The sequence below is a fragment of the Pogona vitticeps genome, chromosome 5, assembly GCF_051106095.1.
Source record: "Pogona vitticeps strain Pit_001003342236 chromosome 5, PviZW2.1, whole genome shotgun sequence".
NCBI classification, from domain to species: domain Eukaryota; kingdom Metazoa; phylum Chordata; class Lepidosauria; order Squamata; family Agamidae; genus Pogona; species Pogona vitticeps.
In genome coordinates this window covers 33973060-34261417 of record NC_135787.1, presented here as the reverse complement: position 1 = coordinate 34261417, position 288358 = coordinate 33973060, and the positions used below count along the sequence as shown (strand labels likewise).

The 288358-nt window shown below is 40.4% G+C and overlaps 3 protein-coding genes and 1 pseudogene across 10 annotated transcripts; 1 reads left to right on the top strand and 3 right to left on the bottom strand.

Moving 5' to 3' along the window:
• Positions 1-129822: 129822 nt before the first annotated feature.
• Positions 129823-138802, bottom strand: C5H4orf33 (chromosome 5 C4orf33 homolog). 2 transcript variants are annotated; one of them, XM_020781538.3, is made up of 7 exons: positions 138550-138802; positions 134949-135129; positions 133648-133708; positions 132420-132471; positions 132136-132335; positions 130194-130315; positions 129823-129951 (listed from the first exon to the last, which is right to left on the bottom strand). In XM_020781538.3, exons 2-6 carry the CDS (start codon positions 135127-135129, stop codon positions 130219-130221), a joined length of 591 nt encoding a protein of 196 aa, XP_020637197.3. In that variant the 5' UTR covers positions 138550-138802; the 3' UTR covers positions 129823-129951; positions 130194-130218. The 2 variants fall into 2 exon arrangements, with proteins under 2 accessions (XP_020637197.3, XP_020637196.3); XM_020781537.3 differs by lacking the exon at positions 129823-129951 and having other exon boundaries at positions 130146-130315.
• An 80-nt stretch (positions 138803-138882) lies between these two features.
• SCLT1 (sodium channel and clathrin linker 1) lies at positions 138883-185460 on the top strand. 4 transcript variants are annotated; one of them, XM_078376715.1, is made up of 21 exons: positions 138885-138995; positions 141459-141519; positions 146030-146082; positions 148009-148081; positions 148405-148460; positions 151960-152095; positions 152715-152837; positions 154127-154192; positions 155352-155422; positions 157656-157746; positions 157864-157955; positions 160911-161088; positions 162443-162541; positions 164477-164548; positions 166467-166541; positions 170446-170591; positions 173323-173515; positions 174931-175127; positions 180554-180632; positions 183640-183735; positions 185146-185460. In XM_078376715.1, the coding sequence occupies exons 3-21, from the start codon at positions 146036-146038 to the stop codon at positions 185206-185208; spliced, it is 1953 nt and encodes a 650-aa protein (XP_078232841.1). In that variant the 5' UTR covers positions 138885-138995; positions 141459-141519; positions 146030-146035; the 3' UTR covers positions 185209-185460. The 4 variants fall into 4 exon arrangements, with proteins under 4 accessions (XP_078232840.1, XP_078232841.1, XP_078232842.1 ...); XM_078376713.1 differs by lacking the exons at positions 138885-138995; positions 141459-141519 and adding exons at positions 143806-144307; positions 182399-182461; XM_078376714.1 differs by lacking the exon at positions 141459-141519 and having other exon boundaries at positions 138883-138995.
• Positions 185461-187177: 1717 nt separating this feature from the next.
• JADE1 (jade family PHD finger 1) lies at positions 187178-262123 on the bottom strand. 4 transcript variants are annotated; one of them, XM_020781529.3, is made up of 13 exons: positions 261710-262021; positions 245495-245569; positions 223494-223576; positions 223324-223398; positions 212246-212403; positions 208690-208877; positions 206075-206286; positions 202694-202861; positions 202090-202206; positions 194811-195341; positions 193966-194083; positions 193800-193862; positions 190721-191901 (listed from the first exon to the last, which is right to left on the bottom strand). In XM_020781529.3, exons 2-12 carry the CDS (start codon positions 245541-245543, stop codon positions 193837-193839), a joined length of 1725 nt encoding a protein of 574 aa, XP_020637188.1. In that variant the 5' UTR covers positions 245544-245569; positions 261710-262021; the 3' UTR covers positions 190721-191901; positions 193800-193836. The 4 variants fall into 4 exon arrangements, with proteins under 4 accessions (XP_020637186.1, XP_020637187.1, XP_078232837.1 ...); XM_020781527.3 differs by lacking the exon at positions 193800-193862 and having other exon boundaries at positions 187178-191901; XM_078376711.1 differs by lacking the exon at positions 223324-223398 and having other exon boundaries at positions 190394-191901; positions 261710-262123.
• LOC140707847 (U1 spliceosomal RNA) lies at positions 238861-239015 on the bottom strand (annotated as a pseudogene).
• Positions 262124-288358: the final 26235 nt, after the last annotated feature.

The following is a 288358-nucleotide window of genomic DNA, read 5'->3' as shown; positions in this document are numbered from 1 at the left end:
AAAAATCAGTCCATGCTAAAGCTGTCATGAGCCTTCCATGGATGTAGTTTCATGAACAGGATTTCAGCCAATGAATTAATGTTAATGGTTGTTGTGGGTTTTTTGGGCTGTTTGGCCATGTTCTTAAGATTTGTCTTCCTTACATTTCACCAGTCTCTGTGGATGGCAAAACTCTGTCTGTGCTCTGTTGCTGTTTGTGGGATAGTTGAGTGTTTATAGCTGTGGGAACAGCTTTTGTCCTTTTCAGGATATTGGGTGATTATGGTGATCAACGTGTTTTTGTTGTGGGTGTATTGTTGTGATATGGGGGAGAAATGATCTGTCACTGTGATTGGGGGTTTCATTAGCTGGTCTTTTGTGTGCAGTGATCACTGGTCCTTGTGGCTGGGTAGAGTTCCTTGCCCTTTTGCAGGCTGTATTTTTCAGTGCTGGTTGCCAGGCTTTGTTGAGTTTAAACTTGCTTCTTTTTTGTTGTGATTTTAACTGCAATATCTTTTGGAAATGTAACTTATGCTTTGTTTATGCAACAAACTGAATAACTTTAAATACTTTATTTTTTTAATAAAAGAGTATTCTTAAAATCTTTAAGAATGGTCTTTTGAACAGCAAGTCTGCTGAGCCTGCTTCCAGAATAGTTGTTAGGCCACAGAATGCTACAGAGTCCTTTTTGCATGAGCTTTGATCATTCTTGCAGTCTCCAAAGCTCTTTTGTTTTCTCTTGCTTAACTTAATTAAGTACAAGCAAATGCCTTTTTAGAAAAGACTTGTGATAAGGGGTTTGTGTTATGTCCTGGCTGAGTCACCCAGACTCTGATCAGCTGTTTTGGAGTGCACAGACACCCGGACACTCTCCGTTTGGGAACCAAGCAGTCCTTCATTGGATGCTAGGTTCTGGCATGAGAGACACTGCCGACTAAAACAACCGGAAAAATCGGCAGTAGCTTAACATGCCCTAAAACAAGCTGGAAATGAAATTCTATTTCAAAAAACCGATGTACTGGACAACACCAGCAATCATTAGGTTAGACTGCACAGGGAAGGCATTGAAATCCACAAACACCAACAGAGCTTCAACAAAAAAGAAGAAAGCTTAAAACTCAACAAAGACTCACTCCCAGCACTGAAAAATACAGCCTGCAAAAGGTCAACAAACTCTACCCAGCCACAAAGAGCAGTGATCACTCCACACAAAAGACCAGTTAACAACACCCATCAATCACAGTGACAGATCATCTCTCCCCCGTATCACAACAATACACCCACAAAAACACACTGATCACCATAATCACCCAATCTCCTGAAAAGGACAAAAGCTGTTCCCACAGCTATAAATACTCAACTATCCCACAAACTGCAACAGAGCACAGACAGAGTGAGAATACAAAAGCTAAATATATTGTATATATGTTGTATATTGTGTGTGTGTACCCCTCTGCCCTCAGTCTGTCCACAGGTAGTGAACAGTTGTTCCCTGACCCACCCCAGAGCGTACGCTAACTGTGAAAGCCAAGACCATGCTTGCTGTCACCACAAGCACCCAACATAACAGCAGACTGCTGCTTGCAACCCTGACATGCAAGAAGATTGTCCATCTGTGATTAAAGGAATACCACTGGTGGTACAGCAACTCTATCAAAGTTCCTAGTGAGCATCATGAGAGCTTCTGTGGAACAGAGATGCCTTTGGCAGAGTTCTTATCCATTACTGGAGGTGCATCTCTCCATAAATCTTTCCCCTTGTAGCAAGCTAGATCTTTCTGTGCATTAGGATTGCTCTACCCATATTATTTAATCCCTCTTTGATCTCTAGAGGACACCTTAAAGGGAAGGCAGAACTGGAGAATCCTCCCCTAAAACTCTGACAATTCTGAAATACTACAGTATTACATAAAATCAAAGCAATTAGAGAGTCATTGATAACAGTCATAATACACTCATCTTTGTGAGATGACTTGCCATTTAAAACTTGGCAGGGAAGAAGAAAAAGTTAAACACATGGCATTTCTGAGATCATAAAAAGAAACCACAAGCTACAGAACAAACTGCTTTGTCCCTTGATAAACACAGGACATTAATTAATATAACTCTGAATGGTTAGTCCAAAAAAAAAAACTTGCTGAATAAACAAACACGTTTGCCAATACTTTGACCACAGTTTTGTCATGAAGCTATGGCACACTTAAGGAAATATATAACAGAAAATCAATCCAGAGTCATTGGGCAATTATCGTGGGACAAGTTTCACCTCTGTGATTTGTTGTAGATAGATCACTGAAGAGAGAGGAAGAGAATTTGAGCATCATGGACAACTTAATATTAACTGTCCACTTTGGTTCCAGACTTTTATGCTTCTGATACTGCTGGTCTCCTCATATTTTTTTGAAACTGCTGCATTATTTGTCTTTGCTGAGCCATGTAGAGTGAAGCAACTTCTGGGGGAAAGAGAAAATTGCTAATGAACTTATGTTTTATAGATACCCAAAGACATCCAATAGTAAATTACAAGAATATGCCCATTGAATCAGTGGAACTTTAAAAGAGCTGACTCACCAAATCCGCACTGATTCAATGGGCCTTGTCCAGCTGTGATGGACTACCGGAGTTCAGCCAGCAATTCTTAAAGAAACCCAAAAATTGTATACTTTCTGACTAGTGCAGATTGGCATTTGACTTTGCCCTAAAACAACAAGAGGGAAACCAAAACCTGGTGCAGACTGAGACACTAGTAAAGAGAAAACTGAGACATCTGAAACAGCTTATATGAACAAGGCTAAGATTTGTGTTTTCAGCATTCTGTAAAATAAACATTTTGCGCTTTTACTGTAGCACCACAAAGATTAATGTACACCAAGTTTATTTGAGTCTGAATATACCTGTGCCATTGATCAGCGAAGGGATGGTGTTACTTGTAATCCTTCCACTTTTAAGAATTTGTATTAACTCAGGTTCTAGTCCTGTGAATTACAATATACTTTCAATTTCCATAGGGCAGTTAAAATTTTCAACATTCTTCTAAACACCATACATCAGGATGAGATACTATAGCAACCCAGAATCATGGTTTGTTTCAGAATGCACAAAGAACCACACCTACATGGTAGATATTCTACAACATTGCCACCTGAGGAATTGTAGCCATTTGAAATGTAATGTTTTGTGGGAGAGGAGTTTACAAACAAGCAAAACTGAGACCCAGAGATCTTCTTAACAAATCTGTTGGGCTTCTTCTTTCTTTCTTTCTTTCTTTTACAATTGAGGTGCTCTTTTGTCTCAATCATGAACATGAATTAAGACCAAAAATTATGCCCGATGATTTCTCTGCAAACCATGATGCTGAGAAGGGAAAAAAACATAAACTGGTTATCAGTAATTCAAGGAAATGGGTTTAGAATTGTCAGTGGGTTCATGAAATACAAGATGGATAAATTTAACTCTAACTGGGACCCTAGTGCTAATGCATTGGAATTCTTATGGGGTGAGAAAATATCCCACTACTCACTCTGTGCAAGTTGCTGCATTTTTTTTAATGCTGCAGGACATGGGTTAATGCAGCTGTGTGTCTGGAGGAGTTTCTAATCTATATTAATAATCATGAGTATGGAAGCAGGAGAGAATAGTTATTATGGGTTAATTAATCCAGCACTAGGGATATATCTTGTCTTTTTGCCTTTCGATGGTAATTTTTGTTCCATATACAATCATTTAAAAAACAAACACAAGTACTAAGCAGAAAAAATTTAAGCCACAGTAAAAGCTTTATTAGAATAGTATTGATCTTTTAGGAATAATAATTAAAAAACCACCTCTACTGGTCTGTGCCACAAAATGCATTGCTTTTTTTGCCTTTCAACTGATAATAAGCTTTAAAAATGCATGCAATTTACAAAAGAGCTCATAATGATGCTTGATTAAGAGAAACAATTTTCTCATATGAGCTGATTGTAGTTTATTCAATGGCAGAAGGTGGAATCTGAACTCTTTGCTGATAATTTGGTTGAACTCTTCACTGTAGTAAAAAGTTGCTTGGAAAAATCTTTTACAGTTATTGTGTACTACAAGAGAGGTAATGAATTGCATCAGTCACAGGAACTTGCTGAATGTTTTATCTTGGAATATGAAACAAATGCTCTTATTCTAGAATTAATTGCCATCTGACAACCTGCCATAATACATGACATTGTTTCAGTTCCACACCCACCACCGTGCTATTTAAATGCTGCAGTTTAAATACTATGCTTTCTTAAAACGAATGAATCAAAAATATAACAGAGCCTTTGTGTTGACTTGCTTGCACTTGGACAGATCATTTTTTTCTTCCAGAGTCACATTTTGTTACAGAATTCTGCAAGACTGTCCTCTGAATAGTTGTAAACAATATCATCATATTTTACGCCCTTACCCTGTATGACTGGGAGAAGGGAAGAGTTTAAAAACAACAAAAGAGGAAGGAGTAAAATTTTAAAAAGTCATAGATCTATTGCTTTTTTGCCACTGGGATACATTTTTGTCCCAGCCAAAGTACTGACCAAGTTCCAAAAGTGTCACCTGGTATCCAACATCACTGAAATGTGTTTTTTTTCTTCACCTTTTCCTCCTCCTGCACTCTGCTACCGTGGCAAAAATATGGCTCTATAGGGTTTTCCAACCCTTTGAGATTCCATTTTAGGGTGCACCTTGGGGTTGCAGAAAGAAAGGAGGCTTGCAGATTCTGGCAAAACCAACAGAACTAAGAAGAAGTACAACTGTGGATTCTCTCATTCCAGTTTTCAGTAAACTGTGGCTGAAAAGCAGAAGTAATACATTGTGATTGACAATAGACTGGCCACATTTCTAGATGAGGGAACAATGGAATTCTTCCTGGGCGCACAAAAGACAAGAAGTGTGTGTGAAACATATCTCTAACCATAACACTATCCCTCACCCTATTGCACTCAGAAAATTCCCCACCACGCACTCAAAAAAATCCTCCTGCATGAGAGTTTTTGAAAAAATAACAATAGTCCTAGTTTGATGTAGAATAAATGCTACCAACACCCCTTTTATGACTCTTTCTTAATCGGTTCTTAGAACATTATTACCAGCAGATCAGTTTGTGTGAAATGTATTCTTAACTGCATAACTGAATAGAAAAAATAATTCATCTGCTGTCCTTCATTTACTTTTTTTTTTGTAAAAGTCTGTTTTATGCTAGTTCATTGAGGGACTCAATGCAAAATCTTAATCTTTCAAGCAAAATACCTTGAGGTCAGATTACCCAATGAAGCATCAATAAAACAGGTGGTGCAGAATGCGTCAGCCACACTACTTAGTGGAGTGAAAAAATACCAACATATCTCACCCACTCTGGCCGCATTGCATTGGCTGCCCATCCGGTTCCGCATCGACTTCAAAGTGTTGATGCTTACGTACAAAGCCCTAAACAGTTTAGGGCCTCGATACTTGGCGGAACACCTACTCCAACCAAGATCTACCCGTGTCACTCGTGCGAGCCAGGAGGTGAGGCTGAGGAGCCTAATGCTGAGGGAGGCCCGGAAGGAAAAGACAAGAAATTGGGCCTTCTCGGCGGTGGCTCCTCGCCTCTGGAACAATCTACCTCCTGAGATTCGCATGGCTCCCTCACTGGATATCTTTAAAAATCAATTAAAAACATGGATGTTTCGGCAGGCGTTCCCATCAGATAATTCCTGATGCCCTTTTCTTTCCCTCTCCTATTGTTTTCCCCATCTTGTTTAATGCTTCTGTTATGTAAAAATTGTTTTATATATATTTATTGTACTATTTTATGTTGTTAGCCGCCTAGAGTGGTCCTAATCCGACCAGATAGCGGGATATAAATAAATTAGAATAAATTAGAATCTTCTCTCATGTTTAGCATATTCATGTACTAACGAAGTTATAAAGTGTGTTTGTCATTGTTTGCCATAGTTGTTACCAGCTGAAGCCTTGTATCATATTGACAGAAGGAAATATGCTGTCATCATAAGTGTAAAAAATGTGCAAAGTCCATCTGGAGGAGCCTCGTGATGTCTGTGCAATGAATTTGAACAAAAATGCACAGTAGAAGTTTTTGCAGTATCTGCTTTAAAACTGTAGCATTCCCTTGCCTTGTTGCTTCCACATTCTATTTTATAGGCTGATTATAATTCAAAATATTCAGTTTCATCAGTCTTCCATACGTCTTTGAAAGCTTGCTAAATTTATTTACTTTAAAACATTTTTCTCCCACCTTTTTCCTTAAAAAGAACCCAAGGCAGGATAAATATATATTAAACAAAATGCACGTATTTGTCTTCAGTGCAAAATGTTCTGATATCAGAATATATCAGAAGCATTCTAGATATAATTCCTTGTTAAGCTTGATTGTCTATACAGTGGGGTCTTGACTTGAGAACTTAATCCGTATTGGAAGGCAGTTCTCAAGTCAAAAAGTCTGTAAGTCAAGTCTCCATTGACCTACAGTGCATTGAAAACCGATTAATCCCGTAACAGGCCGTTTTTGTTCCATTTTGGTTTTTTTCTGGTCTGTAAGTCAAATCTCAGTCTGCAAGTCAAACCTAAATTTTGCGGCCAGAGAAGTCTGTAACTCAAAAAGTCTGTAAGTCAAGCCGTCTGTAAGTCAAGGGTCCACTGTAGTATTTTTGAACATGCATGTCATAGGTACATTAGCATTCAAGCATGTTCAAACGCAAACTACATTTCTTATATTTTTTTTTCATTATCCCCTAATAAAGACCACAAGGATGGGCATCTTTTAAAAATTATATTTGGCTCCCCTCTTTCCACACACTCATTTCTGAAATCCTTAAGTTGCTTTAAAACTAGAAAAGAACATGCACTCACCTCTTCACACAATCTTCTGCATGGTGATTACTCTTGTGACTCTCAACTAAAGGTACCCACAAAACCTCATGTTATAAGGAAGAGAAAGAGAGAGTTTGATCCAAGTATCATGAGAGAGAAAGGAACAGCAATCAACAAAACTGTTAGTGTTAAAAATAATGACACCCTTTTGCAAAATAAAATAAAATAAAATAATTAGATTTTGTCATTAATCCCCATAGATTAAGAACAACAACTTCGTTCCCAACAAGACATTCATTCAGTACTCTCAGAATCTACCTCTAATTATATATTAAGTATTCTCCATTTAGCAATTGATAACTATCATCAATCATGGCGATAATGTATAATTGCGTCTAATTTGCAACATCTGTCAGTTTTGGATGCATTGCCCCACTTAAATCATTAAGATAGGAAACTAAACCCCACCTTCCTGAGACTTATCTTCATCTTCAAGTGAGACTCTCCACTGCATCCAAAATGCCTGTTATGAATATCTGGAATTGGGGAATGTGAGATAAATGAATTTGTGAGACACAAGATAAACCATAGACTATGTCTTGTTTCTTTTAATGCTGTATGTGATGGTAGCAGCAGATGGAAGAGGCTCCAGGTGCTTGCAGACAGAGTCTATCCAGAATCACAGTGTGGATTTCGAGCTAATAGATCCACCACTGACATGGTATTCTCCCTCAGACAGTTGCAGGAGAAATGCAGGGAACAACAGCAGCCACTCTTAGTGGCCTTCATAGACCTTACAAAAGCATTTGACTTGGTTCACAGGGATGGCCTTTTTAAAATAATTCCTAAGATTGGATGTCCTCCTCGACTCCTTAGCATCATCAGGTCCTTTCATGAGGGAATGAAGGGCACTGTAATTTTTGATGGCTGAACATCAGATCCCTTTGACATCCGAAGCAGAGAGAAACAGGGATGTGTCCACACACCGACCCTGTCTGGGATATCTTTTGCTGTCATGCTGAAGCATGCCTTTGGAACTGCAAGAGAAGGTGTCTATCTAGATTGGGAGCAAAGACCAAAGTCCAGCTGAAATGCATGTGGGACTTCCTCTTCGTCGATGATGCAGCCATTGTTGCCCACTCTGCTGAAGACCTCCAACAACTCATGAATTGTTTTAGAAAGCCCTGCCAAGACTTTGGATTAACAATCAGCCTGAAGAAAAGACAAGTCATGGGCCAGGGCGTGGGCTCACCTCCCTCTATTACCATCTCCACACAAGAATTTGAGGTTGTTCATAACTTTGTGTACCTTGGCTCAACAATCTCTGACACTCTCTCCCTAGATGTCAAGCTGGATAAATGCATTGGCAAAGCAGCTACCATGTTCTGAAGACTCACAAAGAGAGTATGGCTCAATAAGAAGCTGACGGCATACACCAAAATCCAGGTCTGAGCACACTCCTGTACTGCAGTGAGTCCTGGACCCTTCATGCATGGCAGGAGAGAAAACTGAACATGTTTCATATGTGTTGCCTCCAACACATTTTTGGTATCACCTGGCAGGACAAAGTTCCAAATAGAGAAGTCCTAGATCGAGCTGGAATGTTTAGCATGTATACATTACTGAAACAATGATGTCTATGTTGGCTTGGGCATGTTGCAAGAATGGCTGATGGTTGGATTCCAAAGGATCTCCTGTATGGAGAATTAATGCAGGGAAATCACCCCAGAGGGAGACCACAGCTGCGATACAAGGATATCTGCAAGCGGGATCTGAAGGCCTTGGAAATGAATCTCAACAGATGGAAAACTCTGACATTGAAGCATTCAGCCTGGAGGCAGGCGGTACATCACGGCCTCTCCCAGTTTGAAGAGACCCTTGTCCAGCAGGCCAAGGCAAAGAGGCAGTCACGAAAGTAGCAAAATCAGGGAACTAGACGGGGTACAGATTGTATTTGCCCTCAGTGTGGAAGGAATTGTCACTCTCAAATTGGCCTTCTCAGCCACACTAGATGCTGTTCCAAGTCCCCCTTGCAGAGCACGATACCATAGTTTCTCGAGACTGAATGATGCCTATTCTGTTCTATTCCGATGGTAAAGGTAAAGGTAAAGGTAAAGGTTCCCCTTGACAATTTTTGCCCAGTCGTGTTCAACTCTAGGGGGCAGTGCTCATCCCCGTTTCCAAGCCATAGAGCCAGCGTTTGTCCGAAGACAATCTTCCGTGGTCACATGGCCAGTGCGACTTAGACACGGAACGCTGTTACCTTCCCACTGAAGTGGTCCCTATTTATCTACTTGCATTTGCATGCTTTCGAACTGCTAGGCTGGCGGGAGCTGGGACAAGCGACGGGAGCTCACTCCGTCGCGTGGATTCAATCTTATGACTGCTTGGTCTTCTGACCCTGCAGCACAGGCTTCTGCGGTTTAGCCCACAGCGCCACCACGTCCCTATTCCGATGGTAGCAATGTGCATTTACCCTGACTACACTTTTCCTTTCTCATGTGATTAACAGCAACTCCAGAAGTCTGTTATACTGGGGGGAAATGGTTGGAGGAGGGAAACATTAACTCCTCTTCTACCAATACCCCTGTGTCCATTCAATACAGACCACCATAGCTGCTGTCAGAACAGACAATCACAGCTTCCTCATTCTCCAGCGGTTTGGTCTTTGGGAACTCCTGCATACTTCCTCCCTCATAGCTAACCAATTTTTCATTCTCATTTTCCACTGGGGGAGACCGTATTACAGTATTCAGGTCAGATGTTGGGAGGAATTTCCAAGCTTTCCCCTTTTCACAAGATTCAGAATTTTATGCTCCTCCTTTCAACAAGAAACATTCCTTGAATGAAAAATTTTATCTCACCTTTCACCCTTTCATTCTCTGAGATCAAGATGACTACAACTATTTTAAGTGTCAAATAGCAGGATGGCAACCCTGAAGAGGCCTTTTCCAGATCATCAGAACACTCAATTACTCTAAAAGCTATTTATTGGACATATTCGTAAAGTACCCATTACTTTGGGATATGAGAACCAATTAACCTTTGATTAGAGCCCTTCATGTACTGAGGACAGTACTTTATATGTCAATCTCCTTTTTTCCAGGAGGAAAACCACCTATCTTGTACTCACTTGCCCTTTGATGCAGCATTCCAGATTGTCAGTAACCTGGTCCATTTTTTCCTCTGAGCCTGCAGCAATTCTCTCTGAGAGTTCATTATTTAATTCAAATAATGTCATCGCTGTCTGGAGGAAATATTTTATACAGGCAAAGAGTGCCCAGATATAAGGGAAGGAAGGGTTTTATATCTTCAGTTGCTTTGTAAATATTTGGTAGGTGCAATTTGTCTTGCAAGGTTCAGGTAAGGAAGGGCAGTACTCTCCTGGAACCTGGATATTTGAAGACATACTTTTTAATATATAACCCAGTCCAGTCACTAAGACTTACTTGAAAGGCCCTCCTCCATGTCCCACCATTGAAAATTGTTCATTATTTGGAGACACAGAAGACAACTTTCTCGGCTATAGCACCCCAACTGTGAAATTCTCTCATCTTTCATTTCAGCATCAAGTCAAAACATGCTTCTTTACCCTTTGGGGATTGAAGATCTTGGCCTGCACACATTTTCATTCCATGGATTTAATGTTTTACTATTTTGATTTAATATGTTTTTAAACTGTTCAATTTTAAATTGTTTTAAAGGTTTTATGCTTTTACAATTTTTTTTATACAGCTCTGTAACCCGCCAATTATGTGCTATGCAAGTTTTAAATTAAAAAATAAAATTACTTTCCAAAAAGTCTGCACAGAGCTTGTCTTTCTTTGCATGTGGTCATCCCAGCCAGAAAAGGGGGGCACCTAAAATGAATCCATAGCTTCTGATGGTCATCAATTAGAGTCGGTCTCTTGCATATCTCAGCACAGCAACATTCTGTTTAATCTAATTTGCATAGGGAAGGAGACTTTTCCCCCTGCAGGTCACCCACTCTTGTAATCAATATAATGTATCTAATATTGTATAGAATAAATAAGCAATTGATTTTTAGCAGAAAATAGGCTTTCTGATCACCTCTGTGGAGGAGATAAAAAACAAAGTACTCCATAGTGGGTCCAGCTAGTGACCTATAGTAAAGGTAAAGGTTCCCCTTGACAATTTTTGTCCAGTCGTGTTCGACTCTAGGGGGCAGTGCTCATCCCCGTTTCCAAGCCATAGAGCCAGCGTTTGTCCGAAGCCAATCTTCCGTGGTCACATGGCCAGTGCGACTTAGACACGGAACGCTGTTACCTTCCCACCGAGGTGGTCCCTATTTATCTACTTGCATTTGCATGCTTTCGAACTGCTAGGCTGGCGGGAGCTGGGACAAGCGACGGGAGCTCACTCGGTCGCGTGGATTCGATCTTACAACTGCTGGTCTTCTGACCCTGCAACACAGGCTTCTGCGGTTTAGCCCACAGCGCCACCACATCCTTTGCTGACACTAATTCTTAACAAGTTCCAGGTCCAAGAGTTTCCAGATGCTGCTAAAGCAATGCTTTTTCAGAAGATTATTTGAAAATCACAGTATTGTTTCAATAACATGTAATTCTTGGTGCATATTGGGAATAGTTTTCAGAGCGTGGGGAATATAACTGTACATAATTTATAGCAACAGGCTAAGGAGGCAACGTATGTAGTACTCTTACTGTTGATTTGGGCTGCAAAATTAATCAGTCAACAATAAGAGTGGTGCCTCTGTGTCCCGAGGTCATAAAACTCAGACATAATGTGGCATGGGTAAATTGAACGGAGAAAATGAATCATATCATAAGTGGAAAGAAGTATATAGAAATTTCATTCTAATTATTTGTAGTACTTGAAAGGAGGAAAACAGAACCAAAATGAAACAATGTTTGAAATAGTCCCTGAATTAGTTTTTTTTTTAAACAGACAAAGAGGCTACTGTGTGGCTGAATCTGTCTCATAGATTATCTATTAGATCAGGGGTGGGCAATTAATTTCTATAGGGGGCCACATGAAAAATCTGAACTAGGTTCGGGGGCTGAACCAACTTTACTTAAAAATAAAATGAAACAATGATGTTATGATTGTTTTTATTTTAAACTTGTTAATCTTCACAAATACTAAAGAGGTTTTTTGTGGTATGTTAAAGATAAGCAACTGATCAACATTAGACAAAAAGCTATAAATGGTTTTGATGTTCAAAACTGTCCGCAGGCTGGACATGAGCAGCTTGTGGGCCATATGTGGCCTTCAGGCCGCACTTTGCCCAGGTCTGTATTAGATGTTACTCCTTACTGCCATACAATCCTTTTGCAGATCCATTTTTTACATAAGGCCTTTCAAACAGCCGACCAGTTACTAACGCCTATTGTTACAAGGCCTGTATGTTCTAGACCAGGCTCTGTGTAATGCATGATGGCCCCGATGATGTCAGACTGAAGTTTCTATAGTCTGTCATTATCGGTGGTGCCAGCTAGGGATGGTTAGGAAGTCCATTCTTAACAGTATTTGGAGGACCACATATTCTCCAATTCTTCTCTGTCAGATTGTTACTTAAGCACTTTTGGAGTGATTTTTCTTTGAGATGACATTCTATATTTAACATCTCTCTGCCTTTCTCAGTTCCAGAAATGGAACAGGGGAAAGGATTGGGTATTTCTTTTCTTATTTTGCAAACCTACTTAAAAGTTGGGGCTGCCAATATCCTTCTGATATTCTGTTCTCAAGTACTTTTTGGCTCTAGTTTGATCCCAGGAGTATTTAGTGTCATAAATATTTGCTCTGACATTTTGTCGGTTAAAAATGGCAGGAGAAAATATCAAAAACACTGGTTAACTGTTTACAATTTAACTCACATAAGATTCACTCAGAAAAAATTTCCAGGTTGTCATTGACCTAAAGGTTCTTTTTCACAGTTTTTGTAACAGAAGCATCTGCAGAGGGGCGCTCCAGCTACTTGAAACTCATTAAAATATACTTGAGATTGACAATGACTCGAGAACATCTGTCAGACTTGGCCAAGATTTCAATCAAGTGTGATGTGGCTATGTTACTCTGCTGCACTGACTTAATAAATGAGTTGGCTGCTGTCGACGGAAGGTAAGGTTGGTTCTAATTATTATGTTGCCCTTTTTTTTGGTGGCTGAAATGTACTGTTGCTGAAATGTTCTCTGTGTATATGGATTGCGGTGTCATGTAATGAACTTGCTGGCATCAGAAACCCAAGTAGAAACAGTATTACAGCTTCCATTTCAAGCAAGGATTGAATTTTTTTAACATTTAAAATGAATATGCTTTTTTAAAGCTCTTTGTGATGGATCTGGAAAGAAATCTAAATTAAGCTGATATCCTTCAAAGCCAAAAATAGTATAGACATGTATTTAATCGGTACCAACAGAAGAAAAAAAAAATCCTTTCCTGCTGTAGCAGAACCCAAACACAAACAAAAGGATTTTAAAATTTGTTTATATCTCTTATACAAATGTGTTGTAGACTAGACCGTTTATTTGTACTCCATGGCTCCAAGACTATTGTTGGCAATTTCCTTGCCTAGACAAGGAGCTTTGCTGGCATGTTTGAGGATTATTTAGAATCTGAGTTGGAGGATTTTTTAATCCAACTGTCTCCCCTAGCCAGTCCCCTCAGCTCCAAACCTCGTTTGGAAAGATGTATGCCATCTGACTTAAAAAAACTCTGGCCTATCCAGACGGATCCTCTGGTGACCAATCACCGATCCAAGGCCGCTACAAACAGCTCTGCAGACTTCCCTGTTAACACTCCTCTGGACAGTGTTTACAGGCAAAAAAATTCTCGCATACCTCCATGCCAGCCAAGGGACAATGGTTGACCAGACAACATGCATAGTAGGGTATGTGGCTCTCAACCAAGTGAGGTCACGAATCACATCGATGATCAAAGCCTTTCTGCAGTGCTGGGTCAGATCATTACCACCCAAGTGCACTGGGTCACATCTGGGAGATGGTGACCAAAGGCAGCTGCACAACAAAGCTGGTGCCACAGCATACCACGGCGCCCCCTCCATTTGATCTTGGCCTGCTCGTCAAGTCCAAGATTACTCCCCATGGGGACATGGCAGCGTACTTCACTGCCCAAAAAACATAGCTATGGCCCATGATCATGACATGTCTTCTCTGCACCATAACCATGGCACCTGCAAGACGAAACAAACCAGGCCCTGCCTAGACATTAGGGAGTGTCCTGATGTACCTACGATAGGCAGAAGAAGCCCACTGTCCTATTTGTTTGATATACTCTGGATGGTAGCCTAGAGCTGCCGCCGTAGACACCGCACCAATTTTAAAGGAGTGTGTACTGATTCTTAATCCTTGGACTTCCACCCTGCGCAGTGCTAAGTCAGTCAGCTTTCAAAACTGGTACTTTGTTAAAGGAGAACTATTGCCGTGTATGAAGAAGTACTCTCTTCCAGGTCCCCCAAATTTTTAATATGTCTCTATGGCCTTTACTGGGCAAAGTGCTTCTATGTGACAGCATGTAATACATACTCCTTTGCCCCACTGATCAGCCTTGGATTACCTAATGTAAATCTGCACTGTCTCATCCACTACCCTAACATCCTGCCACTTTAGAGCTACCCTGGACTTGTCCCCTTTTCCTGAGGCAACCACTTCGCTAATCCTGAGGGCGCCAAAGAATGTTAATAAAGATGCTGTTTGGAAGAAAACGACTTCATAATCATCCCTACATATAGTTTGCCATTGTTTACAAATGCTTTCTAAAAGCTCCGGTGATATGGGTGCTCTTGTGTCTTTAACTCTGCCCATTTCTTTAGATCAAACTTCAATCATTTTCCTAATGTAGTAATCTGATTAATAGTCCTGATACCCATTACTTTTTGCATAGAAAGCCAACGCCAATAACCTACTCTGTATAGATCCTGGTGCCAAACCTTTCCTATTTAAATACACTATGAATTGCTGAAGGTGTTCCACTGGGGCAGGCCACTGTGTTTCCAAGCTGACTAAGTTCCCAAACTCCTCAAACTCTATACTCACTGCCGAGTACCCTTTCCACATCCTCGGTGCCAGGGCCAGGCCTGTTGCCCTTTCTGCATCATCACTCCAATTTGCCAGACCTATGGGGGAAGAGTCTCTGGGAACTTGTTGGCTCCTGGATCTAACTCTCTGAACCACTCCATCAATTGGTGTGATAATGCATCAGCTAAGCTATTATCTATACCTGGAATGGGCCTAGTCTGCACCAAAATATTAAATTTTAGGGCACGCAATGTGAACACCCGAACCAGTGTCATGACCTGTTCTGAATGTGATGTGATGTTGTTTACGATATACAGTGGTGCCTTGTTTGACAATATTAATTCATTCCAGTGAAATTGCTGTAGAGAGAAAATGTCGTAAAGCGAAATAAAACAGCCCACTGAAATGCATTGAAAACCGTTCAATGCATTCCAATGGGCTGAAAACTCACCATCCAGCGTAGATTCTCCATAGGGGTGGCCATTTTCCATGCCTGTGCAGCGAGGAATCTGTCCCTAAGCACAGCGGGGGGCCATTTTCTTCAGCCGGTGGCCATTTTGAAACCTGATGATCAGCTGTTTTTGATCGTCGTAAAGCAAAAATCTGTTCCCGAAGCAGGGAACTGATCATCGCAAAGCGGAAAAAACCCATTCAAACCATCGTTTTGCAATTGCAAAAGCGATCGTAAAAACCTCACCATCAAGCGGATTCGTCGTTAAACGGGGTAATTGTAAAGCGGGGCATGACTGTAAACCACCACCTGATTATCACACCAGAAATGTACCACAGAGTTAGCCCATTCACCCACCTAAAGCCATAGAGCTCCAACTATTGGAAAAAATTCCAAGGACGTCAGATCTCTGGTGATACCGGCATGATGCCATTCCTCTGGCCACTTGTCTGCACACCATCTACCTCTAAAATAAATTCTGAACCCTAAACAGCCTGCAGCATCTGATTGAACCTGAAACTCTGCTTTAAGCATTCTAATTCCTCTCCAAAATGAAGTACAATTGAAATAATCTAAAAACTGACTCCAAACTTTCAAATCCTCTCTCATACCATGGGTAACACTAGTCCTAGGGAAAGGCCAACTTAACCCTTTCATTGCAGCGCAAAGCTGACACAGATGGGCATGACCAGGTGCCACAACTCTGCAAGCAACATTTAAATGTCCTACCATCTCCTGAAGCTCCCTCAGGGACACTTTTCTCTTTAGTATCATTGAAGCTACCCTGACCTTAAGGTCAGCTAATTTAACAGCTGGCAGCCTGGATGTTTGCCGTAAGGTGTCTAATTCAATGGCTAAAAATGTAGCCATATGGGCCAAGATTCTTCATCTGATGAAGATTGAGGCGGTGACACCTGAGGTACTGGCCGTTTTCTGGCCGGCTGTTCCCCTTTTTACTGTGTTGACCCTTCCTCGAGGCCATTTTTAGCCTAAACTGCACTGCTGATTAAACAAGTGCTGACATCAAAAACGCTGTCCGCCATTCCAGAAGCAACTACCATTGTACCCTTACCACGCTTGATTGTGCAAGCTAAAAACCAGGAATTTATAGCAATGTACTAATTTATTCAAATATATTATAATTAATAATAAAATGAATTAATTTATGCAAATACTTTAATTAATCAATTAACTACCCAATTATGCAATCCTCCAAGTAAGACCACTAAAACACAATAACTTAATATGACATTATGATAAGTAATACTAAATTAATTTATGCAATATCGACAAACTAATTAATAATTAAATTATTATTTAATCAAATGAAATTCTAATTATGCGCAATCAAATCTGAAGGAGTAATTATTTAATAGAAGCCTAAAATCTAAAAAGTTAAAACCAGTATATTAACTATGTCATGGGAATGGCTGATGATATACAAAATGGACGCCTTCCTATCTATGCGGACTGGCCCTAACGGCCGATCACGTGGTGAAATTCAAAATTCTGATTGCCGTCTGGGGCTGGAAGCTCCAACTCTCAGAAGCAGAAATGGGGGGGAGCGAAGCACCAAGCCACTAAAAAGCTGAGCAGCTAAGTTGTAAGCTGCCTCTTAATGAAACAGCCCCGATCAACAGGTTATTATTGAACTGGCTCAATTTATTACCCGATATCTGATTATCTAATTTTTTTAAAAAAAAACACCCTTGTTTGTATTTAACAATTATAATGGTCACTCTATCCAATAACCCCAATCCACAGATGCTAAAATCAAAGGTTAAAAAATCCGATCACATGGGAGTGCGGCCCGTGCAGCGCCCCTCCCCAGGCTGATGCCCAGTCGAATCGATTAAAGTTAAAACAAGTCCCATTAAATTGATTCAGGAACTAAAGCAGCTTAAAATAATAAAGAACTAGGTCAATCAGAGGCTGATGCTACCCTCCCAATCCCAAACTCACAATGCAAAGCCTGCCAATCCGAAAGGCAGCTCGAGCAATGTCAAGAAGCTGTACCCTATCCTGCACTGTGCCAGTGAAGGAAGAGGAAGATGAGAGGGGGGAATGGCCTTTAAATAACATTCCCCCCTCTCCCACTGGATTGCTCATGTGAGACTTCAAAGTCTCGCTGCCTCTGGGGAAGAAGGCAAAGACGAGCCACGCTGCTGAAGCATAACTCAGCCGCGGCTCAACCATTGTGCTCCTTCAGTACTTCCAGAAGTCCAGTCAATATGTACTCCTTCACTAGCTCTGGGAGAGGTATTGAAGGATTTGTCTGGTCGATAAATGTTGTTGGGATAAAAAGCTTAGAGGGACTACATTAGCCAGCCCAGTATCATTCTACCATTGTTCAGTTACAGATGGCTTCAGCACAAATATCTTAGGACTGAGATCTACTTTGTATAGAAGATTCTTTCTCCCCTCTCCCAACAGCTTCATTGTGGTTTGGTGAAAAGCAGCTGCAAAAATTATGTCAGAGAGCTTGAGGGATGGTTATGTGGAGGAGAAGCATCTGCTTCACCCTCTCCCTTCGTGCCATTTATCTCCTGGAAAATCCCAAAACCCCACCTCCATTTTCTCAGTTATGGGTCTTTGTAGTGCCTAAAGTTATAAGCCGGTGTCCAATTCAAATTACAGTGAATGCAATGGAAATGGCAGAAGCTATATGGTGAGGACCATGACTGGTCACCCCATAACCACAACTGCTTCTGCTAGTACCTTAGTAAGCATAGTAATTTGAATACAGACTGGCTGCTGCAGGATAAATCCAATTGTAAGGCTCGATTAGAGTAGGCCATTGAATAAATCAGACTTATTAAGCAAACAGTTATGTGAGTGCCATAGGTTCAATAGCTGTACTCTAGATGAGACTTGCAATTGGATTTAGTCTAGCCTGCTAAGTAACGGTAATGATAGAAGTCAATCTTTTGGTTTAAAAAAAACAAACAAACACTTAGACCTTGATGTTTTATACTATGATATATACACCCAGATCCACCCTAATTTCGTAGAGCCCTGGGGGAAAGTGCTGTTTGTCAGGCCCAATTTTCTCTTAATCAGCAACAATAGTCTTCATGGTGCCATTTTAATTTACCACAGTTTGTGAGAGATGTCCTGCACTTGGCTGAAGAGAAATTTGAAGGGAAGTTAACTGCCTCATGTTGAGAATGCTTAGACAGAGGAATTGAAAGGGAGTCCAATGAAGGCAACAGGAAGCCCTGCCAAGATACTGGGGTATTATTACTTGCTGTCTAAACATACTACACAGCTGCCAAAATTTTTGCTTTCTGAAAAACTGAAAGAAGGGAGACTGATGTTGCGTTCTACCAAAGGATGAGTTACCACAGATTATCTAAGTACTATGAATGTAAGAAGTGAAAAAACTAAAACCACTAATATACTTATGTTGCAGAGTTTTGAATTTCTGGTTAAATTCCTCCAGCCTCACAGAACAGCAGAATTAGCTTCAAGTTCCTCAGAGTAGTCCATCCCTTTTTAGTTCATCAACTGGCACTTACAGTCTCAGTAACCCAATCTGAGATATTAGTTGGAGAAAGAATAAAAGGCTTGAGTTACTTACATATGAACATATCTGCCACAAACTAAACAAACTGACTTTCAGCAAGAGGCCCAAACAGACCAACTGATTTTCGACAGACTGACTGCAAGAGACACTAGAGAGGGAAGGAGAGCATGTCTCTCTTTGAATTCAGAGGCAAGAGGGAACTGTTGGTTACTACTGGATAGAGTGACAGCCACCCCAGCCCAGAAAGATCCCTCCCAGCCACATCTACTAGAAGCAGCATGTGAGGTTGCAATCCTTCCAGCAATTTATTCACTATATTTATATTCAACATTTCCTCCAATGAGCTCAAGACATACATGGTTGTCCTCTTTCCTAATTTGTCCTCACAATAACCTTGTCAGAAAAGTCACGAAGAGAGAGAATGGATGGTTTGAAATCACCTTGTGGGATTCTTGGATTTAAGAGAACTTGAAGCTGGACCTCCCATATCCTAATACAGAACTTTACCACAACATCATACTGGTACTACTTTTTAATATTTCTTTTAAAATGGGTCTTCATTATTCATCATCACCTGCAAAGAGGTATTTTTAATAGATTTATTTACATTATCTCTTCTCACCTAAAGCATTGGTCCCTAATCACACGGATGCTGGAGGCAAATTCGGGGGGGGGGGGGGCAGAAAGTTTTTTCAACCATCTGATTGTGTTTTACAATGAATGTTCTTGTCACATATCCTAGAATAACACACATGATTAGAGTAATAAAAGAGAGAAAAGGCTCAATAATCTGCTTCTCTTCTGCATTATTATTTAATGAGAAATTAAGAACATTTATTCGGTTGGCAGGAGCACATTGAAACAATTTCTCAGTTCACTGGGAGAACCATTTCACCTCACACTGATCTGATAAAATATTAAGTTATTTGAATATGCTGACAAAAATGTATACACTTTTTATATACTGTATTACAAAAAATAGATTTCCAGAAAGGTCACATTGTTACTATTTTAACTCTTTTGCCCAAGTATATACTGTTTATTGCAATTACACATCAAAGCAAAATTAACTACTGCAATTGTGATATTGGGAACATATCCTGATACCATTCTGAGAATATCCAGTGAGGATCCCTCTACACATTATGTTGTCCCACCTCGAAAGTAAATAGATATTGCACAGACTTCACCCATACGAATCATATCAGTTGCTGAATTCATGGAATTTTACCACCATCACCATCCAAGCTGAAGCTGTGACCATACGTTAGAGACACTTTTTTATTCTGGTATGACCAAATTTGGAATTCCTGATGCCAGCATTAACAGTATATGATGCTAGAAGAAGACTTGTTTATTCTCCCTTTTACACTTTTAGGCCTGAATGGTAATGTGCTCTGAATTGAGGGGATGTGGTGGCGCTGTGGGTTAAACCTCAGAAGCCTCTGTGCTACAAGGTCAGAAGACTAGCCTTCGTAAGATCAAATCCACATGACGGAGTGAGCTCCCGTCGCTCGTCCCAGCTCCTGCCAACCTAAGAGTTCGAAAATATGTAAAAATGCGAGTAAATAAATAGGTACCACCTCAGTGGAAAGGTAACAGCATTCCATGTCTAGTCACGCTGGCCATGTGACCATGGAAACTGTCCATGGAAAAACGCTGTGGCTTGGAGACGGGGATGAGCACTGTCCCCTAGAGTCAGACATGACTAGACTAAATGTCAAGGGGAACCTTTACTTTTATGACCAAATTTGGAATCCCTGATGCCAACATTAACAATATATGATGCTAGAGGAAGACTTGTTTATTCTCTCTGGCCTTTTACACTTTTAGGCCACTTTTACATCTGCTTTGTTTTATTATTATTGTGTAAGTGTGTGTGTGTGTTTATATTCTAGCTTCTGCACAAACATTCCTAGCAAAGGACAGCTCACCACCTTGCAAGATAGTCTCTTTCACTACTGAACAGACCTTATTATTAGGAAGTTTCTCATAACATGTAGCAGAAATCTTCTTCCTTGCAGTTTTTGCTCTCTCTCTCTCTCTCTCTTGGTATTTTTAATTAGGCTTGAGCACTGTCTTCAGACAAATGTGCAAAAATGGGTGAAATCCAGCTTTTTATGCAATTCAGGAGCAACTGTGAGGTGGCTCAAGGAGCTACTCAGTCCCAGGACACGGCAAAACCACAACAAATCCTACAAATCCATCACCTTTGGAGCTATTTACTATATATTACAGTCTGAGAAAAATGTTCCAGCCATTTAATAATGTTGGGTGTTTAACAGCATTTTTCATGTACGTCTCAGTACCATGAGAAGCAATGAAACAAACATTTTATTTAGCTTTGGCTACATTCAGGAAACCAGTTGATGTCATAGACTGTGATCCCATAACTGAAATACTATGAATGAGGCCTATGTACCTTCTTCATAGCTCAGTGGTTTAGGTATCTATGTCTCTTTGACAGGGGCTAGACTCAATGATCTATAGGGTCCATTCCAGCTCTGCAGTTTTAAGATGATGATGATGATGATGATGATGATGATGATGATGATGATGATGATGATGATGATGATGATGATGAAACCCTGAACTGAAATAAGGCCAGTTCAGACTGGTCCAGGTTGAAACAGCTTGGTCCAACTTGTTTCCTACCTGGATTGAAGTGCTGCAAAACATTTCAGGATACTTTGGGATTAGGACTCTCAGACATCTGAAGAAATGGGATGAAATCAGTCACAATTTATGCCATATAAAATTTGTTAACCTTAAAGATGCCACAAAACTTGTTGGCTTTGCTACCACCCCTAAAAATTAGCTCCTCACCCCTAAAAATTAAATGTTCTAGAACCAGTTAGTTTTATTTTAGTTGTCAAAAAATTTCTATATCATCATCCAATCAAAGACTCTTGAAGTGATGTACAAAACAATCTCTAAAGCCCTCTGTACTAAGCAGCTTAAAAGCTTGAAAGCAAGTTGGTACAGACAGAGAGAAAGAATATTTAGTTCTTCCCTTTAAGTGTTTCAGTCTGGATTTGGTCTGGACCAGTCTGAATCATAGAAGGCTAAGCCAGATAAAAACACTTGCTTATTGAAAAGCAAGCAAAAAAGGGAGCCAATTTTATGCAGTTGTGAAGTATCTTTGGGAGATGGGATGCCAACAGTGAAAAGACCTTTCCAACAGTTACACCAACCTAGTGTTAGTTAGTTCTGAGACATAGAGTAGAACTTCATATGTTAGGGACATATGGACAAATCTAGCAAAGAACGTTTTCTTGGTTTACAACTCCCAAAATAAACTAAGGAACATGATACAGTAGCTGGGATAATCTTGAATTTGTCAGTCCAAAGGTCACTTTCCCAAACTCTGCATATGGAGAAGCTATCCAGAAGAGGCAGCTTTTCTAAAATACTGGATCCAAGCTATTTTTTGTCTTTAAAAAATATTATCAGTTCACATTTAACACAGTGAAGAGTTAAAACCATACTCAGCTGTGATTGATTTCATTAGGATTTTAGTTCTGAACAGCAAGTCACTGATTGGAAGATACATGAAACAGTACTGTACGTGCTGCAGTAGTTGAAGGAACACTTCTGCCAGCTTGTATCTGATCAGATTCTGTGTGATGCACACAGAATAATAGAGCTTGTGTTTGACTGCTGCTATCTCACTAAGCACTCATTCTTTTGTGCATATCAGATCTTCATTTCTATTGATAGTCTGGCAAAATACAACAACCCATGTGGGAATAAAAACCAATATGAGTTACTAACTCAGTAGCCATGCATCTTCATACATATATAGGCAACACTTCCAGTTTTAAAATCATCTAGCTTGTACTTTTATTCTCAACAAAATTGAAATGACAAATAGCCTATGATTCTGTATTCAGCCTCCAACTTTCACTCTATTCTTACATACACAAGAAGCACCCCTTGCTTTACTACTCTTTAACCCACCATCACTGTGGATAGAAAGACACTTAGAGTGTATTAAAGGGCAGAATGCATCATACAGAAAGCCAGACTAGATTCAGATGAAGGAGGAGTGAACACTGGTGGAAGAAGCATCAAGAAGATATGCCGATGACGCCATCTTACTGACAGAAAACAGCAAGGAAATAACTTTTAGCAAATGTGAAAGAAGAAAGTGCCAAAACAGGACTGCTGTTGAATGTTAAGAAGACAAAAATCATGACTATAGAAGATCTACACAACTTTAGCATTGGCAATGAAAAAAGAATGAATAGTTAGAAATGTTGTATACATTTCATTCATCAGTCCAAATGGAGACTGCAGTCAAGAAATCAGGAGACTGGGATTTGGAAGGGTAGAAATGAAGGAATTAGAAAAGATCATCAAATACAAGGATGTGGGGAAATGGCAGCAAGTAAAAAACTTGTTTTTTGTTTTGGTTTTGGTTTGGTTTGGCAGAAGAAGGTTAACAATATTAGCAGCAGGAATGCTACTGTCTCAGATTGCTGACATTTAAAATATTTTAAATGACGTAACCCACCTTTGTCCTTAAAAAGGACCCAAGGTGGGTTACATCATTAAAACTATAATATTTAAAAGCAAAAAATTGTAAGTATATAAATATTTTAAAAAGAATTAAACAAGCATTATATAAAAAAAGAGAGCACAATAAGCCATTTAAAAAACCCTCTCAGACCACCATTAAGGAAAAGCCTTCCTGAAGAGAAAGGTTTTTGCCTGCCTGTGGAAAGACAACGAAGATGGGGCCAGCCTAGTTTCCTGTGGGAGAGAGTTTCGGAGTCTGGGAGCATTGTATTAGTTTGTGAAAGTAATCTGAATTTATCCAGGATACACTAGAACGTGCAAAATAGGCTTCCTGACCTTTGCAGCCCAAAGCTCAGTCAGACCTTTTAAACCAACCCTAAGTTCTATGTATAGCACCAGATTTCTTTCCAGTGTAGTATTGCTAAACTCTAATGTAACCTCACGTACTGTACTTCTTCTCACAGATTGGAGTTGTAGGTTTTCTCCCTGTTGGGTTCAGGTTTTTTGTGCATTTTCCACATTTCAATGTATATTTGTCAAAAATATGAAGAAATTATGTTTCCAAAAGAAACAAAATGTTTTCCACAAAATATCTTGCATTTTGTGATATATTTTGCACAAAAGTAAAATATCGTACACAAAGTATCTTGTATGTTGCAAAAACTGTTTTATTTTGCACAAAAGACAAGGATTTTGGGTACAAGAATCAATAGATTTTGCTAAAGCATCCAACAATGAAAAACATGGGTCACTCAATCCAAAGAACATCTGGGGCCCAGTTTGCAGCCCTGTGCTGTATTCTTGCTCCAGCACTTTTCAACTTATTTTTAAACGATCTAGCCCCAGCCTTATACACAATCAATGGGCACCCCCTAAACTTGCTCACCACCATATTCCCATCCTCCTATATGCAGATGATGCCGTTGTATTGTCATGCTCCCAAGTTGGACTGAAGCATTTATTACGTCAAACTATGACTTACCTCCATCTTAACGATCTAACATTGAATACCAGGAAAACAAAGATCTTAGTTTTTTCTAAGTCATGGAAACCACTCTCATGGTCAATACAGGGAAATGTTATTGAGCAGGTCAAATCAATCAAATACTTGGGGATCAATTTTTTCTACAATGGGAGCTGGCTAACCCACCGCAAGTGCGCTCTATCACTGGCAAGAACTAGTGCTTCGGCTATTGCCCGTTTTTTCTATCTGAAAGGGAACCGATATGTCCCTATGCCTCTAAGAGCTTTCAATGCGAAATCTTGCTCCCAACTCCTATATGGTGCCCCCATATGGATTGAAGCCTTTGATCGCACCATTGAAGGCTTACAATCTGCCTTCCTGAGGAAAATACTCGGATTGCCTAATTGTGTCCCCTATGCCGCTATGTGCATAGAAATGGGATTGCTATTGTTGGAAACCCGTGCTTGGCTTTCGACCTTCAAGTTCTGGCTCCGTCTTTTATTCAACTCCAAACAGAACTCTTTTACCTTTCTGATGTTGACGGATCATCATGCTTCCCAATGGTTGACCACGATTCAGAAAAAAATCATGTCCTTGGGAATTTCCCTGGATACATTCCACCTGTCCTCTAGTCAGGCAATACTTCGATCAATCAAACGCAGACTGTTAGACATCCAATTCCAACATCTGACCGAGGCAGCTCGGAAAACTTGTTCCCCTAGCCATTTGGGCCTACCCCTGAAGCCAGGGCTCTTAGCTCCCTATTTCTCCTTTCTAACTGACGCCCACTACAGAAGAGCATTTATGCTGGCAAGATTCAACGTACTACCGTCAGCTATTCTACTTGGTAGATACCAGAGAGTCCCACTTAATCTCAGACGATGCCCCTGTGGTCAAGATGCCATCGAAACAGTTTCTCACGTTCTCTTGGACTGTCCTTTCTACAACAGCTTGCGTGCAAGATTTCTAGAACCATTGCTCTCCAGTTTTCAAGGACGCTCCGATAAGGCCAAGGTTTGCTTTTTAGTCCAGGGGAATATTAACCATGTCACTACCTATGTCGCTCGCTTTTTACACACCGCGATTCAAATCAGAGAGACCATCCCCCAGGCATAGTTGAATCACTCTCCCAATGTAATCTGGCCATGGCTCTATTACTCTCCACAGCCTTTTTATTGATTTAAGCTTTGCATTAAGCACTCCTAATCTACATGATGCAGTGGTCTACATCTACTGTATACCTTGAAACTATGTAATGCTTTATTCTGCCCGCATTGAAGCTTTTTGATCTGCTTCATGCAGGGTATATACCCTCCATCTATCTGAGGACCCCTGCTTGCTGTATGTTTTATGCCAATAAAGGTTATGATGACTATTCGACTGCAGCCCTGTGAGCGCTCTATATGGAGGAAAACGGTTGCCAAGTTTCGGAGCCATGTGGCACCTTCTTCCCAAGTTGTCCCATGCCTGGGAGGGCCCCTGGGAAGGCTTACTAAAGTCAGCCAATGAGGAAGAGGAGGAGCTACAGTATGTCTGCCTTGGTGTACTGGAAACCAGAAGTTTCTGTTACGATCAGCCAAAGAGCTACAAATAGAGGCTTTCAGCCTAAAACCCCACAGACAGTTTCATCACCCACTCAACCTCCCTTGAATGTAACATGGTATTTAACAATTATGTAGGATGAGGGGAGAAGGGAAGGAATTGTTTGTATACTTATGTTTATGCATATCATGGCATAATTATCATGGCTAGAAGATGGCAGTTTTGCACATACGAACAAATCCTGGTTGAAGGAGACTGCTGGTTGGCCCTATCCCAGGCAAGGTGATCGCCTCTATTTGGGGGTTCAGGAGTTAGGGACTGGCATGGGTGCATCTTGCAATGGATGGCAGTTGGTCTCCTACTAGTGGTCCTGTACCCAGGAGGTGATCATATCTATATTGGGCCACCCATTATTGGTTACCCAGATCAAAACAGAAGCTGAGAGGTTGACCTCAGCTGACAATCAGGTCACTTGATGCCAGGATACACTCCTCATGCTGCACCAAGGCTTCCTTGATGCAGCCTGTACAAGCTACAGCCTAATTTTACCCACTTACATTTATTCAACTGTATTTCTCTCTAGAAATAATGTTTCAGATTTGTCATTGGTGGGACACGTAGGGGGGGTTATCCCACCTGGGTTCACAAAAGCACTAGACTTTCTACTCAAGTAGAAGCAAACAATCTTGCAGAGCTTAATGTGAAAAAAAAATTAAACTGAATGTCTTGAAGTGTCAAGATACCTTCTGCTCATAAAGGATGAGAAAATTTAAAATGTTCATTGCATTCTTAGCATCAGCGCAGGGTAAATTCATCACATTATTGCATACATTGGGACTAAACAAACTATCTTCATAGGACCCAGGAAATCACTCTTGCCAAAGAACCTTTTGTGTATTGTTGAATCATTTTTAGCTTAGGGTAACCTTTGAAATATATGGCATCTAAAGACTGTGGCTTCCTTTACTGACTCCAGACATCTTATGTTAACTCTTCCTCTTTTCCTAATACCTTCAACTTTTCCTAGCATAGCTGTATTTTCAATGAGTCTTGTGTTCTCATATGTCCAAAGTATCATAGCCTCAGTCATTTAATCATTTTATCTTCAACTGAGAATTCAGACTTATTTTGCTCTACAACCCACTTAATTGTCTTTCTGACAGACTATGGTGCTTATAAAAGTACCCTTTAATACCATGTTTCAAATAAATCAAGATGCTTCCTCTCAGATTCCTTCACTGTCCAGGTTTCACATCTGTACATAGTACCGTAATTAGGAATACTATAGTACTGGTGGCTAGTACATCTTATTTTACTTCTTTGTTTTCTGTCAGAGATTATCATGGTCAAGTTAGCCATCTCTAAAAACTATGCAGCTGCAGTTAGATATATTAAAAATCCATCTGTACACAATTTAAATCCTGCAAATGAAACTTCTCCAATGAAAACCAATTACATCCTGGTTCAGAGTATTTCATTCAGCATAATTTCAAGACAGCACTATTACTAAATGCACAGTTAATATTCCACATAGAAAAATATCAATTTGATGGAACAATGATTTGATTCCTAGTCACAGTATCCTGTCAGGTTGATGGGGAACAATGTATGCCCTGTGATCAAATATTGGCACTCTGGTAAATATAAGATGCACTGTGGACTCTCTTTCCCAAGCTGCATAACGAATCAATTTTAAGAAACCTCTTCATATATTGAAAACCCACTGTGAATTGCCCAGAGAGCTTTGGCTATTGGATGATGCAGAAATGAAGTGAAATGAAATAGTTAGATAGTTTCTGCTTTATTTTGCCTGGGACTTTATTTCAAATCTTCGTATACCAGAAGTGGGAAGCTTGCAGCTGCATCTGTCATTTGTTTTCACTGGATGAAGCCCACAGTAATCCTCCAAGTATCAACTGTACTTTCTGAATCAACATTTGTGCACTCCCTGCTCCCCCCCCCCATCACCACTGCTACCAAATGCGGTGACATAATGTCAAAACATTACAGTGCAGTGGCAAAGTGGAGTGCATTTCCAGATCAAGATGTCAAGAAGTATGGGGAGCACATGACTTGTTTTAAAGGAGAATCTACACTTCCATTAAGTTCTTGAAGTACAATTCTCTTCATTTTAAAGCAGAAACATAGCAGCCATTGAGTCACCCAATACCAGCAATGTGCCATAGTTGGAAGACTGAGTCATCCCCTTGTGTGTTTGGCTAGGGAACTGAGCATCAGACTTGCCAAAATTCCCCATACTTTCTCTGTCCTTTTCGATCAATGAATCTCTCTCTCTCTCTCTCTCTCTCTCTCTCTCTCTCACACACACACACACACACACACACAGAGAGAGAGAGAGAGAGAGAGAGAGAGAGAGAGAGAGAGAGCAGATTTTCTTCATTAGTAAAGAAATGGGCACCTATCCCATCCTAATTAGATTGATTACTTTCTTTGAGTAGTGATCTATGAAATCACCCTTATGTGTTCTACAGCTATGTACTTGGGGAACAATTGAAGCCTTTAGGAAAGAATTTGGTATTCTTATCTATTTACTTTCAAGAGCAGTCCAAGATGCTTAGCAAGGTCATAGCTAAAGGGGAATAACCTCTCACTCCAGGCTTTATAAGTGGATAAAAAAATACAGCTAAACAGTTAAACAATGGTTTGGGAGAAACATAAATATATCCCTTGAGACTAGCACAGTAGACTGACACAAGGTGCTTGCCACTGCTCTTGAAAAAACGCTATCTTTTTGAGATGAAAGAAGAGAGCCCTATGGATATCTAAAACACACAAGTCTCATTCTTTGTCATCCTGAATATCAGGGAAAATATGACATACATCATTCTGAAAGCTGCAAAAATCAGAAACTGTCAAACAAGGTCAACCCATAGTACCACTGTCTCCATTTGGAAACTGAGCAAACAAGCCCAAAAAATCCACAACAATCAACTCATTATTCATCTTATGGATTAACTCTCTTAGACACACACACACACACACACACACACATATATATATAAACACAAAGAGAGATAGACCATGCCCCAACACAAGATGAGTGATGGAGACCATAGGCTCAAATGGATATGAGCAGGGAGTCACCAAAGTCTGATTCCAGACTAGAACTGGAAGTTTTACAAATGGATCAAAACTAGAAAGGCCTCTGACAAATTAGATATCACTCAGTAAGAAGCTGACGAACGGAAAAAGGGGGGGGGAGCAAAGAAATGGCAAATTTAGAATGTTGAAAAAGTTGACAATAGTCTTGTAAACTGAACTGATCTTGTAAATGGATCTAAGTTGTGCAGTCCAACAAAAGGAACAGCACACTTGTACTTTTATGGGGGTTTAAGTAACCGTCAGAGTTCTCTGTGTAGTTTTACAAGTATTCTGCATTATTTAACACATCATTAGTTTCTAAAATGTAAAAAGAACCAGCTATGATAGTGAAAGAGAAGAAAACACTCCCAGAAACAAAACAAGAAAAGAAACTCACGTGGTATACTCATGTGGTATACTCATGTGTTATAAAATTACACCAGTACAGCTTGCTTATATGCCACTGACAGTTATATGCATACAACCCTTGAGGACTAGTACCATTACTACAGAAAACCCAAAGTCAGTTTAATTCAACTTTGTTCAAATTGATGCAGGAATTTGCTTTAGCAAACATAATGGCCCTAATATGAACTTATCATTCCTGATTTTTTAAAAAGGTATATGGATGAAAGCAAACAAACATCTCTAACCACTATCCCATTACTACTCAATTCCATAGTCATCAAAATATCAAAAACTCCATAAAAGGGGGGGAAACGTTGCCAATAAAGTCTGGGCTCTCTTAATTTCATGCACTATGACTTCAACAATTTCTTCATTTCTCATTTATTTCTCCAAAAGTAGCTTCATTTAAAAACAGGGAAACCACATTTCATGCTCCTCAGTTTCATTAACATTATACAAATGCTTCTACCAAAAGGAGACTCCTCTAATTAAACCATTGTAGCAGATAAAAACATTTAAAATGATGAATCTGAACAGAATCTGACATTCCATATATTCGCCAGCATTTCTTTTCATTATGGGATGTTAAAAATCTAAAACGATATGCCGAAACATCTAAGGCTTGTCTTATAAATAACAGAAATGGAATACCTCATCCATTTTTAAAAGTGTTATCAGGAAAGCTGAAGAATGTTGATCAATATTGCGAAAACCAAATGCTGTGACCAATGAAAAACTTATATCTTGTTGAAAGATACAGTGCTGGTACCGAATGCATTTTGCAGGAAATTTAGTATCCATATTAAATGAGTTGCGTAAGTTGGACTCATCATAATTCAAGATGAGCTATGGTGTGTGCTGCTTAATGGGCACTTGAAAATAAAAGGCTTCCAAAAATGAGAGTCGAAGCTAATGTTACTCCATCCCTCAGGACTCAGAAATAAGCTTGTTTGACTGACACCTTTCACGAAGTCAAAGCAATAATAATGACTGTTCAAAGGCTTATAGTATGACTAGTCGAAAGGGTTGTTCTCATCTTGTGTTTTTTCCCCTTGATATAAAAGCATATAGTACCAAACTGTCCAAGAAAGTTGGCCTCTTCTTGCTTTCCAGATACAGCCAAAATCTTTTTACTCATAGCATTCTTTGCTTCTCCATGAGGCCCTGCCTGACACTGCTGGCACTGATATAAATATTCCTGGGATCATGGAGGTCCTGGAGACATTTGGGCCACCCCACAGCTAGGGCCAGACACAGGAGGTATCAAAGCTGTTGCAGTACTGTAAGCCTCAAGTCCAGTCAGGTCCAGATCGGAGTGATACAGAATTAAAGCGTACATTCAGCAGCATCAAAAATTCAGGATTGTTATCACAGAGTGCAGTAACTATAGGACAATTGCAGTGAATTCCTACTGTATGCAAGCAATATGGTGCTCAAGAAATGCCTGATATTCAAGCTAGAGACTGAAAAAGAAAAGGCATCAGAGATGATATTATAAATATACTTTGGCCACTGGAACATACCAAAGAATTTTTAAAGATCACTCTGTGCTTTATACATTAGAACAAAAGCCCTTGTGCTTTAGACATTAGAACAAAAGCTTTATCCCAGTGACAATAAAAGCCACTGTTGTGCTAGGTTCTCTTTTTTAAAAAAAAATTAATTTTAGTGTCCATACATGGTATGTGCACAAGCAGAGCCCTGTGCCAGGGCAGTGACTTTTTCTGCTCCTCTGCCAGAGGTCCATTTATTGGGGGGAGGGGAGATGTAAAATCAATTCATTGGAATCGATTACACATATGTGAATGCCCCACTCACTTTTTTAAAAAATTCCTGTTATCTGCTACAGCACTGCACCAGGAATTAAAAATGAATAAATAAAAGCCGGTGTCCACCCACTCGCCCCCTCACTTGCTAGCCTGATCATCCCTTTGCCCACGCAGTTACCACCCTCATTTCCTTGCCCCCCACCTTCCCCCCACTGCCAAATCACCCCTTCGCCCACCCAGTCACCCCCCCTCACTCACTTGTCCCTTTGTCTGCCTGGTCACTCCCCTGATTTGCTCTCCCTCTCACCCTCCTAGACACCCCTTCACCTGCCTGGTTGTCTGCACAGTTGGCATACACCCCCTCGCTTGCTTGCCCCCCTTGCCCACCCAGTCACCCCCCCCATTCATTCACTTCTCTGCCTACCCAAATTGCTTGCCCTCTCAATTACTCTCCCTGCCACCTCACTCACCTGCCTGCCCACCCCTCAGGCACCTGTCCCCGTGCCCTCCGCTCTAGCCCCTTATTTCCCTTTCCGCCCATTCATTCTCCTCCCCCTCTCTTTCCATTCTTCCCACCACTGCCCCCATCCCACTGTCCGGAGACTAAGACAGCAATGGTGGTAGTGGTGGCAGCAGAGATCCTGTGGAGGAGGACGGGGCAGTAGTGATGGTGTGGACTTTAGCCCAAATCCCAAAAAAATGGTCCCTGTTCCAGTTTATTCTGGCAGTTGAAACAGGCCCTGTGTTGATAATGAGAAGCAATGGATCATTCTAAAAGAAATGGGTGTGCCACAATATTTCATTGTCTGGATGCATAATTTATCCTATGAAAAAGAAGCTATGGTTAAAACAGAAATACAGAGAAGCAAAATGGTTTCCTATAGACAAAAATGTTGGAAAGAGATGTATTTTATCCTCATACCTGTTCAGTCTGCATGAAAAATATATCTCACAAAAACCTGGATAAACTTCAGGTGGAAGAGAATTGGAATTGTTGGGAGAAACCTTAATAATTTCAGAGATGCAGATGATACCATCTTACTAGTAGAAAGTAGCAATGACTTGAAACTAGTTCTCATAAGGATGAAAGAAGAAAGAGCAAAAGCAGGGTTGAAGTCGAATGGTAAGAAGATAAAAATAATGACTACATAAGAATTATATAACTTTAATGCTGACAATGAAGACACTGAAATTGTCAGATGTGTTGTATACCTCAGTTCAATTATCAATGCAAATGGAGGCTGCAGCCGAGTAATCAGAAGACTGAGATAGGGAAAGGCAACTATAAGTGGACTAGAAAAGATACTCAAGTGCAAGGATGGGTCACTGGACACAATCCAGTACAATGTATGAACTATATATATCTACTATGATATTCCCTATAACTAGGTACAGTGGGCCTTAGAAAGCTTGTCTAACAACAAGGCCAGTGGAGGTGATGGCATTCCAGTTGAACTATTTAAAATCTTAGAAGATGACGCTGTTAAGGTGCTACATTCAATATGCCAGCAAGTTTGGAAAACTCAACAGTGGCCAGAGGACTGGAAAAGATCAGTCTACATCCCAATCCCAAAGAAGGGCAGTGCCAAAGAATGCTCCAACAACCGTACAATTGCACTCATTTCCCATGCTAGCAAGGTTATGCTCAAAATCCTCCAAGGTAGGCTTCAACAGTATGTGGACCGAGAACTCCCAGAAGTGCAAGCTGGATTACGAAGGGGCAGAGGAACTCGAGACCAAATTGCTAACATGCACTGGATTATGGAGAAAGCCAGAGAGTTCCAGAAAAACATATACTTCTGCTTCATTGACTATGCAAAAGCCTTTGACTGTGTGGACCACAGCAAACTATGGCAAGTTCTTAAAGAAATGGGAGTGCCTGACCACCTTATCTATCTCCTGAGAAATCTATACGGGGGACAGGAAGGAATAGTTAGAACTGGATACGGAAACACTGAATGGTTCAAAATTGGGAAAGGAGTACGACAAGCTGTATATTGTCTCCCTGCTTATTTAACTTATATGCAGAATACATCATATGAAAGGCCAGACTGGAGGAATCCCAAACTGGAATTAAGATTGCCGGAAGAAATATCAACAACCTCAGATATGCAGATGATACCACTCTGATGGCAGAAAGTGAGGAGGAATTAAGGAACCTTGTAATGAGGGTGAAAGAGGAGAGCGCAAAAAATGGTCTGAAGCGCAACAACAAAAAACTAAGATCATGGCCACTGGTCCCATCACCTCCTGGGAAATAGAAGGGGAAGATATGGAGGTAGTGACAGATTTTACTTTCTTGGGCTCCATGATCACTGCAGATGGTGACAGCAGCCCCGAAATTAAAAGACACCTTCTTCTTGGGAGGAAAGCGATAACAAACCTTGACAGCATCTTAAAAAGCAGAGATATCACCTTGCCAACAAAAGTCCGAATAGTCAAGGCTGTGGTTTTCCCAGTAGTGATGTACAGAAGTGAGAGCTGGACCATAAAAAAAGCTGACCGCCAAAGAATTGATGCTTTTGAATTGTGGTGCTGGAGGAGACTCTTGAGAGTTCCCTGGACTGCAAGAAGAACAAACCGATCCATTCTGAAGGAAATCAACCCTGAGTGCTCACTGGAAGGACAGATGCAGAAGCTGAGGCTCCAATACTTTGGCCATCTCATGAGAAGAGAAGACTCCCTGGAAAAGACCCTGATGTTAGGAAAGTGTGAGGGCAAGAGGAGAAGGGGACGACAGAGGACGAGATGGCTGGACAGTGCCATCAAAGCTACCAATATGAATTTGACCCAACTCCAGGAGGCAGTGGAAGATAGGATGGCCTGGCGTGCTCTGGTCCATGGGGTCACGAAGAGTTGGACACGACTAGACGACTAAACAACAACAACAAGGTACAGATATGAAAGATGGATACATGTGAAAGTTGACAACAACAAAAATCATTTATAATGTGGTTTGGTGGAGAGCTTTAGAGGTATCACGGGTACTCCAGAAAGAGAAATAAATGGGTGAGCAAGTGTAAAAACATTCTAAACCCCCATCCTGTTTCTGACAGATGTAAAAAGGCAAGTCAGAAAGGTATAAATAGTGCCTCCGTAAGGAAATTCAGAGGTCACTCATTCATAGGGTCTCTTTAAGTTGGAGGTGACTTGATGCCATATAACAATGACAAAGGGGATTCATGGTTCAGAGTCCCGCCAGCTGTAACTCTTTGTTCCATGTGATAGCTCAAGCATAATTGCCCCATACAGTATTACATTTGTGATGCAGTCTATGCACACTGACTCAGAAGTACATCCCATTATGTTCAGGGAGATTTACTACCAGGTAAACATGGATAAGGGAGCAATCTAGCAAGACAGTCTATGCACACTTACTTGGGAGCACTGAGTGCTCAGAATGTGTCTCCTATTGCAGAGGGTGGGTTCAATGAGTGCATATCCATTGCACAGAGTGGGATTTACTTTTGAGTAAATATGCATAGGGTTGTGCTGTTAATGAACCAACTTACAAGAAAGAAAAGACAGGGATGGGAGACATTGTGGGGAGGGGGAGAACTTTACCTACCAAAATCCCACAGCTAGAATTTGGGGAGTTGTAATTTTTTTTAAAAAAAGCATTTCTCATCTCTGAGAGAAAAGTGGACCCAAATAGTGCCTGCAAAAGGTTGGATAAGGAAGAACACAGTTGTAAATTGTCAGAGATCAAACTGTGGATTGAAAGGGAGGGAAGCGGGAGAGAGAGAGAGAAGACACAGAATACTGTGAGTCTTCCTTTGCCTTTACTAACTCAAACTATAACAACAATTTAAATGAAATGTTCCCTTCTGGCTTTTGCCCGGCATGCCAATTTTCACACCAATCTCCTGCTGCCCCTGTATCTGCAGGACACCTTGAAATGGCAAAAGCATAGACCAGCTGGGACAGCAACTGCTCGCAGAATGGTTTCCAAACAACACAAACAAATCAGCTCTGAAATCATCTTTTTTGGAAGTCACTGAGCTTTTTTTTTTAACACTGGGTTAATTATGATTTTTCTTTCTGCAGTGATCTCTAATCAGTGAATGAAAGCTGCGCAAACCAGCAAGGTGTCTGTGGCTGATGGCTCTTCCCCTTTCATTTGCCCTAAGTGTTAACTGACTTTGAAAAAGCAGTACATTATCCTTTTAGAGTTGTTGTATGGTGGAGTAGAGTGAAAAAGAGAGAAAGAGAGGGAGGGAGGGAGGAACTGATTTGTGCATGCCAACATCATACAGCATCAAAGCCCTGTTAAGTCATCGGGTAGCAGAGCTGAAAGTGAGAAGCAGGCAAAAGGGGGTGGGGAAGAAAGGAGAAAAGGCTTTGATATGAAAGAACTCCGGTGACATCTACAGGCAGCCAACACAGACACTGCCTGAGAGAGCTAATCAAAACATCAATCCTCCCTACATTTATATGCACATTTGCTGATTTACAGAGCCTAAATCACTAAGGCGGCTGTCACGGCAATTGAAAAGGATGCAAAATATCTTGAAATGTAATCTAATGCAAAGCCCTTGGGAATCTTGTGACACTGTCTCCCTTGAATTTAGGCTTTTCCTTTCTTTTTCCAGAAAATGTATGCCTCTACCTCTGGTTTCATTTGGAACCTATCCAGTCTACATCAGGTGATTGGTTTTACCCCATGCAGCAACGTATTTTGACTACAACACACCTAGTCAGACATATATTTTAGGCATACAGACATACAGGAGATGTGCAATGTACTCATTATTTAAGGTCTGGAACCTGGAAAAGCTTTTTAAATTATTTTTTATTATTATTTTAGAGTCTATAACTGCCAGAATTTCCCAGCCAGCTTGGGGGATTCTAGATCTCGAGAAGTAACTTTCCCAGGCTATGCTAGGGACAGTATATGGTATATCTTACATCAATGCATTTTACTTGCACAACCACCATTGTGACAGCGATATTATGATCTAGTTCACAAAGGCAATTATTCAAAACAGACCACTGACTGAAAGAACAGCTCACTGACGCATGCTTGTTCTTCCTGTAATAGCTGCCATATGAAGGAGAACTCTGAATAATACGCGAAAGCTAAAGCAGTCAAATGACAGATCTAGAGTTTTCCTCTGATGCAGTATAAAACTTCTGTTCATAGAAAAGGGAGGAAAGGTTTTTGGGATGAGAAGGAACAATGATGATGTATGCCGCCCTCCTCTTCAAGCTGCTCTTTCCTGTAACTTCGTGGGGCTTCCTGGCAACAAGTTATTGTTATGAGCCATCCCTCTTGCAATGTACTGTATTTCGAAATGGCTTGGTCTTGAATGGAAAATTGAGAACTGCTTAAGTTATACTGGATGGCCCCGTGTGGTATGGTGGATGGAGTGATAGACAAGAACACAGATGGCCTGGTTAAAATCCCCGCTTATCCATGGAAACTCGCTGGGAGTATGGAACGGGCAAAACCATTCCTTAAATATTTCACTTACCTTGAAAGCCCTATCAGGGTCACTGTACAGTAAGTTGATTCCAATATGAGGGCACTTAGAGTTACACAAGTACTGCATGGAGATGACGCTTTAGAACTGGTTTGATGATATAGATCAGTGGTTCTCAAACTGGGATCCCCAGATGTACTTGGACTGCAGTTCCCAGAAGCCTTCAACACTTGCTGTGCTGGCCAGGATTGCTAGGAGTTGAACATCTGGAGACCCATTTTTGGGAGCCACTGAAGATCAACAGCATCCTGCAATTCTCCACTCTCTCTTGGGAGGCTATAACAACAACATTTATCATGACACAACTGGCTGCAAGTCACTATGTAGTGAGAAACCCACCTCTGAGTTGTTGTTGTTGTTGTGTGCTGTCAAGTCACTTCTGACTTCTGGTAACCCTATGAATGACCTTCAGAATGTCCTATCACCTCCTGCAAACAAAAGGCAATGGCTTCCTTTATTAAGTCAATCAGTTCTGAGGTATCAATTGTTCTATAATGTTGTGGCTAGATTATTAAATTAGGACCAGATGATAGTTCTATTCAGCTGTTACATTCCAGTTTCATGGCAACACACTTAAAAAGGAGCACCTAATTCTTCCCCTTTTCCTTGGAAATGTACACATGGAGAGTGACATGTCTGAAGAGAACGGCCCTGTGCTACATGTGAGCAAAAACCTTGGGAAAATGGAGGGTTTTGTGCACACAAGCCTACACACAAGTAGGACCTTTCTCTGTTCCAGACATATAGCTTTCCATATATGAAAAATAGCAAGGGGAAAGGGAGGAACCAGGCACTCCACTCTAAGCCTGTTGCCAAGCAGTTGGGAAGTAATCACCAAATAGACCTGAGGAGTGCCAGAAAACCCATGATCTTGCCCACACTATTCAGTGGGTGACCATAAGTCACTCGGTCATTATCCTGCCATCTAATCTACCTTGCTCAATTGTTGTAAAGACAAAAAGACATTCACGTCACACTGAGCAAAGTTACAATAGAAATCTAAGAAATAAATGTACGGTACATATACGAACAATATCCTATGAATATTGCTTATGCCTATTTCTGTAATTTCCTTCTTGAACCAGGAAAAAAATGTAACAAAGAAAACACTCATTCTGTGCACCCTTGATGCTACACAGAAGAATTATGGCAGATGCTGTGTTTTCGTTGCAGATGATGGCCAAAATCCAGTATAATGCTAGCAAAATGAAAACCCCTGCCTGTAATTGAGTAAGCTGTTGTTCAATTAGTTGCACAACACCCTGTGCAGCCATACTGTTAGCCATTACCCTTGTACTTACCCTAAAAATTTCCAACTCCTTGCACAACAGGTCTTGTGCTAGCACAATTGCATAATTGCACAGAAGCCTGAATTTTTAGATTGTTCAAAAATGAAATATATGTGTATAATCCATGTCATATCCACTCTTCCTAGAATGAAATCAATGATTATAAAATTAGATTATTCAGTTATGGGATCTTGTTCACTTGGTGCAGTGCTTTTCCAGGGCTCCTCAATGCCTTATCAGATGCAGAATACTTGATCATGTTGTCCTCTGGTTTCTGATTTACACATACCCTTGTCCACATATATTCACTTCATTTTAGTCATGTAAACCATCCCCTCTCCTGTCCTCATGTGCAAGGACAAGGAATTATTAACATTCTTCTTCTAGTCAGTCAGGTGGGCAAGGAATTTCACTACAGAACTCTCATGCTGACAAGAATAGAATTGTGTGCAGAAATGCTAACTTTTAAGTAAAGCTGGCAACTTTTGCACAAAATGGTCCGAAGTTTCCCAAGTTAGACTGGCTTGATTTAAGAATCTGAAGCACTGTGTGTGTCACTTTCATCTTTTTTTTAACACTCAGCAAATCCTTCTGTGCTGGCTGTGTGTGTTCCTGTGTATGTGTCTGTACTTTGCTTTTTGTTGGGTAAGGAGAACTCTTTGCTTTGCTCTCAACGGCTCACAGGATTTTCAGATTCCTTGTCCTTCTCATCATGTGGAGACAACCTGAACTGAAAAGAATGAGGAATTTAACGAGTATTCTTTCCAACTCTAGCTCAGATTGCATCTAACAGATTGCCAGTGAACTATCCATGCACATCCTGTTTCCAGATTCCCAGCAAGCTGGAGCACTAAGAATGAGGTGACTGAAACTGCCGATGACAAGTGAGTAAGTCCTACTAGGTACCATGGGCCAAATGTCCAAGTAAAGTAACTAAAACAGCCCATTCAAGTGCAAGCATAATCATCCTTAACTCAGAAGTAAGTTCCACTAATTTCAGGGGAATGTAATTCTCTAACAAGTGTGTTTAGGATGGTAGGCTAAATCTAATTTAAATCTAGATACAAGAAATGACAAAAAAATGGAGACACAGAAAACCATATATGCAAATGCTTAACACATAGTGCGTTAATTTATAATGCAGCGTAACTGTACAATAGTCTTGAAATAGTTGCTCCCTTTCGCAAGGAGAGAGAATGTACTCCTCTTCAGTACTCTCGGGAGAATGTGTGCTGTGAACTGTAGGCAGTTCTTTAGCCTTTACCATCTCATTATTTAGTTGTTAATTAAAATCTAATCTGTGACTCCTAACAACTAGCAAGGCAGTCCCCTGCTATCGCCTGCACTTCTCTTTTTATAGAACAAAGTCCACGGAATGACAGATGAATCTCTGTAGCTTTGAGAGCTGTGCAGAAGATCATCTAATCTTCCCCTTTGGGGGTGAAAACTTTCTTATAGAGAATGCTTATGTGTGCAGGATACCCAGCCTCCTTTACATCTAATGTTGACACTGTGTCTCGACTTGTGTCCTGCACCAGCTAAACCAGAAGTTCTCAGACTTTAATATGTTATGTCCTGCCAAGCATTTTATCAAAACAAAACATGGCAGAAACAAAAAGCTCACCTTTTATATGTTTGTAGGTCTTATGTTATGTTTGTAATATATGCACATTCTAGGGACACAAGAAATGCAACAATATTCTTGGCACAAAATCCAAGAAATAAAAATAATTCCATTATCAATTAACAACTGTGAAAATATTGTTCAATACAGATTTTATTGTTGTGGCAATTATATCATGCAATGACTAAAATCCTACGATACACCTCCCAGCATAATGCAGTTGGTGTAAATCTAACTGGTGAATTGCCAGATGTTAAACTGTTTGCATAGGCATTTCCTGTTCACATCACGTCACATGTGCACCAAGTCACATGACCTGATGTACAGCAGAAAATGCCTACGCTAACTTCTTAACTTCCAGAAATTCACCTGTTAGTTTTACACCAGCTACTGTGTTTCCCTGAAAATAAGACAGGGTCTTATATTAATTTTTGCTCCAAAAAAATGCATTAGGGCTTATTTTCAGTGGATGTTTTTTTTTTAAATCTGCATTTATTCAAATACAGTCATGTCATCTTCTGTTTGCTGCCCAATGGTGGAGGGTGGGGTTTCACTTAACTGAGGCTTATTTGGGGGGATAGGGCTTATATTACGAGCATCCTGGAAAAATCATACTAGGGCTTATTTTCAGGTTAGGCCTTATTTTCAGGGGGAACAGCATATGCTCCACCAGAAGGTGCAACAGTGATTTGGGCCACAGCTGATAAAATAAATTTATGGTAGGATTACCAAGAATAAATGTTAATTTATTAACTAATTTGTTCACTACAACAAAAGAAAAATAATCCAAAAGTCATAATTGTGTAATTTTATGTTATGAATCTTAGGGATAGGAATTTCATAATTCCAGGATTCCCATCCCTATATGTCACCTAGAATCCCTCAGGCAGGCCCTTAGGACTAGGCAAGGAGAAAGAAGGAAGCAAAAAGAGTCTTCCTACCACCTTTATCTGTCTCACTATCTGTGTTTTGGCTGGAAAGCAGAATGGGACACCCCCTTCTCTTGTACTGCTTGCCGGGAGCTGCCTCACTGTTCCACAGGAGGGTAATCTATTGAAAAGCTCCTCCTATAGAATCTAATGGGTAGTGAGACAAGTCCTTATTCCTTCCCATGGAATACTGAGTCAACTCCCAGCCACGGAAAGGGTGTTCCCTTCTATTCCCCAGAGTCCACCCCTTTCTCATTAACTGGCACTTAAAGTCTCAATAACTCACACTGAGACATTCATAGGAGAAAGAACAAAACATGTTGCTTGAAATTACAGGCTTGTATCTACTGTGTATACTACAAATCTCACACAACAAAAATTTGAGAGTATAACCTTAACATTTAAAGCATGTCCTTTTCAACTTTGGTAAATGACTCTCCATAAAACAATTTCTTCTCTTGTTCATTGTTTGAAGGAGTATGAATACATGCAGTCTGTGTTCTCTCACCATGCAGCAGGCGTCTTTGGAGAGTGCATTTTTGTGGCTCCAGTGAAGTGCACTTAGTGAGAGGCAAGTGTCATGATTTAGGCATAGGCTGAAGATGCTGAGTTAGTCTAGGTCAATAAAATCCTCACCAGGATTGTGTAGACAGAAAATACTTAAAAGCATGAGTTGCTCCAAATGGAAGTAGTTGACTTGTAGTGTGCCATAATATTAGTATTGATCCTGTTTGCCTAAAGACCTGAAAGAAGGAAAATGTAGCACGCAAGAAAAATGTGCTGATGGTACAAAACGGAGGGAGCCTTGCAAGTGCAGAGCAGAAAAGCAATAAAACTTGCAATTACTCAGAGGGACTAGCATCACAGACAGATAAGTGGCTAATGTAATTCAATTTGGCAAAACAGTAAGATAATGAATCTCAGGACAAAACAAGGAAAAGAGGTATGTCTGGAATGGCAGAGGGACAGCTACTAAAATGGCTGGTATTTTAATACTTGGTTCCAGACAGTTGTTCATTGTTAAAGCAGATTTTTAGAAGTGGCATAGCAGCACCAAAAATCAGCACAACAGGGAGCTGCAGAGAATGTAGATCTTAGGTAGGAGCAGAAAAAAATAAAAAGAATTCAGACAATGGTCAGCCAGCTGTTACACTGGAATTGTCATTCTTGCATACATGGCATCCCAGATTGTAACTGATTATGCTTCCAATGCACAACAGAATGTAGATATGTTTCGAAGATAAAGATTGCCTGTAGCATAACCCTGCTTCTTTCTGTGTTTCCCCATCAAGAACATCCAAACCAGAGGATTGGCATGTGCTAGAAATGACAGTCGTCTGTTTAAACGATTGTTCACTTAAAGCAACGACCAACATGCAAACAAAACCAGATTCTCCTCTCCAAAAGGGCAACCAAATAGCCAGCACACAATTGACAGAAATACACTTAAAGCCATAGGCAGATTCTGCAGAATAAAATAATGTATCAACTATACAGTATAATGCAAAGTGGAGAACCTGTGTCCCTCCACTGGTGGGCGTCAAAGTCACATCAGCTTCAGGTAGCACAACCAACAGTCAGAAGTAATAGGAATTATAATCTAGCAATATCTGGAAGACATCAGAATTCTCAACCAATTTGTCATGAAGCCCAGATATCTGCCTTGCACATCATTTCCAAAGACACTTTAAACCAGCTTTCCCAATCTGGGACTCTCCAGGTGATTTGAACTACCTCTACCATTATTCACAGCCTGCTAGGAGTTGTACTCCAACAAATCTGGAGGGTAACATGTTCAAAGACCCTGCTGAATATTGTGGCGCCTAGGAAGATATACACTACTGGTGGAAAGCAACACCATCTTTAATACAGAACATCAAATGCCATCATATAGCTAAAGTACAAGGCCAATAAGAGAGACGTTCTAGTCTCTGCTGAGTTTTACTAATCAGCACAAGCCACAGAATCATTTTCTGGAGGAACCTCTCCTAGAAATAAATACTCTGAACACCCTGTGATGAATGTCACATTTTCTCCTGAGAAAGAATTAAGGCAGTAGGAAGGTAGCACCAGATCTTAAGACCTGTAAAAGAACAGATCTTAGAAAAGTTAACTTTTCCAAGCTCTGTACATTGGAGATAACTGAATAGGCTGGGTAAGGAACAAAACCTGGAATTTCATAATCAATTTATTGTGACTGTTATGACCTTCTCAGAGGGACGTGGTGGCGCTGTGGGTGGAAGCCTCTGTACTGCAAGGTCAGAAGACCAGCAGTCATACAATCGAACGTGACAGAGTGAGCTCCCGTCTCTTGTCCCAGCTCCTGCCAACCTAGCAGTTCGAAAGCATCCAAATGCAAGTAGATAAATAGGTACCACCATGGTAGGAAGGTAACAGCATTCCATGTCTAAGTCGCACTGATCATGTGACCATGGACAAACACTGGTTCTATGGCTTGGAAAATGGGATGAGTACTGCCCTCTAGAGTCAGACACAACTGGACTAAATGTCAAGGGATACCTTTAAAAATGACCTTCTCACTTTCGAAGGGAAGATATTTTAGGGGTAAGAAAAAAGAAGTTGCAGTGAGGAAAATACCAGACAAATAAAAATGGAACGTGATGATGCCTGGGACCATTTTAAAATTTCATGAATGAGGCAAGTCAATTATACAATGAAGTCTCACTTGGAAGCACCCAAAAATGGATCTTAAGCCTAATGGAGCAGGCGTCTTAAGTTGTTGTGTCCTTTATGCTGGATCTCACTCAACCAGAGCATCTGTTCCAAATCAGCATCAAGCAGAAAAGTGGGCTCCTGTTTTGAAGGATGCTGATTAAGGAACTGAAGTGGTGCTGGTCAGAAGACAGGGATAGGATCTGTGGATAGAACATGAGCTGAGGAAATAAACAGATCAAGAACTCCTCATCTATCAGAAGTTCATCTTATGAAGTTCACCTTCTTCTGCTCAGAAAGATTAGTCTCTCTACTCTTCCTGCACTTGAGGCATGACTTCTAAGCTACTGGAACCTGAATGATACAGAAGGGGGGGAGGGGAAAGACTAATCTTTCTAATTATCTCAGAAGATACAAGCCCTATTCGGGCATTATTTAGTGTACTAGTGTGAGTATTCTTAGTAGGAACTCCATTTCCCTCCATTATTACATTCTTCATGATTGTAACAATGAGTCCAAAGTGGAAAGGTCCCAGTCACATGTAGGATTGACCTGCATACAAGAACCTTGAAAAATTAGAGTCCTTGCTCATGAGTAATAATCTGAGAACTGCAGGGCTGGAAGGGACACCATGGATCATTGAGTCCAGCCCTGGTCAAGGAGGCAAAGTAGGGAATCAAACTCTCAACCTCAGGCTTCTCAACCAGATACCTAAACCACTGAACTATCCAGCAGCTCATACCATAAGCAAATCCTACACATAAGCAGGACAATTCTTCTTTTTAGCCCCTAGAGCTATAACCATGTGAAGAATGTGACAACAGAGAGAGTTGAAGCTAGGTACTCTCCACTAAGTGTGATCACAATGCTGATATGAATAATATCTGAATAGGATTTCTCCACATAGCAAATGCTAACTTCCAGGGAGATGATGCGCAACAGGAAGGAAAACCAGGCTGAAAACCATGGGACTTTTTTCCTCACCACTTTGTGGTGCCAGGGCAAGTCAGGGCCCCACAACACATCTGTTTTTAACAGAAACAAAAAGACAAAAGCTCTTAAATGTTTCTAGAGAACTGGTGTTTGTTACATGTAACTGGAGCCTATATCCTGTTTATTAGATAATTGGCAGGATTTCAAAGCACAGCAACCACTAGAATGGCCAGAGCCAAAGGACTACAAACCTCGTGTACATTGAATAATTGTACAGAATAATTAAAATTTTCCGCCCCCACAGAGAATCAATTGCATTTGTTAAAATTCTCTCTTTTACCTAGTTATTAAGGGTACATGAGCTGATGAGCTGTATTCTTCTCCTTTGTGATCACTCAGTTAAATTGACAACTGTCCGAGACTTAGGAACAATTCATCCCATTGCTTTCTGACTTCACTCTATATCATAGAATATATAGACCACCCTAATCTTCTCATCTGATTCAGTTTGACACACGATATATTTCTACCACCACAGAGACAAAAGCCACAACTACCCCCAGGCATAACCTTAAGGTAACATATGTACGTATCAGAGATTCTGTGAAATATCCATGTGCATTAGGCTTGCAAGCACATAGGGTTGTTGTTTTTAAGAAATCCTTTTGTTTTAAGGTGCAAAATAAGGAGAAACTGTACATGTTAAGGAACATCCATTATCTAGCTTATGGTTTCCTTCCTATAGAGGCAAGTTTAACCCCTTTGACTATTATATCATTGGTAAAATCCATAGTCTTAAAAATTCCAGAGGTTGAAAATGTTGCATTTTTGACTATATCTCCCAGAATCCCTTCATCAAAAAAGCTGTTTCCAAGCTCTGAAAAATATACTCCAGTGGGGATCCAACTAATCACCCACAGAGGTTAATTTTGACCGCCTGCCTTTCCTGCTATCTAAGAAGGTTTTCAGAACTGCAAATATTATGAACTTCTGAAAGAACTGGGCATGTTTAGCCTTGAGAAAAGAAGTCTTAAAGGATATATGATAGCACTTTTCAAGTACTTGAAAGGTATTCAATCTTCCCTGAGTGCACCACACACAACAATGGGCTCAACTTACAGGAAGCCAGATTTCATTTGAATATCAGGCAAAAATTCTTAACTGTTAGAGCAGTGCAACAATGGAACCAATTACCTCAAGAGGCATTCAAGAGAAATTTGGACAACCACCTGATAGATATCCTTTGATTTCTTCTCCTGCATTGAGCAGGGGGATCGACTGGATGGCTTTATGACTCTTCCATCTTCATTATTCTATCTATCCATTATTTTTATTCAAGTCAATAAATTCTAGATAACATAAATTCTAGCAAATAAATAATATCAAAAGGTTGTGTATCTAAATATTTCTATTGTTTAGTCGTTGAGTCATGTCCAACTCTTCATGACCCCATGGACCAGAGCACACCAGGCCCTCCTGTCTTCCACTGCCTCCTGGAATTTGGTTAAATTCTTGTTGGTAGCTATGGTGACACTGTCCTACCATCTTGTCCTCTGTCGTCCCCTTCTCCTCTTGCCTTCACATTTTCCCAACATCAGGGTCTTTTCCAGGGAGTCTTTACTTTTTATGAGATGGCCAAAGTATTGGAGCCTCAGCTTCAGGATCTGTCCTTCCAGTGAGCACTCAGGGTTGATTTCCTTCAAAATGGATAAATTTGTTCTCCTTGCAGTCCAGGGATCAAAAGCATCAATTCTTCTGCGGTCAGCCTTCTTTATGGTCCAGCTCTTGCTTCCATACATCACCACAGGAAAAACCATAGCTTTAACTATGTGGACCTTTGTCAGCAAGGTGATGTCTCTGCTTTTAAAGATGCTGTCGAGGTTTGTCATTGCTTTCCTCCCAAGAAGCAGGCGTCTTTTAATTTCATGACTGCTGTCACCATCTGCAGTGATCATGGAGCCCAAGAAAGTAAAAACTGTCACTGCCTCCATATCTTCCCCTTCTATTTGCCAGGAGGTGATGGGACCAGTGGCCATGATCTTAGTTTTTTTGATGTTGAGCTTCAAACCATTTTTGTGCTCTCCTCTTTCACCCTCATTAAGAGGATCTTTAATTCCTCCTCACTTTGTGCCATCAGAGTGGTATCATCTGCATATTGGAGGTTCTTGATATTTCTTCCGGCAATCTTAATTCTGGCTTCGGATTTCTCCAGTCCAGCCTTTTGCATGATGTATTCTGCATATAAGTTAAATAAGCAGGGAGACAATATACAGCCTTGGCGTACTCCTTTCCCAATTTTGAACCAATCAGTTGTTCCATATCCAGTTCTAACTGTTGCTTCCTGTCCCACATATAGATTTCTCAGGAGGTAGATAAGGTGGTCAGGCACTCCCATTCCTTTAAGAACTTGCCTAATTTGTGTAAATATTAGGCAAACACAAAACATGTTGCTGCCTGGAGTGAAGCAACAAATGACACTCCACACAAGTTACCCAGATCAAGGGGAATAATACTCAGATCGAAGCCAGCCATGTTACTTTGTCACCTGATGCAGAAAATCTCACAAGCACCTCCCCTTATCCCTGTCAATAAAAGCATAATGGCAGTAAGAGATTTAAGTAGCAATGTACTGCCTTTTTATAATACCCAAAATGTGCTGCCTGAAACTTCTGTATCACTCTGCCTAATGGTAGGATCAATCCTTGGAAGACAGGTGGGTAAAGCCTTCTCAGCATTACTGGTGTGCACTCTTTTGAAGCATGGGTGGAAATTCCTTAGTCAGAGAAGGGGATGATGGAATGATGGCACAATCCACTAAGTCACTTCACCCGATTGGTGAAGCCATTCTCATACTGTTACAAGGGGTCTGTGGGATTTTTAAGTTTTAACTTATAAACCACCAGAGCAGCAGTGTGTGCAATATTGGAACAGTCTATCTATCTATCTATCTATCTATCTATCTATCTATCTATCTATCTATCTATCTATCTATCTATCTATCTATCTATCTATCTATCTATCTATCTATCTGTCTGTCTGTCTGTCTGTCTGTCTGTCTGTCTGTTTGTCTGCCTGTCAGTCAGTCAATCAATCAATCAATTAAATTCTCTCCCACCTCTCTCTCTTGTTGGAAGGTGTGGGTCCACCCCTGAGGACTTCACAGGGTTGGAGAGCAGGTCTGGGTGAGCCAAATTCAGTCATTCAACCAGAGATTCCTCATTTATGCCACTACTAAAAAGCACAAGTGAAATGTGAGGCAATAACAAAGATTGCACCAAGGTAGCCAGTGGTGCTATTGACTGGAGGAGGAGTAGAGCCTGACAAATATTTCTTCTTTGGATTACACCTCCCAGAATTCCCCAACAGCATGCCTAGTGGTGATTGGCCATGCTTCCTGTGAATGCTGGGAGCTGTAGTCCAAAACAAGCTCTGCCCTATGCTCTGAAATTTTCAGAGAGATTCTGGGAGTTTTTTGTCTGAAATGGGTAACATATTTTGTGTTAGGAAGGAAATATCCCATACAGGAGCCCAGTGGCTCTGCTCAGAGTATCCTCTTGCAAGGGCCTTACTCATCCCAAACAGTAAAACAGCATAACTAGAGTCAGCTTTTCTCATTCGGTAGCAGAAAGCATTACTTGCTCTGAAGATGCAATATTTATTCATTGGTATAAAACTTTTTTTAAAAAAATGACTGATGCTGGATGAACAAATAAACAAGAAAACACCCAAACAAATGACCCTAGTAAAATATATAGAGTGAAGCCTGAGAGCAGGATTTGTCTTCCTTGCGTAAGATCACTATATGTTGGTGGCAGGTATGAGTAAACATGACTAGTACCAGGGATATTTGCAAAGCTGGAAGTAATAATGACTGACATTTCTATATCTTCTTTCATTGAAGGCCCTCTCTAACAAGTTTCACAAAATATTGATTTACAAATGCTGAACCTAGACCTGCAAACACTTGAGCACAGGAGCAGCCTAGCACGCTCAGCTAATGCCATCACAGTCACTAAGACTGGTTGTACCGGTAATTACACACAGGCTGCTGTTGATGGGGATATTAAAACCAACAACCCATATGTCTGAAATTGCATTGCAGCCCCCTTAGAGGGACAGGAGCAAACCACTGTGCGGAAGATCTTGGAAGGAAGCTGACCAAACGTACACTCCAGGGATTGTACGGAAAGTGACTTTATAATTACCCAAATTGAATGAGCCTGAAAATATGGCACCATTTAATTATGGTAGCCCTATCAGTAACTCCAGCGTATGACCTTACGCACAACCACAGAGTCAGCCAGTGCAAAGCAATTTAAGTCTCTAGCTGATCGCATTTGTGGGTAACATTTGAGCCACTCTCAAGAAGAGAGGAAAGATGGACCATATATAATTCCACTGCCTTGTATGGAATGAGATAAGACAGTTTGGACAAATGAACCTATTACCACTTCTCCTATTAATAACATTAATTTTATTAAAATGGTAATCATCATTTAAAATTAGACCATTGGGAGATTAGAAGCAAAGAGCTGCACTGCCATCTGCTGACTGTATGGCATAAATACATTGTGCCATCAGAAACACATAATACGTCCATTCTCATTCTCAGAAAACAGCTCAGACTAGTGGATTTTCCACCAAAAGAAGCACCACAAAGAGATGCAAAATGTTTGCACTGATTGAGGTTTTTGCATCCTATCCTGATGGACTGTGGCCTTTTATTAGGAAGAAGAGATTTCGTCTAACGACGCCTCTTATGGGATGTGAGAAATGCTGACATGCAGTCCTAATAAAAAGGTAGTATATGTAATCACAAAGGGGAAAGATTTGAGTTTTCTTTTTCTCTGTTATCTCATTTTGGTATGAATTATTTGATGAATACCAAACATATTGATATGTTTAAAATTGCAGTGGAAGAAAAGTATTAAGAGTAAAATAATTCCCATCCTTTAAACCAGTGGAACCCAAACATTTTTTTACTTGCAGCTCTCTTGAATTACTAACCACTGACTGTGGCTCTCCCAGTATGATACTTTGGGTGGGGGAGAAGCCTGATCTGAGTAGTACCGAGGATGCTGCAGAGACCCTGGCTGGGTTTGGCAGTACCCTGGGGCACTTTGGCAAACACCTTTGGACCACTACTTTAAACCGAAGGCATTATTGATGGTTGTTGTAGGTTTTTCAGGCTGTTTGGCCATGTTCTGATGGTTTTTTCTTCCTAACATTTCACCAGTCTTTGTGGCTGGCATCTTCAGAGGACAGGAGTTACTGTAGAACGCTATCCTCTGAAGAGAACAGACCGAGTTCTAACTCCTGTCCTCTGAAGATGCCGGCCACAGAGACTGGTGAAATGTTAGGAAGAAAAACCTTCAGAACACGGCCAAACAGCCCAAAACATCTACAGCAGCCATCGGATCCCATCTGTGAAATCCTTCAAGAATATATCTATTGTTTAGTGAAAGGCTGTTTCAGTTTTCAAGTGTCCCAGGACCTCTGCTCAACACACCAACAGTTAAAATTTCTACTGATAAGTAAAGTCTGAGGTAAAAATTTCTCTCACAAAATAGCTACCCTTTTTGTGACACCCAAGGAGGCCAAAAGAACTATTGCCAGAAACCAAACTTTCTCAGTAGTGGCCCCTTCCCTCTCAGTTCACCAAGTGCCATCCCTCTCAGTTTCTACAGAACTAATCAAGATGGAATTAAAATAGTTCTATTGGTGCTGAACTATTGACCCTGAAATATTTAGATATATTTAATTTCTGTAACTCTATTTTAAAGAAGTTTTACTGGCATAGCTAGTGATAGAGTTTTATTATATTTCATTATATTTATTGTACATTGTCATTTGTAATTCTCATGCTTTGGCAGCGAGATGAACTCTGTGTCCCTTGAGGTTTCTTCTGCATCAACTGTTCCACAATTGTCTCGGTTGTTAATTGTACACCATTTTTGAAATCACAACTGTTCATAAGAGGCCCCTTCTTCCTTCTTTTTGCAGAAGAAGGCAACAAATTGTAAAGGATGTTCTACTTCCTCCACACACACTTTATTGCCATTCCCCATCATTTGCCAGCAATGTGCCAGTTTTAAGCAAGTGGCAGTTACAGAAAATGCAAAGAAATCAACCCACAAAATACAGCCCTAGAACCAATTTTGCTAATTTGAAATTTTTGTTGTTTAGTTGTTTAGTCGTGTCCGACTCTTCGTGACCCCATGGACCAGAGCATGCCAAGCACTCCTGTCATCCACTGCCTCCTGGAATTTGGTTAAATTCATGTTGGTAGCTTAAATGACACTGTCCAACCATCTCATCCTCTGTCACCCCCTTCTCTTCTTACCCTCATACTTTCCCAACATCAGGGTCTTTTCCAGGGAGTCTTCTCTTCTCATAAGATGGCCAAAGTATTGAAGCCTCAGCTTCAGGATCTGTCCTTCCAGTGAGCACTCGGGGTTGATTTCCGTTAGAATGGATAGGTTTGTTCTCCTTGCAGTCCAGGGGACTCTGAGGAGCCTCCTCCAGCACCACAATTCAAAAGCATCAATTCTTTGGCGGTCAGCTTTCTTTATGGTCCAGCTCTTGCTTCCATTCATCACCACAGGAAAAACCATAGCTTTGACTACGTGGACCTTTGTCAGCAAGGTGATGTCTCTGCTTTTTAAGATGCTATCGAAGTTTGTCATCGGTTTCCTCCAAGAAGCAGGTGTCTTTTAATTTTGTGGCCGCTGTCACCATCTGCAATGATCATGGAGCCCAAGAAAGTAAAATCTGTCACTGCCTCCATATCTTCCCCTTCTATATGCCAGGAGATGATGGGACCAGAGGCCATGATCAAATTTTTTTTTAATGTTGAGCTTCAGATCATTTTTGGCGCTCTCCTCTTTCATTCTCATTAAGAGGTTCTTTAATTCCTCCTCACTTTCTGCCATCAGAGTGGTATCATCTGCATATCAGAGGTTGTTGATATTTCTTCTGGCAGTCTTAATTCCAGCTTGGGATTCCTCCAGTCCGGCCTTTCGCATGATGTATTCTGCATATAGGTTAAATGAGCCGCGAGACAATATATAGCCTTGTCATACTCCTTTCCCAATGTCGAATCAATCAGTTTTTCCATATCCAGTTCTAACTGTTGCTTCCTGTCCCACATATAGATTTCTCAGAAGATATATAAGGTGGTCAGGCACACCCATTTCTTTAAGAACTTGCCATAGTTTAATGTAGACTGATCTTTTCCAATCCTCTGACCGCTGCTGGGTTTTCCAAAATTGCTGGCATATTGAGTGTAGCACCGTAACAGCATCATCATTTGAGATTTTAAATAGTTCCACTCACCTCCACTGGCCTTGTTGTTAGCCATGCTTTCTAAGGCTCACTTGACTTCACTCTCCAGGATATCTGGCTCAAGGTGAGCAACCACACTATCTGGGTTGTCCAGAACATCCAAATCTTTCTAGTATAATTCCTTTGTGTATTCTTGCCACCTCTTCTTGATGTCTTCTGCTTCTGTTAGGTCCCTACCATTTTTGTCCTTTATCATGCTCATCTTTGCACAAAAAGTTCCTTTAATATCTCCAATTTTCTTGAACAGATCTCTGGTTTTTGCCTTTTTATTCTTTTCCTCTTTTTCTTAGCACTGTTCATTTAAGAAGGCCCTCTTGTCTCTCATTGCTATTCTTTGGAAGTCAGCATTCCATTTTCTGTAACTTTCCCTATCTCCCTTGCATTTTGTTTCCCTTCTGTCCTCTGCTATTTGTAAGGCCTCGTTGGACAGCCACTTTGCTTTCTTGCATTTCCTTTTCTTTGGGGTGTTTTTTATTGCTGCCTCCTGTACAATGTTACGAGCCTAGTTCTTCAGACACTCTGTCCACCAAATCAAGTTCCTTAAATTTGTTCTTCACTTCCACTGTGTATTCATAAGGGATTTGGTTTAGATTATACCTGACTAGCACAGTGGATTTGTAATGGAGAATTTTAGGGGATTTTTGTATGGGCAAATCCACTCAAAAAGGGGAAAGGGCTTGAGATGGCTTTGTCTGGTTACTAAAGGTATTTTTGTAATTCAATATGCTGATCTTAGGAAATTTTGAGAACGATGACCATGACCGCAAGAAACGAGGAAATGAAAATGCTGCATTAGGAAAAAGACATGTCATGCAAGGAGGAGGTCTGGTGCTCTGGTGGTCTAAATAAATCCTGCTTGAGCAATGTCTTTTAATCTAGTACAAGAAATTGCTAAATATGCAAAAATGTGTTGCTGTCTGGAAGAAAGGGCGAGATGCCTAAAGTAGAATTTGTCAACGGTAAGGAAAACAACAGGAAAAGAGGGTGGGCAATGTTGTAGTCAGAGTGTGAGCTCATTGATTAATTGACTGGTGAGACAGTGAGGGTCCCAAATTATATAGCCTTATGCTGCTAATAAATTCCTTGGAGTCTTCAGGGCAGTGACACGTTGCCTACCTGGAGGTCTCCCCGCTACTGCAGTTGCGTAATAAAAACTTCTTGCATTTTACCTCAGAATTTGTGAGAGTTATTTTACTCTATGTGGATATTTCCATAATGCTTTTTTATTCTTTCTTCAGTTTAAGCTTGAATTTTGTTATAAGAAGCTGATGATCAGAGCCACAGTCAGCTCCAGGTCTTGTTTTTGTGACTGTATAGAGCTTCTCCATCTTTGGCTACAGAGAATATAATCAATCTGATTTCGGTATTGCCCATCTGGTGATGTCCATGTGTAGAGTTGCCTCTTGTGATGACCAGCTTGTTCTCTTCACAAAACTCTATTAGCCTTTGCCCTGCTTCATTTTGAACTCTAAGGCCAAATTTACCTATTGTTCCTTTTATCTCTCGACTCCCTACTTTAGCATTCCAGTACCCTATAATGACAACATCTTTCTTTGGTGTCAGTTCTAAAAGGTGTTGTAGGTCTTCATAGAACTGGTCAATTTCAGCCTCTTCAGCATTGGGAGTTGGTGCATAAACCTGGATTACTGTGATGTTGAAAGGTCTGCCTTGGATTCGTATTGAAATCATTCTATCATTTTTGAGATTGTACTGCAGTACAGCTTTTCTCCCTCTTTTGTTGACTATAAGGGCTACTCCATTTGTTCTATGGGATTCTTGCCCACAATAGTAGATATGATAATCGCCTAAATTGAATTTGCCCATTCCTGTCCATTTTAGTTCACTGACGTCCAGGATGTCAATGTTTATTCTTGCCATCCTCTCTTTGACCACGTCCAGCTTACCAAGGTTCATAGTTCTTACATTCCAGGTTCCTATGCAGTATTTTTCTTTGCAGCATCTGACTTTCCTTTCACTTCCAGGCATGTCCGCAGCTGAGCGTCCTTTTGGCTTTGGCCCCACCACTTCATTAGCTCTGGAGCTACTTGTACTTGTCCTCTGCTCTTCCTCAATAGCATGTTGGACACCTTCTGACCTGAGGGGCTCATCTTCCAGTGTCATATCTTTTAGCCTTTTGTTTCTGTTCATGGGATTTTCATGGAAAAAATACTGGAGTGGCTTACAAATTCCTGCTCCAGGTGGATCGCATTTAGTCAGAACTCTCCACTATGACCTGTCTATCTTAGGTGTCCCTGCACAGCATAGCCCATAGCTTCTCTGAATTACTCAAGTCCCTTCACCATGGCAAGGCAGCAATCCATGAAGGGGCAGCAATCCTTGAAGGGTTTGAAATATGTGAATGATGTTTGGTGAATCACACATCTATTGGCTTCCCTGTCACCTCATGGAGCAAAGGATGCTGTACATGTGATTATGCAGAGGAAAGAAATTTGTCAGGTAAAGTTTGTCAGAATATAAAGCAGCAGGGGTGGAAAATGCTCTCCCAGTCAAAAACTGTTGTGTAGTCCATGACATCTGCCCGATATATATTGCTATCTAAAGTGTAGTAATATTTTATTGTTGCTTCTATTGTTATTATTTTATGTTATTTTGACCTTTTTTTTTTTAGCCACCAGGAATAGTGACTATGCCACTAGTTGGGTGGGATAAAAATGGAAAGGAAGGGAGGGAGGGAGGGAGGGAGGAATGGGAACCCACATTCACTCTCCTAGGAGCAACACTTTAAAATTAATCCTGTTGTACCATACAGATGTGCAATTCTTGTATCCATCTAGTCACCCCTCATTGCATTGTTTGAAACATGTCACTGCACTCTGCTCAGCTCAGGGTTTGCCCAAGACTTTCTGCTGCTTGTGGCAGAACAGCAATTGGTGCACACCCCCATACACATAATCCAGTTAAGGTGCACAGCACCCAAAGCTGGACACATTATTTTGGAACAAGGCCCAGAAAAACCCTTCAGGAATGCTGTACATCCCTGCTAGTAAAAACAGAACAATAACTATCATTCATTACACCCCAGATTTGCAGTTTGTTGTGGCTGCTTCATTCTGTCTAATGGTTGGGCTGCCTGCGTCATGACACCACTAGTCTTCCAACTCTCAAAAGCTGCAAAAGTCCAGTATGTTATCTTATTGGTTGTCTCACTGGCTCCAAGCAGTGATCTGTCAGATGAATAATTTCCCTTCAAATGCCATTTTTAAAAGAAATTAGGCACAGGAAGATTGTTGAAACAAAACATATTTCCTCCTAGCACATTCCAAAGTTTTCCCATGTCCATAATAGCATTCTTTCTTCTCCTAAATCTCTAGTAATTTTATTACTGTCTTTCCATTATCTCTTGAGCTATCTGTTCAGGATCTCCCCACAACCCTTACTCTTAGTGAAAGAGTGATTCATCTGCTCAAAGAGATTTATAGCTTGTTTTTCCCCCTGTATTGTTGTGCATTTTGCAGTAGGTCTTTATTACCTAATAATGATAGCTTGCGAATTAAATTAGTTTTTAATGGCATAATTAAATTCTAATTTATGTTTTGGAGCTTTGTTTAATTCATTTAGTTGTAATGCAATTGTTTTCTTGCTATTACCTTACATTACACAGAATTTGGTGCCTCAAAGAAGCAAATCAAAAGACTAACTCTTTGGGATGTGGTAGACATCCAGACTCTTGCCTGCCTGATTCAAATGCTCTCTTTTTAAATAAGCATGCAAGGAGGGGCATGCATTAGCCCTGCCATTACATTGCTGCTATCCCTTTATGAAGAAGGGAGCATCCTACATTCATGAAAGCTCTTTGTGGAAATTTGGAGCCCTACTTTTCCAGAGTTCTGAGCTGTGTCGCTGGCCTCTATGCCCCTCACGTGAGGAGAACAGAGGGGAGCCAGCTAATGTAGCTCCTTCCTTGAGTGATTACCAAGCTGAATAACTTCTGTAGGATCCTATTTCAGCTTTTCTTAGGCCGCCTTCTCATATATCAGCCTCATTGGTTTCCGAATCAGAAATATACACTATAAAATTATAGTATTTAAAGCTAGTGGACCGTTTCACCCTCTGAGAGATACAGTGGCTGAAATCTTGTTGTGCTGTTACACAAACAGCATAATAGTTGGAAGGAAATTGCCATAAGTTAAGGAATGTCTGTATTTGTTGCATACTGACTCACTCAATTCGGCATGTTACAGATAAGATCTATAGATATTTCTTAACTTTCTGCAATTTGCCTATAAAAGTTTTATTGTTTCCATTCCACTGCACGACAGGATTTCAGCCAATGATATGTTACAATAAAATAAGCCACACACAGACACAGGCACAGGCACAGACACGTACATGCGCACACGCGCGCGCACACACACAAGTTCTTAGGGTTTTTACTGCTTAATTTTGGACAATTTTTCCTGGATTCAGTGGGTAAGTTCTCTGAAAGATGTCAAGGAAATACAACAAAAAGCCACACATCCTTCAGTTAGAAGCCAATGTGGTTGGTGGGCAAGAACAAGGGGAGTTGTTGTCTGCAACATGGGTGTGACGGTCAGGGAAACCTCTTGGGAAATTGTTGAGAGGTGCAAATGCTGCCCGATTGTTTTATCAAACTCCCTTCTAAAAGGCAGGAAGGGACAACCAGTCCAACAGCATTATGCCGACAATACTTAACAGCTCTTTCTTGATTCAGAGATAGAGGGAGGCGTCGTTAAAAATGCACATTTATTTCTGACAACATTTTTGACTCTGTAAGCTTTATTTTTTTTTTGAAGCTACTTGAGAATCTTCAGACTAAAAACTATACTGCAGTCAATCATGTTGAATCATAAAAGTTTTTTATTTATCTAAAAGTTCTGTCTTTTCATTCCTAGAGTGCATGTGTTCCACATACCAGCACTATCACATATTGTACTCCAAAGACTGTTAACAGCTTGAGTGGGAAATTGCTATCTATCATAGCAATAGACAGCCACCTTTCAAAGAAAATGTATAACATTTGAAGAAGTAGGGTACAAAAAGGAATGAATATAGAATTGCAGTGAAGTACTGAGCTAAAATAAAAAATGAAGATAAGTCAAAGATCGAAGAAATATTCTGCCTATCATATCCATCTTTGAATGGTTTGGCGCACATGTTTTTCCTTTGAAGTGTCATCGAAATCAGCAGTGCTTACTTCTAAGTAAACGTGTCTAGGACAAAGGCAGCAGGTCATGACTTCCTTCTGAAATATAACTCTGGAACAGATGCAAAATAAATATGAATAGTTATTTCAGTGGAACTTTTCTGTAGAGAGAACAGCTTGAATTATTAGTTTGTTTTCCACTCTCACCTTCTTTAGCCACATTTCCTGTGTCCATGTTGCTGTATGCTGTCAAGTCAGTTTTGTCTTATGGCAACCCCTTGAAGGATTTTCAGAAGTGGTTTGCCATTCCTTCTTTTGGGATTATCCTGAGACTGTGCAGCTTGTCAAAGGCTGCACAGGCTAAATCTTCAGGGATATACAGTGGGGAGTTGAACGCCTAACCTTAGGCTCTGCAGCCAGAAACCTAAAGCAGTGAGCTATTCGGCAAACCTCCCTATGTGCACAACAATGTGATTGTTTTTAAGGCATTTCAAACAGCTAATTAACAGTATGAAGATGGAAATAGGTCAAACGCCAACCAGCCAAAAGCCAGCCAGTAACATGGCCACCTCCTTCTTTCCTCATTCAACCTGGGACACACAAGATGTTTTGGACTACAGTTCCCATCATCTCTCACAAATGGTCCTGCTGACTGGAGCTGATGACGATTGTAATTCAAAATATCTGAATCACAGGACTTGCTGTCAAACGAGACTTAAGTCGCACTGGCAACCAAACTCAGACTCAACTCAGGATGTATTTTCAATGATTTGATGTATTTTCAATGACTTGAGTCATGACTTGGAACCCACCCATCCCCTCCCTTTTTTGGGGGGGGAGGTGAAGCTTGTTCTTAAAAGGGACTCAAACTTAGGGCTTGGAACTCAAGACTTGGTACCAAAAACTCAGACTTGGACTAGGGACTCAGACCCAACATTCCTCCTTTAGACATCCCAAAAGTACATGTGTATGTTGTAATCAGAAAATAGATGCACTGGGAAAAAAGAATGCATGTTTGTGGTCTATTTTCCATCATATACAGGCATCCAATTTGCAGGTGGTTAATTCCAGACATACTCTACTGTAAGAGAGAGTCAATTGTCATTCTTTTGTGAAACTCTGCAATTGCCAAGGGCTTTACAATTTATGTATTTAATTTCCTTTCCCCCACATACACACACTTGAAATGTTTTCTATTTATAAACAGTGCTATATAGATAACTGTGGAATCCATAATGAGATTTGATACACCCTCGCCATTGTGCTTCTTAAAACAGCAACAAAAGACACTACTATACAAACTTCTTCTGACATTGACCTGATTATAATGTAATAATGCCACATCCTCTCTGCGGGCAGCTGTACACCTTCTAGACCAAAGAAATATGTTAGCCTAGAAGACATGTAGACAATACAGCACTGTTTTTTAAAAAAAAAAACACCTCAAATTTTATTAGAGAAGATGTTCCTTTATTAGACTTCCTTCTTTTTGGAACTTGGGCTGCACCTGAGGATGCTGGAAACTCTCTGAAACTTTCCCTGGAGAATAAACAGTTTTTCCTTAAGATCTAATGCCACAAATAATGCTTGTCAGTGAAGGCGAAACGACACTTTAAGTGTCTGTGATTTTTCCTTTCCCCAACCTCTCCAAGGGCTTCCTGCTATTAGGTAAAACTGCTAGAGGTTTTTTGTTTTTAAAGCAACTACAAAGTCTGGGATAATTTCATGATCACAGACATCTAGAAAGGAAAGTGTTAAACAGCACCAGGTCCTTAACTCAATCTGAAACCATCTGCAGCTGTTTTTCCTGATGAAAGAGAACTCTCCAAAGAAATCAGGGAGGAACAAATAGTGTATGGGGAAAGACCTCTTTCTTGACTCATCATCCATCCATTCAGAACAGTTTCAAGGTTAGGTATTTGCTTATCCTGTACTTTTTAGCTATGCCAGAGTGTTGATCACAATTTACTCTGGCAGACACAACTAGATTCTTACCTGGATACTCTTCTTTAATGACATTTGAAGCTTCCTCAAGGATAGGATGACACCAATCAGCATAAAAATTCACTAAATCAACATCTGCATTGTTTAAAATATCATCTATGTTTCTACTGTCAAGACTTCTTATTTCACTTCTTGTTGGATTAAAGAGCAAAGACACCAGAAAGAGGAGGACAAGAAGGCAGAAGCAGGACTCAAAGAAGATGGTGGCAGCTGTCAAGGTCACTGCAATGAGAGGGGATGAGCAGTCAATTGCCATTCTCCTTTCTGCTCTGGTTTCCCGAAGAAATGGCATGATGGTGGCCAAGTTCCACCTAGAGGAGGAGGAGACTGACCTCACTTGCACCAGCACCACCCGTCCCCTTCCCTCTGGAGGCATTCCTGGAACCTCCAGTCTTTCAATATAACTTGAGAAATCTGTAGATCCAAGCCCTCCTATTAAGATTGGGACTCTTGGTGCTCACCTCCAGGAGGAATAACATCAAATCACAGTTATTACTGAACATCTGTTAGGGAGCATATCTTTATAGGGGCTTGTTCTCCCATATGTCCTGCTAAAAGAAAGCAACATTTGAGCATTTTTCATCTAGGAAATCTGTTTTACATCAGCTCTCTTTTTCTCTCCACAATATCAAAGCAGCTGGTGGAAATGATTTATATGGCTATTGTGAAGAATTTTCACAGGGAGTAACTGTATCCTTGCCTTTCTAGATACATAAAATGAGAAACACAAAAGCACATGAAAACTGTGGAACAGTTACTCTATCACTGAATACTATAAGCAGTGAAGGCGGAAAAAGCAATTAACAGCCTAGTCCTAAATGACAAACCACATGCATTGCAATTGAATGTAATCCATCCTAAACATACTTAGCACTGCAGTGTTAGAATTTCTACTTGCATGTAGCTGGCACTAGCCAAAATGCATGTGAGTTATAAAACAACACTTTAAAAAGGTGGCAGTGATGTTGTGGCTTAGCCTCCATTTATCATATAATAATAACATGTGGCAGTATTAATCCACTCTGAGGGTGTTGAAGAAATCCTGGCCATCAGTCTATCGACTGAGATCTCCAACAAGCCCTATTGAACATTTTTTTTCCCCTGATGTATTACACATCTCAGCTGGTGGCCGCTTGGTTCACAATTACCAAGCACTGGACAAGTTCAAATCTCCCAGGAATTGGCAAATAAGAAGTTTGGAAAAGACAACTTTTGGAGGGTTGGGGCTTGGTGAAATGGTTGATAATGGAGAAATTGGTAATAGAAAAACTGAGCAATCAAGTTCTTGGACTTGGTGGTTCTAATTCATCAACCATGTGGATGCAGAGCTTCTTGGCAGGCAGGTCTAATTCTAGTACAATCACAGAAGCACAATTTCCACCTCCCAGATATTCACAAGCTGAAACATCAACCTTTCATGGCACCATGGCCAGCTCCCCTAACTTGCCCTATGAATCACCATCTGCCTCTCTATTGTAAAGTCAAAAGAGAAGCCAGTCAGCATAGAAGCAAATCCTGAAGTGCCCCTACTGAAGGTAAATGTATCTAGGATAGTTTTTACATGCACCTGGGCACACTTCATGCTGATCATCTTGATCACTTCTCTCTAGTGATTTCTATGGACAATCACCTCCTCAAAGGAAATAACTCTGTTAACAAAATATCCCTTGACTTGTCAAAACACAGACTTTGAGCCCAGGTTGTGTCCCTCTATTACTTTTGGCAGGGCATGCCATTCCCCACACAAACCTCTGCAAAGTTCATACCATAGGGCTACATGATTCATTCACACTAATAAAGAATGTATTAGGCTAAACAAACAACTAGAAGTAGTAAGAAACAATCCTATAATTTCCCTCAGAGGTCTTACCAACTAAATCTATTCGGCCAACAAAAATGCCCATGATATTCAATGGGGTTGAAACTGGGAAGAGACATTTTGCCAGATATCCTCCTCATAGGTCCTGACTAGAGATGGACATGAATGTAAAAATGAATTGCAAAATTAATAGAAAATTGCTAATTCATTTATTCGTATTTGTCCAAGTCGATGCCCCTGACAAGTATGAATCAATGAATGTTAGGGATTTTAATTCATTGATTTGTTGGGCTATACAGTAAAATGGCCCCCTGGCACCTAGAGACATCAAAATTGCAGATAAGCCTTGCCTTACTCTCCTCTATAATTCCTCCAAGTTTGGTGAAGACTGAGTTTCCCAAACCATCTGCTAAAAGGCATTTTCCTGTGAGGACCCACTTTGTAGTGTATAACTTGGATGTCTGAAACTCAGTCTTCACCAAACTTGGAAGGATTGTAGAGGAGAGTCATGGGAAGTTTTTCTGCTATTTTGGTATCTCTAGGTGCCTGGAGGGAACTTTCCTGTGTTGGAGCACCTTTGTGAGTGTATAATTCAGATGTCCCAAATTTCACCAAACTTGCATGGCTTGTAAAGGAGAGTCAGGGGAAGCTTCTCTGCAATTTTGGGGTTTTGAAAGAAAAAAAATGAATAGATGGATTGATTCATCGATTCATCAGCCAATAAGAATAAAGATTTTCTATTCAAAACCCACAATTATTTCAACAATCTTTTGTTGTTGTTATTTTGACATAGTTTGGGGGGAAAATAATGAAAGTCAAAATCTTACCTGTTATTCATTTCTGCCAGGATCTTGTTCAATCTGAATTATAATGTCACCCCTGTAGTAAATTCCATGAAAGTCAGTGACTAAAGGATTACTATCTTTTTAAAAATTAAAATAAAAATTTTTTAACTGCCTAATGTTGCCTATATTGGGGGCAGTGGTTGCTTTTTGAAAAGTATAATTCTATATATCCTCTTTCCATTAGAAAAAGCCACAGGGCTGAAATATTCACTCCAAAATATTTTTAGGCCAAATTGTTACCTGTACAGCATCACATTCAAAGATTGCTTATTACAAGATACAGCTGTATAATTAACAGGGTAACCATCTACATGCTCAAGTACTGTGCAATCATCAGTGCATAGAACAAAGAGGCAATTTTTTCCCAAGAAAATCCGCAGGGGATATGCTGGACTGACAACGGACTGGAATTCAATTTACTGAAGTGATATTGAAATATCGGAGAGAGGTGGCAGCAGACTGATTATGGTTCAAAAATGGTATTGCTAATACTGTCTCATGAACCTGTATGTTCTGTTGTCACCATAGCAACATGGTCATCAGAGCCATCCAGGAAACTGGCAACGCTCCCCGACTGTTCATTTACATTTTCCTGCTAGATGCTGAAAAGACTTATGATATAATAAGAGAGAAAAACAGAAAATGAAGGCTGGTGTAAAATAACTATTCTTCATCATCACCAACTTAGGGTGTAGGAAACAAAGGAAGACAGATAGACATTTTCCCAACTGTATTGTTAAAGAGCATGTCTATTTTAATGTATTTGGAGAAGTAACTAGTATTTTCTGTGCCTTGATGACAGCATTTGATGCCTTTTTATTTTAGAGCAGTGGTCCCCAACCTTGGGCCTCCAGATGTTCTTGGACTACAACTCCCAGAAGCCTTCACCACCACCTCTGCTGGCCAGGATTTCTGGGAGTTGAAGTCCAAGTACATGTGTAGGCCCAAGGTTGGGGACCACTGTTTAGAGGATAAAGCCAACCAACATGTCACCAATTTAAAGCCAGATACAGTCCAATCCCACTATGCTCAGTAGAAGGTTCGACCAGGTTACTGTGTATAAGACTGTAGTCATAGTTTCACAGTGCAATAGGATCACACTTTAAGTAGCCTGAGTCACAGTGGAGAATCAAACTCTCAACCTCTGGCTCCACAGCCAGATACCTAAACCACTGAGCTGAGACGCTGAGTAGAGCCAGCCTATGTGGCCTTGAGCAAGCTGCAGAGTCCCAGGGCACCCCCCAGAAGAAGGCAATAGTAAACCACTTCTGAAAAGGGTCACTATAAGTCAGAATTGGTTTGATGGCATGTGATTATTAATTAGCTTGAATATCCAGGAACCGGGAGAGGAGTTTAGGTACGTTGTTCAAGATCACTGTATGCTTCTACTTTCTGACTTCATGTGTGCTGCCTGCATTGAAGCTCTTATAACCTCCACAGTTCTCATGTGTAATGCAAAACAAAATTAAAAATGTTAGCTCATTTACTAACCTGAAACATTCTTACCTCCCTTACAAAAAGTGTAGTAAAAGATCAACTGTAGCTACTCTACCTCACCAAGCATCCCACACCGAGACAGCAGCTTCTTGCTTTACTGTTTTGATGTGGCATGGAATTGTTTTCCAAAGAAATAATTTCCTCTCAGCTTGTATCATAACATTTGATACCCTATCAAATTATTGTTAGAGCTGAGCCCTGGACACAAGAAAGAAGAGCTCCAAAGGGATATAACACATGTTACATACAGCACTGATGTTACCTGTCTGTCATGGGTTTGGAGGGAAAGTTCCAACCTATGGGGAGTGGAAGGCGGGACATCAGGAGGAGGGGCTGTACTGTATAAATATGTGATGCCTGTGTGGTGAAGAGGGAGACACTGTGAGACACTGGGTTGTGACGAAGCAGCAGCTGGGAAGAAGAAGCTGTTGTGGGAGTCTGTGTGTCAGACAGGGTACTACTGTGTGTCAGAGTACCAACCTGATAGGTTCAGGTGTCTGTTGGTTAGCCAGAACTGATAGGTTCAGGGTCTGTGCTTCAAGTTAAGGGTTCTGTGTGAACCAAACTGTATGCTTGTATGAGTGAGAATAAGCCACGTTACTTTATCCTATTCACCTGATTGTTTATTTTTCCCTGTGTGTATTTAAATAAACCTTATTCTTTTTATTGTTTAAAAATCCATCCCTGGTCTGTGTGACTTCTTACAGGGAATGGTTGGTGGCAGCTTAGTGTAACTGTGTGACATATCCCAGTAGGTCTGGGTTTGTCACATTGATTGGTGTCCAGCGTGTGGGATACGACTGGTCCAGTTGTCCAGCGGTCCAGCAAAGCCTTGGCAAGTGTGCCCAGAGCAAGGGGGGTCTAGTCAGGGACAGTCTGAGGCGCGTAGGTAATCTTCTAGGTGTACCTCACGGGGAGGTGCGCTAGTAGAAGAACGTGCCAACTGGGGAGACTTAGATTAAGGTGCTCTGAGGCAGCCTAGTTTTGGCGGGAAAAAGCTGAGGCAAAACTGCGTAGTAACAGTGATCTAGCTTGCCAGCTGAGAGGCCCAGCAGAGGGGGGTAGGCTCTGACTCGATACTGTTGCAAGTTTAGTGCTGAAGAACAGCAGCAATCTCTAGGGAGAGCTGGTTCTGAGGCAAGAAGGAAAAAAGTGGTCGTTTTATTTTGAGGCTTGACTTTTTAAAGCAGCCTGTTCTGAGGGGGGGTATGCCCTTGACTCGAAGCCAAGTAGCAGACATGAGTGAAGTGAAAGACCCCCAGATTGACCAAGGTTCTGAGGATGAATTTGGCTCAGTGCAAGGTGACAGCACAGGAGAGCAGAACCCAGAACTCAGAAAATTGATCCTAGCCCAACAGCATGAACTGAGGGTGAGGGAAATGGAGGAAAGATTAGAGAGAGAGAAAATGGCATTTGAATTAGAGAGAGAGAGAGAGAGAATGGAGAGAGAGGAAAGAATGGAGAGAGAGAAAATGGCGTTTGAATTAAGAAAACTGGAACTGATGAACCAGAACAATAATAATAATAGGGATTCTGAGGGAGGCCAACTGTCTAAAGCTGACCTGAAGAAATTCCCTGTGTACCACAAGGGAGATTGTCCTGAGGTGTTCTTTTCCTTAGTGGAAAGAGCGTTTGTGGACTTCTCAGTGAGGGAAACTGAGAAGATGACCATCATGCGATCTTTAATCAGTGGTAGCCTGGCTGAGGTTTATGCCGAGATGCCTGAGGAACTGATGAAAGATTTCGCAGAGTTTAAAAAACTGGTGTTTGCCAGACATGGGATAAATGCAGAGCAGCTGAGACAAAGATTCAGGTCCCTCACCAAAAAACCAGAACAGACTTTTACCCAAGTGGGGGCCCAATTGGTGAGGCTGCTTGAGAAATGGCTATCGCAGGAGGGAACAGAGACCTATGAACAGCTTAAAGACTTGATAGCGCTGGAACAGTTCTATTCAGTCCTGCAGGGGGAATTGAAATTCCAGGTGAGGGAAAGGAAGCCGAAATCTGTGGCAGCAGCCGCAGAGATCGCAGATTTTATCTCCCAAATAAGAAAGCCCTTGGGTGAGGGGAAATCTGTAGGTAAACCCAAAGAAACCTACAGCAAGTACTCTCAGGGACCAGGGAAAAGCCAGCAAGGGGGAGGGGCCCATGGTGAAGGGAAGCCCTCAGACATGAAACAAAGACCTCAGATTTTGGAGGGAAAACCAAAACAAGATGAGAGAGAATCAAAATACACCAGAAAATGCTATTTCTGTCAGGGAAAGGGTCATCTAATCTCAGAGTGTGAGAAATTAAAGCAGCTAAAAGGAATGGTGCCTCAGAATTCTAGTGGGACCAAGCCAAAAGCTGTGTTCTGTGTCCAGAAAGAGCAAGGCTCAGTGTCACTGAGGGAGCCGGTTGCCATGGCTACTCAGTCTGGAACAGCTACCTCTACTGATCAGGCTGAGGAAAATGGTCCTCTTGTGGAGGTAAAGCGCTGCTTGCTGATAAAAACAGATTCTCAGTTGTTTGAGACAGCCGGGGTGGACGTAGGAATACTTGACCGTCAGTATAGGGGGCTGCGGGACACTTGTTCCCAGGTAACCCTGTGCCATCCAGATATTATTCCCAGGGAGTTTATAATCCCAAATGAGAGCATGAAGGTAGCAGGGATTGAGGGGCAGGTAATCTCTCTGCCAGTAGCAGAGGTACCTGTCAACTTTCAAGGCTGGAGGGGAGCTTGGCGGCTAGCGATTTTATCGACTCTGCCAGCAGCCGTGCTCGTGGGAAATGACCTGGCTGAACATGTGAAACGGGTGCTAGTGATTACACGCTCACAAGCCACCACAGGGACAGTTCAGGGGGGTAATGATGAGCCAGAGACGGAAGCAGAGGGAAGTTCAGAAGCTGTGGTGGAAACCCTAACCACAGACAGCAGATTTGGACAGGAGCAAAAGGCAGACGCCACTCTCCAAAAGTGTTTTGAACAGGTGACTGACGCCCAGCTAACACCTGAAACCCCAGTGAGATTTCTGGAGAAAAAGGGGATTTTATATAGAGAAACCCTGAGGAATATCTCAAAAGGGGGAGATGGGATCAGAAGTCAGCTGGTGGTACCTGAAAAGTATCGCCCCATGATCTTACAAAGGGGTCACTCTGACATGTTTGCTGCACACTTAGGGGTGAAAGGGCCCCTTGATTGGATCAAACAAATTTGGGAGCAGATCACCCAGGATGACCCACAAGACGTTGTGACTTACATAGACACCTTGATGAATGACCTAAGGAGAAATCTAGAGCTGGCAGCAGAAAACCTGCAAGCTCAGAAGGTCAGACAGAAAACATGGTATGACCACAAAGCTAGAGAGAGGCACTTTGACCCAGGGGAGGAAGTGCTTTGGCTTAAGCCCTGCAGAGAGAACAAACTGCAGCTCAAATGGGCAGGACCATATAGGGTCATTTCCAAGATGTCAGACCTGAACTACCTAATAGAGCAGGAGGAGAACCAAGCAAGGAGGGTGGTTCATGTGAATGCCCTAAAACCCTACTACAGAGGGGAACAGAGGGTTTTATTCGCGATAAAAGCAGCTGAGAGTGAGGAAGCTGAATTACCCTTCTGGGAGGGTAGAGGGGAAGTAAAATACAACCCAGAGGAGGTAAAGATCAGTCCTGCACTCACCCAAGACCAGCAGCAAGAACTAAAAATGCTGCTTAGTAAATATCAACAGGTGTTTTCCAACAAGCCGGGGATAGTGAAGGGAGTGATGCATCGGATCCACACAGGGGATGCACCCCCGCAGGCAGTATCCCCATACCGAGTAACGGGACCCTATAGGGACAAGGTGCGGAAGGAGCTGGACGAGATGCTTAGGGAGAACATAATCGTCCCCTCTTCTAGTCCTTGGTCCTCTCCGATAGTCCTTGTGGACAAGCCTGATGGGAGCATTAGGTTTTGTGTTGATTACAGGAAATTAAACCGTGTAACCACTCCTGATGCCTACCCAATGCCCAGGCTAGACAACCTGATTGAAACCATAGGGGGTTGTCGGTTCATCTCATCATTGGACCTGGTAAAGGGATATTGGCAATTAAGAATTGATCCCAGGGATCAAGAAAAGACTGCCTTTTGCAGCCCTTTTGGTCTCTATGAGTTTCGAGTCCTGAGCTTTGGTCTCAGAAATGCACCAGCCACATTCCAAAGGCTGATGGACCAGACCTTGGCAGGGCTCAGTGACTTTACAGTGGCCTACATTGACGACATAGGGATCTTCAGTAATACCTGGGAAGATCACCTGATACACCTGGAGTTAGTGCTGCAGAGGTTAAGTGCAGCAGGGCTAACAGTAAAGGCCAGCAAGTGTCAGCTGGGTAGCCCCGAAATAAAATACTTGGGTCACATGGTAGGGGGAGGAATGATAAAACCCCTGGAGGCCAAAATAGAAGCTGTTCGTGATTGGCCTAGACCCAACACCAAGAAAAAAGTCAAATCATTTCTTGGGTTGGTGGGCTACTACAGAAAGTTCATCCCGAGGTTTAGCGAGATTGCGGCTCCGCTGACCGATCTGACGAGGAAGAAGGCTGATGACCGCATCCCGTGGACCAGCGACTGTGAGGCGGCGTTCCAGAGGTTGAAGGAGGCGTTAATCAACTATCCTGTGCTGCGCGCTCCAGACTTCGACCGGGAGTTCATCATCTACACCGATGCGTCTAACAGCGGGGTAGGAGCAGTTCTGTGCCAGGAGGATGAGAATGGTGACCAGCATCCAGTGTCCTACCTGAGTAGGAAACTTCAAAAAGGTGAGAGACATTTGGCAACCGTGGAGAAGGAGTGTTTGGCCATAGTCTACGCGATCCAGAAGGCCAAGCCTTACATCTGGGGAAGACATTTTATTCTGTGTACTGACCATTCACCATTGCAATGGTTAAAGACAATGAAAACCCACAATAGTAAACTTATGAGGTGGGCTTTAAACCTACAGGATTATGACTTTGAAGTGAAGGTGGTCAGAGGGTCAGTGAACTGTGTTGCTGACGCCTTATCAAGAAGACCTGAAGATTGAAGACGGCGAAAGAAACATGGACTATGTGTATATAATGATGACAAAAAGTAAAATGTACCTGGTTTTGAATTGGTTTGTATGAATAAAGGTAAATTGATGTAATGTATATGGAAAATGTTTAAATGCCTAATTGCTATGGTTAACTTAGAGTAAGTATAAGTAAGTATTATATGGTATGTATAACTGTTGTTGTGTATTTTATTCAGGTTGTTTTTTGGTGAAAAGCACGTTAGCTTTCCCCCTACAAAACAACTTATAAAGAGGGGAGGTGTTACATACAGCACTGATGTTACCTGTCTGTCATGGGTTTGGAGGGAAAGTTCCAACCTATGGGGAGTGGAAGGCGGGACATCAGGAGGAGGGGCTGTACTGTATAAATATGTGATGCCTGTGTGGTGAAGAGGGAGACACTGTGAGACACTGGGTTGTGACGAAGCAGCAGCTGGGAAGAAGAAGCTGTTGTGGGAGTCTGTGTGTCAGACAGGGTACTACTGTGTGTCAGAGTACCAACCTGATAGGTTCAGGTGTCTGTTGGTTAGCCAGAACTGATAGGTTCAGGGTCTGTGCTTCAAGTTAAGGGTTCTGTGTGAACCAAACTGTATGCTTGTATGAGTGAGAATAAGCCACGTTACTTTATCCTATTCACCTGATTGTTTATTTTTCCCTGTGTGTATTTAAATAAACCTTATTCTTTTTATTGTTTAAAAATCCATCCCTGGTCTGTGTGACTTCTTACAGGGAATGGTTGGTGGCAGCTTAGTGTAACTGTGTGACATATCCCAGTAGGTCTGGGTTTGTCACAACACACACTTACTTTGTTTAAGTAAAGGTAAAGGTTCCCCTTGACAATTTTTGTCCAGTCGTGTCCGACTCTAGGGGGCGGCGCTCATCCCGCTCTTCAAGCCATAGAGCCAGCGTTTTGTCCGAAGACAATCTTTCCGTGGTCACATGGCCAGTGTGATTTAGACACGGAACACTGTTTACCTTCCCACCGAGGTGGTCCCTATTTATCTACTCGCATTTGCATGCTTTCGAACCGCTAGGTTGGCGGGAGCTGGGACAAGCGACGGGTGCTCATTCCGTTGCGTGGATTCGATCTTACAACTGCCGGATCTTCTGACCCTGCAGCACAGGCTTCTGCGGTTTAGCCCACAGCGCCACCACGTCCCTGCTTACTTTGTTTAGAGGTACATACTGTATATGCAGATTTGTCTTTCTGAACTGCAATTTCCAAAGTTCCTTAGGCAGCTATTCTGCGTAAGAAATCCCAGGACTTGTAGTCCAAAACCATGAACCTACACATTTTAACATCTCAGTTACTAGCATGGTTTGCTCATTAAGCAACACTGCCATGTCTAAGTGCTATTCTTAAGGAACTGAACTCATTTCAACCAAGCTTGCACCAAACGGTGGGTAAATAAATAAATAACGGAGGCTGCCATTCTGTTCTATTCAGAAGTTATATGTTCCCTAAATAAATATAGAAAGGATGGAGATTTTAGCTCACTTTCATTCTTTCCCACCTGTTTCTCCCCCCTTCCCAGCCATTCTGTGTGACATATTATATTGTTAAAATCAGCCCTTGAAAACTAGAACATTGAGACTGAAGCATGACTACATTTTAAAGTAGCTTTTCAAGTTTTCTGAAGCCTCTGTCTGTTCCTTTGTAGAGTACAGTCTGGACGTGGTAGTTTTACAGACTGAGGGTATGATAAATAGTATCAATAAACTTTTCAATGCCTCTCTAAAAATTCATAAAGCAGCTTCTCCTGTAACATATGAAGAATACACAGCACAGTGACATATATAATGATATTTTTTTCCTGGAGACACTTGTTTGAGAGGACATGCTTATCTCACTCAGGGCCTCTGTGTTTATGAGTAATGTTGCCTTCACAAACCCATGCTGATAAAACATGCCTCTCTCATTTTTGCCTCAGAGCAATGGTTCATTCTTTCTCTTCCCCCCCCCCATGTTGCCAAAAATGTGTGCTTTTCCTTTGAAGCAGCAGCAATGTTGAGGGGGCAAAGCAAATGGTATCTCTGACCAAAAAGGGAGAATCATTTCTATATGTGTCATGTTGATATTTTTTTTTTAAAAAAAGCAAAGTGTGCTGCTTATATACTGTCCCATAGTGTTTAAAGTTTTCTCTAGGTGGTTTACAATTTAATTATGCAGGCTACACATTCTCCCCACCCAGAGAGGTGGATACTCAGTTTACCAACCTTGAAAGGATGGAAGGTTTCATCAACCTCAAAAGCCCAGGATCAAACTCAAATCATGAGCAGAGTCTTCACTGCAATATTGCAGTTTAGCCATTGCACCCCAAGACATCTTAGCCTCCCTTATTCACTGGGTGCAGGAGATTACCATGAAGCTAGAATATCAGGCTTCACTTCAGAGGGATACAAAATAAAGCAAGTTCAAATAATTTACACATAAACATTTATTTGCATAAGATGCGACTGATGGTTACAGCATCCTAATTGATAGTGGGTGGGTGTTTAAGGAATAACAAATCTCTATTACCATCACATAGAGTAAGAACTGTTACTAGTTCTTCTCCATTTGCGTGTCATCACCAAGTAACATCACCAAGTAATTCATAGTGTGGCAGCTGCTGAATTGGAACACAAGCAGGGTTAGATAACTTTTGTGGGATTCACTGAAAAGATAACCCCTGTCTTTATCCTCTCAAACCCTTGGGACACTGGTAAATTGGATTATATTAGGATGTTCTATTTCAGTGTCACCTGCCATTAACAAATCAATTCTAATGTACACCATGAATTGGAAACTATGCCAGTGCCTACTAAATAATGGAACAGTATGAATCTGCAATAACTATTGGAGTTATTTACTATGATGTACAGTGCAATCCTATGTATATTTAACCAGAAATAAGTTTACTAGGGTTTCATCGGAAGATGGTCTGCCTAGGATTACATTCTAAAATAGTAATGTGCTGCTGAAGTTTATCTATGAGTTTTTAGTCTGTAACACGAAGAACCCATGGGGCATAGCACTCTTTCCAAGTAATTGATCTGAAGGAGGGGGGAGGCAACAAATAGCCCATGGGTCACGTACAGATTCTACTTGTGCATCCTCCAGATCACCCAGATCCCCATTGAAAAGTGCCAGTTCTTCCTTTGGACAAGGGCTCTCTGTGGCTCATTTCACCCATTCCAAAACAGCTTTTTCAAACCCAGAAACTGATTTTAGGTTTGGAAAGTGCAGCCCAAGGTGGGCCCCAGAAGACACAACATGTCTCCCCAAACTCCAGAACTTCTGTACCCCAGTGCTAAAAGGAAGGGGTGTTAATAGGTGTACAGAAAATGGCGTGTCCATTGGCAAAGCATTTTTCCCCTTGCTTTCAAATTCAGAAAAGGGACATATTTTGTTGTGTTGTGTGTTGATACTAATGCAGGAGGGTTAATGATCACCACAGATAATTTTTTTTTAAAGCTGGAAGATCTATGACTTGTCTACTGTATGAAAGACTCAACACTACTCAAAATCAGAGCCATTACCTTTTTTCTTGGGGAAAAAATTAATTAATGGTAATCGCCAATGAAGAATTTATGCCTGCTGTCCCTATGTTTTGCATATTTTTATTGCCCTGGGCCACAACTCTCATTATCCCAGCCCACAGAGGTATGTGCATCTTATATAATGGGTATTGTGGTCAAATATCTCTAGAGGATGCCTGGCTAGGGAAGACTCATGACAACCTTATCCTGAAGATTCTATGCAATGTCTGTGGCGGTATTTTTCCAGATCGCCTCCTTAAGAAACACTGCTAGAACACAAAGATACTGAAGGAGGCCTAGATCAGGAGGGTAGAGATTGAAAGCTTGCAGAAATTATAGGGAAAGCAACTCATGTTGAAGCTCAGTGAGGTAGCAATTTGCTCACCTTTGATCAACCAGAATAGAAGACAAGGGAAAGAAGGGGTGTGCTTGTCCTAGAAGAGCTTTCATCAAACTGGTGTCCTCTAGATATTTTGTACTTCATCTCACAACAGCCCAACCCAGCATGGACAGCGGCAAGCAGGGATGTTGGCAAGTCTTTGGGTTCAAGTCTCAAGTCTGAGTCTTTAGTACCAAGTCCAAGTCCCTATGAAAAATAAGCTTTTTCCCCCATAAAAAAGGAACAGTGAGTGGGTTCCAAGTCGCAAGTTGAGTCACTGGGGGAAAAATCCAAGTCGAGCCCAAGTCAAGTCACCAGTACGACATCAGTCTGACTTCATAGCGAGTCCATGACTTGAATCTCCATCCCTGGTGGCAAGTGCTACTCTATAATAACTGCATAAGATCACCCTAGCACTCGTTTTCATACACAAAAAGGTTTGCCTCAAATAGAAATCATAGCACCACTTCTTACTGTGGAAGTCAATGATAAATATATGCTCTCATATGAAGATGTGAGTCTTCTGGGGGGCGGTTTTCTCTTGGCAAGACTGCTGCTTCTAAAAAAGCTCCACTTTCTGCTAGAAATACAAGCCTGGATTGCAGCAGTTAGATCACTGCTAGAGCATTTCCTGGAATCTATCAATTCAAGAACTCCCAAGGGCGATACTTTTATTCTAAAAATGTTAAATTATGTATGTTCTCCCAGCACTATTGAAGTTGCATGACTATGTTAAGATCATGATCTATAATTTTACTAGGAACTAGACACAAAGGAGGTATACATTGGTATAAGTATCTTTATTTTTGCTAAGGGAAATGAAAGAAGGCAGTTCGGGAAAAAGGCACTGGAAAGGAAGAGGCCAATTTACAATAAAACTGAGATTAATTGTGCATTTCTAGCCAAGCACACTCTTGCATTTCTGAAATATATAGTGGCAAATTTTCCTTTCCTCAGTCTGCACTATGCCACATAAGATCCCATTGTATCTATATAACATTACTACTGTATGTTTCAGCTGTTCTGTCATTCCCTCTAATGTAACACACATACACAAGGCAAAATAAGGTGGCCATTTCAGGCAGTAAATTCTGGGTGTCACAAAAGGGCAGAAAATTGTTGATTATTTAATTTATAATTATTCCATTTTTACTGTCAGGCAGAGGCAATTGGGGGATTTTCTGCTTCCTCTGCCAAAATAAATTTGCTAGCTTTGGGAAGAACTTGGAAGATAAGATCTAAAAAATAATTTTATGATGGTGACATTAGAAAATGTGAAATTAATCCTTTTGTAATGTACACATTACAAAAACAAAAACATTTAACTTGTTGATTTAGTAACGCTGACTGCCAGTTTCTGTTAAAATAATAGGGACTACAAATGTGACTCAGAAAAATGGGTCTGAGTCACAAGACAATTCCAGTTCTTTAAAAAAAAGAGGAGAAGGTAGCAAAAGGGACCTCAACTGGTAGCCCTTTTCCAAGATGGCTACCTTGGCTTCCCTTCCCAAGATCAAGCTCCTCCCCTCCTCTCACATGATTGAGCATACTTTCAGCAGGTCTGTTGTGGTGCTGTGCTGCAGCTTTGTGGATGAAGAACCTGCCTTCCTTGTCCAACTCCTCATTGGGCCTCTTGGGGTAAGGCAGGTCTTTTGGGCTCCCCTGGAGGGATAAAGGAGGGATTAAACCACAGAAGCCTCTGTGCTGCAAGGTCAGAAGACAAGCAGTCGTAAGATCGAACGTGACAGAGTGAGCTCCCATCACTTGTCCCAGCTCCGGCTGACCTAGCAGTTTGAAAGCATGTAAATGCAAGTAGATAAATAGGTACCACCTCGATGGGAAGGTAACGACATTCCGTGTCTAGTCGCACTGGCCACGTGACCGTCGAAACTGTCTATGGACAAATGCTGGCTCTATGGCTTAGAAGCGGGGATGAGCACCACGCCGTAGAGTCGGACACGACTGGACTAAATGTCAAGGGGAACCTTTACCTTTACAAGGGAGGGATAAAATGGGGGGAGGGGCTGGTTGGGAGGAGATGGAATTTAAACACTTTTTAATTTAAAAACCTTTTCAAAATCAAAAAGTTTATTAAAGCTTTGTAATAGGGACTTGGGACTCAGACTCAAGATTTGGGACTCAGGACATGGACCTAAGGACGAGCTCAGACTTGGGACTCAGACCCAAAGACTTGTCGATATCCCTGATTTTCACCTTGTTGATGTATTTCTTATATTGGTGCCCAAAAATGCATACAGCATTCCAGGTAAGATATGAGTAAAAGAGAAAAAAGACTGGTGCCTTGATCTGGGTATTTTCCATCTGTTGATTGCTAATATTGCATCAGCTTTTCTTACTACTGCATCCCATTGCTGATTACTGTTTAGCTTGTGGTCTGCTGTCCCCTAGAACCCTTTCACATATATGTCTGCCAAGTGAACTGCTACCTGTCCTATATTTGTACATTTGATTTGATTTTTCCCTGTTTGTGTTTATATGATATGATATGATATGATAAATTGGATACATTTTAAAACTGTACAAAGCAACATTCTGAAAAGCATATGTCAGTCACACTAATAAAGTCAATCAATGGTTCAGATTTAAATCTACATAGTGAACTTTCAGGTGTGTCAATGGAGAATATTCTGTAAAAGGCTGGTGTTCAGTCTGGCAGAGAATGGAATAATTTTGTGCTTATTAGCAACACTTGTCAGTATAGTAATGATGTGAAGTAACAAGGCCACATTTCAAGGCATAAAACACTCACGGAAAACTCAAACAAATCATTGGAACAGTCAAGTGGTACCAATTTTACTGAGCTGGAACATTTCACTCCACGGGGGATTTCACTTTTGAAATACTTCCTTCACTTAAAAAAAAAAAGATGATACGAGGAACAAGGATTCTAGGCTAGCATTAGATGTGGAGGAGATATCTATCCATCTACCTGACAGAATATGGAAAATGTATTTTTTTCAGACTGCAGTCCCAGAATCTCCCACTCAGTCTGGCCATGCAGAAGCATAGATGTAGAATATAGATAGTTCAATGGTTTAGGTATCTAGCTGAGGAGCCAGAGATTAGAAATTCAATTCCTACTCTAGTCCTAAATCCCAAAAAAATTCACAAAGCATTATTTGCAAAAACAACAGAAGAAAACAAAACCAAAATGGAAGTTTTGCAGCAGCTTTAAGACTAATACATTTCTTTCAGTCTGAGCATTTCTGGATGCACTTCTTTGGGCACATTGTGCCTAGGCAACCGGCTTATGTTAAGTGTACATGGTGTGGGGATGGGACCAAAGGTGGATTAATAATATCTGTTAATGTGCTTCTGAATAGCTCAGTGAGTCAGCTCTCTGGCTGTGGTTCAAGAGGTTGAGTTCAATTCCCCACTGGGCTTCCTGGGAGAAGAGCCAGTCTGTGTGGCCTTTGGAAAACTGCCCAGTCCCGGGGTAACTCCAGAATAAAGGAATGGTAAATCACTTCTGAGTACTCAGTACCTAGAAAACCCTGAAAAGGGTAGCCATAAGTCAGAATTGACATGACCATATGCAGTTATTAACATATTTAACATGCAAAAAAATTCATCCAGCTAGTCAATTGAAGGAAACCCTTGGTCCTCCAGGTATTTTGGATAACAGCTCCCATAATTCTTTTGCCTTGGCCATGCTGGCTGGGGCTAATGTGAACTGAAAGCCAAAACATCTGGAAGTCCAAAGGCTTTCCACACCTGATATGATGGCATTTTTAATTCTGACGGGAAGTACTCTATTTAATCATAAAGGAAAGGATTTGTTATCTTCCATTTGTAATGTTTCCATGTTATCCTAGCACTTCCTTTATCTCTTCTCTTATCACAGAACATCTGTTAAGAGAAAACAAATATTTACTCTTTATTCATTTGAAGAAATTTACATCTTGCTTTTTCTGCCAGGAGTTTAAGGCTACTAACCAGATCAAACAACAGTAATTTTTTTTAAAAAATGAAACAAATGAAAACATCCTTCTAATACTGTATACATAAAACATTAAAATGTGAAAAGAGCAAGAAGACATAAAGATGCAACAGCAGTCAAAATGTGTAAGTTGGGTTTTTAGAGACATTAAAAACAGCAAGTAAAAGTCACATATCAAACATCCTCCTTAAAAGGATGGCCTTTAACAGCTTCTGGAAAGTCAACAATGAGAAAATGAGAAAACAATCACTGCATGAGGTCTGTTGATTAGTAGCGCTCTCCATCTGGAACCACTCTAAGATGTAAATAACACATTACCTACCTTTTCATTGTTTCAACCATTGTTAATGGTCCACAGTGCAAAAATAATTTAAATAAATAAATAAAAGCATAACTATCACCAGTTTTGCTATCTTGTATTTGTCTTCAACATCAAGAAGAAGAAAAAAAAACAGGCAGGCAAGTAGACAGAGGTAATGTTTGTTACTTTAAGTCCTACTCCAAACTAATCTTTTTGAACCCAAACAGACTCTTGAAGGAAAGTGACCATCTGGGTGCTAAGGGAAAATTGCCATCATATCACAGAAGCGAAGAGTAACTACCTTCCTGCATTTTGTAAGAGTTAGAGTCCCCTTAGACAGTTTCTTCGAGTCTCTGTGTGTGTCTCCATATGGGCAGGGACTTGAGAAAACAATGGTACGAAAAGACAGGAAGTGGTAGATACAGATTACTTGAGGAAAAGGATTAAAACAGCAGTATGATGAAAGGACTTGAAAGATGTGAATATCAAAGAGGAAGATTAATTTTCTCAGGTACCAAAAAAAGTAGTTTATCTAGAGGTAATGAGATTAAGCTTGTCAAAAGGAAAATTTTTGATGAGCATCAGGAATATGACTTAAAATAGAGCCAATAGGCAAGAATAATAGTTTCCTCCAGAACTGAAATCCTTATTACTTTATTCATTGAAAATTGGGTGGTTAATACATTTAGGATCATTTGGCATGAAGTAGTAGGAGTAAAATTGTAATAAAATTCTTGTTTTATACATTTATAATGGGAAAAGTCTGTGAATCCAGTTACATATCAAGACAATTTCATAAACCGTTAACAACTTTGGGTGATTTTCCATTAGCTTACCTATGTCATGTTTTGTGAGTTATTTTTACTAGATGACTACAACATCAGGTGATGAACCTGAAATTCAGACACAATGGCAGAAATTCAATAGTGAGTCACAACTCAATTATGCTCTTTGACATGGGTGATCACGGAACAAAGGAAGGCCAATTGCCGTAGAGAAAGAACAAAGGAGTCGACAATGGATGTCTGAGCCAGCGGAGCCTACAGGCAACGCCCTGAGAGCTCTTTTATTTACCTAGCCTGATTTACATAGTATGTTGTGAGAGAGACAGATTGGATACTAGTTACCTAATCATAACTAGGATTGGCTAAAATAACCCTTTGCTCTTATGGTCTACCTCTAAGCAAAAGGGCAGAATAAGGCTTTACCCCGCCTGCTGTTAGCTGCCTTTTCCTGCCAGGAGTGTATGCACGTCACTGGAACAGAATGCAGCTACAACCTTTAAGCAGAAGCTTCCCACACTTTTAATCAATAGAATTTGTGTAGGAATTGACTCATGATTGAATAGGCCTATTCTAGTTGCAAATTACTGCTGGATTTCATCCAATATGTTTTTAAGAGGGGAGAAACACTGGACAATTTAGAGAATTAGGTTGCAGAGCCAGAGGATGGGATTCAGTTCCCCACTGTGTTTCCCAGAAGAGCCAGCCTGCATGCTCTTGGGCAAGCTGCAAAGTCCCAGGATGTCCCCAGAAAAAAAGGGAATGGGAAACCATTTCTGTGTATTCTCTACCTAGAAAATCCTGAAAAGGATCACCATAAGTCAGAATTGTCTTGACAGCACATTATTATTAGAATACTAAGGCATTGTTTTGCATTAAAATGCCTTCCAAGTTTTTTTTTTCCCAAAATGCCAGTTGGGAAGGGTAGATTATCCTCTACTCTCCATTCCTCTACACCAGTGGTTCTTAACCTTTGTTACTTGGATGCTTTTGAACTGCAACTCCCAGAAACCCCAGTCAGGACAGCTGGTGGTGAAGGCTTCTGGGAGCTGCAGTCCAAAACTCCTGAGTAACCCAAGGTTAAGAACCAGTGCTCTATACCAAAATGCTCTCCCCCCACAGCCCAGGCTGTCCAAATTTCCAGATGTGTCTCTGCAAATATAAACTCATAAAGCCTGCTAGGGAAGTAGCAAGAAAGAGACAGGTGATTTGGGGGGAAGAAACTGCAAACAAGCTTCTCTCTTTTTTTTTTCTTTTTTGGTCTAAGAAAAAAGGTACATGGCAAGTAGCTGAAATGTGAGGAACATTGTCTACATCTGTTGACGCACAGAACACCAGCATTGAGTCATCACATCTGGTGCTTATTGTAGCTGGTAAGAAAGAAAGTCACGAGGGGTGGCAATACTGAATATTTCACAAGCTTTGAAAACTCTTTTAGGCTCTTCACAAATCAGAAGTGACTTGAGACATCGTAGCACAGAGACACAGATACATGCAAAATCGTTTTCTTACACATACATTTTTAAAAAAAAACACACAGGCAGATGGACATTCAAATGTACACACAGAGAAGCTCTATGCCTTTGGTATGGAAACAGGCAGGAGTCAGCTGACTTAGTTTAACCTTAATTTGAGGCAGGACAATGATCCATTGCCCTAATGCAACAATAGCCATAGCATTATAGCTGCCATTCTTATGGATTCTGTAATAGGACATGACTGTGGACAATTAAATGTATGTGCCATCCAAGTGCATGAGGTTTAACAGTAAATCTCACTGTATTCAATGGGGCTTACTCCTTAAAAAGGACCTAACATATATATTTAGGACAGAAGGTATTTGCTGCGTGCTGCTCAGCTGTCTGCTCTAATTTTATTCTTCTTTGTATATCTTACCCCACTTTCCTATTTACCTGGCTTAGTTCAGTTGTGCTTTGAAACAGATTTTTGTTATTTTTAGCATCTTATGCCTCAGGCATTGACCAAATGAGTGTCCTATTGATTATAATAAAACTGTTGCTATGAATGTTCTATTGACTATATATTCCGCTCCTGACTTCAACTTTTAATATTGTATATTTTTCTTTGGTGAGCCATATTTGCTCTTTGCTGTTGATATGGCCCCTTATTCCAACATGGTTTCCATTTCTGTCACATTGTTTGCTATCATCAAATTTTTAGCTCCAAAGTTTGAAAAATTAGGAACGTGTACTGGAAAACTGAGCAATACAAATCTAAAGTCAGCCTTACATGAGCAACTGCAGATGGAATACAGCAAATGTCCATGTAGGGATTTTAGTCTATCAGAGCTTTAGTCTGTGTTTTATGCAGTTAAGTAGCATCATAGATTTTGTTGCTTTTTAAAATATGAGATCAGATTCTCTGCTTGTTTTCTCCTGTTTGCAGAGTGATGGTTTTCTTAATCCTCTCTTTTCCTGGTTATTTTCAAGAGAAATTTAGACAACCGCCTGGCAGATATCCTTTGACTTGTATTCCTGCATTGAGTAGGAGGATTGGACCTGATGGCCTAATAGGCCCCTTCCAACTTCTTTATTCTGTGATTTTATGATTCTATGATATTCATAACTCTGAGAGCTGCCACCACCACCACCACTGTAACTATAAAGACAAGCTGTTATTTCAGAAGCACGGACTTTTTAGCAAAGGAAACAATGATGAATATCCTTTAGATTGCCCTTTTATATCAAGTGCCTGTGAGGTATAATTAAATGAAATATTGCCCTACAGTGACCCTTTGAAGCTATAGTATCTCATATCTGTTGGTCATCACACATACCCTGAATCCAGATAGCCATGGGATGTAATATTTAAAGAACTAGTTCACTCCTGGCCACCTGAAGCCCTTATGTCTGGATAGAAATCCAAGTTGTATTCCCATTTTCATTTTGCTATTCTTGTACTACTAAGAAATGATAGAAAAGTTCAATAAAATGTAGCAGTGTGGGATGCTCCTGATTATGGCTGATACTTTGTATTATTGGCACACTACGCTCTTCCCAGATCCCCACTTCTCTTCTGCTTCTATGCTGATTGCCAACTTATTAATTTTATTTCCACCCAACAGTCGGCCCCTGAATATGAGAACTAGTACGAGAACTAGTATTCAGAGCATTGTTAGAACCCTCATATCTGTGTGTGTGGGGGGGGTCCGTCCAAGCCCCTCTGCGGATGCTTAAAACCATGGATAACAGCAAACCCTATGCATAGAATTGTCTCCCTCTAGTGGCCAGTTCTGGTAACTACATCCAGTTTTGTTTTCCTTCTAATATTTTCAGGCCACAGATAAGTGAAACCATAGATACCAATCCCTTTGATATGGCATTCCTAATGTAAATGATGAGTGAAGTGACTAGTTTTATTGTGAAGTAACAATATGCCATTCATCAGATGAATGCTTACATTGAACAGTCTCCTGAACTCTGTTGCTTTCCTTGGATATCTTTGTACTTAAAGGCATTGCAATAGCACACAAACATCTTTAGCAATCCAAACCAAGTCTCTATGAAATAAGTGCCCAGCAAGAAAGGACAAATATTAAAATACCCTCAAACAAACAAACAAACAAACAAAAACCTTACTCTTCTGTATGTATGTATGTGCTGAAAATGCTGGCACTTTATCCCTATGCTCAGAAACGATGGGGGAGATTAAAAGAGGCTTTCAATCCATCTGGCATGCACTAAAAACATCAGCATTTACCATCAGTACATTTGACAGGAAAATCTTGGAATAGCTATTGCCTTGCAAACTTTTCCCCATATCTGCGCCATCCTAACAGGAGAACAGCAATTTCTCACTTACATTTGGTTTGACAAGCTGGGACTAACATCTAGAAGCTGTATCCACATAAATGATCATCAGCTCTCGCGGTGCATCTGTCTCTTACAATATGCACTTCCTAACACATTTTAAGAAACATTGGAAACTTTGGGGAAAAGTGAGGCTGCCTACTGACATCCCTCTGCTTGGGTAAGAAAGAACATATCCTCAATCTTTATTTATAACTCAGCAGCAACAGCAGGACAGGGTGCTCCAGGTAGAGACTACTCAGAAGAGCTTTACCATTCCCTTCTTCTGGAGGTGCCACGGGAACGTGCAGCTTGCCCAAGGCCACACAGGCTGGCTCTTGTCCCTGGAGGCACAGTCAGGAATTGGATTCCCAACCTCTGGCTCCACAGCCAGACACCTAAACCAGTGGTCCTCAACCTTGGGCCTCCAGATGTTCTTGGACTTCAACTCCCAGAAATCCTAGCCAGCAGAGGTGGTGGTGAAGGTTTCTGGGAGTTGCAGTCCAAGAACATCTGGAGGCCCAAGGTTGGGGACCACTGACCTAAACCACTGGTTCTTAACCTTGGGTTACTCAGGAGTTTTGGACTGCAACTCCCAGAAGCCTTCACCACCAGCTGTCCTGACTGGGGTTTCTGGGAGTTGGAGTTCAAAAGCATCCGAGTAACAAAGGTTAAGAACCACTGACCTAAACCACTAAGATATATCGTCAGCTTCTGACCAACAAAAGAGAGTGGGGAAAGAATGCAAAGAAAGAAATCAAAGGCCGGAAAGAACAATTTGCTTCATGCTGTATAGACAATCACCCCAGCTCAGAAAAGTTCCTCTCAGTGAACTTTTTAAAAGGCACTTCTGCCTCCACCCCATTTGACTTTGGCCCTTCCCACTCTATCTTTAGCCCTATCTCATCCTCTTAATCCAACACACAAGTAAAAATTTGCATCCTGGACTAAAGAGGTTCTACCTGTTATGCACTAAAATATTTCTGTATGGAAATTCACTTGTTGCAGACAACAAACTATCTGTATACAGTATGTTTTGTTATTCAGGGGAATGTATGTGTTTCTTAGCCCTTTATTCAGGTTTTGCTTCATATGCTGAACATTTGACCTGAACAACATTAGAAAGGATATTGGATTATATTGTATTGGATTCTTTTAGTCAGCCCGTGCTTTGTAACAGAGAGTACATGAGGTGGCCTGACTGAGGTGATGCCAGAAACTGTTCTTTATTTCATGTTAAGTAGCCACAGGAAACATCTTAACCTCTAACACCCATTGTGTTGGATTGGAGTTCTCTTATGGTCTTTTGTGACATTATTATTTGGTTTACAATGCAACTGTTTGCACCAATGCTGTTGGTAGCTTAATAAGAATTTGTTTCAAATATTTTTATATAGTAGTTTTCATAAAAAAAATAAATCCATTAGAGCAACAATCATCAATAAAAAGACTATGGGAAGCTTGACAAAATCATCAGTCTCTAGATGGAAACAGGTTTAAAAGCCAGAATGAATGAAGAGCCCTTCTTACTCAGGAGCCAAAGGTTAGTGCTTCTCCAGACACTGAGGGAAAGACACTTGTACTCATTGCATATCACTCACTGCTCACCACTTCTGCGCTTACTGCCTAACCTTTCAGCCTGCATGTTCTTAAAGACAGAGTGAAGCTTTTCAGAGTCAACGTGCTCAGGGGCATAACTGAGACAGCAGCACACTAAGTTCCTCAGTAACTCCACTCAGGCCTCGAAAGACAGGACTGAAATTAACAGTGCCCAAGACTGCAAACTTGGTCCTCAAGAAAGAATACAGCTGCTTCCAGAGCAAGCAACCCGTCATTCCCAGACTCCAGTAAACTAGGAGAACACAATCTCTTGGATCTTGTTCAAGACCTGTCTCAGTTCTTCAGTTCACACAAGGAGCCCATATGCAATTGGGGGAGTGAGTCAGCTCTGCCTCCCTTCACCATCCTTTTAATCATGAAAACAAAACAGTCTGAAAAGGAGGAGGCTGCTGTACGGGTGTTAGCAGACAAAAATGAGATGTTGGGGTTAGTATGTTTCTTTCAACATGTGTGTGCTTCATGTGTGATCAGAACAAGGAAAGATCACTTTAGTTCTGCGTCAATCTTGTGCCAGAACTTCACTGACTACTATAAAAACAAGGAAGTGTTTTTAGGGTCACTATAAGTCATCTCCAAAGTGGCGGGCATGGAACTAACTATACAGAGAATAGGCTGAGAAATGGACCTGCCAGTGAGGTCATGCTTGCCTTGATAATAGAACGGTCTACAGATATGTAGGCTAACAATTCTGACAGATAAAATTCTTGAGCTGTCCCAGATGAGGACAGCACCACAGAAGTGGAATGTGTGGCAGGACTGTACCCATTAAAAACCATATAGGCCCAATGATGATGCTGTGACTTGGCAAGGAAGTATGGCTATCAACTCAGTACTGCTCCTGCTGCCTTGCAGTTAGCGGAAAGGTCTCCAAAAGCGAAGAGAAGAAAACATACAACAGAAAACCCCAGCAACATCTGGCCTGGAGCAGGTAGTTATTGAAGGTGTCTGTCCCTAGTTTAAGGGCAAGCTATTATGGTACCTAGCCATAGGTCATAAACAGCAAACAGCTCATGCAGTGGACTTCAGTATGAGTTTTGAGTTTCAAATGATTTTTTGTACTCGCTTTACTGCCACCTGGATTAACAAGTGCCTTGTTCATGGCTTAGGATGTGGGCCACAGAAAACACCTACAGTACATTCTTCCTGTGAAATATCTATTGCCACTGAGAATTAGCACAGTAGTGCAGTCACTGTGTATACTGCATGATGTGCATTGTTATGCAGGCATAACCAAATTGCAATAATCATTTTTCGGCAGTTGACTAAATCTTATGGGCTACTGTACTCACATCTTTTCCTCAATATTATAAATTCTAGCCACCTCCAGTTTTGGAAAATGAAACCACAATCCTATACTGGGACAAGCAAGTTATCACAGACAAAACAGGTAATTTTAATCAACCAGATATTGTGTTTCTGGCAACAAAGAAAACTATACCTTATAGAAGCTGAAGTTCAGCAACAAGCAATCTCAAAAATTACAAAATTACAATTGCAGAAAGTATAAACTTTGCAAAATACCAAATATTAAGGCAATATGTTAAGAAACTATAGAAACAATATCAGAACCTCCTCCCTCCTATTTCAGCAACTGGAGTAACTCCAAGTTCTTTGTTGGCAATTTGATCAAGCAACTTTGCCAATAGTTGCCCTTTTGCTTCCTGAAATAAAAATATATGATTTTGCAAGCCAGGGTCACCCTGTCAAATTGGCAGGGGCCTAGTTTGCAACCCAGGGAGGAGAGGTGCCCCCAGCTGCCACCATGCTGGGCATCTTCTTCCAAAGTGTCTTGCACAGATGCAAGGTTCCAGCAGAAGCACTGCTGGTTATCCTATCTTGGACAGCCAGTGGCATTTGGAAGGAGGAATCCCCAGACATGGCATGTGGTGGGTTTAAAAGCCCCTCCTGAGATCCTCTCAGGAAATCACCCAAAACCATTAGTTTGTATCAATGTGTGTATGTACATTTTTCAGAGGGGGCCAGGATGTTCTCTGGATATCACACCCAGGGGCTCAACTGTTATATCACTTACAAATTCTTACAACGTATCTAATTTTTAGGCTTGGTCTTTTGAACCTCCCCTGTGCACCAGGAATGATAATTAAAAAGATGAATACTAAGGCCTCAGCCTCTGCCACTGGATGCTCCTTGTCACCACACCTGTGCCTATGGCACATTTTGTGACTTTTCAGTAATAGTCCATGGGAAGAATGAAGACTTAGATTTCCAAACAAAGAGTGTGATATTGATCCAAGTGAATTAGGTAGCCTCTCAATCTCTCTCAACTGAGTTGGGCTGTTTTCCAAACCACCAAATCAGGATCCCAGCTGAATCTTGTGTTTAATGCACACCCCCAATCAGCACACATTATGAACTCCCTCTCCTCTGTGCTTTTACCTCTGTGGCATTTTAATGTATTAAATATAATAATAAAGAATGCTTGTACTAGAAATGAAACTCCAGTACGACAATATAATTAAATTACTTTGTATCCCGCTTATCTACTGGTTTTCAGATTTGTGAGTTAAATACAGCGCCAATTCAATTTCCTTAAACACTTGACAGGACCTATTTTCTCTGAGATTCTTTGCTAACAGGTTTTCAGTCACATTAAGTGCTCAGAAAGTGCACCAAACTTGTATTTTATCACATAGACCTAATTGAGCTGTCTGGACTAAAGTAGGTGAATGTTACAGAAATGTTTATTATACAAACCCACTTCATTGGAGGCTAGAAAAAGAAAATCTCTGTACTTTATTCCCAGAAAAGGCTAGAAAAAACCTTTTATCATCCTTCTCATGTTGGTGAATTATACTTTTAGAATCCTTCCACGTTTGTGATTCTGATTTTGTGGCAGCTAATAGACAAGATGTGCCTCAGGTGGAGTCATTTCACAGTATTATCATTATGCTGGTTGGCCCTTATTTCAGACCAAGAAATATATCCTAATTCCCCATTATATGCAATAAGGACAAGCATATCTTTTTATTTATTTATTTACATGTTCCTCTCCTACAACTATCTTCACAGCCAAATTATGAGCCTGGTGTTAATGAAAACAGTTGGACTTAAGACCATCCAATTCCATCTCCATTTATTCTCACATTTTTTCAGTGATTTACAAATGCCCTCTTAAAGCCCCAGTTCACATTCTCTTGGCACCATAGTTTCAATTATCTTTTTTTTTTTTAGACAATCTGACCAGCTGGGACAACATTGAGTGGCTTTGCAGCAGACTGGAAGGAGTGGACAAACTAAATAGTCCCAAAGCCACTCCCAGCCCTGCTAGGGATGCTGCCAATGTGGGATACTGTATGCGGTAAAACTGGTGGAAACCCTGAACACTCTAAATACAATGGTGCCTTGCTTAACGAGGGCACCATTTAACGATAAATCCGCATAGCGATGCGTTTTTTGCTATTGCTAATGCGATCGCATTGCGATGTTTAGATAGGCTAAACATCACATTGCGATGATCGGTAAGCGTTTCGCGGTTCCAAATGATTGGTGGTTCCAAAATGGCCACCGAATCAGCAAAATGGCCACCTACAGCGTTTTCGCGCCCTGCCCTCGCTTACCAAGCAGCAAAAATGGCAGCCGGATGGGGCAATCTTCGCTTACCAGTGAGTTTTTTCCCCATAGGAATGCATTAAATGGAATTTAATGTGTTCCTATGGGGTTTTCCCCCCGCATAGCGACAAATCTGGATAGCTATATTAATCCTGGAACGGATTAACGTCACTATGCGGGGCACCACTGTAATGAGGGAACGTGCAAGACCTTTGTGGGAGAAAGTGCTTAACCTTCCTGAAGCTAGTGACCCACCAGCCAGGCATCTTGATAAATGTTATAGAATAGTGACTACATATACAAGATGATGGTCTGCATCACATTGGAATCGGAGGCTCTTAGAACAAGAAAAGGAGGAGAAAAGAGAGAGAGAGCACCTCTGGTGTTAAGAGCACCCCAATACAGTGTCATTTCTCAAGTTCTTAATATATAACCAGGAAAGCTACTAGGGTAAACAGGTACTTTCTAAAATGGCCTTTTTCAAAGTTTCCACCATGAGGTATTACTTCCACATTTACATTCACATCTGTTAATTCTAACAGATTCTAGAGTTCTAGAAGATGCTGGAATCTATTCTGAAGTGCTTATGCAAAGTCACATTATGCAAAGTCATGGCCAGAGCTTCTGGGTCTTATCATTGACTTGGACTGAGACTAGATCCTTATGCATATGACCTTTAGGTGTATTGGACCACAATTACCACCAAACACAACATTATGTCCACTGAAGGAATGGGTAAATATCTTCCACTGACATTAGCCCAACATTTCTGACCTTGTTGATGGACACTTTGTAACCTTCCAAGTAACTCCATAGATTCTCAGGACAGTTTGAAAAGCAGTGGTTTGGGACAAATTCACATCTGAATTTGATGACCTGAATTCAAATGCTAGTCCTAGCTAGAGCAGATCCATTGTATCAATGAGATTAGACAAGTGTTTACTTACCATTCAGCATTTGATTCAATGGGTCTACTCTGATCAGGACTAGCAGTTGGATTTAGTCTGATCTTTATATAAACACTCTTGTAAACCTGGATTGTAACTTTGATCACTTTATATAATGACTAGTACAGGGCTCGGAACTTTTGTTCCTTGACACTGTTGCAGCTGTAACCCTAGACTCACAATGTGTGTTTTCTCTTTGTTTTCTTCTCTTTGTTTTTTTAATAATTTTGTTTCTCTGCACACATATGAGATACAGGATTATGTCCCCTTGGGTTCTTCTTTAGGGGAAAAACAGGGAATAAATAATAAATAACATGGAAATGAAAATGCAGTAATACTCATCACACGACAGGCATATGTGGAAACAGCAAAGTAGCACAATGCTTATTAGTAATAAATATGTAAACAAGCAAGACTCAAAAAGATTAACAGCATCATGAACTGCTGGTTGCTACAGCCCCTGTTTCTCTGGGCTGATGATGAAGGCACACAGAGGAAAGAATGAAGTATGGATCCACAGAATAGAATTGAGAAGACCTATGAAGTAGGGCAGTTTGGAAATGGAAGCTCAGCAGCTATAAAGGCCACCACCAAGGTAGTGGAAGAACCAGGTAGATATTCCAGTGAGATGCCTTGATTGCGCCCAACAAATTTGTAATTCCATAAAGTTGGAGTGTGCTCAATAGAATTACGTTTCTGTTTTTCAGCTACTGCAGCACCTTAAGAATGCAGAAGCAGGTGGGAAATGGTGATCAATGTGATCTTTAAGAGACAATATTGTTCCATTAGCAAGACCTATTCTTGTTTCGCTTAGCCTTCCTTTCTTCAGTGAACTACTTCTACTCTAGTAGCTAACTCATCCTGCTTTATTTTATTGCCTTCTCCCAAGTGCCTTCTCATTAAAATTCAACATCCACACTCGGCTTGCACTTTGATTGATTGACTGATTTTCCTCTCTTCTCTGTCCACACTTGGCAGGCATTTAATAGTAATTAAAGATTTCTCAAATCTGTTCAAAGGGTGCTCAGATAATCAACAGGCAAAGACTTTGATTGATAGTCACTGTCAGGCACACTGGAGGATGAGAGCTTTGAACATACTTCCATGAAGAAGGCTTTTCGTGTGTAGAAAATACTCTTTGGGCTGTAAAAGAGAGACAAATGTTCTGCATATGCCAACAATGCCAGCAAAGAGGACAGACTAGGAAAGATTTGCTGCAGCCTTCAGAATTTCTTTATGATCCCATTTTGCCCTGGGGTGTCTCTCTTTTTCTGTGTTAGCCTACACTCCTTAGTGGTATGACATTTCAAGTAGATCTCCACAGCAATAAAGCGAACACTGAGGCAACCTTGGCTGCTTAAGAATTAAGACAGAATGTGAGTCCTCTGGGTTTTAAAATAATGAGAAGAGATGACAAAACCAACAGCAGTGGTAAAAGGGCAAGAACAGTTAAAGAGTCTCCATGGGTCATCTTTGGAAAACATATTATTTCTGTATACATTCTTTTGATTTAGTGCTTGCTACATAGGGGCTCTACTACCCCAAAACCTAATAAATCATTGCTCCAGATGACAGTTTTAGCACCTGTGCTTTATCATACAGCAGGGAACCTTGTAAATTACCCAGAGAAGTAACTGGTGGCCATCCAGCATGTGTAGAGAAATCATTCAACATCCTTCTTTGTACACTGACTAAGTTCATTTCAGTTTCAGTAAAATATATAGGAAAAGGGATGTGAAGATTTACTTTGATTCATACATCAGGCTGACTTCCAATTCATGTACTCATTGGCCATCAAGCCTCTTTGTGTGGAGGCATAAATGGGGTGTGTCTGTATGCCATCTTCACATTCAGTTATTGAGAAGTGATACTAATTAATTCAGGCTTATCGTGATCTTTTCCATAGTTTTCTAGGCATAGAGAATTCAGAATATTCTGAACTTTCAGCAAACTATGGTCAGGACCACAACCACAGTTTGCATGAAGATGAGACAAGAGAGACTCAAAGGTGACCTTAAGTGGGTCTAGGTTACTGTAACAACAATAGAGTAACTTAGGTTTCTATAACAATCTTAAAACCCTAAGTCTAGCCCCTCTCAAGGAGGCCCAGTGGGGAATTGAACTCCCAACCTCAAAGACCTAAACCACTGAGTTATCAAGTAGTAAAGCATACAGTGGGGAAAATGGAAGGTCTGGACCAGATACAGCACATGGTTCTTATCTGACCCATGACAAAGGAAAGGTGCTGGTACACAGGCAAAGGACAACTTCCTAAACCACAATGAGAATAATTGATTGACCCAAGATATTTTGACTCTTGTATCTTTTCTGTGGTGCCTATTAATCTGGTCTACTCACATGACACCTAAAATATCTTTGTCTGCCACCTTACTGTAAACAATAGCTGCATGGCTGCCAACACAAGGGAAATAGTTTCCTTCTATGTATTTATGGCATACTTTCCTCTCTTTTTTCTATTAGTGCCTGCCTGCCAGTGTCCATCATAGGAGAGGGGCCATAGACAGATCAGTAGAACAGCAAATAGTTTTCATGCAGAACGGCATCTCCAAGATCAGGCAGCAAATGACAGGGAAGACATCAGTTTCAGAATTGCTACCAATTTCAGTAGGGAATACTGCACTAGATAGATCTGTGCTCATTCTCATTTCTTGCGGATCAGTCTTAAATGTTCATAGGCCAGGTGAGGATCAAAGGTATTATAATTTTTATATTTCATCCAGGCTGTTCAAGGACAAAGCCGGAATGAAAGTGGTTAAGTTGCCAAGCTTGTTTTAGAGCACAGCTTAGCCATATCATGTTACAAAAAACAATTCTACCTGTGTCACGTTACTTTTTGGAATAATCAGAGCATAGTAATTTTTCTTTTACAAAATAATGTAACCAGAATGAAGTATTAACTTTGTGGGCCAGGGAAGGGGGGTAAGCTGTGTGATGAGCCATCTATGACAATAAGTCATAATCATTTGTTACTTTGGGGACAACACTACTTTCACATGCATTTTGAGTGGACCTTCCTCCAATGTTTAAGCCAATACCTTTCTTTTTGATGGATTGTGTTTTCCAGAAACGGACCTAAAAAGTAATTAAGAGTAACAAGTAGTGTAGCAAGGACTGGTAACAAGTAGTATAGCAAGGACTGGAAAAATCAGAGTAACAGGAACAAATAAAGGAAGGTAAATGAACAATGAGTAACAATAAACATCATTGTTAGAAAGTTAATTTTCCTAACAGGGTCAAACTGATTTAGGACATAATAAGTTTGCCAAATGTGATCTGTTCCCAAGTCTGAACACATAGGAAATTGGGTGCTTCTGGTCAGTAATGGAGGGGCAGCATTTTGTGGCAATAATTCTGAAATGTAATTTAAATACTATAATGCATTGCAAACCAGAAGCTCACATTTAGATTACTGTACAGCACAGACAAGCTCCAACTTGCTGCTTATTTGCAGGGAACAGCAAGTTAATGGTGGTGTGGAAATTGCAATGCAAAAAGCGTATGTGTACAAATGAGTTTCAATAGACAGAAAGCAATAGGAGGAGGTTATTATACAAAGAGAATGAAGATTGTGTTACTGGTTTGAATGTAACAAGAACAGCTTGTAAAAAGGTTGTCTGTCCTCATTTCAGTCCCCATCTTTCCTCCTTGTTGTTTTTTAAAGTTTCACTTTTTCATCTTGTTAAAGTCATTGTGGCAAGAATGAGGTTCAGAAGATTAGTGCTTCAACTTTCTGAAAATTGCAAGTAATTTCCAGAGAAGCCAGACGGCTTTCATTTTAGTGCCCTACAGTTTAATTGGCAGGCCGTTCTATGTACTTTCATGCTTTCTGCTCACTCTGAAGACTCACAAAATGGTTGGTCATAGGTGAACTAGAGACCCGAAAGGAAGCTGCTGAGAGAACGGGAGCTCATAGCATTATCTAACAATCTTGCCACATCACCCTTACAAGAAGACATACATAGCATAATCATGGTGCAGATAGTGAAGAAGCAGTGAGAACTCTAAGGTCAACCATGCTGAGCCTTCCTGCTAAGTGCAGATGTAAAGGGGAACTAAGAGAAGAACTTAAAATGTTAGGCTATTTTTCCTGCACATACATGCATCCAAAGACCTTTCTGAGGAACCAAAATACTTCTCTAATGTTGATTCCCTCCCCAATCTCTATGCAATATTTTGTCCCCTCCTTCTATGCTTAGGCTAAAGCCGTATTTCCTCAGTCTTCCTCTTTCTTTCCCCTTCTCAAATTCCTCCAGAAGATCTTTTACCCTTTGTTTTTATTCTTTGGTCACGTTGATTGGTATAATGTTTGTAGGGCACAAATGCCAGGGCCAGATCGCCTAAACCAGTCCTTTTCCAAGTGCAAGGCAATCTCCACATTATGTGGCTCAAATGTACAGTCTGGGCCAGTAAATCAGTCATCTTGACAAAAGGGAGCAAATACAGGCTTAGTCATTGGCTGATCCAAGTTGTCAGACGTTCTGAGGAATTTTGGCAGGCAGAAAAAAGAAGCATGTAAGCATCAATTTTACACATTGTCTTCCAAAAATTTTAGCTTCCAGAGCACACAACCACAGAGCTCTCAGAATGCCTTTCCTCAGCATCCAGTATTTCCAATCAGTAAACAAGAAACTCTAACCTATTCATATTATGTTGAGCTTTTGGACAAATGGGCCTCATGCTCCCTTCATCATCTGATACTTTGTTGTCAGCCACCCTGCTCCATGAAGCTTTTGGGAGGGTTCTGACAGTTGGGTCACTGAGTTCCTTTTGTTTAGGGGCTTCCTCCTGCTGCAAAAGACCATTTTCACCCTCAGAAGATGACTCAGCAAGGTGAGGCATAGCAGTTGGCTCTTCTGACCCGTCTATACACCCCTTTGACTTTTGGCCACTATCTCCTCTGCCTTTATTCTTTTTCCCCACATTATTAACTTCAGCCCCCTTGTATTCTCCCCCTAATAGTCAAATGAACTAATGTTTTCCTTCTTCTTGGAAAAAATCTAACCCATACTTTATTTTTGTCCCATCTTCTTCAACTTCCCTTTTACCTCCTGAAGTGTGTGGCTTACTTGTTTTGACTCAAAGTCAAGTTATGTCTTTGACCTATTCAGTCTAGCTTTCCCATTGCATACCAATCAACATGACCAAAGAATAAAAACAAAGGGTAAAAGAGGAAGACTGAGGAAATTTAAAGAAATAAATTCCTCATAGCAAAGTTCAAAGGCCTCATGTCAGTACCTCTGTTCCTTTACCTTTCTGCTATGTTTGGTACAACTGATCACTCTCTCTCTCCCACTTTATTCTTGTTATGCCCTAAGGCAAGGGTAGTCAACTCCAGCAGATCCAGGTGCCAATTTAAGTTCCATCTGATCACACTGTTCTCCTCCCATCTCCCAGTGGCACAAGAGCAATTAGATGTAGAGAAGAAGCTCATTTTGGTTCCTCAAAATCTCATTTTCACAGTAAAACAAAACATGCAGGAAATATGCACATTGGTTAAAAAAAAAATCAAGCCTGTGTATAATAACGACAACAATCATCATCATCACCATCATCTTAGAGCTGCAGAACTGTATCACACTCCCGGGGATTACAATAGCCGAAGTCCGATAAACCAGTCCAGGATCAGAGATATCAAGAATGCAAAGCCAAAGTCCAGAAACCAATTTACAGAATGAAGTCCAATGTCCAAGTCCAGGGCCAAAGTCCAGAGTCCAATACCAACACAGTCCAGGGTCAAAGTCCAGAGTTCAGAGACAGGAACAAGATGCAGGAAACGTGGATGCAAGCCAAGGTTTTGACTCCTTGCTTCCACGAAGTTTCTGGCTTCACTCGAAGCTTGTTTTATAATGAAACAGCTCCTTGAGCTGCTGGAAAGCTTTCTATTCTGCTAGTACTCAGGACTAGATGACCGTAGGTCTCTGTGAAAAGCCTTTGAGCGATCCTCTGATCTTCTTGTCCTGAGTCTTTCCCGAAGCCTGCCCCGAAGCCTGTCTGCTGTGGAGGGAGAATCTGGAGGCGGTTCAGGTGTTTCTGATCTCTCCACATTCTCTTCAGCCACAGTTAACCCTTCTGGGTCCAGGTCTTCGGAAGCACTCATGACAAACTGGAAGGGACACTATTGTCCATCAAGTCCAGCCCCTGCCAAGGTGAACTCCCAGACTCTGCAGCAGACTCTACCTAAACCACTGAGTTATTCAGCAGCTTCTGAGATTTCAATTGTCCTTTAGAAAAAAGCTTTGTATGTCTTGTTTTAGGGCAGAAAATCATTTAAAATATGTTTTGCAGACAAACCTGGTGGCACAGCTTCCAGGACTTCATAATCAGCCGGTGGGCATACATAGCCCATGTGCTGTCCACTCCTGTCCACAGGTTTCCGTGATACTATCTTCAGTTTGTCTTCTTTCAACCTGTCCAAATAATCTTTTCATGTATCCATGAGAGAACTCTATTACTCTGCTTTTTCACTGTCTGTTGTGGCCCTTCAGGATTCTGTCCTAAACTTCCACTATATGCTCTGTGTAGCTTCATCACATCCCAATTTTCAGTGCCATGTGTATGTTGATGACACCCATCAAATGTGTTGATGCTACCTTTCTAATGCAGATTTCTGCCCTGATTCCAATCTCATACTTCCACCTGTCTCTCTGATACTTCTCCTGGGGTCGACATCATTGTTATCATCAGAGTATTTCCATGCCTGAATTGGTCATGTTTCTCCCATGCCCTTGTTCTTTGTCTATCAGTTATCTATTGACAATATAACTTTATTGATCTGGAAGGAAGTCTTGTTTTTCTCTTTCATAGCAAGAGTTCAAAAGAAAGCAAGGCTTGTTTGCTCTCATTTGTTATCACCTTGTTATTAAATCCTATCAAATGTGTCTTTCCATCATCCAAATATACAGTGCTTGTCCATGGCCACTGCAGCAGAAACTCTTGCTGATCATCTCTTGCTTTGCTACTGCCATCCTATTTCTGATCTTCTTCCCCTTGTAAGTTGGCTTCTCTGGCTGTAAAGAAAAGGGAAAAAAGTCACTGCCTCCTCTTACTTTTCTTTAGATACAGTACATCAGCACTGTGTTAATTGGATTTAAAAAATTTGCTTCCTGCCTCTACTCCATGGAACAGAGAAAGAAAGTTTTTTAATTTTCCAATTGGCTTTTTTAAAAAAGCTTTTCTTTTCTTATCAGCTTTAGAAGGCAGACCAAACAGGGTCACTATGCCATGTGAATGCAAAGACTGCATGGTATACAGAATCTCCAACCAGCCTCAAGTGACCCTATTTAGCCTGTACCAACCTCCTCCAAATGACCTATGAAGCCAAGCTATTAGACTGTAAGTCCCATGGGGAAGGGAAGGCTCAAACCTGTGCTTTGTAAAGCACCACATAGATAAACAGTGTAATAATTGTTTTAATCCTCTGAACACCTGCCAAGTGTCTTTCCCAGACCAATGATTATTTACAGCCACCTCCACCTACACATAATATTGTATGGTGGAGCATTCTGGTATTCAATAGGCCAGGCCCTGTTTCTTCAAAGAAAGCCTGGAATGTGCATCAGATGTATATACCTGTCTAATTATAACTGTTCTTCTTGCATGGATTTTGATTAAACCAGTTTGATCTGATCTTGTATGGAAAGCAGGGTATAAATGTAATAATTATATATTTCTGATATCAATCTTTGTACAAAGCTTAAGCACATACCTCTAAGAAAGATCACCCAAGATACAAGCAGAACAACACTATCAAGATGAAGATAGCTATTTTGTAAACCATCACAGGCAGGAGTTGTGTTTTTTTACTGCCAAAAAGCTGATTGACAAACCAGCATAACATTGAAAGCTGCAGATGCAATATGGCAATTCGGAAGATCGTTCTCTCTCTCTCTCTCTCTCTCTCTCTCGTTCTCTCTCTCTCTCTCTCTTCTTTCTTTTTTTCATTTTAATAATGTTGCCATTGGCATTCACAAGTGATGCAGTGGCTGCTGTTTAAAGAGCAGCACCCATAACTCATGTCTGCCAGCCTGTTATTGTATGTACACTTTGGAAGAAAGGAGCCTTGTTGGCTGTCTAATATGATGTCCTTTGCAATCTGTTATTAGAACATGTATCGCCCATCTCATTAATCACACCTTTATGGGTAGTGAAGAAAACGATAACCACAAAAAAGCAAGAGAAAGATTGAAGGATAGAGAAATTTCAAGATTAGGGAAAAAGCACTTCAAAATAAAACACAGGGAATGCAGATAAGCAGGATAAACCCAGGAGTATTAAGCACATATATTTTGTCACATACTTGTGCTAAGGAAATGGGGGAGGAGGTAGGGGAAGGGCAAGAGGAAGCAAGATTAAGCAAGAGAAAGATTTTGTGTCCTGTACTGCCAGAAGGTAGAGCCAATGATCCCAAGAATTTGGCAGTGGACACTAGTATAACTTTTCTTTTAAAAAAGAAAATCACAAGGTTTTCAATGCTACCCCCTGCCCTTTATCCACACTATCTTTTTAAACCATAAAGAGCTGATGCAGTTAGTCAGAGTCATCATTACTTCTGCAAGGCATCATTAATCTCTTTCCTTGTTTATCTGCTCTGGGTTTTGCCTGCTTTTGTGTACTTTGGTGCCACCACCAGGTTACTCAGGGTTTTTTTTTTCTCGGGCTCGGGTGTGTGTGCATAACATGGTTGCATTGGCTGCATGAGAGGGAAAATTCTTCCCCTGACATATGCTGGCATGCTGAAAAGAGTGACTATGGAGATGAAGATAGCTATAGCTTACAGATGCAAAAGCTGTGTGCTGCGGGCTGCTTGTTAAACTAGAAAAATAGCACTTTCACAATAATAGGGTATAATTTTTGTCAATTCATTATAGTGGGAACGCTATAAAAATATTTACAACATATATTCATACCACATGATTAGCACTGATGCAGTAAACACCAAGGGAATGAAAAGAGACCGAATTGTCATTTATTAAGAGCTTTGCTGCAGTGCCTTTTGTTTTTAACAAGGAATGGCTTAAAGCATTCAAGAAGCTTTGTTAAAATGATTAGAATCTCAACAATAGTGGTAAGTGCAAGTAAAGAATCTTAATCCTCAGCAGTATTTCACTAACAAACAAATCCCCTCCAATTCTTGTGGGACGTCAAAAAAAGAGCAAAATGACAAATATTACCACAATTTTGCAGCAAAACAATAGCATGCCCCAGAAACCTTTATTAAAGAGCACTTCATGAAACATACTAACAACATATCAAAGCACGTGCTGGCTTGAAAGAGATTTACACCTTAATTCTAACACACTAACAGGTAGATTACATTCTGAGGGAAGGATGTCATTTATCATAAAAATTTTGTGAGCCAGGATAGGTTCTTAAATTCACATAGTTCTGTAATGTCCCAGGCTGTTTATAATAGCAGACCATTTCTGTCTTTAATAACAGTGAAGGCATGAACTCAGACAGAAATCTAACTGCTGCCTGGATATTTTCCAAGTAATAAATTGCATTATATATTTTTTAAAACCTTATTGAGATGACATACCAAGCTGGACAGTAAGTGTCTCTGAGAAACGTTATGCATTTTTGAGGTTAGATTTTGACCATTTTTAAAATGTGCAACACTTGAAAATGTGCCAATTGTTGTTTTTGTGTGCTGTCAAGTCTCTTCTGAGATATGGCAACCCTGTGAATGAACAATCTCCAGCAGGTCCTGTCTTCCATAGCTCTGCCTGACTCGTGCAAACTCAAGTTGCTCTGCAATTGCAAATACCCGTATTAGTTTTAGCAACCATTCTTGGACAACGTTCGCCCATGTGCTAGAACACTGAAGCCCAACCTTTAAATTTTATATACAGTACATTCTTTTCACACAAAGACTTAAGCAATCTCTGTGTATGTATACTCTCAGCAAAAATCATATTTTAATACAAATTCATTAGTATTCACAAGAAATTAAAAATTTGGTGTTACCACTTTATTTCTGCCATGGCTCAAATATTGTCAGTCCTGCCGTACTGCCCTAGACCATTCATGAACATATTAAAAAAACCACACCCACTTTTTACATCCTTTCATTGTGGAAATTATCTACTCTTTCCTACATATTGCTTCCTGATACATAAGTAGGCTTTGGCGAGAACCTTTTCAAAATCCAACTACACAAGGTCTACCAGACCACCTCTACCCATTTCTTTACAATCTTTTTAAAGAAGCCACTACAATGTGTTTGCGAGACAGAACATGGCTTGGCAGAAGGCATGTTGATTCTTCTTCAGCTAATTTTGTACTTCCATATGCTTGGCAATTTAATTTTTAAGAATGCTTTCCACCACTTTACCCAGTGCTGTCATTAAGCTAAGAAGCCTATAATTTCCATCATCGGCCCACATGCCCTGAGACTTGTTTCTAAAAATTGTTATAGTAAATAGTTTCTAGTAATCTGACAAAAACGATTTACACATTTTTATTTTTAAAAAATCAATTTCAGACTAGAGCTCACTCCTTAAGCACTCTCAGGTAGATACCAGATGGGTCCTGGTGAGTTGTTTTTAACTTGCAACAAGGCTTACAACTTCTTGTCAGCTGCATTTCCCTCAATAACTCCTGAAAATGTCAGTTTAGACGTGGGCATCTAAAATAGACAGATGCAAAGACTTATTCAGGTATTCCAGTCACTTTCCTCTGATATTCCTTTAACTCTCTTTCTGTGAAATGGTCCAGCCACCTCCCAAATTTTCCCGTCATCTAATGTAAAGAGTTTTTTTTATCATTGGTTTTAATATTATTAGCAATATGTTGCTTGATTTATTTTATTGTAGCTTCCTTTTTGCTTGCTTGCATTTCTGCAACCTTGTGCTCCTTTTTGTTCTCTTCTTTTGTACAAGACTTTCATTTTCTGAAAGAACTTCTCTTTCCTCTGTTTGAATTGGTAGTACATTCTGACGTATGCCATACATTCTCTCTGAGCTTCTATTATTGTGGAATTTGGTACAGACATTGGCTCGCTTCTTTCATCCAAACAGAGAAGGGATGGACAACTCTGGTACAGCTGTTCTGCAAATGTTCATCCCCAGAATCTTACTCCATGGCCAAAAATGGACAAAACTAACCTTACCTCCCTTTCTTGAAAATAAAAACATTGTGTTACCAGATCTCTGTTTCTCCTTTTTTTTTTTTCCTCTGGGGAGGCTTAGGGGACTGCGGCAATTTCAGAACTGTCTTGGAAATCCCACCCCCAAAAAAGTCCACAGGCAGCATTTTGCTCATCTTTGAAGATGCAACATTTCAGGGACAGCTACTTGCAAAATGGGTGTGTGCCTGACTCTGTAGATGTATGGCAGTAGCAACGATAAAGCCACACACATACCTATCATGGCTGTTAACCATTTTATTTTCCTCTGCAAACATATGTATATACCGTATATTCCTGGCAACTGAAGAGATGTGCAATGGATGCTGGTCCACAAAAGCTTATAAAGCAACAGTCAGTAAGTCATTCATTAAAATGCAATGGAACTCATGTTTTCCTGAAGCTCAAGGGACACATGCACGTACCATAGATTTCCTGGATCTTGAATCTTATTTTGATATGTGTTCACCACTTTTGATTTCAGATTAACAGTGGCCTGACACTGCCTGCTGTCAGTATTATCAAACCTTTCTGAAACCTTCAATATACTTCATGACCATGTGACATCACAATCTTCAGCATGGGACAGAACACATTTGTATATGAGAAGGCTATTGGGGTGCAAGAATAGAAACACATGTGGAGATTGTTACTTTGGTGATTGAACTCAAACACACGTGGCTGTAGATACATACATGTTCATGATCAATAATAATAATTGAGAGAGGCTAAACTCTGGAATCTCCCAGAGAATAAGGGACTAGTAGTCTTCCTGGCCATTATGCTCTTTCAAGGTGCCTCTAAAAAAAACCTGCCAGTCCCCTAATCCCTTGCAAGTCCCATGAAGTTTAAGTCCCCTCCCCAGCCATTTCCATTTTTCTCCTCAAAGCCAGACAGTGGATGACAGAGTTCTCATTTCCCACCTACATTTAATTAACAATTTATGTAAGGACTTTAATTGGCTGACTAAAGCCACCAGAATTCTGGCTGGTAGGATTCCTGGTAAATTCTAGGGGCTGACAATCAAGAAATATGAAATGTCCATGTGTATAGTCCAAGGCCACACAGGGAGGGTCTTCTCCCATGTGGCACAGAGGGGAATAGAACTTTCAGCCATATAGACCAGCTTAATGAACTACCAGCCAGGTCACACTAATGACTATCCCACATCATATTCTACATTTTGCCTTCATATAACTCCTTTATAAATAGGAAAAAATACTAATTAACGGGAGCTTTAAGAAGATTATCGGTACAGCAGATTGGGGGTCCGTTCATAGAGACAAATATTGCCACATTTATGTAGCAACCTATCCTACAAAATGTTCTGTTAGAAATAATTAAACTCACAACATTTCTAAATGCAATGGGGTAAGAATTTGGCCCTGCTGCCAGGACCAATTTTTATTTAATCTGTCACATGCTGTAACATTTGCTTCATATTGCTATGGGAAAATAATTCCAATATATTTATAGGGTTTTGTCTACATAGACACTGAAACTCTTCTTTCAAGTTACTACCCTTTGAAATGTAAATGTTGGCGATTTATCATGAGTCAATAAAGCCGCCCACTTGAAAAAGAACTCTTTTCAAGTCCACAGTGGTCCTCAATAATATGCAGTCAACAATTTTAAGATTTTGGGAAAATTAATGTTTTTTAAAAAAACTCTTAGGTCTCTTTTTCAAAACCCTCAACAAAGACTTTATAATCACATATAAAGGCACTCTATAGCACTTGTCTTTTTAAAATAAAATGTTTGCTTGTGGAACTCTCTCCTCAAGGACGCAACTTCATAAATGTCCTTTAATGTGTTTGGGAGGAAATTAAGAGCCCCTACATCCCCTCACCCAATCTTTTAAAATCTTGCACATTTTAAAAATTCTTATGCAATTGTTTTTACTGCTAACTTTAATGGCTGGCAAACTGTTTCACTAAGTACCATTCTTTTTAATATGTTGCTGTAAACCACTCTGAATATGCTTAGCAGAGGAACTGTGTAGAAATATTCATACATACAAAAAGGAGTTTTATTCTTATTTATTTATAATATTTATCTGCTGCCTTTCTCCTCATAGGGACCCAGAGTTTCTTACTGTAAACTGTGGAAAGCACATTTTCTTAGAGGAATAAAAATAAGAGATTGTTTCATCTCCTTTCGTTACTTTATGATACCGTATAGATTGGACAGGAGAACATTACAAAAACAGAACCAGGCAAACATAATTCTGAGATTAGTGCATTCTCCATAAGAAGAAAAGTCACTAGAATAATATAGTGGGAGCCTTTGTAGGATTTGGTAGAGCAACACTATAAACTTAAAATAGGTTGTAAAGTGCTTTTGTCTTTGCTCCTCTCATGGGATTTTGCAGGTATTAGTTCTGTGAGGTTGTCCGGAATCTTATATTAGAAAGCATCATTTCCTTCGCGAAGCTCTCTTGAGAAAAGATCTTGGCAAATAAACAACTGAAAATTATTCTGTACATACAACCTTGCCCATACAACACCTGGCCATACCATAGGTTTTAAGTATAATGAAAAGTGTATGTGACTATGATGGTCAAATTGCAATCTTTAGCTCTGTATAACCTGATTTTACATAATAGGAAGTGACTCAGTATACTATTATCTAAAGACACAGATGATTTATAGGAATTATCCCTCTCCTTACATACGATTTAAAACTATCACACCATCCTCCTTTCAACTTCAACTTGCTGTTACTGTATGTGCATTCCTGAGGTTTCCATTTCTTTCCAGAGTAGCAATTCTCAAAATGTTTCAGATTTAGGAATAAATAATTGTGTCATCTGCCCAGTTCATGAATATTAATGTGATATCTGCATAGACCATTGGGAGTGATGGAGGGGCGGAGTCATGAGATATAAGAGACTCAGCAGGAAGTGCGGGAGTTTTAGTTGGGGAGTTGAGGAATTGAGAGTTTAAAGAGTTTGGGGGGTTTGGGGCAAGAGAGTGGTGGTGGAGAGTGGATGAAGGAGATTTGTTAAGAGTTAACAACATTGTTTGAACTATCATCATCTGTAATAATAAACAACTATTTGGTTCTTTTAAAAATGACACAGTGCCTAGACCTCTATTATTAATAAACAATGTTGATGTAATCAACTGGTGACAGCTGAAAGACACATAGCTTGTGTCCTGTGTTTGGTGAAACATCAAGGGACAGGCGGGAACATGACAAATAATCAACTGCTTTACTCTTTGGGAATGACAGTTCAACTGACCAGAATTAGGTGGTTCTAACTTGGAGCATCATCTATGGGATATCTGTGAGTAATGTTGTTCAAAAAAGAAATGGCCAGAGCTTTCCAGGACACCTCAGGACATCACAAACCCCAATTCCTTATTCAGATTTACAGAACCCTTGTTCCAAAATGTTATTTAAAGTGTGTGGGGGAAAGTGTATAGAGAGGTACAGAATTGCTGAAAATGGCTGATCATGCCCACAGAGGTTATGATTGGCTATTTCAGGAAGTTACAAAATAGCATGAGGGCACAGGTAGACCATAGGAAACACTGCTTACCCCTGAGCTGAGGTACACTCAATTATCCCAAATAACGGCAGCTTATTCAGCTATGACTGTTGCATGAATGAATTTCTTTATTTTTCTACAACAGCCAGCATGTACACCCAGCTCAATATTCTTTAAGAGAAATGCCATGTATTGACAAGATTGCATTATACACCCATTCAACACAAAGAATTTGACTATACTGGCAGAGGACAACAGAACAGCATCCTACAGCACACTGGTAGCAGCAGAAGAGATTTGGTGGTGCGGACTAGGCCATGTGGCGAACACAGCTGTCTTGCAAGGAAGAAGAATGGATAGGGAGCTCTGGAATATCACTCCGAGGACTGCTGTTCTCACCATCCCACTGCTGACTGAAGGTAGCTGCCTCCCTAACAGAAGGACCAGGCTTGCTCATGGTTATTAAATTATGCTCATTAGTTTCAATTAAGAACTAGAATTGATCAAATTACCCCCCTTTTTTCATTCAACAAATCTAAACACTCAAGAGAGTGAAAATTTCTGCACTCTAAAATAGTATACCACTTTTGGAACAAATATTAGCAGTAAATATTAAATTAACTACATGTCATTTGCATCTGAGACTTGTATGAGTATGAAAAAATGTAACTTCCATAAGTTTGGAACTGAACTATACACAGGAAGAATTTACTCCAAGGTATATACCATTCTGGATAGTTAACGGGGTGCTTGTGTTCTCTGCCTTACTTTGGATTGATGGAACATGTAACCTTTGTTTATAGAGCTCAATTCTGTGTGGGAGCTCTAATCAGAATTATCAGAAACAGTGATTCACCTAAACATTAATTAAATTAATTAAGTAATCAGAGCAGTACATAGGATGAAACAGTTGATCTGAGATATTTCCAGACCCATGAGAAGTTTTGCACACATATCTTTGCAATTTTCCCTAAAACATTCTTAATTTTAAAACATTCATGTAAAAAAGCCTCCTGGAGGAGGGGAGGAGCCAGCGGAGGAGGAGAGGAGCCAGCAACAGTGAACGGTCAGCTCTGGAAAGGGCTCCCATTCCCTCTGCGTTTTTTTTTTTTTTAATCCTTGATTTCTTCCTAATGGGCCCAATGAGTATCTCCTTGAGGGCAAGGGGAACCTTGTCCTCCTGGAGAGACCCATTAATTATTGCAGTGGCCGATACAGTTGTTATAGGCCTGAGTGCTTTGATTAGCCAGGCTGGGCAAGGGTCAAGGGAGGAGGTGGTGACACGACAGCGATCAAGCGCTTTGTCCACCATATCTGGCTTCACAGGCTGAAAGAGCTCGAGTCTCATTGGGCAAGGAGGAATGCTGGATGTCTCTGCTCGATCAGTGTTCAAAAAAGGAGAGAGCTCCTGGTGAATGGCCTCCACTTTAAATTTAGAAAATGGTCAGGAGAAATACTAGTAGGAGGCCTATCACTTAGACCAATTCTGGATAGATCGCAGACTATATGGAAAATTTCCGCCTGCTGATTTGAAATTTCGTGAAGTAAGCTCAACTAGCAGCCCTCACCCTGGTAAGGGAAAGGTTAGTCGCGATCCTGACAAGTTTTCGATTATAATCTGTTGGGTTTTGTCTCCACTTGCACTCTAGCTTTCTCCTACCTTGCTTCATAGCTCGCAGCTGCTGGTTAAACCAGGGTGCTGAACAAGCTCTGCAACATTTAGGAGTGATCACGTCAACAGCCCCAGTAGTGGCAGCAAGCCAGCCTTGACAGAAGCGCCAGTCAGATCAGCTGGAATACATCTCATGGAGTCCTGAATCCTATAGGATCCCGTAACCTTCTAGGGCGGACCATAAAATAGGTCCTTGCTCACTGTGGGGAGGGAGAGCCACTGAGAGGTTGCATTTAATTAGGCGGTGATCCAACCATGACAAGGGACACACACAAAGTCAGTCATAATCAGACCACACTCACTTCACTCAGGAGAAAACACCAAGTGTGACCGCCCAAATGGGTGGGGCTGTTGACATGTTGGGACATGTCCAAAGAAGCCATGGTTTCCAAGAACTCAAGAGCCAGACCGGAAACCTTTGCCTCCGCATGGATGTTGGGAAACTACTATTCAAGTGCACAACAAAGGAAAAGAGGGGTAGCTTATATGGGAAAGAAACATATCTATTCCGATGAAGAAGGGAGAATCTCAGTGGTAGAAATAACAATAAACTAAAAAGATTTTGATGATAGCAATATATGTACTAATATATGTAAACAAGAAAAATTCTAGAAGCACATTGTATAGATTAAGAGCTTAATATGTATTGTACGTATATTAACAAATGATTATAAGCTGAACCCAGGTGAAACGATGGTAAATAAGCATGTATTACTATTGTTGTTGTTGTTGTTGTTGTTGTTGTTGTTGTTGTTGTTGTCGTCGTCATCATCATCATCATCATCTTCATCATCATCATCATCATCATAAGAAAAATAAAAAGAAAATTAAAAAGAAGAAATTACCCAAAACCAAAAGTCTCAGAGATTTCAACAGTGCTGCGGAGGCAAAGTCCGCCAGCTCCAGGAAGGAAATGGCTGGGCCATAGGGAACTCAGTAACCCAGCAAGATCCCAATACCATCCCTGGCCCCATTGGAATGCATTGAAAACCGGTCAATACGTTCCAATGGGGGAAATACCTGATCATCCAGCGAAGATCCTCCATAGGGTGGCCATTTTAGGATCCCTGTCTAGCGAACAATCAGTCTGGAAAACAGCAGGAAGCCATTTTGCAAACTGCCATCAGCTGTTTCTAATCATTGTTTAGTGAAAAAATGTTTCCTGAAGCAGGGAACTATTCATCGTAAAGCGAAAAAACCCATAGAAACATAGTTTTGCAATCACAATGGGGTTTTTCCCCCGCTTGATGACGATTTCACTTAACAGCGATTTTAACGGAACACATTATCGTCGTCAAGCGGGGCACCACTGTATTTTGACATACATCTGTCTTTGAAGTTTAGTCCAAGACCTTAATAAAGATTTTCTCAAAATATGGTTATTGAATTGTTTAAAATCATCCACTCTACTGTACCAAACAAAGGCATGCCACCCCCATTTCAAATCATGACCTTCTAATTTTAAGAGTCTTTGATTTTCCAATAAAATCCAATCTTTAATCCACATTAATAAGGCAGCTCTATAGTACAACAGCCAATTCGGAAGACCCATTCCTCCTCTGTTTCCTGTCCTGAAGTGACTTTAATTTTATCTTTGGTTTCTTTCCTTGCCAAACAAACTTAGATATAATCTAATCAAGTTCTTTAAATACTGATTGTTTCAAAATCACTGGAATGGTTTGAAATAAGAAAATCAACTTTGGTAAAATATTCATTTTGACTGTTGCAATTCTGCCCATCATTGTTAATTGTAAATTTCCCTATCTGGTCAAATCTTTCTTTATTTCTTCCATCGTTTCAGATAATTAGCTTTCATAAAGATACTTGGGGGTTTTTTGTAAAATTTATTCAAAGATATTTTACTTTCTTTCCCTCCTGATTCAGGAGGTCTTCTATTTCTTTACGTTGCATGTTTTTAGATAATTTTTTGTCTTTCTGTGGTTTATTTTCAGACCTGTCATTTCTTTAAACTCTTTTAATTGTTTCATAAGTGCTTTAGTTGATTCTTGTGGATCTTCTTCCACTACAAGTAAATCATCTGCAAAGGCCTGTGCTTTAAATGGCTCACCTCTAATTTTGAGCCCTTTAATTTTATCAGAGATTCTTATCTGGTGCATTAGCTTCAATGGCAGCCCCAGTCAAGAACAATGGAAATTGCCACTTCAGGGACAGCAGCTGTTATGGATCTCCCCCAAATAAACAACAACCTTGTAACAGGGCTGTTGTTAATTATGCTGGCATCATCCATTTTTAGTAATTAAAGATTTTCGCCTCCTGTCTTGTGGCTTCCAGACAGTGAAAGGTTTCACACAGGAGCCTTGAGACAGAATAGGAAATGTCTTAGTTCTGAAAAAATGCAATTGTTGATTATGACAATACCAGCCTTACACAGCATAAGTTACAGCAACAGGATTCCAGCCAATGAAACTATGTAGATTTATTTATTTACAATATTTTTTAGCCGCACCATTACCAGTGGCTTCTGGGCGGCGATGATTCAGTATACTGTATTTCAGAACTCTTTTTGTATGCATTAGTTCAATTTATAGTGATTCAGTTTATATATAAAGCTTAAACTGATTTTAAAAAAAACTATGAAGGGACAAATTTAACTTTGCTAAAACTAGTTCACTGTCTATTACTACAATACCTTAACAACTTATAGCTTAAATGATTAGAGAAAGGAGTAGCTTTTAAGAGCATACTTATTAAGAGAAATACAGTACTCACATTAGACCAAGCTAAATATACTGTACAAAAAAACCTGCATTGAGCCTGTGCTTAGGAAAGAGAATTGTGTGACTTAATGTAAGTAATGAACCTTTCATGTGAAATGATGTAGTGTCACAACTTATTTGCATCCCACTTAAAATATAATTAGGTTTCCCTGACAGGATGGCTTATGGCTGAAGGAGCAGACCTGGCTGCTAAATTAATCCAGAATCCTTCTAGTTAATAACATTCTGCAAACTTTACACACTTTGAAGTTCTCAGACTAACACTTTATGTGACACTTTTTTTAAAAAGTATGCTAGCAAATGCTTAAAGGATGATTGCCCAAATTAATCTGCAATGTGCATTAGAATTTTAACCATCACAGTTTTATAACCATTTTCTTAAGGGTAATGTTTAATGTAAGTCAATGAACTGTATTTGACATCATTTTCCTCTTTCATCAGATTGTTAGATGACCACTACATTAATTCTAATATTCATAGACACCAGGATTTCTAACTTTGTGGCACAGTGGCTAAACTGCAGCCAAAACTGTGCTCATGACCCAGGGTTCAATCCCAGATAGCCAGCTCAACGTTGACACAACCTTCTATCCTTCCGAGGTCAATAAATTGGTGAGGGCGGCAGTGTGTAGCCTGCATAATTAATTTGTAAACTGCCCAGAATGTGCTTTAAGCACTATGGGGTGGTGTATAAGAAGCACACTTTGCTTTTGCTTTGCTTCCAATATCTGTAAGTAATAGAGAGTGAAATAATTATCCTCATTTTCATTAATTGTGGCATACAGTAAACAACTGGGAATTGGGCAAACAGTACAGAGTGACATAACAACAAGGAAAATGTGCATTTAGAAAAGAATCCGAAAGAATAGTGTCTGTTTTGTCTGAGCTGTTAATATTTAAAGGAAGAAAAACACACAGTGTCCCTCTTCTGTTTCCACAAGGCATTTTTCCCTTGTAATAGTGGTCGGATCCCTATTTGATGCTCACTCATAGGAGATGAATCCCTTGTGAAAATCCCAGACATCTTGTGAATGTTACAACTCAAACAACAGGGCCAAGACAGCTCCACGGCACATTTCCAGAGGAGATTTATAAATAAGGAATAAAACATCAGTTGGGGATTACAGAAGAGCCTGTGTGTAAATTCACCTACAGTAGGGACCCTAGATTTGGGTCAGGATGCCTCTTGGAATTGTTCTTCCCCTGTAAGTTCAGTTTGGCCTTAATTTGAATTGGTTTGAGATAACTAGAGACTAGGTTTTTCTAGTGTCCTGATGATGGAACACTTGCCCAAGGAGGCTTACATAGTTCATACAGCCATGTAATTGTGGTGTCATATCTTTTCATCCTCTCAGGCACTTTAATTTTCATTCTGTCAGGCACATCAAGCTTTTTTTATTTTCTGAGCCATTGTAATGATATCCCTCTGGTATCTTGTTTCTGAGTTTGCTCTTCTACCTGTTTTTGAATGTATTGTTGTTTTTATTACACTTTGATTATCTTTGTATCATTTGGCACAAATCATATCACTAGTTGCAACTAGAGTAGACCTACTGTATCAACAGGATTACAAGAGTAATTTACTCACCATTCAGCAGTTGTTGCAATGAGTTCACTCTCAGTGGAACAAGGAACTGAATTTACGTATTTGAATTTTTCTGTTAATACTGTAATTTGCAAGCTACCCTGGGGAGGTTTTATGAAGGGTGAAGTATACATTTCTGGAATAAATAAATATCATCATTATTAGTGGTGATATTCTTGATCTAGGGTTGCAGATAATGTACAAAAGCAACATGCATTATTGTTTGTGAAAGCATTCAAGCTAAAAAGAAATCAAAAGAGATGAGAACAATGAAGTATAAAGAGAGGTTTTAGAGTGAAGGTTTTAAATTCAAGTAGCTGCTCAGTTACATGGGTACCTGCTGTCAGTCTAGTGCAAGACAGCAAGATGAGCAACATTAAAAAGGAGTAAACACTTTATTTCTTTTACATGGCTTACTCATTAAAACCACAACAAGGAACAACTGATTAAATATATGACAGCTTATGCTCACAAATTTGTTGAGTGTTTTAAAGTTATATTTTCATGATCACTGACTTGATTTCAGAGGCAGCTGAAGCTATGGTCACAGGTCTGTGTAGTAGAGGTTATTTTCAGTCATTTTCCATTATGCCCTTTAGCTTGATGGCTAAAGGGCATAATCGTGACTATCAACAAAACATAACAGCAAGCGTTGTTATATTATGGAGCTCTACAGAGCTTGATTTTAAAAAGGACAAGTGGACACAGGATTACCACCTTTACTATGCAAAAGCAAGCAGAAGTGCTTATTTTTTCAAAAGATTCTACCATGTTGCTTAAGACATAATTTTAATTATGTTTTTGAGTGTTTAGCTCATGAACATGGACACAGTAGGGGTGAAATTTAGTAGTCCATGGGTTGTAAGGGCTTTCCCCCCTGTTTCTTCTCTTTGATGTTATGTTTCTTCTGTTCTTAAACAGCAAAAGATTTTTGGGAAGTTTTTTGCAATGTCGCTCAAAGCTTAGTTAAGATTATGCTCTTCTTTCACTTGTGATGGGGAATCATTGCCTAAAGTGCATCACTGATAAGAGGCTGTAGCATTTATAGGTAAATATGGTTGCAATAGAGCATGGACAAAGCCTGCTGGAATCTGTTGGGGAAGAGAGGATCAAGATTTATTATCCTACTTTGCCACAAAATTATCTCCAGATGGGTCTGACAATCCCAGGATTATGACTACGTAGAACTCCACGACAAATCTGTATTATGGGGGGAAAGCAAAACACTAACCTTATTACTTAAATCACCTGCTCCCAAACAAGACTTTCATTGTCAGCTTATATGCCAATATGTTAGCTTTTATTACACATGTTCAGAACAGTCCACAATTTACCTGTAATATGGAAGCAAATGCAGCTTACAGTGCTATCCATATTCATCTATTTTGACTAATACCAAGGAGTTTGATGTGAATTCCAAGAAAATATGTATAGGACTGCAGCCTTAACAGTTTCCTGGAAATGCTTTCTCACATTATAAAAAGAAAGATATAACTTAATGTACCCTGTGCATGTGGAAGATCTTTTAGGTTATATACAAAAGCAGGCAGACTTCCAATTCACCACACTGGGAACCATACTGTTTTTCAGCTCTTCAGTGTGTCCTTCTTATGGTTATCTGACAAAATGGATGAAAAAGGAAGCATGGTCCCTAGAGCCAACCTAAATTCAAATAAATAGGAATTCCAGCATTTAAATTGTGAAGTGGCAGCAACCAGCTGCTGCTTGCACTCTTATTGTAAGGATCCACTAATTGGAACAATTTGTATTCAAGATGTAATATTAATATCAAAAGAGACTGGTAATTAATTCGAATATAGGCATTGCCACAGCCAACGTGTGTATTAAATTTGTGCCTCTCTAAAAACCATTTTTGAATATGGAATAGCATACTACACAGATAAGTTTTCAACTAGCTTGGATGAGTAGTGACACATTTCACCTGAACAAAATGAAGTCCAGTTGCCATGACTCAACTTCTAGATAGCTTATTCCTTCTGGAACACAGAGCAGTATTTCTTTTTTCAAAAGTGAACTTAACCAGTTTTCTTTTATTACTGTGAGGCGATATAGAACCAAGATTGTTTGGGGCTCTGAAGACATGATACAGGCCCAAACTCCTCTCCTGGACAGCTCAACATTGAAAGCATTTTCCAAACTGAAAGCCATCATGACCAGTTACCTCCTTTTAGGTTTGCCACTTAAAGAGGCTGTCCACAACAGCCAATCAAACTTTTTACATACACACTCTGTGCTCCATTAACAGGCCACATTCTTCCGGGTATATGACCTGTCATATACCTGGGAACATAACTGCTTCTCCACTGTTCTACAGCAACAATCAATAACAGAATTCACATGGTGTGGGAACAGATTGTACTGCTCAGATTTGAGAGATCCAAAGAATGTACATATTATCGTGAGGTGATCTGTGGAATTATTAGTATTCCCTTCCACAGTGTTAAGTTTCAGTGGTGGATTTTGTGAGGCTGGCTGGATAGCTCAGTGGTTTATGTAACTGCCCTTGGTATTTCAGTGTCTTTAAGTAGAAGAGCCAGCCTGTGCAGTCCCAGACAATTGTCTAGATTCCCCACTGGCCAGGGAAAAAAAACAGCTTGTTCTGCCTTGTGCTTTCAAAAAATATATAATATGCAGAAACAATCAAGAAGTGAAGCTTTTAAGTGCAGCAAGGCAAATTTTATCACTTTGAGTATTTGCAGCTTGAACAAGATGAGGCCTCAGTGGGGGGGAAATTGAAGCCCGGAACTAAGTTAAAGAAAACTAAGTTAACAAAATTATGGCAAGGGTCACTAATAATGGGGGCAGAGAGAGACTAGATGGATACAAGATACCTGTGTTCAAGTTCTGCCTCTGCCATGATCCCCCACCACCCTCAGTTTGCCCAATCTTTTTTAAAAAATTAAAAAATTACTTAACTCTCAATATCGCGAAGGGGCACACTAAAGATGTTAGAACATATTGCAAATTGAAACACTATAGAAAAGTGCTTTGTTAGTCTGCTTAACACAGACACAGCACTTGCAGCAAATTCCTGGCCTCCATTCTGCTGCTATTTTCTCTGTTTCTCTTTCCTCTTCTTTCTTATCTCTATGTTTTCTCCATTTTTTTCATCTTTACTCTTTTTCCCTAAAGCCTGGGATAACTTCAGCAACAATGTAGTTAGTGATTGGTTTCATCATAGCAAAGAATAAGGGACACAACATGACTCCCCATTCCAACCCCAACATTCTGTCTGCTATAGTGTACCTACTAGCATGTCTGTATGGTGATATTTGCTGTAGGAATAAAATAACAGAATCGTTGAATTGGAAGGTGGCTATAAGGCCACTGAGTTGAAACCCCTGCTCAGTGCAGGAATCCAAATCAAAGCAGACCTGGCAGATGTTTGTCCAATTTCCTCTTGAATACCTTGAATAGCATTGGAGCACTCATCATCTCCTGAGGTAATTGGTTCCACTGCCATACTATATTATTCCCAATGTTGTTGTTTTACAGTATGCAATGTTTTTGGATAAGATATTCCTAATTAGAACTGACCCAATCACTTCTGTGAATGGAGAAATACCAAATACCACTGGAAAAAAATAAGCACTATCATTTTTATGCATGCCATATAATTTCTATTATGTTCCTATTGCATGGATATAACTGCATTTTGCTACAGTGAAACAGTCAAGATATTGATGCAATATAGAACTCAAAAATGACCCTATACAAATAATGTAGTATGCATTTCCATACTATGACCCATGAGTATTAATTTTTGAAATATAAAGCCCTTTCTGAGCCTTGTGGCAGAGTGGTTAAACTGCTGTACTACAGCCAAAACTGTTCTCACAACCCTGGGGTTCAATAGCCAGCACAAGGTTGACTCAGCCAAGGTCGGTAAAAGGAGTATCCAGCTTGCTGGGGGGGGGGGGGCGGCAATGTGTAGCCTGCATAATTAATTTGTAAACTGCCCAGAGAGTGCTTTAAGTGCTATGGGGCGGGATATAAGCAGCACACTTTGCTTTTCTTTGCTTTCTTTAATTGTATGGAATCTATCTATTTATCAATATGTTACTCATTATACTTGTAAGGAATAAATAGTCTCAGGTAAATTTATAACACAATAAAAACTTTGATGTAAATGCAGAATGTGTCAACAAGTTAGAATTTATTAATTTGATATAATAAGCTCAATGGAACCAATTTACAAGTGATTTGTGGATGTACTGGCATTACTTATCAGTGTTACTGTGATTTACATTACAAACACTAATGCAGATGATGGAACAGATTTACTGTCTGTCATTAGCACAACAGGAAAAACATCATGAAGAAAAGGAGATTTTGAAAAAGAATGATAAGTAAACTCTAATCACAAAGCAAAAGGTGGAAATCCATTAGTTTAATTTAACTAAAGACACTGATTACAATTTGTAATCCCTTGTAAAATTCTATAATGGAATGACTGTATCTGATCTTGAGACAGTAGTATATGTAGGTCCCATTATTTCATACCTTTACTTAGAAGTAATTTCCATTGCAAATTCATTGGAAATTATTCATGAGTCTATTTTGGATTATGCCACAACCAGAGGTTTCTTTCAGTTAAATGACAAATAGTAATCAAGTATGATAAGAAGAGTTATGTTTTACATCTTTCTGTCTTCAAACCCGCTGTGAACTAAAGATGTTCTGTTAATTTACAGTACTACATACACTGACTTGGAAATAAATCTTCTTGAGCTATTTCATAAGATTGCACCATTTATATTTACTTTGCCACTAAGACAACTTCCTTTCCCATGGATACCTGTGTTGCAAAGAAATGCACATGGAATTATTTTACATCATCTTCCACACTAAGAATAGATAAGGATAGAGAATTATGTTCATTGTGTAAGTTAATATCAATCAAAATAATGTTCAGCTACTACATAGAGACAGTTATATGGGCATTTACACTTTCTTGCTGTCATTCCTAATTAGAGGCATTTTGGTTGAGATGTATACAGTATATAGTTACCACCTACTAAGGTGAAGAGGTATCAAGTAAATAATTTATTACACATTGTACAATTTTGCAATATAATAATAATCTTGTTGTCAAGTCCGTTCTGACTTATGACAACCCTTTTCAGGATGCAAGAATGTGCAAATAATTGTGTGTGTGTAAACTATGAGTGCCACTACATAGAGATAATAATAATCAAACCTCATTTGGTTAGGTGTTTGCTTTGTTTACTTAACTATGAAAGGCAATTCTAAGGGAATTCTACTTTCTTCAAGACAGTCTCCTCCAGCAAAACATAATACAAGTTATTGGTCATGCTCCCTCCCCCTCTCTAAAAATATACTGAATTTCGCAGTAAAGTATAGAAAAATGCAAAATAATAAACTAATCTCCTAGCTTCTGCAAAAGATAGCAACTAATTTTTTTTCTTACATTTTCGTACGAAGAAGGCAGATGCAAACTGGAGACAACTATGTGAAAACCCAAGTATCATTACAACTCCATAATTACCATCAAATTAATATCTGGGAATTCTTCCCAAGGAACTACAGTGGGGTCTTGACTTGAGAACTTAATCCGTATTGGAAGGCGGTTCTCAAGTCAAAAAGTTCTCAGGTCAAATCTGCATTTCCCATAGGAATGCATTGAAAACCATTTGATCCGTATCTGCTCTTTTCCATCCATAGAAACTAATGGGAAGCTGCTATTCTGCCTTCGACCACTAGGGGGGATATTTTGTTTCTTTTTTTCTTAGGTCAAGAAAGGTTCAGGGAAGGCAGGGAAAATACAGTCCAGGCAGTACCAGGCAGTCTGAAGACTCCCAATCCACTCTCTAAACGCTGGGAGGAGTGAGGAAGCAGACAGGCAACCTTTTCACTGGCCAACAGTTAACTGAAAGTTCAAATTTTGCACTTTCCCTGCCTCCGACGTGGTTTTTTTCAGTTCTTAACTCAAATCTAAGTATGTAAGTCAAGTCAATATTTTCCTATGAGAGTGGTTCTTAAGTCAAAATGTTCTTAACTCGAGCCGTTCTTAAATCAAGACCCCACTGTATGGAGACTATACATGGGATTATCTCCGGTCAGTTTACAACCACACTCAATAGTATGTTAAGCTGTGTGATGAATGACTTCGGCTGGAATATCTGAATGTAAGTGTCTTCTCCTATGAGACTGCTCATGTCCTGATACCTTCAGCAGAAACTCTGTTACCTATCCCATCAACCAGGGAAGTTAAATTGCTAAGTGCATGATGTACAGCTTTCTTTCTAGCACCACTTCAGCTTCGGAACTCTATCCCAAGGGAAGTCAAACTGACTCTTCTGTTACTGATGAAGACAGGACACTAGGGCCCCTTGTTATTTCATCGGGCTTTTTTTAATCTATGTTAAAACAACGTTGTGTTTTTGTTTTGTTTTCATATTGTTTTAGGGGCTAGAGCAGACAGAAAGCCAATCTATAAATGCTCCAAATAAATAAATGAATCCTATATTCTGAAGTGAGGAACAGTACCTACCAGACTACTGTATCTGCAGTTCATGTGCAGCTGCTCCTCAAGAACATATAAACTTTATTTTTAATTAAACATCTATGGGAACATCAGTTGTTTACCACAGCCACTTATGTTTTGTTTTTCTTTTACATATAAGTGTATAACTGATAAAGTAAAAGCAATTTCTAAATATATTTGACTGACCAGCTTAAAGCTTTAACACTAGATATGGGAATTACTCCACCACTGGACAAAACAATAGTCTGTCTTCATTAATGGGCTAGAAGCAGCTGTTCTCAGATTCATATAAACAGCTAAAATCTCTAATCATTATTTTATCCTTCTGAAATAACTCTAAGCAGAAGTCCCCAAAGGTATTACTCTCCCTATGTGGATGTATCCCCCTTCTCTACAATGAATTTTGTATATCAGCCACGATCCTTTTTCAACTGGTCTGGGACCCCATTTTGTCTGACCAGGAACTGCTACAAGGTGCATCAACCTCACGAAGACCCACTGGAAGTGGTAAGTTTTCTGCTTGCTTCAATAGCACTTTCTGCTTTGCTACTAAAATTGACATGCTTATATATTGTTTTTAAAGGCCAACTTCTCATGCAAATCTTTCATGTTTGCCAGATTGCATGATTGTTAGGTTGCCTCTTGTGGTCTTATGACAGGTCACAATGTTTTATTAAAACATAATCCTTCTAAGTTTGGACAAATAAAATAAATCCAAACTGCCTTCTTTTAAATATTTTCCTAGAATTGCGTGGAACATAAGGTAATTGGCAGAAGGGCTTAGAAATTCCACAAGAGGCTGAGAAGACTGGGTATGTCAGGAAGATTAAGTATCTCCCTCCACCCCAGGAAAAATCCTTGGCAAAGTGGATTTGCTTGAGGGCATGTTTTTCTCACCCCTTTCCCCAAAGAGCTACAGTCAGATATTGTATGTAGTGATGGGTCCCATGAGACCACCCAGAGACCTTTGAGTAGTGTGGGTGGCATATAAATTAAATAAATAAATAAAAGTTCTATATTTTAGAATAATTTGATATGAAAGCCGTGGTTCTAAATTCTGTCTTTTGCAACACACTAATTCTCCTCTTTGAGAGCTTTAGTTGGTTTGGGACCTGGATACCTCGCAGATTGCCTTCTCCCACCCAGGTCTACTCGAATCACCCAACAAAGCCAGCAGGGACGGCTGAGGGGCCTTACGCCGAGAAAGGCCCAGAAGGAAAGAACAAGGAACCGGGCCTTCTCGGCAGTGGCCCCTCGGTTGTGGAATACTTTACCAATGGAAATCCATCCGGCTCCCTCGCTGGGCCTTTTTAAAAGCCATTTTAAAACTTGTCTCTTTAGGCAGGCCTTCCCGCCAGTCAATTAATTGATCTGTGTTTTTCAATTATCCCATCTTGCTAATGTATATATGTATCATATATACATATGTATTTTTATAATGTTTTATTATGTATATTATTTTATTATATTTTATCACCTAAGTAAGCCACCCCGAGTAGACTTTGTCTAGAGGGGCGGGGTATAAGTCTAAATAAATTAAAGTAAAGTTAGTTCTGTACGCGTATTGTTTTTAGGGAGAAGCATTCATGCACAGAGATGTACATTAAGAGGCCTCAACATGACGTCTGGTCTTGTTCTGAAACATAGGGAAACTGCAACAGATGGCTGAATGTATAGACTTTTCCCCAATAGACATCTATGTCATAAACACCAATATGCTGGTGTAAGTCACTTATTAGACTGTTTGACATGCCCTCCAGGTCAGTTGTATGAACTGGGGTAATCCTATATTTTCTACAGAGGTCATTGGGAAAAATGCCCAGGTATTACTTTGATGGTAACTATGGAGTCATAGTGACTCTTAGGTTTCCATGTGGTTGTTGTAAGTCTGGATTTCCATATCACTGTCTACAATTTGCCCATGTATTAATTTGATGGAGAATTATGATTGGGCCTAGGCAGCATGCATGTGTGGGTCTTAGTAACATGTATCATATTTCCAGTTTATTCATAATGCCTCAGAATGCCATTGTCCATATAGGAGTGAGTCATTAATTCCCACCACATGATTGGCACCAATCATCTACTGAACACATTTATCAAAAGCAGCTCCCATAACCCCTCTATAGCCCCCATGTTCATTCATTCCTCTTCACCTAAATGAGACATCAGCGCTTGATAAACTGCAGATATTTAACAGGGGAGATGCTATACATTTCCTTCACCGCTCCTCCAGTAGAAGAGGTCTTCTGAACTCCTCAGACAAAAAGTAATATGACAATCACTCTATGCTACATCAGTTCAGCATAAGAAATTATATGAGTGTTGGTTCTTGATTCTTTGTCAGGATTTTTAACTCAAAGACCTCTGTTTCTTTTAGTCTTGCCCTATGCCCTATTTTAAAACTTATCACGGGAAATAGTAAGTACCACAGTTTCCATAGTCTTAGAAGGCTCAAACAATTCCTTGGCCTAGGGAGGATTACCTTTACAAGATTCTCAAGTACAGACCAGAGCACCATTATGGGGAAAAAGGCAAAAATTAAAGGCAAAATTCCATTTCCAGGTAAATCTTGTTGCACTATTCAGAAAGAAGGATTTGGCCATTAAGAAAAAAGCATATGAACATACTAATATGTGCAGATAAAAATTAGAAAAATCAGTCATGGGATTTTTTTTATTATTTCTGTGAAATAGACATTCTTTACTTACCTTTAGCTTCTTCATCCTCACAACCATTTCCCAATTACAGGTTGATTTGCTCATAACCAGACAATGAATGCTTGACTAAGATTTGTTTGCCTCAAACATATGAGGCACTTAGAGTGACCACCTGAGAGCAGTATTTTGGTGAAGCAGGACACAGATTTTTTTGAATAGTTGTAGTGCCATACAACATGCAGAAGTGACTGGTTAAAGGCCACAATATGGGCAGCCCTCAAAACGGGGAAATAGGATAAGCATATGTCTCTTTTTAAAGGTAGCAGAACAAGAAAACTATATACAAATATTTCCAATTGCTGATCAGTCCAAAGGAAGTTCAGCAAAATGAAGAAAGAGCAGAGGTCTGTGACATCCAAAGCTGATGGCGGACTAAGAGAAAACAAGTGGAGCATGACAGAGGGGGCAGATCGTATTCTGAGAAGGAGTGAGAGCCCTGGCAAACACTTCAGCTCTAGAAGGTTCCAAGATCATTTGAGCATTAACAGAACATCCCATTGAGGTGCATTCACAGAGACATACATGTCTTGAACAATGCCTCTGATAGTACAGTATGTGATTTTATCTAAATAATGTATTTTTATCTTCCTGATCATTGACCTTAATAAATTACTGCATCATTATTATTCACAGAGACAGTGAAGAACTAGAGATAGGCATTACTGTCTGAAATCTTGTTGCTCAGTGTGGTAAGCCACAATTAGAGCAGGCCCATTGAATCAGTGGGGATTTGGTAAGTCAACTCACTCAACTTTTCATTGATTTAATGGGCCTACTTCAGATTCAACTTACTACGCCAAGCAAAAGGATTTCAACCAATATGTTTAAAGATAATATCTAATGAAGATGGACTTCCTGTGCCTCACCTTCATAGTACAAAGCACGTCAAAAAGCTTTCTATGTTCAGCAGGTAGACATAGAGGCTCATCACAGAATAAAGGTTTCATGTCCATTACTAAGCCTTGATCACCAGGCTTAAACATAATGTGTCACTGGTGCAGGCATAAAGGGCATGCGGTCCCAGATAGTCTTCATTTTATATTCTACATGCACAAGTGTATCACAAGAAAGAACTGCATTAGCTGGCTTCGACACATGTTGTTTTAATTCCTTTCTTGCTAAATATTCATGGACTCCTTGCTATATTGTTTTTGTGCTATTTAATAATACACCGACAGCACAAATGTAGTACACAATTTCTCAAAATTATTGTACACTTTTAGGAACTAGACATTTTTCCACAGTATTTTTATTTCCCTTTGCCTTGCCAACATTGTAGCAACTGAAAAACAGGCTGTGAAGGATTTCTCAGTTGTCCAGAACAGGTATTTGAGTGCACAACAAATGACTCATATGGAAAGTGGAGATCAACATTCTCACCCTTGCTCCAGCAGTGGAAGGCCAGAATTCAATCCTGCCCAAAGTGTGCTTTGTTTTAAAGGAGACCACAGCCCCAGTTACTAATACTGCAGAGCATCTTCACTTGTCTGCTCTCTTCCTCTCTCAAGAATGTCTTAAAGACAGCCAAAGAAACCATTGCTATAGTCTCTTCAGCTTGTGAAGAGAGCTGAGTCAGAAAGTGCCATCTGTATTTTATTTTTGCAATGTATACATAGAATGGGTGGATAGCTCAGTGAGTTAGCTATCTGGCTGTGGAGCCAGAAGTTGGGATTTCAGTTTCCCACTGTGCATCCCAGAAGAGCCAGACTATGTGGCCTTGGGCAAGCTGCACACTTCCAGGATGCCCCAGAAGAAAGGAATGGTAAACCAATTCTGAATATTCTCCACCTGAAAAGCCATAAAAAGGGTCACCATAAGTCAGAATTGACTTGATGGAACACAATTAAACATTTAATGCACAGAATTACGTACACTTTTCTTTCCCCAGTAACAAAAACTCTCTCTCCTTAACAAGTGACTTGGCTTTATTTTTTGCCCTATCATGAGTGTCACTTCCAACTTTCTGCTAGCTTTCATCAGCAAGAATATTCAAAAAGTGATTTTTTTAAACAATTGTTTCAAGTGGTATATAATTAAAGACCATATGATATGGCACTATATAATTAAATAAACACATACTTGTTTTACTTTAGGGCACACTGAGATGGTTCAACAGTTATGAAAAATTGGTAGACAAAAATTTTTAAACTGTCACTAAAAACAGATTTGTGAAAATGGCACAATTCAATTTTAACTGCTAAAATGAGCAAAAGCAAAGCATGCTGCTTATAAGGTAAAGAGCACTCAGAAATAAGAAAACACAAACACATCAGTCAGCTATCTTGCAACTTAACAAGTTAGTGTAAGATAACAGATTTCACTTTCTTGGGCTACATGATAACTGCAGATGGTGACAGCAGCCCTGAAATTAAAAGACACCTGCATCTTGGGAGGAAAGCGATGACAAACCTTGACAGCATCTTAAAAAGCAGAGACATCACCTTGCCAACAAAAGTCCGAATAGTCAAAGCTATGGTTTTCCCTGTAGTGATGTATGGAAGTGAGAGTTGGACCATAAAGAAAGCTGACCGCTGAAGAATTGATGCTTTTGAATTGTGGTGTTGGAAGAGGCTCTTGAGAGTCCCCTGGACTGCAAGGAGAACAAACCTATCCATTCTAAAGGAAATCAACTCTGAGTGCTCACTGGAAGGACAGATCCTGAAGCTGAGGCTCCAATACTTTGGCCATCTCATAAAAAGTAAAGACTCCCTGGAAAAGACCCTGATGTTGGGAAAATGTGAAGGCAAGAGGAGAAGGGGACAACAGAGGACAAGATGGTAGGACAGTGTCACCAAAGCTACCAACATGAATTTAACCAAATTCCAGGAGGCAGTGGAAGACAGGAGGGCCTGGTGTGCTCTGGTCCATGGGGTCACGAAGAGTCAGACATGACTAGACTATTAAACAACAACAACAACAAACCGTCCCTTTAGTACAGTGGTGCCTCGCTTAACGAGCGCACCGTATAACGATGAATCTGCATAGCAATCCCTATGGCAAAAACTCGCATAGCGATGATCGGTAAGCGTTTCGCTTTGCGATGCCCATGGATCAGCTGTTTGGCGGTTACAAAATGGCCGCCGGAAGCCCCGAAATGGCCACGCGCAGCATTTTCGCGCCCTCCCCTCGCTTACCGAGGGCACGAAAATGGCTGCCGCTATGGAGGAAACTTCGCTAAACGGTAAGTTTAGGGCCCATTAAACAATGTTTAATGCGTTCCAATGGGTTTTTACATTCCGTTTAGTGATGTTTTCACATAGCGAGGGTTAATCCGGAACAGATTAACCTCACTATGCGAGGCACCACTGTATATATAGGATAGGAAATTCAGCATTGTTTCATTGAAGTCAGCTCTTGTTATACAATAGGTCATACGGTAGTAAATGAAAGATAGTCTAAGAACCCAGCAGACTTTACCATTTTATTTTTAATCTCATTATTTCCTAAGAAGACTTCTCAAAACATGCTTGTGTTTTATAATTTTCATGCCCATAAAACGGTCAGATTTCAAGTGAGGTATTTTAAACACAAAAGCTTGCCTTCCTTGTTTTTTCTTGCGAATTTTGTCTCATCAGTGAAGCACACATTTTCACTAGAGAGGAAAATATGAACACAGTTAATAATTGTAATCTGCCAGTATTAATCTCTGGTATTACTGTTTGCAAACAGGTATCAGCTATCAAACTATAAAATCAAGGTTATAGCCAACACATCAAAGGATCTGTTTTTTAAAAGTAATTCTAGATGGCAGTCTAATAATAAACTTAATGGGGATCTCCTCATATATTGATAACTTTATTCTCCCATCTAGTGGCAAAAAGCAGTAAGAATCAAGGTTCCTAAGACAAATGAATCAATGCATTAATAAGAGAGGAACAACACATTAAAATTTACATGTTTCTATGAGGTATAGTGAACAATCACAAATCCAAATGTATACTCCTATAAATACATCAATTAAGAATTGAGATTAGTTTTTGATACATAAATTTTAAAAAAATCTTTAGCCCTGTTCATTTGAGCAACTGGCAAGAGGAAAGAACTTGTTTACAACATTTCCTATGTATGCATCCCACACATCGTACTTAACAATGCAGATCACCAGAACCTGAAAAAAAGAGAAAAACGACAGATAATATCCTTATTTCTATGCACTGTGTAATCTTTCATGGCCTGTCTAAATTCACGGCTTAAATACTCACCAGATACAGCACATTGCTAACACAAAGATGAATCTCTGCAGAGAGTGTGTGTATATACTGGACAAGCTGCATATTCTGGGGCATTCTGTGACTGCGCAGCTTGTCCAAGGCCACACACTCCCAACCTCTGGCTCTGCGACAGATACCTAACTCACTGAGCTATGCAGCCAGCTAAAATATAACATGTGGTCAAGTCAGTTCTGGCTTATGGCAACTCTTTCTAGGATTTCCTAGGTACAGAGTACTCAGAGGTGGTTTACCATCCCCTCCTTCGGGGCCATCTCTGGGACTGTGCAGTTTGTCCAACGCTACACAGGCTGACACATTCCCTTGGACTGGAGACACAGTGAAGAACTGAACTGCTGACCTCTGACTCCACAGCCTAACTCCCTGAGCTATTCAGCCATCAGAAGTTAACAGCTGGCAAAAAACCTCTTCTGCAAGCAGAATATTTTCTGGTAACCGAGGTCATAGTAAATAATTTGTAGGACTGTTTGGTAGTTAAAGTCCGATAGCAGAAGAACTAAGGCTAGATCTGCCAGTAAACGCAAGAAAGGGGGGGGGGGGAGAAAAAGCAATGGAGGAGCTGTGTTACACCAGATCCAAACCTTCTCCAGCCAAGATGCAGGTAGTCTGAAGTAATTTCCATCTTTCGTCTAGGAGGTGTTTGGAAAGCTTCAGTGTGCCGAGAGTCAGTTCACTCAGTCCTTACCTATCTTGGTCTGTTAGAATTGTATTCTAATGCCGCAATCCTATGTATGCTTATTAAGACTAGCTATCACTGAAGTCATTGGGTGAAATATGACTTACGTTGGGCTCTTAATATGTTGGAGGTGAAAGAAGCACTAGCCTCCCCAACACAAATAACTCAAATTCTCCTTCAACATTCCTTAAAATAATATCATAGAAGCAGAGATGAATATGTGAAGAATTGACCATTCATGGATTAAGTATACCCATAACAGGTAGCTGTATTGTGCTATATAAAACATGCATGTGATGGAACAGGCAGAAGCAAATGGATATAATGTTCCGTTTGTTCTTAACATTGTCAAAGCAAGCAATATGGTGACTCTCTAGCTTGTAATAGTTTTGTGCTGAAACAGAAGCACGCAGAACCAGAAAACTACTAAAAGACTCAGGCCTTTTTCTGAATGAATTCAGGGTTCTCATTCAGGATCAAACTGGACTAGCTTAGTTTGGCTTTCAGATAATCATGACAAATCACATTTAAGGAGACTTAGTAACTTAGCAAAGTGCAATATCTGGACATAATAGGTTATGGCTTATGAACAACTGGCAGATCAGAATTTAAAAAATCAAATTGAATTAAGTTTGTCACCCATGATTTGGTTCCCTTTCTGAATGGATGAAGCAAAGCTCCTACCAACTTTCCTCAGATTGAAGAAGCTACTTGGATGAGTAGCGAAACATTTCAGCCTAATAAGAAAGAAGTTCAGTTGCCATGACTTAACTTCCAGATAACTTCACCTGGATGTCCAAGAATCTTCACAGATACAAAACTGCAGACATTCCATAGACCACTACACTATAGATATGGGAATAAAATTACCAACTGAATACCAAAGAGATAGAAAATAAAATGTAACTCTTAATTATGGTTTGCCTTCCATTATGTTTAAGACACAAACCATGATTCAAATTTCCAAATCAAAGATAGCACAAACGTAATTTGATTCTGTTGATTAACCAGATACCTCCTGTGTTTTAAGGAATGTTGTAAGCAGACAGGAGACTGAGTGCTCCTTCCAGCAAAATACTGACAGTCAATCCATAGTGCTATTGATAGAAGAAAAATCCACCCCACTGTTCTTTCCATGAGTTAATCTTGCTTTTTGTAGTTTCAATGCTTTGTGCAGTGATGGATGGAAACCTGGGAAGTAAGACATGGAACTACTACAGCGGGGGGGGGGGGGGCGGACTGTCTTTATTACATGGTTTTCATTTTCTCGGCAAAAATAAGGTGGGAGAATGAGATAGAGGTCTATCATAAAAAGCAAAAAAGGGATGGGGAAAAAAGTCAAGGAAATATACTTTAAAAACCTTTAAAATATTTCAGGAAGCATGGGAGTGTATTTAAAATCTTTTTTTAAAAATTCATCTGGTGCACCAGATCATGGCTAAACCTCCAAGGACACAATTTAAGGTGTAATTCGACTCGCATATATTTAGGACTAAGTCCGCTGAACTCAGAGGTGATTAATCCTGGGCAGATGTGCATAAGATTATACAGTCAATTATTCCTTCAGAATTTATGTGGATAAAATCATAAAATATTTGTACTGGATTGTACTACATCTTGCAGCAATTTTTTTTTAAATGGCATTAGAAATAACTATGAAGCAAAAGATCTGGTAGGTACATGCATGCACCCACCTGCAGATATGATATATAAAGGACAGACAGGAAGAGAGAAGAAATAACATGTCACTTGTAGAACTGAGGGTCATTCCAGAGGAGAAGCTCACAGCATTGTTTACAGAAGGGAACTGTTCAGCCATTCTATCTTTCTCTCCTTCACAGACGTTTGCAAGTAAGAAAAAAGCTAGAACCAGTACTATGAAGACATTAGAGGGTATCACAGAATAGCCATGTTAGCCTGCTTCAGCATGGAAAACTAACCAATGGGGAGAAAACAACAGAACTATTGTGGCACCTATATTTCAGTGCGAACTTTCATGGATAACAATCTATTTCCTCAGAAACACTTTGTGTCTGGCAGTTGGCAGACCTGTGGGTGGTGGAGAGCCAGCTTTATGTCTGAAGAGGGGGAGGAACCGCCTGTTGATAGTTTTGTAACCTTTATGGCGCATGTTTGAAGGGGTGAGGGAGCACATACCACTGCCAGCAGCCTGGGAGTCTGAGCATGGCTGGGGTGCCCCCTCCAGCCACTCGCCTCTCGGGCTCCAACGAGGCCGGGGCTCCTCGCTGCCCTTTGTGGCGGGAAATTCAGCTACTAATCACGACAGCTGTATATTTCCACCATCCAGCCTCAGGTTGGGAACCATACCCCGTTTGCAAAGTTCTAGCCATGCCTCCGACACGCACGCACATGTGCACTCCCCCACAGCTTCACGTGTGTGCAGGAGTGCCTGGCCACCCATGCGCCCACCACACACCTCTGCACGCGGGCACATGCTTGAAGGAATGAGGGAGCGCCTGCCAGCACCAGCAGCCTGGAAGTCTGAGCATGAGAATGCCCGGGGGACTCCCTCCAGCCGCTCGCCTCCCAGGCTCCAACGAGGCCGGGGCCAGGGCTCCTCGCCGCCCTCCGCAGTGGGAAATTCAAATGGTGGCGGGCAGGGAGGAGCATCAAGGACTGAAACAGCCCCAGCAAGCAGCGGCTGGTGCGGGTTCTGGAGCTGGAGGCACCAGCGGCTGCATCGGCCTGCTGAGGGCAACAAGGAGTGCCAGCCCTGGTCTTGTTGGAGTCTGCCGGGAGGTGAGTAGTCGGAGCACCCAGCCATGCTCAGCCTCCCGGCTCTGCGCCACTTCCGCTACCGCCGCCAGGCCACGAAGACAGACGTTCCCCTCTCCTCCCGCATGCACTCCCCTCCCCACAGCTGCTTTGCACGCATGGGTGCATGCGTGAAGGGGTGAGGGAGCGCTCACTCCGGCACTGGCACACGCGGGTGTGCGCAAAGCAGCTGTGAGGAGGGGAGTGCATGCAGGTGGGCTGGAGGTCTGTCTTCGTGGCGTGGTCTGGGTCATGCCAGGGACAGGGACCGGGCCGCGGACCGGGGGTTGATGAACTATGTTCTAGAGAACTGGAAGCCTTGGGCTTTGTTGCTATGAATAGATAACATAGGCACTTTTTTCATATTTGAAATAAATCTGCTAATCTTTAAGGTGCCACAATACTTTTGGTTTTAGTTTTATAGGATTTTTTTTAAAAAAAAATACATATGGAAGAGAATACCAATTACCCCAATTTATGAATACAGGACAGTACCACAGCAGGGGCAAAAACAGATGTTACACAGCGCAGGATTACAGCTGAAAGCACTTTGGTGTTGGAGACACCTGGCTTCCTTTGAGAAATCCCATGCTTAAGTCTAGAGACCAATCAGGAAATGAAGCAAGCCAATTTGCAAATTCCAAGAGGTGAGAAAAGCTCTCACTGTGGACTTCCACATTTCAGCAGTTAAGCCATTGCCTTTTCTAATCACAGACTACCTGCAGTGTGTGTTTCTTCCCCTGGAACATTCCCATACAGATCCTTCTCCAACATCCAGGTGCGGCCTTAACTTGGCCAACAGTAGCCAAAGTTTGCCTGTGCTGACATCAATAAAATAATTTCAACTCATCATATATAAAAGCAGGCTTTTCAGCTGGGAATCTATTTCAGTGTATCTACTGTACACTGCAACCACCTCTGTGTTGAAAAGACAGAGTAAGATTTTGTTTTGCATCTCTACTCTGTTCAGGGAGCTGGTTATTCTGAAATGGCTCCTAACTATTTCTTATCTTGCAGTAGAGAATACAACCTGATAACCACCATTCAATCAAACTTTTCAAAACTTACTTTTTATGGCAGAATAGAAAATTGAATATATCCATTAGACAAATGAAATTGTTGCACTCAATTTGGTAAATACAAGAGGTAATAGAAATAAAGCAAAGTTAAACAATACTTGCTTAGTATGAAGTGATGTGCAAGGTCAATAAGGCATACAGCTAGAAAAGCTGCAGAAAACAAAGGCTTCATTTTTAAAACTTACCAGGTGATACAAAATTTATCAAATTTTACATATTAGACACATGATCACAGCTAAACAGTCTTTGGGCTTTTGAGAGGCTAATTGTTTTTTAAAAAAATAATATTTGTTAGCTATGTTAAGTTTTAATAATTGACTAAGATTCGTAGTTGGTTATAATAGGTAGAGGAAATAATGCTTTCAAAATGGGAAGGATCAGACAATAGTATGACCAAACCCTATTGATTTCAATAAGTCTGTAAGCATAACTAATAGAGATGGGAGTATTCGTATATAAATATCCACACACAGGTGGAAATAACAAGGGTAAGACCCCATGGGGCCAGACCGTCCACTCACGATTTTGCCGCCGCCACCAGCTCCACAGAGGTTTCCTTATCACGTTGTTGTCCGCAACTGATCACCCACTCCTGGCAGGAGGCGGGATGATAAGCCGCTCTGCCAGGTCGCAGAGCGGCTAATCCATTGCAGAGAACAGCACGATAGGAAGCCTCTGTGGAGCAGCAAAATCGTGAGTGGACAGTCCGGCCCCATTTGGCCGGAACCTTATTTCCATCCATGCAGGGATATTCGTATTTGTATACAAATATCCCTATCTCTAATTACTAATGATACTTTGACTTGAGAGCTTCTAGCACCCCAGAAGACATTGTGTTGCTATGCCTTCTTTTCCTCAGTGGCTTTGTTCCTGCTGTTTTTCTGGTAGAAAGATAACAGATGAAAGTGGTAGAAAAATGGGAGAAGGTGTTAACAGTTGAATATGACATTGTCTGGACCTCCTGTAAAATCTTGTGAGCTAGACAGGATATGGACACAATAAATGTTCTGTCTTGAAATACCCAAGATTCAACACATCATCTATAACTCAAAGGATGTTTGGAAGCTGAAAATTTTCTTTAGAATCCTTTCTAACAGAATCTACTCTAGTCCTAGTCCATCACTCTGTCCGCTACACCACACTGTTAGTTGTTTTCAAATAATTAAAAATAACTAGTACATGTCTGTGAACAAGCAGATGCACAGTCTGGACATCTACAGACTGAAGAACTAAGCCATTTCTGCCTCTGTTCCATGGCAGTCTTGGATCCATCATCGCAGTAAAAGTTCTCTTAATACTTAAAATGCTTAGCTTGTGTCATCTTTGTCTTTCTACAGAATGGGGTAAAAGATTTTTCCCCTCCTAAATCAAGAGCCAGCACATGCGGGCAACAATTCTTTTTAAAAATGGAACAAATTATTCCAGAAGTGGATGTGCACAGGGTTAGTTGGCCTTCCCCATTACTGATTTTGCAGCCCTTTGTAATGTAAAGGGGATATGCTCAGGAATAGATAGTAGTCTATCTAGATCCGAGGTCCTCAACTTTTTAAATTCCATGGAATGGTTGTGTGGGGGGTGAGAGATCTGTCCGTGGCCAGGATTGGGGGACCCTGGTCTAGATGATAGTAATACAGTTGTATTTTCAGCTGAATTTTGGGAAACCACTTGAATCATTCATTGTGCTGAGCTATTTCAATTGGTTTTGTTTGATTTGTTCATTACAAACAGCTGAAAGTCTGTAAATTTTGACAATACACTTGATTTCCAATGAGTATTCAATAATTTTGATTACAATTATAGAAGCAGCAATAGTTTGCTAAGATGCAGATGCTAAAGGTAGATATTTTTGGGCTAGGAAGGAAGGGATGGTGCAGCAAGTATCAGAGGAACTGTGATAGTGCAACATCAGTTCCAAAAAGCGAAGATTGCTGGAAAGCTGTATATTATATTTCTCTAAGAAGAATGACAATGCACCATGTTCAAATCATTTATTTATGCAGCTGATAAATCCAACTTTTAAAATGGGCTTCTCAGAATGGAGTACAAAGAATGTTTTCAAAACTGCAATAAAAATACAACAGAAAGGGAAGCTTGCCCACATTTAGCCCACAAGATATTAGCTCAATAATTAGCATATTGAATATATTTTGACAATGCTTATTTAATATAAACAATTTTATAGAAGTCACATTCACTTGCTTATACCAAATGGACAATGCCACTGATTATCCATGAAGACAAGTTTGTAAACATTCCAAATCTCCACTGAAGGAAAATATTCATTTGCTGCAGATGCACAAAGAAACACATGTGATAACTTAAGACAGTAAATATATTAGGCACTCGGTTCAAAAACTGTCATTGTAAATGTAAATGATCCGTGTTCATGCTGAGAAAAGGCCACATACAGTGGTGCCTCGCTTAGCGATGTTAATCCGTGCAGCAAAAATTGCTGCTAAGCGATAACATCGCTAAACGATTTTAAAAAGCCCATAGAAACACAATAAAATGCATTTAATACATTCCTATGGACTTAAAAAATAACCTTATGCGAAAATCCTCCATTGCGGCAGCCATTTTCGGTGCCTCTAAAGCGAGGCAAAACAGCGGGCAGCCATTTTTTTCCCGGCAGCCATTTTGGAACCACCGATCAGCTGGCCGAAAATGGGGGCTTTGTGATGATCGCTTCCCCACGATCATCATAAAGTGAATTTTCCCCACAGGAAACACCGCAAAGCGATCACTTTTACGATCGCAAAAACAGCGTCGCTAAGTGATTTCGTTGCTCAACGGAGCGATCGCTAAGCAAGGCACCACTGTATTTAAAATTTAAGGACAGCCTAGACAATACAACAAACCAAGATAGATATAGTATTTCAAATACATCCTTGCAAGTAGCATATGTCACTGATTTGTTTAAATGCACATATAGTTAACCCTCGACTTACACACTTAATCCATTCCGGAAGGAAGTTTGCAAGTCGAATCAGCATTTCCCATAGGAATGCACTGAAAACCAATTAATCTGTTTCTGCTGTTTTTGCTTCTTAGGTCGAGGGGTGGTTTGTAACTTGAATCATTAGTTCCCATAGGAACTAATGCAAAGCCAGTTAATTTGTTCCTACCACTAGGGGCAGAATTTTTTCCCTTTTAACATAAGATGACTCAGGTTTTTAAAAAAGGAAAGAAAAGAGGGAGGGAAGGAGGAAACAGAGACCTTTTCAACAGAACACCTTGAAAAGCACCTTTTCAACCAAGACAAGCACCTTTTGGGGAAAACTAAGCACATTTCAGACAACGGAATACCTTGAAAAGCACCTTTTCAATCAAGACAAGCCAAGATGAGGGGTTTTTTGGGTTCGTAACTCGAATCTAAGTTTGTAATTTGAATCAATATTTTCCAATGAGAGTGGGTCGTAAGTCAAAATGTTCGTAACTAGGGCCGTTCGTAAGTCGAGGGTTGACTGTAGTTTGACTCCACGTCCATTGCTGCGTGACTCCAGGAGAAAAAAAACTCTTTTCCTTCTTTGCCATGGAAGTAAAGTTAGCTTACTTTAATTGAGATGGAAATTCAAAACAATGAAGATAATACATTGAAGGATGCAGGATGAACAGCATCCTTCCACCTTTTCTTCCTTCTTTTGCATTCCAGAAAAGAAAGTTCTGAAGCACTCAAGTACTTATAATCCTCAGAAATCTGAAATGCTTTGCTGTAACAAATCATGGCTTAACATATAGTAATAATTCCAGACAGGAGCAGCACACTGGTGAGAGATTCACAGTTAAGAAACCATGAAAGCAAAGCAATAAAGGACGATGTTGAAGTGTAATGTAAAGAAAAATAGGACAGTGTAGAAGTTTGAATAAGATGGTGTGCTTGACAGCTGAAGACCAAAACTGTGATGTTATTTAAATGTAGAATGCACATACAAATATTCCTTGGAGAGAAAATACATATGGCATAAGGATGCTGGGGAATAAGAGTCATTATTATAAGTAAAGCTCAGCATCTCCAGTATCTGGAAGAACAGACAATTTCCCCACTACAATAGTTACTGGATATTACTTTCTGTGGAACTCAACAGTGAACTAACATCAAGCAAACAGTTGAGTGGTACATTAAATCTACAATTTTAGTTATCCTGATTGTTTCCAATTTATGCAGCTCTATCATAATCTCTGCTGCTCTAATAAGATCACTATATATTTTTAATTCTTCTGTGTCCAAATCCCTGTTGAACAGTTGTGTAAATGTGATTTCGTTAACCCAGCTGGCATTATGATGTACGTACTACTGTCATGGCTCAAAGATCCCTTTTAGGTGTGTATACTCCCAACATGTATAAGTTCACACACGTGTTGTGACGACATAAAGCATAACATTATCTCTGAAGGCCAGGACATGAGGAGTAGAAATTTTGCTATGGATCCTTAAGACTTCAAGTGGAAGCACAGGTTTTTTCATATACTCTGGCCCAAACTATATGGCTTTATGATTCAAATTCCTTTGGATCTAGTCAATATATACCAACCAGCTAAGACCAAGCAACAAGAAAATAGTGTTTTTTACTGACTGTTTTCCTTAGTGCCTGCAAGAAAGGCCGCAATACATGTATACTTACTTGGAAGTCGCAAAGGACTCTGTATGCATGTACTTACGCCCTTCCTTTGACTTCCTTCTGAATAACACTGATTATGATCAGCCTATAAATCAGCAAAAATGAAAGACACAGCTGAGGAAGTAAAAAGATACCAATGATGACAGACATTTTCATATACATAAATAATTATAGATGTGTGACTCATATTGCATAAGCATAACTGTGACAGCTACTTGAATTCTGCTCATATGCCAAGAGTCTGCTTACTCTGTTATATGCTTACAAGTCTTTCAATTCTTTGAAAATCATCTATGTTTAAAAATCTCCTTTAAGCTATTAGTCTACCTCTTGTTCTTGTTATTTAATTGGTCTATTTGCATAATGGCCACAAGTCTGATCCAGGCTGCTTCCAATCTTCACCCATTAGCAGTTTCAGATTGAAGCTTTTAAAATATTCCAGGCGGTGGCTGCAAGAGAAAAGATGCAAAGAACAAAATAGGTCATAAACTTCTATACCTTCAATTTCTTTACATTTTTTCTGAATTATAATAACAGAAATTGAAAGCTAAAAAATTACTGTATTAGATAATCAAAGGGACGTGGTGGTGCTGCGGGCTAAACCGCAGAAGCCTGTGCTACAGGGTCAGAAGACCAAGCAGTCGTAAGATCGAATCCATGTGACGGAGCGAGCGCCCGTTGCTTGTCCCAGCTCCCGCCAACCTAGCGGTTCTAAAGCATGCAAATGCGAGTAGATAAATAGGGACCACCTCGGTGGGAAGGCAACAGTGTTCCGTGTCTAAGTCACACTGGCCATGTGACCACGGAAGATTGTCTTCAGACAAAAACGCTGGCTCTATGGGTTGGAAACGGGGATGAGCACCGCCCCCTAGAGTCGAACACGACTGGACAAAAATTGTCAAGGGGAACCTTTACCTTTACTTAGATAATCAATGAAACTTACATGAATACCGATTCAACAAGTCATCTCTGATTCAATGCGCCTAGTCTAGTTGCAACTTCCTACCAGGTTTCAGCCTATGTAGTATAAGAAGCAGTATAATATCTCAAAACAAGCACTATGTTCAGATAGTGTTGACCAAACTGTTATTCTAGATCAATGGATCCCAACCTGGGGAAACACAAGTGTCCAGCACAACTAGTAATGAAGGCTTCTGGGAACTGCAATCCAGGAATACCTTGATTAGCCAAAGTTGGGAATCACGGTTCTAGGCTGAGAATAAAGACTAGTCACTGAGACCCATAGTGTAAGTGAAATCTGTAAAACTGCAGGATGTGTGCCTCAGTTGCATATATGGCACGTTGCACTACATTAAGATTAAATTTCAGTCATCTTTCTAAGTTTCTGTTGAGTTCTTTTTTGTCAGCAAATTAGGTTCCAATGCTCCAGTGGTTTCAAAACTGCATAAATCCATTTTTCAAAAAATCAGAAAGGGAAAGTAGACAGGGTAGCATCTTCATCCAGAATTGCAAATACTTCCATGCAAATTAAATAACGTGTCTTGAGCTGCACAAATGTCTGGTGTGCATTGACAAGTGTGTAGACTATGAGAATTTGGCAATGCATACATGCTAGCAGGTACTCCCATCTAACAGGAACTATGGAGCACCACAATTGACTCTGGTCCCCAGAAAATACTCAAAATAACAGAGGACAGAAAAGTAAAACTGATTTTCCCCATACCCTTCTGGCACACTCAAGCTTTGTGGCATAGAATACCATAGTTTTCTTGGACTGTCAAGATGTGGTAGTAGCACAACAACGAGTGCAATAAATTGAAGATGCTAAAAAGGACATATACAGGCCTTGAACATTTTGGACAACATCCTTCTTCAGGGCACTTTTACAGCAATGATACATACGTATAAAGGACATTTCAATTGCTTCTCTTCAAAATAAACTACTAATGCAAGAGGTTTACACACTTTTTGTTGGACCCAGTTAAATTCCAAAGGATATATTTTGAAATCCTTAGCAAAGTAGAGTATGTGACATAAAAATATCTGTAAAAGCGTTGTTGTTTTCGCTTTTAAATTATCTGAATGAGCTGATATATTTCATAACAAACTGGTTTAAGCAGATTAAAAAGTATTTTGGTAAAGCTTTAATGTAATAAGCAGCATTACATTAATTTAGATTATGGTCCAGATTCTCCTGAGTCACATTTGCTTCCTAATTTTACAAACAGCAAAGCATAATAACATATTCTATTTCATGCCAACTTTTTAGTTGATATAACAAAAAATGACTACCAGGAAAAATACTTACAAATCAGGTTTCTGTTCTTCACCAATCTTGTTGTGATCTACAGGATAAAGGGCTTCATATGTTCTATCCACACCTGATCCATGAATTGCAAATGCATTAAATTTGTCAATGGATGGTGGAAAATAGTTCCACGGGAGATGGGCTTTGCCTGTCCATTTTGCATGTGTTCTTGATACTTCAAACATTAGAGGAAGCTCTTGCTGTATGAAGAAGACAAATAGATATACTTATGCCAGTCCAAAATAAATCATGAATCTGGGGAAAGATTTATATAATCCACTTACTTTACATACTTTCCGTCTGCCAGAAAGCAACAATACAAGATGCTGCCCATGCCTATGAACACATGTTACAGTCATTTCAGAAATACATTCACTATAACATTCTCACATGTTCCATTAAAAAAATGAATACATAATTTGAAACATTAATCAGCTATGCAACTAGTGTGATGAAACGGAAATACAGGTCTTGACTAAATTTTCTCCATTACATAGCAGCCTGTGTCCACATAACACACCTTATTTCCTTTTCTGTCTATAAATACACACACACTTATTCTAAATGCATTAATAATGATGCATTATTTTCATTAGCCTTCATCCTAATTGCAGGTTGGAGGGCTAATGAAAATTATGCCACTCAAAACCCTGGGTTTGGATGCCTTTGCAATCTTGCCTCTCCAAATGTCAACAATAAAAACACACACTACCACAAGTCCCAAGCTTTTATCCACTCTTGGACTCTACACAGACTGTACCATTTCTGTGTATAAATATTCTTCTGTTGCTACTGCAACCACAATATACAATAGCATGTGTGATATTCCCAGATTCAGTATAGAACTTTAATACACTTGCTTAAAAGCAGTTTCATTTTCTACAGCTTCTTCTAATACCCACCTCCCCAAATAAAGAGATCTCATCTAATTTGAAAAGCTAAGCAATTTCGGGTCTAGTTGGTACCTGGAAGGACATCTACCAGGGAATACTAGGGGCCTGTTGCTTAGATGTTCCTCTTGCTAAGGAAGCCCAAATGAAGCAAAAAGGTATACAGATGACATTGCCACTGAAGAATCTATCCCTGCCCACAACTCTACTATTCGCAACTTTTCTAATTATGTCATGAAAATAACAACATATTAGGCACTACATTATTTTGCTTTGCTTGCCTATCCACACGACCTTCATAGCTGTTGCTTAAGTGCCTTGGAAACAGACGTAGGATCAAATCCTCTTACAGAAGTGTAGCAAAAATTAGGTTTTCTAGACACAAAGGCAAGACAACTTAGAATTCTAGCAATCTCCAACAACAAGGTTGTTGTTGGTTTTTAGTTGTTAAATCGTGTCTGACTCTTCGTGACCTCATGGACCAGAGCACGCCAGGCCCTCCTGTCTTCCACTGCCTCCCAGAGTTTGGTCAGCAACAAGTTTACAAACCAACTATTCAAGCAATAGGAGTGCATTGGATAAGTTGATAACATTTCTAAAAGGTTTTGAAATATTTACTTACGGACAGAGCTCCACTTCTAAGTATTGCTGAGTTTGGTCATTCAAGAAGAATGCTTCTACAACTAAAAAACCAGAAGCCATGACTGCTTATTTTATTTTAATTCATATTTATTATATTCCAAATGCTTACAGGAAAGCTCACCAAGTTCAATGGGTTGTATTCTGTGGTATATATAACACTGCATAATTTTGCTGCAATCCTGTACTCCCTTATCTGGCAGTAAGTCCCACTGAACTCAACAAGTATTACCATTAAGTTATTATGTACAACACTGCAAAGAAAAATTATTTTTTTAGTTTTTAAGCAGTTCATCCTAGATGTATTTTAAAACGCTTTTGAAGCACTTGTCAACTATTTGAGATTACTTGTTTTAAAACCAATAGGAAAAAGGGGGGCTTATGAGGAAGAGAAAGGGGGAAGAGACAGGAAATAATAGATCGGTTCTTCTCTCTAGAAAAGGCAGAAAACAGCTTTAGGAAATAGCAATTTCTCAAACTGGTATTATCTGTCAGTCAGGTAAGTGTAGCTTAGGGCTCTTTATCAGAGGCCTGTATAGGTAAAACTGAACAGAACTGACCAAGGAGAAAGACCTTAAATACAAGAAACTGATGCCATGAACTCCTAGAAGTGGATTAAAATCCTAGAAATGTCATTACCTCCATGATCCTTGTGGGAAAACAAAGTTAATGACATCCATATGTATAAAAGGCTATTCAGAAATCTTGTTGCTACGCAAGAATGCATTAGGAATCAACAGACACAGATAAAAAATAATAGTATGAATAAAATATGAATGGCTTCTGTAGGATTATTTCTTCACTTAGGCAACTACAAGGTATGAATACAAATTCTTCATAGTTTGAGGAGCAAAAAGGACAGAGAAATTATGCCCAACTACTAAATACACATTTCATTTAAAGCTTTTAAAACACATATTCACAATATAGCAATAGATAAAACAGGCCACCTTAGAGCTCATACATAAGCTTGCTTTCCAGGTTCTCCCCTAGAAAGTTAACTGAATCAATAAATAAGTTTTTGAAAACACCAATGTTAGAACTTTTTGATAATACAATAATTTTATATTCCACCATTTTGTAATAGAGCAGGATAGTTGAATTAACAATGCAGAAAACTGGGGGAAGAAAGTTACCGCAGAATGGTGTCATGGAAGACAACATGTGAGGATGGCTGGTATCTTTAAAAGGAGGGTGTTACTCTTAGACAAAGAATATCAAGTCTACGCAAGAGTTGCTATCAGAATTTGAAAAATATAAGCTTGCAATAGAACGCTAACTTACCCTCATAGTCCCACAGACCATTGAATGGTCTTCCTGGTTCACCAGGAGGAGCAGGAGGATCATTAAAAAATGGAGCATTCACTTCCATCAATATTCCAGCATTTTCTGGTGTCAGCTTGATCATTACTGGATCATGAGATACTGGAAAGTTGTTCCACGTATTTTCAATTTTAAACTCCATCTAAACATGGAATGAAACTGATTATTATAACTGTATCTAAAAACTAATACATGTTGTCAAATTAAATGTGTATACAGTATTGTCAATATCTTTGCTGAATTCTGTTGCTGTTTCTTTTCACAAGGCCCATTTCAGTGGCATATGATTGCTTTAAGTACCGTTTGTTTTCTGTTAAATTTGTAATATAAATATTTGATTAAAAGTTTATTTATTTATTTATTTTTATTTATTCTATTTATATCTCGCCTATCTGGACAATTACGAGGAAATTGAGGATTTCAATTTGTCGGATGTTATACTTACCAAGACAATAGCATGATTTAACAAACTTTAACAAAATGAACAAGATGTATTCACCTACCCAGTTTATATGAAGACATATATTCGTTTATGTTATTGCTAGTTTTGTTATTTGAAAATATGAATCCCCACAAAAGCTGCCCATATAGAAAAGCAGTAATTGACTATGAAGGAAATTGACAAGCTTAAGAAAAACTATTTTGCCTATACAGTGCCACAACTGATCTAAACTTTTTGCATTTATTTATTTTATCAATTTATAAACTGACTCATTATTAGTGTGATGCACTATTCTGGGCGGTTAAGAGAATATGAAAAACAGTCAAACAATAATAGAGAAAGCAACAGTGGAAATAAAAACAAATTAAATTGATTATCAAACCCATTATTCAACTGATTCTCAAATGTTGTAGCATTCTACAACATGTCTAGCCCAGACATGCATAACATTACTCATATAGAGTCATGCAGACAGATGTACTACTGGAACTTTCATTAATTAACATGTATTCCTGACACAATGAATGACAATTCAATCCCATGTGGAACACCATTCTTTTTCTGGTCTTTCAACCTGGTTTTTTGCCTGTTTTCACCACAGGGTGTCTACAGTGATCACAGGATTAACTTTAACAAATATATGCATCAACTACCATCCTATATGTATCAGAAAACAGATTTGTAGAGCAATATTTGTGCTGGATCACTGAATAACCCAATGATTACCTAAAACATGCATGATATTTGTAGGGTGTAAAATTGTGTTCTAATGTGTTAAAGACCAAATTTCCTTTTTGACAAGTCTTAGAAATCTAGTTGTTAATATCCTTCATGTAGTTAGATGCTCAAATTACACTCAGATGCTCAAAGTAGTAGACAACATAGCAATCTTCTTGCACACTTAATGTACCACAGAACACACCTTTGTTTTGTAGCCTGCACTAGCTTTCGAGAAACATTCCTGAAACAATTCTGCACATGCCCAATACCACTTTCTTGTCTGCCTTATACTCCCATATCTGGGCAGGTTGTGTTGTGTTACACAGATTGCAAACCCCTGAATCAGAGAAGCCATTTCAATTTTAGAGTCTATTACCAGACTCCCCTGTAGGTCTACAAGGAGAACTAAAGCAAGATACCTTATGAGTATCAAAATCAGGAAGATAGCAGCTTGAACTTGGCATATAATCCAAAAGCTCTAGGAAAGTGGGGAGGGGTATTTCTACACCAAAGCTTGTGTGACAATAAACAGAAGACTTTTCCTCTTAAGGAAACTCCATTTCCAATAACATGTTGACTGCTTTGTCTAATATGGCTCTTAGCTTTTCAAGTGCCAAAAGATTTTGGGTTATTCATTCTCTTACTGCTTGTGAAGCACCATGTATACAATTCATATTAATGTCATTAATATGAATTTTGGAAAGTACATCAGTGACACTACTGACATGCAAAAGTTACGAAGGTCTTGAACAGTTTAGGACCTCAATACCTGTCAGAGCATCTCTGCTATAAAACAGTTACCTGTCCTGCCTGCTCTTTGCAGTCCAAGAGATTAAAAAAAATAACACCAAGGCAGACCAAAAGAGTCAACACCCGAAACCAAACTTTCTTGGTCGTGGCTCCACACCCCTGGAATTAAACATCCAACAGGGGTTTGTCACAATATGCAGTTAGGCACCCCCAATTTGTTGGTGCTGGTATAAAAAGCAAATTTTCTTTTATTTCTAATATATTTTTTAAAAGCCTTATGCATAGTAAAATTACCAGTCTCGCCCCTGAGAAAGGAACCCTATACAGTATCTTTAACAGTTGTATGTCAAAATGTTTTGGTTGCCGAGTGACTGTTTACAAAGGAGAGAAAATTTTCTAGAGAGAAGTGGGGGGGTGTCTTTAAATCAGGAAGACATCACTCCTATGCATGTGAATATAGCAAAAGCTAAGGTATTGTGTGTAGTGTCCCAAAGGGGAGTCTGTTTTAGGAGACCTTATACCATATATAGACCCACTAGATGTTGTTGGTCTACAGCTCCCCGCATTCTCCACCATAGTCTATATGGGACATGGCTAATGGAGGTTTCAGGATAACAATATTTCAACGGTTTCACTTTACTTATCTCTGCTTTAAAGTCCTCTTTGCATTTAACTCAACAGAGTCTTATATTTCTTCAACTGTCTGAAATATTATATCTACGCTTTTACTCAATTAGACATGTGATAACCATGTTCATTTTCAATGCCAACACTTAATATCAAATAGTATATGAAAGATATCAGCCCATTAAATAAGCAGAATACACACCTGATAAGCAAAATTCATAATAAGAATGCTGGGAGTTGTAGTCCAACAACATCTAGTGGGTCATATGTGGTACAAGGTCTCCTAAATGCCTGCCAATGTTTTGCCACCACCCCCAATCATAAAACAGGGCAATCTCAGAATCTTAGGGGGGCAAAAAGCTAGCTTTGTGGCACCACTTTATCCCCCATATATGTCTACTCAAAAGGAATTCCCACTGAATGCAATGGTGTTTATACCAGGTATATTGTAAGCTGCCTAGAGTGGTCGAAATGACTAGATAAGCAGGGTAATAAATAAATAAATAAATAAATAAATAAATAAATAAATAAATAAATAAACAAGCAAGCAAGCAAGCAAGCAAGCAAGCAAGCAAGCATAGGAAAGCAGCCTAAACAGCTAGCTACCTTTCCTGTTCTCTGGTAGTTTTAAGACGAACGAGTTCAATTTGACCTGAGCTTTCCTGGACATAGCTCCCTTGGTCAAGTACCAATACAGTACTTCAGTCACAAACTTTTAGGGACACTGGCTCTATAAATGAAACAGATGGAATGCAAAAAATGACAATTGTGTTACCAGCCCTGGTCAGAGTCCCACACAGCTGACTGGTTTAAACACCCTAGTAAACGCAAGCCCACTTACCAGTAAATGAATTTAACTTAAATTTAATTGCATTTTGAATATGTTATATTTTAATTTTATCGCCATCCTTGTCAACTGCCCAGAGTGACCATCGGTCAAATAAGCCATATAAAAATAAAATAATTAATTTTAAAAAATTAATGAATGAATTAATGAAGTCAACTATCCTTCGAGTTACTGACCTGTAGCTTCAATCCTGTATCCCCTCTGTCTGAACAAGTGGGCTCCCTCCACGAAACCACTTGCCAACCAAACCTTGTTACTTTCAAAAGGGGAAGAAAGCTCTTATTTTTGCTGCCACAGACGAACAAATGTACCTTCCTGGAAAGTCTTCCTACTCCCTATCCGTGAACGAGCCACAAATGCGCGCATTAACAAACATGCACCACTTCCGTTTCCCAGCCCACGTTACTCTTTCGCAGCAACGCCTTCATTCAACTTGAAGGCGGACCAAAAAAAAAAAAAAAAGGAAGGACGCGGGCACGTGATACTTTGAACCAATCAAAGAAGTCCTCCCCTTAGCCGCCAACAATTCGATTGGCGGTTGTCGACAGTCCGTCGGGCGCTCAGCCCTGCCTTTTTCCTTAACGGCGAAGTTGGTGGTGAAAGGAGTCGGCCGTGTGGGGGGGTAAGTTGTCCGGGCTCTTGGGGTCCGTGGGTGGGAGGGGAGCGGTTGATTGGGCGGAGAGGGCGGTGACGTCACTCAGGTGATGCCAGAAGCGGCGTCCAGGTTAGCTGGCGAGTTTTTGCGTCACGCGTGCGTCCGGTTGGCTTTGAAGGGTCTGCCTTTCGGGAACACGGAGAGACTATGAGAGGTTGTTTTTCTTTCGCCCCGTTGTTGAGGTGCAGAGGAGAAACGATATTCTGTAGCCGTCGCTCTCTGCATTAAAGATTCTAATCTCTTCCTTTGTTCGGTGGTCGCTTACTTTTAAGTAATCCCATTGAGTGTCTGTAGGTTTGTGTTTTGTGCCATCAGGTTGGAACTGAATAGGGCTTTCAAGGTAAGTGAGATATTTAAGGAGTCCTTTTGCCAGTTCCACCCACCCAGCCAGTTGCCAAGGCTGAGTGGGGATTCGAACCCGGATTTCTATAGTCTTAGTCCTTCCCTCTGTCCACCACACCCGGAATTGCATCTGTTGGGCAGACCAAAGTAAACCTTGCCAGTTCCTAGATTTGCAATCCAGTTCTATGCAGATTTGCCTCAGAAATAAGACCTCATTCCAATTTTAAATAGAGTTGAGCTAGAGTCAGTCCCAATTAAGCTGGCATGGGATCACAATATTTATTTGCTTGCTTACTTATTTATTTTTGGGGTTTTTGTATTGACCTTTAGTTAGACTTCCAAGGAGGTGTCCGTGGAAAGCAAATGGAATTAGGAAGATCTGAACTCCTTATTCTTTGGAAGAGAATGTTGTAATACTAATTAAGGTATTACAGAATTCTGATACTATGTGATAGTTTATAAGCAGGGTGTACTTGTGTACATACAAGCCATCACCACCACCACCACGATTTTTTGACAGAAAGGCAGGATATAATTTTAATAAGTATATAGACTCCAGCACTGTTGAGAGACAACAGTGATTATGTCAGAATGGCTCCATGCCCTTTTGTTGATCACTGTCAGTTACACCAGAGAGAGCCAAAAGACAGAGTCCTCTGCTTCAGCTGTATATTGTGGAAATGAGACAAGGTAAATTATTTTTACACTGTTTCTCTTCTAAAAAAGGGTCCAAGGCAGTGCAGAGATCAGAGGCAGTCAGCCATTGTTTTCTAGTGTTCATATTCAGTAGCTGAAATCCTCTGGTTTAGCCTAAATAGTAAGGCCCACTGAATCCTCAGGAATAGAATAATCAAATCTCCATTGATTCCATTGGCTTATTCTAGTTGGGATTTCCACTGAGACCCAGGGTTTCGGCCATTGTTTTTAGAAAGTGGGCTAGAAGCATGTTGTTTTCACCGAGTGTGGGCAATGCTTTCAGACTAGTGTATTGGGTCATATGTACTCCTGTAATTAGCAGCTGGAATAGTAATCTGCATGCTGAACAGAGCTGATTGAATCTCAGATTCTTTTGATTCAGTGGAACATAAGCCTGCTTACACTTTATGGACTATATCTCACAGCTGTGTTAAGAATTTATTCACCAACTCCATAAGAAGGAGTAATTTCAGCATTAATCTTTCAATGAAGTGCTGATGCGTTGCTGATGTCTGTAGTAGTTTTATGTTTGATGTAGCATGATTGTAGCTTTTGAGACAAGTTATATTCCAGGGTTTTGGCACAACATGAAACTAAACCTTAAGGGGAAAGGCTTCTCTGCACTTCTTGCTGATAAGTTTTGGCTAAAACCAGTTGTTAGTCCTAACTAGAGTGCACCCAATGGCAGAAATATTAGTGCACGTTATAATATGAAGGCATTTCTAAAAGAAAATAACATTTCCGGTTTCTCCCTCAAATGTCATGAGACTCCTGTGGAATCAGTTTCACTACTGGGAAGTAGTTGGGAGACATGGAATGGGAAGAGGGAGTCTTTAATTACTTCAAATCACTGCTGCCTGCAGCAGTGAATTTAGATAATTGAACACTTTTCCCCCTACTGCAGTCCCTAATTGCTTCGCAACAATGAAAAGGATTCCATAGAAGCCTCAGTGCCTTCTGGCAAGAGGAGAGATATTTAATTTTTAAAAAACCACACAACTGAGGGTGCTATCTTAGCAGAGAGATGGGTATTTCTGAGCTTTCCTCTGTGAGACTAAAACCCGACACACTTTCACAGGTTCACAAAGTTCTCCTCACAAGTCAGCAAGGGGGGAAACCTTGCTTGGACTCGCCCTTCTGTAGGGGACCAAGAGAGAGACCAAAAAAAATCACTTTTCAAAGTTCCCTTTATATCAGGGGTCCTCAAACTATAGCTTGTGGGTCACATCCGGCCCACCTTGTCTTTATCTGGTCCGGCAGCTGATCATTTTGATTATAGTGGTTGCTTATGCGAGAAGGAGAATCTCTTTCTCATGCAACTCTTCCGCAGCCATCAGAGGAGAAAAGCTTGTGGGGTTATAACGCTGACATCCCGCATGCTTTCCTCCTCAGAGTGTCACCCCTGCTGCTGCCTGTGAGGAGAAGGAAAGAAGAAGACAGAAGAGAACAGCAGGTAAATGTGTTTAGGGGAGAATAGGGGGCTCTCACCTTCCTGCAGCTGTGTAACTGCAATACAGAGTCTGCATGGGCTGCACCACTGCCTCATTGACTCACATTTGATCAATAGAACTTCTCCCCCAATGATTTTTGGTTTATATATAAATAGGTTTTCCTCTATTTAGCACACAGTTTCATCACTGCCCAGCTGAATAGGATTTTCTAGCCAATCTGTATTTGTACATCCTTTATTATAGCATCCGAAATTAAGCCTTTCTATAGCTTTTTAAAATTTAATGTATTTCAGTTTTAGACAGCAAAAAAGGTTGTACATTCTTGTTTTTAAACCCAATTTAGCCATCAAAATAAAATTCCATCCTCCATTTAATAACTTATTAACATTATAATCATTAATTTAAAATAACTTTTCATTTAAAAGGAAAAAAATTCACCCCATCAAGTTAAAAAAAAAGGATCTGGGTCCTTTTTTTAAAAAACTTGATCTTTTTGTTCATGTTTTTTTCAAAATATAGTATGCCCCCCCAACAGTCTGAACTGCCCCCTGTTTAAAACATTTGAAGATCCCTGCTTTATATCATTAATTGGGGGGGGGGTTCTTGATTGCTTTTAATCCTCTTTGATCACCTTGTAGGAAAAAAATCCTGATACAAGAGTTTGATGAAAGGCAGCTTCTTGGACCTGCAGCTTAATCTTCATAGGTCTTTGAGGGAAGTTGAGTTCTCCCAGGGGGGTCATTTTATAGTCAAGGCTTTAGAGATTCAAAAGTCAAGTGTAGAAGCCTTAGTTACTTTTTTTTTTTTTTTTTTTTTTTGGTTTCTCCTTTGAAATTCCGAAAGGGAAGTGGGAGTTGTGAATCTTCAATTTATCATTTAACTGCTTGTTTTATGATGCCAGGTCTCATGCCCTTTAAACCATGGCAGAGTTCATAAGCTGCTTTGCATATTTCATATTTTCCAAGTCTTTAATTTTTTCACAACTGGCAACAGATGCCAAGTTTCCAAGAGAGTAAAGTAAGTCCATATATAGTTTTATAAAGGTTTGTGTTGCTTTACATATTTTCAGAAGTTAATGCTTTATATCATAAGCTTACAGAGTAGCTTTCATATTCCTTTTTAAAAAACCCAGAAAAGACATGAGGCCCCCTGTAATAAAAATTGCAGTATGCCTTGTATTATGTCACTCATTTTACTTTGTGATGCATATATTCCTGCATCAGCTTAGTTTTTTTATTATCCACTTAAACAGCATAGTTGTCAGATCCACAGTGTTAGTAACTGTATTTAAAAAGCAACTGCTTCCAATGTTCCCTCTAAGCTGCATGCACGCGCACTTACCCAGAGCTCCATCAGGGTTGCGCACAGGCAGCTGGCAGCCAGTTTGTTTACTTTCCATTTCAAATGAAGCCCCACCCACCCACCCCACACAGAGTGAGCCTCCCACGCAGCAGGATAGAAACTTAGAAGGAATGTTGACTGCATGTTGTACTTTTGTATACTTTTAATGCGAATTTGTGTCATTTCATCTGAGGGGAATAAAAATAAATTTGAAAGGATGAATAAGCTTAGAAATCACAATTTCAGCCTTTGTGGTCCTGCAGGGTTCTGTCTGTTCCTGACTGCGTTTCATTGTCTATGTAGAAATACTGATAGATGTCATTCAGAGGCTTGGGTCATCAACAATTAAGGGAGGAAACAGTTTGGAGATTATACTGATAAATTTGAAGTACTGTGTGTTGGGAAGATTGAGTCTGGATACAATCTCTTAGGTATGAGGTTGTCCTGAATTCCCCACTATGCCTCTAGGGCCTAGCCTGTGCGTCCGTGGGCAAGCTGCACAGTCCCAAGGTGCCCCAGAAGAAGGGAATGATAAACCACTTCTGACTACTGTGTATCTCAAAAACTCTGAAAACGGTCACTATAAGTCAATTGACTGGATGGCACACAGTTATTATTTATTATAGTTCTCCCCACTTAGGGAACCAAGACAGCATACAGAAGTTTAAAACCAGTAATTAATTTTAAAAGCAGGTTTGAATTTAAGGCTATAAAACACTGTTTAAAAGGTATAAAGACAGATTTTAATTGTTGTTGTTTGTCGTGTCCAACTCTTTGTGACCCCATGGCCCAGAGCACGCCAGATCCTCCTGTCTTCCACTGCCTCCTGGAGTTTGGTCAAATTCATGTTGGTAGCTTCGATGACACTGTCCAACCATCTTGTCCTCTGTCGTCCCCTTCTCCTCTTGCCTTCACATTTTCCTAACATCAGGGTCTTTTCCAGGGAGTCTTCTCTTCTCGTGAGATGGCCAAAGTACAGTATTGGCGCTTCAGCTTCAGGATCTGTCCTTCCAGTGAGCACTCAGGGTTTATTTCCTTCAGAATGGATAGGTTTGTTCTCTTTGCAGTCCAGGGGACTCTCAGGAGTCTCCTCCAGCACCACAATTCAAAAGCATCATTTCTTCGGCGGTCAGCTTTCTTTATGGTCTGGCTCTCAACTTCCGTACATCACTACAGGGAAAACCATAGCTTTGACTATGTGGACCTTTGTCGGCAAGGTGATGTTTCTGCTTTTTAAGATGCTGTCGAGGTTTGATCATGAGCAGCACTTTGACTAGGACCCAGAAACAAACCAGCAGCCAATGAAGCTGTTGTGATGAGGGAAGAGGTTCACATGATCCTAGTAGCCAGCCCCAGTCAGTAGTTTGGCTGTAGCATTTTGCACTGCTTGACGTTCCCAGACCATCTTCAGAGACAACTCCACATGAGCACAAATGGGAGGTAATCAAGGTATGTGTAACCATAGCCAAATCAGACTTCTCTAGAAATAAGTGCCATTGGCATATAAGATTTAATTGTGCAAACACACTTCTGGCAACTGCTGAGAACGGCACCTAGGCTGAGAGGGCATCCAGAAATACACTTAAGCTATGAACCTGAATCTTCAGGGTCACGATCAGCAGAGGTTGTGTCTGTATTCCCCGGTCTGCCTTTTGATTATCCAGGAACACCTCTGGCTTGTCTGGTTTAAGCTTCAATGTGTTGGGAACGTTTGTCAGAGTTTTCCAAGAGGAGATTCTCCAACAAGTTGTCAGAAGTGGTGTGCACTGTTGTTATTGGTCCAGTACAGTTCTGTTCTTTTAAAGGATTTTTGCTTTTTGACCTGCCACAGCAAGTGGGAACAAGAGCAACTGTTTTGCTTTCTCTACAATGACTTATTTCAGGTGTCACTGTAGACCATAGTGAGGATAGTGGTGGGGAGGCAACCGATTAGTAATGCTGGAGGAATTTTGAAGAAAATTTTGCATAGTGCCTTCTGTTCCTTGGGAAACAAGGAAAATGTACTGAAATGTTTCAGGAAAATGTTCCTTATGAAAAATGTTGAATTGGGTCCATTGCCAGTGTTCAGAGTTCAGCACTTTCCACAGGGCCTCTAAAGTGTCACATTGTAGATTTATTTTGTCTGTGCCATAGATCCTAATAATTCAGCTTATTGGCTGTGTGCCCTGGTGTGAGTATCAAAGAGAGCAGTGTTGTGTCCAGCTCTAGCAAAAAGGTGAAACCGGACCCGTGCCAGAATTTGTTGCCCCCATTCCTCCCTCCCAATTCTTTTTCTATGAAGGAGGCTTATTTTTTGTTTCTTATTCACAGGAATGTTGAAAATTTGGTTTGGTCTATTTTTGAGCTTATCATAACAGTGCAAGTTGACCAAAGGAACTTTTCTCTCTTTTTTTTTTTACATCTCAACATCACTCTGTAGCTTTGTTCACTGCTGAGTCTTCTTGATATGAAAAAGCTGTACACAAGGAGTAACCTTATGTCTTGTCTTGGGCTTTAGTAGAGTGTGGGGAAGGCTATCACAGAGATAATTGTTGAGTGAAAGACTGGACGTATCACACCCATGCCCATCTCTTGAACAATGTAAGCTCAAGAGTCCTGAAATTCATTCATGAGGATTTTTCTGAATGTTTTCCTCTCTGGACATTCATCTCAAAGGAAGTTTCTTTTCTGTCAGATGGAATGAGACTGCTTGAAATTCTTCTGGGATACATTTTCAATACAACACTAGTTCTGCCAGAGAATATTTGGAACACTAAATTTTATCTTGCACTTGCAAAATTGTGATCATTTCATTCTAATTTCAAATGATTGCTAAATGATTATGACATCAATCTTTGTACTGTCCCAAACAATAAGAAATTAATCATTTTGATACATTGTAGATTGTTTCCTGCTGCCAGTATCTCCAATTTAGTACTGTACCTTTCTATGAAGAGATTTAAATAAAGTGTGTGTGCGCACGCTCCAAAAGATATCCAAATGAACTGAAATAACAGATTTTTTTAGTGTAAATAGAGAACTATAATGGAGCATATGTTTGAGCAAATAATCATACCTGTATATGAAATAAATTGTTTAAGTTAATAAATTTTCAAAATATCAGCCAAAACTGTATTTTCGTCTCTCCATGCAAAAACATAATACTTTAAAAAATAAATTACTTTGTTTCAGAAAAATATGTCTGAAGTTGATAATGCAATGGAGTCCTGGCTGACAGATCAGAGGTAAAGATGCTTATTTGCCATTACCATTAAATGTAATATTTAGATTTCTAGTGTGTGTTTTTCTCAATTAGCTACTTATAATGACATGTTTGTGTTTGAACATTTTTCAGTAAATAAAAAAAGTTACTGTTTCTCTCATAAAGTGAATCTTTATTTAAATTTATTATGCTGTGCAAATAGCAATGTTATTAAGTTTCATTAACTGTGTGGCACTGTCTACCATTCTAATAGTAATAACAGGCAGATCTAGTTAAATTTGATGGAACATGCTTTTGAGTAAACATATTTAGGATCAAACTGTAATACTGGTAAACATTTGGCCAAAAAATTCAATGGATTGCATCTAGATTTATTCAGGCAGACCCATGAAATCATAGCTTTGATTTTGATCAGGTAGATAGAAATGAGCTATTCTTACATATAACTACGTCTGTGGGCAAACCTGAGTCATTTGCTTTCTCTTCCTCCCCCTTAGTTCCTTTTAGAGATATTGTTGGCTGTGTTTGATGAAACTGTGACACTTCACTGGGGGGAAAAAGCACAAATAATGTATGCCTTAAAAATGGCAGAAACGGAAACCATTGCAAACCAGAGTGTATAAGATACAATAACGTTGTCAAATCAACTGGAAGTAACTTTATATTCCCCCCCCAAAGCCTTTTTACAGGAGTAGAAATATCAGTGTTTTAAATGGGTCCTGCCATTTATAGGCAATCTTCCTTCCCCCCCAAAAATTCCCTTTTTGCAATTAGCCAGGAACAGTACAACCACTCCCTTATCTTAGCATACGATTTCTCAAAGAAGTGTGGAGTTTCATATTATGTGTCATACTGTCAACCACCTTTTCACTTTTGGGCAGGTAATTTAAGAAAGGGAGGACTGGGAGTCTGTTATTCCTTTGAAAGCAGTAACTATAGAATAAACAACGTATTTTTGTGCTTGTTTATTCTGTGCATTCCAAAATTTCATCAGAACAGTCGTCCCTATTTTTTATTACGGAAGTTTGAAGGTTTTATGCCATTGTGGATGCATTACAAGCATCCTGAAAAATCATACTAGGTCTTATTTTCAGGTTAGGTCTTAGTTTTGGGGAAATAGGATATGTATAGCATTCACTAGTAAAATAGTGTTCGTTATACTCCATATTTTCCAGCATCAATAGGGGGAATTGGAACGGATCCCCATGGATATGGGGGTCCTACTGTACCACTATCTCTTAATTATATGTAGCTGTTGCTTAATTTATGATGCTGATGTTAGAAGATTGTCTTTTGACTTCATACTGTTTGTTCTGTAAATCAGCCTCCCCGGGTGGATCCCCCACTCACCAGCTGGTGCACACTCCTCTCCTCCTCTTTGGCTGTTCAACTGATATCTGGCAGGAGCACAGGCTTCCCTGCCCCGCCTCCTTGGCTGGTCGCCCACTCAGACAAGGAGGCAGGACAGACAAACCCATGCTCCTGCCATGGACTGGTCAAACATCCAAACAGGAGGAGGAGAGGAGCATGCTCTGACTAGTGAGATGGTCATTGGCCAGGAAGGTGGGGGAAAGGAATGTGCAGCACCTGTGGTGCTGTGTGAAGGAACTGGCACAAACCTCCCAACTGAGGTTCATGTGTATCTCTAGTAGCAGATGGTTCCACACACAGCCATGTAATCTGTGGAAATTTCGCTAGTACTTGAATATTGTTTTCTCTGCTTAAATCCAATCTTCCGCCTCAAATGGAAACAATGGAAGCAATTGCTAACTAACAAGATATACATTGATTCTCGGAGTCTACTGTAACTAGGACTGCCAATTGGATTTAGGCCCCCTTTCCCTCCTCAAAACATTATTGGGGGAGAAATATTATTTAAAACAGTTTGTGACCTATATGTTCAGTCAATATAATTAATCATCTTATATGTTTTTTATATCCACTCTAGTTTAGCATTTCCGCTAGTTGCTGAATATGATAAACATTTGGAGGAAATGAATGGACAGCTGAAATACTGTCAGGTATGAAATAATCAGGAAAAAAAACCTTTGCTGTGTAACATAAACTTCATTGCAATAACATTTAGAAGTTAGTGACATGCAGAGCTGAATATACAGTAATAAGAATATTGCTAACTTTAATAACTCTTATCCTATGTTCTGTTGTTTTAACTGAAATATTAGAAATATTGTGCTGAAAAAGAATACTGTCCTATTTAATTATCAGTGTTTGCACTGGTATCCAGGTATATGAGTGGTTCTTGTAGCATATTAAGTGTTATTGTATATATTCTGTCACTTCTTCAAAACCAAATGCCTTTCAGTCTTGTTTTATTTTTCTTTAGATGCAGATGAAGGAAATGAGAATAAAGCTTGAACAGGTCATCAAGGAGAACGAAAGGTAGATTCAGTGACGGCACATTTCTTCAATATTTTTAATCAATGAAAACAAACAAAAAGGCTATAATCAAATATGAGATTTTTTCCAACAGAGTTTGCACGTCCACTTAATGGTTTTTCGTGTTTAGCATAAAATCTTATATGTACACATCTATATGTTTGTGCCCAGGCTTTTTGGAGAATAAGCCCTAGTTAAGTTAAACCCTGCCCTCCGCCAGGGACTCACTGTGATCCTCCTAAGCCCTCAAGAAAGACTTAAAATTTCTTCCCCTCCTCTCCCACTTCCCTGGCTCACAGAGAGGCTGGGCAGCCAGCGAGGAAGGAGCTGCGTGCCACCAGGAACTTGCTCCTTGGCTCCTAAGTTCCCAACGGTTCTTGGGGCTCGCACCTCTGCAGTGTGCGTGCTTCCCCCCCTCCAGCGTGTGCCCAGACAAGTCTAACAAAGCACAAGTTTGGAAATGGAGAGGCGATTTTGGAGCTCCAGCCCCCACCAGCCAGGCCCCCGCCCTGCCTTTATTTCCTCCCTCTCCTCTTTCGCCTACCATAACTCTTTTAACCCTCCTCTTGTTCAGCTCCCTCTTCGGTGCTGCTGGCAGGGCCATGTGTTGAAGCAGCTGCTACCCTCCTTTGCTCAATTGGGCTCGCTGGCTTTGGACCCCGCCCCCTTCCACACCCTTTCACTGCTGCCGTTGTTTCCCTCAAAACAAACCCAGCGCCCGCCAGCCCCAATGGGAGCCTGAGCCCAGGTACCACCACTGGAGGAACCCAAGCCACCACCGTGGCACCTGCTGGCAGCAGCGGGGGCACCCCTGAAGGAAGTGGCACCAGGTACATTTAAAGAAGGGGAAGGACAACAGGAATAAATTAATAATAATAAATAAAATAAATGATGATAATTGAATAAATGCATATTGTTGTTCTTGGAAAAAATAAAACATAAATAAAAGGACTTGGAACAGCATCTACTGTTTCTGAGAAGGCCAATTCAAGAGTGACAATCCCTTCCACACTGAAGACAAATACAATAGATCCCCTGTCCAGCTCCCTGATTTTGCTGCTTATGGGACTGCCTCTTTGACTCAGCCTGCTGTACAAGGGTCTCTTCAAATTGGGAGAGGCCATGATGCACCGCCTGCCTCCAGGCTGAACGCTCAGATGTCAAGATTTCCCAAATGTTGAGGTCCATTCCTAAGGCCTTCAGATCCCGCTTGTAGATATCCTGGTATCACAGCTGTGGTCTCCCTCTGGGGCGATTTGCCTATGCTAATTCTCCATACAGGAGATCTTTTGGAATCCAAGCATCAGCCATTCTCACAACATGCCCAAGCCAATGTAGACATTGCTGCTTCAGTAATGTATACATGCTAAAAATTCCAGCTCGTTCTGGGACTACTCTATTTGGAACTTTGTCCTGCCAAAGATGTGTCGGAGACAGCGCATATGGAATGTGTTCAGCTTCCTCTCCTGCCATGCACAAAGGGTCCAGGACTCCCTGCAGTACAGTGTGCTTAGGATACAGGATCTATAGACCTGGATCTTGGTATATGCAGTCAGCTTCTTATTAAGCCATACTCTCTTTGTGAGTCTAGATTTTTACTTCCTGCTAACCGAATCAAAGGCCTATGTGACATCTATGAAGGCCACAAAGAGTGGCTGTTGTCGTTCCCTACATTTTTCCTCCAACTGTCTGAGGGAGAATACCATGTCAGTGGTGGATCTGTTAGCTCAAAATCCACACTGTGATACACATGAGCACTGAGCATAAGCAGGTTTGAACTTCACGCCCCATTTCATTTACATAAATTTAGGGGCCTTGCAGAAATTGCAGATGAGTCTTTTCCTTCTTTTTGCTGCTGGATCTGTAGGTGTGATTTGGTTAAAAATGGCAGTAATTGAGATTTGTACTCCACATGCTATAAAGGAAGTATCCAGTCTTTTAAATAAATACAACTCCTCTGGTTTATAACTGTGGGTTACTGTTACTGTGTTTGTTATTCAAAATACCAGGAAATGGCCAAACAATACATTTTAATATCACACCTGTGTTGCCAGGAAAGCAAAAGCCAGCCAGTTTATTGACAACACCAATTTCAACAGTCAATATGGTCTTCAGAATCCCCTCTTATGCTCGCTATCTTTCAGAGACACCAAACAAAGGAAAATTCCAGAAGCTGACTCTTTTTTGTGTGTTTAACTACTTGTGACTCAGACACAAAGCAGTTGCCATGATTAATTCTCACCGTGTTCTCTCCTTTTGTCTCCCCTTTCCAAGATATTTTCTTTGGGAACCCCCGCCCCCAGAAATTAGAATTTCAGAAGTACCTGCCGAACTTTCTCCAAATTTGACATGGAATAAGCCAATATTGTATAGTATCACTCTTCCTAATTGAAGAACCCCTTCAGAAGTTAGAACTTTTTATACGGAGTGCCTCCTCCTATCAGTAATGGCTTGCAGAATTCTGTTTTAACAAGCCATGCAATATCAGAGGTGTACTCCCCTGTATATCTAATTCACCTTACACTGCATATTTGATGTTGTGTGTAGTTTAACCATTAGCTGCAGAATAGGGCTGTTCTTCTTACTAACCATAGTGCATGAGCTACAGCTGAGCTAACACTAGGCCATCTGAAGCTATACTGAAGTTTAGGGATGTTGGAAATTACCTAGGATTACTCTTACCTTTATACTGGAAATATCTGCTGGCTACTGGAGCATGCCAAAGAATTACAGAAGAAGATAGTCTGTGCTTTATGGACTACAGCAAATCCTTTGACTATGTGGATAATGAGATACTATGGATTGTTCTGAAAGAAATGGGTGTAGGTAAGCACTTGATTGGTTTGATGTATAGCCTGTATTGTGAAGAAGAAGCTACTGTTAGTACAAAATGATTTCCTGTAGGCAAAGTTGTCAGACAAGTGTGCATTTTATCCTGTTGTTTGTTCAATCTGTACGCAGAACATATGCGGAAAGCCAAACTAGATTCAGTTGAAGGAGGAGTGAAAATTGGTGGAACAAAGATCAATAATTTAAGATATATAGATGATGCTGTTTTACTGGCAGAAAGCAGCAATGGCTTGAAAGGACTTTTAGTGAAAGTGACAGAAGAAAGATCTCTGCAATCAGCCAATAGAAAGGAGCTGTGCTAAAAGAAGGGCAGTTGTGCAGACATGAGAGGCATATTGCCCATCCCAAATCTACTATAGCCAGTGCATCTTTGAGTTAGGCAGTTGACATTGTAAGAAGCAAGTGCGTTCTGCAGAAAAATGCCACATTTCTCTTCTGTGATCATATGATCATAAATGCCTTCCATAATTCATATGCTCTTAAAACAGTAAATGTGTTTTTTCTTCAAAAGCATCCCTGTGTTTGTAACCTCAACAATTAGTTAAGATGGCTTGAACAGGGGTCTGTTTCCAATAGATAATTCCTTTCGAGTACAAAGGAATTTTTATTGCTGTTTTAAAAGAAGCTAAATGTTTGTTTCCTTGTTGCCCAGATTGCATGAAGAATTAAAAGAGGCTATTGAAAAGCAGTTAGAGGCTCTGCCATCTGGTTCCACTTCAGGAGATGGTGCATACATAGATGAAAATCTTATGAAAAATCTCCAAGAACAGTTGCAATTAGCAAATAAAGTAAGTGGATGCAAAAAAAATTCTTCTGTGTTGATTTGTCTTCTGCAGTTAAGACTGGCACTCATGGTTCTTTGACTCTGTTGCAGGTATAAAGCATCTGTCTTCAAACCTAGCCTTCTTTTCACTGAAAAGAAACATATACTAACAGTGTTTACTATTTGAATTGCTAGATCCAGTGTTAATTCCAGTGAGAGTAGTTCTACTTTAGTTGCAACTAATATTAGATAAGGCTTAATTTTAATTCCGGGACTTGCATCCTCGTGATACGTGCATCTATAATAAATGTGAACAATAAATTTTGCTTCTCACTGCGCAGAACACTAGAAGGAACCATTGATGTTCATTAAGATATTAGATTGTTGTTAACATACATGAATATGGATGTAAATACAGTGATGGCAGTCATGAAGACTTTATCCCTGCTACTTACCTATATTGAAAACTTGTGAATAATGAGTAAAGCAATTTTACTTTGTGAGATAAGAACGATGTTGTTACATTTTCATAATGCAAAACTGTCTTTTGCTTTCAGTCTTCTGATGTATAAATAAAAAAGGAAGGTTTTTCTTGTGCACTGTCCCTGTTTTAATGTTTTATTTTCTACTTTAAAAAAAATTAGGAAAAGGAACATGTACTGGAACTTTGGCAGACAGTCTCACTTGAATTGGAGCGGCTTCAGCATAAATACCAGGAGCGCATGACAGAGGCACAGATACATATTGTTGAAGGTCGAAAACAAAAAGTAATTTCCTTTCTTACTCTTTTTTGTATGTTAAGATGTAGTTAAAATCTGTGCTCATAAAAGTGTGTCCTCTGTATCTTTCATTGCCCTCAGCATAACTGGTAGAACATAGCTGGAAGACACTGAAACCTGAAGCTTGGCATAGGCATGGGGGCCGTGGGATTTGAAAGGCTCTGCAAGGCTTATTCAGAACTAAATTCCACCATTGATCCGATCTAAAGTTGATCCACCAAATGAATGGGACGGCTGTGTAACAGCTGACTTTGACTTGACAAGTATATTTGAGTAGGGACTAGCAGATGGATTTTAACCTTTTGTTTTAAAATAGTTAATGGGCTTTTGTTTAGTATAATCTGTATGCAGTCTTGCAGTACTATGTGCAGACACAAGATACACTTAATTACACTACACCCAAGGCTGGGGCAAGCCCGAGAGATTCAGCTCTTCACAGGACCTCTAGAAGACGCCACATGCTGCTTCCCTCAGCGGGATCAGAACTCTTCAAACAGTTTAGAGAAAGTAATGGAGAATTCCTCCTATATTTGGTTTTGGTGGAGAGAGTAGAGATAGCGAAAGGCCAAAAAAGCATCAGGAGCTGGAGGAGAAAAATTAGTAAGAAAGACAAGTAGTGGATGTGGGAGATCGGAAGAGATAAAGAATAGGAAAAGAACATTGGGGAGGGTGAACAAAACAGTTTCTTATCCAGGCAAAACTGGTAATCTTATGGTAGGTAACACCAACACCTAAAACTCTTTCCCTAGTCATCTAAGATTGTTTCCAAAATTTAGAAGATTGTCAAAATGCCAAGAAACATATCAGAAAATGGATACAGTTGTTATGCATTTAAAAATCCTGTTTTGAAGCCCATCTTCATTTGCAAGCCAACCTGCCACTGCCTTAATCTATGCTTTCATATATTCAGAAAACCCCTAAGAGCTGTTGGTTTTAATGGGAGTTCTGTGCGCCTGTGCACATAAATAAGCACAGCTAAGTCTGCCATCTATTTTGAGCAATATGTTTCTGGATGTCTTTGTTTCTCTCACATGTTTGTGTCCATGTGTGCGCACACAATAGGGGCTGTATGACATGCCATTATTAATGCATGTTGTTTGTGTATTTCATTTGAAACATTTGGCTGACTGTCAAAGAATTCAGGACAAGAGCCAACAGTAATGTATACAATATAATAACAGTACTTAAACATTTAAAATGTTAAGCTGGAGCATTTATTTTTATGTGGGTGATAAATCATTGTGATTATAATTGCCCGCTCTGTGTCTTCTTTTTAGGATCAATTGACAAGCTTTCAGCAACTAACAAGACAACTGCATTTAGCCAATGAAAAAATGGAGTCAGTAAGTGGAACATTGAACAATATAGTAACTGTTCTAGCCTGTTTCAGGAAAAAAACAAATGCACTCCTTTCCAAAATAAACTTTTAGGCACTTTTTATAAATGTATGTCAGCGTTTATATTTACATAGATTATTAATTGTACTGTATATATTTTTTGCCATGTAATATTTTCTACTTTGTGTTAATTTTAACTGAATTCTTAACAGGAAGGCAATTCACCCTTGCTTTAGAAAATAAGGTCAGGATCTAAAATATGTATTTTGCTGAAGATATAAACATCTGTTTGAAAGAATGCAAATGTACCTTTATTGTTCAGTTTTCTTTTATTTCTCATTTTTCTGAATTATAATTTTGTTGTACCTGTTCTGTTCCTCCTCTCCACTTTCCATGTCATATCAGCTAACAATTAAATTAGCCAGGCAATGAAATAAGAGATTTAGTGTTAAGAAGTAGGAAGGATAGACTGCGTAGGTTCCCCTTGACATTTAGTCCAGTCGTGTCTGATTCTAGGACACGGTGCTCATCCCCATCTCCAAGACGTAGAGCCGGCATTTGTCCATAGACAGTTTCCGTGGTCATGTGGCCAGTGCAACTAGACACGGAACGCCATTACCTTCCCACCATGGTGGTACCTATTTATCTACTTGCAATTACATGGTTTTGAACTGCTAGGTTGGCAGGAGCTGGGACAATCGACGGGAGCTCACTCCGTCGCATGGATTCGATCTTACGACTGCTTGGTCTTCTGACCTTGCAGCACAGAGGCTTCTGTGGTTTAACCCGCAGCGTCACCATATCCCGATAGACAGCATACAGAATGGTTAAAGGAATGGCAGGTCCAGTTGGGTGGAAGGGACTTCAAAGCAAGAAGTTTTTATATGTGTGTTGATTGTGGAAAGCAATAGGACTCAAATTGATTGTAATACTGTGAAAAGCAGTAAAATTGTACACAGAGCTATATTTAAGAGGTTTAAAGTGGGAAATTGGTGACTATGGGCACACTGGGAAAGGAGGAAAGCTTTTTAAAGAGTAAACAGAAAGGAGGGAACGATTAAAAATAAAAGTAAACTTCATGATGCTCAGGCTACAAAGCATGAAACTTCATTTGAGGTCATCAGTATGATGTAAAATTTATATAGAAGTTTCTCTCCTGTTGTAGATGAATCAGGTATTTCTGAAGACTGTCAGGGAACAGAATGCAGAGCTCGAGCATCTACGCAAGCAGCAGAGGTATGAATGAGATTCCCAAGCCCTACTTCTGTTAGCTCTAACAATGTTTACCTTGTTTGTCGTATAGCAGTTTTATGTGCCATAGAAATAAGGTGCCAGTGATCGTGGCTTGAAGCCAGAGGTTCTTTTTCACGGCCATTTCGTGTAAAATGCTCCACCCAGTTTTCATTTTTTCCTGCCTAATGCAACTTCTATAGACCATATCACATACTTTATATGAAGATACCTGAATCTTTTGGGGAACTGTAGTACAGTGGACCCTCTACTTACGGAATTAATCCGTATTGGAACGGTGGCTGCAGGTCGAAAAGTCTGTAGGTCGAGTCTCCATTGACCTACAATGCATTGAAACGATGATTCTGGTAGATGTGTCATCCAGGTCAGAATCATGTTCTAGACCAGTGACGGTGAACCTTTTTGAGCCCAAGTGCCCAGATCACAGCACAAAATCAACTTATTTATTTCAAAGTGCCAGCACTACAATTAAAACCCGAATACTGAGGTTTTAGTTTAGAAAAAAAACCTGCTCCTGCACTGCAAGGGTTAAATGCTTGGGTTTTTTTTCACTATGGGCAGTATTAACAAAGAAATACTTACCAGTCCTCCAATCTGCCATTGGGCTAGACTGGTAATGGTTGTCATTGCACCCCCTTCGCTGGACCACTGCACCAGCAGAGGGATTGTCAAAATCTGGGATCAGAGGACAGGTAAGTATTTCTCGATGGCAACTTATGGCTCATGTGCCTACAAAGAGGGCTCTGTGTGCCAGCTATGTTCTAGACCATATCATATCAACCACTTCAAATACCACACACAACTTAAATACTATTCAGCCTTTTTTTTTCTTGATAGTGCCTAGGTATGCAAAATATTCCCCAAAAATACAAAAGAAGGAGAAAGCTAAAGTAGCTTAAGAACAAAATTACTATTTCTTGTCTGAATATTTTGTAACAAAGATCTTCTTATCATACATGATGACTTTGTTATTATTTACAGATTTGATGGTGAATGAATATTCTTGATTGTGTGTTTTCCCAGTTGAGATGCATGTATAGAACAGTAATCTAAACATTAGAAACTTTGTCTATTTTTTAAATTGGATTTTGCTAGTTTAAACTCTTCATAATCTTGCTTTGCATGCACCAGAGCTTCAAATTAAGTTGTCTGAAATAGTTTTGAAAAAACTAAAAAGAATACTTTAAATTCTTTTATCAGATCTTTTATCAGATATCGATATAGAGATAATGTTGTCCATCACTTCTGTTAAAGTTAGCAATTATACGGGAAGTTGCAAATGCAATTGCAGTATTCCCTGGGTCATTCAGAATGAAGAAATCATGCATAAATAATTGATGGCCCCACTCTCAGGAATTATCTTTATGTAAGCAATAGTAAATGAGAGTGAATGAATATTTTAAATATTTTAGTGTAATGGTTTTATCTTCCACAGAACTAAACACAACAACACAGTGGCATATGACATTATCACCTGAAAGTTACATGTATACAGTACATGGACTTTCAACTCCCTTAACAAAACACCAGACTCTCTTAAAGTAGATACAAGGATGCCTATATCAAGACTGTATACATTGCATAACAAACTTTATAAGGTGGTGTGTGAGGAATTATTTCCAGTCTGTGGCCCCCTTCAAATGTGCCAAGGAATCCAGGGGGCCATGTGGTCTTGTTTAAGAATGTCTGGTTTAGTGGATAGAGCAGTGATTTCCAATGTTGGGTCACCAGATGTTCTTGGACCTGAAAAATAATTGGTCAGCATAGCTAGTGGTGAAGGCTTCTGGGAGTTTTAGTGCAAGAACATCTGGACCCAAGGTTGGGAATCACTGGGATAGAGCAATGGACTAGGACTCAGGAGCACTGGGTTTGAATCCCTCCTGAGTCATAGAAGCTTAGTGGGGGTGTGGGTCTGGTAAATCCACTCCTTAAATATCTCACCTATCTTGAAAGCCCTGTTGGGGTTTCTTTGAGTTGGTTCCACCTTGATGGCACATAACATAATAAATACAAGAAAAGTTTTTGAAGGCCTCACATGTTTTCATGAAAGGTTTATCACTGCTTCACATCCACTAGTCAAAATCCTATTGTGATTTTGCATATATGCAATTAGCTGTCATGACTCATTGATGAAGTGTGATTAGGAGCATGGTTGGCATGTGGCCAGTACTTCTTCAGTCTTGGTAACTTAACAAGATTCCTCTATTATTATTTTCAGACAATCCAAAGTGGATTTGAGAACAGCAGTCTCCAAGGCTGATGAAATGACCAGACTTACTGAGGATCTTAGGGCCCAGATTGCCCGAAGGGTAAACTGCATTCTCTGTGGGGTTCAAAATTCAAAGGGTTCACTGAACATCATTCTCTAGTATCCCATGCTTTGTTACATTGATAATACTAATAAAAAGTGTATGTATGATTTCCAGGAAGAAGATGTATTAGCCACTCAGAGGAGAGAGGACGCATCTGATAAACGTGTACAGCAATTGCAATCTAACATAAAACAACTAGAGACAAGGTAACAGTATTAAATAACAGCATAATGAAAATAATTGAGACAACAATCTTATATGTGAAATTAACATACACATGTATGTTATGCTGTAGATTGCTAGAAGCATTGTTGAGATACATCCATTCTTCCTCTTTAAGTAACTTTCTATTGGACATACTCGTTCATGTGTCTTACCTCTTCAAATACAACTTAGGTCATGTTTCTTTTTTACTCACTAAATGTCTTTTTTACTCTTATTTATTTTTATTTATTGCAACTTACTATGGGCTGGAGCCAAAGGTGCACTTCTATAGGTGGGAAGGTTTCTTTTAACCATGGAGAACTGACACTGGCACTGGACACTATTTAATAGATGACATATTTATTTTGAAGTATGAGAACTGCTTAAAATATGTCTCCTATTGTATTGCTTGCATTTTTCTGCCACAGTTCATGGAAGAGCAATAACTGTTGTTTTATTTCCGCTTGTGAGTTTTTGGATTGAATCCCGTGTTCCTAACCTTCCTTGTCAAGTTTGTTTTATTTGTGTAATTATATTAATGGATCTGCATACTCATCTGTGGTAGTTTCATGGGAAGGGAGGTTTGTAGCCCTTCCTTTTGGCTGTTTCAGTGTTTTATTTAGTTGATTCCATTGGACAAGATGACAAATTGCTTTTTGTACCTGAATATGCGAAAAAGATTTCAGTGCTGAGAACTGGTGTCAATCCAAACAGGGACCTTAAGCAGATGCAGCCTTGCATTCTGGAGAATAAAAGTGTTTTATTCTTAATATCATTATGCTTTGATCACTTCTGTTCAAGTAGTTTATGTTCATTAGTGAGTCAAGAACTGATTAATCTCTTTTGAACTTCCTGAGTACAATCTGTTTTACAGAAAACATGTCACAGTGAAAGAAACCTAGCTGTGATTTGGTGGGGTGCTGAGGCCTAGACAATGTCTAAGCAATGAGCTGTAAGTTTATGTGCTTCATTTTGGAAGGCAATCTAATTGACAAATTCTGTATCACACAGCAAATGAGTGCAAGTCCTCACTTATGGAAGCAACCATATAATTCTGATGCAAACTATTGCATCAGAGCTGTCATGACTAATTGATGAAGTGTGATGAGGAACCACAAAACGAAGCATCCGCACCAGGATCAAAGAACATGAGAAACACTGCAGACTAAAACAAACAGAAAAATCGGCAGTTAAGATCTAGCCAGGGGGCCCTTTTGAAAGAGCCATCCCTCAAGGAGGTAGGAGGGATGGCTTGTAGACAAAGGGCCTTCTCGGCAGCTGCCCCCAGACTATGGAACGCCCTCCCAACTGAAATGCGTCTTGCGCCGACGTTGATGACATTTCGGCGCCAGGTCAAAACCTTCCTGTTCCAGAAGGCTTTTTATTGAAATAACATCAACTGTGGGTCCTGATGATGGCAATTTTAATTGTATTTTAATTGTATTTTAATCATTTTATTTTTATAGTATTGCATTTTAATTATTGTAAGCCGCCCAGAGACCTCTGGGTAGAGTGGGTGGCATATTAAACAAACAAACAAACAAACAAACAAACAAACAAACAAACAAACAAACAAACAAACAAACAAGCTGGACATGAAATTCTATTTAAAAATACTGAAATACTGGACAACACCAGCAATCATTATGTTAGACTGCACAGGGAAGCCATTGAAATCCACAAACACCAGCAGAACTTCAGTAAAAAGAAGAAAGTTTCAAACTCAACAAAGCTTGGCTCCCAGCACTGAAAAATACAGCGTGCAAAAGGTCAACGACCTCTACCCAGCCACAAGGACCGGTGATCGCTACACACAAAAAGACCAGCTAACGACACCCATCAATCACAGTGACAGATAATCTCTCCTTCTTATCACAACGATACACCCACAACAAAAATACAATGATCACCGTAATCACCCATCTCCTGAAAAGGACAAAAGCTGATCCCACAGCTATAAATATTCAACTCCCAGACAAACTGCACCAGAGCACAGAGTGCTGCTCCTGTCCTCTGAAGATGCCGGCCACAGAAACTGTCAAAACATTAGGAAGAACAACCTTCAGAACATGGCCAAAGAGCCCGAAAAACCCACAACAACCAAACTATTGTTCTCATCTTCTGTTTTCCTGTTTTGACTCTGTTAGATTATTCTTTATAATTCCTGATATGCTCTGTATAAACCATATCTTCATAAAATTCAAATTGCAAGTACCTTTTATATGAGACCATCCTTTTTGTAATGTTCTTGAACTACAAGGAACATAGATGAATCCTTAATTTTTTTTTTACCATTTCCTGCAAAAACTATTTTGGGAATTCAGAAAATATAGACTATCAACATGTTTCATAAATATACATTTTAAATTATATGACTTAAATGGGAGAAGTGTAACCCAAACTTCACTTGTTCCATTTAATTTATTTACATTATCTTCTATATTATGTTGATATCTGAGTTCTCTACCACAATAGCATGTCCAAGTGATAATGCCCAATTATATCACATTTCAAAATATCATCAAAACTATTAAATATTGTAGATTCAGGGTACGTAGACACCGTTAAGAACTTGAGATTGGCCATTTTGGCTGCCACCCTTCATTTCAAAAGCACTCAAAACATGCCCCTCAGTAGGCTTTTACGGAAAAATCTCCCCAAGTACAGTAAGCAAGGGTGCAAAGATAAAAACAGTTATCAGTAGGTCTGAATTTTAAGGAGATCTTGCAGTGGGTTTTTAGGAAGGGTTCCTGAGCGTCTGAAATCCAGCTTTTAGGGTACAGGGGAAAGATCCAGGATCATCCTGAGAAAGTAAATCTGCATAACCAAGGGAGGGTGAAGTACTACAGGGGCAGAAGATCATATAATCATATCCTCTTTTTATTTCCAGGCTGAAAGTCAATGCAGTTTCTCTGTTGTCCACATTTAGTCAGTAAAAATGGTCATTATGTTTTCAGGCTTTGTCTTGTAACCAAAGAATCTGAACAGCTAAGGACAGAAAGAACAACCCTAGAAAAACAAATCCAGGAGCTACAAAAAAAATGTGTAGATTTAGAAAAGGAGAAATACAATGCTGTGGGAAAAGTCCGTGACAGCCTGCAACTCTTAGAAGAAGCTAATCTACAAGCAAGTCAGGTAAATAAAGCTTCGGAGGGTTGATTTTGCATATCTGTTTTGTAATAAGATTAAGTAGCCATTTAGTTACTCTTTCTAAAATATTGATAATTGATTACTGCTTATTGACTGTTAAAGATCTTCTTCACGCAGAAGCAACAGATACAATTGTTGTCTTCTGCTGGCAAATTCTCACTTGCCAACAGTTTTATTCTCCCCCTGGTGACAAACCGTTCCATTTGTTTGAAGAAATGAAAGCTTATGAAAAATAAAAACTGCTTAATTTAAAAGGTGCTTCTAGTTTTTCTTGTGCTACAGCACACCAACCAACATGGTTACCATAGATTAAACAACCTTTAACTTCTCTTTATTATTTTGTGCTGTCAAGTTGCTTCCAAGTTATGGTCACCTTATGAAATAATGATCTCCAAAATGTCCCATCATTAGCAGTCCTGCTCATGTCTTGTAGACTTTACCCTATGACGCAATGCTTAATTTTTAATATGCATTTTGAAAGAATGGTGCTAGTGTTCATTTTTAAGAACAGTTCTGAGAATAGAACCTTGAAATAGTTGTAATTAGTTAAACTAATCCTGATTTTCTGACATAGAAAAAAAAGGTGAAGAAACAGGATGATCTCTTTTGTCCTCTGATTCTGGGAAGGCTGGTGGTAAAAGTGTGCTTGCAGTAAGAGAACTGGACAGAGAGACTAGGCATATGGAGAAGATCTGGTGAAACCTAGATAATTTTCTAGGCAAAGATATATTAATGCTGCTGATGTGTGTTCCTCTGTAGAAAAAGATGAATTATTCAGATTAGGTATGGCTATGACAGGAAGTGAAATTCTATGTATTGCTAGACAAAAAATCCTTCAAGAAAGACTTTGTTTAAGAATAAGAAAAGTGTGATATACTATTTATATAAATGCTTCTAGGAAACTTTTTTAAATGTTGCTTCTAGAAAGAGGCTCTTCTCTTGTCAGTGTTTCAACCTAATCTTTTGGACTGAGATCACAACAACTTTAAGAAGCCTGAAAGTTTGGATATAGCAAATTACTCTTGGCCTATAATCAGATATCTTAGGAACGCCCTCATTGTTGTCACTGTGGAAGAACCTTAAAGTTTAATGATGCATAAAGCAGCAGACACATTTAATTTGGGTAGTCAACACATAGATAATTCCAAAACTCTTAGAATGTGTTTATTGAAGAAACTGTTTTAGTACCAGGTAAGCAAGTGTCTTTTTTATTTTCTGTTTACTAAAGCAAAGCAAAACCCACAGCCTTCTGTAGACTTATTAGTCAGAATTTTGACTGGGCATGTGCCCCAGAGGAAGATCGTTTTAATGGAGTGTAACCTTTTATTTCCCACCCTAGGCAATGATAGCTCAGAAACAAAAAGAAGAGGAGATTAAAAATATGAAGGAGGGATTTTCTCAGTTGGTACAAAATGTTGCTTTGAGAACTAAAAAAGAAGTGAGTCATTATGCTTAAAACTTCTGGTTCCTTGAAACACTGGAGTTTTTATACATTTGAAATTGATATCAATAAACATACATCTCTTTCCACTAACTGTGTATTAGTTAATCTAAATAACTTCAGTTGCTATATAAGTTGTGAAGGAAAAAATGTGCAATACATTTTAGCCAAATAGAGTGCTGGAATTTAATTCCACCAAAACCAGTGTGTAGTTTTTGATTGAGAGAATCTGCATTCAAATTCATTTTGAAACACTAGATGGAAAGGGATCTGAATGAACACATTATTCATGTATAGAGATAGGTATGAACCTCATTCCCTTTCCCTGCCTCCCCATCCAATGATCCACTCATCGGTTGGAGTGCACTCCTTTCCTCCTCCTCTTTAGCTGTTCATCCAGACTCCTGCAGGAGCGCAGGTTTGCCTGTCCTGCCTATTTGTCTGAGTGGGGGATCAACCAAGGAGGTGGAGCAGGGAAGCATGTGCTCCTGCTGAAGACTAGTCAAACAGCTGGAGAGGAGAGGAGCACATGCTGGCTGGTGTGGGGAGGATCCAGGCACGGGAAGGGCATGTGCAGCATCTGTAGTGCCGCATGTATGAACCAGTACAAATGTCCAAACTGAGGTTCATGGTCATCTCTATTTGTGTATGTAGTTAGAAAGTATGCTACAACTGAATATTAGAGGTCTCATCTGAAAAAAGGGTATGTTAATTTATTTCTAATTTTAAAAGGGAATACATTTTAATTTTAGGGTGTAAATATCACCTATAGTCTCTACATGTGGTCATTGTGAACACCTTATTACCACAAGTGACAAAACTGTTTTGAAAAAGAGTTGTTTTCCTCTGTTCAAATAATGTGTGCTCTGCTTGTCTGCCAAGTAGTGCATGGATTGGTAGATGCTGTTTTGGAATCCATAGTGGCTCTTCTAAGTTCATGTTGTGTATCTGCTTTTTGTTCATAGCATGTTTCTTCCTTCACATAATGGGATTTAGTACTGCTATGAGCTTCCCTGTAACATTTTAGAGGGAATCTCTCACAGGCAATATCATTCTGAAGTTTCTGTGTTGAAAGATAATTTGATAAAACAGAATTGGTATAGCAACTTTTAAATATTTAAGAGTGATTAAAATAGTAATGTGGCAGTGTTCGTCTTTGAATTGCCAAAGTCCACCACGACAGAAATGTTATGATTGATCTCCTTGGGTATAAAACATTGAAATTGATTTTATTATCCTGTTAGAGTTTGAAATTGTTAATAAAATATGTGTTCCCAATGGCCTTCATTGATTCCAATTTGGCATCTATATCCATGGATTCTTGGATTGGCAACATTACGTTTGTAGCATAAGACTCATTGAAACACTCAGGCAATGAGATGCCTAGGGCACATTACTTTTCTTTCTTCTAAACATGCTATAAAAGCATTGATAAAAAGTATATCTAATTTTTAATATTTGATATCTGTTCAAAGATATAGACCCTCTTTATTATATGTTTTGAAATATCTTACTTTTGAATCTTTATTCCCTGTAGCTTTTAATGTGTTGGGAAGTACATATATTATATTTAAAAATTCATATTACTTTTAGAGGGAGGATTTTTATGAGATGTCATATTTTTGCAGCTTGTGTTTGAACTTACAAGTGGTTTTGGATATGTTTATGAGTAATCTGGTAAGAAAGACTAGATTACTCATACACATGTTTAAGCTTGCTTGTAGGTTCAAGTTTAGGTTGCAGAGAAAGTGTGAAATGTCATAGAAATCCTCCCCCTACTAAAATATGTAGATCAAAGTAATAATTCTACAGTTACTTTTATCCTTCTGTATGTGTCACCCATTTAAATTAAATTCATGTTTTAAATAGATTAGTGTGTGATATGATTTTTAAAAGGCGTCTCTATTAAATCATATACTTTTTTTTTAAAAGATAGAAGATGAAAAGAAAAGGCATACCATACAGATTTCTCGATTAAGCAAAGAATGTACTGCACTCCAATTGGTATGTGTTAGATTTCTCTGAAGTTGTTTGTTGTGTGACTTCCTGTTACCTGGACAAAAGCAAGATTTTCATGAATTTCCACATCACATCTCATGTACCCTATAACAACTGCAGTGCATCCCATCTTGCAAATACAGTGGACCCTTGACTTACAGACGGCTTGACTTACAGACTTTTTGAGTTACAGACTTCTCTGGCCGCAAAATTTAGGTTTGACTTGCAGACTGAGATTTGACTTACAGACCACAAAAAAACCCAAAATGGAACAAAAACGGCCTGTTATGGGATTAATCGGTTTTCAATGCACTGTAGGTCAATGGAGACTTGACTTACAGACTTTTTGACTTGAGAACCGCCTTCCAATACGGATTAAGTTCTCAAGTCAAGACCCCACTGTATGGTAAACCTGGATATGACACATTTGCTTATTAGCCTCATAACTTGTCTGACAAATGCCTGAGACTTTCTGTCTCCACACGTTACACTGGGTGTGAGGGGAAAGTACTCCATGGAAAATTTGTCGGACAATTTGTCCTGGCTTTTTTTTAACTATTAAAAATAAGTATGGCTGAGAAGTCACTGAAAACTGGGGGCATTGTTTACAGCTCTTCAGATTTCAATGTTGTAAAATTTCTGTCTTATACATTTAGTTCTACCTGTATTCTGCAACAGGAGACTAGAATGTTTTAGCTAAGTGGAAGAGATTTGAAGTAAACAGGTAATGAGTTTTTGTGCTTTGCTACTAAAATACTATGTGGAAAGTAGGCATGCATGGGCTTCAAAGCGCAATATGTGTAAAAAAGACAGTGAGCCAGTGATGAAACGAGTTAGCATTCCAGTGTGGTCCTATTACATATACTTAAGAAAGAGAAAAATGAAAGCTTTCATGAAAGGATCCAGGAAGAAATGGATCACATTACAAAACCAGATACAGTGGTGCCTCGACTTACAAAATGAATCTGTATTGGAACGGTGGCCGTAAGCTGAAATTTTCGTAAGTTGAAGCACCATTTCCCATAGGAATGCATTGAAAACCGATTAATCCGTTCCAGCCAAAGCAAAAAATACCAGAAAAATAAAAAATAAAATACTGTACTGTAAAAACGGAACAGTTTAAAAAAGCAAAAAGCAGCACCTTACCCTGCTGCCTCCACTGCCGTCGCTGCCAGGAGGTGAGCTCCGCCTCCTGTCCCCACTGCCCTCTGCCTCCCGTCCCCACTGCCCTCTGCCTCCTGTCCCCGCTGCCTCCTGCAGCGGCAGAGTCAGCAGGGACGGGAGGCAGAGGGCAGCGGGGGCGGCTTTGGAAGCCCAGGAAGCTGAAAGCCACCCCGATCTCCACGCCAGGTGCCAGCTTCCCGGATTTCCAAAGCCGCCCCGACCGCCACACCAGGTCCCAGCTTCCTGGGCTTCCAAAGCTGCCCCGACCACCACACCAGGTCCCAGCCTCCCTTTTCCTAACTGTTGGGGCAAAGAAGCAACCTTTTTGCCACCAATGGTTTGAATTTCCTGCCCTTTTTCCCTGCCTGTTTCTTTTTGTAAGTGCAAGTTCCGGCCACAAGTCGAAGCAAAATTTTGCGGCTGGAGCTTTTCGTAACTTGAAATTTTCATAAGTAGGGACGTCCATAAGTTGAGGCTCCACTGTATACTGATAACCAAATACAACTGGAATGCCAAAATAAAGAATAAAACAGAACCAAACTTTGTTCGAATGTGTGGCTTTGGAATTAGAAATGAAGCAGAAAAGTAACTCAGAAATCCAGGAAGCTTCAGGTAGGTGGAATTTGTGGTTACGTTGTATGCTGAAGATTGCACACATCAGAACAAGGTACCTGAAGGTGCAGCCATAGCACCATTGCCAAGTTCAGATAAAGTAGTATGCGAGTTGCTCTTGTATACTTATCCTTTGATTCCTTTCTAGGAATGTGGAGAAAAGCAAAGCCAAATTGAGCGAGCTATTAGAGAAAAGCGAGCAGTGGAAGAAGAGCTAGAAAAGGTGAAACTTATTTTCTTTCATGCCATTTTCATACCTTTAGTGTGCAGCATGTTCATATATGTAGAGATACCTATGGTAGTTCTTAAAAGATTGCATGTATAGTATTTTCCGTCTGATACAGAATACAGTGGTGCCTTGTTTAACAATGTTAATTGGTTCCCAAAAAAACATCACTATGGGAAAACATCGCTAAGCGAAACACCATTTCCCATAGGAATGCATTGAAAACCGGTTAATCCGTTCCAATGGGAACGGATTACCGTCCTTAAGCGAAAATCGCCATAGGAAACATCGCTAAGCGAAACATTGTTTCCCCCATTGGAATGCATTGAAGCCTATTCAATGCATTCCAATGGTTTTGCGATGTCCGTTTTCGCTGTTTGTAAAGTGTCTTAAAATGTTCAAAAACTGTTTTAAATGCTTGGAATCATTAGTGCACCTTGTAAAACCTTTGCAAACTTAATTTGGCTTTGTTCTGAGTCTTTGTTAATTTTCAGTGAATTTTTTTCTTCCTCATTGGAATGCAGTTCAATGCATTCCAATGGGGGAGAAAAAAATTCACCGAAAATTAACAAAGACTCAGAACAAAGCCAAATTAAGTTTGCAGAGGTTTTACAAGGTGCACTAACGATTCCAAGCATTTAAAACAGTTTTTGAACATTTTAAGACACTTTAAAAATAGCGAAAACGGACATCGTTAAGCAAAACAGGGGGACCTAAACTGTCATCGCTAAGCGAGGCAAGGTCCCGAACATCGTTATGTGAAATTTCCCCATAGGGAACATCGCTAAACGAAGTGCAAAATCACTCCAAAAACCTCATCGCTAAGCGAATACATCGTTAAACGAGGCAATCGCTAAGCGAGGCACCACTGTAGACTTAAACTAAAACATTCAAATCATTTATGTGGTAATCTCATCTCCTGGCTATGTTTTCTCTCTAAAGACCATTGACCCATACCTGAATGCTTATGGAAATATTTTGTGAACTCATGAGCCCTACTCAAGAATTTTTTCATTACACAAGACACTTTGCATGGAGTGATAGTAGGGGTTGCACATGCTGCCTTTGCTGTTGTATTGTTTCCCATGATGGCTACAAAAAGAGTATCCACAGACAGAGGCAAAATGGGGGGAGGGGAGCCTGCGAAACAAATGTCACCTGTTCCCTTGAGCTGTAGTTGCAGAATGTACCTAAAAGCTTGTACATTTGGATGAGGGGAGTCCAAAGGCTTAAGAATTGGTAATCTGGGTAATATATTGCTAAAAGTCATTGCTATCCATCTTCTGTTTCTTCAGACAGAAATTGTTTTGAAAAACGTTTTTGGGATTTATTTACTAAGGAAATTTACTTCTTACATACTTTATTCACAAATTCCACCTATGGCAGAAAACAAAGCTAGAATCCAGAAAACAGTAAATAAATCAAGTAGTCTTACAGTTCCAACTTACAGTCATCCTAGTAAGGTTTTCAAAGTGTGTGAGAGATTTAAGGAGGGTATTACCACTACCACCTCACAGTAAGTTTCCATAGCTGAGCAAGTGTCCCAAGTCCTGATCCTACATTCTGTCTGGTCCCCCATACTGGCTTTCAAGTAAAGTTATTACCTCTGTGAAACCTGTTATCTGCGAAAACATGACTGTATCATTTGCCTTCTATAAATCCGCAATTCGTTTCAATTTTTTTAAATTTTTATTACATTTTTAAACTAAACTAATTAATAAAATATAACATAAAATTTGGATTCTGTCCACACAAATTACATACGAAAACAATAACACAAAACTTAGTGCCCATTTCACCTTGGGGACCATTATATCTTACTTTTTTTAAAGGACAAGGTGTAACATTTCTGAAAAGATTAGAGAAATATTGGAAGTTAATATTGAAACGTCACAAAAGCATTATTATTTTTAATAATCATCGTCATTTTAATAATATCAATATGAAATGATGATGTGAGTAATGTTTTAAAAAATGACAATGAATTTGTTAACAGAAGCAGGATTGCCCATTGCAAAAAACTGGAAGCAAAATTGGGTTTTCCAATTGTATGACTGGTATAATGAAATTTGGAATATTGCAATTAATAATAAATTGACTTCAGAAATTAAGTACAAAAAAGTAGAGTTAAAGACAAATAGATTTAATGAGATATGGGATGAATTTATAAATGCTATATTGAATAAAGAGAAAGGGAAAAAGCCAATCCAATATTATGTGTACAGTATTTTTGAAGGGATTTGATGGATTGAAGGTCAAGTTAAATGATGGATTGAAGGTCAAGTATAAGGAGGTATCAATCCCCATTTAAAAAGACAAAAGACTAGGGGTAAATTGCAGCTAACTTGAACTTTTTTAACCAGATGCCATGATTAAAGTTATCATAGAGAGGGATGATTTGGAAACTAATCTGGGATCAGTTTTCACAATTCATTTAAGAAAATATGTTGTCCTGCCTTTTTGTCACACACTGGTATTCAAGGCAGCTTGCAAGAAATCAAAACCCATGAAAATAAAAATACAATGGTGCCTCACTTAACAGGTGCTCCGTTTAGCAATGAAATAGCTTAGTGACGACTTTTTCGGAGCGTTTTTGCACTTCGTTTAGTGATGGTCCCTTTGGGCGATTTTCACTTAGCGATGGTTGAGACCATGCTTCACATAGTGATTAAATTTTGGGTCCCTTGTTTCGCTTAACGGTGGTTTAAACAGCCTCATGTTTGCTGGTTTTTAAATGTTTTTCTGTTATTTATAAAGTTAAAGTTTACTGTTTAAAATGTTTGAAATCATAAAGTGCACTTAATAAACCCTTTGTTAACCAAATTTGACTTTGTTCTGCCTCTTTTTAAATTTGTTGTTGTATTTTTCCCCCATTGAGATGCATTGAATAGGTTTCATTGCATTTCAATTGGGGAACCGCGTTTCGCTTAGCGATGATTCCTATGGTGATTTTCGCTTTAAGATGGCAATTCGTTCCTATTGGAATGGATTATCTGGTTTTCAATGCATTTCAATGGGAACCGAGTTTCGCTTAGCGATGAAATTGCTTAGCAGCGATTTTTTCGTAACGAATTAACATCACTAAGCGAGGCACCACTGTACAAGCAGCAGATGGTAACCTTTGATTTATTAGCCTCTTATGTATGGAATGGCTGGTGCTGCCTGTGGAAGGCGTCTAATCCAATACATCATTCCTGCTAATAGTACTGGGCAGGATTCAGTCTTAGCCCTGTTGCTGTTCCCCACACACCACTCACAAATCTGCATTAGAGTTCAGAGATTCTTTGAAATAATATGATGAGGTTGCATAGGAGGAATTTACAAAGATCAGTCATTGCTCCTTTTCCGTTGAATCAAATAAAGAAATCCGTTTGTGTTAATTTATGCTGTACAAGCCAGATCTGACAGTGGTCATATTTAATTTGAATTAATTCAGAGATTCTTATTTTCACTCCCTCCCCCAGGTTCTGAGGCTCCTTAGGGCATCCTTTCGCCCTTTGAAGGAAGGGGATAGGAAGCTTTCAGTTCATTTAAACTAAATATATACATTGCATAACTTTATGGCAACAGGATTTTGTCCAGAAAGTGAAACTTGAGTGAATTTTTCCCAGGGAATATTCCTGCTTTCAGGTTAACTGTTCTGATAATTATAACACATTAATTAACAGGACACAAACTTTTAGTGAGAAGTGAAAGTATACAATACAGTCTTCATATGATTTTTGAGAGACAGTAGTGTGGGCAGATTTATCTTAGAGGAAGGTAATAATGCTAGAAAGGAAATCACACTTGCAATTAGATTAAGGTGGGCCGAGTAACTGAAAGCAGATGGCAAAGTTACTTTGTAGGGGTCTAATGGAAGAAAAACAAGTAAGAGATTTTGTGTGAATCCATTAATCAGATATACCGCGAAGGTAGAGGAAATGAAGGTGACTACAGGAAACTAGAAGAACTTCACCAAAGATGTCTGATTGCTGAGCGTGCAAAAGATGATCTTCAGCTCAGTCTTCAGAAAGCGCAAAATAAAATCAAACAACAAGAAATGAAGTGAGTAACTACTGTATGCTATAAAGAGGTTTTAAATTCATTCAGTAGTTTTCTCTTAGGCAGTGGTTCCCAACCTTAGGTCCCCATATGTTCATTCGCTACAGTTCCCAGAAATCCTGGCCAGCACAGGCAGTGATGAAGGATTCTGGGAGTATTAGTCCAAGAACATCTGGGGACTCAAGGTGAGAAGAAACCGCTGCTCTTAAGTCTTTTGAGTTACAGTTTTCACGTTTACCCGTTTTTACAGCCATAACTTTTCTATCCAGATCTGTCTTGTCTCTTATTTATAAGAGTTATTTCATAGGTTAAGTAGGACATTTTATCGTTGAATCCGTTTTTATGTAGACTCGTTTTTTTATAGAAAATATGTGTGTTTTTATAGCTGATTGGGAAATTCCCCTTGAAACATAATATAAAACATTCAGTTGAGGCATTTTTCTGTGTTGCCACTTTTTTCTGTTTAAAATCTGACCTTTTTAGTGCTTGTATTTTATTGTTTTTGCCTTACTTTGTACAGTATAGGCTGTAATCGTAATAATCCCATAAAATAATAATTTGTGACCAGTTTTTCCAGGCTGTATCTAATTTCCCTTTAGTTTTGGGAGTAGCTTTGTCCAAGATTTTGGGGGACCCATTCCTGGAAGGGGGAAGGATAAGAAGGCATGCTGAATACAAGGGTTTCTCGTTGGGACTGTTGGAACTAGGGTAAGTGGGTTGAACCAAATTGGAGACTAAATGAGAGTTAGCTAATCCTTGTAATATATTCATGGCAAAGACCCTGATGTTGGGAAAGAGTGAAGGCAAGAAGAGAAGAAGACAACAGAGAACTAGAAAGACAAAGAAAATGGCATGGCCCTGTCTCTTTCTAGTTCTTCCACTTATCATTAAGTTTCCCCATTCCCATTTCCCTTACCCATATTTCTGTTACTTCATAGGACACAATAATTTGCATCCCTGTCTTAGAGTTCAATTATCAATATTCCCTCAAAGTGTCCATAATTGTTAATTGGATTGTGGTAGTATGTATTGAGATAAATTCCTATAAAGTGAACTTCAGTAGATACTGGTTTAAATGCTGACCACATCAATGGATTCACTGTATACATCATCATCAGTGACAAATTGCTTCTGATTAAAGGTGATTTGGGGTGCACATGACTTATATCAGTGGTCCCCAACCTTGGGCCTCCAGATGTTCTTGGACTTCAACTCCCAGAAATCCTGGCCAACAGAGGTGGTGGTGAAGGCTTCTGGGAATTGTAGCTCAAGAACATCTGGAAGTTCAAAGTTGGGGACCACTGTTATATACAATAACATGCACCCTGAAATCCCAAAAGGAAGCTTTTCATCGGTGGTGATCTGCCACAGCTACTGATGTCATCACCATTCCATACACGGAGCTGCGCAAGAGGGGTTTCTGCCAAGGAATTATTGTTGTCTGAAATTGCTATTTCTTTGTTCACTGAAGAAAGAAGAATCCTATCTTTTGATATCTACTAAAATGGTAGCTCAAATGTCTGCTGCTCAAACGTCTGAGTTGTGAGCAAAGAACAGTATTAAAAAAATCTGGTTTGTTTTTCAGCTTGTCTGCTTTTCAGGGATTTTTTTAGCCAGTAATAATGTCTTCTAGTTAATTAGGAGACCTGTAAATGTGTTTATCAACCACCATCTGGCCTTAATTTTGCACTAGAGCACCTTTTTGTTTTACAGCATCATAAATACATGCTATTTGCAATCACAATCCAGCCAAATTTTATGCCCTGTATATTGCCTTCTTTGGTTGCTGAATGTTACTTTCCATTGAATGCCATTAGTTGTTCATCAGTAGTAAAGATGCAGTAGTAAATTTTACATAAAATGATGTATGTACAGTAGTTTTTTTTTTTTTAATGCTCAATCTCAAGCAAGGTTCTGTCATCTTTCTGGTTTTGTTTTTTGTTTTTTTAAATCAGGTGTTTCGGATGTTTTTAGTGATAAGAAAGGTTTATCTCTGCACTTCTTGCCTGTATGAAATGAGCTAAGCATCTGTAGGCATGATTGCTAATGCCTTTGAAGAGAATTACTTTGAAATCTATAAATTCAGAACAATTTCTTGGACCACTATATTTATTTATTTTTGTCAGTTGGCCCAATCATTCTGACAGGAATAGAATGGACACTGAAACTCCTATAAGTACAAACATTTATTTTTCTCTAAACTAAAATAGAAGAGTAGAATCTGAACTGTTACAGGGCTGTTCACACAGATCACAACACGAGACCTGGTGTACAAGGTTATGGTTTTGTTTGTTGTCCTGTGCTTTGACAATTTACTTATGAGTTAATTGGAGTTTGTACTGACAAACAGAAAAACAGAAGAAGTGGTAAATTACATTGTAAAATGCCTTTAGGGATTCTTTCATTTAATGGCCCTAATCTGAAGCCCAGTTTATGCTCCTGGGCATGCTCAGAACTATCCATATGCTAAAAAGTATAAGAAAATCCCTTCAAGTAAAGGAGTTGGAAATAAATACAGCTCTCATACTATCAGGAAAACTTTCCATCATGTTTGAACATGGTTAACACATTCTTATTTTAAATAATTTGTATTGCTCAGCGCTATAAGTTTTATGCATTCAGTTGACCAGCGACTCTAGTATATTAATATTTGCTTGTTTAAAATATGTCATGGTTTTTTTCCTCATTCAAGAATAGATTGCCAGATTTTTTTTGCATTTTCTTTTATTTGAAGCTATGAGGAAGAGATAGGCCGTTGTCAGGAAATGATTCACAGTCTGCAAAGTATTTTGGACTCCTCAAGACAGAACTGTGGCTCCATTGGTGAAGAATGTTTAAAACTGCAGCAAGAAAATGAACAGTTTAAAAAAGAAATGGAAGATTTGAGAAGGTTGGCAACGGAGGCACAACAAACAGCAAAATTAAAGGTATTGTCATTTACTTAATATTTCAGTTTTTGTTTCACATTTTGGGCGGTTAATGGTGGGAGAAGTATAAGGAAACAAGATGATTTATTTAATTTTCTTCTCTTTTGAGAACAAATACAATAAATTTGTCTTTTGCAATAATATTTAAAATAGCATTTTCTTATCTATAATCAACAGAAAAATGTTAGAGTACTTAGCTGTTTAGTAGAACTCTAGCTATCTAGAAGCAGCAGTTGATAGTGCAAGATAATGAGGTCACTTGGTTCTCTGCTAGGGTGATGGAGTACATATAAGCACTGTGCATAAAAAGCCACATCTGCTTAACATTCCTTTTTGTACACAGCTATCTGAAGTATAGGAGTGTAATCCTCTGGTTCATGTGACCACTCTGTTCTCCACCCAGTCACGTCATTTAGACTCAGACAAGCAAAATCTTAAACATTATGCTTAAGTGCATACTAACCTGTGTAATAGGTTCATTTTGTTTGTTCGATTGATTGGTTTCTCTGATATCTTTCTCCCACGGAGGAGACCCAAGGCAGCTCCTGTTTTGTAGTGGGAAGTATGGAGCTGAAATAATCAAATCTGAAAATATAGTTTGCCTATAAATATATGATTCTATGAATGTTTGTCCCACACCTGTTGAGAACACTAATCCTATATATACAACTCTGCCAGCCATCACAGATGTAATATTATTTCTACCTCTGTCTCCTAGCTTTCACATTTGTTTCCTCTTGTCTGTGTGTGAGTGAGCAAAAATCAAGAATGTTTTCTTTATATACTGCTACATGTGAATTTCTTACCATCTCATATTTCTTTTCCTTTGTGGTAGGTGCTTATGTTTAATGTTATAATTGGTCAAAAGTATGTTCTCTTTTCCCTTCTACTGATTATTGTCTCTATTTGGTAGTCGCCAACCAGAGTATGGATAATACTTTCCTGAAATAGTGAGTAGCATTAGAAGGAGATAGTATTGATAGACTCAAAGTTTAGCTCTCATAACTCAGTGCTCATCAGAAGCTTCATATGAGATGCTTATTGTAGACCGCTAAGCATTTGTTGAGGAAATGTGTAAAGGATAAAATATCTACTTTCCTAGAACCAATTATTACTCACAACAGGTGATCAAGTGCGATAATCTGGTTGTTACTTCAGTGGAATTTCAATTAAATTAAACTCTTCAAGGCAAGTGACTTGTTAACTGCGCTTTGTAAAAGAAGAAAGTGGAAATTAAACCGTTCAGAAATGGATTGTTTTTATCTTGTATTTTGAATTTGTTATGAAACATTTGTTATCCTTTAAAATGGGTACAGCATGAATATTTGTTTACGTGAACACACTAATAAACCATAGTTCCAAGATCAAAAGACAAAGGTTACTGTTCCAGTGTGAGGCTTTTATTTTTATTATAGATAAGTACAATGAAGAATGAACATTTAATAAAAGAACACGGGTTTGAAGTTCGACTAAAAGAAATGGAAGATGTGAATCAAAACTCTATTGCTGAGCTGAGAGGCCTGTTGATAGCACAACAGAAAGCAACTAACCGGTGGAAGGAGGAAACAAAGAAGCTAACGGAGATTACAGAAGCCAGAATGAATAATTTAAAGTAATTGAGGTTTTTATTTGACATTTTAAACTAATGCAAAGTAGCTGTCTGTCTATAGATTCATGGACAGGGGGAATCTAAATAGGAAAGGTTCTGTAGCAGATTGTGACAAGCATTAACATTATTCTGTTGTAATTATTGTCCTTAAACTTAGTCTAGCAAGAGAGCCATATATAATATCTCCAAAAGAAAAGCTACACTATAGGACAATCCATCACCATTTCTCCATTCCTGTTCAGAACTCTTTATCAATAGAACCTGGCCCTCTGATTTAAATTAAGATGCAAGAGGAAAGCCATTGTAACTGGGACAGATGTCCAGCTCTAGCCTGTTGCTGGGAGAAAAATGCACCCTCTTGCTTATCATTTATGACTAAAATGTAACATGTTTCTGCTCACTTTGAAGGTGATTGCAGTTCCAGAACTCACTAGAGTGGCTCTTAAAGGCATTGTAGAACCATTCCGGTGCCATATCCAGCCTATCTACAGGAGTCAAGGTAGTAGAAGAAGGGAAAAATGTGGATCACATATCAGCAGACAGCAAGGCTGCAACAGGGCAGGGCAGAATGGGGAGGCAAGAGATGACAGTTGATACAGCTCCACTGAGAAATACAGTAAATCCTAATGGAAGATAAAAATAAATAATAAGCGGGCTAGTCTTCTGTTTCTTCCTCACTATATTTTGAACTCTCTCCTTTGTGTGTGCACAGTCATTATTCTTCCATACACATATGCCATAACAGCATGACTGCTATCACAACTTTAGATTATGTTGCTTTTAAGGACTGATTAAGAATACTATTCTTTTTGAATTAATACAATTTGAAAATCAGGTTGTGCTCCTTTTTTAAAAAAGTCATTTTTTCCTGTTGGTTGGGTACATTTTTCCCAAGCCCCTGAGATACTTAACAGATAAGACCAAGATAAAGTATCCATTAAAGTATATATAGGAGAATTTCCCCAGGCATTAAAGCAAGGTCCTTACTGAGCTTCTATGCTCAGATTTAACAAGTCTCCAAGGGAGTTCCTTCAAATGTCTTAAGATGCTCAGATCTCGATAATGCTGATTTGGTGTATGCTAATTGTGCATGCTCCTAATGTTAGAAAGTGACCTCTGTGCCTTTCATTTATTAAGATTCTTTTACTTTAGTAAGCAGACTTATCATACTGAGAGGCACTTCGAAAGCTAATTGGCTGAAAACCGGGTTATATATGTTAGAAATACTTGGAAATGGGTCACTGTGTGACTAAGTTGTTCTTCAAAGACTCCAGGATATCTCCAGCAGCCACATTTTTGTAGTAATGACCTGCAGTCCAGTTAGCTTATTTCTAAAGTCACAAGTAAGACTGAAGCCTTTTGAGTTTACAATTGATTAACCTACTGTAGAAAGCCGTGGTGTTGTTGAAATGAACAAATCTTAAATGCAGTCAATCGGACATTCCATCAAAAACCAAATTAGCATCATAAAACAATTGAGTTTGCTCTTTCATTGTTATAAATAGTGTTTTAGGGGTTTTAGACATAATCCATATTGAATCCAATGGGAGTGGTGTGTTTGTGACTGGTCACATATTAGAGTGCCTATAATTTCCTCCACGGGCTGCAGCTCTTACACCAAATCAGAAATGGTACACTGGCTTGACCAGTGTCAGGCAGCAGTATTTCAAGTAGTGCAGGAAGCAAGAGTGGGGTGCGAGTTTCCCATGCAGCTCTTTAGATGTTTTGAAATAATTAGCCCCAGGCTTCTGCAACTCTCTTGTGATTTCCCAGACTGATTTGTGTAGAATAGCAGAGCTGTATGTTAGGTATTAGCTGGAACAATATTCTTTGGCAAACCATCTAGTCCACTGAATAAATTACCTCACATTTGGGGGGCCTTTGCACCCTCCCTTTAGTCCTGCCCACATTATTTTTGGCTGAAATTCTGTAATACTTGGCAGTTATAACTGTTTATTTTAAGATATTGATTAAAATGTTAACAGGATGAAAAACAGCTGCAGGTACTGGCAATCTGCAAAATATATAATTGCTAAGAATAACTGAAGCATATTATGGCATAATTCAACAGAAAAACATCTGGAATGTACTATATGTCTCACATGAGAATTTTGCATTAAACACTTCTCACAGCTGGCAAATTTATTATCTCCTCCACTTTACTAATACACAGCTTACCTTTTGTTATCCATTCACTGGCATTTCTAAGTAGGCATTTAAACAGTTTTACATAAAATTTCACCTATTTTAATTTTATAAAATAAGGTATACTGATAATCAAAACTAACTGTTACTCTAATAGTGTTGTTATTTTTAAATTAAGGGCACAACCATGTAGACATTAATTCAAACTTTTTCTGTACCTAATTCTGGTGTTTAAATTACTGTTGCAATTTAGTGAGAAATATTTAATTATCCCAGGATTTAAGGTGTTTCACACGTCCACACATCACACAACCTCTCGCCTTTTCCCACCATTGCCACCCTCTTACATACCCATTTCACCAGCATTTAAAACCCTTTTTTAATGTTTAACAAGTGAAATAGTGCTCAGCTGATAAGACATGGTAAGCACTTGAATTAATGCTGTGTCATTATAACATTATACTGTAGTGCTAAACTAGGATTTTATATATATATATATATATATATAGAGAGAGAGAGAGAGAGAGAGAGAGAGAGAGGATTACACACACACACACACACACACACACACACATACACACACACACACACACACACACACACACCTGGGCTTGGGATGTTTGTATTAGTATACGAATATGAATGTCCCTTCTCTAATTAAATTACATTCAATGCTCAATGTATTGGTTATATTTGATCTCAGTAATTTTACAAAGGAGAACCTATCTCTCTGTAAATGCACAATGTTCTCAAGAATATGCTAGGACTTGTCAAAATATTCATTCTGTAAGTAGCAAATAACAAGTTATGATCCTAAGATGAGAAATATTTAAGCACCAAATTTATTTCACGAACAACCCTCCTGGCAGCAATCGATGGAATTATGTTGTTTAAAAGCCAACCACCAGAGACAGATTTTCACCTGGTGAGCACAAATAGGTATACGGCAATGTTCACCACCATCGCCACCATGCTGCTTGAGGTCTTCCAAAGTTATAAGGATTGCTCTGAAAGTGATTTGAATGTAATGTCATTAGTCCTACTTTTGGAAAAAGTAGACTTTTGGAAAATGATTCGTGAAATGATAGAGAAAAAATTAGAGGTTAAAATTGCTTTGACAGCAGAAATTTTCTTATTGAATATTTTACCAGCTACACTCGGAAAAAAACAAGACTTATTTGACCTTACACCTGATAACTGCAGCTATAATTGTATATGCCAGTAAGTGGAATACTACAAAGGTGCCGACAAAGAAGGAATTTATTGAGAAGATTTTGGAACTAGCAGAAATGGATATTTTGACAGATACGCTAAATGATAGACTGGATAATAATAAATGGGAACGTCTTTATACCTGGATGAAATCTACACCGATTTAAGTAGAATAGATTAGATTCATATTATGTTAGAGAGTATAAGACAAGATAAACGTAATGTCATTATACTGGTATCAGAAGATTAGCCATGTTTGTTATTTGAATACGTTTGTTGCCACATAGTGTCTAATGCAGTGGTTCTTAACCTTTGTTACTCGGATGCTTTTGAACTGCAACTCTCAGAAACTCCAGTCAGGACAGTTGGTGGTGAAGGCTTCTGGGAGTTGCAGTCCAAAACTCCTGAGTAACCCAAGGTTAAGAACCAGTGGTCTGATGGACCAGAGTCCACTTAAACAGTCGTCATTTGACAAAAAAATACACAGGTATAGCAAGGAGGAACAGATATTGTTATAAACTATTTGTATGTACACCTGATTCATCGTAAAATAAGAAACTAGCCAAATCCCTGTTTGGCTTTTATACCAGTATTCACAAAATTGCTGTAAATCTTGGTGGCAAATTGCCAGAAATTAAGAAATGGGGATATGCATTTGTTACAGTGTCCAAAAAAGGCAGAGCAGATATATTTGTGTATTTCTGGATTGCACCCAATCATGCTCTGTTGGGTTGTATGCTCTTACAAATTGTTGATGTTTACTCTAGGGATTTGGGAGTGAAATTTGAACAAAAACACCTGGCACCAGTTGCTATAGCAAAGGAAGGAAGTACAAATGCAGAAGGAGATAGATAGCTGAAGCCACAATGAAAGCCAACATATCTTCTGGAAATGCAAATTTCTGAACCCCTCGGAGAACTGTATCAGCCAGCCTCACCTATTTATTCTCCATCTGCCCAAATGAGCAGCCATTTTGTGTCCAGGCATTGTATAGGGAGTGTAGTGCATTCCTTACTGGCACCACCACATTCTAGGAATTTATTGCGCTTTCTTTTAGATACCTACTCTGAGTCTTCATTTAATTTAAGATTGGATTTCTGTGTGGTTGAGTGTGGGATTGATGTATTGACTCTCTTACGGAGGCTATTATTGGTTAGGTCAAAACAAGAACTAAAGATTATTATTCTTCCCACACGCCCTTGGGAATTTTTTTAAAACTGCCTATTGTTTGTCTTTATTTGTTGAACTTTTTTATTGCTGTGGACTCCTGTGTATGTTCCAGAGTGGATGAGCACCAAATGTACAGCATGTTGATTTGGGCTCTGTAGTAAATGGACACATTTGGGTAAGCTGTTCTAGGTGGGGACATTACTAAATTGCTGGACAGCTCAGTGATTTAAGTATCTGGCTGCGGAGCCAGAGGTTGGGAGTTTAATTCCTCACTTTGTCTCCCTAATAGGGGCTGGACTTGATAAGCCATAGGGTCACTTCCAGCTATGCAGTTCTAAGATTATGAACATAATAATTAAGAGAACATCCTCCACAACTCCAACATGTGTTTTCCCTAAGAATGCCTCCCAGGCGAAGGATGGAGGGGTGGAAGGAACTTGGTATTAACTTTGCTTACACACCATAGATTCAGCTCATTCCCAAAGTTGATGCCATTGCGTAGTACCGGTCCTGGACCATAGCCTTTTTCCTCTTCTGATCCAGAAACACAAATACATGCAAATATTTACAGAAACATGAGAACAAATTTTCACAGGCCACCTCAAAAAGAGTTTGGGGGGTGTGGCCCAAATCTGTACAGTGTAGACATTTATTGTTATGAGCTACTCAATATATTAACTTCTTAACATGCAGCATTTCACTGCCAAGATTTACACCAATTGTGTTAACTACAGCTAGCATAACAAATAGGATTTGTGCCTTTAATAGAGAGTGCAGACAAGTTTATTTTGATAGAAGGAGGAAAGGACAAGTTCATTACTGTCAGAAGTCCTTCTGAAAAGCATTTAACTCATCAGTTTCATTGATTTTCATCAATATGCTTATTTTATCTTGCTTGATAGAAGTGAGCTGAATCGTCAAAAAAATCACACCCAGGAGTTACTGTGTCAGCTGGAAAGAGCAAACACAAAAGTCATTGAGGTATGATAATGAGCCTCTTCCAAATGGTATGCTTCCACTAGATACAGTATATATCTTGGAACAATCTTGTTGCTCTAACTCAGGAGTCTCCAAACTACAGCCCGCGGGACACATCTGGCCTGGTCTGATATGCTGGGGTTCAGAAGGAAATCTGATCCAGTTTTATAAATCTTTGCAGCCAGAACAGTTTCCAAATTTGAAGTGATCTGTGCAGATTTGTGTCAGTTTTTAGTACAACATTCTTGTGTGAACAAACCTTTTCAAGAATAAAGTACAGTGGTGCCCCGCATAGCGACGATAATCCGTTCCGAAAAAATCATCGGTATACGGATTCGTGGCTATGCGGGGCAAAAAACCCTATAGGAACGCATTAAAACACGTTTAATGCGTTCCTATGGGGGGAAAACTCACCTTTAAGCGAAAATCCTCCATCCCGCCGCCATTTTCAGTGCCTCTAAAGCGAGGCAACACAGCCGGCGGCCATTTTGGAACCTCCCATCAGCTGTGCTTCGGTGTGCTCTCTATCGCTCTCTCTCACCATCCCTTGCAGGTCCAGCCTGGGCAAGGAGACTGAGGCACCACGCCGCCACGGCCAGCCCAAAGCACAGCTGATGGGTGGGTGTTTGCAAAGATCGTGGGGAAGCCAGCTTCGCAAACCCCACACGCTCTCTCTCCCCCCTTGCAGGTCCAAGGCTCTCTTTCGGGGGGGCTTTGGGATGATCGTGGGGAAGCGCTTCCCCACGATCATCGCAAAGCGATTTCCCCCCATTTAAAACATTGCGATGCAACTGCTTTTGCGATCGCAAAAACTCCATCGCTATGCGGATTTATCGTTAAACGGGGCGCTCGTTAAGCGTGGCACCACTGTATGTCAGGTCCAACTATTGGGCAAGCTTATCTGATTAGCATCTTTAGTCCACTCTAATAATTGGCTCCTCAAGCTTGAAACCTCAGTTTGGCAATATTTTGAAATTAAACAAGCAGTTCCACCATAATACGGTAGTATACAAGTCTGTTAATCCAAATAAAACTTATTCATTCAATATTAAAAATGCTTCCCCCCCTTTGGCCCTCAAAAATGTGTATATGATGTGGCCCTCATACTGAAAAGTTTGGGGAACCTTGCTCTAACTCATTAATTTATTCATTCTGTTGATACTTTTGGAAGGCCTTTAAGTAATTCACAATCAAAGTCATATTCCACTTTTGAGAACACACATTCCAAAAATGTTAAAAAGTTATTAATTTTACTTCTGCCCATTGCATAAAACCAGAGCCGGAGTCCCGGAGGCAGTTCGTATCATTCTGTCAACTCCTGCAACGTTGCTGGAACCAGTTGTATTGGCTCTTGCCTTTCCATTGGACTATTTCAGTGACGTGGAAAGGGGGGATTTGCTGCTTGGGTAACAGCCTATCCTCCATATTATTTTACCCAGGCTTTGTGCCCTGGAGAGGACACTCCAGCTTTGCATACAGTGTCAAAACACTAGACGCTGTTCCAAGTCATCCATACAGAGCACGTTACCATAGTCTCTCAAGACTGAAGGATGCCTATGATTGCATAAAAATCCATTTTGTAAGAATACAGTGGTACCTCGCTTAATGATTGCCCCGCATTACGATGAATCTGCTTTACAACGATCTTTTTGCGATTGCAAAACCATGGTCTAAATGGGGGAATTTCGTTTATGATTATCAAAAACAGCTGATCGTCGGCTTTTCAAAATGGCTGCCAGGTGCTTAAAATGGCTCCCCACTGTCCTTAGGGATGGATTCCTCGCTATACAGGCACCGAAAATGGCCGCCGTATGGAGGATCTTCGCTGGACGGTGAGTTTTTGCCCCATTGGAACGCATTGAACGGGTTTCAGTGCGTTTCAATGGGTTTTTTTATTTTGCTTTACGATGTTTTCGCTTAACAGCGATTTTCCTGGAACGGATTATTGTCATTAAGCGAGGCACCACTGTATATTTGTATAAATGCATAATTATGTTTCTTCTCATGCAAGATAGATGAAACAGAATTGGGTGTTATTAATACAGAAACAGTCCTGTTCTATCTGCTTGTCACTCTTCCTTCAGGGTCCAAATCCCTCATAATGCATATTCAAGGGGGGTGCTGTAACTTCCAAGTGTTCTAGATGTGAATAGGTTCATTTTCTTGAGGGCCTAAGTTTGATGTACATTTCGTATGAACATGCTTAGCATCAGACATAGGACTTCCTTCTCTTTTTTTCTTTCTTTTTTCTCTTTTTTAGACTGCTGCACCCAGAGGTTTCAGGAGTTCCCCCCAGCCATAATTCCAAGGGGTTTAACAAAAAAAAGTTAAGCGCTTTAACTTACAGATGAAAGACCCCATAGATTAGGTGTCTGGTACATTCCTGAGAGACACCCTGTATGATGATGATGATGGACTCTATACCAGAGCACATTCCATGTATGATGCCTGTTAGGCAGGGAGACTTTGATTTTTTGGTTAAACACCCAGAATTCTGGCTGGGGAGTGCCTGCAAACTTTAGGAAGGTGCAATCCAAAAAAATGACAAAATCCCTTGCCTACTTAGCATTTCTTCTCCTTTGTTTGCATTTTTGAAGTTGGGCTTTAAGTAATTTGAATCAGATGTCCACCAGCCATTCTGCAACAACCAGAATGGGCACCAGTAAGAACTGGGTTTCTAGACTGTACCTCTGATTATAACTATCTGCCCCAGCTCTCCACAAGTACATCTTACCCCACATATTGAAAAGCAACATTTCTATTTGAAGCTCAGTTAGATTATATTTTGTATATAAATGAGTTGTGTCATAATTTGTCAGACTTTGAAAGTGGAAATCCCTGTCAAGGTTAGACATAATACATGGAACTGGCTGTTTCATCTTCCTTTATTTTTCTGTAGTTCCCTGATTTACCACTGCAAAGTTTTTCTTTTTTCAAAGCTTGCTTTCTGCAATATTTATGATCTGATAACACAATCTTCCATTTGTAATGAGCTGTTTCATTTATATAGAATGAAAAATTAATGTTGGAACATCAAGAAAAAGTTAGCAGACTTCAAAGTCGACTAAGCCAGGCAGAAGAGAGGGCAGCTACAGCAACTCAACAGGTATCTAAATATAAATCAGAATATACTGTTATTACAGCTGTACAATGAGAAATGAAAATAAAAATCTTATTATTATTATTATTATTATTATTATTATTATTATTATTATTATTATTGTTGTTGTTGTTGTTGTTGTTGTTGTTGTTGTTGTTGTTGTTTATTATTATTATTATTATTATTATTATTATTATTATTATTATTATTATTATTATTATTATTATTATTATTATTATTATTATTATTATTGCTGGTGCTGCTACAAAGAAATAGTTGTATGGTTCCAGGGACAAGCAATTACAACTTTTGAAATTAACATACAGGAGAATTTAAGCCTATAGAAGGCTTAAAAGATGGGTGCCTATGTCTCCCTTGTCTCCGTTCTCAAGAGATGAGGGTGTGGTCATGGCTCCTGAATCTAGCCACCTTTGGTAGTTAAGACTCTTTTATCTTTCCTATCTCAATGTATTTCTCTAATACACAGTACTGTAGTTCTTATGTTTTCTTTAGTTTAAAAACTCTGGATGTGATTTCTTTTCAAAGGAGGAAAGTTTGCTTGGCACTGTTCTGTTGTTCAGGGGCTAAATCCACACATTAACTTAGCTGCTTGTTCCACTAGCAGTCACTACACCGTTATGTGGTGGGTTGAAGTGGCTGGAGCCTTGGCCTAATGTTTGAATCCTTGCAGTGGCTCTTTAAATAGGGGTCAGTCCAGATCACCCAGAACATTCATGGCTCATGAGACTGTATGTCCTGCTACCTGTGCAGCCTTAGACAAGCTGCACTACCACCACCAAGAACATCACCAGCAGGAAGGACGAGTAAAACTCATCTGAATATATCTAGAAAACCCTGATGGCACATAATTATTCTTACAAATTCTCAATCACCATACCGTGACCTGTTAAGTGGGTGCTGTATTACAGATGTCCACTGGAAACCATCTTAGTTTTCGAAAAATAAGTTTAATTGATTTTGACAAATAAAATTAAAAATACAGTTTACTATTGGAGATTTACCATTAACATACATGCTGATCTTATATGAATGAAGACCCACACTTACTTCATTGCAGAATGCGGTCTACTCATGCCTAGCGAAGAACACAGAAATCAGTTTCCTTTGCAGTGAATGACAAAACAGTTGCATGCCAGGAAACTCCTTCAATGTGTTTTGGAGCTACTGCACTGTGCCATTTTTCTCCATCTGTCATAATGATGGTGACTTTTAGATGGGAAATGCTTTAATTAAAAATTGAATCCTTTTATAGATCATAGGCGCATGATAAAATAATTCATAGGATTGTAGGAATTGCAGGTTGCACTATAATCAGCAGTTTGCCCTATTATCCAATTAATATAAAGATTTTTATTGAAGAAACTAATTACTGTTTTGTTTTGTTGTGAATTACAGCTCAGTGCACTTAGCATGCAGAAGAAAAAAGCTGTCTCCTTGTTGGAACTGGAAAATATTTAAAAGTAATGCACTGTTTTTCTCTACTGTACTGCTTGTAAAGTGAGACGGCTGAAAAGCAAATTAGAAACATTGCAACTGATCATGTAGAATGACTTGTAATTTTTTACAGTTCTTTGCTTGAACAAAGAAGCATTTTGAGACTTATGTGCAATACACATTATAATGGATAACACTAAAAATTACCAGGACTAAATATCAAAGCCATATGGAATTTCCCTTTGTGTATAAAAATAAATGTTGTCAGTTTTATGATTTCAGAGTGGAAAATCTGTATACAAAGTTTCATTTGCAAAGTTAGAAATACCTTGTTATTGAATGGGAAACTTTCCTTGTGCAACTGGTTCATTGAGTTGTAATTTTCAGTGTTAACAAACCTAACATTTTAGAATTTATTTATGAATCTGAGTGCTAGAGGTTCAGTTCAAGGAAAAATAAAATAGATATAAAACACTGGTGCTAGAACAGGGAGTTTGAAATTCAGTGTCTCATATATATAGATAGATATGGCATATATGTATAGATAGATATGGCATTCAAATTCATATGAATATCTTCCATTACACCTATTGCTACTTAAGTGGTGTTCTTTGCAAAATTTAGACGTACTGTATTTCATGAGTAGCCTAATGTAACCCCCTTGTCAAACCTTACCCCTTTTACTCAAGACATTGTAAAATGTACACAAGTCAGTTTTTGAAATCCTCCACTGTCCTTGTGGGGAAAGAAATTGGGAGAAACCATTTCACATTTCTTAAGGAAAATAATAAATTTTAAGGCATTCCTCAAATATATGGCTTCTGTAGCAGAACTTGCAGTATCAGTCCCACCGCCAACGAGTTTTTTTGCACTGTCACTGAAAATGTGGACAACAGCGTTGCCAGCCTCACTACCATTTTGCTTTCTCCAGAGATTTCTACCTAATGTCGTTCTAGAGTGTGTTGGGTAGTCAGGTTTTGGAAGTTTGCAAAAGGCCTTCTGTTTCTAGGAGACCAAGGGAAACATCTTAAGAATGTTTCTCAGAAGAGCGACTTCTGATAAATACTGGTCAGTATTTATTATTCTGCATCATCTCCAGGATATCCGTTACATTTTTAAGAAATACATTTTGGTTTTTGTACTACAAATATTTATAGTACAGTTCCTTTTCTGCAAGCCCTGAAATGGGCAGGGTGGAGGGCAGTGTTGGGCTCAGCTACAGGGGAAAAAAATCAGTGCTCATGCTGTGCTATATCATTCATCCTCCAATTTCCTCAGTTTTATTTTCACTTCCCTATGAAAGATGCCGCCTTTTATCAGCCTCATTCTCAGAACTGTTTAGAATCTCTTTTACTTATACTTTTGAACTTTCCGTAACATTGCAAGGTGGCTTTGGGTTGCTGCATGTTTTCTTTCCATTCCACGTCTCATCACTGGGGGAGCTTCATTTTTTACCCATTCTTCCTAAAGAAAGTCTATGGGACTAGTTACCTCATGACATTTCCCCCCTGGACTTTAACTGAAGGATGTGGAAGCACCTGAACCCCAGCCATGAGAACTGCACACAATGGGCAAGCTGTGTGATAATAAAATATAAAATCACCTATTGTAGTTCAGCGCACGTAACTTTAAAACATGACCCACAGAACTTTACCCTAGAAAGAGAAAAGCAAGGGGATGGCACCAGCTAGGAGCAATTATCAAGATGGGTTAAGAGGAGCGTGGGATTGGGGAGAAAAAGCGAGCAATGCACTGAACTACAAGAGGGGACAAGAGTTGGCCTGTTGTCCGTTCACTCTGCTCTCAGGAAACGTTATTGGCAACAACTTGGACACGTGGAGGCCACAGAAGTCTTCCACCAAACAGGACTTTTAGGAATGTGGCACAAGGCTTGGCAAAACGGGGAGTTTCAAAAGTGAATGAAATAGCAATTGCTCTACTGCCATGAAGATCGCTGGAATACTATCACATTAACAACACCACAGCACTGGGGTGTATTGCAAAATGTACAGCATTTATTCACATACAGACAAAGGCACAATTCTACTAAATATTTTAACAAAAAAATACAGCCATCTTCAACTAGGTCTTTATAAATACTTCAAAAAGGGGAGGAAAATAAATACAGGATTGGGCCATGTAATATAAAATAGTCATCTCTACATATACTTTATTTCTGATTCTATCTGTTTTGTCATCATGCACCTGTTTTCAAATTTGAGCAAAATGGACACCATAGCTAGGCACGTAGTGAAAAATCCTCTGTACAAGGTTTTACAAATGTAATGACAGATTTTTTTCCAAAAAAATTTAAAACCAAGATTTGTACATATGTGACATGTATCACACTTTTCATTCATTTAAACTGATCTGTGTGTATCCATCTGTCTGTCTCCAGAACCTAACAGATAGCATTCCAGTCAACATTTATGAAAGTGTTTGTTAGCCTACACTTCAGCAGTGTAAGTGCATCAATTATAATTAAAAGATTTCTTGGGCAGTCTGCATAAGGAAAAGGTGAAGCTTGACAAGAAATCTCAGCTGTTTCCATATCAACAAAATGAATGGAGTTGTAGGTAAAGATTACTGTTGGATTTATAATTCTTCACTTACTGAGTGCTAAGTATGCTATGAAATCATAGATCTGATCATACTGATTTTCTTCTCTACTTCTGTAGTTCGTGTATATGGGGAAAGCATTTATTATTTCTCTTTTTTTAATTTTTGGTTCAGCATTATTCAAAATATCAGAAAGCTTATTAACCTAAACATGATGGGGGGGCAAAACAGATAAGGCATTCTTTCTGCACAAATGCTAGCATTCCTAATAGTGCAAATGTTATCCAATACCTCTTTCAAAATTGGTCAAAATGTTCACTTAGAATCAAATTCATTTTATTCCTTCTATGGCTTGATGAACAATTCCCTACAGGGCAGGCTAACCAGTAATATTTTACTCAGTCCTCACTTGAAACAAATACTATACTGAAAACGTGAATTCAACACATCCCTCTTTTCCTGTATATAACAACAATATGTCTGCTTTCAAAGCTGTAAACCTGGCAACAAACCTTAAAGATATGAGTAGTTTAACCAGAAGCAACAAAGCCTTATAAAACTACATCTATCATATCAATGTTTTCTTTTCCCCAGTAGTATCCAAAAATGATGTCAGTATGTTAATATTTACTATCTACGCCCCAAAGTCTTAACCTGCATGTATTCTTCCAGCCCTACAGGATAATGCATGGACTTACACATGGAATACAACGGTGTATTGGGGGCTGGGGGAGAGGAGTCTATTCACTTCCCATTTTGGAGAAATTCCCTGCTAACAAAAAATGTGCAACAGCCCTGCCTGTATAGAGAGCTCTATGCAGCACCAGAACTCTAGTGTGTAAACACCACTAGTAAGCTAGGGCTAAGACATAAAGGCTCAATTCAGACAACCCTCCCAACTATCTGAGGAATCATGAAAAGGCTGTAGAGTTGCATTCTCTCCTCCCCATACCTGCTCACACCCTCATATGGGGTTCTGTTTCAGTTTTCTAATTAACACTAACCATTGTCTGCAATACCTGAATACTCAGACTATCCCTAAAATCACAAGTGAAAAGCCACTTTGGCTTCCGATCCTCATAAGAATAGCAAATTATGATTAGTGCTGATCTAGAATCTGAAGGCAAGGCAGAGGAGGGACCGTATGGACTTTACAGCTGATTTTCAAAATCATGGAGCTTTCTTTGCTCCAGATTGTCACTTCTTTTGCAAAAGCAAATGGGGATGTTTTCAGTTGGCTGGTTCTCAAATTATATGATAGTTGGAACTGCTGCTAATTATATATATATATATGAGCTGGCTGGATAGGTCAGTGGTTTAAGATCTGGCTGCAGAGCCAGAGAATGGGAGTTCAATCCCCACTGTGCCACCTACGGGCAAAGCCGCCTGTGTGGCCTTGGACAAGCTGCACAGTCCCAGAACATCTCCAGAGGAAAAGAATGGTAAACCACTATGTAAACCTTGCCAAATACAGTTGCATTAATAATGAGTTAGTGACTTGCATAGCAAGATGGAACAGCAGCAATCCAGGTCTCAGGTGAAACCTCTGGAAGACTTGTCAAACTACAAGGTTTCAATTTTTCTTTCATAGGTATAAACCCATCTCATGTCCGAGAAGGGGTTATAAGGAAAATATAGTGAACATAGTGTAAATGACTGAATACTGATGTTGATGAATTACAAGGGCAGCTGTCTATTAAAAAAGAAACTGCTGTTGCTCAAACTTTCTTTTAACTAGGTTATCTCTAATTTTATATTCAAGTTGAGTCCCAAAACTAACAGCAGCCTAAAACTATCTGTTCATATGTGTATTACAGATGCACTCTCCTAGGTGCAGAAAATAGACTCTTGGCGATCTGTTCATCTTATTATTGCTGATGGCTTACTCTCTAGTTATTGCAATTTTTTTCCAAATGAAGTATTCAGAACACAAGCTCCTTAATCAAATCTAGTCCATATCATGAAATCATGTTGTTAAATTGGCTTGAATTTAAAGCGCTACTCATATCTTATTGCCTTTCCATTTCATTCAAAAAATATACATATATATTTATTACATCCTTCTTTTTGTATTTAAATTAACCCTTGTGTGTCAGAAACTTGCATATCCCAACACATTCCATTAGTGCACATTGGGGAAAGGCTGCCAACCAGCTCCTTCAGAAATGTGGTCATGTCTTCATGGCAAATTTCAAGTTTATCTGTCATAGCTTTCCCTAAAGAAGCCTGGAAATTGTAGTTTGATAATGTCCTAAGAATTCTTCCTTGAAAAATGGCTCATCCATCACAGTACTACAATCCCCAAAATGGTGAACAAAGCATGACATGACAGCAAATCCTAAGGGTATTTGCAATGCAGACACATTCAGTCTCTCCCATTTGAATTGTCATTGTGTATCAGATGGGCAGGTGCCAGCAGAGTAAAGCCGGCTACAAACCTACCTTCTTTCTCAGAACAAGATAAAGTACTTTAAGACATAGATGCCCTCCAAATTTGGGGAGCTGAGTAGTTCTTAATCCACTCTTCAACTGGGTCCCTTCAGAAAAGCACTGTGCACTGCTACCAATATTTTTTACAACTGGACAGCTTCGTTCTACCCCTTTAGGTATCTAGTAGTCATGGTGCGTTTGTCTCACCTAGCTGATGGGCATCATATGGCAACTCTTCAGGGGCTTATGAAGATTTTTAGCTGCCAACCTCCTGATTTTAAAACAAACAAAAAACTGCAGACTACTAGGACTTAATCCTAACATAGCCTGATGAAAGTGACAATTTAGAATGGGTTACACAGTGCAGAGTGGCCAGAACCACTACATTTAATTCATTATCCTCCTGTGTGTACTAACAGCTTGTGCTTTTCAGGGACAGAGAGGAAAATCCTCAGTGCTATCCGCTCAAACCAGGGTCTCCCTCCTTCACAACCAACCCACATGGTTTGATTTTTATTTGATTTTTCAAACTAGTGTTCAACCTCTTGGATCAATTAGTGTAGCACATTTTCTCAGATCATTTCTTCAGGCCAGTCATAACTAGAGATTCAAACCTCACAGACATGAGAATGGGCGGAGGGCAAATTCTTACTGCAGTGCACGTAAACATATTTCTACAGCCCAAGAAAAACAGGTTCATCATTGGTTTGTCTTGTAGCCACATCTACAACCCTCCTCGTCTCACCAATAAATAACACAGAGTGATCCCCCCCTCTGGGCCGGACCTTCACTGACTCCAGTGCTGTTACTGTGTGCCACTCTCTAGTCAGGAGGCAAGGATGCTTCTCCTAATAATGTCTGTCCTTCTGGGAATAGTGCTGTTTGAACCGAGCCTTTGCTGTCTGCATTTCTTCTCAGCCATCTCGGTTTCGGAATCGCTCATCTCAGCATCAGGGGCATACCCGTCATTCTCACTGTCCACCTTAAGGTTGCTTTTCACCCTGTCTTTAGGGGACATTTGACTCAGACCCGAGTAAGGGTATGTAGAGTTTTGGCGACATGCCTCTTCCTGTCCGTCTCCCTGTTGTTGTCTTTCCCCTTTCTTTGGAATTCTGAATCCTCCCCAGTTTTTCACCGGGCTTCTGGGTGTTGTAGGCACTTTAACTGGAGCTGGATTATAGTTTATTTTGAAAAAGGATCCATTACATTTAGACACCATATCCCTCCGGGTTCCAGGTGCTGACCTGCCACTAGGGTGATTTACGGCCCTTTTGTTGTCTAACTGCCTCTGAGACAGTTCGTTGGATCTCAGAGGTTTGTGGTTGTGTTTGGGAGGTTTCTCCTTCAATCCTGTTTTCATTAAGTCACAGTGAGAATGATTGTCTCTCCTCTTTCTGTGGTCTGCTGTAACAATCCCATTCTTCTGTTGTGCTGATCCAAGTTGTGCTTCTGCAAATGACTTTTCAAAGTTGAAAAAGCTACCAGGAATTGCAAGGCCTTCCCTTTGGCTAGGCTGCTTGAGCAAAGGTTTGTCATCAGGCCCAGAGCTCCTCCTCATCCGCTCTCTCTTCTGTGTTTTCTTCAAGGAGTGATTCAATGACATGCCCATTTGCTTTCTGAAAAAAGCTGAATGCCATTTTAGATCCTCTATCTTAGGTGCGTCTGGGCCAAGTGGCGAACTGTTGAAAAGCACCATGTTTTCCATTGAGGAGAAGGAGGAAGGCATGCCTGGAAAGACACAAATTTGTTCATGGTTATTTCAAGAAGAATTAAACAATTTTTGAGATTTATACCCAACACTGCTTTTTCTTAAATTACTAGACTGGATCCAGATTATTTTGAAGTTAAGGCCCATTTGGTTAAGTGGCAACAGGATATAAGATAACTGTCCCTTGATTTTAATAGGACATAACTTCAGTTAAGTCTGGATTGAACCCTCTGTAGACTGAAATATAGATTTCGGTCTATATCTTACTGCATACAATAAAACTCCCTAAATAAGTAGATTGATTGGTGGTTTTCAGAGTATGGTAACAGATACATTAAAACTATACATGTATTAGGATAGATATGCTAAAGTAGCTTCATTGAATATGGGGCTGCAGATGCTAGAGTAGCTTCATTAAGTACAGAATTAAGCTACTGTCGCTGGCATGTTACAACACTAGTACAAACTAGTTTGTTTTAATATATTGTTTTATAACTGAAATAGGTGCAACTGATTAATGATTGAATTGGGAAGGTCATTCAGCTGTAGCAACTTCCTGCTGAACTGGTGCAACTGTTTTAAAGAACATACAGTTACAAGTCAGCAAGCCATTTCTTCAGGGTTTTTTGCTTTCCATGCACTTTCTGACTGGCAAGTCACATTTAAGAAAGGTCACTGTTCCACTTAGTTTCTGACTATCTCCAAAGCATTTGGGTTTAAAGAATGTGATAAACTCAATTCATTTTCAACTCAATTCATTTTCAACAGAAGAGACTCACTGAAATCAGTTCTCTTGGCAGTATTTTCCTTGTTGGGAGTCTGATAGATTTTGATTATGGCTGAAGTGAATCAAGCTGTTAACCATTTGTAAGAGGAGGTTAAGTGTAGGGAAGAAGTGCACTGTGTGCTGTATGGCATTCATGTCCCTTAACTTATAAATACCTAGGGGAGTGATGGGCCTTATTTCATAATCCGGATTAGAAAAATAAAGGGATAATCTGCAGGAAACAGGCAACATGGAGCAGAATTCAGAATATACTTATTTTGTCTAAATGCAGTGACTTCCAAAGTAGGAAATTCATTTCTTCCAACTGAGATTATTTTGTTTTATAAGTAAGCCTTTTCTTACAATAGTTCTGTCAACTTGAGGTGAGGGAGAAGAAAGAGTGTTGAAGCATCTATTAAATACTAAAACCAAACAGAGGAAACTGTAGCACTGCATTTATTTATTTATTTATTTATTTATTTATTCATTCATTCATTCATTCATTCATTCATTCAATTTATATCCCGCCTATCTGGTCATTGCGACCACTCTAGGCGGCATGAAAGTGATGGCAATTTTTAAAGAAAGTAATTAAACACTAACTTTGTTAGGTTGAATGGGAAATTAATTATATACAGTAGCTGAAAGTATATTTGTTTTCCTACAGTCCCAAGTTGAGACAAAGAGAAATGCTGTACAATGGTGCCTTCGCTTACCGGTGAGTTTTGGCTCCATAGGAACACATTAAACGGAGTTTAATGCGTTCCTATGGGGTTTTACGTTCCGTTTAGCGATGTTTCCGGATAGCAACATTAATCCTGGAACGGATTAACGTCGCTATGCGGGGCACCGCTGTACTGGATTTGCTGCAAATATTTGTTTATGTAAAATATTTTTATCTCACCTTTCTCCTTTAAAAGGACCCATGAAAATATCACATATATGAGCAAGATCTATATCATTCATATATACCCAATGTATAGTGATCATGAATTAAGTTTGATCTTGTCAGAAGGCCATCTGAACGAGACCTGTCATGAAGGTGCTTGGTTTTGGATGGATTTTTGAGAAGCCAGAAAAGTTAAGTAAGAAGAAAAAATTAGTAAGACTGCCATGACAGCAGCAGAAATAGGGCTTGTTTAAGCTACCCACTTTTGCATATTCAAAATGTTGAGGGGGTGGAGGATTCTCACCAGTCTGCAGGTACAAAGAGGGCTGTGGAAGAACGGAAAAGTGAACCAACCTAGTGCAGTGCAATAAAGTATTAATCGTATTTTTTTACCATGCCATGCTAAAAATGTAAAAGAAGATCACTCACCTGAAACTCTTTCATGCTCCACAAGATTTGTATAAAGATTGAATATCTGTTCCTGGACTTTGCAAACAGATCTTTTTATTTTTTCCCTTCGAGTCACCATGTATGTGAGGTTTCGTACCTAAACAATGCAAAATGTGCACTATGACTGATGCTGGAAAATGACATATAATTTTCAAGGTGGCTTGAAGAAAATGCTAAAGTTTACAAACATTGCAAAAAAAGATCAAAAAATTAGATTTTAAAAAAAAGAAAATGAAAACTTGCAATTTTAAAACCAAAAAAGTACATGATATTTGAGCAACAAAAAAATCTTAAGATTCAGGACAAGGGTCCTGAGTAGAGATGGGCATGAATTGCTTTGTGCCAGGTCGTCTCAGGTCATCAGTGCAGCACCCCAGGTGCTGTGCGTTCCCTTCTCCCACCCAACCTGGGCAGGCTCCCCCACTCAACAGCCAGCATGCACTGCTTTTCTCCTGCTCTTCATATGACTGTGCAGTTGCAAGTAGCATCTGTTTCCCTCTTCTGGTATCCTCCAGAAGTCTGCACTACTGGAATCCCTGTCCCACATCTCAGTCTGAGTGGGCAGCAGCCAGAGGAGGCAGAGGAGGTAAGCAGACACTCCTGCTGCAAAAAGAGCAGGAGACAAACAGTGCAAGCTGGCTGGTGAGCGGGGGACGCACCTAGGGTGGGTGGGAGAAGGGAACATGCTAATGACTTGAGACAACATTGCATGAAGCAATTCGTGCCCATCTCTAATTCTGAGAATTTACTGCTTTGAGACTGAAAGATACATAATCCCTAACCCAGTCCCACAGATATCTGTCTGAACAAACAAAGCAGCTTACTCTCTCCAAATCCTGTCGGAGGTGAGTGAAAAGCTGTAGTCGCCTGAACAGAACATCCTGCTCCCGTTTGGCTAGATTGTCTTCTTCATCTTTCTTTGGGGTTATCAAAGGTTTGTTGAAGTTAGATTTCCTCTTCAGCTTCCAGTACTGGTACAGGAATTCTACAGAGTCTTCGGGAAGCTGCAGGGATTTAGCGACTTCTGAAGCATTGACAAAGGCATAGAACTCATCCTCCAGTTGCTGAAGTTTCTGCTTACGAACACTGACTCTGTGGGCCTCCTCCTGGTTTTGATCCATGCTGACAAAGGACTCTATGTGACCAGGAGGAGAACTGTCCTGTGCACCGTTCTCATTCTCCTGGCTGGTAAATTCATTGAGGTTTTCTTCATCTGGTTTCTTGGTGGAACTGTGCTTTGGGCAGTAGGACTTGAATTTGACTTCATCATTGTCTGCCAGAATAGTCTTCATCTCCAAGCCACGATCAAATGCACAAGTGACATGGAAAGCTGTGCGGCAGTTTTTCACTGAACACTGTAAGTGGAGAAGGGTTTAAAAATAATGTTACAAATCTTAAACAGTAACATTACAGCTTGTGAAAGAAGCAACACGAGATCCAGTGAGATTTTATTTTTCTATGCAATTACTAATTAGGAGCTCTGTCAAGTACAAAATGAGACAAAAATATATTTAAAGTGATTTGTATCTGAAGAATTGTTAGTGGATTTCTGGAGACATGGCAGAAATTTCTGGCCTCCTCCTCACTGCAATTCCTTGCACATTGCCAGGTGTTTCCAACTGTCCAGAGATTTCTACCCTTTTGCTTAGAGGTAGAGCAAAAGATCAAGGATTATTTTAGCCAATCCTAGTTACAATTAGGTAACTAGTATCCTATCTGTTTCTCTCATAACATACTACTCCGTTTCCCTGAAAATAAGACCTAACCTGAAAATAAGCCCAAGTATGATTTTTCAGGATGCTAGTAATATAAACCCTATCCCAAAAATAAGCCCTAGTTAGGTGAAACCTCACCCTCCACCACTGTGCAGCAACCAGAAGATGACATGACTATAAAATAAAACATCCCCTGAAAATAAGCCCTAATGCGTTTTTTGGAGCAAAAATTAATATAAGACCCTGTTTTATTTTCAGGGAAACACGGTATGTGATTATGCTAAGTCAATAAAAGAGCCCTCAGGGCATTGCCAGTTGGCTCCGCTGGCTCTGACTTTTGCTGTCAACTCCTTTGTTCTCTCTCTAAGGCAATTAAGCCTTCCTTTGTTATGTGATCACCTACAAATGTGTTATAACATTAACTAAGAGAAAAAAAAATCCTTTATATGGTCTGTGCTCATCTTCCTTAAAGCTTTTTTCCTCTTAATTCCAACAAGAGTAGGTGCTAAGAGTGAATAAATGGCACTGACATCTGTGGTGACAGGTATGTATCACTCTAACCTAGATGTAGGAGAGACAGATGTGCTACAGAAGGATATTAAACAGCCCTTTTGTAAAAGGAACCAATTATCCTTGGAGTTCCCCCTGCTCAGGTTGACTCAGCAAGCTAAATGTCATACAGATACACGATGCACTTCAGACTGTTTCAATAAATAAACACAACAGCATAATATGAAAAATAGTGAGAGGGACAGTGCCCTCTTTCCTTCCCCAATGACATCAATGTATATACTGCACACTTTATTTGAAAAGGGGGCTGGCTCCCTTATACTTTAGGTTCTGTAAGAATACACTCTGCTACATCACTGGTTAAGAGAACTTTGGCAGGAAAGAAATGAGGTCAATCTGACTGAGGTGGGGGATGATGGAATTTTATCTATAAGGCCTCCTGCCATTTTCTGAAATCTATTACAAATGTCATGTAGAAGAAAACATTACAAAGGGCTGGCCCTATCATTAGAAAGGCACTCACTTCAGGTGTCAGAAGCTAAGGAAGAAGCAACTTCCTACAGGAGAAATTCATATGCCACAAAGCCTATCTTGTATCATCCTTTTGCAAGCTAGCTGCAGCCTTCGGTACCACAAAGTATGCTTTCCCGTCACTGGAGAAATATCCAACTGACAGTGCATTTTATTTTCATTCATGGGATGAGAGGGAGAGAGACCATCTTATTGTTCACTTTAATCAGCAAAATATCTTGGACCAACCCTGGATTTCTTTATTATATTATTTCTTTATTATAGCCATAGCTATAATAAAGCAGTTGTTTGAAACACTCCCATTTCTCAATCTATAATACTAATGCAAACATATATTCTATGTACAGTCTTTAGCACCATTAGCAGCTATGCACATATTTCATCTATTCTGTTCAAGCACATGCAGAATAAAACAACATGACACTTTGTTCTTTAGCAAAGAAGGGTCCATTTTCCCTAGCGGTGACGTCTGTCAGTTTTAGAACTTTTTAAAAGAAAATGTTTTAGTTCTGCCTCCTTTGACTAATACAAGATGCTGTTTTCGTAGTAGCAGTAAAAGTCTCTCTGCCCTTGACTGCTGCCACTGAATCTAAAGCACAGATGATCGTGATAGTCAATTTTGTTGTTAGTCTATTCTTTCAAGCATCAACACTCCACATGACACCACCGCAGCACAGAAGTGGTAGACGTGATTATTTCTAGGGCTGACAGTACTTTAAAGGCTATACCATCAGGCAACTGACAAGCTTCTAAGAGATGAACTGAAAACAATTATTTTTACATATAATTTCTACATTTCAAAGCCACTGTGGCGGCATCTTTCTGTGTTCCTGAAGGCAGTTTCTCTTTAAGCATGAAAGCGGTTTCTGTTGCTTAACTATGAGAAAAGTGTTATCCTGTACATCACGTGTGGTGCCAGTGAAATTAAACAAGCACAACTAAATGGTCTAAATGGGTGACTCCTAAAGTGTCGCAAGGCTTGTGTGTCACTTGCCATCAGCCTTACCAAATAATCAGGAGGAAAAACGATAATATGTGAAGAGCCTCGTGGCACAGTGGTTAAACCACTGTACTGCAGCCAAAACTCTGCTCACAACCTGGGATTCAATCCCAGGTAGCCGGCTCAAGGTTGACTCAGCCTTCTATCCTTTTGAGGTCAGTAAAATGAGTACCCAGCTTGCTGGGGGGGGGGGATGTGTAGCCTACAAAATTCACTTGTAAACAGCCCAGAGAGTGCTTGAAGCACTATGGGGCGGTATATACGCAGCACGCTTTATATATTGATGATTGAGATGAAGAGATTAAATAAATATCACGGCAGTTCCCACTGCTCAGCCTTTTTTTTTACAAAAAAGCTATTCTTTGTCTGGGGTCCCTGAGCTCCAGAAATTTACTAATTGGGTCCAAAAAAATGACTACCCCCTTTTGGTTTCTTCCCTGTTAATTTGAAATTGTATGCAAAATGTTGTCATTTATATGCATTTTTCTGTGGAAGGATTCTGTGGCTTTCCTCAGATATTTTTTAAAAGTCTCAGTGGAACAAAGATCTCTCACCTTAAACATGCAACTATGTAACTTCCATATATTCTATAACGCTTTTTAATGGTAGAAAGACTCAATGAAATCTTAGTTTGAGAGACTAAAAACGGCAACATGAAAGACTACATATCTGAAGAATTACTGTAACCACTTGCTCATGTACCGGTATACCAAAATAGGCCCAAGGGAACACACATGTTTGAAAATATAACGTCTAATATAGTCTGCAGGATTTATAGTGTGTGGAATGGCAACCATCTAAGCAGTTTTGCAGGGTGCCTACTGTGCAGCGGGTTGTGCAACTGGTTTAGCAAACTGTGTAACAAGCACCCTGGTAAAAAATGAACCTGCAGGACTGATATTTCCCAGATACTCCCACATATAAATTATCCCCCCCCCAAAAAAAAACCACACAAAAAACAAACAAGCAAAAGAACTGGCCAAAATGTCATGCCTCCTCTACACAATCTGACCTCTTTCCTAGAGGACAAAATAGCATAGGCAAATACAGCCAACAATAACAACAATGTTCTTCTCCAAAGTGGCAGCTTTTGTGCATTCACCTTCAAATGGTGAACTCTACAGCAGTGGTCTCCAACCTTGGGCCTCCAGATGTTGTTGGCCTACAACTCCCAGAAGCCTTCACCAACACCTCTGCTGGACAGGATTTCTGGGAGCTGAAGTCCAAAAACATCTGGAGGCCCAAGGTTGGGGACCACTGCTCTACAGCACTTTCAGAAAGAACAGGAAACATCCAGGATGATACCCCTGCACAACTGCTTTAAGTATTCACCACAAGAATGGCAATGTAGGTGAAATTCTCCCCCATTCCTCAAGGAAAACTCAAGAAAAAAACTGAAGGTATATAAAGACTTTTAGTATTTATTTATTAATGCACCAGGCACCAATTACCACTTCAACGATCCATATTCTGTGCTTTGTTTCACACCTCCTTTGAAAATGGGAGTAATAAACAGAGCCTCTGGCGAGGTGCAGAAAAAGCTGTGCGGATTCACTACTGAATTTCTGGTGCATCAATGATTCAGAGCAAAGATAGGAACAAGGAAAGGAGCAGCATGATCTAAACTCCTAGCAACTGTAACACATGCCCTTTTCCTCTAGTCAAGTTCAGTCTTCCGGGTAGCCATGGGCACATTTCCAGAACGCCTTCCCCTAGATAAGAAAGTGGAAACATTGCTCTCTTGTAAGTCTGCATTCTTCTCCAAACAAGCAATGACTTCCTTTAGAGTTAAAAAGAAGAAGAACAAAACATAACCAGGTTAGCCCACTGTTCAGGTAGCAGTTCTTTCTTTCATGTATATGCATGAAATATTTATTAAGATTCTAAAATCCAAGCACTGCAAAGTGATTCCTCTGCATTAATAAATATTTTATGCATAAACATGAAAGAGCTGCTAACTGAAGGGTAAAACTAACATGAACTGTCTTCTCTCTCTCTCTCTCTCTCACACACACACACACACACACACAGAGAGAGAGAGAGAGAGAGCGCACCTCTATCACATGAAGATATTAATCATCCATTCCCTAGGAAACCAGGAGGCCTGATTAGAAGATGAAAAAAGAGTGGTAAGTGATCACAAAGTTTCACTATTATATCAATGCACAGAAAATCCTTCTTCACAATGGTTGTCACATTAATTTTCTGAGGAGAGGAGAAGTAAAAAAGCAGTCTGTAGGCTGCATGGATATCTCTCTCTCTCTCTCTCTCTCTCTCTCTCTCTCTCTCTCTCTCTCTCTCTCTCTCTCTCTCTCTCACACACACACACACACACACACACACACACACACACACACACACACACACACACACACACACACACACACACACACACACACACACACACACACACACACACACACACACACACACACACACACACACACACACGGTTCCTGCTACCACTAAGCTCCCAGCAGTTGTGTTGGAAAACAGTTCATGGGGAGCACATGAACTGCACACTTTGTTTTCATGAAGAATGACATTCTCAAGAGATTGTAGGAGCACTATTCTGCTGTGTCATGTTTTCAAGCATAATATACAATGTTATGGTGTCAGTAACTTCAGAATTGGTGAGCTACTGACAGTGTAAGAATATGTTGGATGGGAGGGGCTGTTTTAAAAGGAGAGCAATACGTTCTCTTCTGTTTTAAGAGTATATCCTCACTGGCAGCCTCTGAAGTAGCTGTTTCAATGATCCACATTTTGTCTGAAAACTCCAAATCTAAGCTGTAAATATTCATAAACAAAAGAATACAAAACTTTGGTTGGAATTCAGTTGGCAAAACTTATGCTGTGTCAATTGGATTATATCATCATCTGGCAACAAGGACATTTAATTGAAATTAACTGTAAACTTTCTATCCCCCTCTTGTGATGGAAGGTTAGAGTATAATATTAAATAAACATGAAATACACAATCATACCTCAGCACCCCTACAAACACCAGTAACTGGTACAATGTCCTTATAAGTAAGACATACAGTGGTGTCCCGCTTGATGATTACCTTGTTAGATGAGGAAATCACTTCACGATGAGTATTTTTCGATCGCTATAGCGACCGCAAAATGATGTTTTAATAGGGGAAAAAAATCACTTGACGATGATTGGTTCCCTGCTTCGGGAACCGATTTTTTGCTTTACGACAATCAAAACAGCTGATCGTCAGGTTTCAAAATGGCTCCCTGCTGTGTTTAGGAAGGCTTTTTCGCTGTACAGGCACCGGAAAATGGCCGCCCTATGGAGGATCTTCACTGGACGCCGAGGTATTTCGCCCACTGGAACGCATTGAACCGGTATTCAATGCATTTCAATGGGTTTTTTACTTTTGCTTGACGACAATTTCGTTCTACAGCGATTTTGCTGGAACAGATTATCCTCATCAAGCAAGACACCACTGTAATCAAGTAGACAGGATGGTACTAACCAGAAATCTCCACCCACTTCTGGTCCTTTCTCACCAATCATCTGTAACCCCCCCCACCCCAAATCAAAAAGAAAGCCACTGTAGAGTTGAAATAACAAAAGCTGCACTCCTGGATACAGTGTCACCTTCCATTTCTTTACACAAGGAACCCAGAAAAGAGACCACATGGGACAATCAAAGGTACTTCCCCATAAAAAGAGAAAGAAGGACATGAAAAACTTTTCAGCCTTTACAAGCAAAACAATTTCAAAGACCATTACAGATTTCAGAAAACCATGTGGAAACCTACATTATTAGGATGACATGTATTGTTGTTATCTGCTATGAAGTCAGTCCTCTCCAACCCTTGATGACCCTATGAATGAGTGACCTCCAAACTGTCTTAGTACTAACAGCCCTCATCAACTCTTGCAAACGCAAGGTCAATCTCATATTTAACATAGCAGACAGCAACCACATAAACTAACAGTTCCTTCTTTGAGCAAAAGTTATAGTATACAGCCCTGAAACCAAAAACAGACCACCCTCTTTAAATTCAAAGCCTCCTTGAGATTAAAATCTTAAACTAAATTACATTTAAACACTCTATAATGTATTTCATGAAAACTTACCTCTTCAGAGAGGCTTTGGGGGAATTAACAGGCAATTGAGATGGGGCGGCTTTAGTCTGTTTTATAGTTTTTAAGTAATATTTTCAAATATTTGTAAGTTATGGTTTTAATTTTAATTTATACATTTTTATTAATTGGTTGCCCACTAGGAGAGAAAGGCAGCATTAAAATAAAACAACAGCAAAAGCAAAACAGTGTTTCTGAACAAACAGAACTTGCAAGATATTCACAATGTTCATGCCATTCACCTGTATTGATGCCCCAAACTTCTCATTGCAAAGACTGCACACCAGGGCCCATCTGCTGCTGGGAATATGGGAGACCTTTGTGATAGGTTCCATCTTTTCTGGGCTGCCAATGCTCACCTACAGATGGGCGGATAAATATGCACGAAACAAAAAGAGAATCAGTGAAGAAAAGAAGGGCAGAACAACCACTGTAGGTTTGTTTCACTCCAGACAAAAAACCCAAGCTACCTGTCTTAGTGCCCAATAATTATGTTAAATGTATCCTGCAACAAAGCTATCTGAAGGAGAAGTAATCATGACTTTCATTTTTATCCAACTCTTTCTCCACAGAGCTAAGCTAATAATTCATCTGGCTCAGTTCTCTTGACGTCCTGACCCCCATGTTCACCAGTCACCATGACTGTCAATGTGCACTATAAAGCTTTATTTAGTAGAGACCAAGTCTTAGACAAATTACTTATGGGCAACATACTCGTAGACTCTCCCAAACAGCATGGCAAGCAATTCAGTCAAATGTGTGGAGCTAGAAGGGGAAATATGCAAAAATATGCAACATCCTCCACTCTGAAAATATGCCAACAAACTGGTTGCTCCAAAGACCTACCTCTGGAATCCAAAGGGCACAGCTAACGTGAACCCACTTAGTCCCACTCCGTGTTGGCTTCATGGCTCCACTTTTCTTAGGACACAACAAACACTTGGGTTGGACACCAAGAGCACAGGTTCGGCATAGCCAGCTGCCTTCGGGAACTTTTAGGATGCCGTAGCATGCCTACGTGCCCAAACAACACAGAAGGGAAACACATGGAAATAAAAAAAGCCATAGAGTAAAAACATTAACAGATAATCATAAACAGTGGCACTTAATACTTCTGTAGCACTTTTTGTGCACAGAATGTTATTACAATAATCCTCCAATTCATTCTCACTACAAATGCATAAAGTAGGTCATATCAGAAACAAGCATGTGAAGCTGAGACAAACTAAAGCAAATCCAAACTGGGAACACAAGGACCAGGAAGGATATGGATTTTAATTAAATCTATTGTTTCCTTATTATGTGGCCATATGTTTGCATTAATTTAAATGATTTACATAACCCGTGAACCTCGGCCACACACAGCTCTCGGTTGCTTCATGTACAGCTTTCAAAGCCAGCAGGACTCTACCCATTTTTCTGCGCAATCCAGCTGGTACGCAGAGCTACAAGGGGATAAATGTGATTCTTTGGCATTCCAGAGCATACCAGCATATAAGCAGCAGAGGAAACTGCCGAAGGAAGGGGGCTTCCTGGAGGCATATGAGGGGAAACGTGTGTGTATATGTACTGAGATATGGGAATGCATATATGTGCAGTTGTACATACAAAGCAGCCTTGCCCCCACACATGACATTAGATGCAGCCTTTAGAATCAAAACAACTGCAAGTTGAATGCATGATTTTCACTGTGATGGTTTTTGAGTGGTCAAAACTCCAAATAGCTGTGGTGTCTGAGGAACCGGCTTCCCAAACTGATCTGCTAGGTCGTGTAGAATGCACCACCAATGTATGAGCCGTCATGAGATCTGGCAGGACCATGTGAAAAGTCAGAAGCAGACACAGCCACACTCCACAGAATCCCAACCACACAAAATATATTTTTATCAGTCATGGCCACTGCATCAATCCCCTAGATAAGCATGAAGCGTAACACTGAGCTATGTAGGAAGTTCGAACAGGAAGTAGAGAGAGCTATCTCAACCAGCTGTGACAGTAAAGGGAAAGTAAGTTCTTGCCTTGGCTAATCATTATCTCAAGTGGATTTAAGCCAGGACTATGAAACTAAAATAAGAACATGACATATTTATTTCTACATCCACCTGAAAGATGAGAAGGTGAAACAAGAAAGTGAGGGAGCGGTTGTGTTCCAAAAGGCACAAATGTTACTGCTCTGGCCCCTGGTTCAGGTTTTTCTCCTAGGAAAGGGAAATTAGAACTATGGCATTATTGTTGCCTTTTGTTGCAAAGGTGGCAATGGCATAGAAACCCTGACTCAAGCTGCTGTTGAGTTTTCTGACCATTTGAAGTGTGTGCCATTCAATGTAATCACAATACAGTAACAACTGACAGTTTATCAAGAACATTTGGAAATGAATAAAATGAAATAAACTAACACTCTAAAGCTATTCAACAAAATGAACAATGTTTATATAGAGCTCTACAGCCCTTTATCCGCTGGAAGTGTAAACACATTTCCTCTATAGCAACCAAGAGAAAAAAAATACTCTCTCCTTCCTTATCAGACATTATTGACAAAAGAGAGAATAAGGAGAATAAGGAAAAGCTTATGGTAGACTTTGGAAACAGCCAAACGCTGATGTGTTTAAAATAGCCATCTAAATACTATTCTGCCCCCCCCCCAAAAAAATTTGTTATATTCCTATTATGTATGATTCAGTGTCATTATGCTTTGAACATTCCCAATAATTCAAGTTATGAACAAAGGTCAGAAACCTGTTTGGAATCACAGAACATAAAACTTCACATAGTTTTTCATAGCATCTCTGGCTTGCAATACATGAATCAGTGAGCCAAAGATTGCCCCATTGTGCTCACCTGAAAAGAGATCAGCATCACGGCCTCAGACAGGCTGAGCTCTGGCCTAGTGCCCGTTAAGGAAGTTGCCAGAGTACTCTATAAGTCCCTGAAAACACTAAGGCAATTTCATTCCAACAGGCAACTATCCCAGGTCAAGAGGCCTTCCAGCCTGCTCTCTCTCCAGGTGAGCAATTTAGGTATGGGTCTGGCAGGTGGAAGAAGTGTTGGGATGACCAAGCTATTTCAGAGAATGAGAGCTATAGTGTACACTGGAGGGCAGTATGGAATGCTGGCCTATACTATACACCAAGGAGGAATGTTTCGCCAAAAGTTAAATACATGTATACCAAGGAGGTTTCTGTTTGTGGATCTCCCTTCCAGAGATAATGCGTAAATGTCATGTTGTGTGGGTGGGTGGTAAAAACTGCCAGTGCACGACAAGAGTAGGATCAGGACCATTATCTCATTGAGGATAAGCATATAAGGAAAAAGATATCCAAACTGGCTGATATCCACAAACAGGAATGAGCAGAACTCCAATAGACAGCAGTGGAACAAAAAACAAGCACTGAAATGTTCATATATGCACAGAGACCAAGTTAGGTAGAAGAAACAAAAGCTAAGATTTTAGAATTAAGAATGCAAGTAAAATGGTGCAACCTAACCATCCAGAAACCTGTTTACATGTTCCCAGTCATTACTACTTCATCAGCAAATAATAAACATATGAACTAGAAGTCTGTATAACTGTACACTCAAGCTCAACAGTTATACAGACATAAAGCAGAAAGGTTCTAGTCCTTGAATTTATTAAAATGAAACAAAACCTAAAGGCATCTGTTGTTTTACAAAGACTATTCAGAAATGTGGGAATCAGCAGAAGCCTCCAATATTCACAAATCACTGGCTCAAATTATCCAACCGATTTCTGTCCTATCTCTTCCCTCTTAATCCCTACTTTTCAATCTAAGCATATACAGTGGGCCCTCGACTTACGAACGGCCCTAGTTGCGAACGTTTCGGGTTACGAACCCGATCTCATAGGAAACTAGTTGCGAACGCGGAATCAAGTTACGAACCGGAAAAAAAAAAACAATTCTGCCTCTAGTGGTAGAAACAGATTAAGCATTAGTTCCTATGGGAACTAATGAATCGACTTGAAAACCGCCCCTCGACTTAAGAACCAAAACCAGCCGGAACAGATTAAATGGTTTTCAATGCATTCCTATGGGAAAACTGGTTTCGACTTACGAACTTTTCGGGTTACGAACAGACTTCCGGAACATAAGTCGAGGGCCCACTGTATATCCATCCTCAAAAACATTGGAACTGTATTTTAAAAAACACCCTCCTCCTTGCCATGGCAAAATTTATACAAATCAGAATCAAAATTTATTCTTATGGTACCTGATGAACGCAAATGTTGCATTTGTCACAAAACACCATCTCATTGCCGTCTTCACCATCTGGAGACTGGCAAACATCACAGACCACATCCTCATCATACTCAATTCCAAGCCCCTCCTCAGTCTCAATGGCATGGTTCATGTTGTCGTAGCATCGCTGTTCAAATTCTTCCATGATTCTCTCCATAGTGTATTCATCCAGCTCAGGCATTCCTGGGAAATCAACCCAATAGCAATTGTTTTTAAAACAACAGGCACCTAGAGGCCCAACCTCTTGCACTGATTTACAAAAGCAATAGCAAAAGTGAACCTATATTTATTTTATTTTATTATTTATTTATTTATTTCATTTATATCCCACCTATCTGGTCGGGCCAGGACCACTCTAGGCAGCTAACAATAATAAAAAATACAATAAAGATGTATAAACAATTTAAATAGTAAAAGCCATACACAGAGCGAGAGAAACAATAACAAAGGAAAGAAAAAGTGTCAGGAATTATCTGATGGGAAGGCCTGCCGAAACATCCATGTCTTTAATTGATTCTTAAAGATACCCAGCGAGGGAGCTGTGACACTGTGGCCCCCAAGGTGGCCCTTTATCTCTATGACTCACTCCCTCTAGCAATCTCAAACACAAAAGAAAACTGCTTTTAAAAAATCAGAAATTGTTCCCTCCCACACCACAGAAGATTCTGGGACAACAATGTGCCATTTGAATGTAACTTCATTCCACCCCATTTTGCCTGTCAGATGAAACAGAAGTGAGGTGGGGTGTCATTGGTGCAATGCAGTCCTTAAAAGTTTAAGGGAGGGCAAACATTGTCCCCAAGCCCTCCGAAGTTGTCCACCACTAACAAACTGTATTTCTATGCTGAATTAATGAATGAGTGGGCTGCCTGCATTTTTAAACTATGTTGAAAAATGTTGACCAACCTGCACTAGTTGCCAATCACGCACAACACAGAATGCAGATAATTACATCATTTTTTTTGTTTTTATGCACATATTAATCAAACATACATGCTAGACAAAAAACCAAATTTCAAAAAATCACACTGTCCTTTACAAAGCAAATTATATTATTCCTCACACATAAGCTTTGGAGAGCAAAATATTATTCATCTTGTACCACTCAATGTAGTATCTAGAAATAAAAAGCCAACTGCTTCTGGGGTGGTTTTGAGAAGTGATACCCACATTAGAAACAATTTTTAAGATGCCTTTCCTAGATTAGGGAAAATGATACCCACAAAATCTTACTGGACTTAAATTTTAAGAGATTCCACTGTTCTGCACTTGGTGGGATTTTTGGTTTTTGAAATCTTGGCCATTTCATAGCTGACCCATAAGGATCCTTAGTTGCTCAACAAATACTTTTAAAATGACTTCTGGTGCTTTTAGAATGGGTATTTGGATTTAACAAGGAATTGCTGCATCAGAATAAGTCACTTCAATTACAAGAAAATTGGTTGAAATAATCAGCAGATGTCCAATGCTAGTCCAAATCCTGCTTAGTATAGTAAAATCACATTAAAGTAAGGCTGTTGAATCAATGGGGATTTAGTGAGTCAAATCCTCTGTATATTTCATTGAATTAAATGGGCCTACTCAAACCGTGACTTACTTTAGCACAGTTAAGTCACAGTTAGAGTATGCCCATTTAAATCAATGGAACATACAGAAGAGTTGACTCACTAAATCACCACTTCAATGGACCTCCTTTGATGTGATTTCCTATACTAAGCAACAGGAATTTGACCAGTGTGTTGCCATCAGTTAGCAAGGCCAACCTTCTACATGAGGCTGCTTTGAAGGGAGGCACAATTTGTACAGAACAGGGCCACTGAAATATTGACTCATACAGCCAGATGTTTACGTATTATGCCAAACTGTAGAAGAGCTGCACTGGCAACCTGGCCATTTCCAGGCTCAATTCAAAGTACACTTCGAAGCTCTAAACAACTTGAAAGTCAAATACCTTTGCATATCTCCAAATGTCTCTATGAAAGATATGCTGATTGACACCAAAGGAGAAGAATGTCTGTATTAGGAGAATGTGCTTCCAAAACACGTCTACCTAGGCCCTGCCCTACAATCTTTTTGCTGCCAGCTGTTTGAGGCTGTCATTAACTTTATTTTATCTTAATGTGGTTTTTTTTGTCTGATGTTTATTAGTCAATTCTGCACTCTGAAATACTGGCTTAAGATGAACTAAAATATGAACTAAAATGTGAATTTCGCAAAAATGAGTCGAACGTTTTCTATCAATTCTAGGAAAATCCAAAGCATTTGTAAACTGCTATCTTTCGACAACTTTAAGAAGTTCAAAACATCATTAACTATTCTATTAATGTTAAGTACAGCTCAGCTGGAATGAGTTTCTTCCATGTTTTTCCCTTTCCTCCATCCTTCAAACAAGTCCTAGGAATCCTAGTTTTGGGAAATGCCTGTCATCTTACCACCCATCAACCTTTTTCTGCAGATCCCCACATCCTCCCTTCCATTCATACACTAAAAGATATATATATAAAACATGTTTGCGAGCATGTATTTTATACACACCCATACACATACACAGAGAGAGAGAGACAGAGAGAGAGATTCTCCACTCACCCATTTCTTTAAATTCTTCATTGGCTAGTTCCAACCACGCCACATCCATGTAATTAAGGTCATAGCGACAGACACTCTCCGCCAGTGTTCGGATGTCAACATATCCAAGCTCAGGGGGCTCAGATCCTGAGGAAAGGATGTACTTCCGAGGCCTAGTAAACATGACGGCTTTTGTTTCAGACACAACCCTGGAAGTGCAGCAAACAGGAGGTGTTAATTTCATTGTTTCAATCCTGCTGAAGGTGGGAAAACTTCAGTCTTTCTGTGCAATTACTGCCAGAGGCTTCTACAAAGGATGGGGAGGGGGGGGGTTGAGGAAAATCTGAGCTCTTGTAGCTCTGTATGGAGGTGTGGTAGCAGTAATAAAAACATATTTAACTTTACCTTTATTGAAAAGATTCAAACTCTGCCTTTCCACTTAAAATATCTTCAAGGCAGGTTGTGACACATTTCAAGTGATATCAACATCACAGTATTATGCAGAAAATGGGAATGAGGAGGGAGGAATCTATACTTCGAGAAGTGTTAATTTCACTATCATGTTGCATAAACTAACAATGAACCCTGCACAAATTGCAAAGCAAAAATATACTGAAAATGAAGCAAAGAAAAAAAAAGGAAATAATATTTCACTTTAGATACAGAACAATCACTTTACAATACACAGTTTCAGCAAATGAATAAGATGCCTCCGAATTCAAGTGCTTTCAATGTCATTTGATGATGCCTGAATAGATCCATGAAGACCCATTTGACAATCAATACAGCGAGTCCTTCTATTGTTCTAGAAACTGTAAGGATGGCATCTTACTGAGACATACAAACTGAAATTCTTAATCTTCTGCTCTCCATAATGATGTGGTACAGAATGACAAAAAGGTATTAAAGGGCACCTATAAAATTTTAAGAGCATTGCTCAGCTCCAACACAGCTAAAGAGCCTAGTGCAGCAGTCCCCAACCTTTTTGGAACCACGGACCGGGGAGGGCGGCTCTGTGTGCGGGTGGGCAGGGGCACCCCCGTGCTTGCAGGTGGGCATGCCACGCTTGCGGGTGGGCCTGCCATGCTTGTGGGGGGTGCGCCACACTTGTGGGGGGGGGTGCCCCGCTTGTGGGGGGCTTGTCACAAGCATGGCACACCCACCCCGCAAGCGCAGCACACACCCAAGCACAGCACACCGAACCACGATCGCAGCACACCCACCCGCAAACACAGGGGATATCCCTGCCCACCCACCTCCACCAGTGGAGTGGTGGAGATCCGTCTCCATGGCCCAGTCCTGGGAAGCCCACAGACCGGGGTTGGGGACCCCTGGCCTCGTGCACCGAAAATTCCCATACACTCAAGGAAGTATTTTTCCCATGCCAAGAAAACTGCACAAAACGTAGGAAGAAAGCAGGATGTGAACATGAAAATTCATGTTGAGACTATCAATGTTCTCCACCAGCCTAATGCACTGAGTACATCTAGTGCTGGATGGGTTAGTGAGGAATATAGATGTGTTAAGCCTTTCATGCTCTCTCATTGTGTGGATGCTACGCCTGCTGTGGAACTGTACTGTGGCCACATTTTATACCTTGACTTTAATGAATCTGCCACAATCCTCAAAGTTCAGCTATTTTTAAAAGGTTATATAAAACAGTTCTAAAAATAGAGAAAGCAGGAAAACTAAGTAGCTCACATCCCACTTGGTAATCTAGGAAATTTATTTCTGTAGTTACATTACTCTAAGAGAAATTGGACACCTGCAAAAAATTCTTACCTTGACTAAAAGATGTGTAAGCAGGACAGTATGAAGCATTAGAGTGTAAAAAGATGAAGGTGGAACAACAGACAAGCAACTATGGTTGAAAATCAATGTTTTCTAAAGTGTTTGTAAACCACGCTCTTCCTGCCTGAATCTAAATTGAATGAGTCAGATTTATATGGCTCAGAAGACTTGGACATGACAAAAATAAACTTTAGAGTGTAGGCTATAAAGCACTTTCAAAATGAATTATTCAGCCATAGATCTGCTTTGTAACATTAGGCCACATTTCTAAGCTGGACATGAACAATGAGTTAATTTAGGCTGCAGTCACATGAAAAAATCATGGGACAATCACGCTGAGAACAAGGGCTGAAGGTTACGGACAGTGAATTTTATACATTTATCTACAACATTTAACAAAGAAACCCTATATTTCACAATGAGAAAAGCTCCCAGCAATGTCTGTTATGGAACTTTTGGGCTCCTTTATGTTTGGACTTCATATCCAGTGGTCTGTATTCAAATCTCAGTAGAAAGGAGTTATGGAGATGAACCACAGTTTACCTTTAAAATACAGATAATGCATAGCATTGGTTCCAGGTTAAATTCCAAGCATCTTACTTAAAAGAGTCAAGGAGTAGGGAAATTTTGCCTAAGACGTATGAGAACTGTGACAAGTAAGAGCAGACAGCAATGGGCTGGCTGGTTATAAGGCAGATTCCTACAGATACAGTATCTATTCTGCTATCTAAATGAATGAACAATGGAGGGGACACATTTGTGTAAAGGTACACTCAAAATGATCTAGTTCTGGTTGAATTTTATTTTTCAGAATAGGTTGCTGTGGTTGATTTTGTTGATGAATCTGGTTATTCTGTGTACAAATAACAAACACTGAGATTTCCCAAAGGCCAAGTGGAAGACAGGTATGCAACAACATAAGAGACTGTGCTTGAAAACCACAGGAAGGTTTGGAAGTTAGACATTCCACAGGCCCCCGGTGATCATTTATACTTCCCAACATTTGAGCACTTTCAGCAACAACTACCAAGATGGAGCTTTTCAGCAGAGATATAGAAATGGTCACACAATTCACACCACAACCTGACTGGAGTCACCTATTACATGTTCCATATCTAGAGTTGCAGGAGGAGGAAAAAAAATAATGCAAATTCCGTGCTGAAAAGACTGAACCAACTTTCCTGTAACATTTGAATGATGCCACATGGGTCACAGGATACACTATCAACCCTTGTCTAGGAGAAGACCCTTTTCAAAGAGTGAACAGAACTCTTCCTGCTAACAGAGTTTCTATAAGGAAGCACACAGCTTTGCCATTAAAGGTGCTTAATTCATGAGTGAAACTGCTGTGGAGAAATGCTTTGGTTCAAAAAGCTGTAGCGCTTGATCTGCTGGACAAAATCAGTCAGCTGGGAAGAGCTTTATGACAAATAGTAGCCTGGAAATACTATGGATGAGTAACCCAACAGGTTGTTTCACACGACATGCTTGGGACAGCTTACTGATACAACCACAATTAACTCCTTTATTCCTTTCCTGTTTGCCAAACTGCACAGAACAACCGAAGAATTATCTCAAAGGAAGAGGGAGTGCTTGTCCCTCCTCCTCTCAGAAATTACTAGTTAGGGTAGTAGATACACATCCTAGAAGTTCCTGTCCTTGCTGATTCTAGGTCCATCAACTTAAATGCACTTCAGTAGAAAAGAAAAATGCAGACTTTGCGATGTGCTGAAGAAGTGAGGCAGATAGCTTTGCTGTTTTTCTTAACGGCTGCACCAAACTATACCTGGCTACTGGTTCTGGGATAGTCCCGGGACTGACTGGCACCTGAACACCCTTCTCCCATTCTTGTCTCCATGGATCTGCCAACACATAGTACTCATCAGGGTTCAGTTGGTAAGAATCAGGCAGCTTCATGGCAGTGATCAGGTCTGTTCTGAACACCTGTAAAGAATACAAGTAAGAAAAAACAAGGGAAAGGGATGAGACACTGACATTTGATATTTACACTCAGTGATTCACAGCTTCAGGGTAACCATGGAGCACAGTACACACCAAGGTCATTGTATCAGCACTAAACTAACACAGCTTATTAAGAGGCCAACTGGTTAACCACTTCAGCTGGCTGAAACAGAGGGGGGGCACCAACACATTACTGGGATTCAGAACCCACAGTTTTATTACTCGCCCTCCTTAATTCACATGACAATGCTGTGCAAAGTGACCAGAGCTTCTCACCAATGTAAAAGGCAGATGTTCACAGCCTCTTTTAACACCCCTGCAGAACAAAGCTATCTCAGCACTGGCTATATTACTTGCATCTTCATTTTAAGATAAGCTTAGCGCCCAGATCTGATCACATCCCTATAACCTAAATGGTATAGCACATGTTCTGCGTCTTTCAAGATACCAGGCTCAATTTCTGACTAGCAAAGATCTCTGCTTGAAAGTACCTGTCAGACCAAATCAGCATAAAGCCGCTTCTAACCATGTATGTCCACAAAGCATTGTCTGGAAATTCTGAAATTCTGATGCTGCAATAATTTCTCTAAAATATATTAAATCACATTATCAACTTTGTTGGGAGAAAGATACGTCCATTGCGTGACTGGCAGCAAGCAACTGCTTTAGAAATACTCCACTAAATTCATTCTTGATGTCTAAATGACAAGATCACATTGCCTTCCTAAAATCCAACGTTCCTATAAACCAGGCTTGTCCAACCTGCGGCCCGAGGGCCGCATGCGGCCCAGGTCAGCTCATAATGCAGCCCAGTGCAATTTTTTATTTTTAAAAAAATTCCAAAGTTTCAAGTTACACTGCCGGCACTTGCGGCCGAATGCAGCTGGGGCACATCACAACGATAGGGGGGGAGAGAGGGAAGGAAGGAAGGAGCGGGAAGGACGGGGAGAGGGGGCTGCGTGACTGCATTGCGCCATCCCCGTCAATAGGTGGACCCCCTCACGGCCCCATAAAGCCACTGGAGTCGAAGCTGGCAGCCTCTGCTGTCTGAGATCGCAGCTGCTGGTAAGCATGCTTGGAGCAGGGCTGCGGAGGACGGCTAGGGCTGCCCCCCCATGCGTCCCAAACCAAATGTATGTGCGGCCCAAACAAAATTTTCATCTTCTAATGTGGCCCAGGGAAGGTGAAATGTTGGACACCCCTGATATAAACAATTATCCCAAGAACAGCTCCAATAAATAAAAGACAGTAAAGCAGCAGAGCACTGTGCCTCATAACCTAGGATCACAGGTAGATTCTCGCAGCGACTTCATCACAGACATTTTGAATGGAGGACACATTGTTTAAATTTGTGCTCATACAACAAATTCACGGACAAGAGTAAAGTTATGGACTATAACTCCCAGAATACGAGGGGGTTCTGATAAGTATTGAGCCTTTCCCAAAACAAATTGAGCTAGGAAGCTATAAATTGCAGGGTGTATTGGCCAATTGGTCTGCATTCAATGGTGCAAAAATCAACTACCTATGATTTTAACTTATCTTTCATGTTCAGGTCCAAAGTGAACACGGTGGCACCTCCAGAAAAGTTCAATGTGGTCCTATACTCTTGTATAGGACCATAATCAAGTTCCTGTTTCTCCAAGGGAAAGGTGCAAAGCAGATCCATGATGAAATGTCACCAACTATGGGTGACAGTGGCCCTTCATATGCAACAGTTAACCGTTGGGTTGTCAATTTTAAAACTGGCCATTTCGGTGTTGAAAGTGGGAAACACAGTGGAAGGCCTGTTTCTGTCTCTGTGCCTGCAAATGTGAAAGCCATCCATGACATGATCATGGAGGACCGCCGAATATCAGCCAAAAGTATTGCTATATATCTGAGAATATCACATGAGAGAGTTGGTGCCATTATCCATAACGACTTGGAAATGAGAAAGCTGGCAGCAAAGTGGATCCCCAAACTTTTGAAAACCGAACAAAAGAGAAAACGTATGGCGTCATTGGTGGCTGTTTTGGAACATTTTGCAAGAAAGGAGTCAGATTTCCTGGGCAAACTGGTAACTGGTCATGAGACATGGATCTACTGTTATGATCCTTAGACAAACGAACAGTCTAAGGAATGGAGGCACAGTGGTTCCCCCAGGCCAAAGAAGTTCCAAGTGCAAAGGTCGGTGCAGAAGCAAATGGCAACAGTTTTTTTGGGATAAGAAGGGAGTTCTGCTGGTGGACTACCTCCAACAGGGTTCAACCATCAAGGCAAAATATTACTGTGCCTTATTGACGAAGCTGAGGCGAAACATCAAGGAAAGCTCTCCAAAGGTGTCATCCTGTTGCATGACAACGCCTCGGCACACACTGCAGGTGAAACGAAGGCAAAACTGACGTCCTTAGGCTTCCAAGTGATGCCCCATCCACCCCATTCTCCCGACCTGGCTCCTTCTGACTATTATCTGTTCCCCAAACTCAAAAAACACCTAAAGGGACAATGATTTGGGAGTCTTCTGGAGGCCACTAATGCTGCATATGAGTGGTTACATCAGCAGTCGGAAGAATTTTATTTGCAGGGACTTAAAAAGCTGCAGGACAGATGTTGCAAGTGCATTGACTTCCTGGGGGAATATGTAGAATAGTGTGGCAGTTACAGCTCCCTAGCTCAATTTTTTCTGGGAAAGGCTCAATACTTATCAGCACCCCCTCGTACCACAGTCCCCATGACCACCAATTATGCTGGTTATGGAATTCTAGGAGTTGGATACAAAAAAGAACTTTCCCCAACACTATGAGAGGCAAGATTAACTCTATCAAGACAAACTATGGCTTTCAGTGTTCTTCCTGCATGAGGTCAATATTTGCTCTAACCAAAGCCTCATTCGTGAACCTTCTCTGCATGTTTATAGGCACAGCTATAGGTTCACAGGTTCTTTATTCAGACCTTCTGTAATCCCACAGATTCCAAAGGTGCAGAGCTGGAAGGAAATTTAATAAAGGAGACATGGCCAATTATCATAGCCTCCCTTCCCTATTCATGTATTATGAACATCTGGGGGCCTTTATAAACAGGCTTTAAAGAACAGCTACTTCCCACATGTGAATTCCTTATGTTGAAAGTTAGGATGCTAGTAGAAAAAGCCTAATTAGCTAAGAATTTAGTTAGAGGACTCAGAAATCTAATTTACTTTAGAAAAGGGCAAAACTGAAATAGTTAAACATTCAGACATTCATTTTAAATTCTAGAAGAAAATGACATAAATTACTACAGGTGACACAATTCCTCTACTACAATTTCATTGTTTCCTCCTCCAAAAATTTGTTCTTTTTGTAGTTTAGGCTGTTTTCCCCAACATGGCAACCTGATCTCTCACCTCTTCTTCCCCACCCCACTGTTAGTAGGATTGTATATTTCCAGTATGTGTTATTTTTAAGAAGTGTTACTAAAAGGTACAGATGACCCCTGATCTGTAATGGCTTAACAAACTGAGTTTCATAACCATCTGAGTATCAGCTAATGACCCTCCTAATGTCCAAAACTTACTTTTACAATAATGGTGACCAGTGCTATAAACGGGTGCATTTTCACCACATAGAATGACAGCAAGATAGTTCAGGCGGGAGGTGAAAGAGGGCAACGGAAGTCAGAGGGAGCACTCAGCAAGCAAGAGAATAGAGCTGAGAAGAAGTGTACAGAAATTGAGGATCGAGGGCAACACCCAGGAAGCAAATCAGAGAAAGTGGGGCAGACAGCAGAGAATGGGGAACAGGGTCCAGCCAGCAAGCTAGAGAAAGGTGTAAAGGGGAAATGAGAAAACAGATGAGCCGCTGCCAGGGAAGTGTTAAGTGTCATGGGGAAGGGGGGGTGTTATAGCATTTACTTTAATATTTTTTAACAACTGGTGTCAACTCCCAGCACCATCTGCCCCCCAAAAAACCCTGATTCCCCAAAAGCTTTTATGCTATTCATGTTTCAAACACCACAAATTGTTTACATGAGTTGAAAAGAGCTGGTAAAGAGCTACATCTTTACTCCACTGATTCAGTACTATACTGAAGTACAGCACTAAATGGGTATAAAGATCCATTAGCAAATCATGGCTGGTGGAGTTTTAATCAGAAATATTTTTGAGTCATTCTGAACTTTGAAATATGCAAAGCCATTTTTTGCACTACATAATAGCTGTATCATCTGCCTCCCCCAACCTATTAGAATTAAAAACTGAGGTTGAAAGGAGACATCCAGTGTCACAATATAGAGTGAACTGGGGGGGGGGGAGAGGAAAGATATACAGAATATTCTTAGATTCCTTGCATTAGTATGGCTCTGTTGTTAAAAGCTGAGTGGTACCTAATTAAAATCTGCTTTTAAAATTGGAGTTTTTGGATTTCTCTGCTCCTCCTACTCATCTCTGGAAAGGGGGCTCCAGGATCCTCTCTCACACATAGGTACACCTTAATTCTCTGTTTTTTCCACTCTGTTACTGGCTACTCTCACGTGGCAGCAGCAATTTCATACTTCAACCATAAAACTTACAACAAAAAAGCACCCCTCTCTGCTCTTGCTGCTGCCACAAATCAGCTCCCTTTCTCATTCGCCCATCTGTGGCTCTGGCTTTTTCTGTGCCTTCGCTATTGGTTTCAGCCACAGCAAAACACATCAGCTAAAATGATTAAAAGCTCCTGAAGTTGCAGTAAACATTAAACTACTTAGGACTAAATTAAGTCGCCACACAAATTGCATTTGGTGCTCACAGGGTGGAACGTTACTAGATTAACATAATGTATTAAAAATAACTAGTTTATTCCAAGCTCTACTTAAAAGTCAATGTACTGTATAAGAACTTGTACATGTGAAAAGTGAGCAGAGACCCTAAGCTGTTGTATTTTAATATCACCCTGCATGGCACAGTCAATCATGCCAAGATTTGGGCTAATTTAAGCATACAAATTATGGCAGAATACAAATGTGTTCCATTCCTCTGCCTGATCTTGAGAATAAGTATCCTCAGCTCTGTGAGAGCCTAAACCAGGGGCTCCCAAACTGTGTGCCATGCCTACAGGGGGCACCGTGAAACCCAGGCAGGGGCACCATGGGAAAAGGGATGGAACACAGAGCTATGAAGGCTACACAGTACAGAGGAGCTGTTCATAGCTCTATGTCTAACAGGAAGTGGAGGCTATGTACCTGCCTCTCCTTTCCCCATCTCTATGGTCCTTGGTGGATGTGCTTTGCCCAGGAGCCTCGGGAGTTTCCTATGTCAGGACCTGGACTCTTAGGGATATTTGAAGGGGGAGGAGATGGGATGGCTGGGGGAGGGGGAGTCAAGATCCTGTTCCTGGTGGGAGAGAGAGCTCTGATGGCTCCTCTGAGCAAGTGAAGCCACTGCCAGTGGGCAGAAAAGGAAGGGAGCCGTGAGGTCAAAATGTTTGGGAACCACTGGCCTAAAACACAGTGAAGCCATTGCTCCAAAGGTTACAGGGTAGAAGTAAGTCACAATTCACGGCCAGTTGATCATCAGCAAAGCAAAAATGCCACACCCCAAACTGGCCACCAGAAGACATGGTCCAGATAATGGCTTTTGTAATTTAAGCAATATATCAGTCAGGCAGTTTGTAGCCAAAAATCTTCTTGAAGCCCTATATTGATCAACACAGCACCATGTGTGACCCAGAGTAAAAAAACAACAACCCTCCTTTATGCCTACAGTTCAGACTTTGCTCTGAACATGAAGAATTTATAAAACCAGTATAACATCTTGGAAGTTGTAAGAAGTTATCAGCCACAAGAATGCAGGGAAGGGGCCACTACCCCAGCATATGTCATGACTTAGAGAGCCACACATCTGGATCCAACAACTATAATTCTGCACTTGCCTGCACTTGATTGAATCTGATTTTTCACTTCTCATCAGCAAAATGAAAAAAAAAAAAACACCTAGTGGCAAGCATTTAAAAAGAGCAAGACTACGCATGCCTTCTCCCCACACTCTGGAGAACAAAGTATTACAAAGTAAAACAAATAATTCATGCTCAGAACTCCCATTTTCAAGCCTCTGCATTAACAGTAACTTCTGAATGTCATGTGGAACAAAAGGATATTTGCCAACAGCTTAAGAAATGGAGGTGGGGATAGAAGCTAGATAATTTTGCTACAGACAGAAAAAAATGAATCCACCCATGCAGTGTCACGAGTGTGCCACCACTCTTAAACATTTCACATGAAACCTCTTTGGTTTATGAACTACACAGCGAACATGGAACGCTACACACTCCATACACTTATAAAGCTGGAAACAAATTGTTTGGGGACAGTACAGAGGGCTGAAATTTTGTTTATCTCGCTGCAATCCTCAAACTGCTTATAGATTCATTCCAAGCAGTTTACATGCTCTAGCATAAATGCTTGGAGTATTTCTATGTTTTTCCCCAAACACTGTCAGGGTGACATACTGTACATGTATTTCAGATGTATTTCTTTATATAGCAAGACCCCTATATCAGTGGGATCAGTATCTGCAGTTTCACTTATCTGCAGTTTGCTGCAGCCCAATATGCAACATACAAGGTGCCCCTTGTGTTTTTTGCTCCGCTCCTTTGCATGTTGAATATAGCAAGGGTCCACAACCCCCAGTCCGCAGCCGGTGCCGGTCCATGGCCTGGGCCAGACTGGGTCGCGGAGACAGATCTCCCCCACCCCCCACAACTCCCACACACACAGCCCCTTTGCGCATGTGCATGAGTGCGCATCCCTGCCCCGCATGCGCCCCTTCCCCTTCGAGCATGCATTTGAGTGCACCTGCATGAGCATGCCCCGCTCCTTTGCACAATCATGGGGGGTACCCCGCCTTTCCTTCACACAGACCTCATCTGCTCCCAACCTGTCTGCAGTATCAAAAAGGTTGGGGACCACTGGTATATAGGGTTCCCTCATATCTGTGGTTTCAGGCATCCACAGTAGATTGTGGAAACAATTCCTTGCTGATACAGGGATCCTACTGTATACCTATCTGTCTTACTGCAAACTATGTCATTGCCTTTCCACTTCTGCACTATCACCATAACATCCACAAACTTCCCAGATCAGATATTTTGCAAACTGTGTAGGCTTGCTAGATATGAAGTTAAACCAAGTTTAATTCACTCTAGGTCTAATACTACCCATCTATGCAAAAACACCTAAAATATAAAAATATACTTGATTTTGCTGCTTGGACTGATACTAGGATATAGACAAAGTAAAAATAGGGATAAGTTCTCACAGAGAATGCTCCCATTTCCCATCAATAACAACCAAACTCAAAAGAGGGACAGACAAGGTTACAGAGTTATTTGCCTAAAAAGGTGCATACTTTAAAGAAGTTGGAATATTAATTACTCCTGTTTCCTTAAAGAATTCTGCACCCACTCTTTTTTCCAGTGTTCCAGAGAAAGCGACCTCAGAACTCTTAATCCCCTTTCTTTACATTAGGAATAGAGAAGATGTGGCTTTCCAGATGTCATTCAAGTGCAACTTCCATCAACTGTCATCAGCAAGGCCAGTAGCAACAGCTGAAGACAACTGCAGTCCAATACTATGTGGTGGACCACAGAGTCCCCCTGACCTTCCCTAGGTAAAGATGCTGATCTAACGTTTTCTTTCTCTATCCCAGTAAGACTAGAATCAAGCTAAGAAAAAGCAATAGAGAGGTTATGATTAATTAAAAAAACATGAGCAAGCTCTTCACTACTCATACTGAAAAGCAACTGCATATCCCTGGCTATTCTGCCTAAGGCTGAAGGAAGCCAAAGTTCCTGAACATGTGTAAAAGTACAAAAAAGGTAAAAAAACATTGTATTTGGAGGGGAAGGGTGGCACTGTGAAGCTTTGTTATTTGGCAGCATCTACAAATGCTAAAAGAGATCACAGGCTTCTGAATGATATTGCTCTTATGCCAGGCACAAGCTTTTTTTATTAGTTTTAATAACTGTCTGGAAGGAAAAAACAGGGTGTGAACACTTTTAAGCTTGAACATTTGTGGTGAGTTATTTTGGCTACAAGACAAAGGAGGATTTAATGGAACATCAAGGATATAATTTCCAAGAGTCACAGCCTCCTACTGCAATCCCTGCTGCTCTGCAGACGCAATCAGCATGCCTAAAGCCAAGACTGTAGAATTACTGATCTCTGAAACAGTGACTGGACCAACACATAATTTATAGGAGCTGGTGCTACAGTCATCTTGCTTTCTTCTCCTGCGCCTCCCATCCCCCCCCTTTTTTTTTTATCATGTCCCTCATTCTAGAAGCCTGGAGAGCAAAAGACCATCTTGTCTATTAATGATCTTACTGATGTTACTTTGGGAATCTTCCCACTAAAAACTGGGCGCAAATACTTGAAAATATAAATATACAGTGGTGCCTCGCACAACGGGTGCCTCACACAACGATGAATTCACATAACGATGCCTTTTTCTGTTAAATTTGCCGCCTCACACAGGGATGTTTCCTATGGGGGATTTTCACACAACGATGTCTCTTCTTCGTTCCTGTAAAAGTGTCTTACAATGTTTGGAAGCCGTTTTAAATGGTTGCAATGGTTAGTCCATCTCCTGAAACCTATGCAAACTAATTTTGGTGTTGTTCTGACACTTCGTTAATTTATGGTAATTTTTTGTTTTTCCCCCTCATTGAAATGCATGGAGATCGGGAAGAGCTTTAAAAGGCAAATGGAGATCAAAGAGCCCTTTCCCGATCTCCCTTTTACAGGAGTGAAAAAGGACTTCGCAAAGCCATTGAAATGTATTGAGTTGGCTTCAATACATTCCAATGGAGGAAACATTGTTTCACACAGCGATGTTTCCTATGGGGATTTTCACTCAGAGATGGCAATCCGTTCCAATTGGAACGGATTAACTGGTTTTCAATGCATTCCTATGGGAAATGGTATTTCACAGAACGATGTTTCACACAACGTTGATTTTTTTGGAACCAATTAACATCGTTGTGTGAGGCACCACTGTATGGATATTTTAAAGTCAGCCTATTGGAATGTGTGGAATATCATCAAATAATGCAAGGAGGAAAGGAGAGAAAACCACTTGGAATGGAAACATACAGTTCCATCAGTCTCTTGATGTACAGAGAACCTTTATCAAATTCAGGAGAAGGATGGTTCATTTTTGTTCCAAGACCAAATTCTACTCTAATGAAGAGGACAATGCTTTCTTTCCATTCATTTCAATGAAAGAAACAGAATTCTGCACATATTCCTTTAAAGGTGCAATTCTCCCCACTACTGGAACAAATATAACCAGTCATGTTCATATTTTTAAAAGGTTACTTAACAGACTGTCTTCACCCGTATAAGCCCATCCCTATACTTTGGTCATCATCAGGAGCTGTACTCATATCCACACTAATTAGAATAGGGGAACTATGCAAAGCATTCCCTCTGGTGACCTTCCCACAGTGGAATTCCCTTCATGCTGCTTTGCACCTTACTTTTTAGGTGTGTTTCCTCATAAAAGCTTTACAATTTTTTTTGTTCAAACTAAGTCGTAGTTAAATTCATCTTCCCTGTCAACACATGAAAACTTGACATAATTCCTTCAGTTTCAAACAGTAAACTTCTTTGGCCAAAATCCTTTTGGTGTTAATGAAGGGATGGTGTAAGCTGCTGTGATTAATTTTCATTAATCATCTGTCATGTATCCAACTCAGCCCAATATCCAACCCAGCATATCATCAACTAGCTGCAATTAATTGCAGCAACTTTTGCATCCCCTCTATGAAGACCAATAAAATTTTGGCTTTCATATCTCTAGAACAATAGCTCCCCACCTTAGGTCCCCATATGTTCTTGGACTAAAACTCCCAGAAGCCTTTACCACTAGCTGTGCTGGCCAGGATTCGTGGGAGGAGTAGTCCAACAACAACTGGAAATCAAGATTGAGAACCATTGTTCTTAAAAAGTAGGATATAAATTTCATACATACATACATACATACATACATACATACATACATACATACATACATACATACATACATACATACATACATACATACATACATACATACATACATACATACATACATACATACATACATACATACATACATGGTTATTCGGTTGTCCAGAAACCTATAATTGTATCAAGAAGTAACTGTGGATAAGTAGAAAGAGAAGTGCTGATATAGCTCAGTGAGTTAGAGCATCCAGCTCTAGAGCCACAACCTGGGAATTCAAATCTTTATTGTGTCTGCTGGGAAAGAGGCTAGCCAAGACCACATGGAGCATATGCGGCTGACTGGGTTATACATCCTGCCACCAATGCAGCCTTGGGCAAGCTGCAATTCCCAAGACACAATAAGAACAGACTTGTGTAAATCTTTAATAATGAATAGAATTATTAATTATTGGAGGAGGAAAGAGTTAATGGAACTGAATAGGCCCAGACCCAAAAAAAACAAGCCAGCCAGAATCCAATAAATCCAACCATCAAAAATATATTCTTTTTCTTCTAGTCTTATATTAACCTTGGATGCACCTGCCAATTTATAATGCATGCATCAGTTTGCACTTAGCAACCTATTGCAAAAGTTAAAATTAATGTGTTGTTTCATTCGTTCACCTGTGTCTGTCAAAGCAATGTTTACGAAGCACCAAGAGAGACAAAGATTTCTGGTTTGACTACATTTCTGAGCAAGGATATTCATTAAGGCTATATAATAGCTAAGAAACTACAGAAAGCAATCCTAAAAATACATGTTCACTGTTTACCACAAATCAAAGACAAATTCCCCATTACACTTTTTAAAAGGAAAAAGAAAAAGAAAGAAAGAAAGAAAAGGACTTAAGGAGGAAAAAAAAAACCCACTAGGTTGGGTCAGTGTCAAACTAACCCAATATTCATGGCTAAATAACTAACTTGATGCTGGCAGGGACTGTGGCAGCAGTTGAGCTCCCTGATCTCCTGGCCAGAAGAAAGGTTGCTGGGTGCCAGCTGAGATGGAGCAGAAAAGGAAAGAAAAAGAAGTATTAGGAAAAGGAGGCACATCTGTGTTTCAGCAAGATACAAAGATATTTGACAAAGAATACCTCGGATGGTTTTCGATCTTCGTGCTTAGAACATGAACTCCGCTGGTGTTGAGACCTAGAATGCTGGGACCAGGTTGACAAGCCTATAGGACAGGGAAAGAAACACAGGACTGAGAACAGCATATACACTGGTCCAAAAGCACCTGGCTCATCCCCGTTCTTAAAACCTGCCTAAGCTAATCTGAACAAGTCTTCTTCACTAAAGGAAGAGCTAACTGTTCATTCCAATCTCATTCTGTTCCATAATGGACCCGCAAGAGGAAAAATGTCAGTTTAGTTTGATTTCCCTGCGAACAAATCTGTATACAGTGGTGCCTCGCTAGACGATGATAATCCATTCCACTGAAATAGCTGTTTAGCGAAATCATCATGTAGCAAAAAGCATTTCCCCATTGGAATGCATTGAAACCTGTTTAATGGGGAAGAATCGTCGTTGTCTAGCGAAGATCGGTCACAGGAAAGCCAATTTGCGAACCGCCAATCAGCTGTTTAAATAGCTATCTTGTGAAGCGTAGGTCCTGAAAACACCCGTTTTACGAGTGCTGAGGGAGCTGTCAAAATCGTTGTCTAGCGGAAATTGGCTTGCGAAGCAGGGACCAAACATTGTCCAGCGAAATTCCCCCATAGGAATCACTGTTTTGCGAATCGCTATAGCGATCGCAAAAAGTCAACGTCTAGCGAAAAAACTGTCATGCGGGGTAACTGTCTAGCGAGGCACCACTGTAATTTTTCCATCTCTCAGTGGAATAGACAACCAGTATAATAGTGGCTGTCCTGATGGCCCCAGATTGACTCCGATTTTATCCTTTCCTGGACTACCCACACTGTTAGGATATGACAGTAAACTAGCAATCTTCCCAAGGGTTCAGCTTCTTCACATGCTGACAGAAGCGCTACTCAAAAGCTAGCTAAAGTTCTATACAAATACAGCTGATTTTATTAATGGACTCACTGCGTATTTTTTTTAAAACAAATAAAACAAAATAGAATCAGAAAACATAATTTTGTTATGAACTCTCCATTCCTTTTTCCCCACAACACAATATTACAATAAACTAATTGAGTGGAAAAGTAACTATTTCATTTAAAGACAAAGATGCAACCTTAACATTTTGTTACACACCAACATGTTCCTTCGCCGTTAGGCAGAGCCTAGCTATACATTTTTGATGCACACTATATTCTTGAACTTTGCAAAACTTTACTGGCCAAAATCCTGTTGCTTCTAGAGATCTTACCCTGCAGGTCTGCACTGACAGGAAAAAGCAAGCCACTAGAAGTAAATGAGACTATGGGAGCATCTGATTGAGACAAATACAACTACACCTAAGCATAGATAACTAAAATTATCATTTAAAAAATGGGAGTTTACATCAAAACTATAACATCAGTTTCAAACCAAAAGATAAAGAGTATAATTTGGTGGGTACATTCATAATTGGGAAAATTACTTTCTTTACAACAGGAAGCATTCCCAGTGGCTTTCCCCATCTGAATATGAAAGGTAGACAAATTAAATGTTGAAATAAATGTTGAGATACATGCTACTAATAATTTATGGCCCAAATTCTGAGCAATCAGAACGATGCACTGTCAGCAGCAGATTGCTACTGATTAAAGACTTTCTTTATTGATTCTGGAATGCATACTACTTGCATGCATTAAAATAAAATCATGTGCATTCCAAAATTGAAAAAGGAAATCTTTAATCAACTGTGTTATTCCCACTGCATGGATGGAGGCACACAAACCAAAAGGATATCTGGCAATGAATGCACATGACTTTAAGTTGAGATGCTTACTCAAGAAGTTTCCCAAAAACTACAGCAAGAATGATTTTGGCAGGCTTGATTGAGGTACAAAGATGGGAATGAATCACTTGCTAATCTGAGAACAAAAAGAATGGCTATGCCTCTCAATACAAGTGGTTGGAGAATACAAATGGGAATACTGTACTGTATGTTATTGTATATGTATTCTGATCGTGTACCTGGTCAGTCACTGTGGAAACAGAATACTGAACTACTGTAAATAAACTCTTGGTGTGTTTCAATGTGGATCTTGTATAAGGGAAGGGGAGGCGATGATCAAAGAGCAAAAAGTGAATGGCATCAAAGGAATTGAAACAAAGTTTATAATTTCACGGGATCATTCTTTCATAAGAACACCTCTCAGGTAGTGTATATAGCATATACAGTATTCTTAATGTCATTAATTAAAATATTTACATACTATTGCTTGATGTACAGGGAGCTGGTTAAAAAGATGATAGATAAAACTACTACATGCAGTACGCTCTAGGACAGAGGTCCCCACCCCCCGGTCCAGGCTGTGGCCTGAGCTGGACCAGGCCGTGGAGACAGACCTCTCCCACCCCCAAAAGCACTCCCCCCCACAGCCCATTTGCGCCTGTGTGTGAGCGCAAGCGCACCCGCATGAGCACTACGCCGCCCTTTGCACATGTGCATGGGTGTGTGCGTGCCCGTATAAGCACCCCTGTTCCTTTTTAGATGCACAACCAAACACGCACTTCTTTGCGTATGCGCGCACACAGGGGGGGGCACCTTCCCCAGCCAGTCCATGGGGCTAAAAAGGTTGGAGACCGCTGCTCTAGGAAATCTAAATCAAAACCAGTTTACTGATTTCTTGAAAACTAAGCATTTGGAGCGAATTTATATAATATGTTTTCATCTATATGTAGATTCCTAACCATTTTAGAGCATGTATTTGCATGACAATAATGCAAGAACTAAATGAATGTGCAACCTGTAGCAATATTCATGGCTTTGCTTTCTGGAAAAAACGCTCCCCAAATCATAGCTTAAAATAGTTATATCCATGATCACCTAGCTCAATTATATACAATAAAACACTAAGGACTGCTCACATAGAGAAGCATAAATGAAACAAACAAATAAAACATTGTATATGGTAACAGATGCTAGGTAAGGGTAAGGGTATGACTATCTCTGCCACACCGCACTTGTAATCCTCTCAAAATCATCTGGATGCCCATTGCTATATAAATGAGTGAAAAAATAGACAGACCAGAAGGAAAATATTATGGTTTAGTAATTGTTAAGAGTCAGAGACACTTTATAAAAGAGAAGGAAAAAAATAATGGAGGAGCTGTCCACTCCAAATTAGTAGCTAAATTAGCTGGTCTGGTTTGCTGAAACTATTCCTAAAATGCTACTGACATATCAACAACTGAATACAGCACAATGTAATTTTCATATTGTTTTAAAGTACTAAGCAAATAGGATGAAGCATGCTTGCTATTTTAATTGAAATAAGTAATAGTAAGCATACATGCTATTTGAGAACAAACATGTTTCAATTTGAACCAGCAAAGCAAGTACTGCAAAGTAAATGGCTTTTAAACAGCAAAAAACCCAATTCTTCCTATGATTTCCAACATTTGTCATTTTATAATAATGTCAGAAATTGTATTCATGTTAATTGGCTCAGAGCTGTATTTCCAAATAGTGTGCGCAACACTTAACAGAAGGGAAGTGTTCAGCGTGAGACTGAGAGCAAGAGGGATGCCCCACTCGTGGGAGAGCCGCCCCTCCTCAACAGCAGAGATGGGGAGGTGGACCGCAAACCCGTACCCAAACCTTCGGTGGAACCTCCGGGGAAGACAGTGATAGAGCAGCTGACAGAAGATGTACAGAAAGTGACGACAGGGGAAGTTCAGGGAGACAAGGCAGGAAAGGAGAGAAAGAAGAGGGTGGAGTTTGAAGCAGGAGCGGGGGGAAGTGGAAAGGAGGGAAGGACAGTTACCGCCTGGATGGGAATGGGTGTGGAAGCAGGATCTGTGGACTGGACAATCTGGACGAGGAGACCATGCCCTTGTTGGGAGGCGTGACGAGGCAGACAGTAAAGGACTGGGTCTCCAATAATATCAAGGGACCCTGGGACTATAGTTACAAAAAACCTGTTATTGTTTGATGAATGGAAGCCCCTTCTGGACCAGTTGGCAGAAGGAGAAAAGACTCACAACCATGTTCCAGATAGTTTTTTATTGTTTACCAGTAATCCTCTAATAAATCCTACACCTGTTTGAAATAACATGGATCTGCTGATTTCTTTGAATTGAATTTAGAGCCTAAAGTCGAACTCTCACAGTAGCAACGACAATATTTGTTCCAAAATTTAGATTACAAGAATATTAACTTACCATCAAGAATCCTTTCCTATTAAATCTCCACAATCCCAGTCAAACCAGATATCAACAACACAACTCTTACACCATATAAAACAACTAGCTTACCTGGGCACAGTTATGATTTGAAGCCCCATGGCAAACTCAACCCTTTGAGATGAATGAGACTTAAAAATGCTTACCTTTAGCAAAACTGTGCCCTATAAAAACCTCCACTGCTTTTCCACACTTTCGTAAGGGTTTCAGATAGGTAACAAAAGATTCTAGAAAATATCATGTTTTAGAGAAAAACAATATCCCATGTCCTTAGAATGCCATCTCATATAAATATGTTTTACAGAGCTTCCAGAAGAATTTATGGAATTGATCAAATACTAAATTAAACAAAATGGCTTCAACTGATATGCAGAATATCGCGGTTTATGGCTGAACTGCAGGCCCAACATAATACATGTAGGAAATCATGAGACTACTACCTGCATATGCTGAGTTTTACATACTGGTTTTAGTTTGCTGTTGTGGCTATCTGGTGTTACATAGCTGCAAATGTATTTTGTTCTAGGTAGAACCACTTTGGTTTATTTTATGGGAGCACAGGTTAATTGCATACCCTACACACAAAATGTACTAAATTAATAGTCAAATTTGGTGGGGTTAACATTTCAGAGAGTCATGGCCCCAAATTATCTTCAGAAGTGTTTATCAAGTGATTTTTCAAGAGAATAAATCTGAACTACAGTGAAATTTTGTTTGCAGGTTTCAGAAATCTGAAGACAATATGTCCATTTTCAATTGGACACTACACCTTTAAAGAAGTCACCAACATTACAACTCAAAATGCATTCCACTTCAAATACATTTCACTCCTGTTACGTCCACATCACGAGAGAGAGAAGGCAGAATTTAGCATCAGTGTAGATGAGTGGCAAGATGGATGCAGTAAATCAAGAAGTATTTTTATACCTGTAGTCACTACAACATTGCAAGCAATGCTACCAAGCCCTTTCAAGGCATGTAAGTCTTCCAAAGCCAGATTGTTAAGATTTAACCTTTTCTTGAAGAGGTGCTCTCTCCAAAATCATTTTGCAACTGTAGTATGAAAATTACTGTACAACAGACAAAAATAAAGAAATCCCAATATGACACCTGGAATTATACAGAAAACATAGGCACGCAGGGTTTGCATTTGATATGGATTCTACACTTAGCTTAGAACATACTCAGGCACTGCTGAAATCAGACAAAGAAATATATTTCTCTCCGCCCACCAACTACCTTGATTTAAATAATAAAAGCACTCCTCTGCCATATTTCATCCATGAGTGGCAAAAAGATCAGCAACTGTCCAGTAAGTTTAAACCAACAAGGGAAAACTCACCAAAGTTAATGACAAAGTACTATTCAAGCCTTGGCACTCCCAAGCCAACTACACCAGAGCACAGAGTGCTGTCCTCTGAAGATGCCGGCCACAGAGACTGGTAAAATGCTAGGAAGAACAACCTTCAGAACACGGCCAAAGAGCCTGAAAAACCACAACAACCATTATTCAAGCCTTACTCACAATTATCATTGGGTATGCTGCTTTCTTACGGCTTACAACTAAGCAGTAAAATTGAGAGAGGGAGAAATTGGACAAGATAGGCGTAGTCCTGATGTCATTGAAAAGAATCACTGCACTCAAGAAAAAGATGTTCTAAAAACCTTCTATGTATAGTCAAACCTTCTATGTCTCCATATCAGCTCAATGGCATTTAATTTATACAAATGAGATTACAAAACCCAACAGTTACCATATTAAAAGAAAAGTGAGAATCAAGAACTCAAAACAACGGAAATCTGTGAAAAACAGTAACACGCTTGACCACAAATGATACTTTCAGATTCAACATGCATGTATCTTGTTGAATGACATCACCCCACATTAGCATATGGTGCAAGAGTTTGCGTATTTTGCTGTATGCACCTTTCCCCCTGAAACCTGAGGGGTGAGGGAAAGATTTCAACATTTTTAAAATGAACATGTCCCCAGAAGCTGCCAAAACCGATTTGATGTCCCAGGGAGCACACCCAGCAGCCAATATGCTACGCTGCATGGCAGAAGATTAGCTACAGAATGCATAATGCAGAACACTGTTGTAAAAGCAGCTGCAGAGCATCCAGCTGCGTCCTAGGAGCACTCCAGGCTGCTGTCTTTTCATTGACACTTCAAAGCCTGAGCACTCTTGGAGGCTGCACACACTTTCCCCTACAGTAAATACAACACTTCTACATTGCTAAACCAGACGGCACAACAATTTCCAGCATAGAGGCATGCCTAACCACTGCTCTTGCTTCGTGTTGGTATTTCTGTCTGCTGAGCTTCTTTCTGGCCTCTCTTTGAGAAAGAGTGGGCACTTGCCAACAGCACAATTTGGTGGAAAACCCATGCAGCTGGAGCAGAAAATGGAAGTGGTTAGAACAGCCTGCGCTGCCAACCCACCATTATAAAACCTTATTTCAGACTTCCTTCTATGCCTGCCAAGATCATGGTATCACAGACAATCCGCCCACCAGTCCCACACAAGGCAGGCCACAATGAGCCAGAGGGCAAACACTCTGCAGGGGAAAGGGCCTGCAAAACAAACCATTCTCAACCAAAAAAAAAAAAAAAGCAGATATCCAACACAGCAGATGAGCTGCGAATCTATCAAAGGCTGCTGTCAGTATTCTACTTCTGTCAGTATTCTACTTCTAAGTAGACACAACTGCAGGCATATCTTTTATAGCTATAAAATACTTCTGTACAGATCCAATGTTGTTCTGTTCACAAGAGACTTTTTTCATCCACTGGAGGTTTCCACAAATAAAAACAGTAAACAGCAGTTTTCCCTTTTTTTCCCAACAGCCTGACACATCTCCCAAAATATAATTCTAGACCAGTGGTTCTTAACCTTTTTGAAAGAAATGCCCCCTTGAGCCATTGAGGAAGTTATCATTGCCCCCCCTCCCCGCGGTGATATCATATCATATCATATCATATCATATCATATCATATCATATCATATCATATCATATCATATCATATCATATCATATCAATCTATCTATCTATCTATCTATCTATCTATCTATCTATCTATCTATCTATCTATCTATCTATCTATCTATCTATCTATCTATCTATCTATCTATCTATGACACTTAAATTCAATGACCCCTGAAAATAAAATTCAATTGCAAGAAAATGAAATGTCTGAGAAAAACAGTAACATTTAATGATTTAGTTACAAGTGAATTTTAAAATGCAAAAAGAAATGCCCCCTTGAGCCATTGAGGAAGTTATCATTGCCCCCCCTCCCCGCGGTGATATCATATCATATCATATCATATCATATCATATCATATCATATCATATCTATCTATCTATCTATCTATCTATCTATCTATCTATCTATCTATCTATCTATCTATCTATCTATCTATCTATCTATCTATCTATCTATGACACTTAAATTCAATGACCCCTGAAAATAAAATTCAATTGCAAGAAAATGAAATGTCTGAGAAAAACAGTAACATTAATGATTTAGTTACAAGTGAATTTTAAAATGCAAAAAGAAATATAAAAAGGGCATAAAAAACCGCAATGCAGGAGCTAAAAATTTCAAGATGAAAACTTGTAAACTAAATTAAGATTCGAGGAAAATATATATTCATGCACACTATTAAAAGGGTTAAAAAGACACAAAGAAAATTTTTACAGAAGGAAAGCAACTAAAATCAGAGCAACAAAAATATATATCTACACAAAAAGTTTACACGACGAGCACAACAAAAAATTGAAACCATAAAACCAAGAAACCAAAAATATAATATTGAACTGGAGTGCACGTTAAAAAAGTACAATGCAAAGAGACACACAAAATGTTTTACAGAGCACAACAAGAATTCAAAAATGAAGCAAACATCGTCATACTGTATAAGAACAAAGGAGACAGGGGCGACTGCAATAACTACCATGGTATCTCTCTTCTCAGCGTTGTAGAGAAGATGTGTGCCCATCTTGTGCTGAAGAGACTCCAGGTGCTTGCAGACAGTCTATCCAGAATCACAGTGTGGATTTTGAGCTAAGAGATCCACCACTGACATGGTATTCTCCCTCAGACAGTTGCAGGAGAAATGTAGTGAACAACAGCAGCCACTCTTTGTGGACTTCATAGATCTCACAAAGGCCTTTGATTTGGTTAGCAGGGATGGCCTTTTTAAAATACTTCCCAAGATTGGATGTCCACCTCAACTCCTTAACATCATCAGGTCCTTTCGTGAGGGAATGAAGGGCACCGTAGTTTTTGATGGCTCAACATCAGATCCCTTTGACAGAGAATTAGTGCAGCAAAATTGCCCCAGAGGGAGACCCCAGCTGTGATACAAGGATATCTGCAAGTGGGATCTGAAGGCCTCAGGAATGGACCTCAACAGATGGGAAACCCTGGCGTCTGAGCCTTCAGCCTGGAGGCAAGCGTTGCATCACGGCCTCTCCCAATTTGAAGAGACCCTTGTCCAGCAGGCCAAGGCAAAGAGGCTGGTGCTGAGGTTTTTATCCAGTGGAAGTCACTCCACTGATAGAAGGCACTGTCCCCTTTCAGAAGAGGGAAGGAGATAGTTTTCAGTGATGCCCCTCCCTCTTCCAGACCACTTCAGATCTGCTGTTAAGTGTGAGTTGGGTAACTGAGCTTGGTGTGGTGGCAATGAAGAATGAGGGCAGCACAGGAGAAAGAATATTGCGGTAGGGAAGCAGCCTAATTTCTCCTTCCACCAGCAAGATGATCCTTCCTGGACACAAGCCTGTGTATTCCAAAGCTTGAAAAATGCAGCTTGATAAAAGCTTCACTTCATCTTCCACAAACTACCTCTGACACTTAAATGTGCCTAAAGGGTGGCAATTAAAAACAATATGTCTCCATGAATTCTGGCCACATCCTGATGAAAATATAGCCAGGACTATGTATTAATGCCCCATTCTAGTTTCACCAAAAGACTTAGTTTTCATACTGACCAATAATATGTCAGCTGGCATATTATTGCCATTGCTGGCAATAATATGCCAGCAATTGTAACTTCAGTTACAAGTTCTAACAGAATCTTAAAAATCAGAGAATCTTAGAATAATAGAGTATTTGTTTGAAAGGAAAGGAATATTGATTTTGCTGCTGTCTGAACTCTAAATTCAAGATAGCAACCCACTTGGGTCTCAAAATAATTTTTTTTTGAAAAGGCAGAGCAAAGTTAGAGAGAAATTCTGTAGACAGTAGACTTTGTATTAAGGAAATAGAGAAGCAAATTAGGGTTGTATATTGCCTTGTAGCAGTTTAATTTTTTTTTAATTCAAGGAGCATTGTTAGAATAATGTAAAAGTCTGTTGACCAAAGCAACCTTCTACGCATGAAACTTGTTTAATGTAACATTTTCACATTATCTTTTCAGAAGATTTTGAGAATAATTTTCAAGGTTTATGCCAATCACTTCACAGTCCTAAGGGTTTTACAGCAGTCAGAAAGTAATGAGTAACTAACACTCTTTGCAACATTTACTCACACAAATTACTTTGGGGGGAGACAGTTACAACAATATCCATAACAAATTACCTTAAAAACAACTTTCTAAGTACCCAACAGAACAATAAACAACTGAACTACTGGATAGCTCAATGAGAGATGGTGAGCCACCCCAAACCTGCAATGGGCAGGAAGGTGAGCCAAGGGCAGGGGATTGTGGGAGTTGTAGTCTAAACCTTGTGGAGCACCCCTGCCACCCCCTTCTTGAAGCAAACTGTTATACTCAAGCCACTGACATGCTGCACCTTCACTGAACGGATCCTCAGGGTTCAGGAAGAAAGAGGAGCGGCTTACTTTCCACGGTGCATTTGCTTAAGTCTCTCTATGACAGTCCCATGGGTTTTGCCCTCAGCGCTCTCAGTTCAATTTGAGAGCTTTCTCTCCCAGAGGATTTACACATAGAGTGTACATGGAAGACAGGGGAAGATATCAAGTCCGACGTCCCTCAAAGCCATTTAAAGTCAGCCAGGTCAACTTTCTTCCCCCTTGACAGCCAGCCAGCCACAACAGGACAACAAGAAAAGCTGGAAAAGCTGCTGAATTCCCACCCACCCAGGATGACCCGAGCCAGCCCTGTCCCTAGAAATCCTGATGCGCCACCCCAATCCAACCCGTTTCTCTCCACGCTTCCTTTGCAACGGGCAGGAAGGTGGGCAGGAAGGCAGGATGGACAAACGGGGCTCGTCTCTCCCTCCCCACCCGGGTGCAAGGCAGTGTTTCACCAGACGAGGATGGGGCCTGAGAGACCCTTTCCTTCCACCCAATTCACACTCAGTGCTCCCCTAAGGAAGAGAGGCGAGTCGTGACAGGCAGAAAGAGCTGGATCGTCTGGCGGCAGCGGTGGCATCGGATCCACTGCCAGCACCATGGTTGCAGCCGCCTTCACAGGTTTGGCTCACTCCAGCGCCCCCCTACCACCCCCTTCTGTTCCACCGCCCCCACACCGCCCCTTTTCATTCTACCGCCCCCCTGAAAAATGAAATCGCCCCCTGGGGGGTATTATTGCCCACGTTAAGAACCACTGTTCTAGACAGTTTGTGAATCTTACACAACGAGAGAGTCTTCTGGGAGCTGTAAGGCAGGAGGAGTGCACAAATATTATCTGTCCCAGATTCCCTGCTGTTCACTGAGGCCTACATCAGATTCCTCTCTATACGGAAGGGCAGCATTAACTTTTAATGAGTTGTACTTCAACAATACTATTCCTTATGTCATCGTACTGGCTGCATAATATTAACCTGAACTTGAAACTAATTCATAAAAAATACTTATCCATAAAGAAATTTTACTAGCCTTCTTGCCAACAGACAACTATAGTGAGTGTTGGTAACATGGTGTTTGCTTGGAAAAAAAGAAAAGTCCACCCTTTTCCAATATATATTTTTAAAAATCCTATGTGGTTTTCAGGAGGAGTTCTTAACTTGTCACAACAACCAGGGAAAATGGCTATTTATGTGCTAGAGAAGAGTGAGTCACTCAGCATTATTTTTTTAAAAATGGATTTCAATATAATATTAGACAACCCTGGCAGTTTTATAGTTGTCTGAGCAGGAAATCATTTTTAGATTCTTAAAGACTTGAATCAGAAATCAAATAGTTCTGTTGTACAGGCCACAAAATTACTATTTCTTGGGAAGTCATTGGAAGTACACAAGAATACACTGATGTTTTATTGATGTGTTCAAAGGTGAATGGCAGCCCCAGGTCACAACAATCCAGCCCAATACCAAGTTATGAATTCAGCCTTTCGGCTTTGCAGGTCAAAGCAAAACTGAAATTAAATCTATGGAGAGTTTCCCCCACCTTAAATATACATATACAGTGGTAATTCATTTATTGAACATAAGAAGTTTTTCATGTGGGTCCTTGTCAAGATTTCACATGGCCCCTGATTGTTTCACCAAACTAGGAGCTCACTCTACGTGCCCCTCAGCTGCCACCAGTTGATTTCATCAACAACACGAGGTATTACCATCTGCCAGAAAAGGGTGTCATCTGCATATCTTAAATTACTGATATTTCTTCCACCAATGTTCACTCCTACTTAATCTGAATCTAGTCTGTCTTTCTGTGTGGTATGTTCTGCATACAGACTGAAAAGATAAGGGGATACAATGCTCCCTTATCTAACACCTTTGCCTATAGGAAACCATTTTGTCTCTCCATATTCTGTCCTAATTGTAGCTTTTTATCCACAATATAAGACAATCAAGTGCTGAAGAACACCTATTTCTTTCAGAACAAACCATAGTTTCTCATGACCTACACAGTCAAAGTTTATAAAATAGTCTATAAAGCACAGACAGATCGTCTTCTAACATTCTTTGGTGTTCTTCACTAGCCAGTGGATATTTGAAATATAATCTTGAGTAGCTCTCTTCCTTTTTGGAATTCAGCTTTACGCTGAGTATCAGGAAAAGCTTCTTAACTGTTAGAGTAGTATGGCTATGGAACCAAATACCTCAGTAGGTAGTGAGCACTCCAACTTCAAGGCATTCAAGAAAAAACTGAACAACCATCTGTTAGATCTGCTTTGACTTGGATTCCTGCACTGACCAGAGAGTTGGACTTGATGGCTTTATAGGTCCCTTCCAATTCAATTACAGTGGGCCCTCTACTTACGAACTTAATCCGTTCTGGAAGGACGTTCGTAAGTAGGAAAGTTCGTAACTAGAAAAAGCATTTCCCATAGGAATGCATTGAAAAACAATTAATCCGTTCGGCAGGAATCAAGGAGCTCCTCTTCCCTCTTCCCTCCGCGGGCGCGGAGCAGAGCCCCCGTCCAAGCATCTCGCCTACCTTCGAGCTGGTCTCTTGTGACCCAAGGGGGACATGAATGCCAATACTCCAGCTTCGAGGCGCGCACGGAATCCTCTGAGCAGGCGGGCACGCGCGCCAGCCAGGCAGCAATGAAGCAGCCGAGCAATCCAGGGAGGGAGAGGTTGCCTTTGGCAGCCGTTCACACCATGCTCCACAGAGCTCAGGGCAGGCGACGGGCTGAGCAGCCACAGGCGGGAAAGGGAGCTGCTGCTACTGCTACTCCTCCTCCACTCCCTCCCTCCGCCCCGATCCTCCCAGGTCCCCGCCGCTGCGATCGGCAGCTTCAGAGCTCTCAAAGGGCTTTCCCACCCTTTCTCCCTGCCTTTTGGGTTTGTAACCTGATCCGCGTTCAGAAGTAGGTTCTACTACTTGCGATGAGATCGGGTTCGTAACCTGAAATGTTCGCAACTAGGGCCGTTCGTAAGTGGAGGGCCCACTGTATTCTATGATTGAACACCAGGCATTTCTTGTATTGCCATATAAGGTAAAAGCTTCTACTGCAACACTTAGATCATCAATTTGTTTGCATGCAAAATGAAAGCAATGGTCCTATAGTTACTGCATTCCTTGGCATCTCCTTTCCTAGGGACTAGAATGTATACAGTGGGGTCTTGACTTGAGAACTTAATCCGTATTGGAAGGCGGTTCTCAAGTCAAAAAGTCTGTAAGTCAAGTCTCCATTGACCTACAGTGCATTGAAAACCGATTAATCCCGTAACAGGCCGTTTTTGTACCATTTTGGTTTTTTTCTGGTCTGCAAGTCAAATCTCAGTCTGCAAGTCAAACCTAAATTTTGTGGCCAGAGAAGTCTGTAACTCAAAAAGTCTGTAAGTCAAGCCATCGGTAAGTCAAGGGTCCACTGTATTGTGCATTTCCAGTCTGTGGACCACTGTTTTGTTTTCCACATTTGTTGGCATATTCTCGTTAGGATTTTGACAGATTCATTCTCTGTGTCTTGAAACAGTTATATCAGTATTCCATCTAACCCTGGTGATTTATTTATTCCTAGCACTTTCAGAGCAGCTTTCACTTTCCTTTCCAGAACTGCAGGTGTTTCACCATAGGATTCCTCTTCAAAGGAGTCTTGTCATCCTTTTATTCCTTCTGTTCAGTTCTTTAGTATACTGTTTCTACCTTCTCTATTTTCTCCTGGTCAGATACTGTGCTTCTTTGTTGGTCATTCAGCAATTTATAATATAATTTATAAGATCTTATTGAAAAGATACGGGAAATAGCCGAAATGAATATCTTATCAGAAGTCATGAAAGACCAACCCCTGCAAAAGGCAACAGAAAGATGGGACTTATTTAATAAATGGATTGAATCAACAGGCAGTAGCTGAATATATATAGTGAAATAAGAACTTTACATACGAGGCAGAAAAGAGTAAATAGAATGATTTCAAATCTGATATGGCAATAGGTATAGATTGGATATTAGTATGTCATGTTTCCCCTCTCCCTCACAAATCCCAACTCCCTTTTTCCTTTGTCACCCCTTATGTTTAAAAAAAATAAAATATTTTTTAAAAAAGCAATTTATAATTTAATTTATAAAGATTCTAATAGTGCCTTCACAGTAAGTGAAATATTTAAGGGGATGATCTGATTTTATCTTTCAATCCTAATCATCATGCTGATAAGACTATAAGGTTGATAAATACATGATCTTTTCCCACAGAATATTAATATATAGTATCCATATCAATTTGTTGCATTGTTTATGATAGATTAAAGGGTTTGTTATGAAAAAATGTAAAGGCTTGAAGTAGCTCTTTTCAAATTGGGGCATTTAGCTGAATCCATGATTTTCTGTGATCTTTTGGATTTCTTCAACCCAACCCTAGAATTTAGATAGAATTTCTGAAATGATACTAAGAAATTATACTATAATATTAACATTTTTATATTTACTTTAAAAGTTATGCATTTATTAGAGAACATCCCTAATATGTCAGGATGACTGGATTTTTAATTGAGATATACAATCTAAGGCCTCTAATAATCCCACAGGATTTCTCAAACAATAAGGAAATGAGAATAGAATTCCACATTCCATGTAGTTCTGCTATTCCTTCTCCTGTTTCCAGGCCTTTCTAGTGAATACACAATGGGAAGTCAGAAAAGTTTTCCTTTCCACTCTTTCTTCTGCCCTATATGGCATCTGCTTGCAGCATCCATTGATTCCACCAGAGCACCAGACGCAATGAGGAAAAAGCATCAGAAGACATCAGCCTCCAAGATGAATCAACCTAACCAGGCTTAGAATCTATGTAAAGATAAACCTCAAGTCATAAACAGCTTGTCCTTGAACAAGAAACTAACTGACACCTCCCACATCCACACACAGATCCCGACCAGGCAAGAACACCAGATCATAACTTTGTCTGCTCAAATATATTAAGCAATGTTCGGAATTATTCTGACACGACATCTAAACATAGTTATTGAAGTCTGGAGATCCTCAACACCAATATGAGTATTTTTTGCTCCATAAGACACACTCCCCCCCCCCCCAAATAGAGGAGGAGAAAGTATGTGCGTCTTATGGAGTAAATACAGTAAAAAAAGGATTCAGCTACCACTACCCAGAAGCCTCCCACTACCATGCTGGGAGGCCTCTGAACTGGCACCAGAGACTGCTTGCTGTTTGGACCTCACCATTCTGCACTGCTAGCTTTCCAGGATCTGCTTCCTGCAGCCCACCTGGAAAACCAGCAAGGCCAACAGGCCTATGGCAGCAGGCAGTGAAAACAGCCAAGGACCAAAGGGTGATTCTACAAAGACCAGGGGAAACCATAAACACAGTCCCCCACTTAGGCAGGTGATTTTCCCACATTCAGGGAAATCACAGGGGTCAGCACATCCAAAGTGCAATAGATGGGCCTTACCCTGGGAAAACCACTTTTACAATAATGGTATCTCCCCTGCCAGGTATGAGTTAGAATGGCCACTGAAAATTCTTCCCCTTTCTGTGCCCTATCCCCCAAAGGCATGGTGACACCCCAGCTGCACCTCCTGATCAGAGCAGGGCTGCACAGCCCCAGTCCCGAAAGAGGCCAAGAGACCTACTCAGTGTTTTGGGGTGCCCCACAGGACCCCCATCAGGGGATGGAATGTTCCTCCCACAATCTTCCAGTGCACAGATATTAGCATACCTAATATGCGGGGAAGGCAGGGAAAGCGGGGAAATTTAAACTTTCAGTTAGTGAAGAGGCTGCTTGTCTGCTTCCTTGCTAGTACAAGCAGTTAGAGAGCTGGGAGAGAGAGTCCTGGGACTGCCTGGGATTGTCATTTTAAAATGTAAAATTTAGTTTAAAAGCTGCTTGTTTTGGGTTAAACTGTGCTTGGGTGAAAAGGTGCTCTGTTTGAGTTGAAACCTGCTTGTGTAGAAACGTTCATGCTTGCCTTAAAAATCTGCTTGTTTTTCTTTAAAAGCTGCTTGTTTTGGCTTAAACCATGCTTGGGTGAACAGGTGCTCCATTTGAGTTGAAACCTGCTTGCCTGGGAAGCTTTTCAGACCAGTGCCGATCAGCTGTTAGGTGTGGGGGGGGCAGGAGCGGAGAAGAGCACAAAATGGCTGCTGGCTGCCTGCTGGCTTTTAGCTGTTTGGGGCTCTTTTTTGACTATTCTGGGGTCTACCAAGGCACTATGAAGAGCTGGGCTCAGTCTACAGTACCTGGTAAGTGACTTTAATTTTTTAAAAGTTTCTGACTTTTTTTCCCATAAGAATGCATTAATTAATTTTCAATGCATTCTTATAAGAAATTTGGATTCTACTTGCAAACTTTTCAACTAGTTCTGGGCATCTAACAGAGAATGTATTTCCAAAGCGTGTTGCAGCAAGGAAACTAACTGTACCTCCTGACTTCTAACTGGATTACAGTACCTGCGTCCTGATTTCAGCTACTATAGTTTGTATTCAGTTTTTTTGGCTCGTGAAGAACATTGTTCATGGCTGTTGTGCCTTGCATGCTATAAATGTTGAATTATGTCAGAAACCCGAGATTTGGTCTTATGCTGAGCATGTGCTACTGCTGCTGAATGGGTTAAGCTTTGTGTTGCTGTTCTTTTGTATAACCTAAAGTAAATAAGGAAAACCAGCTGTTAAATAGTTTAATTCCACTATTTATCCTCCACACAACTAAAAGGGACCTCTCAATGCAGTGCCAAATAAGACAAACCATTTCTAACTTAATATAGGCTTGAGCTGTAGATGGGCAGAGTTGCACAACAATCTCATCTGTCATTGAGACATTTCTATAAGCATGGGGAGGAGGTGGATGAAAGGAAATGTAAAATATAGGTAGCATGGTAAAGGTCTTATCACTGGCTAATAATGGTCTATATGTACTTGAATTAAATTTATGGTACACAAATTTATGGTACATAAACTAGAGTACACAAAGCTTTAAGTCTCTCCATTTGTTAATGACAGTGGTAATGGTTCTTAATGCCACTGTTGACTGCTGTTCACTTTACATGGTTCAAATGTTATTATAGTTTATTAAATATTTTATTACACTATTTGGTTCAGAATATGTTTTCCCTGTTTTCCTCCTCTAAAAATTATGTGCGTCTTAAGGTCCGGTGCTTCTTATGGAGCAAAAAATACGGTAACTCTGCCATCTCAGGCAGGATGTCTATCAGGTAATAGCATGAGTAGCCCTCGGAAGTGCAGACTCAACTTCAATGGTGTCTCACTAGAAACTTGATATGTGGATTAATTACATTCCTCTGCAGTACTGAGGATACATTTCTAGGTTATCCAGCATTCTCATACAGAAATTCACCTGATTATCTCTTGCTTCTTCATATTAAATACAATTGTATGCTGGGCCACTCATAAGGCTCACCTGGAAACCTGGAGGGAAGGCCTATTTAAGGGGTGGCTCTCCCTCACAGACCTTGCCTCGGCAACAAACATCTTTGGCCATGTTGCTCTGGAGTCCCTGTTCCCACCTTGACCCCTGCTTTTCTTCTGGAATTGTTGCATCTGGACTCCAGTGTTCCTATTCCTGCCTTGACCCCTGCTCTTGCCTCCAGCATCTCTGTGTCTAGACTCCAGTGTTCCTGTCCCTGCTTGCTTCTGCTTGTCTTCTGCATCATGGTGCCTTGTTCCGCCTCCGTGATCCCGGTCCTCCGTGATCCCAGCAAGAGCACCTGGCTCCCAGCCTAGTGCTCTTGCCTCAGCTTGGTCACAGCCAAGGTCTTTGGCTGTGTTGTGGTGTGCTGACTGCCTTGCTGCTTCTGAACTTCTGAGTCCCTGCATTCCAGTATTCCTGCATCTGCTCCTGTTCCTGCCTTGGCCCCTTGCTCTTGCCTCCTACATCTCTGTGTTTGGACTCCAGTGTTCCTGCATTAGCTCCTGTTCCTGCCTCCACCCCTGTTTTTGCCTCTGCTTGCCTCCTGCATCTTGGTGCCTTGTTCCAGCTCTGTTCCCCAAGCCCTGTGCTCTCGCCTCCACTTGGTCACAACCAACTATGCATTGAGTGCCTTGGTACTTGATACTGTGTGTGGTGGACTGGGTCCTGGTGCCTTTGCCCCTGGTGAGAGTCTGCCTGGGATATCCTGGACGGTGACAGAAAGAATTGGACATGTTTAGCCTTGAGAAAAGAAAACGGAAGGGAGATATGATAGCGCTCTCAAATACTTGAACAGCTGCCATGCAGGAGAGGGGAAGGGATCTGTTCTCGATCATCCCACAGTATAAGGTAAAAGTAAAGGTTCCCCTTGACAATTTTTGTCCAGTCGTGTTCGACTCTAGGGGGCGGTGCTCATCCCCGTTTCCAAGCCATAGAGCCAGTGTTTTGTCCGAAGACAATCTTCCGTGGTCACACGGCCAGTGCAACTTAGACACGGAACGCTGTTACCTTCCCACTGAGGTGGTCCCTATTTATCTACTCGCATTTGCATGCTTTCGAACTGCTAGGCTGGCAGGAGCTGGGACAAAGTGACGGGAGCTCACTCCATCGCGTGGATTCGGTCTTACGACTGCTGGTCTTCTGACCCTGCAGCACAGGCTTCTGCGGTTTAGCCTGCAGCGCCACCACGTCCCTTATCCCACAGTGTAGAAAATATAATAATGGGCTCAATTTACAGCAAGCCAGATTATGGTAGAATGTAAGGAAAAACTTCCTAACTGTTAGAGCAGTATGACTATGGAACCTATTGTCTTGGGAAGTAGTGAGTCCTCCAACACTGGTGCCATTCAAGAAAAAAAAATTAGAAACCATTTTGTCAGATATACTTTGGATTCTTGCACTGAGCAGGGAGGCGGACTCAATGGCCTTATAGAACCCTTCTAACTCAGTATTCTATGATTCTACTCTTCTGTGTTTTAAGGCTAAAATTCTACTGATGTTTGTGTAAGGTTTGTAGAGCTTGCCACAGCTGACAATGTGCTGTGGTGCATATTTTGGTTATGTCACTGGGCGAACCATCAGGCATATGTCCAAGGGGCACCCCAGCACTTCATCAATTTGCCAGAACAAGTTATAAAAAAATTAAATCAACAATGATTCTTGCCTAAATATTTTTCATTGTTTTTAGTTAGTGATCTTTTAACATAAGCATTATATTTTAATAGAACAACTTTTTGTGGGCTGAGTTATAGTTTTTAGCTGTGTGCTTAGTTCACAGTAATTTTGTAAGCTACCTTGTGTCTCTATATTAAGAGAAAAGTGGTGTTTGAATGAAATATTTTTTTCTTTCTTCACACTCATGTAAAAATGATTGTTAATGCTAACAATTGTAACTCACAAAGGTAGCTATAAACATGCACTCACTGTTTCTTAAAAATAAATTAAACTCACACAAACTGAGTTGCTTACAGTCAAAACTAGGCATTTATTTAAGCATTCTATGTTATGAAACTAGTTCGAGCAGTTCCTCCAACCCTAATCAACGATGGTCCTTAGTTGAAGTCCTGGCCTTTCATTTTCTGTTTCTCAGTTGACTAAGCTTACATGATATAAAAAGTACAATCAGAGTGAAACTGCTCTTGTGGATGGAAAGGGGCCGAGCAAGGCAGACACATTAGTTAAAGTAAAAGGTAAAGGTTCCCCTTGACAATTTTTGTCCAGTCGTGTTCGACTCTAGGGGCGGTGCTCATCCCCGTTTCCAAGCCATAGAGCCAGCGTTTTGTCCGAAGACAATTTTCAGTGGTCACATGGCCTGTGCGACTTAGACACGGAACGCTGTTACCTTCCCACCAAGGTGGTCCCTATTTATCTACTCGCATATGCATGCTTTCGAACTGCTGGGTTGGCGGGAACATTAGTTAAAGCAGAGATGCAATCTGCGAAAGGGAAAGAAAAGACCCCTATGCTTTGCTACAGGAAAATAAAAGTGGCTTTTCTGGGGCATACAACCCTTTGGGGGATATTTTGGGGGGGGGGAATCCATCCTTAGGGCAGAAAAGGAAATGGTTTATCATATTATCTTTTAAAAGTACAGTGGTGCCTCAACTTACGAATGTCCCAACATATGACCATTTCGAGTTACAATCAGCTCCAAAATTTTGCTTTGCCTTGCGGTCGGAGCTTCCAGTTACAAACAGAAAAAGGCAGGAAATTCAAATTGCTAACTGTTGGTAGGCGGAAAGACTGCTTCTTTGTAGCTCTTTCACCCCAACAATTAGAGTGAGTGGGATCGGAGGAGGCTTCGGACTGCCTGGTAAGATAAGGTGCTGCTTTCTGCTTTTTGAAAACTTGATTTTTTGTGTGTGTGATTTTTTTCTTCGGCTGGAATGGATTAATTACATTTCAACGCATTTCAATGTGAAATGGTGCTTCCACTTACAACCATTTTGAGTTACAACCGGAGTTCTAGGACCGATTAAGTTCATATGGCGAGGCACCACTGTACAAACATCATACCATTCTTGATACTGTAGGTTACTCTACTTACTTTTAAACTAACATGTTCTAGTGGCCAGATTTGTATGACTCAAGAAACACACCTGAGGAAATATTATGGAAATAATCAATTTAAATCAGTTTTCTCTGATAAATCATGATCTAAATTGCTGATTTAAATTGCGCTTACTTACATCAATCCACCTAAGAGATCTGTGCGGCAGTGGGCAGACAATGTTGTAGTCATGTGATTACTTCACCTAAAGCACGGCTCATGAAACAATTTACAACCCACACCATCACAAAGTTGCCCTGCAGTAGCATAAGCTGGCTCTGTACCTCAGTAAAGTGGTCCTATGATAATATCAAACCTGTAGGACACAAATCTTGCTATCTTTATTATGTGAAGAAGCAGAAGTCCTCAAAAGTGGTGCCATTAAAAGCTGCTAAAATCCTAATCTGCTGGTTAGTTTTATCATTAATAATCACAGTTTGCAATGGCTCTGATAGCAAAGTCTAGTGCCTACAAACTTCTTGCTTTTTTACAAAAAAAATTAAAAGGAAAACTAGTCTCTAAGGACTGGTTTCATAAACTCACTTCTCTCAATAATATGCTTACCTAAGTATAACTTACTACAACTGAGACTATCCACACATTTCTCACAAAAAGCTCTCTCGGGACAGCCAGTGTGTAATAAGAAGCTTCAAATAACCAATCATAAATAATTACAATTAAAAATCATTACAGTCATGTCAATTTCCCTCAACTGGGAACATCTACTGTAATATTAATAGACAAAACACAGAGAAAGAGCTCAGAAAACGTATGCACTTACAAATAATTAATTGAGCAGTATGTGCTTTTGCAAAAACACCAGAGGCATATTAGGTGATAAACACAAATAAAAAAGAAACTCTCCCCGTCCACTGGGTCACAATCTAAACTTCTGTTCTGCAAACATGGCAATCCAAATGTCCCAAACAGGCTATTATTTTTACTATGTTATGCCCCATAACAACAGCATTTCAGTTTGAACACAAACTTGGCCATGAATGATGAACCCATAAATGAAGGAAAAGTCACCGCATTCCCAACAACTTTTCTACTTGGTGTCATCACCATCAACTTAAAGAGCCATTCACAAAAGCCTTCACAAACTACTACTTGGGAAATCTCTCCTCCTGCTGAAGGCTACTATCTCTCAAAGTAACAGTGAAATTAGCTTTATCCATAGCTATAAATCAAGGTTTCATCCCGAAGACTTGACAACATTCGTAAATGATACTGTGTACATTTTCTTGAACATTTACTGCCAGAAAGAACTTCATTTAAAAAAAAATTAGAGACGTATTATTGCATGCTGTGTAATCAACAGCAAACCCTTGGGATGCCTTACTGCTTTTCAGCTACTAATATCCGTTTGATTTTAGCAAAGCTTGTTTCCCCTACTAACACTCCACCCAGCTGATACCCACCTTTATTATTTAAAGTGTCATATTAAAAATTGTGACTGTAAGTTTTAATTCTGGTGTGATTCAAGCACAACAAAAAAGAGACTTACTGCCATTGTCAGAATCCTCACTGCTGCTGGGAAGTCGACCTCGTTTCATGATCTTCCCGGGTAACAGCAGGCAGCCTGTGAAGGAATACAAGAGACGTTAACCCCCAACAACAGCAACAGTCCTCAGGTTCTAAATCAAAGAAAATTCAATAAATGAGAACTAGAAATGAAAGCAAAAGACATGAAGCAGCATAAAGTGAAGCAATACATATCATGAAGATATTTAGTCAAAAATTTATCATGTGGGATGGCCAGAAAGGAGATCTGAGGATAACTGATGCTATCCTCAAGCCATGTTCATCCAAAAACTCTTGCACCCAGAATTATGTTTCTATTTGCTTTTAATATTATTAAATATTGTTAATATTGAAAAACAGCAAGTCCAACACAGCACATGCTTTGCATACAGTATACTGTATATAGGTTGTATCTATACAGCCTACAAACCACCTCAAAAGGTGTAACAACTGCCTTAGACATTAATTAGAACAATAATTTTGACTGATATCACATCTTTTTGTAGAACAACAATAGAAAAAGTTCCTGCATTACACACTCTACTATGACCTAGGACAAGAAACTATAGTGGAATTTCAGACTCAATCCTGACATTCACCACTAACTTCTCACAGCCTACTGGATGGCAATATTCATGTGTAAGTCTGAGTTCTGGGAGACATACCGAAACAACAATGAGGCCACAGATACAAAGTGGTTTAGGTAAATCTTCAGTTCACTCAAATTGCCCACAGTCCTACCTCCAATATAGCTTCCACATAAGTTAATTCAATTTAGTTCTCCATGGCAAACGTCAGTTCATGGCATAAAGAACATAAAAATTGACTTCACTGAAGTAAAATAAATACTAGATGATACTGCAGATTTTCTCATTTATAATGCTCCTGCTGTTAAGATCTCCAGATTCTTCAGTTTTTTCTAATTTGCAACTTAACACGTTAAAAACAGAAAGCAGTCAAGTGGCAGAGTGCTATTTCCTATATCTATTCTAATAGCTGCTAAGAAATCCAGGTAGCAGTCTCTCACCAATATAGCTAACAACAATCTTATAATGTGTAACAACACAGTACAGTATAGGTTATTGTGATGGACAGCTCTCAGAACACTCCTGTCAGTCAAGTGAGGGAGCCTATGACATGACAGGACAGGAGGGGCGGAACCAGAAAAAAAGGAGACAAGAAAGACAGTTAAGGGCAGTTTAGGCAGTTAGGGCCGTGATGGTGTTAGAGAGAAGGGAAATAGATAAAAAGATAGGAATAGGACAAGTCTTGGAATGTTTGTGTGGTTAAAAGCAATAATAATAAAAGAAACTGTTTAAATATAATAATATCATGATTAAAGAAAACCTAACTAAGCAAGCATATCTCAAATCAAAAGAACATATATTGAATGAATAAAATAAGACCATCTTTGATATCCATGTATGATTGAAATGTTATCCTATGAATAAACCTTGTTAATGTTGACAGCTGTGATTCATTATTGAAATTTGGTAGATTGAGGAAAATCCTCTGGTGGCAGCATATAAAAGGGTGAAAACTGTCTGTAACACCCAAAGGCAAATCAGGGAATTAAGAAAAACAAACAGAGGAGCTGGAGTGTTGCTACAGTTGTGTATGAAAGATACAAAGATACAAAGCATAAAAATGCTAGTCTATAATAAGAACTTCTGTTTCCTAGCACTTGTCTGCACATCTGAAAGCACAATGCCCGTGGCTCTTTTCAACACAGTAGAACACTCCATCCATACACAGCCCTCTTTTCTAGACTGGCCAGAATTCTACAAAAGCTGCAAGAAGTCAAAACATGTCTCTTATATACACACTGTATGCTTATTTATTTGGTTACCAATGAGTTTGACAAAGGTAATAAAGCAACTTCTTGGTAATTGCTGAAAACAGCTTAGCAGCCTGGTAGTATAAATTACAGCTCTGAACAAATGGCCTTATGAAATTCACCATGCTGTTTGTGGGAAGAGAAATGGGATGGAGTGGGAGAGAACATTTATCCGAATTTCTCCAGGGGAAGGAGAAATTCTCCAACAATTTCTCAGAGGTGTTTATAAAACAACTTTGTCTTTCTTCACTAAAGCTTTTTTTTTTTTTTGCATTATCAGTACAAGCAACAGCAGCAACTACTGTGTTGGCAGGGTGGCCACCATTTTCCTCCTTTTTCTTTTCATTCTGTTTCCTCATTCAATACAAGAATGCACATCCCGTATTTTTCAGTGTATAAGACACTACTTTTTCCTAAAATCATTAAACTAAAAATCAAGGGTCATCTTATACATGGAAGTAAGCTGAGATAACAAAATGGCCCATACTTTGCCTCTGCAAACAGGCTTCCAGGAGGCTTAGCTGCCTCCAATCAGGAGGCTTATCTTCCTACACATCCACTGATGCTGAGCAAACCAATTGCAACAGTGCTCAGATGCAACAGGGACTCCTAATGTCCAAGGGTTTTGAGCCCACACGCTGAATAAAGTTAAAGTGTGGTGCATAATATGACAATAATGGTATATAAATGTTACCTAATTACCCAATAAAAATGTGTTCTACGTTCATTCATTCATTCTCCAAACCTTTATTGGCATAAATACAGCTGGAATTACTAACAATAAACACAACGGGTTATAACTTGGAAGTTAATTTAAGAATCTCAAGCAGAAAAATAGCGACAGCTTCGGTGATACGGGAGGAAGAATCATTCAGAAAAATCTCAGGGGTGTTCGGCAGGGAAGATAACCAGGGTTCTAGTAGTGCCTTACGAATGGAAAAATGAACTGGGCAGGAAAACAGTATATGATCAAGTGTATCCGGAACCAAATGGCAGAACAGGCATAATCGATCCTCTTTAGGAATATTTGCTAATCGACCGGCATGGTGTGTTCTACGTTTAAAATATTGATTTCTTAATTTTAGAAAAAGGGGGGGGGGAGTCATACATGGGGGCGTCTTATACACAGAAAAATACTCTGAGTCTGTGTGTGTGTGTGTGTGTGTATACACACCATATTTTTTCCATTTATGAGACGACCAATGTATAAGACAACCCCCCCTTATCTAACCCCAAATTAGAAAATTTGATCACAGCTTTCCCCGCCACTTCCTAAACCTGAGGCTAAGCAAAAGGAAGGGAAAAGCCGCAGTCAAAGGGCTGCACGATCACTGAGCCTACAACCAGCGGTGGAGGCAGGAGGAGGAGGAGGAGGTGGAGACTGAGGCAAAAAAAAAGCAGCGGGCTCAGCCACCTCTTGCTGCTGCCCATTGACTGCTGCTGCCACTGCCCAATCACAAGGAGACAATCACCTCCTGCTGCTGCCTTCCGTGTATAAAATGACTATCAATTTTTCCTCTAATTATTTTAAGGGGAAGTGTCATTTTATACATGGAAAAATATGGTACTGCATATGTATATATATTTCTATGGTTCCTTTTTATATAGTTTCCTTTAAAAATAAATTGTATTATTTTATAACATTTGCCATAATTTCTTTACACCTGTATCTTCCAGCTACCATAAAAATCAATATATAAGTTTATAAAGCCCTTCAAACTGTTTACTCAAACGGTTTATAAACTTTAAACTAAAAACCATTAGCCACATCTTATGTTTCAGGCCACCATTTTGTTTCCTACCCAAAGCCTTCCATCTGGGACATTATCCTAGACTTGATGCCTGGCAGCCACCAACAATGGAGGAGAGAGCTTGGAAACAATTCTGCAAAATGGCCTTCTATTTCTAGGGGAGCAAAAAGAACATGTTTATTTTTAAAAGGTTTTGAAGATATCTTGGCTGGGCATTTGGCTCAGGTTAGGTTTCTGTGCCTTCTCATAGTTCCCAAATATTACATTTTTGAAGGATCACTGTAGATTCATCTTGGCTCTAATACACATACTTACAATACAACTCATTCCCTATAGGCCCTGTAACAGATATGATGGAGGGCAGTGTTATGTTCAGTTTCAGGAAACAGGTCAAGCTAGTATTGTGCCATAATTTGTCCTCCAACTTCCAGACATTTTAGCTTCCCCTTACCTTCACAAAGAAATGTAATCAAAGGTGCTGGATTTTTATTTCTTTTTTTTTCATTTCTTATCATACATTTTATATCTTCCCTGAATGTCCACACTTTCTGATCTGAGAAAGTCCCAAGAAAGGTACTGCCTTCTGACAGGAAAAATCAAATCTGCAGTTTAACTGAAATGTGGAAAATTGTTGCAGGAGTATTCGTAAGTCGAAGCACCATTTCCGATAGGAATGCACTGAAAACGGATTAATCTGTTCTGGCCGAAGGAAAAAATACCAAAAAAGAAAAGAAAAGAAACAGAGCAAGTCGTGACAGCCGCCGCCAGAGGCCTCCCGGCTTTCCTGCCGCCATGGGAGGCCTCCCGAGGTTCCCCGCTGCTCTGACCGCCTCAGAGCAGCGGGGAACCCTGAGAGGCCTCCCACAGCAGCGGCCAGAGCGGCAGAGGAGCCCAGGGTTTTCCTGCCTTTTTCCTTTCGTAAGTGGAAGCTTCGGCCGCAAGTCGAACCAAAATTTTGTGGACGGAGCTTTCCGTAACTCGAAATTTTCCTAACTAGGGACATCTGTAATTCGAGGCACCACTGTACAGCCATGCTCTAAGTCATATATAAACAAGAATCCTGAATGATTTCATACCCATGATGATTTCTCCAAAATTTATCCTCCTTTGAAAGTGAATGAAACTGGTCAGAATTATTATGGCAGCAATGTTCAGCACAGCACTACTATCGATGTCCGAAACACACATCTCTAGATCACAACGTATCATTTTCCAGAAAATCTGTGAAACGCTAACAGAAGCAGACTGTGCCAAGTCTCCTGCTGGGCATGCCCCGAAGCATTTATAAAGCTCGTTACAAATGACAAAAATCCACTAGGTCTGTTCAACATGCACATACCTCAGCATACCCGATATAACTATGAGAATAAACTCTCTCGGGTGAAAAACTCTGGATCCTGAGAGGCTCTTTTGGCACAATGGAGGCTCCAAAGTACGCTATTATGCACTAAAGCGAGACTCTTACTTACATGATGAAAAATAGCCAATGAATATCCAAGAGCTAGAAGGCCAGTGAAGAGGTGGAGGAGAACTAAAAAGGCGGAAACAATGTGACACAACAAGTGAAGCAAAACATGTTCATTGTGAATTAAAGTGACAAGTACTCTAGGACATACATCAGCTCTCATGAGACTTAGTTTGCCATGTTTCAGTTTCAGCAACAATGAGGACTGGCCAAGCCATTAGCCGCAAAATCCCAAGGCACACCTTCTAGGTGCAGTTTCAAGAAACAGCTGCCAAGCTGACCTGCCTTTAGTTTTGGTTTGTTGCACAGACACTAAATTAGTAAGGTTTTCATACAAGTGGCAACTTCTAATAAGCTGCTCCACTGGTTTTTACAAAAGAAAGCACAATTAAGACATCTATATGCCTGGTTGTAATAAACCAGTTAAAAAAAAAAGAAATAGGAAAGTAATAGGAAAAGCAGGATTGCTAATAAATGCACACAAGGAGATGTGCAAACATTATCTCTCAAAGATCACATGTTAATGTCACAATCACACATTATCTTTAATTCCCAGTTATGCTTGCAATAATGTAGTCCCCAATGAAGAGAACTTGTCAAAAGAGTTAATTGTTTAGATACTGGGATACTGCTCATGTGATCAAAGTAATCAAGACTGCTCAGTGCAAATGCAAGCGATACATCACCTTTGATAGCTACTGGAGACAATTTTGAGACTGGAAAATCCTGTTTCATTTCTGTCTAAAGTATTATATCCTGGCTTCAATCTAGCTGTTTCAACCACTTACAATCAAAGGAATGTGCCTCAGCACTATATGGATCTAGACTCCTGACTCTAGGAGTAATCCCAACATTACGTATCTAGAGCAACCCTACTAAAATCAATAATTGAATTAGTTGTGAACTAAATCCCATTCACTTGGTCTACTGTCCTGAAGTTTCTGGATTTAGCTTCTAAAGTGTGAAGATGGATGGATGGATGGATGGATGGATGGATGGATGGATGGATGGATGGATGGATGGATGGATTGGAATGGAATGGAATGGAATGGAATGGAATGGAATGGAATGGATGGATTTCAAATATTGATATACCATCTGACTTCATGCCAGGCACTGCTCTAGAAAATTTACAATCAAAATATGAATAACTCATAAATTCACCCCATAAATCCAAGATTAAATTAAAAACTACAAACATAAATACAAATAATAAACAAACAAAATGTAAGCATAGACATTAAAGTATCTCAGCAACAATAGTCCTGGAGACTACAACATCACCACTAAAACAAACTCTGATAGCCCTGGTAGGGAAAGCAGTGGATCACAGGGAGAAAAGTACATCAACGCCAACCCAAATCTATTCCTCTGCCTCACTGTCAGCTGAAGAAACTCTAGGCCAGTGGTGGTGAACCTTTTTTGGGCTCGTGTGCCCAAATTGGGGGGGGGGGCACAGTGGGCGGCGGCAGAGCCGGACATGGTGGCAGCAGAACCAGACGTGGTGGCAGAAGGGAGAATCCCAGCACAGAGGTGCCTTGAGACCCCACTCTGGATCCGTTGCCAGTGCCAGCTGCTCCGGATCTGCCTGCCAAAGCACCAGCACTGCGGCTGCAGCCACCTCCACAGATTTGGCTGCGTGGGAGGGAGTAGCAATCCGGGAACTTATGGCTCGTGTGCCGGCCGAAAGGGCTCCACATGCCAGATGTAGCACACGTGCCATAAGTTCACCATCGCTGCTTTAGGCCCAGGCCCACCAGTGCAGAGGTCCCACTGACACTGATGTTATCCTTATAAATAGAGATGGGCACAAACTTCCAGTTCGTGTCCCCTCCTTCTGATATGCCCTGGTGCTTGACGGAATACCCAGGTGGGCATTGCTGGGAGAGAGCAACTCTTCCCTCTGCACCCATCCAGCTCTCAGTCATACATGCCTACATGCAAAACAGAGATCTACATCACCCCAACCCACCCACTGATGGTTACGGCACTGATAGCACAAGATGCAATCAGTGATAAAGACAGACAAAAATGTTACAAGAAATTGGACAGCAATCATGCCCTGCTTCTGAAAAATATTGGAGTGTAACAATCTACGCATGAACTGCTCTCCCATTAAAAGGATGATTAGAAATTTTAATTAAAGGATACAGAAATTCTGCAGCTGGCATTAGTAAAGAAAACAGCTACTATGTGTGCTTGAGACACATCTGCTTGCAACTGTTCTCGTGTTTTAAAAAATTCACATAGATGTCTGTTGATTATTATCATTTAAAAATACTCATAATTGTATTAAAAGAAAAATCTGAAGAACACCGTTCCCAACATTTGATATTCAAGGGGCATAACTAACAGCAGAAGAGCAAATTCCCTCAAATGAAAGTTCTAGGTTCAATCTCTGTATCTCAAGGGAGAGCCAGGAAAGACTCATGTCCAGAAGCCTGTTCATCACTGACACTTATCTGGCGTAACTACATTTACAAAGAGGACCAAAGTTGCTTTGCAGTGACTTTGACCGTTTCACATGATGATGCAAGCTCTGGTGTGGTTTTAAAAAGGGTGCCCTGTAGCCATTTTTAAATTGCACCAGGGCTTCCATCCCAGTCAGCCGGTACTGAGAGGCTTTTCAGCTATTGGTGGTGACAGGGTCAGGGCTTACTTATCACATGGCAAAACCAGATCCACTGCAGCTGCCCCTGAGGCAAGAGCACTGTTACAGCCCAGCAAGTGCTATGGAGGCTTCCTGCCTACCTCTGTGCTAGCCAGCTGGTGATGACAGTTTTGCTGGGATGGGGAGAGTACCAGAGGCTCCTTTTTTTCCTCTCATGGTAAGTGGGCATGGCTGCCCCCACCCTGCCTCTCAGTGCTGGCTGGCCTACAGGCTGGGATTTGCATTAAAGCAGGATGCAGGAAAAGAGGCATTTTTATACCTGTTTATGGATAACCCACAGGGAAAAAAAACCTACTGTCAGTTATCTGAAATATGTTATTAATGCCAATGAAGAATGTACCACACTAACTCAAAATAAGGTAATTATGTGCAACTCAAAAACACTATCCATCCTTAGCATCTATTGTGTAAAATATCATCATTCACCGCCACAGTTTTAATTTCAAACAGGGGATGCACTAAGTCACTCTTACTATTTAGTATAACCCCGCCCATGATTTCTGTCAGATGATTTCTACTTAATGTTAGGTACTTTTTTAAAAAAGGCATTCTCCCAAGCTTTGCACCCTGTCACTAATGACAACATTTCTCATCATAAATTTCATCACTTCTGAGTGTTAGCTTTATCTTAACTTGATACCTATCACAAGATGCTAAGAATTTATTGGGTCAAGAAGGCAACCAATGAAGCAGTAAGCCAAAAATATAAAGATTAAGAAACCATAAAGCACATAAAATACAGAAAGCTATACTTCTGTCACATAACCAGAAATGAAAATTACGGACTGCTATACTACAGCCATTCATTCAAATTAAAATAAATGGTGGGGGGAGGGCAGGAAAGAGATGAAATTGTCTGCTGAAGAGCCTTGGACACTGGTTCGAATGAGGCACACTGTTATTGTTTAGAGCTGTTGCATACACGGTGAGAATAGCCATGATGATATCCACTCCCTATCTCTGCAGATGACATTAGTCAGTGGTTTCAAAAATGTTAGAAGATAATGATGGAGAGCATACTTAAAATCATCAAGAAGGTGAGGATGAAAAACTTTATCACTGCTGGTCCCTCATGTTTAACAAAGCTTTTCTGTGCCTATGGACAGTTAAGTGTGTCAAGCAGGTCTACTTGTAGGTCCACCTCTCCCTGAGATTCCAGTTATATATGTGTAAGACAGAATGAGGTGTCACCTTTGGCGACAGATCACAGCACATGACAGCAAGATGACAAAGAGAAGCAACCCTTTCCAATTTCTTTTACCTCCTTTGAGCTGGTGTGCCTTCCTCATGTGCAGTGGAAGAAGTTATCCAACTGCTCAAGAAACTCTCTGCTACTAGTCCAGTTGCCTTTTGAGAAGTGATTGTTGCTGAAGGCTACTGAGTACAATGGATTGATTCTGAATATTCAATGCAGCCAATAATGTAAAGCGGTACAATCCTAGGGCTAGAATGCATAATATCTTATATAAGCACTTTAAAGGTGTCAAACAATCTAAAAATACAAAGCATAAGTTACATTTTGGTGATATGCTCCTTCAGAATTCAGAAGTCAATCTTAGTTAGGTGATCTACAAACTAAGCAAAGGTGTGTGTGGCCACAAAAATGGCAGGGAACGAGCAAATGTGGGCCACTTTGGAATGGTCAGGCATGATTAGAGCAATTTAATCAAGCCTAACAGTTCACAGAGTAATCACTCCTGTCAGTATCATAAAGTGGATTAATAAGCAAACCAATTCAGGATATTTACAAATTAATCCCCATTTTGACCATTTTTTGTTGCAATGTTCCAAAAATAATAATTGGGTGCCAATCAAGTTGACTCAGACTCATGGCAAGCCTTACCAGGGTTTCCTAGGTATAGAATGCTCAAAAGTGGTTTGGCAGTCCCTTCTTCTGGGGGTACACTGGGATCATGTAGTTTGCCCAAGATCACAAAGGCTGGTTCTTCTCTTAGGAAGCACACTGGGAAATTTAGCTCCAAATGTCTGGTATTCCAATTCAGTGAGCTATCCAACCAATTACATTCCACAGCCACCTACCGTTGGTTTTTCCCTGCAGCAACTACATAATCCAATGACTGTAGGGATAGTACCATACTACTTATTTGATTTTGGATACTCACCCGCTCAAACTGTAAAGCCTGTTCTTGTACAAAAATCCCTTTACCTACCTCATCTGAATCTTTGACTCCCTCAACAGCAGCTATATTCACACATTGCTTTCAGTTCCATTAAGAATTTCCTCATCTGAATCTTTGACTCCCTCAATAAGGGCAGCTATATTCACACATTGCTTTCAGTTCCATTAAGAATTTTTAAAAGGTATTAACAGCTGCAAACCTCCCCCCTCCCCATGATCCCAGATATGCAAACTTTGAAGGAGATGACACAAAAATCTTCATGCTTATTTGCCTGCTATCTGGAAAGTATTATCTTCTCTTAAGGTGCTACTATACCACAAATCTGATCCAAACTCTGACAATGGTCAGGAGGTCAATTATTGGATTTCCAGCTATAGTTAATGGGAGGGATGAATCTTGGGATTCAACTCAGGTTCAGGATCCCACTCAAAAGCCTCCAAATCCACTCATTATCCAAAGCACCAACTCAGTGGATGTGCCAAATCTTGTACTCAGCATGCATCCCAAGCATCCATCTATCTGTTTACTTACAATTAGCATAATCTGACATAGGGTGAACAGCAGTATATGGAGAAACATAGTGAGAAAGTAGCTGCTATCTTTATTTTAATGGCCAAAGAAAAACAGGTTTTTATATGGATATTAATTGTGCATCCCCAGGTCAAAGCTTTTATAACCTGTGTTTCCTTCCACAGTACTTTTAATGACTTCCATAAAGCCCTGGGTAAACAGGATTTATAATTCCAGTTCTGACAGATCATTAACTATAACAGTGTTAACGGGTGCCTCTGTAATAAACTGCGAAGAAGCACTACAGAGAAAGCACAGAGGGAATGCAAATGTGCACCCTGATGGCTGAGAAATTTTCTTCAAAATGGCCCATGAAGGGAGTGGTATCAGCTATATCAAGACCTAATTAGTGTGCCTCTGCCAGGGATCATTTCAGGTTTTTTGTGTGTGATAAAAAATGCACCATCTACTTCTGGGCTGCTTTTAAATGAAACATATATAAGGCCAATGAGTAATGTATGCACAGGTGCTCTTCAGTTACACCCCTGTGACTTCGGCAGACCTTCTCCCAACTTTGCACTACTAGAGCATAAAATGCATCTATTAAAAAGATAATTCCTCATTAATCTGACCCTTTGTAGTTACTTAAACTATCATGAAGGAGACAGGCAACTTACCCTGGTTTTAAAAGCTGTCCAGGATTCTGGCAGTGATGAATCAAACCATGAGAGTCTAGCTTAATCTAACTCCCACTCATGAGATTTATTTGGTGACTTAACTGAGAAGGAGCTGTCACCTGAATCCACTTCAACAGGAAACAGCGGTGGGCAGTAAGAGGGTGCTGAATTTTGCACTATAACAATTCTGCATCCTGGGAATGAAACCAGAGATGCCAGAAGGGAAAACTGCAGCTGTGAGGGAAAGAGGTTTTTATTTTAAACATATGTTTTAATAACTCAGAAGAGCTAGACTGGAATCTGCAGCTGGAGGGAGAATCTTGTCACTAAAATGTATACCTCTTGCTGTGCAGCATAATATCCCACAGAGTGGAAGATCTTCCAGGAATAGCCCATGTTTCAATAGACATAACTATGAAATGAACAAAAGGCATACAATTCTGGGCAGCCTATTTTAGAGAAAGTGAAATTTTTCAAAAGATACAGGGACAAAGTCAATTTGCAGTTGTGCTAAGAAAAGGCTAAGCCATTACAATACCTGGTCACACATTCTATTGCACATTAATGAGCACTTAGCCAATGGACTGGAGCAGGTAGGTCTCTGTTCTACCTTGTGCCCATGACTTTCTATTATGAAAAACAGTGAAAAATCTATTCCATTCCAAGTTGTATCTAGAGTGCATCCCTAAGCATTGAATGAATAAATCCCAAAAACTCAAAATACAGGCTTGTTTTCCAGGAATTATTTATACTGCAATTTACACTACTGATGGTAACAATGAAAAAGATTTCAATACACACACACACAAAAGTCACTGCTAAACAACGAAGATAACAAAGATTCAAATACAGTGGGGTCTTGACTTGAGAACTTAATCCGTATTGGAAGGCGGTTCTCAAGTCAAAAAGTTCTCAGGTCAAATCTGCATTTCCCATAGGAATGCATTGAGATGGAGGGAGCGAAGTTTAACTACTTCACTTTTGTCAGCTGGTTATAGAGTTGCAAACTTTACTCATTCCTGGTAGGCATCCCAAAATGATTCACAACTCCTTTTTATTTTCACCTTAAAATAAACTGCCTATAAACCATTAACAACCAGACTCATATAGGTGTTTTCCTCCACATTCATGTATGACAAAGGCTCCAAGAAATCCTAAATGGCTAACCTTGCAAATGTTGTATAGTTCCACAACATCTATTATCTTAAAGCCCAGCGACTGATCTCTAGCACCAGTTCAGGTTTTTTTAAAATTCCATTTTTGAAGGAGATGAGAAATTTAACTTTCAAGTTTGTGGGGGTTTTCTCCAACTTTTTTTCTCGTTTATTAGGAGGTATCCCCACGAGGAACCTTTTATTTATTTATTTTAAAGTCATTTTCGAAGTCAGCCGTTCTTTTAAAAGCCATCTCTGTTGATCAGCTCCGCTACAACGGGTCTGTCCCCACGTTCGCGAGCCTGCTAAGGTGGCGGCTGCTCAGCAGGCACCACCGTCCTGCCTCCCGCCCCCCATACATACATACACTTGCCCACCCGTTCTTCTCAATCGACACAAGGAAAACAAGCCAATTTGCCGGCCGCCTCGGCAATCTGGTCGCCCGGGGAGAGCAGACTCCGAAGGGCAGCAGCAGCAGGCATTTTGGCGAGGGGGGGAGGGGTGCGGCAGAGTAAGGCGAGAAAAACCAATGGCCGAGTAACACTTATTTCCCCATACAGAGCAGGGCCGGCGTGGAGAGAAAGGGGCAAGGAAGCCACGTTCCTGTGCTCTCGGCCCGATCCGAGCCGCCGCATCGCCTCTCCATTTGAAACTGACCAGCCCTCCTCCTCCTCCTCCTCGTTCGCCGCATCCTCCCGTCTCCCTCCTTCCGCTCCGCCTTCCCTCGCCGGCTTCACCAATCGGCTCAGCCCTGGCTGCAAATCAAACTTGGTGCTCCCGGCTCCGCTCCCGAGCTCTCTCCCAAATCCACCTCTCTCGTCACTCAAAAGGGGGGGGGCTTTACAGCACTCCTCGCTGCTGGCTTCCCTCCCTCTGATCTCCATGTTGTAATGTCTGGGGAGGGGAAAGCAGACAGGCGGGGGGGGGAGAGAGAGAGAGAGAGAGAAGGAGGGAGGGGGGGGAAGGTGGAGTGTGGATCGAGCGCGGCACCAGCCAGCCTTGGAGGAAACGGCTTGCCCTCTCCCATCCCCGCCTCTTTCTCTCTTCTTCTTCCCCCCCCCCCGGCCGGTTCTCCTCCCACTCCTCGATAGTTCTGGAAACTGTATCACCTCTCGTCACAGGAAACCATCCAGCAGGCGGTAGCAAACAAACAAACGCCCTCTGGCCCCCACCCGCCGGAGAGGAGACGGCGAGGGGGAAACACACCAATGTGGATGGAGGTGGTTGGTGCGAACGCACACAATACCGATCCCCGCCACAAAGGATGCTGAAGAGGGAGGGAAAAGAGGGGTGGTGGTGGTGGTGGTGGGGATTCCAGACGAAAAACGCTCCGGCTACGGCATCTGGCCAAAAAATAAAAAAAAGACTTGAGGATGGGAAGTCACAAAACCTAAGGCGATGGGAAGGCCGGGAAACACACACACACAGAGGCGGCCTTGTCTAATTTCACCAAAGGGCTTGATCTCGGCTGGCAACTCTCCACGCCTCCGCTAAAGGCTGGAGGGGGTGGGTGGGCAGAAGACGGACCTTTAGGTGGCAACGATTTTGAAAACATCGCCACCAACCTCCTTCCCCCTCTCCTCGTGCGGAGACTGGAAATCGACCCTGACTTCCGTCCGTGAGGAACTAGACCCCGGGATATACTTTGCAGCCTCCTTTCATTGTCCTCTTTCACGCCTCTGCGATATTCAGCAACGCCAATTCGCACCATCGGGGCGTTTTTAAGCGGGTTATCCGACTGCGCCTTCTGACGTTTCTCGTATGAATGTATTGCATAATCGGCCGCGCCTGCCTGCGCCCGTAGGCTTTGGCCGGGTTAGCGGAGGAGGCAACGGCGGGGTTGCCCAACCGGCAGCCGGCATCGCCTCTGCTGCGAAAGTATCGGCACCAGCCCTTACTCCTCGAAAGCAGCCGGCACCTCTCTCTGCCGCTAGCGGCGATGGATACAAAAGAGACCCGAAGGCAGAGCCCTTCTTGTCCCCCCTCCCCCCCCCTCCCCCCCCCCCCAAACTGCTCTCGTCCTCTTCTCGACTGATGGGCGCTTGGAAAAGTTTGCACCCGCCACCTGCGAGCGTTTGCGCTGGCACCACAACCGGGGCAGGGCTTGAAATTGCTCCGTTCGTTGCAAAATTAAGAGGGGGGGGGAGAGGGAGAGACCCAAGAGACCACAGGAAGAATGGAGAAGTTCAAGCGGCTTGTGCTGACGCCGTGCACCTGCCTGCCCTCTCGCCCGGGCGCCTTAGCCGCCAAGCGCCACCGGACGCGAAAGGCCCGCCTCCTGACGCGCGAGAAGGAGAGAGGGAGGGGGCCCGAGGGGAGGGGAGGGGAAGCCAACGCATGTAGCAAATGAGGCTGCTCTGAAGGGATTCGAATCCCAGGGCAACATTCCACATTCCATCCTTTTCCCCGCATTAATCATCCACGCCAGCGGCGGCGGCAGGAGCAGCCTCGTAGAGCGCCTAGAGAATCTGCTGCCACCCAGCAGAAAAGCAGCCCAACAACAAGACCCGCCGCTCCTAACACGCCACACACCCCTTGTTTTTACGATATCCGCACGCTCACACTTCCCTAACACGTGTACTTTCGGGGTCTCACCACTCGGCTTCTCCCGCAGAGGTGATGGGAGGGAACGTTCACTATATTTGACAGTGGCGGTTCCCTCCGGATGGTGGGAAGAGATTTTTATTTTAGGACTCAGGGTGCCTTCTGACAGCGGTTCCACCCTCCCCGGGGCTGCCGCTAACCCCACAATGCTCCGGCTCTGCACTAAGTTTTCACCGTAAGGCTTGCAAAATGCAGACTTTTGCTCAACCGGCCGGTCCGCGCGTTCTGTACAAGAACTGGAAGCCCTCATCGGGGCGTTTTTAGCGGGTTGTCCAACTGCACCTTCTGATCATCGGTTTTATAACGGGTGGGGGGCCAGTATTTACAGTATTTGGCAATCTGTTGGCTTCCACCCTCCTCCCTCCCCTCTCATGCGCCGAAGACCTCCTGCCCTTGAATTAACGCAACGAATCTCCGGGACATGTGGGTGACACGGCAACAGCTCCTCGTTCCCTCGTGGCCCCTCCTCTTCCCCCCCCCCAAAGCTTCCTAGAGATCTCGCGAAGAAGGACCTGGGCTCTGCTATTGCCATCTGTTTCCCAAGTTGTTACAATGCTTTCCCACTTTCCGCGTAGAATCGATTCACCCTCCAGCATGGATGCGCTTTAGGGTAGCCAGCCCCCCACCCACCCCCTCTTTACCGCCTTACCGACAAAGAAAAACTATAGCAAAAGTCTCTGGTTGCCTTACAAAACAGCATGCCGGGCTGGAAGGAAAATACAAATAATAATAATACTAATCCACGACGGAGTTCATTCTTCTAGGCCCTCTAATCCTCTTTCCCCCCCCTTGTTTGCCAAAAGCAAAGTCTGCAGCGGCATAAAAAGCAGCCAACCTTCAACTCCCTCACTCCTCCTCTCCCCAATTCAGATCCGCTCTAAAAAACCTCTCAAAAATAACCTTAATTTTTTTCTCCTCCCTTCGCCCCCACCCCCCCGCCGCGTTCCTCCCCAGCAATGCACAAGTTGCTTATGGGATAGCGAAGCTTGCGCCTAAACTGCCTCCCCCTTTTTTCGCTCCCTATCAAGAAGCAAATCTTTTGGCGCCATATTAATGACGTACTATATTATTTCCACTAGGCAGCGACCTTCGGCATTAAATTGCTCTCGAGCTGCTGCCGCCGCTGCCGCTGTTTCGGGAGAACTCCGAAGCTAAGCAACCAACCGACAGACCCGAAGGGGAAGGGAGGAAAGAGGGAGAGAGGGGGGGGGTGAAAAAAAAAAGAAAGAAACCGCACAGACACACGCGCGTACACCACCCACCGCTACTCGCACCCCCCACACATCAAATATGGCTGTGCAAAAGGCGGCTCGGCTCGTTCTGCGGCGGCGGCGGCGGCGGCGAGGAGGGCGCGAGCGCGTCAGGGGAGCTCGCCCGGGCACAGTTACCTGCTGCTGCTGCTGCTGTTGCTGCCGTGATGGTTGCCAGCGAGGTGGGAGTTTTCTCTCGGCGCGAAGGGGTCCGTGCTGCCTCATGAGTTCAGACGAGCCCCGGAGAGTGGGAGCAGATTGTGGCTCCCTTCGCGCGCGCACACACACAGACACACACACACTCGCACGAACACACAGACTCTCTCTCGCACATATACAGAGAGCGAGCGAGCCAGACTCTCTCGTTCGTTCTGACTGACGTTTTTACTTGTTATGGAGGAAGGACTCTGTGAATCAAACTCATTTCTGGGTCACTGCTACCACAGGGGGGAGCTACTTTAATCCCCTGCCAAAACTAGAAGCGGGTGTGCGGGGGGGGGGGAGGTGGAAGAGGAGAGAGAAACAGGGTGGAGAGGAGGAGGAGGAGGAGGAGGGAAGGGAAGAGAGAGCGAGAGCGCGACTGCTGCACTTGGAAACTGTCTGTTTTAACTCTTTGCAGGCCCGCTGAGCAGAAGATGTCATGCTCCATTTACACTGCCGGGGGTGGGTGCGGAGGGGAGAGGAGGAGGAGGCTCGCTCTGTTCCGGAGATTTTGCACCGAGGGATCTGCCTTCCTTGGAAAGGAAGGATAATTTCACGCAAGGGAACGGTAGCCAAGGGATTTGGGTCACGCATTTTCCCAAATTGTCAACGGCTTGAAAGGAGAAGTCCTGCTGGCTGCCACCTGGGCAGGCTCGCGCGCTAAGCCGGCTCGGGCAAGGACGCGCCATTGCCGGGCGACAGGCAGACAAATGCACACGTACGCACATGCCCATCTTGACTGGGATGGCGAAGGAGGGGGCGACACGCCAAAGTAGTAATGGAGAATCCAGAGGCAAATCTGTGGGAGACATGTCGTTCTGTCCTTCGGGTGGGCTGTAAAACCAGAAGGGGACTTCAAAACATTTGAATGGAGAAATTCTGCATACGGGGAAAGGGACGCAGTTCTACTTACTCAGCCCGATAGCCTATAATTTCATAATTATTTATATTGATATGGTTGCTTTGCTTTTTCTTTATGCTGAGTGATGCCTGTCAGTCCAAGGTGAGGAATCAATGGTACGGAGCAAGATCAGACACTGAAAACCCGAGGTGGTTTTGCATTTAAGTGCCCGACCCGGATCCACAGGAAAAGTGCCCCTGTGACTGCATAACCAGCATTTTCAGAGGACATGAAAATACATACAGTATTTGAGTCTCTCTTGGATTAGAGGAGGGGGATAAATAGGTTTTGATTCCAGGGCAGACTATGGCAGAATGAGCACCATTTTTAGAAGACATGTACATTCTGGTCAGTTACAAATTAGAAATAAATAAATAAACACACACATACACAAGTAAGATACAACAAACATGTGCACATTTCTTTCCCCAGAGCACTGTAAAATTGTATCCATTTTCCAGAGGAGGAACTGAGGCTGCAAAGTTGCAGTACATACTGGTGCTCAGTATTCAGATGGAAACATGCCGGTTCAAGCACTCTGCGCTAAGTGCACTAAGGAGTGAACATGAGATGTTTGGGGGAGGGAATGTTTGCGCACTCCTGAAGTGATTCTCTTACCATTGGCCATGCTCGCCACAGTTTCTGAGGTCCGAAACATCTGATGAGGCAATCTAGGCCTATCTGTTCTCCTTTCTATTTTCTCTGAGACAGACACAGAATGATGGGGGGAGGGATTGCCCAAGATAGAGGCATGAAATCTCAGTAAACTAGGGCCATGCCATAGCCCCAAAACAGAAAATCTTCCAAAGGGATGTTCCATCTATAGCAGACCTGGGCAAAGTGCAGCCCGAGGGCCATATACGGCCCGCGAGCCGCTCCTGTCCAGCCCATGGACAGTTTTGAACATCAAAATGCAGCAGCCAGACTCCTAAGTGGAGCGTGAAGATACCATCACATTTCTCCTATTCTGGCCGCACTGCACTGGCTGCCCATTCGGTTCCGCGTTGTCTTCAAAGTTCTGACGCTTACGTTTAAAGCCCTAAATGGTTTAGGGCCTCAATACTTGGCGGAACGCTTACTCCCACCCAGTTCTACCCGTGTCACCCGTGCGAGTCAGGAGGTGAGGCTGAGGAGCCTGACACCGAGGGAGGCCCGGAAGGAAAAAACAAGAAACCGGGCCTTCTCGGCGGTGACTCCTCGCCTCTGGAACAACTTACCTCCTGAGATTCGCGCTGCTCCCTCGCTGGGTATTTTTAAGAAACAACTGAAAACATGGATGTTCAGGCAGGCCTTCCCCCTTTCCAGCTAATACCTAATTATTCTTTTTTCCTTCTATTATAATATACCCTGTTCTTGCCATCTTTGGGAAAAAAATATTTTATCTTTTATTTATGCAAATTATGTTATGTGATATATGTTATATGTTTAATTTTTATAGTGTGTGTTGTAAGCCGCTTAGAGTGGTCACAGTTGACTAGATAGGCGGGGTATAAATGAAATAAATAAATAAATAAATTTATAGCTTTTTGTCTAAAGTTGATCAGTTGCTTATCTTTAACATACTGCCAAAAACTCTTTAGTATTTGTGATGATTAACAAGTTTAAAATAAAAACAATCATAACATCACTGTTTCATTTTATTTTTAAGTAAAGTTGGTTTGCCCCCGAACACAGCTCAGATTTTTCATATGGCCCCCTTATAGAAATTAATTGCCCAACCGTGATCTATAGCCATGTTTTTTATTTGACCACATAAAATAGTTAGGCTTGTCATAAGCCATATACTTGGTCAGAGCTATAACTAGTCATTTGGTGGCCAGGGCTTCACTGCCCTAGGCCATGTAAGATCATCATTGGCATATGCAGGGAGAGAATCGAGGAATGGAGAGAAACACCTCTGGATTCACAAGCAATAGCCATATGTTGAGACCACATGTTTAATGTTTCCTTCTGCCCAGGAAGGAGCAGCTGGCGGTGGTACACATAATCAAGGTATGTGGATATTTGTCTTTCCAGCAGCAAACAGCAATATGCACATTTACATCCTTCCATCAGCAAATTTTTGCATCTTCTGAATTTTGGCACATGGGTCACAGCCCTAGTCACCCTGGCATAGTTACAGCTCTGTGCCTTGTGTACTTCTAGACAGAAAGATTCTAGCACTACCAGTCAAAATGCATTGTGCACTTATCCTATCATTCGTTTCTTAAGTGATTAGGGGTGTGAGTGGTAAGACAAAAAATGTGATAGGAAAATATGACAGGATACAAGTGTGAGACAATGTAGTGTGGATGCCCACCTTGCCCACCCTAAAATATTCTGTATTTGAGAAAGAGAAACTTCATAATAAAGATCTCATTTGGAAGTACCATTGGTTATCTTGCCAGATCCTGGCTCCCCTGGGGATAAAACGACAGCACTTACAAAAATTAAGGTAGTCATGTTGGTCCATAAGAACAGAACCAAAATCTATGGTCTTATCATACCATTCTTGGAGTCAATCAAAATTCCTTCATAATGTGCTATATCTGAGCTCTCCAGAATTTTTCACCAAGCTAGGTGGTAAAAATATGGAGGGGGAAAACATGGAGGTCCAAACATTTCTTCAGTAATTTAAGCCATGGTTAAATTCAGGCCTGCAATGGAGGGTGCGGGCTTGATGAATCACTGATAGGTGTGCAGCTCTTAGATGGCATCTAGCAGCTGTGGCATTTCCTGTATTTATTGAGGGATGTGATATGAAGATAGTAACATGGCCGTTTCATTCTCCCATCTGGCTTTGAACAGCTATTATTTTTTAAAAGTTCCACATGGTAGCTTGTAGCCGTAAAAACAACAGAGAGTCCAATGGAAACTTAGAGACAAACATGTTTTATTTAACACAAGCTTTTGTGGCTCATAGGCCACTTAATTAAATCCTTTTTTTCCCCTTTAAGGTTGGGTATGAAAAAGAGAAGACATTCACCATTGAGAGAGCATTCAATATAGGATTATACCACGGAGTGTTTTTCTTTTCTCCATTTTAGTTCTAAAGCTTAGGACTATTAAGGATCCATGCACATAAGAGAATAAGACATGTCTTGCTTATTCAAATCAAAGATCCCTCTAATAAAGCACCCTGACCAGCCAGGTGCTTTGGGGCAGGGTCATGTTTACCAACAGGCAGTTGGTGAAGCAGATTTGGTGTGTCATAAAAGGACAAGAAATGATCAGTCAAATCTCTTCTTATTTTTTATTTTTACTATTGGAAATAGGTAGAAGTGTTCCTGAGATTATGTCCTCCATCTGCTGAAATAACATGTCTTGCTGCTATGAGTGCTGCTGACTTGGAAGGTCTATCTGGATTTATCTAATTTCCTTTAAAAAAATAGAACTACATTCTTTGAATGCAGATTCATTCTACACACTGTAAATATGTGTTTCTCCACTCCTTACCTCTCTGTCCTCAGTCTTTTGCCTGCATTTCATTGGGTTACTTTATGAAGTTTCAGTATTATGACCCAAGGAGAAAATAACCCCCCTTTTTTTCTCTCACCACCCTGTCTAATTTTATAAATTATGCAATTCACCTCCTTACCTCCCATTTCTTAAGCAAAATAGCCAAATGCCCAAACATTTCAGCTGTTCCTTGTAAGGACCATGTTCAGAGTTTAGGAAGCACAGAAGAATTAATATAATAAATCATAACTACCACAACTGCTTATTTATGGATGGTTCAAGCATACCATTATATTCCTTCTTCTTAAAGTAATTTTCTGAGCTATACATCCAGCCCTTATGAACTTTTACATGGAATGATACTGTGGTGGTTCTATGCATAACTGGGATTAGGTCCAAACTAGTAATTGCATCATTACCTTTTGAGTAATTGGGTTGAACAGTGTGTTTATATCTTAGCCACAAGCAACATCAAGGCTCTTTCACCTGCTCAAAGGGGTATCGCCATTTGAAAAAAGATTTTGTTCTAGCCAATGACATTATTCTGTGGCAGGCCTAATTATAATCGCTTTCTGAAACAAATTCTAAAGAAGAACTCCTGGAAACTGGCTCATATTAAGAAAAGAAACCAGAGTACAAGCTTACCCAATTCTTTTAACTCTGAAAACAAGGGCTTGTCTATATTTGTCCTTGCCCCCTGCTGTCTCTGCCCATTTCCAAGAAAAATATTTCATTTATTATTGTTGTTTTCTGAGTGGTATAGTACATTAGCACTGCCCTAAAAAGAAAAAAATTGTTCTTTGGAGCAGCCAGTGCTAAATGCATTTTACCAGTAATTAGACAGTGTTACTCATAGCACACCTCAAATACCCACACAGAGAAAAGGTGGGGTGATTTATATTATTTTCTTAAACTTCCATTTTCTTTCCAAAGCAACATGAAGTTTTCATTTTAAAAAAATCATTTTCTAAGTGGTGCAGTATATCAGCAATGCCATATAACAGTTAAAAAAAATTAATTCCTCTGCCTTTTTCTGGAGCAGAGGAAATGCTTAATTACCCAATATTGGGAAATTGAAAGAGGAAGGCAAAAACTGACAGCCAGAAGCTTGCTTTGGTTTGTCTCCAGTGATTGCATGCATGGACCAAAACAGAGCAATCCTACCCACACAATAAGTAGAAGCCTCTAATAATGACCCAAAAATGTGCAGGTAGGAACTCTTGGGGGGCGGTTGCTTCGTTCCAGTGATTGTCTTGTAATCACCAGAAAAAGGAGCAATCAGCCCATCCTTGCAGAGGACCAAATAGCAGGACAAATGCCCTTCTGATCCCACCCTAACTCAGCTGTTTCATGTATGACAGATTGGGCGCTCATTGGAAAGGACCAAGAACTAGTTTGTAAGGCAGTGTTCAGGCTGTGTCAGGCATTACTTCCATAGCTAAAGAGGCACTATCTATGCACAGGAGTAAAGTTTGCAGAAGTATATAAATCTTTATAACAGTTGCACAGGGGCAAACAACCCAAACAGGAGTGAGCATATTCAATGGGAGAATGATACTAAATGACTTTTAGGGGTTGGCTGGAATCCTGAACAACAGTACAGTGGAGGAATGATGATGGTGCCTGAAGAGGAACCCAAGAGGATATGATGGTCTCAACCCCTGAAGAAGCCCTCTTGGGGGGGGGGGAATGAGAGATAGAAGGAGACAGAATTGGTGGCCAGGCTAAATAGGGGGGATGGAGTGGAGAAGTATGGGAAACCAGTAGTGGAAGAGAGAACCCAAGCCACTGCTGTCAATGCTGCTGCCATGGGGGTCCATGACAGAACTGATGCAGACCCCTGAAACCTTTGGCCTGAAGGACCAGGCAGAGAAAGAACCTGGGGGGGGGGAGTTCCAGGAACCCTTTGCCTCCTGCCCCACCTGCCCCTCCGCCGCCCCCCCCCCCCCCAGTTGGAGGGGAAAGAGAAGTTGGTGACTGATGTCTTTGCTGGACTGGAGTTAATGTTGAGGGTTTAAAAGAAGAAAATTAAGTCTGAAGTGTCTCTCAGGGTGAACCAAAAAAAAGGGGGGTGTCTCATCAAATCCTCACAGGATCAACCCAAATGCCACAAAAATAATAAACAAACTTCCAAGAACTTTGTGACAAGATGGTTGTTCCTAATAATAGTTAGAGATTACTTTAACTTTTATATGCTCCATGGCCTGTGAAACAGAAGCAGCAGGATCCGGAGAGAGAAAAATGGAATTGAAGGAACGGTACGGTGTGTTTAGTCGTTAAGTCGTGTCCGACTCTTCGTAACCCCATGGACCAGAGCATGCCACGGCCTTCTGTCTTCCACTGCCTCCCACAACGGTATGGTGTAGGTATAACTATTCAAATGCAGTAACAGCATAATCTTAAACATGTTTATTCAGTCTGGGATTATAGGCAATAGGCAATTGTAAACTTAATGCTTGAGATTGCAGCATAGCTGTAATATAAAAAGGTAAAGGTTCCCCTTGACAATTTTTGTCCAGTCGTGTTCGACTCTAGGGGGCGGTGCTCATCCCCGTTTCCAAGCCATAGAGCCAGCGTTTTGTCCGAAGACAATCTTCCATGGTCACATGGCCAGTGCGACTTAGACATGGAACACTGTTACCTTCCCACCCAGGTGGTCCCTATTTATCTACTTGCATTTGCATGCTTTCGAACCGCTAGGTTGGCGGGAGCTGGAACAAGCGACGGGCGCTCACTCCGTCGCGTGGATTCGATCTTACGACTGCTTGGTCTTCTGACCCTGCAGCACAGGCTTCTGCGGTTTAGCCCGCAGCGCCACCATGTCCCTTATAGCTACTTACCCTTTAATTAGGAAACAGTAGTAGAGGACTAACAAACAGCTATTTGTTAGGGGGAATTTGATCTTAAAGCAACAATAGTGCATACTACTTCAGAGGTACATATGCTCTGAAGATCTGACAGGACCCAACAGGGCTGCACCAAATCCTAACAAACTGAAGGGTGGAAGGAAGGAAGGAAGTCCATTATCAATTTTCTAAACATGAAAGAAAATGTGTACTGCTTATATTCCACCCCATAGCACTTAAAGCACTCTCTGAGTTATTTACAATTAAATTATGCAGGCTACACATTGTGTCCCCCGTCCCCCGTGAGCTGGCTACTCAATTTATCAACCTCAGAAGGATGGAAGGCCGAGTCAATCTCGAGCCAGCTACCTCTGCCCATTGGGATGGAACTCAGGTTGTGAGCAGGAAGTCATTACTGCAGTACTGCACTGTGCCACAAAAAAAGAAAAGAAAGGGGAAAATGTGGAAAAGGTTCTGAGACAGCTTTCCAGGGGCTTCAAGAAAAGGCAATTCAATTGAATGTGGATCAGGGAGAAGGAAAGGGAGGGTGGAGGTCTAAAAAGGTCTAGCAGGCTACAAAGATGACCAAGGAAGGGCTGCATGATTCCAACCCCTGTACTATATGAAAATAGCCCAGATATGAGCTCTGCTATTAAAAACTCTAATCTGATACAAGGCAAATTTTAGCTAGGACAGATGAACACCCCAAAAATACTGGGGTGAGATACCCCCCCCCGAGTCAATGAGCTGTCTTTGAGCCAAGCCCTTCTGTTAGAGCAAACTGTTGTGAAGTGGCATAGTTACATTCCTGGTCAAAAAGTTGGCAGCCCTACTCCTGAGACATTTGCTTTGCACTGTCACCATCTGTTAACAACCCAGTTAGGAGACACTTGCCGCCAACCTGAATTTCAGTACACCAATATTTCCAGTATTCCAAAATATGGAATGTAAATGCAAAACTGGCAGGCCTAAAACATGTTTCCTTAATCAATGAATTTACATTTTCCCCCCTTGGGCAAAAAGCAGGCGTGTGTCTTGAGCAATGCATCTCTTGCCAAATTAAGGAAGAATGTTACTCTAGGCTTATCATAATCTTGACATGAAAAAAAATAAGTTTGCCTGTGGGGGGAAAGCTATACTCTAGCACAGTTAATGTTCACTAATTACAGGGTAATGCATCCCCTCTGGCAACTCTTTCACTCCATATGCCAAAAAAAGTCACACCTTATTCAACACAAAGATGCCTGAAGGGCCCCAGATGAAGACGGCTGGGAATGGCTTCACACATAGACACACACATGCACACTCCTTCCTAAGCAGAAAAGAAGGCATGTCCTGTTGATTGCTTGGTCTCAGGGATCTGTGATTCAGCACAGGAATTGCTATTTCTACTTTATAAAACAGGTAATTCATCTGTGAATATATATCATACACCTACACCTTTGCCACACACATTGCAAACTTGTTACACAGTCAGAAGCCAATTTCCTATTCATAGGAAAGCAGAATCCAGGTCCATTTTTTTATCTCTGCAAATTCTAAACCAGCCCTTTGTTTCCAGATTCAAGTCAAGAGGCATTATTGAGGTACTGTATGTATCTCTGATTTTTCAAATGAAGAACATTTCTATTGATTTCTCCATTTTGTTACAAATTCCAGAAAAGTGCACCAAACAGCATGGTGCTAGCATAATTTATCCTACACATTAATACCAAATTCAGTCTCGAGGTGTAACTTGTTTTGCAAGTAAAATATTACACACCTCTTGAAAAAGCAAGTTGTGAAAGTTTTGTAGATGTGTTTTTTAAAAAGATCTTCAGAGGAAGAGGAAAAAGGCTAAAGTTTGTGGTGGGGAAGAGCGTCAAATCAACTCAGGAACTACTGAGGATACACAGTGTGCAAAGAATGCTTAATGACTGTTGAGGGGGCAAGGCAGAAAACTAGGATGAGGCAGTTGAAGGTTATTAGAGAACCCTGAAAGGGGCATTGGTGGCTGGATAGTTATACCAAACTGCAATATTTTGCTGAAAGTTCCACAGGTTGTTATTTATTTTGAGGATCTACATGTGTCCTGCCTTTGTATAAAAAATATTTTCAAAGTGGTTGACAAGTTTGTCAACAGAATTGCAGGTACATCTTAATACTACTCTTATCTTAGAATTGCTGAGCTGGAAAGGACCCTATGGATCATGAAGTCCAGTCCTTGTCAAAGAGGTACAGTAGGGCAGTGGTCCCCAACCTTAGGCCTCCAGATGTTCTTGGACTACAACTCCCAGAAACCTTCACCACCACCTCTGATGACTAGGATTTCTGGGTGTTGAAGTCCAAGAACACCTGGAGGCCCAACGTTGGGGACCACTGCAGTAGGTAATCCAACTTCCAACATCTGGCTCTGCAGCCAGATACCTAAACCACTGAGCTATCCAGCAGTTATTTATTGTGGGCTCAAGCTACAGGAAGCCAGATTTAGGCTGAATATCAGGAAAAACTTCTTAACTGTTAGAGAAGTATGATAATGGAATCAATTACCTCAGGAGGTGGTGAGTGCTCCAATGCTGGAGCCATTCAAGAGAAAATTGGACAACCGTTTGTCAGATCTGCTTTGACTTGGATTCCTGCATTGAGCAGCGGGTGGACTTGATGGCCTTATATACAGTACCCCTTCCAATTCAATTATTCTATTATTGTAACCCAGTACCTGATTATTAAAAGCAGACCCTAGAACCCAAAACAGATTGTACTAGATTATAAATATATTCATGACCAAAATAGCAACCTGTGGCAATGATGGCTGAGAGAATTCAGGAAGCGGAAGTCTGAAAGCTAACATTTTCAAGCTCTAGTTAAAAAGGAAGAACTCAAGACATAATCCATGTCCTCTTTCAGAACACTGATTATTCACTTGTTCATATCATCTGAAGAGGATATCTATGCTGGATTGTAGACTCTACTTTAATGACCCAGTCCTGGGATGCAATAAACGAACAAACAAAATGAAGAAGTTGTTTATCCAACTCTGTTTGTGAGCTCAGGTAGGATATCTAATATAACGAGCAAGATGGGCTATTGGGAAGATCCACACCATGAGCTAATTAATGTGCTTTGTTTGTAATTAAAGACTAACCTGCTATTTCAACTCAGGACCAAATGAATAGGCTACAGTTATGTTGAACAGGTTACAGAGCAAGTCCCTGACCAAACTATATAACCACATTGCAATTATCTGCAAATAACATCTTGTGGAGAGAATGGCTATTCTACTCCCCCGACAATGGTCTTCAATAATTTTCTTCTCACCTTAGAACATGGTGGCTCTTTGTGGAAACACTGAGGAAACAACAACCAGAACTAACACACAAAACACTTAAGAGTTCATGTTCAGAGCAGAAACTGCTCCCTGCATACAGTATGTGCTGGAATAGAAGGAACTGTGGCTTAAGGTTAAGAGAGAGGAATCCTGCATAAAATGTATGGCATGTACATATGTGTGTATGCAAGCAGACAAATACTCCATAACCCAGCTTTGCTGAAAAATATGTTCCTATATCAGAGACAACTACAGTATTATGAATAACTACAAAATTAGTCCTTCAGTTATATAAAGTTCTATATCTACCACATATACAGTAATTATATGGACACCACAGTATTTACCATACTGCCATATTTTTCTCGGTTTTCAAAAAAGCAAATGCAGCAAAAAAAACACCCATTTTCTTCTTTTTTTATGCTGTGTTTATATTCAGTCATTTTTAATGTTTCCAGTAGATTCAATTCTCCTGAGCTTAAAATAGCTTTAAGCAGCCTCTTGTTGCCAGTGACTGACTGGAGATAAGAATGAAAAAAGCTGCAGGCCACATAGGGATCCAGCCCATTAGCTGGAAGTTTCTCCAGGTAAATTTGACCATTAAATTTCAGAGTGGCCTGAAACCCAAGCAAAAACAGATATTAGAGATAGCCAACATCTGAAAGAGGGAAATACATATTTCACTCCATGATTAAGATAATTTGCCTGCTCTGTTTCGTGATTGGTGTTTAGGACTCAAACACTGGATTCCTTCAAAGTGTGGTTTCATGAACACAGAAATACAGCTTCAGTTGCCTCTGTGCAACATTAACATGCTTTCAGCTCTAATTACAGACTATCTCTAAGGTTTGTTTCAGGCCCTAGCAGGATTTGTCAATGTCACTGAAATACATCTTAGTCTATGCATCTCTTTCTTTTGCTTGAATTATGATTTTCCGCTTCATCTCATCCATGCATTGAAAAAACATGACAGGGAATTACAAGACTTAGGGTGGCCTTATGCCCCATTTTAGGGAGGCTAATCCTTCACTGGAAGAACTTCTGAAGGACAATCCTGCTCTTGAAGGTAACCTCCTCACTATTTTCCGGAGAGGTATTGTAATTCTCCTTAAATTATAAAACAGCCTCTAATTTCACAACTTTACATTTTTATTAGCATCTGCTATTTAATTCAAACCAGTGTCTTGTTTGTCCTCCTTTCCCCTACAATCAATAATGCCACATTGAGTGGCCAAGTGAAGACACCCTATAAGCCCACAGATGTACATAAACAGAATAATTCCCTATGAGGGGAAAACTGATTGGTCACCAATAGCACAAAATGGGACTGCTGTGCACGTATCAAGTGGTATTTCAACCCATTATTACATGTACATGATCTATAACAAAAATTGTACAGTATTTTCCTAAATTATGACATAAAGAGGATTATCCCCATTCAAACAGTGAAGATTTTTTTAAAAAAATCACTCCAAAATTATCTATTTTTAAGAAAAGTTGCAGACAAACTGGTGAGGAGCTGACACCCTATCACCAACAGCTGCCACTTGGGTAGCTTCCTCACTCTGCCCAAAGATAGAGGCAGGCTTGGGAAAGAATGTGCTTTCCTCTTGTTATAGTTGTTACCTTACCTTTTTTTGAACCTGCTTACCTAGGAAGGCAGCTCATGCCACAAACCCTCTTCCTTTTGTCTCCTTGCCCCTGGCCAGTGATGTGAGTAGTGTAATCAGCTGAGAATGTTGCTACTTTTTCTTCATGGAAGACACAGGTCCTGCAAAATTGGCCATGGACTAGTAATGAAGTATCTAACTACACTTATTGTCTTCCCGTATCATGGAAGGAATAGATGAACTTGATGGAGAAATATGAACTGGGGAAAAAAATAGGAGGTGGAAAAATGAAAGGACAGCAGTCTTGGAAACAATGCTGCTGGTGGAATTGACTTGGCTGGCAGCATCTTTCTGTTGTGCCAATACAAGCCTCATTCATATTTCAAGTTAGCATTGCTCTTTTGAGAGTTGGGATGCCTTGAGTCATTGTACATAAACATCTGAACATGAGCATGCAGTCTGATGTCGTGGCAAAATCAATTAGCATGGAGTTATGAGCTAAGAATAGCGACCTGTGTAACATCCGAGTTGGGAGCAAATGTCAGAGGGAACTTGTTTAGGACCTGTGACCTCAGGCTTTGGAAAGGTCACAAGTATGCAAGTATTTACATATACAGACACTGTGATTAATTAATTCCATGTGACAACATGGAAATAAATATCTTCCCATTACTCAGATAAGCTAACTGTTCAGTTGTCTGCCTGAGGAAACACTGAAAAACTAACCTTGGCAGCATTCACAGTAGTACCGTATTGGGGATAGGAGGTGAGACATATCACAAGACATGCCCCAGTTCGATAGCATTTGCACTTCTGCCATTTGGTGCTACTTCAGTGTTTGTAACTGCACAGATGATCCAGCAGCAAGTCCTACAGCAGGACCAGTATGAAAGAGCTGGATGGAACAGCTCAGAATACAAACAAAATTTGCATCTAGAAATATCTACTCCAGAATCCTTAACCTCTGCCCTTCCTTGCATCCTGAAAGAAAGCATAAGGTAGTGACTCACATTATAAGTACAGGAAGAACAAAGAGTGGTAATAATGCAGAACAGCTCTCCAAGAGAGGATGTTGGTGTGTGAGAACATCAAACTGCCTTCACACTTAGTGTTCTTTAAAAAAAAAATTACCAGATGCAAAGTACAGCTTACATTAAAGGTATGGACATAGGCACAGGAAATGTTTCAAGAGCATAGCAGAAAAGGTGCCAGAGTAGACATGTCTGGTTACTGATCCTGAAATATGGCTGGACTATGGAAGCTAAATCTTGCTTTTTCTCATTCACCATGCTGTGACAACATGGAAATAAATAAATACAACTCTGATGAAAATAGAGCATGGGAAAGTTACTTTTTTTGGTCAACCACTCCACAAATGCCCCAGCCAGTGTGACCACGGCCATGCCATCTGGGGTGTCATGGAAACTGTAGTGTTAAAAAAGTATTTCTTTAAAAAAAAAAAAGCTCTGAAGACTGCCAGCTTTTAACCACTGGCAATTCAGGCAGTCATCTGGATAGACTCTGCTCATTAACAGCAGAATCATAGGATCCATAAGCTCTTGTAGCATTCTACTGTAACAGCTAAAGCAGTAGTAGAGGCATTTTCCACCCATGCAGATTAATAGTGGATGATAACATTGGACTGACACTCTGTTTTTCCTATGCTCTGGATCCAGTCCTAATGATGCACCAGCTGTACTGCTATTGTAACCAATACACCTTGTTTTCTCTAATATGTTATATGTCTGTGTCTGTCTCCCTTTCTTCACAAGAGTGGGATCCACTTAGCATTTGTTGTTTAGTCACTCAGTTGTGTCACATTAGGAGCATACATTTTTCTTTCTTTTGGACTTGAAATTCTTCATACAGATTTTTACAGAATCTTTTGCTATGAAATTTAATGTTGAGCTAAACAATTGTGACTTTTCTCTTCTAGCTGTTAAACCTTAGTCATAATGCCCCCTCCCTGCGCAGCTCTAAATCATATTTTTCTTTTCATTTTTGTTCTGTTTAATGCCCATGTGGCCCTCCTCATGTTGCTGGATTGCAGTTCCCATCAACCCACAAATCTCTTATGACCAATTCTGAGGAGAGTTGCAGTCTAACAGCATGTAATGGGCCACATTTTCTCTATCCCCAGTTGCTTTTTCCAAAGGATTGTGATGATGGTGGTCATGGTGATGATGCTGCACCTTTATATCCCACCTTTCCTCCAATGAGTGCAAGATGATATGCATGACTCTCTTCCTCCAAATTAAGCCTTATGAGCTAAGTCAAACTGAAAGAATATAATTCATCCACAGTTACCCAGTAAATTTTATGACTAGTTTAACTGGTGTTGTGTTATCCTTTATGCAGATTTTCTCATTTGAAGGTCATGTTCAAGAAATGTTGTACTTTCTTTAAAAAAGATAAAATGAAGTAGGGGAGAAACCTTCTGGTAAAGGGTTATTTTATAAATAAATAAATAAATAAATAAATAAATAAATAAATAAATAAATGAATGAATGAATGAATGAATGAATGAATGAATGAATGAATGAATGAATGAATGAATGAATATCTTAAAACTGCAGACCTAGAAGGAACTCTATGGATCATCAAGTCTAGCCCCTGTCAAGGAGGAACCGTGGGGAATCGAACTCCCAACATCTGGCTCCTGAGATATCTAGCAGTTCCTCTCCCTCTCATTCCAACATCTATTTTATACGTTATTCCAGCCTGATTACAACATTTTGTACAAAAGGCTGGTTATTTTACTTGGATATAATGTGTGGTAACATCATGAAGACAGGGCATCAACAAGCTAAGAAATTAAGGCAGCCTATCCATGGAGCACTATGGCAAAAAGACAATATTTTACTACTTTCTGCCTTCTAAAGCAGTGGTTCTTAACGTGGGCGATAATGCCCCCCAGGGGGCGATTTCATTTTTCAGGGGGGCGGTAGAACGAAAAGGGGCGGTGTGGGGGCAATGGAACAGAAGGGGGCGATAGGGGGGCGATGGAGCAAGCCAAACCTGTGAAGATGGCTGCAGCCTTTTTACAGTGTGCATGAATATATATTTTCCTCCAATCTTAATTTAGTTTCAGACTTTTTGTCTTGAAATTTTTAGTTCCTGCATTTGTTTTTATGCCCTTTTTATATTTCTTTTTGCGTCTTAAAAGTCAGTTGCCACTACATCATTAAATGTTACTTTTTGGGGGGCATTTCATTTTCTTGGAATTTAATTTTGTTTTCAGGGGTCATTGGATTTAAGTGTTGTAAGTAAACAAACAAACAAACAAACAAACAAACAAACAAACAAATAAATCATCACCGCAGGGAGGGGGGCGATGATAACTTCCTCAATGGCTCAAGGGGGCGTTTCTTTCAAAAAGGTTAAGAACCACTGTTCTAAAGTGTCCGACTAATCCAAACTGGATTCTGAGCAACACCTTGCATGTCTCAAGAGCACATGCCAGTGAGATAAACATTTACAGTCATACCCAAGAGCAGCCAAGGTCATTCCTGATACTGAAATATTTCCCACCTATTTATTTAAAGCAGAAACAATCCTCTATCTGTAGAGATAACACTATTTATTCACATTCAAGCACCATGCAGATATTGTAGCTAGGCTCATTAAATGCTTAAGACAGAGAGGCTTGTTTCTTTCTGTGATCTCCTCCAAGTATTCAATTATTAAACAGCTTCTAAATTAGTCCAGCTAGATAGGTGTCTACGTCTACCATGCAACAGTTAGGTTGCAGTCCTGAAAGTTCATGCTTCTTAATAACGCCACTTTGGCTGCAGTCATATACTCACATATGTGGGAGAAAGTCCCATCCAACACACATAAGATTTTATTATGATGATCTCAGTGTAAGCATCTTCAGAACGGCAGCCATCTTACCATCTCTGGGCCAAAGGAGGAAAAAAGACCAATGATTTTTAAAAAGGCCTTTTACTATTATTATTGGAAGATGTAATCCTGGAGCAATATCTGCTCAATCCATTCCTTTGTTTCATTCATTTTTATTTGATAAATGAGGATCCGGGCCCTAAGGTGTGCCCAACATGATGGGCCTGGATAGAGAAGGCCATACTGTATATTTCAGCACTTGGCACTATGTTTGGGATTAGGGGCTCCGAATCTTAAAATTCATTTATTTCATATCAGATCCACCCCTGCAGATTAATAGTGGATGATAACATTGCACTGACACTCAATTTTTCCTATGTTCTGGATCCAGTCCTAATGATACGCCAGCTGTATTGCTATTGTAACCAATACACCTTGTTTTCTCTAATATGTTATATGTCTCTCTTTCTTCACTTAGCATTAGGAACATTCATTTTTCTTTCTTTTGGACTTGAAATTCTTCATACAAATTTTTACAGAATCTTTTGCTATGAAAGTTAATGTTGAGCTAAACAATTGTGACTTTTCTCTTCTAGCTGTTCAACCTTAGTCATAATGCCCCCCCTCCCTGCGCAGCTCTAAATCATATTTTTCTTTTCCCCTCTGTTACATCACATTCTTGGAAATGGTCACTCCATCTTTAGTTCTTTTTTTAAGTTTTTATAACACGGGGAGTGAGTATAATGAAGAAAAATTCTTCCCATAGGCAGAAAAAGTCAGATTTATGACAAGAATCTGATTTTAAGCAGTACTAACTCCATCAGAATTTTGAAGCTGGCGTTTACAAAAGAGAAATGGATAGCCTCCATCCTCATGTTTAGGAAGCGATTGTCAGATTTTCTTATGAAAAGAAGGTAGTGAATACCTATATATCTCTGGGAATAAACAAAGTATAGCATATTAAATGTTGTCATATTTTTCTCCTGTTATTACTTCCAACACAAAGGAAAACTGATTTACCAGAGAAAAGGATGAAAAAAGTGTCTGGACATCTGACAACCGAGCAGTTGAAAGGCAAAAATAATATCTCCTTAAACACACATACATACATATCATATAATTTGCAGGGATAGTTCCCCCAGAAAATAAATCTACGCTTCAGAGGGCTTCTTGGTACTCATCCAATCTTTCTTGAAGAATAGCTGGAGAGCACTGGAACGCTAGTTACAGCTGCAAGGTTAATAGTTTTGGTGGTCCCTGGATGCCAGAATCAGAATCTTGGGAAGATAGGCTGATGAAGTCCTGTGGAGAAAGAACACAGATTTTGCAGCTTGAAGTGGGTTTCTATTTAGGATGGCACATGCAAAGTGCTCTAGCTGAGCAGGTGATTCAGCTCAGCAAAGAATCAGCGAGAAGCAGTGAAGGCACATGAACCTTAGGGAAAGAGGAACTTCAAGACAGCAGAAATACAAAAATATCAAGAAATGTGGAGCTTTTTTCAGTGTTTTCCAAAGGGGAGCATTGTGCTAATTTCCAAACACATATTCCTTACAAATGAAAAGAGGTCTGCAAAGTACAAAGGGGAGTGGGGGTGGGAGAGATGATTGTGAATGGCCAGCTTTGGCTAGGATACTTCCTGTAACAAAATCTAATGAAGACGGGATCATCTTGTGGTAGTAAGGTGGGTGTCATTTGCCAGTTGAAGAGTGACCTGAAGGAATGAGAGTCTATGCCACACCTATGGCCTGATTAACATCTTCTAGATTCCCAGAACCTTACTCATAGCAGTAGCTGAAATTGACTTATTCTTTGTATATGACCACATGGTGTGCTGCCCCTTCATAGATTGCTTCCTTGTCATGGCGAAGGGGCATGAGTAACTCAGAGAAGTTATGGGCTATGCCGTGCAGGGACACCCAAGACGGACAGGTCATACTGGAGAGTTCCGACTAAACTCCACCTGGAGTAGGAATTGGCAATGCCACTACAGTATCTTTGCCAAGAATACCCCATGAACAGAAATAAAAGGCTAAAAGTTATGACGCTGGAAGATGGGACCCTCAGGTCAGAAGGTGTCCAACATGTTACTGCAGAAGAGCAGAGGACAAGTACAAGTAGCTCCAAAGCTAATGAAGTGGTTGGACCAAAGCTGAAAGGACGCTCAGCTGTGGACGCACCTGGAAGTGAAAGGAAAGTCCGATGCTGAAAAGAAAAATACTGCATAGGAACCTGGAATGTAAGATCTATGAACCTTGGTAAGCTGGATGTGGTCAAACAGGAGATGGCAGGAATAAACATTGACATCTTGGGCGTCAGTGAACTAAAATGGACAGGAATGGGTGAATTCAACTCAAATGATTATCATGTCTACTATTGTGGGCAAGAATCCCGTAGAAGGAATGGAGTAGCCCTCATAGTCAACAAAAGAGTGGGAAAAGCTGTAATGGGATATAATCTCAAAAATGATAGAATGATTTCAATATGAATCCAAGGCAGACCTTTCAACATCACAATAATCCAAGTTTATGCACCAACCACCAATGCTGAGGAGACTGAAATTGAACAATTTTATGAATACTTACAACACCTACTAGAATTGACACCAAAGAAAGATGTTCTTCTCATTATAGGGGATTGGAATGCTAAAGTAAGAAGTCAAGAGATAAAAGGAACAACATGTAAGTTTGGCCTTGGAGTTCAAAACAAAGCAGGGCAAAGGCTAATAGAGTTCTGTCATGAGAACAAGCTGGTCATCACAAACACTTTTTTCCAACAACACAAGAGGCGACTCTACACATGGACATCACCAGATGAGCAATACTGAAATCAAATTGATTATGTTCTCTGCAGCCAAAGATGGAGAAGCTCTATACAGTCAGCAAAAACAAGACCTGGAGCTGATTGTGGCTCTGATCATCAGATTCTCATAGCAAAATTCAAGCTTAAACTGAAGAGACTATGAAAAACCACTGGGATAGTCAGATATCATCTAAACCAAATCCCTAATGAATACACAGTGGAAGTGAAGAACAGATTTAAGGAACTAGATTTGGTGGACAGAGTGCCTGGAGAACTTTGGCTAGAGGCTTGTAACATTGTACAGGAGGCAGCAACGAAAACCACCCCAAAGAAAAGGAAATGCAAGAAAGCAAAGTGGCTGTCCAACAAGGCGTTACAAATAACAGAGAAGGGAAACAAAATGCAAGGGAGATAGGGAAAGTTACAGAAAATTGAATGCAGACTTCCAAAGAATAGCAAGGAGAGTCAAGAGGGCCTTCTTAAATGAACAGTGCAAAGAAAGTTTGGCTAACAACAAGGCCAGTGGAGGTGATGGCATTCCAGTTGAACTATTTAAAATCGTAAAATATGACACTGTTAAGGTGCTACATTCAATATGCCAGCAAGTTTCCAGAGGACTGGAAAAGATCAGTCTACATCCCAATCCTAAAGAAGGGGAGTGCCAAAGAATGTTCCAACTACCGTAGAATTGCACGCATTTCATACGCTAGCAAGGTTATGCTCAAAATCCTACAAGGTAGGCTTCAGCAGTATGTGGACCGAGAACTCCCAGAAGAACAAGCTGGATTTCGAAGGGGCAGAGGAACTAGAGACCAAATTGCTAACATGCGCTGGATTATGGAGAAAGCCAGAGATTTCCAGAAAAACATCTACTTCTGCTTCATTGACTATGCAAAAGCCTTTGACTGTGTGGACCACAGCAAACTATGGCAAGTCCTTAAAGAAATGGGAGTGCCTGACCCTGATGTTAGGAAAGTGTGAAGGCAAGAGGAGAAGGGGATGACAGAGGACGAGATGGTTGGACAGTGTCATTGAAGCTACCAACATGAATTTGACCCAACTGTGGGAGGCAGTGGAAGACAGGAGGGCCTGGCGTGCTCTGGTCCATGGGGTCACGAGGAATCAGACACGACTAAACAACTAAACAACAACAACAACATGGTGTGCTGAGCCCGTACTGTGGTTTTGCAGGACTGGAACCATGGTAGCCAGTCCCATAGTTGCTGAACTTTGTAAGCCTCAATGTCCATCCAAACACATTCACATACATAAAAAGGGGGGAAGACTATTGTGGAAAACTGCCAACAACATGTAGGTTCTGTATGTGTGGTCACTGCTCAAGGAACCTGCTTTGCTGTGTTTTAAAGCAGTGGTCTCCAACCTTGGGCCTCCAGATGTTCTTAGACCAACTCCCAGAAATCCTGGCCAGCAGAGGTGGTGGTGAATGCTTTTGGGAGTTCTAGTCCAAGAACATCTGGAGGCCCAAGGTTGGGGACCACTGTTTTAAAGCAATGAGAAAGGGAATCCTGTAAAGGCACTTTCAGAGTTCCCTGGTCAGGATTCCCTTTCTGTAGCCGCTCAGTCACACTATTCTTGCACATTGTGGGGTGAGAGAGCTCAAGGAGGAGTCAGATATGATACAGACTATGGAAGTTGACCATGTTATTTCCAACACCCCAGTCTCTAAGACATGGCTGTGCTCCAGGTAATCTAACACACACAAACACAAAAAAATGCCCAAGGCTAGGCATTTAGAGCTAACATGCCAACCTTGCAAGATAACTTTCATCACTCCTGCATAAACACTAAAAATCTCAGCACCTGTTTGAGGCAAGGCTTTAGTGCCACAAACCCTCTCAGCCTAAAAAATCCAAACAGCTGCTTTATAGGATTTTTGTAGTTTATTACAGAGAAGGGAAAAAAATTAAAAGGACAATTTAGCAAAAGTTCCAAATGGTTACAATAAATCGTTTTTCAAAATACAAGAGGAAATACAGAGACAGACTTTAAGCCATTCAAGAGAAACATGCCAGAAAATAATAAAAGCTAATCTACCCTATCTAATACTCACACCTTAGCAGAGAAATAGCATAGTCCTGGAACATGAACAGAGTGCAGCATTGTAGGATGGCAAATAGACACAGGCTCTTCCTTAGAGTCACACTTAGCCCCTTCTAGCCATCATGAAACAGCAGTTAGGCAAATAACTTTCTCCTCAGAGATAGCCTAGACTACTAGTTCTCCTAAATCACTTTTATACACATAAATGGGCCATTACACACCTGTTACCAACAACATCATAATCCTATTTCATGTTCCAACAAGACAAAAAAAACATTCCTGTCCTGCCCCCTTTCCCACAGCCAAAATCTACACAACTCTCTGGGAAAAAAGTTCCTTTCAAGTCAAGAGTCATAGTTAAAGTGTTCGATTCCTTTTGAAGCTACTTTGCTATGCCTTCAAATAAAATATAAGCATGGAAGCATCAGTTCCTCTCTCAGTCCTTTTTTTGAAGTGTTCAGTAACATGAGGTAAGTTGGAGGTGTGAATTGTCCTTTTATTCTGAGGTATTTGCCTGTTTGGTCAACTTTCCAGATATTCACAACAGAAGCATCTAAATGTTCAGCAAATGAATTCCATACTTCATAGCTCCCAGTTCCTCAGTTTCCTTACAGGCACTATCATTCATAAACAGAGAAACTTGGATTGTGGGAGGGGGAAGTTTGGGAACTAGGAGAGAAAGGAAATGTTAGCAGGAGCTTTTCAATGTCTCAGTGGTAGTTGGTTCCACTGTCATGAACATGACAGTGGAATGTAACATGGTATTCCAAGTAAAAATATTAACAAAGGTTGGAAATCCTGACTTAGATATTTACTAGTTAACTGCTAGAGCAGACTACACTCTCTAACCGCAAGCCTGCATTTTTTTAACCATGTGGAAACAAAAACACATGTTGATTTGCAAAAGGTCGTAACACATAATCCCAATGCAATTCTCACTGTTGGTGATTCATCGATGTGTCACTTGGACTCAAGACAAAAAAATAACTTTTTCCAAAACAATTTTTTTAACGCTATAATCCTGTCACCTTTTCCAAGTAAAATTGCAGTCTGTTCTACAAAGTACATAAGAATTTTGGGTTTTTTTCTTTGTTTTGTTTTGTTTGCACTTACCTCTGTAAGTATCTGTGTGCATTATAGCCTTTCAAATGCCTAAGCATACAATTGAATTACAGATGTTTTTCAAGATTAGTATTTACCAATTATATATTGGTTCATAATTTGCAAGATGAAAGAGCTGCACATTGCCTCCTAACTTGCAACACTAGATGTATTCCATCTTAAAGGACTTTAAACCTGTTGTGTTAAAATGAAAGCTAAGACTTTAAAACAGAGCAGGGAAAGGACAGCAACATTTAGGGAAGTTATGTAGCACCTTTTTTTGCCCTTTTCTTTATTGAAATTTCTTCCCCCAAGCACTTATTAGCACCTCTGGATTTGTGGGGTGGGTGAAACTACAGGTAATTTTTGTATCTGTTCTCCCACACATGTAAGTTAGGCAAACATCATTTTGAGGAAGAAGAGTAGCTTGTTCTGAAAATGGTGCAGGAGAAACGACCAAGGGTTAATTCCTTTCTCCTCTGCGCCCATCTACTCCACTGGACTGTTCGGGGGTGGTTTCTTTTTTCATCCTCATGCACCAGTACAGTCATCTTAACTTCCCTACAATTTGTTGTTGCAACCCCATAGAATGCAAATCTACAACATTGTTGCTGGAAGAGATGTAAACAATGTCCCCAGGTTTCAGGTACTCGTCATGTTGTATTTCATTTTAACAAACAAAAAAGCAGGGGAGACAAATGTTGCAATATGTCTATTTCTCTTTGTCATTAAGGTATTCTTCTGCTTCAACCAGTGGAATATAATAATATTAGGACCAACACTGTTATTCAGTTTCACAAGCAGAACATTCTAAATATTAATTGGCTCTCAGGTAATGCTACATCATGTACCATTACTCAAGAGCCAATGAATATGGCAGAAAAAATTCCTTGACACAGTTCCCCCACCCCATCATTCTAGCATGTGAGGTTTTAAGTTGGGAGATCTGAGGAAGGTGATCTCTCACATGACATCTGTTTTGGTCCTACATCTGTAGATTAAATGATAGCAGAGAATGATCTCTCAGGCCTGCATGTAAGCTTGGGTGGGCCACTGTGTCCCTCCTAGAAAAACAGTCTGCAGCACAACTGTACTGTGTCCCTGTATTGCCAACCACTGAAGCTGGCCAATACCATGTGAGGGTCCGTTATTCTTCACTTCCCCCGAACCAAATAAAACAGGAGATGTTTTTAAACCAAACAACTTGTCTTCATTTATTAACTGGGGTAAGGGAATAGAAATGTCTATCAGCTTGGGAACGAACTTCTCTTGTGGGAGCAACGGCTTGTACAGGGGCACCCAATCTTCATCAAACGGGTTACTTGACCTCGACGCCCATGGGCCAGCCTGAACCCGGGAGGGTTCTTCAGGTTCGATGTCATCCGGGTCCGTTGTTAATAGGAGGGTTGTCTCTTCATGCCCTGTATATCCCCAGGGTACATGGTTCTCTGCCCCAGTGAAGTCCCAGGGTCCTGGTAATAACCCAGTTTCCTCAGCTCCTCCAGATGCCATATTCTCTTTTCCTCTCTCTCTTTCTCTACTCTCTTCTTCTCCTCAGCTAACTTGCACCGCCACTCTCTAGTCTCCCTTTCTCCCCAGTATAAAGGTCTTACTGTCATTTCCCTCCTTCTCCTTTCCTCCGCCTCTCGCTTAGTGAGACACACCTGTTCCCACTTGCCAGTCCAAAGGTACTGGATGGACACCCATTCCCATCTGCCCTCTTCAATGTCCCTCCTGTGACTGACTTCTCCCACAGCTCCCTCCTCTGGATCTTTCCATCCCTTTCCCGCCCAAACCAGTGGAGTCTGGGTAGATATTGTTAACCCCTTCAGTCCCCGTTCTAAATCCAAGGTGTCCACAGCCTGATGTAGCATCCGGGGTGGGAAAGGCATGGGAGCTGTCTGGGTGCCTACGTAGGCTCTAGGGCGAGACAGCACTCCCAACATCACCTCACGACCCGGGGTACAGGTGTCACATACCACACAAGAAATGTTCAGTGGTGCCTCGCTTTACGATTGCCCTGCATTATGACGAAACCGCTTAATGACAATCTTTTTGTGATCGCAATTGCAATCGCAAAATGATGGTCTGAATGGGGAAATTTCGCTTTGCGATGATCGGTTTCCTGCTTCGGGAACCGATTCCTCGCAAAATGACATTTTTCGAACAGCTGATTGGCGGTTTCAAAATGGCCACTGGACACTTAAAATGGCTCCCCGCTGTGTTTAGGGACGGATTCCTCGCTATACAGGCAGCAAAAATGGCCGCCGTATGGAGGATCTTTGCTGGACGGTGAGTTTTTAAACCATTGGAATTAATTGAACGGGTTTCAATGCGTTCAATAGGGTTTTTATTTTTGCTTTACAATGTTTTCGCTTAATGGCGATTTTCCTGGAATGGATTATCGTCGTTAAGCAAGGCACCACTGTACTTTAAATCCTGACTCACTAAACTTGGTTTTCCGCAAAGATATTCCTTTCTTTTGACCTTCCTTGTATTCTTGTAGTGGAAGGAAATGTTTGATCTGTTTGTACTGGCAGATTTTTTGTAATGAGTAAACATCTGTTTCTTTAGATGCAGAGCCTAAAGCCACACCACTTATAGAAGCATCTTGCTCACCGTCCTACAGTGTGTGACTAACACCTGTGCATTTATTACCTGCATTAGTTACATTTACTGGAGAATCTGCTACATTAAAAGAACACCGTAAATGTCACAAACTGTCAGTTGCCAGTTGAATATCCTCATAAATTCAGCTTGTGGCATGTATTGGTGTATATTTTCATTTCATCGACAGTTAGATTTACCAGTTCTTCAGCTTAAAGGGAAATAAAACATAATTGTAAAAAAGAGAGAGAGAATATTTGCTTAAAGCAAGTGACAAATTTGACATCTAGAAAGAGAAAATGGCATACAGAAAATGTGTATTTCCAAGTACTGTATACAGAAAGCAAGCCATGTTTTTCAGCTGAAGGTAAAGAAAGCTATGCTATCCTCCGTTTATCTGTATCGTACAAAGCAGGTCCAGTGTTACAAGCCAAGTTAAACAACCTTCCCTTAATTCACAAACACACACAAACAGCAGCACATGTTTTAGGAGATTGTATATAAAAAATCTTCCCAAATATGTGTGCTATGGGCCAAAATTCACCATGGAGGGTAGAAGGTGCTTTCGAAATGGACTAGGAAATCCTTGAACCACAGAAGGGTAACTGATACCACAAAATATGTTATTAATCTGTGGCTTTTGGAATTTTTTTTAAAAATGAAAGATACCATAATGAAAGATTCTTTTTATGGATACATAAGATATTCAGGGAGTGATCTGAGGACAAGGGCAGAAATTTGATCTTTTTTAAAATTACCTTACTGTCAGTACTAGGTTAAGAGGAAGTGGTGTGGGTGGGTTGGAATATCCTATGTATAGTCATAGGTAAGGACCCACTTAACTAGAAAAAGGTAAAGGTAAAGGTTCCCCTTGACATTTAGTCCATGCGTGTCCGTCTCTAGGGCGTGGTGCTCATCCCCATTTCCAAACTATAGAGCCAGCATTTGTCTGTAGACAGTTTCCGTGGTCACATGGCCAGCGTGACTAGACACGGAACACTGTTACCTTCCCACCGAGGTGGTACCTATTTATCTACTTGCGTTTGCATGCTTTCAAACTGCTAGGTTGGCAGGAGCTGGAACAAGTGATGGGCGCTCAATCCGTCATGTGGATTCGATCTTACGACTGCTGGTCTTCTGACCTTCCAGCACAGAGACTACTGCGGTTTGACCCACAGCATCAGCACGTCCCACTGCTTAACTAGAACTGATTCCCAATTAAGTATGAATAGGATTGCACTCTTAACCCAGGTAATTATTTTCCTGATTCGTTCTTTGATTCCTGCTTCTCAGTAGGGTACATCTGACACATGTTTGCAAGATCAGTAGCAGTTTGTTAACATAACATAATAGCTTGTGGCCTTGGAGCTGCCTGAGGATGAGAAGAATAGTTGCAGAGAGGAGGCATGCAGGTTCATGACATAGATAAGGAAAAGCCCCAGGAAATTCAGAAACTTGTGGGAATCCCCCTTACAGTTCTGAGCAACTTCTGCAAATGGAAGGCAAAAAAGGAGACTTGCCTAATTTGCATGAAATCTGAGGATGTGAGGAAGAGATTATTACAGAGTCAAAGAGTGAGCTGGTGGAAGGACCACTTTCTACAGACTCTGTGCCTTCTTAAAGAAGTCCACTTTAGGGTCCTATAAAGGTCAAGTAAGCAATGAAGCCTGGTCCATTAGGACAAATGGGGCACTGATTCCTTTCTTGAGGTGGAAGTTTATAAACCACTCCCCCTATATTTTCTCCTACTCAACTCTCAACTTTATTCGGCGTGCATGCACATCTGCATACTCCTTTTCATCCTGGCTCTGCCTGTGACCCCGGGTTCTCTCCACCTTTGGCTGCTGTGCCTTCTACTCCACCCACAACAATTTGCACTGGCCAACAATGCAGAGGGGGACAGATTTCAGCAGGAAACAGATATGGGAGACCCAAATCCAGATCAGGATCACATTTCAAATTGGAGGCCCCACAAATGCTTTGTTTCCTATTTTCCACTGGGCAGGGTAAAACCAAAACTTCACAATGCCGATGGAAAAGTTAAAATATAAAGTTCTCATTTATGTGTGAGTT

Bases quoted from the DNA above. Each gene is read 5' to 3' on its own strand.
- C5H4orf33 (XM_020781538.3), bottom strand. From the start codon at position 135,129: ATGGAGTTTAAAATTGAAAATACGTGGAACAACTTTCCAGTATCTCAT. The intron at 132,336-132,419 runs GTAAGTGGATTA...TTCTTCATACAG, and splicing joins GCAGACGGAAAGTATGTAAA to CAAGAGCTTCCTCTAATGTT. The intron at 130,316-132,135 runs GTAAGTATTTTT...TTTCTCTTGCAG, and splicing joins GAAGAACAGAAACCTGATTT to CCACCGCCTGGAATATTTTA.
- SCLT1 (XM_078376713.1), top strand. From the start codon at position 146,036: ATGTCTGAAGTTGATAATGCAATGGAGTCCTGGCTGACAGATCAGAG. The intron at 148,461-151,959 runs GTAGATTCAGTG...CTTGTTGCCCAG, and splicing joins GTCATCAAGGAGAACGAAAG to ATTGCATGAAGAATTAAAAG. The intron at 183,736-185,145 runs GTATCTAAATAT...TGTGAATTACAG, and splicing joins CAGCTACAGCAACTCAACAG to CTCAGTGCACTTAGCATGCA.
- JADE1 (XM_020781527.3), bottom strand. From the start codon at position 245,543: ATGAAACGAGGTCGACTTCCCAGCAGCAGTGAGGATTCTGACAATGGC. The intron at 223,399-223,493 runs GTATTCTTTGTC...GCTCCATCTCAG, and splicing joins AAGATCGAAAACCATCCGAG to CTGGCACCCAGCAACCTTTC. The intron at 212,404-223,323 runs GTTAGTTATTTA...TATTCTTTACAG, and splicing joins ACAGTCCCTGCCAGCATCAA to GTGTTCAGAACAGACCTGAT.